The following is a 286,212-nucleotide window of genomic DNA, read 5'->3' as shown; positions in this document are numbered from 1 at the left end:
TAGCTGCTTTGCTACCATATTTATCATTTCTGTTATAAAACCTCCTCATAGTTATGATGTTATTCTAATTTGATCCATCATTTTAATTCCCTTCTAGAAAATAAAACATTTTCCTTTCCTTTTATTTTCAAATAGATAACCCGATATAGCTGCTTTGCTGCTATATTAGTTTTTTTCTGTTCTAAAACAACCTTATTGTTATGATGCAAAGAAAGTATCGACTGCATCATTTGAGTCACTTCTAGAAGATAAAACATGTTTTGCCTTTGTGACATCATAATGGGTATCCGCAGTGCTACAGTGGCAATAGAGGATTCCACGTATGGCAGGCGAGGTGTTGTGATAATATATGGATTGCTAATATATATGGAGTCTAAAAAGCGAATTTCGGCGTCAGCATGACCATGCGGTGTGGGCGAGCGGTGTGGGCGAGCGGTGTGGGCGAGCGGTGTGGGCGAGCGGTGTGGGCGAGCGGTGTGGGCGAGCGGTGTGGGCGAGCGGTGTGGGCGAGCGGTGTGGGCGAGCGGTGTGGGCGAGCGGTGTGGGCGAGCGGTGTGGGCGAGCGGTGTGGGCGAGCGGTGTGGGCGAGCGGTGTGGGCGAGCGGTGTGGGCGAGCGGTGTGGGCGAGCGGTGTGGGCGAGCGGTGTGGGCGAGCGGTGTGGGCGAGCGGTGTGGGCGAGTGGTTAGAGCGTTCGACTCTCTGCTTAGCCAGGTCGTGGGTTCGAATCCCGTCCGCGGGCGAGACACATCCTCATTGCCTCTCGCCACCCAGGAGTAAATGGGTAGCTGCCCTGATAGACGACTCCTGAGTGTCTAGCAGCTGCTCGGATGTTACTTCTCCCCAGGGAGAGATGACTGATACATCATGAAATAGAATTAAAGGCTGGGGGGTAATACTACCAAATTGGAGCTTATCCGAACTTCCTCAGGTTAGGATACCTACGTTATTCAAATGACAATTACTATTATTATGAATATTTTTGAGTATCGTTATTATCATTTCGTTAAATGGAATCACATAATTTGATAAGTTCTCTTCTGGTTCGATGGTTTGAAGCGACAATTTAATTCAATAATCGAGAACCGTGGATCCAGATGTCCTGAAGGCCCTAAGAAATGAATTTGATAACAGAATATTTGAAAAGATTATACTTCTATAGTCGTATCGTATTCGTTTTATTTAGTCGATAGATCAATAAAATTCTATTGAATTCATTTTAGGCATCGTATTTCAAGAGGTTTTAAATAAATTTCGAATTGATTTTATTCATCTCCGTATTTTTCTGAATCCCTCTTTTGCGGAAATTACTTATTTGGGGCCGGACGATTCTTGGTGCTCCGGGTCGCAGGATAAATAGTAGAGCGTTGCGGGCGCGTCTCGCAGCCACGGGTCGGAACCTTCGATGCATCGACATTTCGTACCACTGTCTGTTATGTAGGTTTCGTACGGCTCCAAGAATTCATTTTTGAATCCTCGACATCCTTAAAAATACATGATTGAAAAAATAGCATTCAGAATCATTTTCTTTCGTGATTTAATCAAATTATCAGCAGGGCTCAACAGGTTTCTACGCGTCGCATGTATTTACCAAGAACCTTAGTGTCTGATGTACTAATGTCTATTTCAACTTCACCCAGAATCTTAGTGTCTGATGGTTACACTAGGATCGTAGAGCGACGGAGATCACTGGTGGAGACAACCACTGCCAGTGCTGGGTGAAATTTCAATCTGCCTTGAGAGCATTCCTGAAAAAGGTCTTAGTAGGACCAGAAAGGACAGGCAGTCGACCTTAAACATCCGTTTTTAATCCATTTGAAACTGTATTGAAGGATATCCAAAAAGTCTTCACTGAAAGGGGTTAAATGAAGAGAAGTGACTCCATGATTTGAAAGTTTAACAATATGTTTCCATGCCTACGTATCAAACTTCAGTTGGTTGGCATGGAGAAGTTTCAAATGGATTAAAAAATGATGATTTAGGTCGACTGCCAGTCCTTTCTGGTCCTACTAAGACCTTTTTCAGGTATGTACTACCAAAAATGAGCGAGCTAGGCCACCCGGAATGCTCTCAAGTCAGGTTGAAATAGACATTAGGATCGTAGAGCGACGGAGAAGGGTGAAGGTATGTGAGGATCCACCAGATGTCACTAGTGTGCAGTTTGTCTGTATGTATATAGTAATTCTGTTCATGTTTTGTCAATCTTTATATTTCATATTTTGTATACAATAATCTTGCCTCCATGGTTGGAGTGAAATAAATATCTTATCTTATCTAGTAGGACATTCAATGCGAAAACAGTGGATTCCACTCGTAGTAAGTGTGGATCCACTTTCCACTCTTTTTCCACGTATTTTGCTTACCTAAAAGATCACAGCGCGCGAATGCCGGGAACGGGACTCCTGTCAGAGGTTTAAGCTCAAACCAGTAATCTTGCTGTATATCGCGGGTGCACGTGCACACTGAGCGGGCGCCATCTTTATCCGAGCATCTCTTCCACGAAGAACCGATGTCGTGTTTGGTTCCATCTTTTTCTTCACATTCTTGAATTTCAGAAAACGAAGATGACTAACAAAATTAGATAACCTCTACCAATGAATAAAAAGGATTCGAACCAACAAAGAATTTTTTTTGCTGAAGTAAAAACTGGGATTCGAACCCAGCGCAATATGGTTGTAACTTCCGTTCGAAGAAACGACTGTTCAAACCATTTACACAGAATCAGATGATAATGATTATGAATCCGACCGGAGCTCAGCTATTGTGGCTCGGTAAACACCTCAGCAGTGATTATATGTTAATTTATGTTAAAATATTCTAATTTATGTATGATTTGTTACCATCGGGACAATTGGAAGCGGTGTAACAAAACGGCTTAACTTCGTGTTGTACTATTTCGCATTCTTCGTAAAGAAATTCGATATTATCGAGGTCCATGTCGTATCCAGTCGGGCATCCACTAAAAATATAGACAACAAAAGATCAGCACCTTGATCTAACTGACGTCAACCAAAATTGGCAATAATTTGCTCTAATAAGCCTTTTTACAGTTTCCAGGCGCCATTTTTTTGGGTACCCGCCGAGTCCGCATTGTTGAATTTTTTGTCCCTATTTTTCTCGGGTTTAATTTTTTTATTTCGTTCATATCTCTGGATTTGATTAAGATAGAAACAAAGTAAAAATATCGATGAACTCGGCTGATAATAAACTTTTTTATGATATCACTCATTTATAAAGTTAATGCAACAATGTGCGCTGGTGAAGTTATAAACATTGATATCGTCTTCCCGATAATTCAACTTGAATTATTGCTCATCTCATTCAAAAGTTCGTAATTCTTACAAATATTAATCTACATTTTTGAAATTTTCAGGATCAATAGCCATCTATATGTGGTCTTATATACCTTTTACCGTTTTCAATTATCTTTATTAGTTTTTAAGTAATTGCGAGTCAAACTTCCAAAACAAGTTTTCTAGAGTATCATGTGTGCATATTTATATCAAGAAATTTGCCAATTTAACCGGTCCTACATTGTTAAAATCAAAATTTTCAGTAACTATGGAAACAAGGGCACCTAGTTATTTGAAAAAAATGGTAAATAGAGATATATTTCTAGTAACACAGGGACAGACTACGGGTTTGGAGGGTCGGTAGTCCGGACCCCTGCTCCTTCCCATTAAGATTACCATCTTTGTCAAGACAGTGATCGCATAAAACTTACAAATCTAACACTCATCCTCTTGCAAATTAAATTGTTTTGGATGTATTTGTTTCAACGCCGAGGGGCACCCTACTCACAGCCTTAAACCACGGAAAATGTCCTTATTTTTGGACCCCTCTCCCAATCATCTAAGATAGTCAAAAAAGTCGAAATAAGTCTTAGTGTCAGGCATTTAAGTTTCATTGATCTCCCGTCTATATTATATCGTTTCACAGTACATTGCATCAATGAAATATGGCCGTTGGCTGGTGATTCTGGAGCCAGTTGCTCAAAAGTTAACCATCAGAAATACCATGGTGTAATGGCGAGCACTCGGTCCTCGGTTAAATACCGGTACCCGATTTACATTTTTGAATTTTCAGCAGCAGCTCCACACAAATGGAGGCAGCCACGGCCGTGTCAAACTTGACGCTTGCAAACCGTTGGATCGGCTTTGCTTTTTTGAGAATGTTCGATGTTCGATCTTTATTACTGATCGTGACAAGAGCTGGAAGGTGTTTCAAATTGAATTTGAATATATTTGGCTTAGTCGATTGTGTTGGAAAGATTGGAACTTTGGAATATATTAGTAAGGAACATAACTTTCGTTTACTTTCTGTCAAAATTGATCTCGTGTGTTTGATAGTTGTTTTGAGATTTGGCACGAATTCCAAGTCAGTTTTGATCACACAAGGTCTGTATTAGCCCACTTCACGTGAGTAGCCATGCAAATTTGCGACGGCAATGCGACGCAGCATTGAGACTGTGGTCCTCATACATGTGCCACATAATGTCTGACTTTCACATTTGCAATCGTATACCCGTACGTGCAGTTTTGGAATCGAATGAAACACGTTGGACAAAATGATCTGTTGTGAACCTAGGTAGCTGGTTAAAGCAACACCTGGGTTATTTTGTTTATTTTGACAAATCCTAGAGAATATATATCTTTAATAACCATTTTTCAAAAACCTAGGTGCCCTTATTTCCATGGTTACTTAATAAATTGATTTTCAACAAAGTAGGGACCGGTGAAATTGTGAAATTTCCTGATATAAAGATGCACCCAGGGGACCCGGGAAAACGTGTTTTGGAAGTTTGACTCGCAATTACTTAAAAACTAATAAAGATAATTGAAAACGGTAAAAGGTATATAAGACCACATATAGATGGCTATTGGTCCTGAAAATTTCAAAAATGTAGATTAATATTTGTAAGAATTACGAACTTTTGAATGGGATGAGCAATAATTCAAGTTGAATTATCGGGAAGACGATATCAATGTTTATAACTTCACCAGCGCACATTGTTGCATTAACTTTATAAATGAGTGATATCATGAAAAAGTTTATTATCAGCCGAGTTCATCGATATTTTTACTTTGTTTTTATCTTAATCAAATCCAGAGATATGAACGAAATAAAAAAATTAAACCGGAGAAAAATAGGGACAAAAAATTCAACAATGCGGACCCGGCGGGTACCCAAAAAAATGGCGCCTGGAAACTGTAAAAAGGCTTATTTCGTTTCAACGCAAGCATTATTTCTGATAAAAAAAATCACAATTTGAGATTTCAACATTTGGGAAATAGGCTATGCCCTGTAAAACTATGATAATTGTGAGAAATTTGAGTGCGGTTTACTTTTGAAGAAAATCGATTTGTTCAGGGCCCAGTCTCACAAAAAGGTTTAACTCTTAAATCGATTTAATTTCTTCATTAATTCAGTTTATCTTAAATCGATTTAGGCCTTAATCCTTTTTGTGAAACTGGGCCCTGGGCTTTGCATAATAACCTAAATATCGGAAATCTTTGTGCACAACACCACCGAGGTTAGAATGTTCAACTAAGATAAATGGTAATATTTCCCTCATGTTTAGATGTTCCTTTCTATACTCGCTCTATTGTGTTTCTCGTAGAGAAATCTCACAGAAAATATACACAGATAACAACATCGGGGCGAATAATCTTCTAAGACTATATGAAAATTGTGAGAATTTAAAGAAAAAGTATTGGGTCTTAAACCTAAAATGAAAATAAAATAAAAGAATTGGCATGAATTGTGCTTCAAAGGTACGTGTTACGATGATCAATCATTTAAGGCCTTATCTTGGGATCATGAACCGTCTGCCAGTATGAAAAGGAATTTCGCAATAATTCTAACAATGCAAGCTGTTACTGTTTGATTTTCAAACTTGATCTTCACTTGTTGAGATTTGAAAACATTGATTTTTTTTTTTTAAATGAAACAATGGACGGGCAACACGTGGTCGTCGGTATCTGCTAGGGGACCTGTGTGCGAGGAGATGCACGCGTATAATGCGATTGAATGATCACTTTAAAAAGCAGAAATCAAGAAGAAAATGAAAACTAAGGCACCGCCTGGATTAGAACCGGTGATCTCGTGTTAACTGCTGTCTATTTCAACTCTGCTTGAGAGGACGTCGGGTGACCTAGAGCTCCGTCAGTTTTAGTAGTAGGCCTACATATACCCGATATAGGACGGGCAGTTGAGCTAAAACGACGATTTTAAATCCATTTGAACGATTACCAAAAATGACGTTTTTTCAGACAAAAGAGGAATCAATTTTCTTGGATAAATCAATGTTTCCAATTGAAGTTCTACTCAAATAATCGAAATCATAGTTCACATAGGTCTAGGAACATAGGAGGCATATTGAGTCTCTTCGCTCTATTCCAACCCATTAATTATTTAAAGGAGACATTTTGGCAATAGTTCATAACAGTGCAAATGTGGATTAAAAATCGATATCATCAGCTACCCATCTGTGTTGGGCCCAGTTTCACGAGAAAGTTTAAGCCTAAAACGGTTAAGTTTGAATTGCTGTCCTCATTGAAAACATGAAGTAACCAATGGCAATTATACCAATAATTTGAGTTTAAATCTTTTGTGAAACCGAGCCCTGGGCCCAGTTTCATGAAAAATTTTAACTCAAATTTTTGCTGTAATTGCCATTGGTTGCTTCATGTTTTCAATGAGGACAACAATTCAAATTCAACCGCCATAAGCTTGAACTTGTTCCTGAAACCGGGCCCTGGTCCTATTAAGACTCATATCAGGTATGAACAACTGACTGAACTTTAGGCCACCCGACGTCCTCGCAAGTCACACAACTAGATCTGCACTCCATTACTTATTTCAAAATCAAACCCCCAATTTCAGTTCCTGGCAGGTGTGGCTGTTGGGTTTGAATGGGACACAAAATAGGCAGGACATTTCAATCAAGAATCGGAAAAAAAGATTCTACCAAAAATAAATAGGCCTTGAACAATTTGACTAAAAAGATTTTCGCAAATTAAATTTTTCTGCTTAAAAACAAACTTACAGAATTATCTCACCATCAGGTGTCCCAGGTGTCCCTGGTGTTCCTGGTGTTCCCGGTGTTCCTGGTGTTCCCGGTGTTCGTCGCGTTCCTCGTGGTGCCGGCGTGTTATACCCCGAGCAAACCGAGGGGTAAGTCACCCCCAGTACAAACAGCGCGGCGATCGAAGCGGTCGAAATTACTGAAACAGACATCTTCTGGTTAAGTGAGTAACGCGCATAGTTTCCATGGTTCTTAAAGCCAAACCGATTAGATCATGGTGCCACATGGCCCGAACGCACATCGTTTCTTACAGCATTTCAGTTTTATCAGTCTATTATCATTTTCGTTCTGAAACTACCTTATCGTTGCATGACGCGAGAAAAAAAATCAAACTTAGTGAATGCATCATTAATTCTCGTCTAGGAAACAGAACAGATACAATAGAAATTTCCTAGTATGTGGCATGTACATGTTAACAAATAGGTTATCGGATATAGCTGCTTTGCTACCATATTTATCATTTCTGTTATAAAACCACCTCATAGTTATGATGTCATACTAATTTGATCCGTCATTTTAATTCCCTTCTAGAAAACAAAACATTTTCCATTCTGACATAATCATTTTTAAAATAGATAACCCGATATAGCTGCCTTGCGGCTATATTAGTTAGGCGCCCTCCCCCTACGAAAGAAAATGTTCGCAATTTTACCAATGAAAAAATTGTTCTTAAGAAAAACCGGTCGATCTATTTGCTACCCGGCAACCAAGACGTATGCGAGACTGTGTCTCATTGTAAATACTGACATGTCATTTTCATATTTCATATTCATTGTTTTGATGTTTTCCGATCAGAGTACCAAATATTGAAACCAAATAAGAACTGACCTCGCATCAAAACTGTGAGCTTCGCCGCTACTGAAGATTTACTGAAGATAGGTCCACTTGTAGTTTACATCGCACCCCCAAGCCCCTGGAGGGTCCAGGCTACGGGCCAGCTTCTAGAAAATAGAATGAACTTGGGCATCATAAGTTTTCTTTCCAGCACCTGCTAGTTCAATTCAAATCGATCACGTAATACATTTCAAAGACCGAGGACAATAACAGGACACAATATGAGCTGAGTTTGTCATAATGCGGTTCAATGGACACGATCGAAGCACCACTCGCTACATAATAATACCAACACTGACCCCGGTAGTATTTCAACTTCAGTATCAAATAAACTAAGCGTTTGAATTTCAAAATATTATTGAAACTCGGAACTTATAGCAGTAGATATTGTGATTCTTTGCAATAAATGATTTTAGATCGCTTACCAGTTCAAAAACTCAGAGCAACGCCCCAGTGCGAACCCGCTCGCGTCGACTTCTTGTTCAATATAGTACATTTGCGTTTATTATGGACTATGCTGTGCTGCCACCTTCCTTCAATTGATTTTAGTCTAGACTGGTTGACTGTCCCAGAGATCGGTAACCAGTCTGATTTTAGTTTACAGGAATCCCGCTTGTGGACCGTATGGTGCTGCCACCAAGTTTGGGAAATCACCTGCATTCGCAGTCAGGACATCCTCGCTTGCCAGGGGTCCGGTATCACTCCCGAACTCGCTTTCACCAGCCCCCTGGCCTCAGGTTGCATGATTTCATTACTGGCACTGTTGCGCATAATTTTTAGTAGTAACACCCCATCATCATCCGTCAAGGGATTCGAACCCACTACACGCTCAGGCTGTTCTCCGAATCCCTTGACGGGTGAAGATGTGAAATGGGGGTGTTACTAAAAACTATGCGCTACTACTAACGAAGACCTATGCACTTTGGGGTATTAGAACTATGCATGACTAAAAAGAAGTCCGACTCGAAATCATCACTTGGAGCGCTCTGTACCACCTCTGTCGGAAACGTAAATTGCCTGGTCCGTTTCCTCGGGTGCATACAGTTTTCGTTTTTAGCAGTGCTTCGTTTTAGTAACACTTGTTGTTTAACTAAACGAATGACAAATTTCAAAATCATATTTATTCCCATACAACAAATATACAAAATGCCAGGTTCGTGCTCGAGGAATTATAACGTAAGCTCCTCAAACACGGACTTTCAAAAACAACTAGTCCAACCACCATAGGCGTATAAACTATAAACGAGATTTTATACGCCCATGGTCCGACCATAGACTCTAAAACAGAAACGTTTATGGCCCACAACCATGGACTCTTAAACCGTGAGTCCATTGCTCCCCGCACTAAAACCAGAGATAAACCTGGCCAAATACTCTCGAAAGCGTAGGATTAAGTAATCAATAATTCTTACATCATTTTACTAATTTTCACATATATATCATATTATTAACTTTTAGCTTATTTTCTCAAATTTTGATAGTAATTTTATTTTTATTACTACGTATGAAATTGTACTAACCTCAAACAAAGTTACAAGTGTAAAGTATTTAGAAGTCTTTATCTACGATACATTTCCGCTACAGCTGATTCATACAATTTGCATCAATAGGAAAATAACAAAAATACACAAAGAATTATAAACTTTGATCCATTAAAAACCGAAAAATTGGACTAGTTGAAGATTATGAAGTTGACAATTCATGAGGTCAATATAACTGACACTATGTTATATTTCATGAAATATGAATCTATCATGTCAACTTTTCAAATGACATCGATTGAGGACATCTCATTTATCAAGAAAAAGCTCAACTTTATTCGATAGGACCTTAATAAATCAAATGTTTTATGAACAATTGACATGAAATGTCATCTCCACAGTTTATCTCCACAACAACAATTATACCTAAATGACAGGTATTCATGTACTGGAGGAAGTGCCTCGGTCATTTACGAAAACGTGACCTGTATTTCAAAAAAGTCTCCAACATAAAAACATTATAACCGGAGATAAAACCACAAATTCAATCTCAGTCATTTACAAAAACGTGACCTGTATTCCAAAAAAGTCTCCAACATAAAAACATTATAACCGGAGATAAAACCACAATCTCGAAAGCTTAAAATAAGTTTAATTAAACAGTTTATGATTTAATTTTCATTAACATTATTTTACAAGATAGCTAGTTTTGCCACCTTTGCCTTGTCTTTAAGAGGTTTCAAGACATTATCAAATTGGTTATTTTCTCAAATGTTACATTTAATGCAAAGTATTTTGGAGGTATTCTCTTCTATGCATTCAGCAAGAGTATATGAATCGAGTATATAAATATTGTTCAACTGCCAATTTGAATAGAGCTAGGGCAATTACTAATAACTAATTTCTTTGCTACAATTCAGTTAAGATTCATTAAGATTTGTTAAGATGAAGAGGGCATGTAGGTTATCACAATCACTCGTCCACCGTCCAACATAGATAATTAAAACTAGAGATGGAACATTCAGATTCACTCTGGAACTCTTAGTATCAACTAATCATTACTTTCACTAGGAAACTAGAATTTTGCCTACTTTGCCCTGACTTAAAAATGTCCAAGCACCTTGGCATTAAATACTAAGTATTCTGGTGTTTTTTTCTGGCAGCTTCGAAAACATCAAACATCAACATAATCAATAACATCAATAACTTAAGTTTATAGCTGTTTTACATTATTTCTAAAAAGTAAAATGTATGTACCAGATTTTAGATTGTAAGTCTACCCCAGTATAACAATCAACGGTCACAGCAGTGATTGAGCGCGGCTAGTTCATAGGACGGTTGATCATTCATCATAGTTATTCAAAGCATTCTATCATATCAGTTATTTTCTTTAAGTGTGTTCGATTTAGTTAAGGTTTATGGTTATTTGTTTTGTTCATTACAATAACCGAGTCCGATAGAATGCTTTGAGTAACAACAGAAAAGATCTCGGGTTTTCGCTATACTTAGGAAGGTTGTTCGATAAATGAATAACCTTGTTGATAAATATTTGAAAAAATGCCTTTTCATGTAAATAGAATATTAATTTGTTGTTTGTTTCTATTGTTGTTTATTATTTTTATCTATTTTTTAATATTATCTATTAATGTATGTACTTGTATTTTGTATAATTTACTACTTATCATTTATTGGTTTTTTTTATTTATTTTTCTATCAATTTATGTACTTGTAGTTTGTATTATGTATTATTCATACTCCTCTATTTACAACTGCAGGCATTTTTTCACTGTAAAGTTTCTGGGCCCATTTTAGAAAAGCGCTACCGATTCACTGCCACTCCTTAATAATCATTATACACCCAATTTGAAGCTAAGTGATTATTCACGAGAGCCATCTCGTGATATGGATTTACCCATTACAATAAAAGAAGTTCAAACAGCTATAAACAATGTTAAAACGTTCAAAATTATTCCTAGCTATAACTTTATGCTTTGTTATTCCTAGCTTTACCTCTCAAATGTAAATAATGGTCTCTTTTCAAATAAAGCTTTCGATTTCAAATTTGCAGCTATGATCATCAAACAGATTGATGGAGGCTCAGAGTCAAAACTTGATGTGAAAATCGACATATACGATTCAATTGTGAAATCAGTTACATGGGCCTTCGAAAATATATATCCATCAAATAAGTACATCTACAATTCAGCAAATACTTAATATTTGTACATCAACACTGGCCTAACGTTATGTTCTATGTTTCCTAACTACGTGATACCTACACGGACAAATGGCCATAAATGACTATGTTTAACTATGGTAAAGTTTAAAGATTAAACTCACAATATCATGTTGAAACTATATCTCAGTTTAGGAGTTAACTCAACAGACTTGCGAGCCCAAACAAGGCGCTCGACGCGACCATTTACCCCTAGTGACTAACCTAACTTGACTTCTCTATCAACCAAGATCGAATACCAATATCGTGAATTAATGGAACTTAGCTTTTATTAGACTCTCACATTGCATTAAACATGATAAAATAATTTCCTTTAAAACACTATATCAGACTGGTTTGAAAAAAAGTGATAAGTAAAAAAATCAATACTTTACGACAGAAATCCGCTATTGTCTTTGCCGCTCCTGGATCTCAGTGTCTATAAGATACACTATTGTCTTTGCTGCTTTTAAAGCAGTGCTTATCCTGAATCAGTGTTTATGAGATAATCCATTAGCTTTGTCGCTCGAATCAGTGTTTATAAGATTCACTATAGTCTCTGCTGCTCCTGATAAAATATTTTATAGAAATCAACCACCGTTTGTAGAAGAATCCATCGTTGAGTGATTAATCCGTCGATGGCTCCTCAACTTCTAATCTGGGCTTCTGCAGTTTTCATCAGCAAATGGGTCAATCAGTATTCATCTACTTGTAGATTTTCTGATGAGTAGTTGATCTCAAGCTGGGTTTTTTCTCATAGTTGATATTTAGCTGCAATAATTAAAAGAAGATATCCTGTAATGACAAAATATTTCAATAAGAATTAATCGTAATAATTTCATGTATATCAAGATACCTTTTATGATTGCTTGGTTCGTTATCGGTGTTGATCATTGGTGGGTTAATGAGTTTGATACAGTTGGCCTCATCTGTTCGCTGTTCAAGTTGGTCGATTTTTGACGAGTAGTTGATATCAAGCTGGGTTTTTTCGCATAGTTGAAATTTAGCTGCAATAATTAAAAGAAGATATCCTGTAATGACAAAATATTTCAATAAGAATTAATCGTAATAATTCCATGTATATCAAGTTACCTTTTATGATTGCTGGTTTCATCATCGGCAATTATCTTATTAGTTGATTGGTTAATGAGTTCGATCCTAGTTGGCTGTGCACTGTTCCAGTTGGTAGATTTTGGACGAGTAGCTGATCTCAAGCTGGGTTTCTTCTTATAGTTGAAATTTAGCTGCAATGAATAAAAGAAGATATCCTGTAATGACCAAATATTTCAATAAGAATTAATCGTAATAATTTCATGTATATCAAGATACCTTTTATGATTGCTTGGTTCGTTATCGGTGTTGATCATTGGTGGGTTAATGAGTTTGATTCTGTTGGCCTCATCTGTTCGCTGTTCAAGTTGGTCGATTTTTGACGAGTAGTTGATCTCAAGCTGGGTTTTTTCGCATAGTTGAAATTTAGCTGCAATAATTAAAAGAAGATATCCTGTAATGACAAAATATTTCAATAAGAATTAATCGTAATAATTCCATGTATATCAAGTTACCTTTTATGATTGCTGGTTTCATTATCGGCAATTATCTTATTAGTTGATTGGTTAATGAGTTCGATCCTAGTTGGCTGTGCACTGTTCCAGTTGGTAGATTTTGGACGAGTAGCTGATCTCAAGCTGGGTTTCTTCTTATAGTTGAAATTTAGCTGCAATGAATAAAAGAAGATATCCTGTAATGACCAAATATTTCAATAAGAATTAATCGTAATAATTTCATGTATATTAAGTTACCTTTTATGATTGCTTGGTTCGTTATCGGTGTGGATCATCTAAAGTTTGTGCGTTAATGAGTTCGATTCTGTTGACCCCATCGGTGCACTGTTCAAGTTGGTCGATTTTGAGCGAGTAGTTGTTCTCAAGCTGGGTTTTTTCTCATAGTTGAAATTTAGCTGCAATGATTACAAGAAGATATCCTGTAATGACAAAATATTTCAATAAGAATTAATTGTAATAATTCCATTGATATCAAGTTACCTTTTATGATGGCTGGTTTCATTATCGGCGATTATCTTATTAGTTGATTGGTTAATGAGTTCGGATTCTAGTTGCCTGTGTGCTGTTCAAGTTGGTCGATTTGGACGAGTAGTGGATCTCAAGCTTGGTTCTTCTTGATAGCTGAAATTTAGCTGCAATAAAAGATGTCCTGTAATGACAAAATATTTCATTTAGAATTTATCATAATAATTTCCATCAAATTATACTTACATTTCAAGATTGCTGGGTTCAGTATTGGTGACGAGTTGGTTTGATTCTTCTGCGGACAATCGGTAGATTTCGTTTGATTGATTTGAGTTGGTGTCCCTTACACACCACACCTGCCGGGAGCGAAACAGGCGGTTTTTTTTCATAATCGGAAATGGAAGTACAGATATAGTTGTGTGATCGGCAGTCGAGTTTACAGAATTTTCTTTCTTTAAATCCAAGCACATAATTGCGAAATTTGGTTCCAGTTCATTCAAACAATCTTCCAACCAGTCAGAAAGCGACTGATTGGGGTTAACTTTTTTTCTGCCTATTTTTATACATCGAGATTTTGGATATCTATCTTACAAGGTTGAAGATCATTTTGTACATTTTATGACTAGTCGATTAGTAGTTTAGCTAAAAAAAGAGCAGAATCTTGTGAGCAGAAAATCCTTTCGAATATCACTGATCATAATTAACGTGTCAATTCACATATAAGATCAATTAGATTATACAGTTTTCTTATCAACCCCTACGGTTAAGATTTGAGCACTTTTACCTTATATGAAGATGCTGAATTAATCTTCATCTTAGATACCTAATCACATAACCTAATCATAACCTAATTAATTTCCTAGCTATAATTGAAATTGTCTCTGACAATATTTTATACGGGGCTTGATATTTCTACACGACTAGAATTTCAGATCTGGTTTCGATTAATCACTATTTCATAATGCTAATTTTGCATTAGAGCTTTGATATCTAGTTTGACGAATCCAGAATTCCCCAAAACCTAACTGATTCAACAGATCCCACACACATGTGGCCCAGTTATGACACAGGTGACATTGCACGATACAGTCGTCTCATCGACTGCACTATTTTCTAATTTTCACTTATATTCCTTACATTTAGTTAATTTCAATTGATCTTCTAGATATCTAAGCGATCCGTTAATTAGTAATCATACTAGCTACATTTTAATTGTCAGTTGAACATGGAGCCTGAAAATCTACATGAGCAGAATTTCAGATGTCGTGAATTCATCATTATTTGAATTCATCAGAAATTAAGATAAAAGCAAATTTTTAGTGGTAAATTAGAAATTCCCTTAAAGCTGAATTGCTACATAATCTTCATTTCCCTTTTATAGTAGTACACTGTGTATATGGACCGAAAGACCTTGTAATGACCAGACCTCCCTGGTGCGGTGCAAGACATGATGCTAGAAAATAGTTTGAAGGAGAGGGGTTAGTAAAAGAGAGCTATTAGCAAGAGGAATAAGACCTAAGTTTAGGATATCCTGTCAGAATAAGGCTCTCAATCTGACATACACAGTGAAATTGAAATATTCTCCGTTCCAAATTCAGGAATGTTGGTACAGATTTGTTTTATCTCCCTTCGATCGGAAGTAAATCTGCGTGAAATGATTTTGGCAATATGTATCAAAACTAATACAGCTGTATGAAGACACAATAAGTTCACTTAAATACAGATAAATAAATGTGCTCAGATACACATGTATCAGCTACATTTTAAATGTCCATGGACCTTAATTTAAAAACAATATCACATAACATATTGAATTTACCTTATCGTAGATATCTTATAGTAATACATTAATGAGTTATTCACCTTTGATTCTAATTGTCAGTTAAAAAATATCTATTATGCATAACTTGACACACAGTATGGCTTTTAGATGAATCAGTTAGGTTTAGGTAAATTTTGGCAATATTAAAGAACATGACCAGTTGCCAAAAGCACGGCAGTTGGAGATGTCAATACTGATCAGTCGATGAGACTGATTCAGATGTGCTCATACATATATCAGCTATATTTAAATTTTCAGTTTTACGACATTTATATTATGGACCTGTACTACATACCGTATAAACAGTTTTTGATCTTGGAAATATTGAATTCATCTTAATTGTGGATCTAAGCCATTGGTTAATGAGAAATTTTTCCTAGCTATATATGATAATTGTCAGTAAAACAATAATCAGAGCGCAAAACAAGGCACAGAGTATGGCTATTCTAGATATGTCAAAGTGCTGAGACCTAATCACAGTTTCTAAAAGACCCGCAGTCTATAGTTTTTCCCCATATATATTACACCAGATCTCGATAAGAGCCCTAGACACTATTTTATACATCTTTCCGTGGAGAAATTCATTAATGCAATGGGTAAAGCAGCATATAATATATACTGTAAAGTGCCTGAATGTTTATATATGACATATGTATCAAAATATTGTTTGTGAAAAAAATCTATAAACTGATGATAAAATTTAGTTGATATATATCTTTACAAGTAAAGCCTAAAAGCCTAAACTGCCTAAAAGTAAAGCCTAAAATGAGGCCCTAAAATATCTACACCAGAAGAATTTCTCATCAAACATTATAAGATATTGAACGATTGCTTATACCTAAGCGATTGGTTAATTAGTAAATTGTCCTATCTATAGCTTGATTATCAGTTAAATAATAGTCATATATATGAGGCCTGAAATATCTACAGTACATTCGAAAAATTTCAAATGTCACATAAGATATTGAATTTACCTTATACATACTTTGAAAATCTTTTAATCAATAACTGACCAATTTACATTTTAATTATCAGACCAAAGAATATTTAAGAGACTTCACTCGATCATTTCGTCTAATATTGTAAATATTCAAGCAATCATTGCCTAGCTATATTTAAATCTACTACCGGCCACAGAGCTTCAATAAAGTAGTGCAGAGATTGCTGGCTCCTCAACTTCTCATTTGGGCTTCTGCAGTTTTCCACAACAAATGGGTCGATCAGTATTCATCTACTTGTGAGTGTCGTCTTCAGGCCAATTTTTCCGAGATGTAGTTTGGCTGAAACAAAGTGAAAAAAGCAAAACATTTCAGACAGATTTATCATAATTTATGTGTCATTTCAAATTACAAGCCACCCTGTTTTTCAATTCCAAGTATGCAAATTCTCATATATGAAAACATGCCATTACTTAGTGCTAAAAAGCAGGTTTTTACGTGTTTTTCAAGAATAAGTCCCCTACTATAACTCGATCACTATGAAATTTTTGTGGGCTCGAGAACTCATTAAGCCAAACCATGACACCAAAATCAACACTATTGGTTCAACAGCCAATGTTTACGCCTTGCTGACACACCGGTACTCTATTCATTTTCAATGAAAACTGCTTCTCCAGACCATTTGCATAGGCAAACATACAGTTCGCCAAAAATCAACTTACATTTCAAGTTTGCTCGGTTCAGTATCAGTTAAAATGTTCTAAGTTCGTATCAAATATCAAATTACCTTTTATGATGGCTGAGTTCATTATTGGAGGATCTCCTAAGTTGGTTGGTTGAGTTTCATCCAAATTGGCCCCTTCCGTGCACTGTTCTCTAATCGGCAGATCTTAGTTGATGAGCTCTCGTTCGACTTTTTTAGTTGGTGTCCCTTACAATCGTGACACACCTGCCAGGAGCGAAACAGGCGGGAATCGAAGTACAGATATAGTTGTGTGATCGTCGGTCGATTTTACATAATTTTTTTTCGATAATTTTACAATATTTGGTCTTTTTTTTTTCATGTAGTCCGAAAGTTTACAAGGTTGAAGATAATTTTGTCTAATTTTTTTTTGGAAATCGGAGTACAGATATAGTTGTGTGATCGTCGGTCGATTTTACATCATTTTTTTCGGAATCGAAGTACTTCTTTGTCTTCTTGGGTTTCGTCGAAGCTGAAATTGAGAAAAAGAAAAACATTTTGTAGTCACACATTTCTTCATTAATCCTAATGTACGTGGGTATCAACTTAACTTTCAAGATTGCCGAGTTCAGTATTTTTTTCGGCATCTTCTGTAGTCGCCTTCTAGCATCTTCTTCTTCAACTTCTTGGGAGTCCTGAAATGAAAAAAAGAGAAGAGCGATGAAAACCTGGTACGGAACAAAACTAATGTTCGAAAGCTTTTCAGCTCTCCGTCGCCGGTCACATGCCGAGAACACCAGACAATGAGCCAGCCAGGAATATACTGCCCTCTACACGCCCTCACACAGAACGCGAAAACCAGAATGACAACGCCTCACATTCCCCATCTAACTGCAGGATGTACTGGGCGACGTCAGTAACTGACACACCTGTAAAATTGCACGAAACACAAATAGCGCAGTACAACCAGCTTGACCGGGTTGAGATTCAGGATCTCAACTAGCACTCAAAAGCGTGACAAGAGACTTCATCCACTGACCGAGGTTGTCACAAGGACACAATGAAACTAGCACTCACAAGCCGACGAGAGACTTCATCCACTGACCGAGGTTATCACAAGGACACAATGAAAACTAGCAATCAAACTAGAAATCAAAGAGCGTGACAGTAGAATCATCCCTCAGCCGACTCAGAATACCAGAAACAAAGAGCGTGACAGTAGAATCATCCCTCATCCGGGTGGTCACAAGGACACAATGAATGCTAGTAGCGTGACAATCCAGTATAACCGCTCCATTTGTATCCCGCGCAATCCCACAGATATGCCCGTCATTGACGTCACCTAGCACACTCTGTTGATAGGTGGGGAGAGTAAGGCCTCGTCATCCTGGTTTTCGTGTTCCGTATGAGCGCGTGTAGAGGGCAGCCATTTCCTGACCGACTCTTTGTCTGACATCCTCGACACATGACCGGCGAAGGAGAGCCGACGCTTTCGGAGATTAGTTTTGTTCCAGCAAACGTTGAAAATCGACAGAGAAATCGGCCCTGAAAAATAAAACGCATTAATCCCTGAAAAATAGAACGGATTAATGAACACGGAACAGTACAGGACAGCACGGAGACGAACAGTAACACATAAAACATAAAGACGTCGTTCCTCAGGAAGCAGGAACAGGAGCAGGAGCGGGAGCGCAGCGAAGATCGCCAGGAGGAGAATCCACGGTAGCATGTTCACAGTGTGAGTAAGCTGCGGTGAATGGTCTATGCTTGTGTACACCGTGGTCAGCCGGTGACGTATTCAATGGCGCGTATGAATGATATCAACAACTCTGAAAAGCCGCAATTGTGTCGCTATTGTTGAATGGGTTTACATTATGAAAGGTTCCACCGCCGGGTTGAATACGCACCAGTAGCCAGCTGAACAATATAAGGCCTTTTTATGAACACTCGATTAGTATATTCGAGTATGCAAAACGTTTTTATGAGCATGGATTATGTCATAATCCGTCATTTTTATGAACATTGGTTATCATAATCGATTAGCATACTCAGCATACTCAGCATACTCGCTCGGCGAGCAAGTATGCCGATTATCTAATCCAACCGATATGGTGTTCTCGGTAGAAGTCGCTGCTGAGTAGGCCATAATTGAATAATTTCTACCTGGCGTTTTTATCAACCAACATACCCGGTTATGCTAATTGACACTAATCGGCTATATAATCTAAATAGCTAATCTATTTCGATTTTGCTGGTTCATAAAAAGGCCTATAATGGAGGCACTGAATAAGGCCATGAAATAAATTACTTGATTCCCAACAGCTACCTCCGAATTTATTAGCCGCCGCCTGTTTTTATCCTTCTAGAATATTCTAGAATAATTTATAAATTTATACCAACCGATAGATCGCTCTTTAGTTAAAGATTCACACCAACACAGGTCTTCATATCATAGAAACCGCGATATTTACAAATGAAATTAGTTTATTAGTCACGGACAGTTCATGCACGCCGAGATAACACCATGCACGAGGAAAGAGGTCTATTGAGTCATCGGGGAAAACCCACTAATACCATGTATTCATGATTAATCATCATTCATGCTGTTATCACAGAATCCCGTCGATAGACAGATTTTCATGAAAACTGCTTGATTCAATTGAGGGGAGACAGGCTTTTTTAATTACTTGTAGCACCGATCCTCTGAAATTCTGCCAAAAACTTCATGCTAATTACCACTCATAATTTGAAAAAAACCAAATTGTTTTCTTTAATTTTGATACTGAATTAAACGCCGTACATCGTCATGTACATTTAGGAAAGTCCATATTAGAATTTCGTTTCTTGTTCCAATTTACACTTATCCCATTTTTGATTTTGGTCTAAGAGTATGGCGGTATCAAATCATGCGTACAGGGTCAGTCTGTCCATGAGGATACTAGTTGTGATAAGTCAGAAAAGTTATGATTAGGCATTGATGCAATTCCACTAAGTGAAAAAGTGCCACCTGCCACTCTAAACTATCCACAATCTAAAACTAGAAGAACAACAATTCTTAAAGACTTCAATAATTTATTATTCTCATATATCATTTCAACTACAAGCACAAAAAATAGTAGCGACAGTTCATTCAATAAAATGAGGTTTCCGAGTTTCACAACCGATCCGAGAAGACCTGTCATTAAATCAGTCTTCAACTTCATCTAGACTGGTTACAGATTTGAAACCAATCTACGAAAAACAGAAAGCAAATTTACCCGTTGTTCAAACCAGTCAAAGTCGCTTCATTGGTTGTGGTTTTGAGTGGTTCTGATTTCGTTGACAAATAACACCGAGTAAATTGAATCGGAAATAAAAATTTTGGCTCGAACAACATAGTCAAGAGATGACTGATGACTTAAACTTAAGTCAATTGAATTGGAAATACAAATTGGGATTCAAAAATAGAGATGACTTCAGTAATCTACGACTTATCCAAATGACGACCTGCAATTAGTAAACATAAATAGAATTGGATAAACGAAAATAGACGGAATCGAGATTACTTCAGTACCGGTAATGTGAAGACTAATCCGTATTGCGGAATTCCCGATTTAATGAATGAATCAACTATTTCAAAAATTCACATCTCTCAAACCTAAACTGCTAAAACTGGGTCATTTAGGATTCGATTAGTAGTTTATTTAGTTTAGTTACCAGTAATCGTTGGCGGTGGCAACCTTTTATCGATCGGATGTGCTTTTCTGTGAAAATATCCAACCACCGACACAGGTTTACTGACTAAAGTTTACGCACCATCGACATTTTCATCGCTACACAACGTTGATATAAATATACCGTAAAATTACTAATAACATCATATTTTGTATTTAAGTCCCGACGATTTTTTTTCTTTCCAACTAACATTTTTTTCGTAACAACAAATTTTTTTCGAATATCGTTTCGTTCGTCTCTTTCAATCCGTTAAAAAATCTACGCACTCACGACAAAAAAAAAAACAAATCTCGCGCGGGTTAGGTTTGAATCATTATGTCCGGGTCGCATGAACGCACTTTCAGTCCCGACTGTCTGACGAAGATGTCGGAGAAGAGTTCCTCGTTCGGTAATTCCGGGTCGGTTTTCGCTTTCTTCACCGCTTCGTCGATCTCTTTGCGAACCGTCTGGTCGATTTTCTGTGGAGAGAGATGAGAACATTTCGATGAAACGATCGGTCAGCGAGTCCAAATGTGGTCTTAATTCTAAGAGTGGTTTAAAAGCATAAAGCACTAAGATGGTCTTAGACTGGTCTGAAGTTGTTAGATTGGCTATAAAACCAAAAGGGATCATTCATTAATTACGTACGTATAATATTTGAATTTTTCAACCCCCCTCCCCCTCTGTACGCAAAATCGGCCATTTTTTCGTGTACATTAAGCATTACAGTACGCAATTGCACCGACCCCTCCCCCATCCCCTAATACGTATGTAATAAATGAATGACCCCAACTGAGCTTAATAGACTGGTCTTAAGTTGTTAGATTGGTTATAGAACTAAGATGAGCTTAGACTGGTCTTAAGTTGTTAGGTTGGTTTTTAGAACCAAAATGAGCTTAGACTGGTCTTAAGTTGTTAGATTGGTTATAGAACCAAAATGAGGTCTTAAATTGGTCTGAAATCTAGGCCTCTGACTGTGCAACTGGCCCCTTTTTCTATAAATATCAGTTTTGGACAATAAAATCAAAACATTTGGAATCGACTTATTTCATCTTTTTGGCTTTCAAAAACTATTACGGAGCTCCACTGACCTTGAGTTCAGCCTCCTCCGCTAAGTTCTCGGAGATGATTTTCTGTCTGAATTGCGCGATCGGGTCTCGCGTCTGTCGAACTTCCTGGATTTCTTCACGAGTTCGATAACTAGAAACAAAACGAAAATTCATCAATTCACTTCTACAAACAAAATATAAATACGGTTAACTATTTCAAACAGGGTTCTTAGAGATTAGGAACTCCAAAATTCCTTGATATTTCCCTGACACTTGACAAAAATTGCCTGATTAAATTATAAGATATCCTCAGTGAGGGCTGTTTCTTATCAAGAGGTTCCTCGTGTCACTCGTCACCAGCAGGAACAACAAGATACCAAAAATTCAAATTCCCTGATTAAATTATAAGATGTCCTCAGTGAGGGCTGTTTCTTATCAAGAGGTTCCTTGTGTCATTTGTCACCAGCAAGAACAACAAGACACCAAAAATTCAAATTCCCTGATTAAATTATAAGATATCCTCAGTGAGGGCTGTTTCTTATCAAGAGGTTCCTTGTGTCACTCGTCACCAGCAAGAACAACAAGACACCAAAAATTCAAATTCACTGATTAAATTATAAGATATCCTCAGTGAGGGCTGTTTCTTATCAAGAGGTTCCTTGTGTCACTCGTCACCAGCAAGAACAACAAGACACCAAAAATCAAATCCCTGGATTTTCGAGTAAAAATTCCCTGATCTAAAATACTGTTTTAAGAAATTCTCTTAAAAAATGAAATCCCTCATTTCGCCATAGTTTTAATGGTTAATAACTGACCTAGTTCCCGGGTCACTAAGACTGTGTCCATGGTATCGATACGTCGATACTTCCAGTAGAATCGGACCTTTTCCCGATCGGCACCAGTCGGCGCAGTATTTCGTCGCCTCGCGAATCGTTAAAACGTCCATACCATCGGCCTGCAAAATCATACACAAAAATCTTTATAATAATACACTACAGCTATTCCCCATATGACATCGTTCAATGAATTGCCACGAGAGAATTGATCTAAGATCTAATTATTGGAAAATATAACTGCCTTCTTAAAAATCCCCCTATGACATCATCAAATTTACCCATGACATCGACATTATTGTTAGTAAAATCATTCCCAAAAAGCAGAGATGGCTGGCTGTATAACTCCACCTATGACATCATTAAATTTACGACGGCTCAGGAACCACCTGGAAAATATGTCTTCCTCCATAAATCCCCATATGACATCATCCATTTTGCTCTGGCTATATCAAAACCACTTGGAGAAGATATCTTCCTCCATAAATCCCCCTATGACATCATCAATTCCACTCTGGCCACATAACAACCACCTGGATAAGATGGCTACCTCTATAAATCCCCTATGACATCAATACTATCCATCGTAAAGTCATTCCCAGAACGCGGGACGTCTTTCCTTTATATCTATAATTCCCCCTATGACATCATCAATTCCACTCTGGCCATAGAAGAACCACCTTGATAGATGGTTGCCTCTATACTCCCCCTATGACATCAATACTATCCATCGTAAAGTCATTCCCATTCCCAGAACACAGGACGTCTTTCCTTTATATCTATAATTCCCCCTATGACATCATCAATTCCACACTGGCTATATAAAAATCACCTGAATGAGATGGCTGCCTCTATAATACTTCAATGACATCAATATCATCCATTATAGTCACAGGATGTCTTTCCTCTATAACTCTAATTCCCCCTATGACATCATCGAGCAGCACTTACCCAAACGCCGGGAATGTAGTCGCCGCGTGTATAGTAATCGGTGCAGGCAGACGCGCGGTCGACGCTCGTGCCCATCCCGAAGTGATTGTTCTCGCACACGAATATCACCGGTAAATCCCACAACTTGGCGATGTTGTACGCCTCGAATACCTGCCCCTGATTGGCGGCGCCATCGCCGTACGCGGCCACCGTCAGATTCTTGGTTTCGTTGTATTTCTGCGCGAACGCGATTCCGGCCCCGAGCGGCACCTGTCAAAAATAAACGATACGAGCAAAATTAGTTAAAACGAGAAAATAAATTTGCTACGCCGGGAGAAACTGAAAGAGTACCGGTAACTGTGATTTTGCAAAACACAAATATTCCAGGGTTCATACGGATGGAGACTATGAAGCCCCGGACCCAGTTCCACTGTTGTGAGTTGAAATTTAACTCTGGGTTAACTCATTGATAATGAACTTACGTGAACTCAGAGTTAACCCAAACTCACAACTGTGGAACTTACAAGATCCAATAATACAATGGTCAGATCTGATATAATGTAGGCCTATACAATAGGTTAAAAGCTTCAAAATGTACATTCATGATGCTATCCGAGGACTATGACCCTGATTCAAGGATTCTAGTGGACAAGGCCTTGAATGGACCCAGTCCCAAGCCCCGCCCCAATTAGGTACAGCCCTTAGGGCTTGGGGGTGTCCTGCTTGATTGTATATATTCAGTAATCGTGTGGGCCTATACTAATTATTATATCTATGTTATTATGTATTAAAAGTTTATATATTATGCGAGAAAATATATTCATTCATTAATAATAATAATAATAATAATAATAATAACAATATTAAGTTCTTGTTCCCATTCCATGACTGTCAAGAGCCGCCATGAACCCGAGAGAACCAATTTCTAGAAAGATTTTTTTTTTACCTGGGCTCCGACGATTCCGTTTCCTCCGTAGAAATTCGGCGCGTACATATGCATGGAGCCGCCCTTACCGTGAGCGCAGCCGGTCTTACGCCCGGTTAACTCGGCGAGCACGGCGTGAGGCGAAACGCCCATCATGTACGTCCAGCCGTGGGCGCGGTACGCGGTGATCACGGCGTCGTCCGATAGAAGAGACGCTTTCATTCCGACGCAACACGCCTCCTACAAAAAATACAAACACGCTATCATCGTTCATATCATCATCACTTTCATCTTCATCTTTCATCAGCGCTTTTGGATATTTTCAAATCTTTTTTTTAAATTCTTTGAAAGCGCTTGATTATATTCTAATAGTTATCTTCATCAGGAATGAAAGTTTGAAAAGTATGAAATAAACTAATGTAGTTTATTCAACGTTTCGACTGTATCCTAATAGTCATCTTTAGGAATACTGTATTCCTTGAGCTAGTGTAGTTTATTCAACGTTTCGACTATATCCTAATAGTCATCTTCAGGAATACTGTATTCCTTGAGCTAGTGTAGTTTATTCAACGTTTCGACTTTATCCTAATAGTCATCTTCAGGAATACTGTATTCCTTGAGCTAGTGTAGTTTATTCAACGTTTCGACTATATCCTAATAGTCATCTTCAGGAATACTGTATTCCTTGAACTAGTGTAGTTTATTCAACGTTTCGACTTTATCCTAATAATCATCTTCAGGAATACTGTATTCCTTGAGCTAGTGTAGTTTATTCAACGTTTTGACTATATCCTAATAGTCATCTTCAGGAATACTGTATTCCTTGAGCTAGTGTAGTTTATTCAACGTTTCGACTATATCCTAATAATCATCTTCAGGAATACTGTATTCCTTGGGCTAGTGTAGTTTATTCAACGTTTCGACTTTATCCTAATAGTCATCTTCAGAAATACTGTATTCCTTGAGCTAGTGTAGTTCATTCAACGTTTCGACTATATCCTAATAGTCATCTTCAGGAATACTGTATTCCTTGAGCTAGTGTAGTTTATTCAACGTTTCCACTTTATCCTAATAGTTATCTTCAGGAATACTGTATTCCTTGAGCTAGTGTAGTTCATTCAACGTTTCGACTTTATCCTAATAGTCATCTTCAGGAATACTGTATTCCTTGAGCTAGTGTAGTTTATTCAACGTTTCGACTTTATCCTAATAGTCATCTTCAGCAATGGAATAATCAGAATGGACCGGAGATGACTAATTATGACTACTACTATTAGGATATAGTCGAAACATGGAATAAACTAGTTCAAGAAATACAGTATTCCTTAGTCATGAGAAGACTATTAGTATATAGTCGAAACTTTGAATGAACTCAAAGGAAACATTCTAATTTGGACTTCATATTATATTTCCATAATCTTTGTGAGATTCTCAGTGGATTGTAATTACCTGTCCGGAATAAAGATGACAGAAACCGCGAACTTGTTTCTCTTTGTACAGATTACCGGCGGCAGTTTCCATACGTCGAATCGTCTGCATCTGTTCGTAGTAACGCAACGCATCGTCGCGGGTAACGGTCGTTTCCGTCGGCAACGCGTCGTCGATCTTGTGCAATTTGAACGGCTGCGAAACGAAATTAACAAAATTTATAAAAAGAATAGATAAAATAATTTATAAATCTAGAAGGAAGTGGAAATCTGGCCTTTACAATGAAATATTGACAATAAAGGTGAGAAAGACGATACAAGTTAGGGGGAGGGCAGAGGGGGAGGGCAGGAGGAGGGGATGGTTAATCATTTGATTGACAGGTGGTGGGGCAGGTGCAGAAGACAAGTAAAGCCGACCTACCTTTAATTCAAATGTAGCTTCTGTTGCGACATCGGAATAACATCTCGACAAAGCGGCGCAGTATCCCTTTTAAAATCAAAAACAGAAATTACAATTTGGGAATAGTTCGTTTCGACCGTTCAATTCAACATTGAACAAGCAAGAAATCGAAGAAAATGTTTTTCATGTTTTCAGTATTTTGAAATCTAATTCTCAAGTCATCGCTTTTTACCTGTGTTATTTTGATAGACCTCAAGCTGGTGCAGGCGCGTCGAAGCATTTTCACGTCGTCCCCGAACTGATATGACGAGCAGAAATTGTCGAAAAAGCTAGAAAGAATTTTTTGGGGGACGAATTTTTGCAGGACCCGTTTTGGTCAATGTCGACAACTTGAACCTTGGACACGGCCGAAAGATTGAGCGGGTTCGAATCCCGGATTTTGTCGAGGTCTGGATTGGCTGTTCCGCGCATGTAGTTAACACTACTTTGGATAGATGGCGCCCGGGTTACATTATCTGATGGCGCAGATTTAAAATTAATAGTATTAACAGAGCTAGGACGTCCTTATTACTAGTAGACGCAGAATGATTAATTTTTGGGTAAGCAGTATCTGGAAAGCACACCAAACGTAATTTAATTCTTAATGAAATATATTTTAATTTGTTTGAAGGGATAAATTTAATTTTTTTTAAATAAAATTATTTTTCTAAAAGCTACCCATACTTATTTTATATCAATGATTTGAATAATATGAGGATAACAACAAAATTTTGATTTTACTAATTATATTTTGATAATGATGTTAATATGGCTTCAGAAATGCAGTTAATTGTTGCCAGCGACAATCATCAGAACTCGCGTGTGCGTAGTTACGGCTGTCGGGGGGGGGGGGGGAGGGGTAAAAACCAATTAGACAGTTATTCTAATCGACGGAAATATTGAAATTTTGAGATGCTCCCTAACGACGCACGTTACTGGTGTATAAGGGGTCTACCGTCAACCGTCGTCCTGTACAGTCGTCACGTAACTGTTGTGTAGGGTGTCACATTGGCAATAGAAACAGAACACAAAGTAATGGCGGCAGAAAACTTGCGAAAAACCGTCTTCACGTTGTGGTTTCTGTCTTATGCTCAGAACCCCATCGCCGGAAAGACTGGTTTTATTTACCAACGAGCAAAGGTCGTCCGGACAAACCTAGTTGCTTACAAAAATGTCAGTAACGTCCAGTTAGAAGTTCAATGTCTGGGTTTGTGTTCGCAAGAAGGGGTCATCTGCGTCGGGATCAGTTTTCACGCTGGACGTTGTCAACTCTACGATCTATTGGTTAAAGCTACAGCGCCCTCTAGTGGCGAAGAGGTTTATATTAAAGATAGCCCAGGTAAGGCAATGTGATCTTTTAATCTAATTTAATCAATAGTTGGAATTATCATATGGACCACTATCTTTCTCTCTACGTTTGTGAATCTGCTGTCTGCATACTTAACAAACTCTCTAATCTCGGTACTTGATCATTACTATTCTTCTCTTTGTTTTTTCCGTCCGAAAAGATATTTTTACCTGAGACATTTTTAATTGAAAATGAACTACAAACACCAGACATTAGACATTTTATCAGCACACTTTCAAAAACTGATCATCCACACTTCACGTGTGTTCAGAACTTCAACTGAGACATTTTTAATTGAAAATGAACTACAAACACCAGACATTAGACATTTTATCAGCACACTTTCTAAAACTGATCGTCCACACTTCACATGTGTTCAGTGATTCACCTGAGACATTTTTAATTGAAAATGAACTACAAACACCAGACATTAGACATTTTATCAGCGCTCTTTCAAAAACTGATCGTCCACACTTCACATGTGTTCAGTGCTTCACCTGAGACATTTTTAATTGAAAATGAACTACAAACACCAGACATTAGACATTTTATCAGCGCTCTTTCAAAAACTGATCGTCCACACTTCACATGTGTTCAGTGCTTCACCTGAGACATTTCTAATTGAAAATGAACTACAAACATCAGATATTAGACATTTTATCAGCTCACTTTCAAAAACTGATCATCCACACTTCACATGTGTTCAGAATTCCAAATGAGACGTATAATTGGATAAACTACATGTACTAACACCAGACATTTTTCAGCGCACTTTCAGAAGTGAAATTGGCAGGAATTTAAAAACGCGCGTCCAAGTATAATCTAAGGCATTTCTAATTTGAAATGTATGAACATATCGATTAGAAAACAGGAGACTTTCAAAAACTGATCGTCCACACTTCACGTTACAATGCTGAATGCAGTGTAATGTTTAGTACTGAACCTTTTCACTAACGTTTATTTTCCCTCGACGCGGCGAAGATAATGAATTAATTATTTGTCATACAATTGACAATTCGCAGAAAAACCTATAGTTATTCCCGTTACTGGTAGCCACAAAGCTGCGTATCGTTCATTGTACAGACATCTACGCAGAAAACCCGTAAAAGCTGTTTCGCAGCCATATTCATTTATGTACTTATTTCTCGTTTCATATCCTTCTGCATAAGGACTCAGTACCCCTGATGAATTTCCAGTACGTCTCAGCGCCGGATGGTATAAAGTAGTGACCAACCCCAAGAAGGCTCAGCCAGCAGCGCGAGACCATTGCGCAGTGTTAGGAGGGAAGTTGGCTGAGCCGAGAAGTAAACAATCATTCGATTCCCTGCGAGGGTACATCGCAAAGTATCACCCATCAGGTTAAGTATTGATCGACGGTAAACAACGACGATGCGAGCGTGGGTTCTGTCTCGTAGATAAACAAAATTCACCTCAGCGCAATTGTCATACATTTGTCAACATTATAGGCGAATTTATCTTGTCAAATCAGATTTGATTTTCCTAATCATAATTTGCTAGTCACGTGTAATCTTATCAAATAAGATTTGCACAACGGGATGAATTTCACGCCTTGTTCCAAACGGCTGACAAGAAAATACTGTCTCGGTTATTGAAATATTATTTCCTATGAATGAGATACAGGTTTCTCTTTCAGTTTTGACATTTGTATCAGCTTTTCGAAAAAAATTTGTGAGTCCACCATCTTCAAATCGTATCAAATCACCTCCGGGGATGATTTGATGATTAGACAAATCGATTTGAATTTGATGCCGTGTTAGATTCAAAAATTAGACCAAATCTAATTTGATTATGACAAGATAAAAACGATTTTGCTTAAAATCAAATTCAATTTGACGTGATAAATTCGCCTTATCTGTTGAAAAACGCGTTTCCTCGGTTATGGAATTCAAATAACTTTGTAAGATTTTGGGTTCGTTGAACTATTGCTATACCATGGAAATCCGAACACTTTCTGTGCGACAATACCGCGAGGACTTCTGCTTGACTTTTTGACATTAATTTCAATAATTTCTTATCGAATTTCGGTCGTATATGCCGCTAAAATTCGACAAATAGAGTTATTTTTGCTAGGATGGCGTTCCATTAATATCGACAGCACACTGCATACTAAATGAATATTGCATTTATTTCATCAAAGTAGGCCTAAGCATAGTAAATTTGTCCATATTTTTCTCTGGACAGAAGTGGCCACTTGATTTGAACAATGAGCCTCGAGCGTGTTTCAATGGACGCCGCGGCGCGCGTTTCTATCATGGCAGTATAATTCATCGATAAAATATGGCAGATGATCGAAATGTGTATCATAACATATATCGCTAAATATTCCATATCAAGTCCATATTCAAATGCCTGTGATCTGGCGGCGAGATGGCTAGGTGTACAATTAAATTTTGTTTTCTCTTCAGATAACCCACTAATAGGCGGTTTCGACGATCGAACTAGGTCACCGCGGGGCCCGTGGATATGGCTGAGTGACTCGACACCGATAACCTACTTCAGGTGGCACGCAGGAGAACCTAGTTCATTGGACGAACGGTGTATGAATATTATGACAAAACCCGCTGGTTTTTTCATGAACGATGGGTCGTGTAGCGCACCCTTTGCTTTTATCTGTGAATTAGTGCGATGAACATTGACGGGTTTATAAATATTATAATACATATTGGAGCGTTTCAAAATACGTTGAAAATGCAATTCTATTTATTGCAACAATTATACGCAATATTGGCATTTTTGTGTTCAAGATTTTCAAGGTCTGTGTGTCTGTATGTTGTTTAGCTACTAGCTTCGTTAATAGTGGGTCGAACTTGATGGGTACAATGTTACGGGGTCTAGTTGTGTAGTGCAAAGAATGGGTCCAGTGCGCCACCTATCGGCGGAACTATGCGCTAAACCTTTTTTCAGTGACATGACCTCTGAGATGACCTTAAACGAGGTCGAAATTCAAAAAGTTGTCTCGAAAAAATCTAGCCATTGGCCTAGATACAACGTATACAAAATGCAATGGGAACAAAGACGTGGTAATTTCAGAGTTTTGAGTTTGAAGCCCGGAGCCGTTGTCGTCTTTTGCTTATGTTTATTTTCAAGGCAGCAAAACTTCAAACGTTGAATGTATACAATCAGTAATCATATTTTACCAATTATTATATCTATGTTATAATGTACATTTCAGAAAATATATCCATTCATTCAATTCTGGTCGACATTTTATTCATCTGGGCCCGGTTTCATAGACTGAGTATCAAAGTTATCCACTAGGGGTAAATCTTCAATCTGGGTGACAACTACCATAGTAACAATGAGAAACCATGGTTATAACTGACGAATTTCAAAATGTTCCCAGGGATTATTTTGCTTCCACATCTATGAAACCAGGCCCTGATCGACTTATCCTCAGTATCCTTAGTCATCTTCAGGAATTCCTTGAGTTAATGTAGTTTATTCAACGTTTCGACTTTATCCTAATAGTCATCTTCAGGAATATTGTATTCCTTGAGCTAGTGTAGTTTATTTGACATTTCGACTATATCCTAAGTATTCCTTTTCAGGAAATGACTGAAGATGACTATTATAGGATATAGTCGAAACAGAAGATGAATAAATTTATAGCTAAAAGGTAACTTTTCGGACTTGATCCTTCGTTATATCTACGAGCAATTATCTAAAGATAATTGCTGGTAGGTTATATCAATACGTGTGGGATTCTCGTCACAACAAGGAATACATAGTGTTTCATCAATTGGTTATTATTACATTGAAAATTAACCAATTTAAACTCGAACTCAGAACTGTGGAATCGGACCGGCCTCAGATATCCACCAGAGCGACATCTATCAAACAATGTGTTAACTACAAGCGTGGAGACCGGACCGCTACACAACGACAGCCCGCGGGAAATGATCCTGCACAGGGCGGCTCCGCAGATTCGGCACTGATCCAGGACGATCGTGGGTTCGAATCCAGCATTAAATTGAATGGAACAATTCCGCTCACACTTAACTCACTACCACTCAAGAAAACATCCTTCATTCAGTTCCTTTACCATTTCAAAACTACATTACCGCTACTGGGACACCAGAATGTTTTTTGGCTTCCTCATTCAGCTTAATACCGTTCAAATCCTGACACAACAAATTCGGAATTTTACAAATTCATTAAATATAAATTTATTATACAAATACATTACATACAATTCACCAGAACTGAATCTCAAAGATATTTCTATACAAAAAGCAAACGAATACTCATCATTTAAAATTAAGCATTGCCCGCGGTGGGGGTGGGGAGGATGTAGCATAATTGCCCGGATGGGGAGGGGGGATCCTTATTTTTACTCCTCCTAACACACTGAGATCTTAACGATTTATATTTAAATAAGAATTCAATTCGATCTCCACTAGACCGCTCCCCTGAACACGTTGAAAGCTTGATTGGGAGAAATCTGATTTATTCCAGACCCCCCACACGACCCCCACCAGATCGGTCATTAGTGGATACGAGGGAATTCATCGCCGAATCAAAGCGCCATCTACCGGCAGACGTTCGCGCGGTTATCACCGATTCGTACCGACGACGGTTAATTGTTGCCTTCCATATCGATGTCGATCGCCAGGCTAGCGTCCGACAGCGTACTGGTTTCGATCAGCGACGGCTCGGAGATCGTCGACGTCTCCGCCAGCGACGACGAGCTGAATTTCGTCGTTCCGGTCAAAATCGGTTCCTGCGTCATATCTAGAAGAAACGTTTCGAAAAAGAATAACGACTCAAACGGGGCTGAATTTCTGCGGCCGGTCGCTCAAACGTCGGTTAAAGATAACCGGTGGATGAAATACCATAGCAACAATGGACTTTCAATTGTCACCATGTCGACTATCCACTGGGTAGCTCAGACCAACTTTTGAGCAACTGCAGCCACAGACGTCTATTGCAGCTTGGCTTGAGGGGACGTCGAGTGACCTAGCTCAAGTCAGTATTAGGGATCATTCATTTATTACGTACGCATAAGATTTGAATTTTTCAACCCCCCCTCCCCCTCTGTACGCAAAATCGGCCATTTTTTCATATACATTAAGCATTACAGTACGCAATTGCACCGACCCCTCCCCCCTCCCCCCTCCCCTAATGCGTACGTAATAAATGAATGACCCCTTAGTAGAACATACCTGATATAATAGTACAATAACCACACTCAAACGTGGTGAACGGATAATAAGATAGAAACCCACTGTGTACAAATCGGTCTCTTAGAAATATGATGGAGGCCAGTTTTATAAAGCCTCCTATTAAGACCTATATCAGGTATATTAAAGGTAAACATCCACTACGTGTAAATTACAAGAATTATGAAATCGAGAATTTATCTTATCGAAAATTTTCACCCCTAGAGATCATCAGTCATCAGGAAGGTGACCACTTTTATCTCTAGGTTGAGATCGAAACGTCGTGTCATATTTTATGAATAAATAAATTCTCGATTTCAAAATTCTTATAATTTGTACGTAGTGGATTTCTATCTTTAATATACCTGATATAGGTTTTAATAGGAGGCTTTATAAAACTGGCCTCCATCATATTTCTAAGAGACCGATGATTTGAACATCCGGGGTTCGTACGTCACTTACCCTCGCACGGAGCCATTTCGCCCATCAATTGTTCGATCGAATTCGTCAACATCGTCGTCGAAAACGTGTCGTCCCTTCTCAAACCTAGGGCCTGAAATTACGAACGAAATTGCAAATTAATGAACGGTCTTAAATCTAAGCATCGGTTGTAGCAAGGCTTTAATCTGTCATCAGGAAGGTGGCCTCTTTTATTTGACATGCTTATTCCCTGATTATTCCGTGACAAGGTGTTTTCCTCACTTGATCCTTAAAGAAAGTTACTTTTAAAACTGAGCTGAAAAACTTTTCTCTTAACCCTTTCAGTGCGTCTACATCGCAGTGCGGTGTACGAATCAGTGGATGGATTTTGCTAGTACACAGCACAGCGGTGTATTGATGTAATTAGTAATTATCTCTCTTGAGAAATGGCAGCACCTGCCATAATGAAACATTAGTAACTAACGATACACTGCGCCGCGGTGTAGACGCACTATAGTGCTATTCCTGTTATTCAACACACTAGGGTGGAATTTTTCAAAATTTTCAAATTATCTCTAGCACTTTAGGGTATTAACTAGTCAGCACTGAAAGGGTTCAAGGTGAAAATTTCATATTTCAATGAAGCGTCTGCATCACTTTCATATCCAAAATACAGAAGACTCTTAAATCAGTACTGTTAATCTCGGTAAAGCGTTTATTTAAATCCAATATCTAATTCACAGCTGGGGAAGTGGGGTATTAATTAGTCAGCACTGAAAGGGTTAAGAAAGTAACTTTTAAAACTGAGCTGAAAAAATTTTCTCTTAATTAACTGTTTTTATAGCCTTGTTCATTTGTAAACCATGCTACACACGGAGCGCGGTATATAAGAAATTAACATAATTTATCATAATCATCAATCGTCCACCCTGATCGTTGAATCATTTTTCGAAAATCGAATATTTACCCGATGAAAATAGTCGACGGCTAAACTGCTCTCCCCGGTCAATGCGTACACGTAACCGATTGTCGAATACGTCGACGGATTCTGAGGACTCAATATCAGCGCTCGCCGGTGAAATTCTAACGATTCGTCGTATTTTCTGAAACGACAAACGCAGTTGAATAATCAATAGTTGAGTTTGAAAATCTATAGCAGACGCAGATTCAAGAAATTAGTTTTTGAAAAATTATTTGGAGTTTTTGATTTTATTAAATCGAAATTAGCAAAATAGCCAGAAAGAAATGGGTGAGCCGACGTTAATGATTTTGACAGTTGAGTTTAAAGTTCAAAGCTGCAGACATTAATGATTTTGACAGTTGAGTTTAAATTTAAAGTAGCAGATGTAAATGATTTTGACACAAATTCAAACCACTAGCAGACGTAAATCGTTTTGACAGTTTAGTTTAAAATTCAATCAGTGGCAGACGTTAATGATTTTGAAAGTCGAGTTTAAAATTCAAAGTGGCAGATGAAAATGATTTTGACAGTTGAGTTTAAAATTCAATCAATGGCAGACGTTAATGAATTTGACAGTTAAGTTTAAAATTCAAAGAAATTCAGACGGTGAACAGATGAGAGAACGAATTCTTACTTCAGTTTTCGACAGACGTGTCCGAGGTTGTTCAACAACGGTTCCCACGTCTCGGGAATCATCTCGCGACTGACGGCGCGGATCTTATCGAGGGCGTCTCGGAAAAACTTTTCCGCCGTTTCCCAACTAGACGAACGAAAACAAAAACCCTAAAACTATCCATCATTCTCGAAAATGGAGCTGAACCCGCTGATTTCCGCAGTACTTTCGAAAACTTCGGACTCAAACTTACTCTTGATTTTGAAACGCTATGACGCCCATTTCGTGAAGTACGAATGGATCTTCGGGAGCGATGCTCAAAGCCTGGCTGAAAAATCTCTCGGCAAGTTTTGGATTATTCGTCAGTCCGTATTCTAACCCGATGTATAACACCGGCAGGTGACATCTACAATAAACATTGAGAAATCAACATTCAAATCACATTATTTGAAAGAATTCAGTTCGTTTTACGACATTAAAATTTTAAGATATCCAGCCACAAGAGTTCTTAAAGGTTGAGGAATCCGAAATTCCCCGATATTTCTGCGACCCTTGGCCGAAAAATTCCTTGATTGAATTATAAGATATCCTCAGCGAGGGCTGTTTCTTATCAAGAGGTTCCTTGTGTCACTCGTCACAGCAAGTAAACAACAAGACACCAAAAATTCAAATTCCCTGATTAAATTATAAGATATCCTCAGTGAGGGCTGTTTCTTATCAAGAGGTTCCTTGTGTCACTCGTCACAGCAAGAACAACAAGACACCAAAAATTCTAATTCCCTGATTAAATTATAAGATATCCTCAGTGAGGACTGTTTCTTATCAAGAGGTTCCTTGTGCCACTCGTCACACCAAAATTCAAATCCCGAAAAGTTTCAGGACCCAGTTCCACAGTTGTGAGTTAGAGTTACCTCAGAGTTAAATCTTAACTCACAACTGTGGAACTGGACGCAGAATTCCCTGTTTTTCCCAACCGAGGAAATAAGCCTGGAATTCCCAGATATCCCTGATCTGTAAGAACCCAGCTGATGATTAATGATTTTCAGAACTGAACGATACTAGAATCGAAATACAGACCCTTTCATGAGTTGTGACGCGGTGAAGTAAGCAGCCATCGCCTGATCGTGTTCGTTCTCCGACGCAAATGAGTGACCAAACGCGAGCCACGCCGGGCTGAATACACGATCCAACGCTGTAGCCTTACTGAAAAATTATTATTATAATTATTTTTATTATTATTCATTTTTCTGATAGAATTACAACAATCTATAATAAAGCGATACATAAAATATAAGTCCCACGATCATGAAATCAATTTTGTTAATAACGGGTGAATATCATAATGTTTAAATCTATTAAGAATTCGAATTCGTCAAGGAATGCATCACGAAAATTCAGATTCTTAACCCGTTCAGTGTTGACTAATTAATACCCTATAGGCCCTAGTGCTGGAGATAATTTGAAAATTTTAAAAAATTCCACCCTAGTGTGTTGAATAACGGGAATACCACTATAGTGCGTCTTTACCGCGGCGCGGTGTATCGTTAGTTACTAGTATTTCACTATGTTGACAGGTGCTGCCATCTTTCAATAGAGATAAAAACTAATTACTAATTACACCAATACACCGCAGTGAGGTGTACTTGCAAAATCCATCACCCATTCATACACAGCGCTGCGGTGTAGATGCACTGAACGGGTTAATAGATTTACATTTTAAAAAATGTTCGGTTTTGTGATTGTGGGACATGACTTTCCATCATATATATCTATGCAGTTTGTAAAGAGCTTTCAGATTGTTTTCAGTGTAAAGTGCTTTTACAGGTCACGCAGCCAGCTTTCAGCATGCGAAAAATTATCAAGTTTACACTGAATTAAATCATCTTGTCACTGTTGTTGATGTACATATTTTGTTCTGATTCTTATGGAAAGAAATTATTTTTCTGTTCTATTTAGAATCACAAAAATACTTGATCAGTAAAATCTTATTAGCTTTTTTCCTAAAGGCGCCGTTTGTCGCGCAGTAAACGAAAAAATTTGCGGACGAGTCAAAAATACTCAGCAGAATTCCTACTTTACGCATGATCATTCGTTTATCGAAAGATAAATCATGACGTAATCCAAACTTCGATGAGAAGTAACTTATCAGACGGTCCAGCGACGCGGGAATTTCACAGACGAAAAACACAAATACAATTATAAGAACCAGTTTTAATATTTTGAGTTCGGTAGATTTTTCACCGGGCGCCGCCGCGTCCGCGTGAAATTGTTTCTTTCGATTTAGTTTTCGAAATATCATAATTACGAACAAAGTTAGATTTATCGCAATTAAAAAACCGAAAGGTACAAGAACAGTCATGAAAATGTAAGTATCAGTGATGTAGTTCTGTGCACGTTCAAATTTATAAACGAAAGGCGTTTGAATTGTTTTCGCTCCAAAAGCTCCCATTGTGAATAAACGTTCGAAACAGCGTCGCGTGGCCCTTCCGGGTAAACGTAGTGGAAAATAATACGGCCAGTAACAAACTGCGGAAGAAAATACGTTTAAAACCGACAGAAAAATTATTGGTTTTTTGTTCCAGAATCGTCTAAAATACAGCGGACTCGCGACTACCAGAAGTCTTTCAAAATTTATTGTGACTACTCCCCAATTTTTTGCCATTTGAAACGTATGAAACAGCGGTAGAACCCAAATTATAATTTCGTGTCCAAAAAACCAGTCGTCGTAACGGCCGAGAACATATTCACTCAGTATTGTATGGATAATGAATATTCGAAGTGGATAAAGTAGAAACACTGAAAATACGAACAGTAAATCAAACCAGGCGAGAATGATTATAGTTTGATAAATGTCGCGACCGATCTTTGTGAATACTAGAATAGAAACAGAGTTCAGAATCATTCCGCAAACTGAAGCCGGAAAATATCCGCACGCGTAAATACTATAGCTGAAAACGTGATCCCATCTTAAGGGTGGAGACCCGCAGGCTCTAAATGCAGTCGTAGAGATTGTGGTAGAGATAGTGGTAGAATTCATGTTGAAGTTCATAGACCTGTAATCAGTGACTGTGCAGTAACACAAACCTCTCTCTCTTCTCACTCTGTGTCTCGCCCTATCATCAAATCTACCCACAACGCGCGCTGCGAACTTGCAACTATTTTCATCGGATAGAAAATTCAGATTTCACACAAAGGTGAATGAATCTCTACATGTCGTATGAAGTGAAGTGAAGCGATCTCTACGACTGTCGCTATACCAGACACGTCCGGAACTAAGGAGACGACTTGCTACGAGTCAGCAAAGTCTCACAGAGTACATTGTATCATCGATCCAGAAATAAAGCAGCTTTTTAGAAAAGTCCATGATACACCAATTGGAAAAGAAGCAACGAAGTTCTTGGTTAACCTAGACTTAATGAACAAACCATAAAAACCAACGTATCCCTTTTAAATAAGTTATTTGACTAAAAGCTCTCAATTTACCAGTATCAACAGTTACAGCTATGAACAGTCACTAAAAGATTAGTCTCAACTCAACCCTTACAGCCTCCTTATAGGATCATTCCTTTTTAATGTTCGTAGTGGTTGTGGTAGCTTCTAGGAACTTAGATAACTTCAGAACCCGATTGAAACCTGGACCCAGTTCCACAGTTGTGAGTTAAGAGTTAATTCTGAGTCAAAATCAGTTCATTTTCAATGAGTTAAATCTTAACTCACAACTGTGGAACTGGGTCCTGATGACCACTGGCTTGAGAAATATATCAGTTTTTTTCTTCTGACTGGTTTATCAAAGATTCTGATTAATAAGAATACAGAAATGTTTGAACCTTACTATTGAAATGAAATCACCCTATGACATCATCAAACTAACAAGTGAATTTATCTATGTCGACCCTTCCAGAAACATGTCTGCCGCTATTAATCACCATTTGACATCATAGTATTGCGTAAAAATTCTCAAACACTCTTGCCTCCATCGTAAATCCCCCTATGACATCATAGTCATCAGATCGCCGTTTTATGATATTTTTGAATCATTTTTTGAAGGAACAAGTTGAAATTGTACCTGAAGTATCGACGAGCTGGTTCATTTTTACCGACCACTAAATAATAACAACCAACAGCGAACCAGGACACCTTCAAACAAAAAAGGAAAAAAAAACAACTTAAAATGAAATAATCAAATTTCATAATTTACTTCAAATTTGTCATTTTTCCAAAATTGAACGTTGGTGACGCTCGGCGGAACACTTACTGGTTTATTCGGGTACATGTCGACCAGTCTGTGAGCCAAGTGAAATAATTCTACAAATATAGAAAACACGAAAAGGAGCTGAAATAAAAATATCCTAAATCGGTTCCACAGTTCACTGGATATTCAATTTGACTCTAACGAGACTGAAAAAATACTGAGAAAGTTAATGAAATATAACTCAGACTCAACTACCGTGGAACTCTGGGTCTTCAAATTTAAGCATTTTAGGATTTCCGATGATTATTTGCGAACGCTACTCACTGATTGGTTTATTCAATTCGACCAATACGGCAATGTGTAACGGTAAACATTCGTTATTGAACGGAGATTCTTTAAGTACCCTGAAAAATATCAACGACGTGTCGGAACTGATTTCGATTCGATTTATTCGATGATTATCTAATATATATTCCATGGTTCCCACAGTTATATGAATTCAAAATTCCCAAGTTTTTCCCAAGTATTTCATGGGTGATTTTTCAATTTTCCCGAATGGCAATGAACAGACATTATCATGCTACAGCCAACATTTTAGCTGTGACTGGTTGATAAAGGTGATTTTCCAGGGAAATCGCTGAAGAAAGTTGCCCTTAATAAAGTTGCCCTTGGCAAATGCAATGTGTGAAATGTAATGAATTTCCCAAATATTTCCCTGTTTTGAGGAATATTTTTCAAATTCCCAAATATTTCCAAACCGCGAATTATTATTTCAAAATTCCCAAGTTTTTCCCAATTTCCCTGTTCTGTGGGAACCATGATATTCATAATTAGTTAATACATGACAATCACCAGGACCTCGCAAAATCACTGTATGATTGTCAAGCCGAGGTCCTGGAGCAGACGTTAGATCACGAATAGTATCCTTTCCAAAAATAATCATCAAAATTTATCAAATAAAAAAAAGTTATTAAACAAATTTAATTACAAAATAAATGCCAAAATTAATAATAATAATAATAATAATAATAATACTAATAATAATAAACATTTATAAGGCGCCTGTTTCTTAAAAGATAAGTTCACCGGCGCACTGCGATGGTTCATAATCACTAAGTATAGGCACGTTGAAAGAGTAGATGTTTAAGTGAACGTTTAAACTGGTTGACATCGTGAATATTACGCAGGTGGTTTATCAACGTTATTCCAAAGGGAAGCAGCGACTACAGTAAATGAACGTCCACTTAAAGTACTTAGGCTGGAGACAGTAAATTTTGAGATTCAAAATTCACAATTGCAATTGTTACTAGGTATCAACGTATATAAACGTTATTGTAAAGATTATTACGGCGTCCAAAAAAAACCCCCGACTTACGTGGAAGTAATTTTGAAACATTCTCGGAAATCACAGTTATAATAATGACGTTCGGCGAGGTTTATGATCACGTCGATATTCTCGCACAGATTACTCAACGACGTCGGCAACGCTAGATCTTTCGGTTTATCGTACTGAAAATAATTAGAAGAAACGCGTTAATCACCCTTAATTTCTGGCTTTGTTTTTAAATTACCTTAACTCGTATTATATTCACCCCTAGTTTGCTGTTTGCCGTCTTTGTTCTCCGGCTTAAATTAAATTACTTTAATCTTAATCCTATTGTCTGATTCTTGTATAATTATTCCGTTATTTCAGTCTGTTCTCAGGTACGCCTGATGATGGCTAATGGTATATAACCGAAACATTGCTCGAAATATATATATATATCTCCCACAATAAGTTCAGCCAAAACGAGAAACTTGAATAGAAGAGTTATATATATTTGCGCAACGTTTCGGCTAAAGACTATTAGCCATCATCAGGCGTACTCAAAGCCATCATCAGGCGTACTGGACAGTACGCCTGATGATGGCTAATAGTCTTTAGCCGAAACGTTGCGCAAATACATATAACTCTTCTATTCAAGTTTCTCGTTTTGGCTGAACTTATTGTGGGATTTCTCTTGTTATCTTCTTACACGGATATTGTGTATCTTCTCGTCTCATATATATATCTCCTTTTTTGGCTGAATTTATTGTGGGATTTCTCTCGTTATGCAAAAATTCGCTAAAGCGGCTAGCTTTTGGGAAGATTGGGTCAACACTGACGGACATGCATAACATAACGTAATGAAAATTTAGATGCATTCGGACCACTTTCCTTGTGGAAATTCCCCCGTTTTCAAAAAAATTCCGAAGGTCGACAGAAAAATATGTCCGCCATGGGCTAAAATAAAATATAAATAGTGAATTGTACAACTTTTTGGGACAGGACAAAATTCATCAGACGATTTGTTGGTCTGATTATCTGACGTGGTAGTGATTGCAGCTGCCTGTTACGAGTCTCTTAAAACTGATAATTTTCATTTGCTTACGAACCTTTTTCAGTTTATTCTCGTAGAGAAATCGAACCAACTCGATCTCGTTTAGGTCGCATTGTTTACTGAATGGTAACGATTCGAGAAGATCGCGTTCTGAAAAATTGTCAACGTACAATAATTAATAACATTAGCGGTTTCACTGATCACAATCTGGAGAATGAAACTTCAAGGTAGCTTGTGTATAGAGATTCTGCACTCAAAGTTATAGGGCATTTTCATGATAATTCCAATATTTTTTGAAATTTTTTAAGCAGACGACCATTTTTCACATCAATCTGAACCACACTTTTTTCATCAGTTTTCACACATTTTCATGATTTTTTCCTTTTGTTTTAAGCACACGTCAATTTTACGCTATTTTCGACAATTTTTATTTTTTCAGCTCGATCTAACACCTGGGCCCAGTTTCACAGAAAAAGATTCGACCCTTTAATCAATTCGATTTATTCAATAATTGAGTTAAATCTTAAAGCGCTCTGAGCAGCCTGGCTGGATTTAACGCTATATAAATCGCATTATTATCATTATAATTATCAAATCGATTTTATCCATCTTGTGAAATTGGGCCCTGTACAATAATTGATTCAAACACATCTACTCACCTTCCTGCGCGGAGAGCATGTGATTGTTGACCAGATAATCGAACGCCTCGTAACAATGAACGTCGAGTTGCAGCGCCTCGCGGAAACATTCAGCGGCTAAATTACGATTGTCCATTCCCGAATAAACGAGACCTCTTAACAAACAGATACAGGCGGAAATCTGAAATATCGACAAAAACCAGACAATTAAAAATAACCACCACCAGTTACTACTGCAGTGACTGAAACAGAGGGTTTGATTTTGAAATCGGAAATTTTAAGGACAGATAATAGCAGGGTCCCTACATTCCAGGAGAAAATTTCTAATTTCGAGGAAGCGTCTGCATCACTTTCATATCTCAATTACAGTAGACTCCTCCTCAATCAGTACTGTTTATCTCAATAAACTGATAATTCAGTGGTTTTGTAATCAGATCAGTCATTCCCATATAAGGAGAATATTTGGGGGAAATCTCAATTTTCGAGGAAGCGTCTGCATCACTTTTATATCTCAATTACAGTAGACTCCTCCTAAGTCGGTACTATTTATCTCTCGGTAAACCGATAATTTGGTGGCTCGGTGAGAAAATTTCATTACCTTAACTCAGTTTCTCATTTTGGTAATGACCTTATAGATCCTACTTCCAACTCTTGCGCCTAATTGGGTGAAAAATCGATTTACGCATCCTTTACCGGACAGCTACGGTACAAACATTTCTAGTTGCCTATATTTCTAAAAATCATGATCAAGCTAACCATAACAGACCAGGCAGTTATAATGAGCTGAATATAAATTTTATTGCAGTTTACAAAAATGACCTGGACCGATTTATAGGAGAAACAAGGTATCACTTCTTTTTAAGCCGTATAATCGTATAAGTACATAATAAGGAAACTGACCCCTTTGACTGGTATGCCAGCCTCTTCCTCTACGACCATACTTTTCTCATGTTTAGAAGCCGATGATGTTAATGATGTTGATGAGTTGTTGACCGGCGTTTTTTGACCGGTCGATTCGACCAGATCCAGTATATCCAACGCCTCCTGGTATTCTTTAGTTTCATACTGAAAATAGCACACATTAACTAATATTTAAGTAAAACCAATCTAGAATTTCCTCTATTCCTTAAATGTTCTCACAATCATCAAATATATATTTATTCATCAACCCTTTCAGTATGTGTACCTTGCAATGCGGTGTATAATCCACCCACCCTCATTGTGGCGACCACGCAGTGCGATGTGTCCATGTAGTGTTCTCGAGAGAATTTTTTAACTTATTTCTTTTCATTTATTCATCTTTCATACACATACCCTGCGGTGCATGCACCCTATATTGTGGCTGCCCCGCAGTGCTATGTGTCCAAATAGTGTTCTCAGGGAATTTTTAGATTTTTTTCTATTCATTTATTCATCTTTCAATACACATGTACCCTGCGGTGCATGCAACCTATATCGTGCCTGCCCCGCGGTGCGATGTGTCCATGTTATTGTTATTTAGTTAAAATCTAATCTCTACTGAAAGATGGCAGCACCATGGTGAAATATTAGTAACTAATGATACACCGCACCGTGATGTAGATGCAATAACACGTTATGCCTGTTATTCAACACTGGGGTGGAACCTTTTTTAATATAAAATTATCAGCATTTTCGGGGGATGAAAACTTTCGGCACTAAAATGATTTATGAACATTAAAAAAAACTTACATGACATTTGGCGGCTAAATATCTACAGGCCACGTGTGTCTGAAAATGAAAACAAGATTTAAATCATTCTGTATCTCAGTAAAACAGAGAATCCGGCGTGTGACTAATGACTTGAATCTCATTTAATGAAGAAATAGCTTTCTTTGAGTTTTAACTTATTTTTTAAACGTTTTTATAAATATAAATTATATCCTCATAGTCATCTTCATGAATACAAGTGTTATAACAAAAATAGGAAATTTCTTAGAGTTTCAACTTTTATTTTTTTCAACTTTTTTTTGGCCATATCCTCATAGTCATCTTGAGGAATACAAGTGTTATAACAAATACATACGTACATTGTAAGAATATATTTAAATCGGGTAAAAACTTGACTCAAAAGTTAAATATCTATCAACTAATTCTACTCAAATTACTGGGAAGTCAAGACTATGAAATTTAAGAGTTTATTCAAGTTTTTTTTACCTTGTGCAGTTTTTTTGAAGTGATTAAATTCGCTGCTCTGTGAAATTCGCCGGTCAGATACTGAGTCTGCGCGTACCAGTAAACATCTTGAGTTTCACCTAAAATCAATTTTTGAAACCATAAGAATATTGATCTAGTCAGGCAGAATAGAGGAGGGAGGGGGTGTAGGCCTACCTCACCAGCAGAAATAATATAGCTAATAGGCCTATTTTATCATTGATAGTTTTGAGAATTTGAGATATAATGACTTTCTTCTGGGGAACACATCTTTTCTGATTCCCTTCTAGCCCGGCCCCGCAGGTGCCCGACAAAACAGTTTTTGACCCAGTATCCTAGGTACTATACATAAAAAGACTTTTTGTTGGGCTGGATGTTTAGTTACTGATCCTATTTTAATTAATTAATAAAATATTATCCAAATGAATTGGGAATTTTTGCAGAATGTTTACCTTTTGACAGTGAAACTAATTTATCTGCCCAGAACAGAGCGCTGTTATACTGGTGCTGAAAATATAAATACAATACAGAATTCGACCAGACAAATGTCAATGAATAAATTGCTTTTTTGACTTGAATTTGTTCATCCTCGGGCACTTTGGACCGCTATAAATCACTTTAAATCGATTCAGACCACACAATAATTCACCTAAAATTCTCTATAATGACTGAAATATTTTACCTTGTCGATGTAACCCCGAACCATGTCGCGTAATCGCTGTAAATTCACCGCACTGGTCATTATACCGCTATCCAGTTCGATTTCGCCCGCCATATTGAATCTTATCGTTCCCAACCGTCACGTGGCGCCATCTAACGCCCAAATTTCTAAACCGGCAGCTGCTGCCATCCATGGTGTGATTGCGCAATGCCTTATTGGTTCTGTTTCACGCTAAGGATGCCTCCTTTAGATCAAACTTAAAAAAATTCCAAAGAAGAACAACTTTAGATTGCCTTGGAATAAAGTCGAAGTTCATAAAAATTTTAGTAGTGAAATGACCTCATCTTTAGAACTCTGCCTGTTTCTGACATTTTCCGTAAAATCTTTGTTTGTACTGTCCAATTTGTACGAACTAAATGCCTATCTTCAATGTTTTGTCCAGTCAATTTAATTATTGCATGTCTTAACCTATGTGTAAATGTTATACACGGCGCAATAAGTACAAGTTCAAGTTCAAGTTGTCCTAATAGCTGTCACGAGGAGAACTAACGGGATTCGAACCCTCGGTGTTGACTCACAGCCATCTTGTGACGGAACGTCGACTTTCACCATTTATTCTGGTAAACAAAGTCACAGCCTAGTGACTTAATATCTGTTTATTTCCACAGTTAATCAGTAACAGTTTATTTCCTCGAATAGATTTTCGGGACGAGATGACAATCTTAACGATCATATATTTTTGAACTGAAGCGAAAATCGGCACCGAATTCGGACCAACCCAAGAACTGTAAGTACATGAAAAATATTCCTTTTGTCTTCGTTGATGGAAAAACCAGCGTATTAATTGCTATGTCGTATGTGTGACGTATTCATGACAGGTTTTCTAGGTCAGTAGGTCCATCTTTCAAGAATAGGGGACTATAGCAATATATATGTAGTGATAGTAATCAATTAAGTAATTAGTAATTGATAATGATGATATAATGATAAGTAATGTATATAGTAATTAATGATGATTAGGGAACTAAACCTAACCCTAACCCTAATCCTAACCCTAATCCTAACCACTAGTCCCCTATTCTTGAATCTTACCGAGAATTATTCCCAAGTAGAGAATTGTTTAATCCTTTTTTAGTTAGTAGTATTTTACGGTTTCTCTAGTATGCCTACCAGGGCAGGCTAAAGGCCGGGCTAACTAGAGCCGTATTAGTAGCGGCTTAATAAATGTAAGTAAATAAGACATAACAGATTTTTAGACTGAGAAAGTCGTACATTCCCTGAGTCCTGGGACGGCACAGGGGCTCGTATCAGAGTTGTAGGTAATGTAAAAACGATAATCTGTTAATCCAATGTCTATACTATAGACATTGGATTAACAGATTATCGTTTTTACATTACCTACAACTCTGATACGAGCCCCTGTGGGACTGGGTGGCCCAGTTTTCACGAGAATTCATATTTTTGGCTTAATTGCTGTTGATTTCTTCACATTGCCAAAAGGAAAACAATTTCAAGGCCATGTCTATGTTTATACGGGAGTCTTACCCACTGAGCCATAGAGGACAATGGAAGGCTTTACGAAATCTAATTTATTCATGAACTGACCCTGCTTTCAAGCCTGTGCGTACTTAGATATAGTATTTAGACTCCCGGACTGTTTGAACAATTAAAACTTAGCTCTTGATTGACTGCAGTTATAGGTGTCCCTAATGGTTGAGTACCTAACCTAACCATAACAACTTATTCTTAACCCTTTCAGTGCTGACTAATTAATGCCCTATAGTGCTGGAGATAATTTGAAAATTTTTAAAAATTCCACCCTAGTATGTTGAATAACGGGAATACCTCTATAGTGCGTCTACACCGCGGTGCGGTGTATCGTTAGTTACTAGCATTTCACTATGTTTGACACGTGCTGCCATTTTTCAAGAGAGATTATTACTAATTACATCACTACACCCCAATGCGGTGTACTAGCAAAATCTATCGCTGATCTATTTAGACGCACTGAAAGGGTTAAATAACATTAGCGGAATTGTGAATTCGACTGCAGTTGGATTCTCTAACTACCCATAAAACTGGACCTTGCCCAGAGATAGCTCCCTTCTCAATGCCTTGAGCCTCGAACCCTCTACGCGTGGAGCTTGGGCTGGATACAAAACTTGTTCTAAACATCAAAAAATTATTCATTTGTTATTGATTTGAATAGCCGAAGTTGATTCCGATACACGCGTACAGATGGCGCTGCTGGTGAATATGTTGTCGTCGGGTATTGCTAAATGTCGGCACTGGCTGTTACTCGGACTGATCGTCGGCCAAATCCAAACGATGTTGGCTTTCGTAACGATCGTAAGTAACCGGGGGGAATTGTCGCAACATTTTAACGATTGTCTGGTTTAAATTTAACGATTAACGATTTTCGCTTTTTCATTTCGTTTTTTTAGCTGAATCAGAAAAATCGTACCGTCGATCAAATGTTCGACGCTCCGGCAGATTTCGGACCTTCGTTCGGCCGTAGAAACGCTTTCAGGGTAAATATACATGAATATAGTTCAAAAAGGTCATATTGGTCGCATCTACGGGATTCTTACGCATCACTGGCAATCAGGGAATTCTAGATTTATTTTTCCCTGCATTGGAAAAACAGGGAATTCCGAATCTTCTCTTTCAAATCAGGAAATAGTCAGGGGTTTGAGTTTCTGGTGTCTTGTTCTTTCTGGTGATGAGTGACGCAAGGAACCTCTTGATAAGAAACAGCCATCACTGAGGATATCTTATAATTTAATCAGGGAATTTGAGTTTTTGGTGTCTTGTTGTTCTTGCTGGTGACAAGTGCCACAATGAACCTCTTGATAAGAGACAGCCCTCACTGAGGATATCTTATAATCTAATCAGGGAATTTGAATTTTTGGTCTCTTGTTGTTCTTGCTGGTGACGAGTGACACAAGGAACCTCTTAATAAGAAACAGCCCTCACTGAGGATATCTTATAATCTAATCAGGGAATTTGAATTTTTGGTCTCTTGTTGTTCTTGCTGGTGACGAGTGAAACGAGGAACCTCTTGATAAGAAACAGTCCTCACTGAGGATATCTTATAATTTAATCAGGGAATTTGAATTTTTGGTGTCTTGTTGTTCTTGCTGGTGACGAGTGACACGAAGAACCTCTTGATAACAGACAGCCCTCATTAATTTATGGTCAGGGAAATGTTAGAAATATCAGGGAATATTGGTAAATTGCATGAATTTCAAACAGTGAAGCTACCAGAATTGTAAGATTATATTTCGTTTTCAGGGTTTGTTAGTCATAGCTGATCCGCTGAACGCGTGTACAATGATAGAACCACCACCCCCGCGCAATCTAACAGATTCTTACAAGTGGATAGCACTAGTCAGACGACACGACTGTAACTTCGATATAAAGGTACATAATTTAACGCTCAATAATGATACCTTGTTTCTCCTAATCGGCGAGTTCATTTCTCTGCCGCGTCTGTTATTGTTAGCTTGATCATGAGTAATATGTAGAGGGTAGATAGGCGTCCAAACAGGTCAATTTTTAAACTCAGCTGAAATGAGAAAAACCTAAAAGTGCTTTGATGGTTACCTCTACAAATCCAATGACATCATCAAGTATATCAATAGAAAGGCCTCCATAAATCCCCCTATGACATCATCAAACTGTCTACTAGTGATTTGATCTATAGACGCTTCTAGGAAAGATGCCTGCCTCCATAAATCCCCCTATGACATCATCAAACTGTCTGCTAGTGATTTGTTCTATAGACGCTTCTAGGAAAGATGCCTGCCTCCATAAATCCCCCTATGACATCATCAAACTGTCTGCTAGTGATTTGTTCTATAGACGCTTCTAGGAAAGATGCCTGCCTCCATAAATCCCCCTATGACATCATCAAACTGTCTACTAGTGATTTGTTCTATAGACGCTTCTAGAAAAGATGTCTGCCTCCATAAATCTCCCTTTGACATCATCAAACTGTCTACTAGTGATTTGTTCTATAGACGCTTCTAGAAAAGATGGCTGCGTCCATAAATCCCCCTATGACATCATCAAATTTAACAATCAACTGGTGTCTTTATCCATAGACCCCTCCAGAATAGTTTTGATTTAACATGTTGCACTTAAATCGGAAAATTGCCCACTGATCAGATCTATAGACCCTTCGAGAAAAGATGGCCGCCGTCATCAAATCCCCCAATGACATCATCAAATCGAGTTTACGGATGAAGTATGATATGGAAGTGAAAGCTATGAAAGGAATTGAACGTTTATGTGAATGATATTATTGCAGGTATTGAACGCGCAGAAAAGCGGATATCAAGCAGTTATTGTTTATAACACCGGCTCAAACGATATAAAAAACATGCACGGTAAGAATAACCTAGAAAACCTATCATCTCTATACCTCCTAACGGCCAATCCAAGGGTTAATTTTGAAGGTCTTCTGACACATTTAAGGACATGTTTCGATAATTGAAAAGTCATTCGGAGGCATGTGTCGCATTATAAGATTTGTAGATGGCTTAGACGCAATATTAAGAGCATTTTTAGGAAGAAAACTTGTCCCAGGGAAGTTTAAGATTCTCTATATATGATAAGGCAGTTAAAAGTTAAGAGACCAGTCAAAAATAGGTAATCGTCTAAACATGAAGCCCTCATGACCCCCTGGATCTAAATCCGCCTTCGCCGTATTTACTTAAACCAGGGTGAATTAACCCTTTCAGAGCTGACTAATTAATACCCTATAGTGCTGGAGATAATTTGAAAATTTTAGAAAATTCCACCTTAGTGTGTTGAATAACGGGCGTACCACTATAGCGCGTCTACACCACGATGCGGTGTATTGTTAGTTACTAATATTTCACTATGTTTGACAGGTGCTGCCATTTTTCGAGAGAGATAATTACTACTAATTACATCAATACACCGCAGTGCGGTGAACTAGCAAAATCTATCACTGATTTATGCACCGCACTGCGGTGTAGACGCACTGAAAGGGTTAAGCCGTATTTACTTAGACCTGTCGGGTGAATTAAGCTATGTTTTCAATATTTTTATCGTAGGTAATCTGGATGTTGATATTCCCTCATGTTTCATCGGTGAAGACGACGGTATGAGTTTAATGGATCAGTTCACTTACGAAAGCGGGTCAGTTTTAAGAAAATACTTCATCATTGATATTACGGGGGCGGGGGTGCAAGGGGCTGATGTAAACGCCGCCGCCGCAAAGTTAGAGGGCGTTTGGAATTTAAAAATCAACCCTTTCTCCTGATAGTAGGGGCGGGTGTCTCATCAAATCCTCTGCATAGGGGCCCGAATAGCCGAAAGTTAATTGATGCAACTAATCCCCTTTGAATTAATTCCGTGTTTGTTGTTTTTACAGTTATACGATAGTTATAGATGGCGAGATGCCTTTGAATCCGCAGTATTATTTATTACCGTTCGCGATCGTAGTCGGCGTCTGCTTCATATTAATGGTCATATTCATGGTAAGTGTGGATCATTCGACATTCTGTTCGTTTTTTGATTGATCAAAAACACTAGGCGGCAATCTGATGATGTCATAGGGGGATTTATGAAGGTAGCTTTTCTTTGATTTGGTAGATTTAATGATGTCATAGGGAGGATTTATGAAGGTAGCTTTTCTTTGATTTGGTAGATTTAATGATGTCATAGGGGGATTTATAGTAGATATCTTTTCTATTTAATTATGTCATAGGGGGATATATGGAAGCAATCATCTTTCCTAGAATTTGAGGTATAGGGGCATCTATGGGTGTATATATCTGTTCTATAATTTGGTGAATTTGATGACGTCATAGGGGGGTTTATGGAAGTAGACATCTTTTCTGGAAGGGGGGGGGTATAATATGGAATAAAGTGTAATCTGTGTCTGTTTGGTTGTTTTTATGGCAGCTCGTAAAATGGATTCGCGACATCAGAAAGAGGCGAAAATCACGTTTATCTGCGCAACATCTGAAGAAGATTCCGGTGAAGAAGTTCAAAAAGGGCGACGATTACGACGTCTGCGCGATCTGCCTCGACGACTACGAGGAGGGAGATAAAATGAGGATTTTACCCTGTTCACACGGTAAGTGCTGATAGACCCTCAAACACAGCTGATAGACCCTCATAGAGCTGATAGACCCTCATAGAGCTGATAGACCCTCGCATGGATGATAGACCCTCACTCACAGATGATAGACCCTCGCATGGCTTATAGACCCTCATAGAGCTGATAGACCCTCATAGAACTGTGGTTTACTGTTTTTGAATACTGTGAGAGAGTCCCTGTAGAAAGATTTTGTCGTTCCCTGACAGTCCAGCGTGGTCCCCTTGAAGAAAGTTTTCCCCTGACAATCCAGAGCTTGAAGATAGTTTTGCTGTAATGCCATGGAGAGTTTAAGAATATAGTTTCTTGTCTTTGAATACAAGTTTGCTATCCCCGAGTGTTTGATGTGCTGCCCCAAAAAGAAATTACTGATGTCTGATTTGTAATTGTGTTCCTCTTATTTTCAGCGTATCACGTAAAATGCGTCGATCCGTGGTTACTCAACAATAAACGGACGTGTCCGGTGTGTAAACGTAAGGTAATCCCCGGCGACGACCCGGAGGACACGGACTCCGACTCGGATGAAGACCACGAGCGTCGCGTATCGGAGGTGACGCCGTTACTATCGGCTCCGTCTGCTCGCGCCGGAAACACGTTCGAAAGTTCGGGTACGATTTTTTGATAATATTTTTGGTAGATTTTGATTGATTTTCAAATCAGGGTTTTGACAGATCAGGGAAAATCAGGCAATTAAGCGAATTTTTGTTCTGAAGCCAAACTAATAACTTAAGACCAGTCTAAGCTCATTTTAGTTCTATAGTCAATCTAACAACTTAAGACCAGTCTAAGATCATTTTGGTTCTATAACCAATCTAACAACTTAAGATCAGTCTAAACTCATTTTGGTTCTATAGCTAATCTAACAACTTAAGACCAGTCTAAGCTCATTTTAGTTCTATAAACAATCTTACAGCTTAAGACCAGTCTAAGCTAATTTTTTTTGAGCCTTGAGTTCTTGAGCCGATCTAACAACTTAAGACCAGTGTAAGTTGATTTTAGTTCTTAAGCCAATCCAAGATCAGTCTAAGGTCATTTTAAATCTTTAGCCAATCTAACAACTTCAGACCAGTTGAATCAAACAGTATCCGTCTATGTCTTATGTATTTGACTGTGTTAATTGATTGGATTCTTAGCAGATCAAGTCAGGGAAAACAAGGTGTATATCAGGGAATAGTCAAGTCAAATAAGAGTGGCCACCTAGTAAGAGTGGACCTTAAGCCACAAAAGTCTGCAATGAGAAATATAAATATTTTGCGTCGATATTTTCTAGGTTTACCGGCCGCGTTCAGAAATCAAGTTTTAACAATCAACGATGATTATTCCGACGACGACGACGACGAACGCCCGACCCTCGTTTCCATTTTATCAAAAACTCCCGCCGCTTGTTCGCAGGAGCCGCTTCGATTGAACGGGTTCGTCGACGGTCACAGCGAGGAGGAACCTCCGGCGCCCGTTCACGGACTTACGAATTCAGCAAACACGCCGGATCCGGATTTTAGCTCAAGCGGTGCCGTCGGAGGCGTCGAAGATGACAAAGAAAACTCGGCCAGTTCGTCGGGAAGTCGACAGTCGACGCCGTCTGCCAAACCGAAAAATAAAACGTCTGCTAAGAAGAAGAAGCAAAAGAGGTCGTCGACCTTGAACGCGGCAGACGGAACAAACAATGAACAGATGTCGCGCTCGTTGCCGATAGAAACGGAAGTATTGATTAAACGATCGGACGATCGCGCAGGCGGATGTAACAGTAACCACGACGATGACGCTGCGGACGTCGTTTAATTCCGCCGCGTGTTTATTGTCGTCGTAACCGTGGAGATCGTCGGCGATTACGCGCGCAGGGATATAACTACGTTTTAGAATTTGTGGTTCGTCGTTTTATGCTGAAATGCGAGGATTCTGAAAAAAGTGCGGAAATTTTGTTTTTGGTTCCATTTCAACACATCGCACCCCTCTTTATTTACCGTAAATATTGTGTTTTTCCTTTCTCTAAACCGAACCGACCCCGGGCTCTGTGCCCCGAATTGCCCGGGACTGTTAGGAGTAAAACGGTAAGAGTTAGAGATTATTGTTATGATTTTGTGTTTGCCGGGAATTATATACAGAACCTTGTTGCGATAACTTACAAATTCAATGCCAGAATTCACAATATTTCATTATTACGGTTAATTAATTATAATCAGTTATTTTCTCACGATTTTTACGTTGTAACCAACCACCACAAAAAAAAAACGTCATATTTTGTCCCACTTCCTACGCTAGCTAGTACTACGACTTTCTTCGCTACTTATACCCTTTCTGGGTTCGAAATACATTTTCTTCGGGAGAATCTGTTTTTCATTGGGAATGATAATAGAATACACATAAACTTTCCGATAGAAAATACTATGAGAAATCGAACCTTTTGCCTAGTCCTTCGTTCCATGAACTGTAGACATACATTCTTAGCGCTTTTAGGAATTGAAGAAGCAATATTATAATAATTGAATGGCTTTTTTTGGCTAATTTGGCATTTATCTATTTGAAATCGAGACCAAGTTCTCCGGTTGTGGGTTTCACAGTTTTATCATTGAATTTGTCTCCACAGTTGCATCGGAGCCCACAAGTTGAGAGGACCGGACCCTGTTCTGCAGTTGTTTGACTGGAGTTAAAATTAGTCCATTCCTGATGTTTGAATCCTTGGGGCCGGTTCCATAGTCGAGACTTTAGTCCAATCCAAAAATCATCTTAAATCTCGAGACTGGTTTTAAAGTTGTTTGACTTGCTATAGAACCATAACGAGCTTAAAGTTGTTAGATTGGCTATAGAACTAAGATGGTCTTAAGTTGTTGTTAGATTGGCTACAGAACTGAAATGAGCTCAGACCGGTCTTAAATTGTTAGATTGGTTATAGAACCAAAATGAGCTTAGACTGGTCTTAAGTTGTTAGATTGGCTACAGAACTGAAATGAGCTCAGACCGGTCTTAAGTTGTTAGATTGGTTATAGAACCAAAATGAGCTTAGACTGGTCTTAAGTTGTTAGATTGGCTATAGAACTAAAATGAGCTTAGACTGGTCTTAAGTTGTTAGATGAGTTATAGAACCAAACTGAGCTTAGACTGGTCTGAAGTTGGTTGATTGGTTGTAAATCTAAGATGGTCTTAAATTGATATCAAGTCTAAGCCATGACTATGGAACTAGAGTCAAATTTTAACCATAAAACTCTAGAACTAGGTCCTAAGTCTCTGAAGTTGCCATCATTAGCCGTATATATATATTTCATAATCGAAAAATTACTATTTTGGTTGCAAAAAAAACTCTTCATTGCCCATGTATGGAAATTAGCAATAATTTTATTCCTAAATCTAGATTTTCGGTAATAAATTCCACAGTTGCGCAAGGTCGGATTCAACTCCGGAATTAAAATTAGGCCATTTTCAAAATCGCTTAATTCCGCGAGTGACAATTTTGTCGACCCACCTCTGTGGAACCGGGTAAGGCTTCAGAATTTCGGGGGTCCAACTTTCCCTCGGAAATATCTTCAACAACTTAGTCCCAATTTCGGCGAGACAGTCGGTTTGAATTATTTTGTTTTAAAGTCGTTCTTACTTCTTTTTCGCGGTATGTTTACTCATTAATATCTTATTATTATTGTACGATATAATTATTCGTATATATATATTGAAATTTATATTCTTAATTCTTTAATAAAATAATATAATACGATATAAATATTTGTATATGATTGTTACACAAAATAAACTAACTGTATCTTGGTTTCAAATTCGTGTTTTTGACTAGAATGGTTTTTGGACTGTCAGATCAATATGCAGCCTGGACCCTGCACCCCTTCAGCCTGGACCCTGCACCCCCTCAGCCTGGACCCTGCACCCCTTCAGCCTGGACCCTGCACCCTTCAGCCTGGACCCTGCACCCCTTCAGCCTGGACCCTGCACCATCCTCAGCCTGGAGTCTGCACCCCTTCAGCCTGGAGCCTGCACCCTTCAGCCTGGACCCTGCCCCTCTTCAGCCTGGACCCTGCACCTTCCTCAGCCTGGAGCCTGCACCCTTCAGCCTGGACCCTGCCCCTCTTCAGCCTGGACCCTGCACCTTCCTCAGCCTGGAGCCTGCACCCCTTCAGCCTGGACCCTGCCCCTCTTCAGCCTGGACCCTGCACCTTCCTCAGCCTGGAGCCTGCACCCTTCAGCCTGGACCCTGCCCCTCTTCAGCCTGGACCCTGCACCTTCCTCAGCCTGGAGCCTGCACCCTTCAGCCTGGACCCTGCCCCTCTTCAGCCTGGACCCTGCACCTTCCTCAGCCTGCACCCCTTCAGCCTGGACCCTGCCCCTCTTCAGCCTGGACCCTGCACCTTCCTCAGCCTGCACCCCTTCAGCCTGGACCCTGCCCCTCTTCAGCCTGGACCCTGCACCCCTTCAGCCTGGACCCTGCACCCCTTCAGCTAGGAATATGTAACTCACACAGGAGACATCATTCTTCCATTTCACGTGTGTCCACACTTCACATGGGTTGGGAACTTCACCAGTGACAGAATATCTACAATATCAATTTTGTAGCATCAAATGAATACAGTCTTTTGACAGAATATCCACGATGATGACCTCGGTTCTGATAGTAAATCCAAGATCGGATTCGACGCGCCAAATATGATCTTTTGAAATGCATTTTTACGCAGAGTTGAAGGGTCATTTTTAAAGTGTAACTTTGACGGGTAAAAATTTGACGTATCATTTTGACAGTACATGTATATCTATGCTGTTTCAAGAGCTAGGACGAATCAATTGCCCAGAAGTGATCAGTGTCCTTAGCTTTTGATTATTTGATCAACACTAAGTATCAGAATTACGAATGTGACATTTTCAAAAACTTGTTCAAGTAAAAAAAATAACACTTTCTCGCGAAAAGTAGCTCTTAATAGACTAGCTACAAACCATGTGTAGGGTAGGCAACTTATAAAGAATGCCCCTCCTAATCGGGGAGGGTCAATATCAACCATAAAACCTTTCAGCCCGTACAAATTTTCAAACAATTCTATAAGATCATTTTATACAAATGTTTTATTTTCAACTATATACATAAATGCTTCGTTACAGCTAACTGATATTTTTTCTCAGCGCTTGATTTGAACGCTCTCGATTTATTTTTTATCCGGCGAACAGATTTGTTGCATGATCACCGAACCGAGATCCATTACTTGTAAATATTCGTCCGCTCCGTCCATCAGACGCTTGTCGACGACCTACAACGTAACAACCAACAAATAACTAACCTTGAAATAACCCTGAAACTAGTTAATACAACACTTCGAGAAAAGTTAAAATCGATTTTTTGTTTGATTGCTATTTTGGTTACTTAATGTTTTTCAATGAGGACAACACTTCAAACTTAACCATTTTAGGCTTAAACTTTTTTGCGTAACTGGGCCCTGAGTTAAAGCTGGGTTCAAACATTGAGTTATCTCTAGTCAAATGTTAATACCCTTAGGGATCATTCATTTATTACGTACACATAAAATTTCACTTTTTCAACCCCCCTCCCCCTCTGTATGCAAAATCGGCCATTTTTTCATATACATTAAGCATTACAGTGCGCAATTGCACTGACCCCTTCCCCCTCCCCTAATGGTAATAAATGAATGATCCCTTATTAATAGTTACCCCGATTTTTTCGCAGATCACTGATTTCTGATGGTCGTTGAGCTCGTTTTTAAAGACGATGACATCGTGAAGTTGATTAATCAACGTGTACGCCGAATGACCTTCCGCGATTAGATTCTACAACAAACGGGGAAATCATACACTGATTAATTCCATTCAACTCCCCGGACCCGGCCCTCGCATTTCTGGAAAATTCTGCCGATACAGGGACGGTGGCCATTTTGATTTTTTCATGCTTTTCCCCCTGACTATTCCCTGACATGCGCATTGTCTTCCCTAACTTGATCTGCTAAGAATCCAATTAATTAACACAAACAAATACTTAAAAAAATATAAACCGAATTTCTTTGATTTTATGCGCAATCTATCTAACCAAATTTCCCAGACTATTCCCTGACATGCGCATTGTCTTCCCTGACTTAATTTGCTAAGAATCCAATTAATTAACACAGTCAAATATGTAAAACATAGACAGATATCTATCTAACCAAATTTCCCTGACATACTCGTTGTTTTCCATGATTTGATCTGCTAAGAATCCAATCAATTAACACAGTCAAATACATAAAACATAGACAAAAACTGTTTGATTGATTTTACGCCTAGCAATTCTAACATATTTCTCTAGACTTTTCCCAGATTTTTAGCCTTATTCTACAAAATTTCCCGACTTTGTTTAAAGAAACGAAATTTCCCCGACTTTTCCCCCCAGATTTCCCGGTAATCGACGCCATTCTCGGCGCCGATTCATTTAGATACTCACTTTGACGCACGTTTCCAGTTTTTCGTAAGAGTTTGATTCGCAGGTCGTTACCAAATCGGACACTACTTCATCGGGTATTACCTATAGACGAGTACAACAAGCGCAAACTAATTAATTAATTAATTACGTCTACAGCAAGGAAAATAATAGCGAGTTCACTTTTTATCAACACAGTTGCAAATACAGTAGTCAGCAACCTGACTGTGGTTTAGTTTCACGATCGGATATTTTCACAAACCACATATATTGGTATAAGCCCATCCGATTATAAAAAGCTGACCACCAAGGATTAGGTAACTAACTACAAATACAGATGAAGTCCCGTAAGTTTATATGCTAGGTTACTTCTGTTTTCTGGTCATTCCACCTGATGTCAGTCAACAGCCGAAATGTTGTAGTTTCGTTTTAATAAATTATTTCATATAAAATTCGAATTGTGGGACCTATTCGATTATGTACAGTGTACACAAATAAGAGTGTTTCATTCGACTTCTACGGATGAAGTGCGGATGGTACAAAAATTCAGGAAGAATTTAGAAAGTTTCTCAGTTGATCATCACGACTTACTCCGGCAATTTCCGAGATATCGATCTCGTCGATTCCCGTTTCGCCTTTCAGTCGATGAGCGCTTTGTAACAACGTGATCGCTTTACGTAGATCACCTTCAGACACCTGCATCAACTTCTTTATAGCCTGCAAAATACAACGATGTCATAGGGGGAATTAACGGCGGTGGTAGCCATTTTACCAGCCAGGCCCAGTTCCACAGTTGTGAGTTAGGGATAACTTAGAGTTAAAATTAGTTCATTTTCGATGTTTTCACTCAGAGTCAAATCTTAACTCGGAACTGTGGAACTGGATCCAGAAGGGTTGGTAATTATCAATGAAAATGCAGGCAGTGATCGGTGATCTCTTCTGATAGTTTTTAGGCAATTAGATGGATGGCATCATAGGGGGTTTATAGAGCATCGATGATGTCATAGGGGGATGAATAAAATAAGCTCTCTTTATGCAATTGACCAATTAATCAAAAACACTGATGACATAAGGGGATTTGTGAAGGCAGACGCCCATCTTGGAAGGGCCTTTAGATCAATTTGATGATGTCATAGGGGGATTTACAGAGGCAGCCATCTATGCTAGTCGAGAGTTTAGATGAATTTGATGACATCATAGGGGGATTGATAAGAGGCGGCCATATGGCTATATTTACAGAGGCTATGCTAGTCGAGAGTGTAGATAAATTTGATGACATCATAGGGGGATCCATAGAGGCGGCCATATTTACCTGTTCGGTGTATTTAACTTCTTCTTTGCCGCCGACGTATTTCAGGCGATTCTCCAACACGACGCCATCTAGCGGTTTAAAACGGAACTTGGCGCACCGCGACGTGATCGGTTCGATTATACGTGACACATAGTTGCAGATCAGACAGAACCGAGTCGTACGCGTTTGTTTCTCCATAGTCCGTCGCAACGCCGCCTACAATTAGTGTTATCTATCGTTTATCGGATCCGCTTTCGAGACAGAGGGGTCAATGTGGGTTTAACCCTTGCAGTGCGGTGTATAAATCAGTGGATGGATTTTGCTAGTACACCGCACTGCGGTGTATTGATGTAATTAGTAATTATCTCTCTTGAAAAATGGCAGCACTTGTCAAACATAGTGTAATATGAGTAACATCGCACCGCGGTGTAGACGCACTACAGTGGTATGCCCGTTATTCAACACACTAGGGTGGAATTTTTAAAAATTTTCAAATTATCTCCAGCACTAAAGGCTATTAACTAGTCAGCACTGAAAGGGTTTATTTAACAATATTCAAACTCAAGCGATTTCACGATGATCTCTCTGATTCAAATTGAGTAAAAGGCAGCCTACCTGGGCAGCGTTAGTCATAGAATCCGCCTCGTCGAGAATTACGATTTTAAATGGCGGGCACGGTTTACCGCTGGAAATATAGAAATTTTGAAATCAATTTCAACAAGATGCAGCAATGCAATTTTGAAAACATTTTTCTTGTCATGATTTAGAATGAGAAAATGCAGAAATATCATGAACGAAATATTTTTACACGTCCCCCAAAAACAATGATGCGCCATCTGTTGGCAGATTAGTGAACTTACTCGGGTCGTTTTGAACTCGCCGCTCCCTCGGAGAAATTTTTAACTTTCTCGCGTACGACGTTGATTCCTCGTTCGTCCGACGCGTTTAATTCCAATATCCGACTTTTAAACATATCCGCACTGCCGTGAAAAAAAGAACACAAAATCATTTATCACAAAAATAACTGACAATCAGTAAAATTTGTTTAACCCTTTCAGTGCTGACTAATTAATACATGAAAGTGTTGGAGATAATTTGAAAATTTTTGAAAAATTCCACCTCAGTGTGTTGTATAAGAGGCATAATTGGGCTATACTTGGTCTACACCGAGGTGCGGTGTATTGTTATTTACTAATATGTCACTGTTCGACAGGTGTCGCCATCTTTCAATACACATAAAAACTTATTTCTAATAACATCACATATTACACCACGGTGCGATGTACTAGCAAAGGCCATCATCGATTTATACATCGCACTGCGGTGTAGACGCACTGAAAAGGTTAATTTCAGGGCGAATCAATGAGGAGTTCTTACCCGAATAATTCACGAGACGCTGCTAGAATCGTGGATGTTTTTCCCGTCCCCGGAGGCCCGTAGAACAACATGTTGGGCACCTACCAACGATAAGACGGAAAAGTTAAACCCGGGCTCGGCATGCAGGTCGGAATTTACTCATTTTGTTCACTTAGTCCTACTTACATCTGATCCTTGAAGGGTTTTCTTCAAGACAGCAACGACTTCATCTTGTTGAGCAACGTCGTCGATGGTTCGCGGTCGACTGAACAAAAAACAAATCATCATCAAGTGGGGCCTAATAAAATCAAGGGGTGAAAAGGGTGCGATATAAGCTAAACCACGGCACTACTAGTGGACCTAACTAAACTAAATCAGCATTTTTTTCGCCTACAGCACGGCCACGCCCACAGACCCTTACATTACTGCAGACCTTCTTTTTGTGGGGAGGGGGGTTCATTCGAAACCGACGGGCCTAGACATAGTATAGAGTTCAGAGCACGTAGTCGTAGACACTCGTTACTTTCAATTTTTAGGCCGACCTATGGCGTATTTCAAATTTCACTTACTATTTCTCGACCCACGGAACATGTTTCGGTTCAGTTTTAGATTTGTCTGTTTTCTCTTTAGGCGCAGACGGTCGTCCACCTTTAAAAAACGCGTCCATCATCGACTAAACTGCAAATAACTGAATTATTTTCAGCCCCAAAAAATGATTTCGGATTTCCCCGGTTCAATTCACTTCCGCATTAGTTAACGAATCGGCCGTCGCGGCAGCACCTGACGGTCATCGGTTTGTCGGTACCAATCACGGCAGAAAATCGTCACAGTTCAGTGAATTCTCACGTGCCTCACCTGAATATAAGCTCGTGACATATCAGTCCGGCAAATAAGTAATCAAGATCCATTTTCACAGTTGTGAGTTAGTTAACTCTCCAGTCACACAGTTTGTGCACGGCTAGAATTAACCCTGGTGGACTATCCCAGTTGTGAGTTAGTTAAATCCAAGATCCAGTTTTCCACAGAAGTAAAGAAAAGACAAATGATTTTCGATGTAATTGAGATAAATACCAGTTTTATTTTCAGACAGCACCAAAACGATACTCGGTATGCGGTTTAAAAACCAATATTTCATACAAGGAATGGATTATTTTGCTAAAGGTTTTTATTTGTTTCCTGTCGAGCTCCGGCACAGAATTATTCATCTGTAAACAACATCTTCACCAAATCATCGTTAGCGCACTGTGAATCACCTAACCGTTCAGCCTGCAGGAATAAACATCAGTTTGAATTTGAATCATTTCAGTTTTTTTACAAATACTTCAGTTTGGTTGATCTAGATCAACATTATTCAGGGTTCTTACAATATATCATGGAATGCGAAATTCCCTGATATTCATCTGACCCTTGACCAAAAATTCCCTGATTATATCATAAGATATCCTAAGTGAGGGCCGTTTCTTATCAAGAGGTTCCTCGTGCCACTCGTCACCAAAAATTCAAATTCCCTCATTAAATTATAAGATATCCTCAGTGAGGGCTGTTTCTTATCAAGAGGTTCCTCGTGCCACTCGTCACCAGCAAGAACAACAAGACACCAAAAATTCAAATTGCCTGATTAAATTATAAGATATCCTCAGTGAAGGCTGTTTCTTATCAAGAGGTTCCTCGTGCCACTCATCACCAGCAAGAACAACAAGACACCAAAAATTCAAATTGCCTGATTAAATTATAAGATATCCTCAGTGAGGACTGTTTCTTATCAAGAGGTTCCTCGTGCCACTCGTCACCAGCAAGAACAACAAGACACCAAAAATTCAAATTGCCTGATTAAATTATAAGATATCCTCAGTGAGGACTGTTTCTTATCAAGAGGTTCCTCGTGCCACTCGTCACCAGCAAGAACAACAAGACACCAAAAATTCAAATTGCCTGATTAAATTATAAGATATCCTCAGTGAGGACTGTTTCTTATCAAGAGGTTCCTCGTGCCACTCGTCACCAGCAAGAACAACAAGACACCAAAAATTCAAATTGCCTGATTAAATTATAAGATATCCTCAGTGAGGACTGTTTCTTATCAAGAGGTTCCTCGTGCCACTCGTCACCAGCAAGAACAACAAGACACCAAAAATTCAAATTGCCTGATTAAATTATAAGATATCCTCAGTGAGGACTGTTTCTTATCAAGAGGTTCCTCGTGTCGCTCCGGCTCCAGCCTCCGGAGGAACTATGTACTTACAGTGCCCCATTTCAGCAGAGTTGGAATTCCTTTTATCAACGTTTTCGGGTGCTTACGAAATTCATTTTGAGGATCTTTCCACCTGGAGAAAAAAAGTTAAAAACAAAAAATCACAACACAATCACAAACAAATTAATTAGGAGAAACAGGTATCATTTCCTAGCCTAAAATCAGATGGTTTATGCAACAGAGGCTCGAATTTGAAGTTTGAAGGTGAACTGTTGCTTAGATCATCCAATATCTAAGGTAGGCCTACTCAATAAAAAGAAAGTACCTTGGATATTGGACGATCTAAGCGATCTTCAGCCCCAAGCTTCAAATGCGAGCCCATGTGGTTTATGCGGCTGACTGGTTTATTGAAAGGGGGAGGGTTGTGGGGGTGCCGGTTGAGCTACAAGTGACTTACGTTGGGCGGTCGCCAACTATGCATTTAACAAACACAGAATCTTCGGGAAGATGAGCCAAATTTCGTTCAATCACAGGATCAGCTGCAAAATAAATAGATTAATTATAGGATTGACTTGGGAACTGAAAATATTAAACACTTTCAACAGAAACAGCATAAAATTAATGATTAGTCTAATTCAAAAATGCAGTTTGACGCTTTTGTGTTTGGCTCTGCATATTTTCAACCTGGGGAATAAAAATATATTACCGTACTTAAAAAATAAAAGATAAAAAATATAAATTTAGACGTAAAACCGTTGCCATTGTTAGGCCTAAGATTGTTCCGCCGGACCGGGGTCCTCTTCCGCGGCTTTTTTTGGGCCAATTTAATTTTTTTGGCTCTGTTGAAATTTACCTTTTACGCAATCGGGGCACCAGCTTTCACCAGACGCCGGATCAGCGGCACCTGTAAATAATACGAACAATAGCTTCTCCTTGTTGTCATCGACCGCTTTCATCAATTCGTCCAGGCTATTTACTCCTATTTGCTTGGCTTTAGACATTTTCGCAACGTCAGGTGCTAATGAAGAGTCAATAAATTCTAAATTTGAATTAATGTTGGTCGCTGAATGTGGGTTCGAATCCCATTCAATGCGATTTATTGTTTCTTTTCAAGCAACCTAAACTAATTTTTTTCTTGCATATAGATGCCTGAAAATTTAATTCATTGCTTCTTACGTAATTTACATGGTATCATTTCGAGGAGATGTGATCTTGATTTTTGGCCATCGTCAGTTCCTCACTCAAATCTACCGCACCAACACTAACAGCGTTGCAGCGATTTATTTTGTAAATTTATATATTTTCTAACTTGTAATAATGTTACGCTTTTCCGTGAAAATAAATTTAAAATGATATTACGATTCCTAGGTTATTTAAGACATCCTATTCTTTTCCTAGTAGAAATACGGCCATCTCTTCGCCGTAAATCTCAAGGTCGTTGATCATATCTTCGGAATAAAAAATCTAAACCGCTTCGCCTCAAAGTTGATTTTCTCGTCTATAGGGGCATAAAAACTCTAAAAGCTCAATTTTCGCAATCTTCGGGTCTTAACTCGCGATAAAATGGTGACTTTGTCTTTAAACAACTATTTAAAACAGGTAGAATATCGATTTTTCACTCCATCACTCGTACTAATTACCGAAATGGGTCGACTAAAACTGATTTCAATATTTTGCTTATTTAATCTTTTTAGCTTGAAGATAGTTTAGCTGAAAGAGACGGATTAGCTTTATCGGTAAATTGACGAAAATGGTTCCTGAATTGTCTTTAAAAATATCCAAAATTAACTTCAAAACTTTTTTATTCCTCGCTCACAGGAACTATTGTCGTTCAAAGATCCTCACATAGCCAACTATCGGCTGCATTTACCGAATCCCGAATCACAGGTCGAACAAAGATGTTTCGATCCTCTGTGGGAGGAGATCGTCGCTGCTCATTTACGGTAAATTCAGAAACTCCGCCGCGAATGTAATTTCTATCGACCAATCTCGAGTTGAAATTACCGTAATTTTTGGTTGTTTTGCTTTTTTTCAGATGTACCTGGGCCGTGAACGATCATGATTTCATCGAAGCCTACACCTGTCAAACAGTCCTCGTACAGTATCCTTTTATTTCTTTAACCTGAATCCCTAAATTAGACTTAAGGGTTTTACGTGTCCTAACCTTAGCTTCGACTTAACAAACCACGGGCTGGTTGCCAAGTCATGGCTTAGACTTAAGACCAGTCTAAGACCAACTTAGTTCTATAGACAATCTAACAACTTAAGACCAGTCTGAAGATTTAAGAGCACTTTTGGACTTAAGGCGCGACTGTGCAACTGGCCCATCCTTGTGCCACTCATGACTAAAAAGTCTAAAAGTGCTCTTAAATCTTAAGACTTAAGAAATCTTAATTTGTTGAATTAGAACTAAGTTCGTTTTAGACTGGTCTCAAATCTGAGCCATGACTCCAGTTACACAGTCGTGACTAAAGTCCAGGTCTATTTTTACATGTAGACTGGTCTTATTAGATTATTGGTTATAGAAACAAAATGAGGCTGGTCTCAACTTTTTACATCAGTTTATAGAACCAAAATGACTTAAGACTGGTCTTAAGTTGTTAGATTGGTTATAGAACCACAATGACTTAAGACTGGTCTTAAGTTGTTAGATTGGTTATAGAACCAAAATGACTTAAGACTGGTCTTAAGTTGTTAGATTGGTCATAGAACCAAAATGACTTAAGACTGGAATTAAGTTGTTAGATTGGCTTTAGAACTAGAATTAGCTTAGACTGGTCTTAGATCTAAGTGTAGACTGTGTAACTCACTGTAAAACTAGCTGCCTCTATGTTAATTTCGTTTAACGATGAACTATCACAGGGCGTACACTAAAGCGTTATCGAGTCAGAAAGATGAGAATTGGTCGTTACCGGTGATGTTCGTCGTGTGTCTGGATTTGAGACTGTTCGCCAACAGCGTAAGTTCCTCATCCTCCCTTGCCAGAGTTCAGCGATGCTTTGAGATAATGCTGCCGATGGTGGCTTAGTTTTTTCGGAAGTTTGATTTGACCCAGTTCAAATCAGTTCATTTTCCATGAACATTGCAAACCTGCTGTGTACATGTAGGCCTAATCAAATTTTGACCAAGTTATATTTCGTTGAAAAGATTAAACTCGTAAATCTATTCAATTTCTCCATCACTTCAATTCATCGTAAATCAATTCAATCAATTTTTTTCTGTGAAAACAGGCCGATATTCAATTGACTAAAAAAGGTCGTGGAAAGCCGGGCGAAACTTTAGAGAAAGCTGCCGACCTGATTATGGGCTGTTTCCGAATTTGTGCTAGTGACAAGTAAGAGTTTTATAAAGACAAAAATTCATCCAAAACTTCATAAAACCAATATTGGCACGATTTAATGATTTAGGTTGTTTTTTTTATTTCTCGTTAAAACGAGAGAAAAAAGAATTTTCTTGAAATATTTACAGTCGCGCTGCATCTGAAGATTCGAAGAAATGGGGAATGTTACATCTCGTCAATCAGCTATTCAAAATATATTTTAAGGTCGGTATGAAAATGGTGTTTCGCGCTCCGATCGAAGTCGACCCCTTCACGTTACGTGTCGTTAGAATTAGTTGTTAATTTCAGATCAATAAAATGCATTTGTGTAAACCGTTGATCCGGGCGGTCGACTCGCTGCCGATGAAAGATGAATTCTCTCTGTCTCAACTAATCACCTACAGGTACTGCATACACCGCGTGAACTGGGTTTAACTTGAGCCCGGGGGGTTTAAATCTTTCAGAGCTGAATGGTTAATAATATTGAAAATGCAGGAGATAATTTGAAAATAAAGAAATTCCACTGCAGTTTGTCTAGATAATACCGCTATCTACACTGTGGTGCGGTGTATTGTAAGTTACTAATATTTCACTATGTTTGACAGGTGTTGCTTTCTATCAATAGAAATGTTTAGAATAACCAATAACACCAATACACCGCATCGTGGTGTATTAGCAAAGTCCATCACCGATTAATACCCCGCCGTGCAGTGTAGATGCAGTGAAAGTGTTAAACTCTGGTTACAGTCAATTGAGTTGAACCTCCTGAGGGGTTGGGCGCACTGACATTACGCATCATTCGGGTTTTAAATATCTGAATAAATACATCTATTTTGATTTAAATTTCAGATATTATGTTGGAAGGAAGGCCATGTTTGATGGCGACTTTAAAACAGGTATTCAATAGTGAAAATAGGGAGAGGAGTTTTGGACCCCTGCCTTTTATTTTCATCAAGTTTCTCGCCGTAAGTTCCTTAATCCTAAATTCTGCTCATATCTTTCTCTAGCCGAGGATTGTTTGATGTTCGCGTTCGACCGGTGTCACAAATCCTCAAAAGTCAACAAACGCCTCATTCTGATTTATCTTCTGCCCGTGAAAATGTTGCTCGTAAGTAGCAGACGCTATAATTAACGTAACATGTGGATATGTAGATGATTCGACATGTGCATGTCACCCTTTAAACATGTACATGTTTCATGTTTACAGGGTCATATGCCGACACTAGAAATACTGAAAAAATACGATCTTACTCAATTTATAGACGTTTCAAAAGCCGTCAGGTAAATGTATTAAAACAAAGATTTTCAAATGAGATGATTTTAGGTTGTAATTTGACTTGAGACTGAGTTGGATGATGCAGTCCAGAAGTAATATTTAACTATATTTTTTCTAGTACTGGTAATTTGCTGCAATTAAACGACGCGTTGCAGAAACACGAAGTATTTTTCATCAAATCCGGAATTTATCTGATCCTGGAAAAACTGAAAATCATCACGTATCGAAATCTATTCAAAAAAGTGTAAGATCTTTTCCTAATGTTACAGCGAGAAAATATGTCCGACCTTTTTAAGATTTGGCTCCTGGAGTGTGGATTGTGGATTTTCAAAGTTGCTTTTCCAATTCACTCTTTTATATTCTTTCCTATTCTCTAAACGAAGGATACGTTTTGAGACTTAAATCCTGCGTTATCTGCAATCTTATTTTTAGGTACGCGATAATGGGAACCCATCAACTGCCCATCGACGCTTTCGTGGTCGCCTTGAAAATGATGAAGGTATGTCTCGCGATTTGAGGTACTTCGTACTAAAGCACGTAGAAAATTGAAAATTAGGAAAATAAAAAATTATTTTTGTTTTTTAAGGTTGAAGATATTGACAGTGATGAGGTCTGTTGCATTGTGGCTAATCTTATCTATGAAGTAAGTACTGAACTTATTAAAGTGGGTCAATTAAGATGGATCAGTTTTTCAGCAAAAATTCAAAAACTTTTTAATAAAATGTGAGGTCTTCGAAGAGAGACCAAGTCCCAGTTCCACAGTTGCGAGTTAAGATTTGACTCATTGAAAATGATCTGATTTTAACTCGGAGTTAACTCTTAACTCATAACTGTGGAACTGGATCCTGGTTTTACTTGAAATCCTTTGATCTCAAGTATCTGTGATGAGGCGATGGCTACCGAAACCGAAGAATATGATTTTGAAATTTGTTTTTTGTTTCAGGGTCGAATAAAAGGCTACATCAGTCATCAACATCAGAAACTTGTCGTCAGTAAACAAAATCCGTTTCCTCAACTATCAGCAGTTTAACGGCAGACGGATTGAAGTTGAAGGACTGTACGTATATGACACACGGGTTATTGGGGCCAACCTCAATAAACAGTTTACTCCGGAGAACTCTGGTTCGAGTTTGGGAGGAAATGTTGTTCGGAAAGTGCCGACATAGTTTGATGTACCGGATATTGAGCTGTTTGAAAACTTCTTCTTAGTTCAAATACCGTGAAGGTGGTTTTCTCGGAAAGTGTCGATCTGAATGATCATGAAGTGAACATTCTGTATTTATTGTAATTGTAATTTTTCTATGAATAAAGAATCGTCTACTATTTTGTACAGTATCTTGAGATTTGAGACTTTTTTGATGGAGACTATGGAACCCGAGCAGAGGCGGATGTAGGGGTCCAGGCCCAGCCTTCCTTCTTCATCAAGAAAGATAGTAAACCTACAAATTGACACTCATTTAATTGGAAATTGGGTCTTTCTTCAATTTCATGTAACTAGATGGGGGGGCAGAGCAAAAACAAGGGGAACAGCAGACAGATACAAGGGGAGCAGAGCAGACGGACACAAGGGGAGCAGAGCAAAAACAAGGGGTGCAGAACAGATGAATAAAAGGGGAGCAGAGCAGAAAAAGGGGGAATTTGAATAGCAGACGGATACAAGGGGAACAGAGCAGACGGATACAAGGGGCACAGACGGAATCCAAAAACAAACCAAGAACTGAATTATTTAGAAATCAACATTACTGGAATATATTATCATAATCAGTTTTAGCTCTCAGAATGTTTTTAACGACTCAAATAGTTTTTCACTTCGACAAATTCAGCGCGATGATAGCGGCACATTTACTTATTTACAAAAATAATCATTAACCCTTTCACATCTGATTGCTTACTTCACTTAATCGTCAGAAAGTGCGCGTAGAGGGGCTGGTTTTATAGACTGGGTAAAACCTATAAACTCCCGGGCCTTTTTCCGCAGCGAGTTAAGCCCATTTTGGTTTCTATTTTTCGAATCCAAAAACTTGAAACCAATCAGCTGCGTGTTGTCTGGTGGTTACAAACAAATGTGGAATTTTATCCAGGAACAAATTAATCCCACGCAACTGTGACCCTGGATCCAGAGACAGATTAATCCCCCACAACTGTTGGACTGGATACGGAGTCAAATTAATCCCCCACAACTGTAGAACTGGTTCCAGAGTCAAACCCATACAGTTGTGGAACTGGTTCAGGGGTCAAATTAAACCCACACAACTGTGGAACTGGATTAAGGGTCAACTGCCAGTACTGTAGAACTGGGAGTTGGGCTGGGATTTGATACCAAGTCTATAAAACAGTCCCAGGTTTATTTCGAAGCCAATTTTTCTTTGTACAAACATCACGTATCTTGTTGAAGCCACAAAGCGTCGTCATCGCGCAAACAATAGACGCAGAAAAATCAAAAAAAATTCGGCCGCAATTTGAGAAAATCGGAATGAATCGACTTACACGACACACACAGCGCCCCCTATAGCGAAGGGAAGACGACGACGAAGACTTGACTAGAATCACGCGAAACGATCACATTGTAAAATGGCGAGTATAATCGTATTCGATCGTCGGAATGACAGCTTGAACGAACTTCAAAAATATCATCAAATACCTGAAGCCACACGCGGTCAAGGAGAATGAACTATTGACAGGTCCAAAATTTCCTGATATTACCCTGACCCTTGAACAAAAATTACCTGATTAGATATCATAACAAGGTATCCTCAGTTGGGGCTGTTTCTTATCACAAGTATTCAAATTCCCCAACTTTCCACTGATTTTTAAGAAAACAGAATCTCCTGATAATATTAAAAAGATTAATTTAGGGGGCAATTGTCCAGGGGGCAATTGTCCAGGGGCAATTGTCCAGGGGCAATTGTCCTGATATTTCCCTGACCCTTGAGCAAATATTCTCCGATTAATTCATAAGATATCCTCAGTGTGGGCAGTTTTTCAAGACAGTCCTAGTCGCACTCATCATCAGCAAGAACCACTGGACGCCAAAAATTCAAACCCCCCAAGTTTTGTGGTTTTCAAGAAAAGAGTCGGATTTCCCAGGAAAAAAATTAATTTCGTTTAATCAAAGTATAAAGGATACATATGCACGCCTAGTTCACCGCCTCCGTCTGCTACTGTTTGTATGATTTTCTTCATTACGACTGCGTGCCTTTGAAAACAAAAGGAAAACATAAAAAATTCACAACTTTGGACAAATTCTTGAAAACTACAAATGAATTTCTAGGCGGTTGTATCACCGGCAAGGATGTACTGATGCCATCGGCGGCCCTGGCAGGTGAGGATGGTTTTCCATGGTGACTGTTTTTTTCGCGTGGTCCTGGCTGAAATCTTCGTACATCTGTTCGACGGTCAACGGCTGGCGATTCTGAAGTAGAAACAACAGTTATCTTAATTTTACTGCATCGTTGGATTTATGGGGAATGAGAAGATCTTCATTAGTAAATAATCATAATTTTACTGGATCATTGAATTCATTGGGAATGAGAAAGTTGGCATTAGTAACTAATTATAAATTTACTGAATTGTTGAACATATTGAGAATGAGAAGGTCAGAAATAAGTGACTAATCATAATTTCACTAAATCAATGAAGTCATGGGGAATGAGATCTTCATTAGTTACTGATTATAATTTTACTGAATCATTGAAGTTATTGAAAATAAGAAGATCTTCATTAGTAAATAATTATAATTTTACTGAATTGTTGAACTCATTGACAATGAGAAGGTTGGCATTAGTAACTTATTAAAATCTTATTGAATCATTGAGGTTATTGAGAATAAAAAGGTCATCATAAGTAACTAATCATAATTTTACTGAATCAATGAAGTCATGTAGAATGAGACCTTCATTAGTAAATAATCATAATTTTACTGAATCGTTGAAGTCATCGAGAATGAGAAGGTTGTCACAAGTAACTAATTATAATTTTACTGAATTGTCGAAATTTACAATGAGAAGGTAGTCATAAGTAACTAATAATAATTTTATTGAATCATTGAAGTCATCAGTAATGAATCGTTGATGCATCTTACCTCATCGTACCCGTACAGCCAGAGTCGAGGAGTCTGATAATATTTATCGTATGAAATATACAAATCGTACGTGCGTGTTTGTAATATTCCGCTGTCGTCTGCTCCTGCTGCGTCACCTGATTTCACTTCACTCTGAACAGACGCCGGGTCTAACAACGCCTAGAAATAGAGATCGATATATTCGGATTCAAATCCTGCTCACCAGGTCTAGCAACACCTACAACCATAAATTACAAGTATTTAAGCAATATTTGAGAGATTCAGGATCAAATCCTGTTTCTTACTCAGGTTCAAATCCTGCTTCATTCTCTGTCAGATCAGGTTCAAATCCTGTTTCATACTCAGGTTCAAATCCTGCTTCATTCTCTGTCAGATCAGGTTCAAATCCTGTTTCATACTCAGGTTCAAATCCTGCCTGAGGTCTTCATACTCTGCCAGATCAGGTTCAAATCCTGCCTGAAGCTTTCATACTCTGCCAGATCAGGTTCAGATTCTTGCCATTTTTTTCAGGTTAGTTTATGCCAAAGCCTTTTATTGCTATAGATCTGCTTCTTATCGATAGTCAATCAAAGCACTCTGGTCTTCCCCCCGGTTGGAATGATAGCACCACTATCAGCTCTTTACAAAATCACCGCAATAGACCTTTTTAAACCAAAGTCTAGTTTTTACATTCCACGGACCTGGTTGATCGTTAGACCAGTGCCTTTTCATTTGATATGAGTTCTTATTCAAAGTTCACTGGTAAAAGAACTCCGTGCACCTCGTATCCAGAGTTAACAGTGGATCCAGATCCAAAAACTGCTGTGTATCTCGCTACACCGACTGACCTCTACCCCTAAACCCTGATCGTAAGATACTCACATTATCTTCTGCCTCTAACAAACCGCTATCCGCGAATTCATCCATATCGCCGGCCTCTTCGTCATCATCGCCGTCGCTGTCATCGTCGTTTGCGTTCGCGTCGCCGGTAACCCGTCCGTCTGCTCCTGCGTCTGCTTGAGCCGTCGCCGCGGACGACGATAACGTCATCTCACCGACCTGATCGGCAATGGCTGTCAACGTGGAATCTATATCAATAACATGAAACAACATGGCTGCATTCGTTAATCACCTTATGACATCATCATTTACAAACGTAGGTAACTTAGGAACAGGGACAAAAAATTATCTATAGAGAACCTTCTAGAAAAATGGCGGACACCTTCAATCCCCCTTTGACATTATCAAATCCTCTAATTAACTGAATTATACACTATTTGAGGAAAGATGGCTGTCCACCATAAATCCCCCTATGACATCATCAAATTGCCATTCACAGAAAAGATGGCTGCCTGACAGTGGAAGAACTAACCGGCAAAGTGAAATACATGTATATAAATCCCCCTATGACATCATCGAATTGATTTAGGCCTATAGGGTCTTCCAGTGAATGATAGTTGCTGATAAATCCCCCTATGACATCATCAAATTGATTTAGGCCTATAGGGTCTTCCAGCAGTGAACGATGGTTGCTGATAAATCCCCCTATGACATCATCGAATTGATTTAGGCCTATAAGGTCTCCCAGTGAATGATAGTTGCTGATAAATCCCCCTATGACATCATCGGATTGATTTAGGTCTATAAGGTCTCCCAGTGAATGATAGTTGCTGATAAATCCCCCTATGACATCATCGTCGAACTGACAGCGGTAGGAGTAGTAGAACTAACCGGCGAAGTGATGAGTATCGACCCAGCCTCCCTCTCCATCATCTTCATCAATCACTTTCTCAAACTCTTCCTGATGACTGTCCACTTGTTTCACTCGTTTATAACATGGTACTGAAAAATTAACACCACTTACATATATTTTCTCACACAAGAATAGAGGCCCGTTTAATAGCTGAGCTAATATTTCTAATCCAAGGGTTAAAGATAACAGGGGCCAGTTCTTTAGTCATGGCTTAGCCTAGGACCAGTCTTAAACCATCAGGGGCCGGTTCCTCAGTTGAGATTTAAGTCCAAAAATGGTCTTAGATTTTAAGACTGGTCTTAAGTTGTTAGATTGCCTATAGAACCAAAATGAGCTTAGACTGGTCTTAAGTTGTTAGTTTGGTTATAGAACTAAAATGAGCTTAGACTGGTCTTAAGTTGTTAGATTGGTTATAGAACCAAAATGAGCTTAGACTGGTCTTAAGTTGTTAGATTGGTTATAGAACCAAAATGAGCTTAGATTGGTCTTAAGTTGTTAGATTGGTTGTAAATCTAAGATGGTCTTAAATTGGTCTCAAGTCTAAGCCATGACTATGGAACTGGGCCCACACTAATATGATCAGTGATCAGTGACGCTGAACTCACCGTTTCTCGTGATGAGGTATTGCTTCTCTTTAGGGAAATAACTTTTCACTTTGGATTCGTCGCCGGTCGCCCAGTGCCACGTCGGGCAGTGATGGGTCAGGTGATCACCGGCCGCTAAAAACTAAAACGCACCGACGAAAATTAAATCATTTCATAAAAACGGAGTTTTTGATAAAAATTAGTTTGAAACAAGAGCAACCATTAGTCATATAGCCGATGGCCTAGCAAATTGTTCATAGACCAAGATCTAGCAGAACAGTCAGGGATTAGTGACTAGCAGTAAATGGACCAGGGCCTAGCAGTGATAATGGACCAGGGACTAGCAGTGATAATGGACCAGGGACTAGAAGTGATAATGGACCAGGGTCTAGCAGTGATAATTGACCAGGGACTAGCAGTGATAACGGACCAGGGCCTAGCAGTGATAATGGACCAGGGCCTAGCAGTGATAATGGACCAGGGTCTAGCAGTGATAATGGACCAGGGTCTAGCAGTGATAATGGACCAGGGCCTAGCAAGTTGTACATAGACTAGGGCCTAGCAGTGGTCATAGGGCAGGGCTTACCAATAATGGCCAGAGACAAGGACCTGGCAGAGCATTAGAAACAAATCAGTAGTCATTTGCTAAGCCTAGTATAAATAGATGGGCTTCAGAAACCTACCTCTTCAGGGGTTATGACTCCAGTCTCCTTAAATTTCGATTCCTAAAAAAAATAGAATAAATTACTGATTGCGTAATAAAGAACATCAAAAACAAGACTGATCGCAGAACGCACAGTTTTAGTTTAGACGCGGCGAATTCCGATCAAATCGACAACTTAAGAATGGACAATATATCTTAATTGAATCGAGTTGGATTGAATTGATGAGGACTCTTTAAGGTCGAATAGTCGCTGAATTTACCTTTAAAACTGGTGTCAAATATTCGGCTACTCCTAACGCTTTCCCTTTCACCGTGTTTATCACGTTTTGCATCATTTTCAAGCCTGCAGAAGAAGAAATCACCCGGAAAATTGACCAGATTTTTCACTTCCTGGTTAGCTGCGGTTTCGTTACAGCCGCGCGCGAACAAATCAACGAAATTCTGGGTTTTTCCCGAGTGTTTTTACTTCCGCGTTCGTTAATTTCCTGAGTTTTTAGCAACTTTTCAACTCATTTCAGCTCTCCGTGATAATGTATGTGTGGTAAGGAGGTGTTTATCGTTATGTGCTGATTGCTTTTAGACCATTGCATGACACTAAAAGCCCAAAACAGGGTAAAAGTGCAGATCCGCACCTCTCCGTGTAAAAACGCAATGTACTAAATTGCTGAATTTTGAATCTGAAACAATGATATTTAATGTAACTGACCGTTTTTACACGGAGAGGTGCGGATCTGCACTTTTACCCAAAACAGTTATCAACTGATGGTGTGATGGGTCTACCCCTAATTTTAGCCTCTCCCCCTTAAGTAGCCATCTATCCTATTTATAGGCATGAATCTAAAGCTTCTTCACTTAACTCTAAGCCGGATCACTGTATCCTCTTACCAACAACGTCAGCCTCTAACCTGCTATAATCCGTCTCCAGTTTATCATTCAAATTCCAGATATTAGCAATCACTGTCGGTCTATTTGAATTCCAGGTTGTTCAGTTTGTAAATGGATTTGCCGTTCTACCACGGTGGCATCAGCCGCCTCGAAGCCGAAGAATTATTGCGTAACAACGGAAACGATGGTTCGTTCTTGGTGCGGGCGAGCGAGTCGATCAGCGGGGCTTACACGCTCTGTTTATTGTGAGTACCAGCAGGAGGCAGCGCCGTCACCATCTGCGGATTGAGAGTGGTTTGCAGAAACTTTCATTGCTGCCTGGCAGCTATATTTAATTTTTGTCATTTTTTTTCAGTCATCAAGGACGTATTCATCAGTACAGAATTTTACCAGATGAAGCTGGTTTTTTGTCAACACAGGTTAGAGACCCTGCCTTCTAGGACAGGATTCTAGGGACTGGTATTAACTTAAACTCGCGCTAGACCATCTGGCAGATTTATTGACCAATTTTTTAAATTCATTTTCAAATTCACAAAAATCAACTTTTTGACTCTCTGACATAAAAACTATCGCTAGTGGGTTATCAATTATTTTTTTCAGTATAAAAGCCCATATTCAAGTGTCTGTGGTTCTTACTAGAAAGATGTTCTTTGTAAAGTGGTTCTCTTACTCGTAAATGAACTAGGACATTTTACTAATAAGGAAAAGCAGTTCATTATGAGGATATATATCCATTTTAGACCGAAGAAGGGTGGTAGCAACGACCCTAAATATTTCTAACTTTTAAGATTCGTCCACACATTGTGGGATTCTTACTCATTATGAAGATAGTTTGTTATAGCGAGGTGTATTTTTGGGTTATTTTCAACATTATTATTCATCTATTCAGGCAGAAGCCGGCGTGGCTGAGAGGAAGTTCCCGGATCTGTGTTCACTAATAGCCGGTTATATTCGTCGTGGAGGTTGTAACGGACTGGTCACCGCTTTACGATTCCCGGTCGAACGAGCCATCGATGACAGCGACCAGGAATCAGGTACGTCGTAAATCCGAAAAGTCGCAATCGCAATTCATTAGAAAAATCTTTTTGAATTTAAAATTCAGAATTTTTTTCAAAACTGTAGAATTTGGTCCTGCGCAGGTCCTGTGCTGACCCTAAGTTGTTACTAAGATTTAAGACCAGTCTTAGAGAGTTTTGTTTTCTATTTTAGAAGATGAAGACGACTCAAATTCGAACTGTGATCTCGTCACTTGCGAACTGACCAATCGTTTCAGTCAACTAGATTTCTCTTGGTAGGTCGTAGAGAATTTCAGCGCTTAAAAGTTTCAAATTTCGAATTATAAACAGTTATGATTATCGTTGTTTTAGTATCGACGGTGATTTCATGAACGCGTTGCGTCAGTACACGGAGCGCGGCGGTTCGAGGGACGGTGATGATTCCAGCCAGACGGAAATACGCCGTCTGCTCGCGTACGCGGCGAGACCCGTTCACCGCAGTTTAACCGACTACATGAGTAAACTAGAACTGTGTTGTAATCTATTCTCGACCAATCAGAATTCACCGACTTCACCTTCTTCTCACGAGGTCAGTGCGATCATTAACATGTACATGTTATCCATCTATGAACATGTGCATGTCATCTGTCTGAAAATATGTGTATGTCATCTCCCCTGAAAATATGTGCTTATCATCTGTCCTTAAACATGTACATGTCATCTGTCTTTATAAACATGCTCATGTAATCAGTCTTTCTTTAAACATTTGCATGTTATGTTTATAATCATGTGCATGTCATCTATCTATAAATATGTAAATTACATGTCTGTTAACATTTACATGTTACATGTTTATAAACATGTGCATGTTGTGTGTATTTCTGTACATCTTTTCTCCATATAATGTACCTGTATAAGTTGTCTCTGTTTCTACATGTGCGTACATGTGTTCAATTTACATGAACATGTTGTATGTCTAAGTACATGGGTCGTAAACTTTCATGCTCATACGGACATTTGGACTCATCTATTTACATGTTTTTTTTTTTTGTAATATCAGAATGAAACTCAAATGGATGAAATGACGATCGAAGATTTATCCAAAAAATTCGAGGAAGTTCGGAAAAAAATTCAAACCGTCGAAAAATTGGTTCGTATTCAAAAAATACGTCTGCTTTAAAAGAAAAATAAGAAACTGAAATGATGATGATTAAAATAAATTAACCCTTTCAGTGTGTCTACACAGCAGTGCGGTGTATAAATCTGTGATGTAATTTTCTAGTACACTGCACCGTGGTGTATTCATCTTATTAGTATTGATGTTATTATCATCTCTATTGAAAGATGGCAGCACCTGTCGAACACAGTTAGATATGAGTAACTAATGATACACCGCACCGCAGTGCAGATGCACTGTAGCGGTGTGCCCGTTATTCAACACACTTAGGTCGGAATCTTCCATGAATTTTCACATCACCACCACTTGAAAATAGAATGACGGCTTAAAAACAATTTTTTTCATGTTTAAATTTTCAGGCAAATACCTGTATCTCGGATTTAGTCAACAAAGTGAGGCCTCAAAATGCGGGGGCATCATCGCCGACGACAATGAGGAGTCAATCGGCGGAGACTTCGTCGAGTATGAAAAACGTTCCGAGGAACCCGTCGATGAAACCACGTTCATCGATTCCGGAGAAATCGTTCAACGTACGTATAACACTAAAACAAGGACGACGTTTTTTACTTGGAATTTACAAATATGAATCAAATCACTAATATTCCAAGATACTGAGATGAACTCATGAAGGACCCGTCCAGAGCCTGAAGGCTGTAGCTCTGTACACAGAGTGGACTATGAGCCCAGGGGCCGGTTGCATAGTCATGGCTTAGACTTAAGACCAGTCTTAGACCAACTTAGTTCTATAGCCAATCTAACAACTTAAGACCAGTCTTAAGATTTAAGACCACTTTTGGACTTAAGTCACGACTGTGCAACTGGGCCCTGATGACTATGAAATGGATGATGAAAAACAGTATCATATGGCTTATCTATGGTAAGCTTTTTTCAAAACAATATACAACAATATAGCTATTATATAACATCAAGGTGAAGGTCATTGGATCGTTGATGCAGCAGAAGGCAATCACGTTGACGATTGATTTGCAAGGTGGGAAATTGTTCGCCGTCAAACCTCACACAGAATTGTTAGATTCTCGTAACACATTCCTACACGATAAAAGTAAGTCGCATATACACGGGATGGCCACCTCCGTGAAATCACCCTATGACATCATCAAATTAACATTAAGTAACAGTAATTAAGCTTTTGAGTTATTAATCTTCCAATTAATCACTGAACAATTGATCAGGTCACAGAAGAATTTATGGAGGCAGGCACCTTTTGTTGAGGGTCTATAGATCAAATAGGTAGTAGCTAATTTCATGGTGCTATAGGGGGATTTTTGGAGGCAGCCATCTTTTCTTGGAGGGTTTATGGAAATCTGATGATGTCATTGGGGGGTTTTATCGAGGCAGACAGACTTTTGTAGATCGTAAATCTTATGATGTCATTGGAGGATTTATGGAGGAAGCCATGTTTTTCTGTTTTCAGTTGAACAGCTCGTCAAACATATGGCGAACAATTGCAAGTTGGACATTTTCATCGAAGGTCAACAAAAGGAGACGTACGTTTTCGAAGACATTCGCCAGAGGGAGCTGTTCTGTCAACTCGCGCAGCAGATGAAAAACATGCACTCATCGTCGCCGACTGACATCGGCACGATATCACTATTCATCGGAACCTGGAATATGGGTGAGTGGTCAGAGTTCGGTGGTGATAAATAGCTAATTGTTCGGCGAAAATCTTTTGAGCAACTGCAGCCCGTGACCGTTTTTGTGAAATTTGAACGATGCCTATCATCGTTTCAGCTGATAGTCAACCGGAATGGAACCTGTCGACGTGGCTCAAATCTCAAGGAACCGGTAAAACGCGAGACCATTGCCTGCTGCAAATCTCGCACGACATTTACATCATCGGCACTCAGGTATACTCACGTGTCCTAAATCGACCCTTGTGAATTCATCTTATCGATTATCAATATTAAAAGAATTGAAATCTTGTTTTTGCGGTTTTCCAGGAGTCGGCGCTTACGGAAAAAGAATGGGCGTCGCGCTTAAAAAATTCACTCGAAGGCCTATTCCTCTCCGACTTTTATATCGTAAGTTTTCGTTAAGAAACTTTTTGTTGATAAGCTAAAAATCAGGGAAATTCGGTGAACTATGTTGAGACAGCTAGATCGCATGTAAAATCAATCAGTCTCCGTCTATTTTTTTACGTATTTGACTGTGTTAATTGATCGGATTCTTAGCAGATCGAGTCAGGGAAAACAACAAGCATGTCAGGGAATAGTCAGGGAAATTTGTTGAGATTGTTAGATCGCGTGTAAGATCAAACAGTTTCGGTCTATGTCTTATGTATTTGAATGTGTTAATTGATCGGATTCTTAACAGATCAATTCAGGGAAAACAACGTGCATGTCAGGGAATAGTCAGGGTAAAAGCAAGTCAGATAAAAGTGGTTCCATCCTGGTTTTTGATGAGCACTTGCCTCTTGCGGTTTATTTTTAGGTCGTTTCGCACGTATTGTGGGACATTCGACTCGTGATTCTCGCGCGACTCGAACACAAAAATAAAATCAGCCATATTGAAAGCGCATCGGTTAAAACGGGCATCGCTAACACCTTGGGTGAGTATTATACGAATTATTGAATTTTGCATGTTCAAATCGTTGAATTTGCATATTGAAATCTTCGAATTTGCATATCTTTGAATTTACATATTCAAATCGTTGAATTTGCATATTGAAATCTTCGAATTTGCATATCTTTGAATTTACATATTCAAATATTTGAATGTGCATATTCAAATCATTGAATTCGCATATTAAAATAAAGTTTTATATTGATATTATTATATTTATATGCATTTCCTGAATTTAGTGGAACTCAGCTTATTTCAGTGGCTTGCATGTATATCTAGACCCCAGGATTGGTACCTTTTGATTCTAAGAACAGAAGAGAGGTTTAGGAATTTGAAAGTTCTCTCTTTGTTTACGGTTGCAGGCAATAAAGGAGCTGTAGCGATTACTTTCTCATTCTGTGGAACTTCGTTTTGTTTCGTGAACTGCCACTTGACGTCGGGCGCAGAAAAGAATGCGAGGTATCAATTAAAAAAGCGTATAAATCTATGAGTCCCGTTTAAACATTGAAGATTCGGATCTTACTTGAACCTACGAAGTTTGATCAATGAATATTAACTCGTCGGTTGTTCGAAAGTTGGTTACAGTTGACTAAATTGACTAATTTAGTTTACAAATACCATGGTAATTTCAAATTTCACAATGGGATTTGTCCAACAGTTAACTTTTAACCAAATTTTGAGAAACTGCAGTCCCAGGGGCTGGTTTCATAGTCAAGACTTTATACCGAAAGCGGTCTTAAATCTTAAGACTGATCTTAAGTTGTTAGACTGGCTATAGAACTAAGTTGGTCTTAGAACAGTCTAAGTCTGAGCCCTAACTATGGAACTGAACCCTGGACTCATGTCTACTGGATGACTAGATTTTTATTATGTTAAGGTATTCAGTATAATCTTCGAATGAATCGATGAATCTGATATTATTCGCTTTTGCTGTTTATTTTCCAGGAGGATCCAGAATTTTAAGGATATTCTACGTTGTCTGTCACAGAAACTGAAGGTCCATAGCGGTCAATTCGACTTGACGAAGCAGTTCCATCACGTTTTCTGGTTCGGAGATCTCAACTATAGATTGGATGACGATCCACATGTAATAAATAATGAGGCATTGTTTCGCCTACATTTCTACTGGTCTTAGTTGTTAGATTGTTTACGGGACCAAAATTGGTTAAGACTTAGCCTTCACTGAAGGAAGTCATCAGACCAGTCTTGGGCCTTTTCGTTAACATTGAAGAAATTTCGATATTTTCTAAGTAAAAGGTGTCCAATTTTTGGACCGCCTCCCCATAGATTGGCCCCTCTAAATTAAAACCTGAATGAGCTTAGCCTGGTTTCTAAAAATGAGCTACTAGGCCTCGTTCCACAGTCGTATTTGCCGTGCTCCCCTGCGTAAACTATTTTGTATCCATATTTTTTTCCCGGGTTTTCAGGTAATTTTGAAAAAGATCGAGCACAAAGACTTCGAACCGTTGCTGGCGAAAGATCAACTGCTCAAAACGCAGCGGGAAAAGAAAGCGTTTTATCTATTCGGTAATTTATCGCCGGTCTTTTATTTTCGCCGATTTCGAGAATGTCTCCTCCCCAAAATAATACATCAGTTTTACGCAATTTCTTATTTATGTATTAATACATTTATATTAATTTTCACTGTGATCCAAGCATTTTCCTTCCTCAAATCGATATTTTATGTGATGATTCCTCTGGCTGAGTTTCATAGATTTTTGGGCAAAAGAATCCCTGGGAACATTTTGAATTAGTCAGTTATTACTACAGTAAACCTCACCTAACTCGGACAAACTGGGCCCGGCAAAATTTTACTGGGGCAAGCGAAAGTCTTGAGTTAAGGCTAAGAAAAATATGTCAGCCAGGTACAAAAATGATCTACATTTTGTCAGAGTTTCCGGTAGTTGAATGTCCGAGATGGCTGCGTTGGAGAAAGGCTAGGTTTACTGTGTTTTCAATGTTCGTTGTCACCTAGGTTGAGGATTTACCCCTAAGGGTTACTTTGATATCAAGTCTATGAAATCAGGCTCTCGTAAAAATTCCTCGCATGAAATTCTAACTGAAATCATATTCAAATATTTGAAAATACTGACAGCATGTTTTCGTATATTTATTGAATTTATTCCGTCTGCTGTCGTGGAATAAACACATTGTGCATGTATAGATGAAGAACACATTCTGTTTCCACCGACGTATCGTTTGGAAAAAGGCAACGGCACGAAATACGTCTGGCAAAAATTTAAGAAAACCGGTGTAAGTGAACCCTAAAATCTCTGTGCAAAATCTGAGTCTATTTATTAAAGAAAAATCAAAATGAATTGGATGATATACCTTTCTAAAAACATGGCTACCTTCAAGAACTTTTTTATATTATCCATGGACAGTTCAAGATGGCTGTTTCCATAAATCACTTTATGACATTAGATTATCTTATGATTCAATCTATACTCTCCTAGCAAACGTGGCTATTTCCATAAATCCTCCTATGACATCATGAACTTGCCTGATGGCAATAATGACCTCATAAACTTGCCTGATGGCATTATCTATAGAAAGTTAACTTGGAGAGAAGATGGCTGCCTCCATCAATCCACCTATAACACCATCAAATAACCAGTTCACTTGATTCATTGCTGCTAAATAGTTAATACGTTGATGGTGATGTCATAGGGGGAATCCATCATTATCTTGTTATTGTTTGTATATTTGAAGGTGCGTATCAATGTACCGTCGTGGTGCGATCGAGTTCTATGGAAGTCGTATCCGGATACGTACGTGGTGAACACGTCGTACGGCTGCTCCGATAAGATTCTATCCAGCGATCATAAACCGGTTTTCTCGAGTTTTAACGTCGCGATCGCCACGCAGTACGTCTCCTCCACGTCGCCGTCGGAGAAAGACGATTCAATGCGTCACGGTCTGAAAATTGTGTTCGGCGACATCGACGCAGAGGTTAGTGTTTCATATACATGTACACGCACTATAGTACATGTGCATGCTATATATGCTATAGTACACACATGTACATGTACTATAGTACATGTACATGCTATAGTACATACATGTACATGTACTATAATACATGTGGATGTTATGCACTACGTGTACTTGTACTCCAGTGCATGTGCATGTTATATATGCTATAGTACATACATGTACATGCGCTATAGTACATGGGCATGTTATATACATCCACTTGTGTTATAGTTCATGTACACGTATGTGCTATAGCATATATAACATGCATATGTACTTTAGTACATGTACATGTATATACTATACATACATGAACATGCACTATAGTACATGTGCATCTTGTGTAAACATGCTGTTTACTATAGTACATTCAATGATTAATTCATCTTGGGGAATATTGAGGATGGTATTCCTGAAGATGACTTTTACGATAAAGTCAAAACATCGAATAAACTGAATTAGCTGAAGGAAACATATTCTTAGTGCAGGATTGTATCTTTACAACACGGACTCAGAGCTCAGAGCGTTTCATCGATGTTCAAATCTTTTCTGTAATTCATTCGTTTTTGCAGATGATAACAACTTCTAAATCGACATTCCTGTTAGAATTCCATTCACTCTGTTTGGAAGGTATGTAATAGCAAACTAAAAATCAAATCGATTTGAGAGTTAACGCTTTCAGTGCTGACTCATTAATACCTGAAAGTGCTGGAGATATTTGAAATTGAAAAGAAAAAATTCCATCCCAGTGTGTGGAATAACAGGCATTGCACTACACCACGGTGCTGTGTAATATTTCACTATGTTTGACAGGTGCTACCATCTTTCAATAGAGATAGAAACTGATAACATCAGTACACCACGATGCAGTGTACTAGCAAAGTCCCTCACTGATTCATACACTGCACTGCGGTGTAGACGCACTGAATAGGTTAAACCTTTTTGTGAAACCCAGGCAATATTATTTCAAACATTTTTTTTCATGATTTCTCTATTTTTCCTCGTATGATTTCAGCGCCGGTTAAAAGTAAACCGAACATGACGTTCCTGCAGGCGCAGCAGAAGGAGACGAGCTGTCGTCCGAAATGGTCCGGTAATTTCCTGCCGCAACTCGAGCCGATCGTCGCCGACTGGTCGTATCTCGAGGATCAACATATTCTGATAATGGTGAAATCGGTCGAAGGGGACGAGTCGTACGGTTAGTTTTGTGGATTTCGGTTGCCTCCAGAACCCAGTCCATCCTTTAGGACCTAACGGATGTAGGCCCAGTTTCCTCCAGGACCCATTGGATTTAATGTCTATTTAATCTTCATGTCAGATGCCAAACCTCAGTCAGTTTTGGTTGTACGTACCTCAGGTCTTAACCAAACCAGCAAAAATGAGCTGCTGAACTAAAACATCGCCTTTTAAATCCATTGTATTGAAGAATTGCCCAAAAGGACTTCTTTTAATCAAATTGAATCAGAAAAAAGAGACTCAATTTATTGAAATAAATCAAGTTAAACAATCATGTTTCCATGACTGTAAAATTTGGTGTAAAGTTTCAGATCATACGGACGAATTTTATCGATCTTTGATGATCGTCTGCTATTTTCTGTAGGTGAATGCGTGTTGGCTTTGAAACCAGTGCTCAGTACATTTCCGCAGCCGTTTAAATATATATTGACTCATCAAGCCGTAGAATCGGGCGTTATACGAGGAAGTATCCATCTAACGGCTCCTATAGAGGGCGCTAGCAGCAAATTATTGACCAAACAACGCAGTCAACGCATTTATGGTACGTATTCATCCAGTTCCACACTTGGATTTAATTTGACTCTGAATCTAGATCCACAGTTGTGTGGGTTTAATTTGACTCTGGATCCAGCTCCACAGTTGTGTGGGTTTAATTTGACTCTGGATCCAGTTCGACAGTTGTGTGGGTTTAATTTGACTCTGGATCCAGTTTCACAGTTGTATGGGTTAAATGTTGCCCCTGGATCCAGTTCGACAGTTGTGTGGGTTTAATTTGACTCTGGATCCAGTTCCACAGTTGTGTGGGTTTAATTTGACTCTAAACCCAGTTCCACAGTTGTGTGGGTTAAATTTGACTCTGAACCCAGTTCCATAGTTATGTGGGTTAAATTTGACTCTGAACCCAGTTCCACAGTTGTGTGGTTTTAATTTGACTTAGGATCCAGTTCCCCAGAAAGAAATTAAGCCAACACAAACCCTTAAGAATATTTTTCGAAATTAGGCGTCAGGGATTCTAGGCGTTTTTAACAACAATTTCTTTACTTTTAGAATGCGTGAAAACCGATCACGACCAAAATCTGAATTCTGTCGAAAATTCACTGTATCAGAGCGTCGACAGCAACCGCAGGACGTCCGACAGTCGCCGTCATACAACAATGTTCACCGGCGGTAACCCGGCGGGCGGATCCGCGGGCGACAATTCAATTCCACCGCCGAACCGTCCTTGCCCGCAGTTACCGCGTAAAGCGCGTAATCCGACCCCGGACGGACTGACAGTGCCACCTATTCTTCCGAGACGGGTGACTCCGGCGCAGCGCAAGTCGGCGCTGCCAGATTTATCGACAGACGAAACGTAATACATGAGAAAAATTCAGAAACTAAAAAATTGCCGATTGTTCTAGACGCCTTGACGATCCGGGCCCAGTTTCAGTCGGAATTTTAATAACCAAACGATATGTTATTCTAGACAGTGCAACATAAGTTAAAGATACTGAAGACTCATCAAAGAACTAGACATAAAAGATACAGTAAACTCTGTGCTTGCACCCGATCGGTTTTTCTGGCGGGGCTGGCAATCGGAGCGATGATGGTTTATCGCGTGGATTAGAGTTGGAAGAACGAGGGGTTCCCTTCGATCCCTCATTGAAAAATTTTCCTATGCAATGCTCGCTTTGAGAAATGTCTAAAAATCGTTTCTATATTTGTGTTAAGTCCACCGTGATACGTTCTTCGAGCACAACACTGATTATGAAACATGCACATGTGAGATTCATGATTAAATTATTCATAAATATATATATATTTTGTATATCTATACCTGATACTTTCTGAAAGAGTATATAATATTGGTGCTAATATATTGATGATGATTATTCCAATATTTTATATGGAAATTTTATAGATTTATATATACTGCATATATTGACCCAAAACAGTTCGTTTTCGAGTTAACAATTAACAAATGCAATTTCGTAGACAGCTGACGAATGCTTGTCTCAAGAACACCAGAGTGAGAAATAGGCGTGATGGCTAGCGGTTTTTAGGGCCCATCTAAGTTAACCCAGTCCTGGAAAAATGTGCTGATAAAATGTTTAATGTCAGGTGTTTGTAGTTCATTTTCAAAAAGATTTACTCAGGTGAAGCACTGAACACATGTGAAGTGTGGATGATGAGTTTTTGAAAGTGTGCTGATAAAATGTCTAATGTCTGGTGTTTGTAGTTCATTTTCAAAAAGATTGTCTCAGGTGAAGCACTGAACACATGTGAAGTGTGGATGATCAGTTTTTGAAAGGATGCTGATAAAAAGTCTAATGTCAGGTGTTTGTAGTTCATTTTCAAAAATATTGTCCCGGTTGAAGTACTGAACACATGTAGAGTGTGGACAATAAGAAATTGGAAGAGTAGTGACAATGGCTTTAAAGGGATGACAGATACTCGCACATATTATTATTTATTCAATATTCAATACCAGAAGGGTGTAAAGTTTCAAGATATTTCCACTAAAGAAAACGGCATGAAATTTGTTATAGTTCAATAAAAAAAACATGTTTGTATAAATCAGATTTCTTCGAGTTGATTTCCTGATAATTAGCTAATGTAAATGAGGAACCAGTCCTCTTTATAGTGAGAGGACTAGGGGTTTCGATCGACCCCAAACCATGAAATGGTATCTGGTCAAACGTAAGTCAGGGCATTCAATCTAGGGATTCAAAAGACTAGCGGACATATTAGAGAGGGCATTCAATGGGTCAACACACTGACCAGGCAAATTTCCAAACGCGGTGAATCACTACTGTTCTGTGGTCTAGTGGTTATGGTGTGGTGCTGGTAGTCTACGGGCTGTTGGTTCGAGTCCTGGGCTAGGGTTAGATTGATGACTGACTTAGTGTTTGAGAGAAGTTTTGCCAGAGCTGGTGGCGGGTTAAAGATTTGAGTATGACTCGTCACAGTCGACTGCATCTGATTTGGTGTAAGAAGCTCCTCAATGTCCGCAGAAAGTACTTTTGAAGGTGCTTGTAACTCCTTTTATTTCATTCGATTCTAATTTCATTTTGAAGATAATGCAGACGCTTCCTCGATATTAGAAAAAATGTTCTCCAATTAAACTCCTTATTTCCAGAGGGACCCTGGCCGCAAATAGACCATGACGATCGAACTAAGACGCAAGTCGTTTCGTGGTTGTCTAATGCTTTATTGAATCCTCAAAGAATAATGACCACCGGTACACCCCAAAGTAGGTTAGTTTTTATCGTAAGAAGAAACGGATTAGGTCGTGGTTGTTGTTGGTCTTCTCTGTCTGGAGACGAACAAAGGCCGGGTCAGTTAGAATAGATATCAAGGGTATCGAAAAGTATCATTATGTTAGGTTGCTCCAGTGGGGTGTAGTCATTTTGGGCCACCTTGGAGCAGTGCCGCGTGAGAACTATGATCGCCTGCATTACCAGTACTTCCACCTCCTGAACTGTGAGTAGTCTCGCACTGTAGCTTGGATGTTGATGATTGTGGCAATTCTGTCTCCATCAGTGAGACTGAGTGCAGAAGATGTATAGTTCACTAATTGTATATTCCATATCAACTCTAGGTCTTGCTATATAATGGGAATCTGAGGAAATCTACCCCGCCTGTTTGATAGGAACAGTCTCCTTTTGGACAGCTGCCAGGATGAACGGACGACGGAGAGAATGGCACGTACCAGAACAACGTTAAGGTGGACCTAGTTAAATGTTTGTGTCTGTAAATTCAGCTACACCCTAATCGTTGGTAAGACCAGCGAAGACATATTTTTGGTCACGACCATCGTGAATGGGTCGTCAAAAGAGCAGATTTTATTTTCTTCAAAATGGCTCCCGCTTCAGTCATTTGTTATATCTCGTTTAAAGCTCGGCTTGCGAATTTGCAAAACTTCTGTATAAAAGAATCCCGAGAAACTGAGGAAATACTGATCATTGATCGTACGGCTTGAGAGTCATCGATTCGTGTTTCAATATGTTCATTTACGGCATGAGGAATAAAAAAACAATTCAAGATGGCCGCCAAGGAGATTTGAATTCGCCCCCACAGCGAACGAACTGACCGATGTTCGGTTGTTGATAACGGTAAGATGGTGGTGGTTTTCAGAGACCTAGCGCCTCAGAAAAGACTCGGATTGCAGTAAGACCAATTTTCGTCCAAGATGTCGTCTGGATAGCCCGAACTGAAACACTTTAGGAATCAAATCCATATTTCAACTATATATAAACATTTAGATGTTCAATTCGATTCTGTTTATTTCATTAATAAGATATGAATCCAAATGATAGAAAATTGCGAATTTTGATGAAACCATTTCCAAAGATGTTGAGAAAAAATTCTTAATCATATCCATTTTTTAAATTTCCTGAAACAAAAACAAAGCACATAATTCATTCAGTTTTGTTTTTCATGCGGTTGAAAATCGATCATTACTCATTGAAAAATTCTACTTCAATTTTTCGATATCAAAATGATTTTTGCAGCTCAACTAGCAGTTTGTTGAGGTCGGATTTGTTATCTTTAAACACGTGTTTCATACAGTTATGGCTAACAGAAATTAGCAAAATATCAAGGACTGCCAACCTTTTATCTTCCATACGGCCAGCCAAATCCAGCGCCCATAAGTCCCCAATTCACTCCACCATTAGCACTGTTACTCGCGCCATGTCTGCCACCTCCTGAGCTTTGGCCTCCAGCATAACCTCCTTGTTGTTGGGATTGTTGGACTCCACCCATGGCGTAGTTATTTTGGCTTCCACCTCCGACTGAGTGACCGTGAGATCCGTGAGATTGACCACCACCTCCGGCACCGTAAGCGTTGTTACCGGCATATGCGTTTTGATCGATGAAGCCTCCTACGGAGCTGATGGATCCTTGAGTTCCCCAACCGGTATCAGAAGTCTTGTGGTATCCTCCGCTCGACCCTTGACCTTCCATAGCGCCGAAACCTTGTTTATTGCTGTTACCGGCCATAGCACCTTGCGATTGGACTCCTCCGTAGTTACTCTGAGCACCAGTAGCACCGCCTTGATTGTAGGTGTTTTGAGCTTGATTTCCAATGCCGCCATATTGGCTTTGAGCGGCAGCGTCGCTGTAACCCGCTTCGCCACCTTTAGAGTAAGCACCTTGACTTCCTTGACCTCCGTAAGTACCTCCGTAGGCGCCACCACCTCTTCCAGGATTTCCGTAGTATCCAGCGTAAGTTGGATACGTATACCCGTAGTACGCTACAACAGAAATTTGAATAAAGAAAGTCAGAAAATTGACGCAGTAGATAGATACCCTACACTATTTGAACAAATGGTGGTTCCGTGTGGGGACTCACAGAAAAACCTTCATAGACGTTCTTTGGTTTATAGGAATTCTTTCTACACGTATTTGTTAGTGAATTGCAAAACATTTTTAGATGTTAAGCCTGAGATGTTAGGGTTCAGAAAAGGGAACCTACAATAGGTTAAGGATCTAGAATCACATGATATTAGACAGACCTAATCTACGTCTAGCAATACGTCCATACTGTGTTTGCGCTGCAGTCCCAAGTTAGATTGGTTACGGAACCTAAACTGTTCCCTTGAATTCATTGCCTCCTAAATGTAAAGGACTTCGTTCTCGATACAAGAATTTGAAAAAGCGTACGACTTACCCGAAACGCTACCAACAACACCTATCAGAAGAAGACTAAGACACTTCATCCTAAAATGTATGAAGATTGTAGTCAATGTATGGATGAATGAAACGAATTTGGAAAGCTCCTAAAGGATTCAAAGAAACTCATCCCCAATTATCTGGATGTAATAGCTTTTGGTGTTTTGACAATCGAGGTTGTGTTGAATGCGTTTGGAAACTCGTCATCAGTAGCTACAGTCAAACATCGCCTAACTCGGGTAGGGCAAATTCGAACAAAAACGAAATTATTTTCTAGCTTCCTTTCTTAATTTCCGAGCTTAACTAGGACTTTTTTTCCGAGGTAGACAATGTTTGCCCAGTAGCTAAATTGGATAGAAGGCGTGGTTCTGTTGCATTCACTCAGTGCTTTAAGTGACAAGCTGCTCGAAGTTGCTTACAGTGTGGAAGCAACTTTTCAAAAACCGAACGCTTGTCTTGATCTCTGATGTTGCAAACGGATGCACTCACCTTGATCAGCAAGACAACCACCAACAAGACTCTCGGAACTTTCTTAGATCGTACTGTTGTTTTGAATTTGAGCTGATTGGTGATGTGCGCTTGGCCTTTTTATACGTAACACAGCTCCAAATGGCGTCTAATTTATATCGTACCATGTGACCGTTTTCTGAAACAGCGCAGAACATAAACCGCAGGTGCCAACACCGAAATGCGATCGAAAATTACATTTTTGGAAATATTTTTGGATTTTTAAAGTCGTCAGAAACAAATGACGCCGAAAGGCAACTTGTTGCGACATATTTCTATATATCATCAACGACCACAATTCAATAGAACTAAACCGATTTGAATTATGTTTTGCACATTACGTATTGACAACCATTTCTCATTCCGGTTCCAATAAAATGACGATTATTGACTAATGATGAAGTCATTCTCGGGGAGAAAACGATTTAGTAGAATTACCCGACATAAATGATACTCCAGGAGGTTCACTTACATTGACTATAACCTCAATTTTTGTGTAGATCGTCGTTTGAACAAAGTCGTTAGCATAATGGTCCTCACAACTAGTACAGAAAGTACGCATAGAACCCACAGTGACTGCCTACAGTAAAACTTGGTTATGGTCATCAGGAAAATCACTGAATTCGTCGCTATTTTCAGGTCCCAACCCACGACGCCTTTCATGTTTTACTGCAGGTCTACAGAGAAGGTGTGCATAGATCATAGAGTCACGCTCTCAGAGGAGGTACACCTAGATCAAACAATGCCCTCTCCGGAGGCTCGACTATCCTACAGATACATCGCCACATCCGATTTAGGTTCTCAGTCATTGGCAACAGTAAAGTAAAATAACGAAATACATCGTGTTTGTTACGTTCAAGTTTATTCTACTCATTTTTGACCATAGTTAGAGAAAGCGCGCGATCGAACATTTTAATGAGAACAGAAACTTCCAAACTGCATTACACATCATGCAAACAGACCTGACGAAAGTCGTCCGTGTTGAGAGGAGTGAGAACATCTGTTAATTGACCCTGAAAGGAGACAGTCACACGGCACATCAGAATACGCAAATTACGAGGCGGTTGCCGGAAGAGGTCGAGAAATGGAAGTGACTTGATCGTATGAAATCAATGGCAAGTCAATCATGTTATAGGCATATAGTTAATGAGGTACCCATCTCCTTGGGAAAAGTAAAAAGACAGTTTGATTACGCAGACAGCCATTCTTCCGAGAAGGCGTTTCAAATTCCTTTCCTTTCTGTTTTTGTTTCCACATTTGAATATAAAAAAACTGACTGCTTTCGAAGAGTCCATAGATGCTAGACGATTGGATAATTTCGCAATAAGATAAGAAAAACTTGTATATTGTAGATAACGATAATGGATATTATGAGGATAAGGTTTTTGAGGTCTGTGTTGTTTTGATTTTTACTTACACGCTTGTTTACAACTTATTAACGGCCGTATATACCAGTGGCACCGTGGTTAGTACCACCAACAGAACCACTGCCACTACCTTGTCCGCCACCTCCAGAGCTATGACCTCCGGTATAACCTCCTTGGTTCTGAGTTTGTTGGGTTCCTCCCATGGCGTAGTTGTTTTGACTTCCGCCTCCGACTGAGTGACCGTGAGATCCGTGAGATTGGCTTCCGCCTCCGGCACCGTGAGCGTTATTAGCGGCATACGCGTTTTGGTCGACGAATCCTCCTTTGGTGGCGATGGATCCTTGGCTTCCCCAACCGGTATCAGTAGTCTTGTGGAACCCTCCGCTTGATCCTTGACCTGTCATCATGCCGTAGCCTTGTTTATTGCTGTTTCCAGCTTGGGCAGCGTGCGATTGGACTCCTCCAAAGTTAGTCTGGCCGCCAGTGGCACCACCTTGATTGAAAGTGTTTTGGGCTTGGTTTCCAACGCCGCCATATTGTGCTTGGGCAGCAGCGCCATTATAAGCTCCAGCATTAGCTTGGTTGAATCCACCCTGACTACCTTGACCCGCATAAGTTCCTCCTCCAGCACCGCCCTTTAGACCACCTCCTACACCTCCATATCCTCCAACACCTCCAACTCCTCCAGCACCTCCAACTCCATAACCTCCAACACCGGCTCCAGAGGCTCCGGTGGCTGCTCCAACACCTTGACCACCCATTCCGTATCCCATTCCACCTCCGACTCCATATCCTACTCCCATTCCACCTCCCATTCCGTATCCTCCTCCACCTCCATATCCTCCCATTCCACCTCCCATTCCGTATCCTCCTCCACCTCCAACTCCATATCCTCCCATTCCACCTCCTACTCCGTATCCTCCTCCACCTCCGACTCCATATCCTCCCATTCCACCTCCCATTCCGTATCCTCCTCCACCTCCAACTCCATATCCTCCCATTCCACCTCCTACTCCGTATCCTCCCATTCCACCTCCCATTCCCATTCCGCCATATCCACCTCCCATTCCGCCATAGCCTGTAGAAAAATAACGAAAATACATTTTAGCATTCACATTTTAAAAAGGATCAATGTCACGGATCGATGTAGCGTATCCATCATAGTTCATTGTAACATTAGTCTAAGAGTGACCAAGACTGATTATAGATTCAGTATGTACCGTAGTAAGCATTTATACCGACCACGAGGGCTGCGAGTAGCAAGGCCAACTTCATCTTGTGAAACTGAAACAAAATTGCACCTTTTTAAAGTACACATTCGTACTAAACATCAAGCAGACTTTGAAATGTTCGACTAGGAAAAGAATGAATAATCAAAATAAACTGGAATCAAATTAAGCCCAGAAAAACTATATAATTGGATCTAGAGTGAAATTACACCCATACAACTGTGGAACTGAGTCCAGAGGCAAACCAAATCTCCATAACTGTCGAATTGGATTTAGAGTGAAATTAAAACCCACACAACTGTGGAACTGGATCCCGAGTCAAATAAAACCCACACACTGGGTCCAGAACATCACCCCGCGATTTTGATTGCGTTTCCAAAAGGACCTCGACTTAATTACTTTTTTACCTTTAGAAAAGATTTTGCCAACTTACCTATGTTCAGTAAAGTGCGCGCTTCGTCACTATGAGATAAAATCAAGGTGTCGTATTTATACGATTTGCCGCCTATAAACATTGCCTTGATTCATGGTAGAAAGGTCTGTTACCGACAGCGCTAGACAATGGTCGTTAGGGCACGAATTTCTTTAATGGGCTCCGTTTGCGTAATAAATCCACAACATTCTTCCCCTTTCATTTCTCTGCAGACGCTTTAAAGGAGTAGTTCACTTTCGAATGAGTGCTTTACTTCGAAATATCTGTTTCTCAATGATAGCAACATTGTCATAGATTCGTAGAATATCACACTCACTCATTCACCAGATGAAGCTACTGTACTCTACCTAGCGAAAGCTTGTGCGTCAAATAAGATAGTTAACCTATAGAACAACTCGGATCGTGGTAACCATTTAGTTTAGTGAAAGACTTGATTGAAATCGCGCGACTCAGTGATGATTGTTTTACCGCACTCGTTTCGCTCGTTAAGCCGTTATACAGTATCCCACGCCTGCGTGAGTTTGAGGCTGGCTTCGGTCTATAGTCGTCTGAAACCTTCAACAGGTTTGGGAATTACAGACAGACAAGATGATTTGCTTGAATGGCGTGTTATAGTTTATTTCCAACATGGCACTCCAAGCGACGTATGCTCACGTCTAGCTAGGACATATTCTACCTCTTTTTTAAACATTTTTAGTACATTTTATCTACAAGACTAATTGATGAGTGCAACACTAACAAAAGTGTCGGCTGACGAGGCATGGCATGTTTTCAGTACCGCTGAAGTTTAAGCTCTGAGAAGCTCATTTCTGCTTTGTCTGGGTCGAAATGGATTGAATAAAACAGTTAATTACGCCCAATTTGGTTTAAATCGAAGGGTAGTCTTAAGTTGTTCGATTGGCTATAGAACTAATAATGTGAGTTTTAAGACTGGACTTAGGTTGTTAGATTGGCTATAAAACCAAATTGAGCACAACATGGTCTCAAGTTGTTATGGGCTATAGAACCATGAATTGTTTGGGCTATATTCTCAACTTGTTAGATTGGTAATAGAACCAATATGAGCTGCGAGACTGGTCTTAAGTTGTTAGATTGGTTATAGAACCAAAATGAGCTTAGACTGGTCTTAAGTTGTTAGATTGGTTATAGAACCAAAATGAGCCGAGACTGGTCTTAAGTTGCTAGATTGGTTATAGAACCAAAATGAGCTTAGACTGGTCTTAAGTTGTTAGATCGGTTATAGAACCAAAATGAGTTGAGACACGGTCTTAAGTTACGCTGCCTTTGCAAATGGCCCCGGCTTATTGATTGTCCTTCCTTTGAGGTCATCAAGTTGCTGTTCAATGTTTCGAGCTCCTGAATTGTACAACCAACGTCGTCGCCATGTTCCTCAAGCCGAATCACCACTTAATCAGAAAATCAAAACAACTGAACAAACTGAATATCATCGTCGTAGTTTTTTTTAATTCAAATTCTTGTTTTATTTATCTCATTCTGAGACGACCAAAGATAAAGAAAGAGAGTGCACAATTGAAAACGTTCGACGACTGAAACGTCCACACTGCATCACGCATCACGATAACGGAACTAAGGAGTAGTGTCCGTGCTGAGAAAGAAGTGAGAATCAAAAGTGTACTAACCCTGGAAAAGAGATTAACACAGGGCACATGAGAATAATCAAATATGAGGCTGCCCGAGTTATTTCGTTATATGCAATTACTGACAATTTAACGATGTCATAGGCATAGTTATGGTGGTAACAATATTTTTGGAGAAAGGCAAGAAGTTTGATAATGACGTAAATGGCAATTTTCTTATGGAAGGCTCTAGCATTTTCAAATTGGTTTTCTTTTTGTCTTGTTTCCACAAGTACTGGCCGTGATATGATACTTGGAAGGGATCAGTTCTTGATGCCTTGGGGCGATCAGAGTCAACCATCCTTTGTGGAAGAGTGCGTTAAAATCATTAGATGAATCAATCAGGGAGTTGGGAGTTTGGTAGAGGCTGCTGTTTCTTTTAAACGAAGGCAGTTAGCCATATCGTGATGTTATAGGCACTTTCATGAAAGTAGCCTTTAACGTATCTATAGAATCATTAGATAATTTAATGATGTCGATGTTAGATAAAAACAATTAGAATTTGGATGATGAAATTCTGAGGTTTTTGTGGTTTAGTTGTTTTTCGTACTTACACGTTTGTTTTATAACTTATTAACGGCCGTAACCGTAACCAGTGGCGCCAAAGTTATTAGCACCGAAAGAACCACCGCCGCTGCCTTGTGCACCAGTTCCTGCAGTTTGACCTCCGGTATAACCTCCTTGGTTTTGAGTTTGCGAGGTTCCTCCCATGGCGTAGTTGTTTTGGCTTCCGCCTCCGACTGCGTGACCGTGAGATCCGTGAGCTTGGCTTCCGCCTCCGGCACCGTGAGCATTATTAGCAGCATAAGCGGCTTGGTCGACGAAACCTCCTTTGGTGCCGATAGATCCTTGGCTTCCCCAACCGGTATCACTCTTTCTATGGAATCCTCCGCTTGATCCTTGACCTGTCATCATGCCGAAGCCTTGGCGATTTTTGTTACCGGCCATAGCTCCGTGCGATTGGACTCCTCCGAAGTTGCTTTGGCCGCTTTGAGCGCCGCCGTTGCTGAATCCACCCTGGCCTTGGCTTCCGACACCGCCATGTTGGGATTGGGCACCAGCACTGCCTTGAGCTCCACCTCCTGATTGGGTGAATCCACCCTGACTGCCTTGGCCTCCATAAGATCCTCCTCCAGCACCGCCAACCAGACCACCTCCCACACCTCCGTATCCTCCAGCACCTCCCATTCCTCCCACTCCATATCCTCCAGTACCAGCTCCAGCTGCTCCAGTTCCTGCTCCTACACCTCCCATGCCGTATCCACCACCCATACCTCCCATACCTCCTACACCTCCCATTCCGTATCCACCGCCCATTCCACCTCCCATTCCGTATCCACCGCCCATTCCACCTCCTATTCCGTATCCACCTCCCATTCCACCTCCCACTCCGTATCCGCCCATTCCACCTCCTACACCGTATCCGCCCATTCCACCTCCTACACCATATCCGCCCATTCCCCCTCCTACACCGTATCCGCCCATTCCACCTCCCATTCCGCCATATCCACCTCCCATTCCCCCTGCAAAAATAAGGATATTCAGTTATTGACAGTAAACATGACCAATGAACAATAGTCTTCACGGAGAGGTAAATGGGGCATTAGTCAATCTAGGATTCTTGTATTTTCACACTTTATTTCCAATGTTAGATACGATGAGTGTGTTGTACATGAGCTGTGTTAACCTTGCATCGATTCAGTTAATCTGAAGGACAGACAGCTACTTCAAATATTCATTCATAATTACTCCGCCCACTCAATATTCTCTAACTAGTCTCAACTTCCTACAATTACCGTTTTTATTTCTGCATTGACCGTATTCGATGCCGATATGCCCGATGAAGTTAATAATAGCTTTAAGCCCGAACGTTTGGATAAAAATCAAGTTAACCCTCAAAGTACTATTTGTCTACCTACGTTCAACCGTTAGATATGGAAACCGTCACGACAACATTAATCAAGTTGAGGAGATGACGAGGATTACCCTCCTCGTTAGTTTTGGTTGTTACTGAATGAACATTTTTTTCTTAAACGTCATTTACCATAGTATGATGCACTGATTCCGGCCACGAGGGCTGCGAGTAGCAAGGCCAACTTCATCTTGCGAAACTGAAACAAATCCAGCGCACAATAACAGTACATAAGAACCCATTTCTACCGGTGTCAGAGTTTGAGTCGTCAAATAGTTCGTTAAGGAATATAAATGAACCAAATTAAACCCACGCAACTGTGGATGAGGTTCCAGAGCCAAATTGAACCCATAACACTGTGGACGAATTGAACCCACATTACCGTGACGAAAACTTGGCTTATTTTCAAATTAAATCCACAACTATGGAACTGAGTCCAGCTTTTTATATCAAGAAGGTATCATCAGCCTAATGATGTCCTTGATAACCGACGGAAGAAGCGTTACAAACTTACCTATACGATCTGTAGTGTGCGCTTAGTCACTGTCTAATGAAACAAACACTGGGTATTTATACAATTTCGCATCAATAAACATCGTTGATTCATTGTGTGAAAGGGCTGTTACCGACAGCACTAGACAATGGTCGTTCGGACATGAATCTTTTTTATGTGCTCGACGATGACCTCAATATGTGGAATAAATCAAAGGGATTTTAGTTTTAGTTTTTCTCCATTCGGCTGGTGCGAGCGTGCAGCTTGTATTCCACTTAGTTCATTTCAATATCACATGTTGTAAGATGTAGGTTCTAACCGGGTAAGATTTACTACTGGCAATTATTATAGTGAAACGTGTTGTTGTTTCCGAGAAGTCGTTTACTAAAAGTGCGTGCTTACGTAACGTGGTGTAAGGATTAATGGCGTTCGGTAAACAGTATGTCGACCGAAGGGGACAGTTTAAGATCGGTGGTCAGTTGTAGATTAGGTCCTAGTTTTAGATCGGTGGTCAGTTGTAGATTAGGTCCTAGTTTTAGATCGGTGGTCAGTTGTAGATTAGGTCCTAGTTTTAGATACGGTCACTGTTCCAGTCTTCATGGTTCGTGGATATTGTAGGGGCGGATTTAGGGGGTGGTCTCAGGGGTTGGGTTCGGACCCCTGCTTTCCCATTGAGGTGGCACTTTTTCGTCCAGATGAAAATTGTTAAACCGCGTGAATTTGGCACTCATCCTCTTGGAAACTGCATCTTTTTAGGATGAATCTCTTCGGAAAAATTTTAAACCGAGGATGCAATCCCAATTGAGGCCATTAACGTGGCTACTCTTTTCGAGAAATGCCATTATTTCGTCTGGACCTCGGCCTTCCAATTATCCAAAGATGGCGATGATTTTCTGGTAGAAACAACCTATATGAGTCTGTTGTGTGAAATGTTTGTTCTAACCGTTCAATTTCATTGATTTTTTTGTTTCTGTAGTTTAAGCTTCTTCGGTGTTTGCCATGATATCTTGACAGTCAATAATGCGTTTGTATTCCATTTGCGATTCGAAATGTGTGAGGCGGAGACTTGTATACCTGGAATGCTGATAGTGTACCGTAAATTCTAAGGGGATGGCTCCGAATAACTAAGAATGGTGATAGAGTATCGACTGTTCGCGAGAGTGGCTCCAGACTATTAAGGATCCTGCACTCCACAGCATTTACAGCTCTAAGGGATTAACAGGTTCCTGGCCTGTCCAACCTGCGACCGCTTCGAGGGGGTTTCAGGATTGATATGGGCAGAGACGCTTTCGTCTTGAGATATCGTGACTGGCGGAATTTTCCATATTTTAAATGAAAGTATCAGTTTGGCCAAGAACATACGAGCCACATGAATACGAAGATATTTTGCGGTTCAACAATTTTATTTTTTTGATAGATAACAATTTTTGAAATCGTAATTGGCTGTTTCGTCTTTTCTTTGATAACGTTCACTCCTGAAATGGATCATAGCCTAGGTAATGTATAACCTACCGAGGGCGAGTGATTAAGAAATGCTCCCACTGGTATTGAGTTAGTTAGATAAACTGCTTGTTGATCGCTACTTACTAAAATCTGGCGCTTTTTATCCATAGTAACCAGGAGTGGCACCATAGTTAGTACCGTGATAGCTACCACCACCACTGCCTTGTGCACCGGTTCCTGCAGACTGACCTCCGGTATAACCTCCTTGGTTTTGAGTTTGCGAAGTGCCTCCCATGGCGTAGTTGTTTTGGCTTCCGCCTCCGACTGCGTGACCGCTAGATCCGTGAGATTGGCTTCCACCTCCAGCACCGTAAGCATTATTGCCGGCATAAGCGTTTTGGTCGACGTATCCTCCTTTGGTGGCGATGGATCCTTGGCTTCCCCAACCGGTGTCAGTAGTCTTGTGGTATCCTCCGCTCGATCCCTGACCGTGCATAGCGCCGTAGCCTTGTTTATTTCTGTTGCCAGCCATAGCACCGTGCGATTGAACTCCTCCGTAGTTACTCTGAGCACCAGTGGCACCACCTTGATTGTAGGTGTTTTGGTTCTGGTTTCCAATGCCGCCGTATTGGCTTTGAGCTTCCGCTCCCTGGTAGCCGCCACCTCCACTGTTCTGGTAGCCGCCCTGGGATCCTTGGCCTCCGTAGTTTCCGCCATAAGCACCACCACCGCGTCCTCCCGGATAGTAGTATCCACCATTTCCGTACCCAGGATATCCTGAAATAGGAACATTATGGTTCAGTCAATCAACAAAAGAAACAATGTTGTGCTCATATAAGACCGTTATCTCAAAAAGGTTTAGGAAATTGGTTGACGGAACAAATCATATGGTACTCAAATGTTTCTGGGTGGATCATCAGATTCTTCGAAAATTTCGTTTCCTCCAATTTCGGTGGCCCGGCTATCGATGGCCGATCTTGTGAAGTTGGAAACAAAATTAACAGTAAAAGACCCCTTTAGCAAGCCAGCGAATTCTCAGTTTTTATTTCTAAAATCGCCAATTGGGCTTAGTTGGAACTAATCGCCCTCTTTTTATTTCTGCCAATATTCCATCCCCCGGAAATAAGAAACAAGGCATATCTATTTGACACGATATAAGCAACCATCTTTTGATATCAATAGGATAATTTGCTCGTAGGGGCTTGCAACTAACCTCCGTATCCTGCTCCTCCATATCCTGCTCCTCCATATCCTGCTCCTCCGTATCCACCTCCTCCGTATCCGCCTCCTCCATATCCTGCACCTCCATATCCAGCTCCTGCTCCTCCATATCCGTACTGACTACCACCGTACGCACCGCCGTAACCAGGGCTGTAGCCTGAATACAAATAATGTTTAAAAAATTCTAACTGTGATATGAGCATGATTATTATTAAAGGATCTTCGTAAGGAAATATGAATTGATGTTGATGAAATGAGTATTTCAGTAAAGGGGATGAATGGTTTACCGTAGTATGAGGCGCTGGTGACGGACACCAGGCCTAAGACGAAGATCGCTAATTTCATTGCTGTAAAACAGAAAATAACGATTCGAGATCTGAGAATTTCACAAGAATAGGAAACTCCAGAATACAATGATAATATCGATAAAATTCGGCTAATTTCACCGGAAAAAAATTGTTCAACTCCGAATTATTGAATCTTTTAAATTTGAATTCGCTCCCGATAGATTACTTAGAATTTGCGAATTTTTTGCGAAGCCCAGGATCCAGTTCCACAGTTGTGAATTAATAACTCTGTCAGTGAGTCAAGTCAAAACTCACGACTGTGAAAGAACCGGCCTCCAGTTCCTCAGATCAGGGCTAAAGTTTAGTTGAATGTTAACTCTGACTCAAAACTCAACTCACAACTTTCGAACCCTGGATCCGGTTTGCATCCAATGCGGAATGGAGCCATCCAGCGTAGGCCTACATACGTATGTATCTGACTTGTGTCGCTCTATATATTGTGCTTACCTGAAAACACCTAACGCCGCTTTTTCGATACAGAATCCGTCTGCTCGTCGCGGGTTTATATACACAAGAGAGTCGATAACTGATTAATATTCGAGTCGTAACGATCGTCAACAAATGACACGATAAAAAATGGCCGTATATTGTTTTCGGTACATGTGACGCTTCTGTGTGGGCTAGTTCCAGTTCTGCAAATGACACGTGCAGTTTGCGTCGCCTAATTCATAACTGTTACCGGTGACTTTAGACACAGAAACTTTTTTTTCTGTTTTGTCTTGTTTGAAATTATCATTCAAGAAATTCAGAGCAGCCGGCGTTAAATCCTAAGACTGGTCGTTTTACCAGTCAGATTGGCTGATGCCCTGGGGCCAGTTGCACAGTCGTGACTTACGTCTAAAAGTGCGTCTTAAATCTTAAGACTGGTCTTAAAATCTTAAATCTTAAGACTTTTCAGTTTTTAAGATGAAAAGTTGTTCTTAGAATGGTCTTAAGTCTAAGCCATGACTATGCAACTGGCCCCTGGGGCCAGTTGCACAGTCGTGACTTAAAAGTCCAAAAGTGGTTTTAAATCTTAAGACTGGTCTTAAGTTGTAAGATTGGCTATAGAACTAAATTGTTCTTAGAACGGTCTTAAGTCTAAGCCATGACTATGCAACCGGCCTCATGGTCGTTAGTACTTCGGAACTGGGTCACGAAGAACCGTTCCATAGTTGAGTCGTTACTCCAAAAGTGGTCTTAAATCATTAGACTGGCTTCAGAACTTGGATGGTCTTAGAATTTAGTGTAACCGACACTAGGGCACGGTGTAATTTGAAGTCAAAAAGTGGTCTTCAAATCTTAAGACTCACCTATAGCTATTAGACTGGCACTGTAACAAATATGGTCTTAGACCTATGTTAAAACTAAACCATAATTGGAAAACTGGCCTAGCTTTATCTAGTAGTACATAATGCTTTTCTTTTCTCAATCATCTAGATTTTTACATCATTATCTATGACCTTAGTCCTGGTTGTCAGAACTGAGATCAGTTCTCGATTACGTAATAAAGACTTTGTGAATTCTTCTACTCTTCTATTAAATCTGGCAATTAATTCGGCCGAAGAAAAGATTAGAAAAAAACTGATGACACAAAATTCTAAATTACATTTCATGAACAGCATATTCTTAATCTAACAATATGTTGCGCGGGGACCAGGTGTGATTTATAACGCGCATTCCTACGCAGTGAACACCTGTAGCACACACAGCAGTATTTATATATAGGTTCAGCTTGAGACGCAATGTTATTTGGACGAAGCTTCATCGAAGGTGGCTTGTAGAATTATGACGGAGATCTCAATTCTGTAGGGTTTTGTGTCAGGCCTCAGGCGTTTTGACGAGAGCCATCGATAAAACACTATAATATCCGTGTTGTAACGATAATATGTAGAAACTCCCACAATAGTAACGAAAAAAATATCAAGTCCGAAAATGTTTCCTTTAACTAGTAGTTTATTCAACGTTTCGACTTTATTCTAGTATAGTCTCCGTGAACAGTATTCCTCAAGATGGCTATAAGAATATAGTCGAAACGTCGAATAAACACCACTAGCTTAAGGAAATGTTTTCAGCCTTTATTATCTTTTCGCGCAATTCTTTAATAGATTATTGTTTTCATGAGCTTGTTTAGTTGATTCCAAGTAAGTATTTGATTATAGCTGTTGAGCACGACCGAGTTCATACCCGGGTAGCAAGTTCCCATACCTGAGTATGTACCCGGTGTTTCACAAAATGGCAGCACATTGAACAGGAACGTAAGTTGTTATTGTAACGCTATGAACGTTTTGATCGTGAAAGAATATACAAGACAAAATCGAGAACAACGTCGGATGAGTTTAAGTCGTTTTATTTCATTCGAGAGTTGCTTGGTGCTATAAGGTGGAGATTTTCAGAAACGATTCGGAGATACTTTCAAATGATTTTCCGAATTCTATTACCCGTCGCCATCTTTTGTGATTTGTCGTACTCGGCTTGCAAGTATACTATCGTCGGTTTCCCCGGAAAATATATATAGACCAACGATTACTTGGGCGGATCCAGACAGGTGGAACTAATTAAAAGGGCACGTGTATTTTCTGACGGGGGCAAAGGCAAGGCATATTGAAGAGGATTCGCGAAAAATCATTTGGTCGTATCATCCAACCATTTAGCCCTTTTACGCCGGTGTTTGGTGTCCAAACCCATGAAATTCTTTGGAAAAATGGTTCATTTTCTGTGTATCAAATCGAGGGATTCTAGAACTGAATAATAATTTCCCGCTGCTTTAACCTCTTTAGTGCGGGCGTGAGAAATGTCATCTAAACAAAATATCGGGGAGCTCATTCTGAACTGTTGGCAGAATGTAACACACTTTATCGTATATATTTTGACAATTTTGGTCTACCCTTTTTGAATTGAGTCGTCATTTGAATCTTTGAGAATTATCTAGTGCCCTTCAAGAATTTTTTAAACTATCTATGAATCCACGATTCGCTATTATTAATAGTGTAATTGGCAGTGCTAAAACGATGCTCGGCTAGGATACTCGGTGTGATTTTAATAACGTCTCACCGTAGGTTTATCTTGACCGGCTGGCATCCATAACTTTAGTGAACGTAACTTAACTGTATTTTTCGGTCGAACGATGGCTCCTGAACATGGCATCAGGAGGCTTGCTGAAAGGATTTCCCCGATGAAAATAAGGCTTTCGTATTTTTAATGAATTGTCGGTTTGTGGTGCAGTACAGTAGAAAATTCACCGAAGAATCCACTATTGATAGCGCTATGCCGATCTTCCTTATGAGAAGCGGTCTTACAATTTTTGTATACGAGATGTGAATGATTTTAAATGTAGACATTCGATCGATTAACGCCATGAATTCCAGTAGCACGTACGCCATAACGACGGTCAAGGTCATTCGTAGAATTCGCCACTCCTTCGCGAACGATTCTTCCGCCGCGGCCGTGATGTATCGTCTGCGAATTTTCTCGACGACTACGACGCCGACTAGGATCGAATTGGTCACCAACAGGACAACCATCGGTACAAACATGGAAATCGAAAAGAAGAATACAACTTCCGACAGCCAAACGCGCCACTGGTATAGCTTACCCATGGATAACAATGGATACGTGATCCTAGACTTGTAGGTAGTTATGTACGGCCAATAAGAAGGGCATCCTAAAATCTTTATATGTATTTCCGGCAGGAGGTGAATAAAATGGCCGCCGATTGATACAGAAACGATGGCGCCTATTGCGCAATTTACTGTAATTCTCGTCCAAAAACGACGGTGTTTCAACGGAAAACCGACGACCACAAGACGTTCGACGCTCAACAAAACGAGAGACCAGCTTCGAGTCGTCGAACAGACGTAATACAAAGGCATACCGATCATTATGAAAACCTTCCCGAAATTCCAGTCGTCAACGCGATACAAAATGTCGCCTAAAACCGCAAATAAGTAACTCGTACGAAGCGGATATAGAATGAAAATGCCCCATAAATACATCATATCGTTAACGGCTAAAACTTTGATCAGATAGTAGGCCGAATTGTGTTTCATTCGACGAATAACGGCTATAGTTAAAACGTTTAAAACAATACCCACAATCGAACCCACTAGATAGACGCTCATATACAAATTCACCCCGATCATAAGGTCCTCTTTGATCGGTTTGCCCTTCTCTAGATCACACCTGCTGGTAGATGGCGTTGTCATCGTCGTTGTGTTCGATGACGTCTTCATGTCTTGATTTCTTGAAGAATATTAGAAGCGATGTTTCGATACGCCGCTCTTACAAGATCGATTCCGATATCAACAGGCAACTATCCGACGACACCCAGACTAGTTATACATAATAGTCAGTCATTTTCTATAATCAGCGAACTAAAGTTTCTTGAATCGATTTTCTGCTTTGTTCGGATGGTTATAATTTGGGAGAAAAGCTTCGTGATGATAATTTTGCTGAAATTACATAACGTTAGCGTACACTGATGTGATGAAAGTTTCGAGGCTGCGATAATCATCACCAAGACGACCATTTGTGAAACGCCCTGAGTCACAGAGAATCTCAATCTGATTTAACAATAAAGTTGAAATCCAGAAAGTTTCCTAATCGATCCTGCTACTGATTTAACCTGTAGTCCAACTGCTGACTAAACCTGCAGTCCAGCTGTTGAGTAAACTGCAGTTCGGTTACTAACTGAACTTCAGTCAACTCTCCTCTTGACACACTGATATGTGAGTGATGAAGTCCGAAAGGATTCGGGTCCAAGCGATACGATACTGTTATGTGCACCCCTATCCGCTTTGAAGGTAGTTATCTCTATTCGATCTCTATGAAAGCCCAACCCCTGAGTTGGTTGACTATGAAAGCCCGACCCATGAGTTGGTTGACTATGAAAGCCCGACCCCTGAATTCCCCCCCCCCCCCATTACGAAACAATGCTTACAGTATACTCCGAACGAAAAATTTATCAAATAAATATATAAACTTTATTCTACGAATTAGAATATATATCGTTTTTGAAATAATGTAACTTTTCGTTGGTAAATCTCGTTTTTTTTTCTCGTGAGCATTTGAAGCCTGTGTTTACGTCGTGTTTGTATCGTCTGTGTGCAATGTCAAGGTCGATGTTTCAATGCAGTATTAGAACCGGCTCCACGTGACACACGAAGCAATCTGAAATAAATTCAAATCAATTAAACGTTTGTTTCAGACTTCGATTCCATTTCACTGTAGACCTATTTCTCAATAGTTCCTATGCTCTTGAGTGTATTTGATTTGTGGAACATCTAGGGTGAAGATACAGCGTAACTGTATCCAGAGTCGATGTAAACATAAGTAAAAATCGATTCTAACTTGGCTCTGGTTATCGCACTGAAATTTCACGTAGAATTTACCTTTTTAACGACCAAAGCCGGCACCGATAGCTCCCCAATTAGTACCACCATTAGCACTGCTACTGCTGCCTTGTGCACCGGTTCCTGCAGTTTGACCTCCGGTATAACCTCCTTGGTTTTGAGTTTGTGAGGTTCCTCCCATGGCGTAGTTATTTTGAGTTCCACCTCCGACTGCGTGACCGTGAGATCCGTGAGATTGACCACCGCCTCCAGCACCGTAAGCGTTGTTGCCGGCATAAGCATTTTGGTCGACGTATCCTCCTTTGGTTCCGATGGATCCTTGACTTCCCCAACCGGTATCAGTAGTCTTGTGGTATCCTCCGCTTGATCCCTGACCATTCATAGCGCCGTAACCTTGTTTATTTTTGTTGCCAGCCATAGCACCGTGCGATTGAACTCCTCCGTAGTTAGTTTTGGCACCGGTTGCACCACCTTGATTGTAGGTGTTTTGGTTCTTGTTTCCAACGCCGCCATATTGGTTTTGTGCGGCAGCGCTATTTTGCGCTCCAGCTTGATTATTTTGGTAGACGCCACGAGTTCCTTGACCTCCGTAAGTGCCGCCATAAGCTCCACCACCAGGATAATACCCACCTCTTCCATAGCCTGAAAATGAGTAAATTTATATCTGAAACATTTGAATCGTCATCGCAGAATTCACCGAATCGACCTTAGGCCGTTGGTGAAAAAACTATTTACCTCCGTATCCACCTCCTCCGTATCCACCTCCTCCGTATCCACCTCCTCCGTATCCTCCTCCTCCGTATCCTCCTCCTCCGTATCCAGCTCCTGCTCCTCCGTATCCAGCTCCTGCTCCTCCATATCCGGCTCCTCCGTATCCTCCTCCTCCGTATCCACCTCCTCCATAACCGCCCATTCCGTAACCGGCTCCTCCGTACCCGGCGCCACTGTATCCACCAGTGCCTTGAATTAGAAGCAAAATATTTCGGGATTTAATTTGAAAAAAAATGGATGAGTATGATGGACGCGAGCGATTACTATTTACATCCCTTACAACAGCCTCCCTACCACCAACACTTCTCTTGCCATCCTTGCAATCTTGCAAAAATGTCCCCAGAAAAATGTTCCATAAGGTAGACAAAAGTGTCCCAGTATGTCATTACTAATTAATCCCCAACTCATCCATATTACCAAAACTATTGTCCCTTTTTGGTACATACCATAGCCGCCCATACCGCCCATACCACCATAGTAGCCGGCGCTAGCCGTCGATACCAAACTGATGACCAAGATTGCCAATTTCATCGTGATGTTGTCCAGTGCTGAACCTTGAAATAAAATTTACATTGATAATCGTCGTAATTCGATATACCGGCTATAGCTAATAGGTTCAACCATTCCATAGAATGATTGGCCTAATTTAATAATGGATAGAATGATCGAGGCGCAATTAAACATTAGATATTCGAGCAGTAACAACGCAATTCTTATTTCAAATGACTTTAACGCTTCGGTAAGATTTTGGTAAGCTACTAACGACGATCTTCTCATTACCAGTAACTTCAACGATTCCAGTGAAGTTACATGAAGTTAATAATGACTGTCGAATCCTGCTCAGTTTTACCAAAGGTTTCAGTAATGGTAACGATATTTCATTTCTCATTTTACTTTAAATGATTAAAACATTCGGACGTAAACGAAAGATCACTGTACAAAGAGTCACGAAAATCGGGACTCGAGATAATGTTACGAACCTTGCTTCGGATGCAGCGCTTTAGTGAACGGCAGAGGTAAAGCGAACGGTTATTATATAGACAATGAAAACGGTGAATCATAGGCAGTTTTGCGCGGCGGATACCACCGGCAGTGGATGTTCCTTTAAGCTGGGACAGCGTCGGTGACTTATCGCCCCGCTACGAAACAGCTTGTTTCATCGTCTTTGTTTGAATTGTCAGATATTGATGTCCAACGCGTCACTCGATTCGGATTTATCGCACCCACCTTTTAGTCATCCATACGGATCGCCCACGTGACCGCTGATTCAAAACCTAATCGATCCTGATTGGTTCATTTTTACCACAGTAGTACGCACACGCATACGGGTCACGTGTCTAGATAAACGAGCAATTGAGTAAACGGATATTTTTTTCTCAAAGAACGTTAAGATGCGTAGCTCGTGTTAGGAAGGATATTCGGCTCCGTGAATCCCCCGTATGACGTCATCGAATTTTCAAACGACTGATTATCGTAATTTATCGGCATATTTTGGAGAATATTCGTTTTCACGTTTTACAAAGCAGATAGATAGATAGTATGCCATGTATTGTTTCTGATTTGTGGGGTATTTGTAAACGGCATCACTACGTCTCCCAGTACAGTCATTTGGATTCATGTTATGAGCGGAAGCCAAAAATATCTCGGCGTGGATTAGGGGTTGGTTTCGAGGTCAGGACTCCTGCTTACTAAGGTTGCCTATTTTGTCAGCTAGTTAGGACCTGCAAATTTGACACTCATGATGACATCCTATCGTAGTTGTGTAATTCTTCAGAAACATTTCAATACCGAGGGTAACGCCCCGCTAGTTGCCCTTGACATGGCCGCTTTTCCGAGAAATGTGTTTCATTTCCTTCTGGATCCTGGTCTCTCGATTTTACTTGATCTGCCAAGGGCGGCGACCTTCTCCTCCCTCTCAACATGAAGCAATAAAGCAAGACAACAAAACAATAAAGACACATTTGGATAACATTAATTTCTATTTTTCTTTCTCGACAGTTTTATTTAGACTATGGATGACATGGATTCGGGATGTTCATTACCATCCTTTACTAGTAGTAACCTCCGTAATTACCTCGGCCATAATTTCCATAGTTGTTTCCGTAGTTATTACCATAAATGGGATAGTTGTTTCCATAGTTGTTTCCATAGTTGTTTCCATATCCGCCGTAGTTATTACCGTAGTTCCCTTGGTTTCCATAGTTTACCGGATACCGGTATCCCGTTGTGTAGCCGGGCGACGATCCAAAGTTGTTGTTGGTATGTCCGTTAGCAGCGTTGGTTTGCGTGCCGTAGTTGACGTTTTGTCCACCAGTGTAGCCGCCATTTTTCACAGTTTGCGTTACACCGCCTCCGGCGTAGTTATTCGTTGCCCCGACCCCGGAAGCCGAGCCAGCGGTCGATACGGTATTCGTTCCACCCCCAGCGCCGTGACCCGTTTTACCGGCGTACGCTTTCTGGACCGTGTAGCCCCCTTTGGTGAATATATCGCCCTGGCTGCCCCAGCCGGTATTCGCTGATTTAGCGTAGCCTCCACTCGATCCGGACGCGGTCAATGTTCCGTAACCGGTCTTCTGGCCGTTCCCTGCCCCCGAGGAATGCCCTTGGGTACCCCCGAATGTCGTCGACGCTCCGGTCGAACCGCCTTGGTTATAGCTCGTAGTTCCCTGATTGCCGATGGTGGCGGATTGTGCTTGGCTTCCGCCGGTAGATTCTCCAGCGGCGTTCCCGTTACTGTAGGACCCGCTAGTGGCTTGTTTCCCCAGCCCGCTGTTAGTGGAACCAGTGCCGTAGGAAGCGGTTGGCAAAGATGCTAGAGAAGAGAGAAAATTATAGAATATTGTATTTCTGAATATTTTGAATTTACCACCTAATGCTGATATCGGAGACGGAGTCAATTTGCAGAAATTATTCATTGTATTAATCAAATTTCATTATCGAGGTCCAATTTCACAAAAAAATTAAAATTTTGGTATAATTACTAAGTCTTTACTGCATATGTTTTCAAAAAAGGCAATCATTCAACCTCAACCGTTTTGAGCTCAAACTTTTGCATGAAAACGGAACTGTCGATCTTGCATTTAAACTAGAATTTGCGTTACTTTTTTCACTAGGATATCCAAACTTATGTTTAGTAGGTTAAATAGCAGGAGGCAATGAAAAAAAATAACGATATCTATGGATGAAGTTTGGTGAAATTTTTATTACAAAGCATGTATATAATGGCAAATTATGGAGTAGGGCTAGGAGGTAATGGACGATAAATAAAGTAATTAGAATGAAATTAGAGATTTTAAGATGTGGATGAAATTTCAAAGCAAGCATATTATAGAATGGAATACAATGGATTACTTTTCTATCAGGATGTTACCGAATAAGACGGTATAAACGGGAGAAAAGGGTAAAAATGAAATTGAAGAACGTGGATCTATTCTATAGGATAAGATACCTACCTACGTTGTAGTACGATGCATTGATAGGGCGATAGACGATGTTGCTGAATGTTATTATCAGAACCAGAATAATACACCTCATTTTCTGCTTCATGTTCAGCCTTAAAGGAAACAATCTTCGAAATCAGGATTCTAAGGCAGGTTTAGATACCACAACAATAGGGCGAGGCATGATTTTCTTTCTTGTAGATCTATTTCGAGTTTTAAGTTAAGATTTGAAACAAATTCTACAGATTTAAATCTAGGCAGGTTTCGACTGAACGTATTCCGTTTATGAACTATATCGATTCGTATTCTGGTAGAAACGAACGTCCAGCTTGGATTAGAATTCCGGAATTCGGAGAGGACAATCCCAACCTCCCTTAGTTACCTCTCAGAAAAATAAGTTCATAATCCACGAAAGGTAATATCACCAGGATAGTCCCGAATTTAGTTACGCGCAAAAAATTATTCCAGAAATTATTCCAGATCTTACCACAATAAAACAACAAGGAACAGTATTCTAGATGAGATTCTAGCTCCAGAAATTGACGTTTAATTGAAGAATAGGTTTTCAATGTCGACTTGTCAGAGCGCGATCACGAATTTGATTTAGTTACTATGATTTACCTTCACAATGTTGATAGAATTGCGATTTACTCGAAAATGCAAAGCGAACAATAACAACACATGTTACCATATGCCCTACGCACACCTTGTGGCAGCCACCATTCCCGCCCAGACAGACAGAACATCATTTAGAGTAAAAAAGAACGAGTTCTTCGTCATTATTTTAATTGGTCCTAGTTTGTTGTATAAGTTGTTTACACGGGTTGATTTGTAAGAATAGATATCGCCGACGTTAGTAGCAAGGCATCGATGATCCTGATGATCGAAACATTGGATTAAAGCATTAACTCAATGACACATTTTGGACTCTTTTTTATTTAGTATGGGATTCTATATCATTGTCTTAACAACAGAACACGTATTGTGTTTTCTTTTTAGTGATATCATCAAAATCGTAGCGAACCGTTTTTCTTCATCTATGTGTGCCAAATATGGTTCACACGACGAATAGGGCCATCTAAACACGTCTCCTTGATAACCGATGAAACACTTTGCCGTGTTTTGGCGATATAGAGAATCCCAAACTGATATAACGAAAGATGATGTCCAAAAAGTTTCAACTATATTCTAATAGTCATCTTCAGGAATACTGTATTCCTTGAGCTAGTGTAGTTTATTCAACGTTTCGACTATATCCTTACAGTCATTTTCAGGAATACTGGGTGAAACAAAATACGGGGTATAGAAGCCTCGATGTTGTATATATACCTCGTATTTTGTTTTACTCGGTATTCCTGAAGATGACTATTAGCATTAGGATTAGTCGTCACGTCGGATGAATAAATTTATAGCTGGATGAAAATATTTCCGACTTTCATTATATCAGTGTGGGATTCTCTAAATATATGTCTCCTCCTTGTATTTAACTGTTAAGTTTGGCAGAACCCCTTGCAACGTCACTGCATCCACTATGAAACATACACGAAAGCCAGAATAAAGCAACCGCTGAATTGGGCCAATCACGTACTACTTCAGAGTAAATAATCTGCTCAAAAATCATCGAACTTGAAGAAGTAAATGATGACACTGAGAATCCGTTTTTATGAATGTAATTCCCCAATTTTGGTGACGTCCTCCGCAATTCTATTGTCTTTTTGCGTTACTACTACCAGGCCCATCTTGTCGGGCGTCACGAACACACGTTTGACTCGGTGATGAATGTACCGGTTTTAACCGCGGTTCTGGATCGACAAACGTGGTCGTGCTAAACAACCATCCATCAACGTTAAGGAAACCTGCGCGTACGAAGCTCCTTCCCGAGCGCATTTCAGAAACGCCTTCGTAGAATTCCGTATATAGTCATGCAAAACCTATGACGACAAGAATCAAATATATGTATTTTCTTATGACGTAATCGGTAAAACTGTAGGTGGCTTTGATTTGATTCATTAAGGGAGTGGGGTATATAAAGAAGGCCCAAATCCGTTCAACGGTATTTAGGTGGCTCCAAATTTTTGTCGTACAAGAAAAAAGATTAGGAATTTTAATCTCGGAAAAATGAACAAAGTTGGAAAAATCTATTTTAAGATATTCATGTAGGCCCAATCTTAAGTTGATCGACACCAATGTTAGATATATCGGAATCAACGATGATTCTATTGACTTCATCATTTAAGTAATCATTTTGACCCTTTGACCGTCCAAGTATGGAGATTGCTAAAGATATATAAACTCCAAATTTATAGAAACCTCTTCAATTGTCTAACCTCCATGGATGATCTTTTTTAGGTCTAACTCAGCTTTTGCCTTCATGATAGCCGCATTCTTAACTGGAATAAGTAGAATAGGTTCACGTATTTTCAACTTTTCAACTTTGTTATGCGCGCGTTACCTTTTCAACTTTTCGGACGCATCGCAGATGACATTGCAAACGTGGGCACCAGGTGAAATCTATCATACCTTCAGAGACAAAAGAAGAGGTGACGAATTTTCTTTTGACTCATGTTCAATTGTTTCGCCTTAATCGAATGAGTCAGGCACAGGTGTGCACAGTGTCAGGTGGGTGAGATCACACTGGTATAAAAGAGGCTCATATTCTCTCGACTGGATACAACCATTTTCTGTCGCTGAATAAAGAGGTAAGAAGAATTGAATCCTAAGGATCGTTGGCTACTTGTCTTTGGACGTTTTCAGCCTTGTTAATGTGAACTTATACATTTGGAAATACTGGATAACCTGGTACCCAACTTCTTTGTATCAATTCGAATCTGATCCGTGGGTTAGTTTAGTCAAAAATTGTTTAAGGTTAACTGGTGACGAAATTCCGTAGTGATATTGCAATTTCAGTTGTCACTTTGGCATTTTAATACCAGTTAACTTCAACTGGCTTTAGTGCAACTGCAGACCCTTGTGGTCGAATTCAAGTTTTTGGGATCCAGTTATCAAAACATTGAGTTCCACGCACATCATCCTCTCCCGGCAGATTTGAACCTGTTGACATTGCTAAACGCGTGACGAAACCCTGTCACACTAGACCGAGTGCGCAGCGCTACGCTGAGTGTTTATCACGCAATCTGTCGGGATAGCTGGTGTTGCGATACCGCCAACGATTGAGGCTACTAACACTGCACTTTTTAGAACGGTTATAGTCTCAGATGGTTTAAAAGAAATTGTTTGATTTTAAACTATTGGGTTGAATTTACTTCCAGAGCTACAAAATGAAGATTGCTATTACTTTTATTGGGCTGTTTGCTGCTGTATATGCTGGTAAATATTGATGCACTCTCTCTCTCTCGCTCTGTCACATTTCTGTTCATTATTTCGCTATCTTCATTCTTAAATTCACTTTTAACTTATAGGAGGCTACATGCCCGTAGGCGGCGGAGGTTACGGAGGCGGTGGAGCCGGAGGTTACGGAGGCGGTGGAGCCGGAGGTTATGGAGGCGGTGGAGCCGGAGGTTACGGAGGCGGTGGAGCCGGAGGTTACGGAGGCGGTGGAGGCGGAGGTTACGGAGGCGGTGGAGCCGGAGGTTACGGAGGCGGTGGAGGCGGAGGTTACGGAGGCGGTGGAGCCGCAGGTTACGGAGGTGGTGGAGGCGGAGGTTACGGAGGCGGTGGAGGCGGAGGTTACGGAGGCGGTGGAGCCGGAGGATACGGAGGCGGCTACGGAATGGGACGTGGAGGTGGCTACGGAAGGGGAGGAGGTGGTGGCTACGGAGGAGGAAGAATAATGTACCAGCCACGTCCATATGGAAACGCTTACAACGCCTACGGAGGCAGCAACCGTGGAGCTCAGGCCTACGGTGCCTACGGTAACGGCTACAACCAAGGATATGGCAACCAAGGTCACGACCAAGGTTTCAAAAAGTACGGTAACCAAGGACATGGCGGATACAAGAATGCCGGAGGTTACGGCGCCAGCGGCAGCAATGGAGCTGTCAAAAGCTCCGGTGCACAGGGTTCCTTTGCCCAACGTGGAGGTTACAACAACCTCGACAAATACAATCAACGAGCCGGAAGTCTTAGAGCTGTCGATAAGGTCTGGGATGAACGCGCTGGCTTGAAATCTCGGAATGGCTATGGATCAGTTGCTGGACAAGGTTCCCAAAACTCCCACGCCGCCGGTGGCGCCCAATTCAAGAAAGGAGCATACGGTGCCGCCAGTGGTCACGGTGGATTCGCTAATGGCGGAGCTGCCGGATACAATAAAGGTTACGCCAATCAGGGTAATGCCAACGGTTACAACAAAGGTTACGGTGCTAAAGGCAACTACGCCAACAAAGCTTACGGCAACAACGCTAAAAATTACGGATACGCATAAACAGAAAGATGGCATTAAACAGAGGTACGCCCAAACATAGTTCATACAAATATCAATAGCAAAAGCGTTGCTTTTTAACTGAGTTGGAAGATTTGTACCAACGAAGGCATCGATCTTTTTCCGTCTATTTGAGTAGATAATTTTTCATATAAAGCATTTAAATGATGGCATAGGGGAATTCATGAAGGCAGCCATTTTTGTGGAAGGTTCTATAGGTCACCTTACGCATTTTGATGATGTCAAAAGTGTGTTCCCAAAGGCTGTTTAGAATTAAATCCCTAGGCTAATGGATGCAGCCATTTTTCTCAGAAAGAGTTTTTTAATTACAAAGATTCTTCGTTGTTTTTGTTGCAGATTTCAAGTGAGATGCCAAACAGATTTCAACCAGTTCTTCACGTCCAATTGGGATCCTCTTTACTTTGTGCTTCTATTTTGTGTTTGTATATTGTCGAAAAGATCTATATGACGAAAAACAATAAACGAATTATGAAGTTTTTTTTTAAATAGAATCAAACGTATCTTGCTTCAATGTTATTGGCTTTTTTTCACGAGGAGTAAAAAACGATACCTTGTTTTTCCCCATCGCTCGGGTCGCTTTCGTAAACTGCAATAAGATTAACTGTAATAACAGTAATCAATTCATTTCTGTAACTACCGGGTATGTTATGGTTAGCCTGATCGCGATTTAAAAAAGTTTTGTACAAGGCAGATAAAAAACCTTTGCCACCAATCTACATCAGAACGAAACGTTATGCAGTCGAACTAGGGCTTATGCCAAGAAGACGATATGAGCCGGTGATGGCCATACACGACACCTACATAGATACTGTTGTGACATAGGAATTCTAATCAATTTAACTACGTATCACTGTCTGCTATTACGCTATCTCCAGCTTGTGGGACAATTCCTGACGTCTAGTATTATGGAATAATTAAAAGCTTTCTAATAAAACCCGGAATTAGATAACGATAAATTTATAGAATAAATGCACGGTACAAACTGTACTCTGGGGGAAAAAACAGGGAGAGCAACATTGGTGGCAACATCGGCCGGAGCCAGAGCAGAGGCAGCGCAACACGCGGGGTAAGGGTAATAGGATATTGTCAGTTGCTAAAGTTCATGCAATAGAATCCTTGCATCATTTATCAACCTGAGTTGAGACGTTGGTTATTTTTGGTCTCTGGTTTCGACATCGCCGTGCAGGACAGGAGGGGAAGTGCATACATCCCGGACAAGAACAGCGGCGCTCTCAGACGGCGATTTCGGGCTTCCCCCTCCCGGGTTTCGACACACAGTGGTCTAGCTTATTGGGACGAGACGTCATGCTGTTGCATTCACTGCTATCAGTGCTGAGTGACACAATCAGATTTGTATCATGTTGGTTACTTTTTAGTGTGCAAACAATACAGCAAAGACCATGATTCCGTCGTGAGGTCAAATGGATAGTCAATAGGGTTAGTCGTGAGAAAAGCCACGCAGGTCCGAGTCCTGCTGGCTGGTTGCAGAGAGCGGGCAATACTTCAAAGGCCATTGCAAGGTTTAAACCATTAAGTGGTTTAATGAACAAACCGATAGGGCTTAACCGATAATGCAAGAAAAAACAAACAAAAAACTAACCAAAAAAAACTAGAATCGTGATGCACGTTCCTTGCGTAATGTGGTTGGATACGGTCGTGGTGTTAAAAAAAACATTGAACGCTACTGCAGAACCCTTAAGAGCGGAACAGTGTATCGACAAAGCCGCATTATCTTAGCCACAACCGCAATGAAAAATTATCGAGAATCTGACTACTTCATTCCGAGAATAAAGTACAAATCACCCGTGGCGATGAAAATAAGGTTCCTGAAGAACCTCTTCCAGGTCCTAGTTCTACTGTGATTGCAGAGGATTCATCCCCTGGCAGCCGAGGATCCGCCAGGTGCTCCAGTAGTATCAAACTATCCTTAAAATTCATTGCTGGAATAAAAAACGAAAAAACTAGCTTGAAAGTTTATTGACTCCTTGGAAAATCACACATATTTTACTACTTGATATTGTCGACAATAAACGATATAACCTAAATGATATAATTTTAAGGATTATCTAAGTTATTTTGGAATTGTATTCAATAGAATTGACCGGCAACCAGTCTAGCCACGGTATTGATGACGTATTGCACATCCTCTCCGAAAACTTGTTAAAATCTATCAAACAAGAAATAAGAGTTATGTAATATATCCGTTGAAAATACCCGCCAGAATATTATTTTGAAACACCAATTGATGACATAATACACAACGACTCACTCAGAAGTCCTTCAACGCATACTATCAATGTATATAAACATTATTGCAACGGTTTTTACGACGTCAAAAAGGAGGTCAGATTATACTTAAGCATGTTGATCGCTTAAGTGTCTACTGTTCCATCTGGTGGGAAAACCGTGCACCAAAACAACGAACGGCTTGTGAACCAACTCGAAGCAATGTAGTAACAGGTCTGCTCGTTTTCGATTTTGAAGGAGGGTGGGTGCATGTTTCGATCCTGATGGACTCATTTTACTGGTTATTGTAGAAACTGAACCGATGCTGGAACAGGCACGGTGTTGATCATGACGGAGAATACATATAGTTGTCCAAGGTGCAGAACTTTATCCCGCGATGTAAGGGACACAACTGAAAAGAATCACGTCGTTTTCCAGTCAATCAGTCCATTGACAAAACCTTCCTCCAATCCATGTTTTGTTTTAATGTTCAGGTAAAGAACTGACGGAAATAAAACTAGTGAAGGGTCCGGTTTCGTGACAAAGTTTTAGCTTAAGACGGTTAAGTTTGAATTGTTGTCCTCATTGAAAACATGAAGTAACCAATAGCAATTATACTCAAGTGGACACTGGGCGCAGGTCATACCTTATATATCATCTTGTCATCGTTAAACGGGGAAACTAACTTCAAAGTTTATTCACACTATAAAACAAACATATTTTTTATCTTAAAATAGGGATTGTCCATGTTATTTATTTGGCTGGTAAATTTCGTTTGATTTTTTGATTGAGTGTCCCTTACAGGCCTACCACACCTGCCGTGAGCGAAACAGGGGGTTTGATTTTGAAATCGGAAATCAAAGTAAAAATAAAGTCGTGTGATCGGAAACATATTGCCTAATACTATCGATATAGAATAATATGATGTAACATTTAGGATCGATGACGTCATTTTGAATTTGAATATAATTCTATTGACGATTGAATCGAATCGACCGGCGACTAGTTTAACCAGGCTAGCCCCAATATTGATGACGTAATGCACATCACTCAAAATTCATCAATGGAAATACATGTAAATTGCTTTAATAGAATATTGTAGTCATAAAACATATTTAATTACAAAATGCAAAATTGTCATTTTGAAACGCAAATATTGATGACGAAGTGCACATCGAATCACATAGTGCCACTTAGATAACGCATAATAGTTATAAATTTTTGCAACGATTTGTGCGGCGTCAAAACGTCAGTAAGGAACATTGGATACGCGTTAAGGTTCAGGGGCTAGTTGCACAGTCGTGACTTAAGTCCAAAAGTAGTCTTAAATCTTAAGACTGGTCTTAAGATGTTAGATTGGCTATAGAACTAAGTTGGTCTTAGACTGGTCTTAAGTCTAAGCCATGACTATGCAACCGGCCCCAGGATCCAAAGTTCCAGACGTGTCGTAAAAAAGTGTGCATAACTTGGGCTGAAATAATGGTTTCTCCAAATCGGCCGCGTCATTTTATAGATAGCAATAGATTATTCATTCGGTTCATTTCTAGTAGTATTTAGCATATAAGACATCAAACCACTGGCCAAGTAGCTTTGGTCTACTAGATAGGATGCTTGCTTCTTGTGTTCGAGACCCGGGTTCGATCACCGGTGAATGCAAGTAACTTCACTGTCGCAATCACCACCACCACCTCCGAGTCAAACACCTTTATCCACCTCTACTCGGTTAAGACCTATATCCACCGAGACTCAGGATTTCACTTGTGGCAAGCGATGATCTGCCAGGTGTCGCTAGTGTGCAAAATTGAAATGCTGGAAAATTTTCAAAATGTCAGTGTGATTGGATTGTATACAGATCAGTATCGTTGTTTAAAAGGCAGCATCAGGAGCATTTTCCATCTCGACTCTGATCTTAGATATTTGTCGTTTTAAATCTTTAACCTAAAAGATCGTACCTTAACATATTCAAAATGCACATACGTTTATCGTTTCCACGAAAATGAATTTCGAATTTTTTTTAAAAATAGATGACAGCTCGTACGGGCCCATGTGAGTCAGTTTTAAAAATATAACGTCTATATAGAATACTTAGTCCTTAAAAGTTAATGCATTATGTCGTTTTGGTAATCGATGTGACAAATTATTATTCGTCTAGCTATCGAACATTGTCAACAGTTGTGACGAAAGCTGTGACGTGGTCTAACGACAAAAAAAATCATATATTATCTTCAGTATATCAGGTTCTGCCGTTATTTCCATGTGCGGCCAAATGGGCAAAAGAAACGACGAAACATTTCTTAACGCTATTATTCTAAAATATATGAAAATAAAAATTGCTGTCGTTTTGGTGGGTACACCATTCATTGTCGTACCTGGTAATTGATTCAAATTGCATTCTACATTTTCTTAAAAGCATCATGGGGAATTCTATTCTTGTCGATCGGCAGCTTTCCTTCGAGCTGCTTCTTCCCCAGTCAGATCCTTCTCTCTCAATTCTCTAGGTTTTTTTTGCACCGACCTCTTTCTCATTTGCCTCGGGATGATCAAGTTAAAGGTGACTCTTGGCGTCAGAGTTTTTTTGGAAAATATAATTTTGTTATCATTTGTGAATTCTGTGTATAACTACTGGAAAAGTCCAAATGAAGATATCCAACCTCTGAAGGATACTAAATTATGTTTTTAATTGATTTTATCGTGACTCTCTTTCGCCAAGCGCATCTCGAAAGGTGCAAAAGGTTGACGCGCACCGTATGCCAAAAATGCTATCAATTTTACGAACTCAACAACGATTAAGCGGCAGTTTGTGATGTGCACTTTCAGCCAGGTGTTGTGTATACCAGTCGCATTGTATACACCTGTTACGACGTAAAAAGTGTAGATAAATTTGCCAGCAAATGAAAAGATGTCACCGAACGCATAGTGGCGAATATCAATCATAAGTAATTACAAAAATGTTGAAAAAGTTAAAAAAAAAAAAATAAAAAGTGTTAGAAAAGAGTATATAAAGACCAGTGGTTGAGACGATCAGTGCATTGTTTGTGTCACAGTTTAAAGGTATGTGACTACTGGAAGAAGGACTGCATCGAGATCCGACATTGTGGTTTAGTTTTCAGTGATGAGTTGTTGAATTTACGTACATCATCTCAGTTTCTCTATTTCAGGCATCCAATATGAAGTTTGCAGTGATCCTGTGTATCATTTCCACGGTGGCTGCTAGCTATTACGGTAAATATTATCCGTTTTCTCCCGTCGAATATCTTTAATGTAATTTTTTTCTACATTTCTAATATATTTCATTGAAGGCGGCGGAGTCGGAGGAGGCGGTGGCTACGGAGTCGGAGGAGGCGGTGGCTACGGAGTCGGAGGAGGCGGTGGCTACGGAGTCGGAGGAGGCGGTGGCTATGGAGTCGGAGGCGGCGGAGGTTACGGAGGTGGAGGAGGTGGTGGCTACGGAGGTGGAGGAGGCGGTGGTTTCGGAGTCGGAGGAGGCGGCGGCTACGGAGCTGGAGGAGGCGGCGGTTTCGGAGTCGGAGGAGGCGGTGGCTACGGAGCTGGAGGAGGCGGTGGTTTCGGAGCAGGAGGAGGCGGTGGCTACGGAGCTGGAGGAGGCGGCGGTTTCGGAGCCGGAGGAGGTGGTGGTTTCGGAGCCGGAGGAGGCGGCGGTGGTGGTTTCGGAGTCGGAGGAGGTGGTGGCTACAGAGGAGGTGCTCATGGAGCCGGCCACAACAACTTTGGAGTCCACAACCGCGGAGGTGGTGCTCATGGAGGTCATGCTGCCGGTTTCAACCGAGGATATGGCGCCACAGGTAATGCTGCTGGTCACAACCGATTCGGTAACCGCGGAAACGTTGGATTCAACCGCGCTGGAGGACATGGCGCTAAAGGAAGTCAAGGATTCGTCCGCGGACAAGGTGCCCAAGGATCTTTCGCTGCCAACCGAGCTCACAATAATCTCGACACATTCAACAACCAAGCCGGACATCTTAAGACCACTGATAAGGCCTGGAATAACAAAGCTGGCTTGAGTGCTCGTAAAGGTTACGGAGGTGCTGCCGCTCAAGGTTCCAACAGAGCCCACGCTGCCGGAGGCGCCCAATTCGCCAAAGGAGGTTACGGCGCTGCCAACGGTCATGCTGGATTCGCTAATGGCGGAGCTGCCGGTTACAAGAACGGTTTCGCTAAAGGCGGAGGTGCTAATGGTTTCAACAAAGGTTACGGAGCCAAAGGTGGATTCGCTAACAATGCCTATGGCAACAACGGTTATGCTGGCGGTTACTACTAAACTCATACTTGAAAAACTTCATCCCTTCGTTAGAAATAAAAGGTAAAATCTTAATGAAAGGTTATCTTCATCCAAATCTCACCCAATGTTGAATTGTTTTGAGTTTGTATCGGTCGGGTTGATGAAATGGATAATTTATGGTCCCCTGAGATATTTTGTTTTATTCTACTCGCTAGATCTCATCAGCTGTGAAGCTTCGACCCAATTGCTATGTACTTCTATTTTTGTAGGTTGTAGTTGAAAATGTGTGATATCGTGGTTTTGTTTTGGCGTGCACTGTTTCTGTTTGTTGCTGTAGTTACCATTGTTGCTGTTATTGGTATTGATTAAAAAATTGATTAATTTGATAATAAATTGAATTTTCTCTCTGGACGACTCGGTTGAATAAAACCCGCATAGCACTTATAAAACACTATACATTATCTTGTGTTTATTTTTTTCTCTCTATCTCCTCGCCTCTCAATTAGTGGAATATATGTCAAAGTCTATCATTCAACATAATTTTGTTTGGATTCGAATTCAATAGATTGGTTATAGGACTGAAGTCAGCTTTAGAAGCTAGTCCATGGCATGCAGTAGAGTTTATTTCACCCTTCATGAAGTATACTTATTTTTACAATTCTGAGTTGGCATTGAAGTGAAGAGTAGGTGGGCCGTGTGTTATCGGTTTTTGTATGGTTAAAGGAGCAGAACCTTGCCTTACTCGAGGTCTGAGTTATGGCTGGGTTACAATCTTACGATTGGTTATGCGCGCAGGACGAACTGATAATGGCGAAACCAAAAACAAGTTTGAATTGTAATGTCAAAACGCGGAACAGGACAAGGAGATCACTTGAATTGAATTGTTACCTCATAGAGTTTTCAGAATATAAAGCTGTTCTGCTTTTGGCGTGTTGTTGCCTGAAATAGGGTGGCTGTGTATCAAGAATCATGACTTCAAAATCAGCTTCATTTTGAAAAATCTTTTTCGGGCGGGCCCGCAGACCCACCCCCATATTGTCCTTGAATCGTGAATTCAAGCTCATTGGTTCTCCTCCAAGTTTACTCCTGGATCTGCCCCTGAAACCCTCTTGGTGAAATTCACCTCAGCCACTTAGCTTGCAAATTGCAAGGAAAGCACGTAAACCTCATACAATCATCGAGTTCTAATCTACTTTGCCTTGCATCCCGGGAACGAGCGTGCATCGTATGGTTCCTATTTGAAGGACCTCAATTCAGAAATTCAGAGTTGGCTAAATTAATCTATCTGGTTTCTATGGCCGGAGCAGTGATACCCGATGTGGTCGTGAAAGATGCGTGGTATAAAGACGACATCGGTTGCGTCCATGCGACGGGTCAAAATGTAACAAGTAGTGAACATCTTATTACTACCAATTTCAGTAATGAAAGTATCGATAACAATTATAGCTCTGACTTAAACGTTTGGAGACAACTCGCTCGTCATCGTCGGTGTGTACGATCGGGGTTGTCATTACGCGGAAACGTAGACTCGCGGAATTGTTTTCCAATAATACGGAATATCTAGAATTTCACTATAAATAGTAACCGGGTTTTCATGCGGGGATATAATGCAAGGTATAATGGTGGTATCTTTGTGTGTAATGAACCTACTACCGAACAACATCATTTGGGCGAGGTCTTGGGTCCAATCGACCACCAATCACAGTTAACCTTTCAAATAACGGATATGTTTTTTTTTCCAATGGAACTATGCTTCGAATTTTCACACTGACAAGTAGGGAAATACACGAGACGTTGCGGCGTTATTTACCTTGCTGCAAAGGTTCCCAAACAAAGGCTTAAACGATAGATTAATTTTTTTTCAAGATTCAGGTCTCGGGATTTGATTTGTAAGGTCATTCGTGTATGTAGGTCATTCGAGTATTCGAGTAAACCTACACGTTTGCTGCAAATGCCTTTGAATTCCAGTTTAGTCTTAAATCAGAATGTAGCGTTAAAATGTTGATAAAGTTGTCCGAATTTCTTCGCTTGTAATGTGGCCTCCAAGTTCTGACCGTTGAACTAGGTTAAAACGGATGGAGTCTAGTGGAGAACATGTTCCAAGTCTCGCAATAGATGTGCTCGAAATGAGGAACCTCGTGAAGAACATACAGAAGACTCCTCCAGGCCATGTTTTATCAACTCGTAGGTAACTCAGATGTTTGACGAAATACCTTAATGAAACAATTTGATATGAAATTACACAATTCACGTATCACTCTCAAGTGAGATTTTAGGTACGAATTGAGCGGAGTTTACTGTATATCGAAGTATTAAATCTTCTTGAAGGTTCTTGTTTAGCTGTTGCCTACCAGTCCCATTGTATACACCTGTTACGACGTAAAAGTGTGGATAAATTTTCCAGCAAATGAGAAGATGTCACCACACGCAAAGTAGCGATTATCAATCATAATTAATAGCTTTGCTGGAAAGAGTATAAAAAGACCTGTGGTTGAGCAGGTCAGTGCATTGTTTTGTGTCGCAGTTTAAAGGTATGTTCACCGGCACAACTGGAAAAAATACTGTATCGAGATTCGACATCGTGGTTGTGTATTTAGTGATTAGTTGTTGAATACACGTACATCATCTCAGTCTCTCTATTTCAGGCATCCAATATGAAGTTTGCAGTGATCCTGTGTATCATTTCCACGGTGGCCGCTAGCTATTACGGTAAATAGTATCCTTTCTTCATTTATTCCGACCTGAATGTGTCATTGCTTTCGAATTTTCTCCGGTCGAATATCTTAAAGATAATTTTCGTCTACATTTCCAATCTATCACATTGTAGGCGGCGGAGGCTACGGAGCTGGAGGAGGTTACGGCGCCGGAGGAGGCGGCGGCTACGGAGCCGGAGGAGGCGGCGGCTACGGAGTAGGAGTAGGTGGTGGCTACGGAGCCGGAGGAGGCGGTGGCTACGGAGTCGGAGGAGGTGGTGGCTACGGAGCCGGAGGAGGCGGTGGTTACGGAGTCGGAGGAGGTGGTGGCTACGGAGCTGGAGGCGGTGGTGGCTACGGAGGAGGTGGTGGCTACGGAGGCGGCTATGGTTATGCCCCGCGTGCATATGGAAGCGGTCACAACAACTTTGGAGTCAGCAACCGCGGAGGTGGTGCTCATGGAGGTCATGCTGCCGGTTTCAACCGAGGATATGGCGCCAGAGGTAATGCTGCTGGCTACAACCGATTCGGTAACCGCGGTTATGGTGGATTCAACCGAGCTGGAGGACATGGCGCTAAAGGTAGTCGAGGGTACGTCCGCGGACAAGCTGCCCAAGGATCTTTCGCCGCCAACCGAGGCTACAACGACCTCGACACATACAACCAAAGAGCCGGACATCTTAAGTCTGTCGATACGGCCTGGAATAACAGAGCTGGCTTGAGAGCTCGTCGTGGTTACGGAGGTGTTAAAGCTCAAGGTTCCAACAATGCCCACGCTGCCGGAGGCGCCCAATTCGCCAAAGGAGGTTACGGCGCTGCCAGTGGTCACGCTGGATTCGCTAATGGCGGAGCTGCCGGATACAAGAACGGATTCGCTAAAGGCGGAGGTGCTAGTGGTTTCAACAAAGGTTACGGAGCCCAAGGTGGATACGCCAACGATGCCTATGGCAACAGCGGTCATGCTGGCGGTTACTACTAAACTCATACTTGAAAAACTTCATTCCTTCGTTAGATATAAAAGGTAAAATCCGAATGAAACGTTTTTTTTAAGTCATCAAATTTCGCCACGTAAATAGCAAATACTGAAATATTTCAATTTCGAGTGGCCTTAGTCTTGATTGGGTAACTTGATAAAATTGGTTATGAATGGATAAAATGAATACGTGTTTCACATTAATCACTTATGCTCATAAGCAGAGGTGCAGCTTCAATTCAAATTTTTATGTTTTTCTATTTTTTAGGTTGTAGTTGAAAATGTGTGATTTTGTGGTTTTGTTTTGGCGTGTACTGTTTCTGTTTGTTGCTGTAGTTACCATTGTTGCTGTTGTTGGTATTGATTCAAAAATCAATTTGTTAATGAATTGAATTGAATTTTCTCTCTGGACGACTCGGTTGAATAAAATTCCGCATAGCACTTTTAAAACACCTTACATTATTTGACGTTTTTAAAAATCTTTTTGATCTGTATCTCCTCTCTCCTTCTTCGTGGAATACATGTCCTAATTATTCACTCGTGGCAATTTTATTTGCATTACAAGGTACTAGATTGGATATAAAACTAAGAAGAGCTTAGAATAGTCTAAAAATGTGCAACTGGTCTTGCACGTAGTAAAGTCTCTTTCGCCCTTCGTGATGTATGCTAGGTAATTCCGAGTTGGCATTGGAGTGAAGAGCGGTTGGTCAAGTGTAGTCAACTCAACACAATATGAACGATTGAAACTGGGATTCAGATTGGTTAGAGGAGCAGAACTTAACCTTCTTTAAGATCTTAGTTAAGGCTGGGTTTCAATCTTACGATTGGTTATACGTTTAGGACGCATTGATAATGGCATAACCAAAACCAAGTCGGAGCACACGAAACACATTCGACAGGAAATATCGTTTGCTTATTGCTACGTTATGACTAATTGCTGATGGCTGATGTTGTAATGCACCGTAAAGATGCAGTTCGAAGAGTTGCACCCTTATCCCCTGGCAGGGATTCTAACCGGATGGTATCGCCACCCTGCGACACTAGTGTAGACCAAGTGTGCAGCTAAATGCCCAGGTGTTTCCATTTATGGTTCTTCCGTAAAATTTGTCTCAGCGAACGGGCAATCTGGTGGTAAACCTGCACAGGTACCTGCGTTCTGTGTCTAGTGTGGCACGGTTTAATGCGTGGCTGAGTCTAGCAATGTCGCCAGGTTCGAATCTCCACCGAAGGGGAATAAAAAGTTGATCTGTTGAAATTTCAATCTTCATACATCATTATATTTAAGGTTTTTAATGTAACGACATTTTGAAAATGTGATAAGTGCTCCCAGTACAAAGTCCATGAACTATCAGAATGTCAGTCTATCGAATTCTAAAAGAGCTTCCAAAGTTTATCTTTTATTCCACGAGCACCGCAGATTCTAATCTTGCGCCAACTGAAAGAACTACAGGAGCTACTAGAGACATACTTGAATCAATGGTGATCAATCACACAATGCCATCAATACAACATTTTTGTTGGGTAATTCTGGATGTCAGGTTGGTGCCTCTGAAGTACTTTCATCGTGGGATCAGGTGTCACCATGTTGCTAGTCGATGAAGTCGGTTTACTCGGCAAAAGATTAATTGTGGCTCTAATGTTGACACCTAGATCTGGCCATCATACGGACTTATTTTCCTAATTCTTGCCGGTGTCGACATTGGTTCATTAGTTTACTGTAAATATATATAAATGTACATAGTTATCACTTAAACCGATCAGGGGTGGATTTTAGGAGGAACAACGTGGAACGTGCTCCCTCTTTTTGGAAAAAATTCTTGATTTAACATCATAGCGCATCATGTCTTTCTTTGTTCTCTTTTTGAAAAAGGCATTGTATATAGGATTCTAATTTTGGGTGCGAATTGAGTGGAGTCGACTGTACCTCGAATAATTCAATCTCCTTAAAAGTCCTTGTTTAGCTGTTGTCTATACCAGCCCCATTGTATACACCTGTTGCGACGTAAAAAGTGAAAATAAATTTTCCAGCAAATGAGAAAATGTCACCAAACGCAAGTTGCGAAAATAAATCATACGTAATAGCTGTGCTGGAGACAGTATATAAAGACCAGTGGTTGAGACGATCGGTGCATTGTTTGTGTCACAGTTTAAAGGTATGTGACTACTGGAAGAAGGACTGCATCGAGATCCGACATTGTGGTTTAGTTTTCAGTGTTGAGTTGTTGAATATACGTACATCGTCTCAGTCTCTCTATTTCAGGCATCCAATATGAAGTTTGCAGTGATCCTGTGTATCATTTCCACGGTGGCCGCTAGCTATTACGGTAAATAGTATTCTTTCTTCATTGATTCCGATCCGAATGTGTCGTTGATAATTTTCGTCTACGTTTCTAATACATTTCATTTTAGGCGGCGGAGGCTACGGAGCTGGTGGAGGTGGAGGCTACGGAGCCGGAGGGGGCGGCGGCTACGGAGCCGGCGGAGGCGGCGGCTACGGAGCCGGAGGAGGCGGCGGCTACGGAGTCGGAGGAGGTGGCGGCTACGGAGCCGGAGGCGGCGGCGGCTACGGAGCCGGAGGAGGCGGCGGCTACGGAGCCGGAGGAGGCGGCGGCTACGGAGCCGGAGGAGGCGGCGGCTACGGAGCCGGAGGAGGCGGCGGCTACGGAGTCGGAGGAGGCGGTGGCTACGGAGTCGGAGGAGGCGGTGGCTACGGAGGCGGAGTCGGCGGTGGCTACGGAGGTGGAGGAGGCGGTGGTTACGGAGGTGGAGGAGGAGGTGGTTTCGGAGCCGGAGGAGGTGGTGGCTACGGAGCTGGAGGAGGAGGTGGTTTCGGAGCTGGAGGAGGTGGTGGCTATGGAGCTGGAGGAGGTGGTGGCTACGGAGGAGGTGGTGGCTACGGAGGAGGTGCACATGGAGCCGGCTACAACAACTTTGGAGCCAACAGCCGCGGAGGTGGCGCTCACGGAGGTCATGCTGCCGGTTTCAACCGAGGATATGGCGCAAGAGGTAATGCTGCTGGCTACAACCGATTCGGTAACCGCGGAAACGCTGGATTTAACCAACGTGGAGGATACGGCGCTCAAGGAAGTCAAGGACACGTCCGCGGACAAGGTGCCCAAGGATCTTTCGCCGCCAACCAAGGCTACAACAACCTCGACAAATTCAACCAACAAGCCGGGCATCATAAGTCTGTCGATGCGGCCTGGAATAACCAATCTGGCGCTAGAGCTCGTCGTGGTTACGGAGGTGTTAGAGCTCAAGGTTCCAACAATGCCCACGCTGCTGGAGGCGCCCAATACGCCAGAGGAGCTCACGGCGCTGCCAGTGGTCACGCTGGATTCGCTAATGGCGGAGCTGCCGGATACAATAGGGGTTTCGCTAAAGGCGGAGGTGCTAATGGTTTCAACAAAGGTTACGGAGCCAGAGGTGGATACGCCAACGATGCCTATGGCAACAGCGGTCATGCTGGCGGTTACTACTAAACTCTTACTTGAAAGACTTTATTCCTTCGTTAGAAAAAAAGGTAAAATCTCAAAATCTCGCCACACAAATAGTAAATATTAACTTGTTTCGAGTGTTCTCAGTTTGTTTGCTCGATTTGAGAAAATTTTATCAAAAACTGATTAGAAACGTCGTTTTACATAACTCGATAGGATTCATCAGTAGCGCATCTCCAATTCAGTTTCTATTAATGTCTATTTTTGTAGGTTGCAGTTGAAAACTTATTGAATGTCGTGGTTATGTCTTAGCGTGCACTGTTTCTGTTTGTTGCTGTAGTTACCATTGTTGCCGTTGTTGCTAATAATTCAAAAATTGATTAATATATATTAATGGATTGAATTGAATTTTCTCTCTGGACGACTCGGTTGAATAAAATTCCGCATAGCACTTTTAAAACACTATTCATTATTTGGCGTTTCTTTTATCTCCATGGGCTCTCCCTCTCATCACCTTCTCTCGTTTAGTGGAATTCATACGAAAATTATTCATTCTCGGAAATTTTGATTCGATTTCGAGGCCATAAACATTGGTTATAGAACTAAAATGAGTTTATAGTCTACAATGTTCCACTGGACAATGTCATGCAGTGAAGTCTCTTTCGCCCTTCATGGGGTATATATACCTAGTAATACAATTCCATTGTTGGCATTGGAGTGAAGATCACTGGGTCAAGTTTAGTCAACTCAACGCAATATGAAAAATTCAAACTGGGTTTTAGTTTGGTTAAAGGAGAAGCCTTCATTGAGATCTGAGTTATTGATGGGTTTCAATCTTATGATCGGTGATACATGCAAGACGAACAGATTTTGTCATAATCTAAAACAAGTTTGAACTCATGAAACACATTCGAGTAGGAATACCATCAATTGCTCTTTTATGCTGGTAGCTTATAACTCATGGCCGTTGACTGATAACTGATGACTGACGTATCAATGCACCTTTTAATGATGTAGCTGTACGAGTTAAAATTTGTAAAAATTCTAATGTTCATACATCATTTATGCAAGGTTCTTAACAAATCGATCTTTGGTAAATGTGTTACGTGCTTTCAATGTTTTGCATTTCTCTGAGTCGCTGCAATGCACGGGTGTCAGTCTTATCACTAACTACAGGCTCCCAGAACATCGCTATCGAAATGAGCTCGCAAATTATCGCCATCCAAATGTCAATCGGTAACTACAAATAGTATACGAACTACTATATTTCTAATTTCACGACAGTCCATCCATCGATATCTAAAAGAGCTTCCAAAGTTTATCTCTAACTCCAAGGGCTCCGCCATTCCCAGTCTTGTGCCAACTGGAAGAACTACAGGAGCTACTGAAGACATACTTGAATCAACGACGATAGATCACACAACACCATCAATGCAACAACACTACGGTTGGGTAATTCTGGATATCAAGTTAGAGCCTCGGAAGCATTATCCGCCGCTTTCATCGTAGGATCAGGTGTCACCTTATTTCTAGTCGTTGTTAAAGTCGGTTTACTCGGTAACAGTTTTGATAGTGGCGCTAACGTTGACGCATAAATCTCGCCATCGTACGGAGAGATTTCTTAATTCTAGCCGTTGCCGAGAGTGGTTCATTATCACTAAATTATCACTTAAACCAAATAGTGAAATATGTGTTATATAAAGAAGGATAATCTGTTGCGCCCATGCGACGGAACAAACTGTAAACAAACCTGTACAAATTCGTGAACGGTTTATTCATTCCAGTGTCAGTAATGTTAGCATCTACAGAGGTTTGAGTTCTGACTGAAATGTTCAATCGCTTGGAGACAACTCGTTCTTCATCATCGGTAACAATGTACAATGGTGGTATTTACATGTTTACTGTACCTACTACGTGCACTAAGTCTCCAGAACAACGTTATAGGTCTTGGGTCGATCCGATCGTCCAACAATCGCAGTTAACCTTTCAAATAACGGATACGTTCTTCCAGTGGGTGAATACGCCTAGAATTCCAACATCTATGCACTGATGCGAGACGTTACGGCGTTATTTACCTTGCAAACTCTTAAACTGTGTCATCAAAATAGATAAATATATTTAGATTTCTTGATTTAAGATATAGGTAATTCGTGTATGTACACGTCTGCATGAATTTCAGTTCAGCCTGAAATCTGAATGTACCACCATAAAATTGGGACGGTTGTCCGAATTTCTTCATTTGTGTTCTCGATGATCTGAATGTTGAACTTGGTTAGGACGCGTGGAATATAGTGCTGGAGAACGTGTTCCGAACCTCGTGATAAATGTGTTCTAAAGGACTCATGGGTAACATACATTTCACAAAAACCTTTACCTGAGCGATCGGTCCATCGGGAAACCTTTCGGGGTGCTTTGAAGAAGCTTTAGGGGTTCCTCCCAGAGGCAAGCTGAAGAACATCCCTTAAGGTTCTTCTGAAGAACTATTTGTTCAAAGATGGCAGAAGAATTATCCACTTAACTCAGACTCAATCAACTCAAAGATAAGTTTTCTAACTCGGATGTTGTCACGCAGTATAATATATGATATACATTTAGAATCTTCATTGAACGTCCTTGTAACGAAGTACGAACATTATTCAATGATATATCGGTGGTACACACCAGATGGCACCACTTTATTCGGATTTTTGAAATACCCAGCTAGCCATTCATCAAAATAGGCTTAGATGTGTAGAGATCCCTCCAACATTTAATGTAATGTAAATAATGTATATGGATTGTTGATAAGGGGTCGTTCACTGAGTGTGTAGGCACGATAGAGGGAGGGGGTTCAGTGATAATGCGTATGGGGAGGGAGGGGATCTAAGCAGGCCCAGTATGTACGCACCATTTGATGCCTTTTTTTTATAATCAAATTCATCAAAATCAAACTGACATACGATACAAAAGAAAGATACCTGTCACGCGGGAATATCCCATTATGGACAGGTTGAACATATAATTACTACATAAATAAACATATGAACAGAGTGACACAAAACTAACGAATAAATAAAAAAAAACACAAAGAAATTGGGAAAATTAAAATGAGGACATGCTATCAGGGTAGTGGTAAACGGTCGCTAGTTTTGCAAATGAATTTGGATGAGAGAGTGGTGATCTTAGTATTAGTGTTTAAGTCAAGCAAGGCTGGGTCGCCAAAAAGAAGAAAATTACATTTTTCAGTTAGGTTTAGGGAATTGAGATAATGAGATTGCCTTTTCGTTACAGCATTGAATAACAAATTGTTTTACTTCGTGCTATAACTCAATAACACAAAGAAACAATTTAAACAAGTGATGTTGTTGTTCTAACGATCATCGTGATGGTCGCCGCATCAGCGGAATATTGGAGGTAAAATGACTTCTTGAAGTTGTTTAGAGGAGTCAATCCAAGTATCAAAGCATAAGATTTGCCACGATTGTGTGGGTTTCATCACGAAATCCTCGCTTGCCACAGTAGTGGTACCGGCACTAAATTCGGATCGGTCACTTTTTGTGATGGTTACGTAAACAGGCGATCAACAAGCTTTGATTCATATTCCCACCTGTTACCACCGTCTGTTCGTCGCTAAGGCGATTTATAAAGCCTGGCCAACACCGTCTGCAAACCATAAATCTAAATATACCATAAATAAACTTCGAATGTGCCTTTTCGAATTGCGACACAATGTACGCATGATTTTAATTGCTGTCGTCTGTCAACACCAGCTTGTAAAAACGATGGCCGAACGCGGCTATAAAATCGAACAGATTTAACCGGAGCTTCAGTTCAGGGCTTCATTTTTTCGCCTGTTCGAGTCTACAATTCAGGTAGGTTTTCACACGTTGATTGAATATCGAGCCGCCATTATTTGCTCTGTCGACAGAGATCGCCAGTGGTCAGTGGAACTAATGGCCAATCTGAGATCGCATCTGGTGGCCGAAGGAATAGCCACAAAGGTTCTTGTGTGACTCATATTCCGCCAAAGCTGTGGCAGGAGCCTTGAATTGGGGAAGACCGGAACGGTCGCCATGTAAAGGGATATAGAATTCCACACTAAGCATCGAGCTAGTGTAGTCTATTCAACGTTTCGACTATATACTAATAGTCATCTCCAGGAATACTGTATTCCTTGAGCTAGTGTAGTTTATTCAACGTTTCGAATATATCCTAATAGTCATCTTCAGGAATACTGTATTCCTTGACCTAGTGTAGTTCATTCAACGTTTCGACTTTATCCTAATGGTCATCTTTAGGAATACAATGCTAATACTCATGATCGTCATTTCCAGGTGATTATGATTATTTCGGAAGACGATATAGCCGGAGCGTTGAATCCAACTACCAGTTCAAACTCTATCTTTTATCGCATCATTAAAGTGTAGGATTATATATATTCGTCCCAATATGAATAAAGTGTTTCATCAATGGTGGTGTCCGTTACGCATTCACTCAACATTTGTGTCCCTTCTGGCATTTGACGGTTCCTGTGCAAGTATGTTTTGAGTAAAATTCTAAGGACGAATATAAATGAATTTTGAAATTACGATTTTCAGAGATTCTTCACAATGAAGTCTGCTGTTGTATTTCTATCGTTATTGATCGTCTCCGTCCATAGCAGCGGTAAGAGGTCAAACTCTTGAATACTGTTTGCATATTTCCTTTTTATGTTTCGAATTTATCTTTTAGGATATTTAACTCGTCTTCAATTCTTTATACACCTGCAGGTTATGGTGGATTAGGTGGATACGGCGGCGGAATAGGAGGAGGAATGGGAATGGGAGGTGGCTACGGAGGTGGTTATGGAGGTGGAATGGGAATGGGAATGGGAGGTGGCTACGGAGGAGGAATGGGAGGAGGCTACGGAGGAGGAATGGGAGGTGGCTACGGAGGAGGAATGGGAGGTGGCTACGGAGGAGGAATGGGAGGTGGCTACGGAGGTGGAATGGGAGGAGGCTACGGAGGTGGTCATGGAGGTGGAATGGGAATGGGAATAGGAGGTGGCTACGGAGGTGGAATGGGAGGAGGCTACGGAGGTGGTCATGGAGGTGGAATGGGAATGGGAATAGGAGGTGGCTACGGAGGAGGAATGGGAGGTGGCTACGGAGGTGGAATGGGAGGTGGAATGGGAGGAGGCTACGGAGGTGGTCATGGAGGTGGAATGGGAATGGGAATAGGAGGTGGCTACGGAGGTGGAATGGGAGGTGGCTACGGAGGAGGTATGGGAGGTGGTTACGGAGGAGGAATGGGAGGTGGCTACGGAGGTGGCATGGGAATGGGAGGTGGCTACGGAGGTGGCATGGGAATGGGAGGTGGTTACGGAGGAGGAATGGGAGGTGGCTACGGAGGTGGCATGGGAATGGGAGGTGGTTACGGAGGAGGAATGGGAATGGGAGGTGGCTACGGAGGTGGCTACATGGCCCGCCCACACGGAGGCGGTTTCAACAACTGGGGAGCCAACAACCACGGAGGTGGTGCCGTCGGTGGATTTGGAAACGGTTTTAACCAAGGTTACGGCAACCAAGGACACAATGCAGGTTACGGTGGATTCGGAAACCGCGCTGGTGGTGCTTTCAACCGCGGAGGAGCTTACGGAGCTGCCGGATCTCGCGGAGGTGTCGCCGGACACGGAGCCAAGGGTGGATTCGCCAATGGAGGTGGATTCAGCAACGTCCAAACCTTCAGCAATAACCGCGGTCATAACCGCGCTATCGACCAGGGCTGGGATAACAGAAACGCCCTCAGCGCCAAAGCCGGACACGGAGGCGCTCGCGGTTATGGCGCCCAACATGGACACGCTGCCGGAGGTGCCCAATATGGTCGTGGAGGTTTCGGCGGAGCTGCCGGTCACGGAGGATTCGCCAATGGCGCCGCTGGTGGCCATCGTAACGGATTTGCCAACGGTGGATTCGGCAATGGATTTAACAAAGGTTTCGGAGCTACCGGTGGTTACGGTAACAATGCCTTTGGTAATATGGGCGGTTACGGCGGTTGGTACTAAACTACCCAGGAACCTTTTGCTGCACAACTTGTAGATACGCAGGTAATTTCATTGACATTGATAGAGATGATTAATAGTGTTCCACAATTTGTGATACTGGTCAAACTCACAATCGTACAAGTCGCTAGATTACTAGAGTAGTCAAAATTTTTGAGTCTCAATTTGTATTTCCAAATCAATTTACTGAGTGTAGGTCTTCATATGAATAAGTCATGAATGTAATAATCGTCTCGACTAAATATGACGACTTTAGTGAGTTCGAACGTATTTCAAAATTTATAAATTTATATCCAAATAACCCTGTTTCTATGATTGGATGGTATGCGTACCGGTACTTAAGTAGATTAATCTCAAAACATTCACAGATTCATAGACTTTGTTGAAGCAAAGCCAACTCGCTAAGTCGAAGTAGTCGGGACAATCATTTTGTTGCTGCCTATAAATCCAAATATTACAATCTTAAATTGAATTTCAAGTACAAATTAGGACTAGAAATAAGGGGAAACTAATTCAGTAATTTCGCGACTTATCAACACTCTATCAACACAGAGTTTAACGTTTATTTCATCTTCTTTCATTTCAGTTGAAATCATTGAAAAGCGTCGGGTTTAGATGAACACGTGGTACCTCTCTTCAAAACATGCAAGCAGCTGAACCCAATTATTCAACCCAACATTTCCGTGTCACCCGTTACGCTAAATAAAGCCAAAATAACTCGAAAAACATCACATAACTCTTCATTTTCTCCTCTGGAATTTGATTCATCGGGGTTGACTCGGGATTGACGCGATCTGGTAAAATAAGATTTTCTGGCAGAAAATTCGCCGGAAAATTATAAATACGAATGGGAAATAAATTTTCCACGCGGATTCGCGGGGAAATCTGGAGGCTGGCAATAAATGAATGAAAAATATCCCAACACGCTGTCATGTGTAAGAAGTAAAATACTATCTAAAATCTCATGGGAAAAAGACGGCATTCTAACTGCTCGTGTACAAAACAAAACGGAGTCCGCATATAAAAACCGCGGCCTTTATTCGTGCATGCGGCGCCACCGCCAAACTGACCGACCGGAGCCGGAGATGTAGGCACAGGGAAGCGAGTAGAGACACGGGCAACCCGTCGGACTATCCTACCGCATTCCGAATCGCAATACGCGATATAGCGTTATCCATCGCGCCGAACGAATGGAGAGGTTTCAGACTTTTTCTGGCTGAAATTTCGGTGCGAAATAAAGCGAAAATGTACGGACAGTACTGGAAAAAATACAAAGAAGAGAAGGCGGCGAGCAGTCCGCGACGGTTCGCGGTGTTCAAGACCAAACAGGACGTCGACTCTCACGTCTACGATATACTGAGTCGAGTTAAAGATCAGAGAGAGGTAACGTCACTCACTCCTCGCGCTGGCTTAAAATACTTACATCATCATAGAATTTCACCAAGAATCTTAGTGTCTGATGTACCACAGTTGGTTACACTAGGATCGTAGAGCGACGGAGATCACTGGTGGAGACAACCGCTGCCAGTGCTGGGTGAACATAGAATGAATCATTGATTAATGTCTCATTCGTTGGTTAAGCGTGTTGAAGTGAAATTTGAAATTTAGATAATTGAATTAGAATAATTTGAATTCTCAGGCTGGTATGCCGCCTTTCTTTTAGTCTTGTTGAGCAATTTTTCTAAATATACTTTTACTTTCATTTATAAATTTCAAATAAATTAAGGCAAAATACAAAATCACTTCCGACCCTGGCTCGTGGGGGAGGGGGTATAGGGTTGGGGTGGTGCGTTGGGTGCGAAAGGCACCTCCCCACAAGATCCTGAGATCCACTAGTTATCAATGAAAATTTATTGGATAACTTTGTTATATGAAATATTCACTAACTTTGACTGACTGGACATGTCTCTAAAACGTTTCAAATTTCCTCTGTGGGAGGGCCCCTAAATCCCCCGCAGGGAAGTTCGCCGTCAAATAGTGAGTTCTGCTATATCTGAATTTGTACCCAGGCCTGTATTTCCTTGACCTTTCCAAATACCAAAGCTATTTAGGGATCAGGGGAGTGTTAGTCGGCACCGGACTGCGGTTTGCCTGCTAGTTTCATTAGTGTGGACCGAACATGTGGCTAAGTATAATTTCATTGTCTATTTTTAGCGTAATTCTAAAGGCTTCACGATCGGGAACCTTTACTTCAAAGTGGATGCGTTCGACCAGGCGGAAAAGTAAGTTAAAGAATTTTGACGGTCGAGAGTTTAGGCCCTTTGGTCTGATTGCGAGTGGCTAATTGCAATCGGGCAACTGCGACACCATTAAAGATAAAAGCGGGGTGGCCTAGGCCTAAAACCTGGAAATCAGGGAAAAGTCTGGAAATTTTCTTTTCTTAAAAATAATCAGGGAATAGTTGAGGAATTTTGTAAAACAGCTAAAAGTCAGAGAAATAGCGCGTAAAATCAAACAGTTTCGGTCTATGTCTTAGATAATTGATTGCGTTTATTCATTGGATTCTTAGCAGATCGAGTCAGGGAAAACAACGCGCATGTCAGGGAATAAACGAATAAAGTGGCCTGCCCCCTGTATTTGAATTACAGCATTCTTTTCTGTAGCGGGTGGCTCCAAGAATATCCAAATGTGCATGTCAGGGAATAGTCGGGGATAAATGGTCATGCTGTCAAACTTTTCAAATTCATTTCTGTTTTTTTCCCAGATATGTCTGCGCGTTTCTGAGTCAAAAGGAGAATTACGCGCCCGCGCATAAACTGCTCGGTAAGATCTACGAGGCGCAGCGCCACCTGGAGAAAGCGGTGACGTCGTTCAGGCGTTCGTTAGAATTGGACGCGTCGCAATCGGACGTTTTAATCAAAGGTACGAGAGAACGAATTCATTTCTGGGATAAAAAGATTTTATTGAAAATGGTCCCTGCGACATCTGGATTCCTTAACCCTTTCAGTGCGGACTAATTAATGCCCTATAGTGCTGGAGATAATTAGAAAATTTTGAAAAATTCCACCCTAGTGTGCTGAATAACAGGAATACCACTATAGTGCGTCAACACCGTGGTGCGGTGTATCCTTAGTTACTAGTATTTCACTATGTTTGACAGGTGCTGCCATCTTTCAATAGAGATAGAACTTAATTACACCAATACACCACAGTGCAGTGTACTAGCAAACTATCACTGATTTATACACCGCACTGCGGTGTAGACGCACTGAAAGGGTTATAAAACGAAAGTTTGAGTTTCATTTTACTTATCTCCATATTTATTTACAGTTTGTGAACTTTATTGTCAAATGGACATCGATCCTGGAATAGCTCAGGTACGATATTAAGGAACGCTAGTCAAATCCCCCTACGACGTCATCGGTTTGCTTGCTGGTGATTTGACCGACCGAATGGCTAACACCAGGGCTCGGTTTCACAGAGAAAGTTTAACTAAAATTTTTGGTGTAATCGCCATTGGTTACTTCATGTTTTCAACGAGGACAACAATTTAAACTTCACCGTTTTAGGGTTAAACTTTTTCGTGAAACTGGACCCTGTTGGTAATGATTTCATAGGTGGATTAATGATGGTCAGCCATCGATTCTTAATGCATCAAATTACTAGTAGAGAATTTGATGATGTCATAGGGGGATTTACGAACGCTGACATCTTTTCTGCAGGTCCATAGGTTGGTATGTCTTCGTTTCTAAGAATATTGTTCGTATTTTCAGTTTTGGGCGGAAGAACTGCAGAAAATTCACCCGTCCCATGAAGTAGGCGTCAGACTGAGGGTACGTCGAAAAAGTCGCCGATAATTTCTTCCGGATTTCAATCGAAACGACGAATTTTTTATCGAGAATTTTAATTTCGTTTTCTAGGAAAAAATCTACGAAAAAGGCGGCGAGCAGAACGACGATGAACTGTTGGAGTTGCTAAGCAACGTGTTGGTGAAAGACCCGCGCGACGTGAACATGCGCGTGAAACTGTTGAAATTGTTCATCCACTCGGAGCAGTACGCGAAGGCCTACGCGCATGCGTTAGATTGTGAGAAAACAGCCGCGTATCCCGACAGTTTACACTGGTATCAATCGCTCGTCGAAATATTCGAGGTAAGAATTTCTGACGGAGAACCGAAATATGGCCACGGTCTGGACTGAGAGTTCGACTTAGGGTAGCCAGGTCGTGGGTTCGAACCCTCACATTACCGTAGTGTCCCCGGGCGAGATATTAATCCTAATTGCCTCTCCACCCAGGGGCCGGTTCCATAGTCGTGACTTAGACTTAAGACTAGTCTAAGACTCTTTTAGTTCTATAGCTAATCTAACAGCTTAAGACCAGTCTTGAGATTTAAGACCACTTTTGGACTTAAGTCTCGACTATGGAACCGGCCCCAGGAGTAAATGGGTACCTGCCCTGATAGACACTTCTGAGCCCCTAGCAGCTGCTCGGATGTTACATCTCCCCAGGGAGAGATGACTGATAAATGGTTAGAGTTTATAGGCTAGGGGTAATGATACTGGAAAGTTAGATGCTCTGAACAGCTTTGCTGGATTTAGCGCTCTAAGACACATCATTATTATTATGCGAATTAGACAGCCCACTCCTCGGTGGGTTTGAGGAGTTTGATTGATTTAAGAAATTGTGAAAAAAATTATGTCTGCTTGAAAAAATGTGAATAGTAATGAGAAAATCTGAATAAATCTTTTAAGTAAAAAGTATAGTGTCCGCAAAAGTATTTCGATCCCCTATGAGAAGTAAATGAGATTATTCTTATCCGTCCAAATTGTGATCAGTAATTATCGGCTTTGTACCTGAAAATATGAGAAATATCGTGATTATTTCGAGAAAAATGTCGGTCGAAATATTTCGATCCCCTTTCAAAGCCAGGTACGGCGGAACTGAGAATTTACGCACACGCTGTATTGGAGTTGAATGATTTTAATCTATCTCCAGATCGCGATCGGTAACCACCCGCATTATTGCACCTCGACGTAAATACTTGATTTTACAGGTTTATAAAGATGAATCTGGTTTGACGATCGACACCGATTTCCATTTGAATTTCCTGCACGCGTTGAACTGTCAGCTGGCGTGTACGTTACAATCTAAAGGTCCGGCTGATTGTTCGGACGTCTTGTTCAAGTAAGTCGGTCTCTACTCTCCGTAAATCACCTTATGACATCATCATGTTGTCAATCGATTTCATCTATAAACCCTTCTACTAAAGATGTCTGCTTATAGAAATCCCCCTATGACATCATCAAATTATCCAGTGATTTCATCTATAGACACTTCTAGAAAAGACGTCTGCCTCCATAAATCCCACTATGACATCATCAAATTGTCCAGTGATTTCATCTATAGGCACTTCTAGAAAAGATGTCTGCCTCCATAAATCCCCCTATGACCACATCAAATTGTCCAGTGATTTCACCTACAGACACTTCTAGAAAAGACGTCTGCCTTCATAAATCCCCCTATGACATCATCAAACTGTCTACTAGTGATTTGTTCTATAGACACTTCTAGAAAAGACGTCTGCCTCCATAAATCCCCCTATGACATCATCAAATTGTCCAGTGATTTGATTATAAATCCCTCCACAAAAGATGTCTGCCTCCATAAGTATTCTTATGGCATCAGCGTCATCGGTTGTCTGACAATTTTCAATGGAAATTAACTTCGAAAAAAATCAAAAGATTAGCGTAGATGTCGACCGCCTCAAGAAAATAGATAATTGAGAGAATGTTGCGAACCCTGTTGAATGATAGATTCGTTGTTTGTTTTGTAGATTAGATCAGTATTTAATGAGCGTTGTCGAAGTGAAATCGGACAGCGCCGCGTGGCCTGTTTTACTGCAAGAGATGATCGCTCAGTATTTCTACCTAGCCGGCACGCTCTGCTTTCATAAAGCTCAGAAGGTTCGTTATCATTACAAGCTCGTCCGTCTCATTTTGGGTACATCACAGTTTATTAAAATCAGGACTTTTCTTGATTAAAAAAAATTATGGAATTCTCAGGGAATTTTTTAAAGAAAAAAAGCTTGGCGAGACCAGGGATATTGGTAGATCGTGCATATAATCAAACAGTTTCAGCCTTATGTCTTACGTGTATTTGGCTGTGTTAATTAATTGGATTCTTCGCAGATCAAGTCAGGGAATAGTCGGGGGGAAAGTCAAAAGTGTTTATGGTCATTTTAAATTCGAAATAAGATTGGCTAGTATTTGACAGTTAAACTCCTGGACCCAGTTCCACAGTTGTGAGTTAGAGTTAACTCTGAGTTAATATTAGTTCATTTTCAATGAGTTAACTCAGGGTCAAATCTTAACTCCGAACTGTGGAACTGGACCCTGGCAGACGGACACTATTCCAACTAAAGCTATTTCCAAATCTTTCCGAAAATCGCGTTCGTTTCGAATTCGTTGAAATTTGAATTTCAGCGACAGTTGAACTGGCAGACGGCTACGAGCCATGCGGCCGGCTGTTACCTGGTTAGTTACGGCATCGATCTGCCCGATATCGAGAGGGCGTGGTTCCAAACGACGCCCGAAGACTCCAAGACGATGTACATGCACTGGTACAAATCGGCGGCGTTGCGCTTGAATCAAGTCAGTAAGTTGGAAAATTAACGGGGAAAGTAAATTAGGAAACTGGATCTTTATCTGAAGCTGAAAATATGTTTAGATAAAAACCAAATTGAACGGGGATGTTTAATTCAGGTTCTAACCATTAAATACCTGAGTGATAAAATGGGGATTCTGAAACTGGAAGTAAATGTGTCACTTGTGTCTCGTGAAATTTACATCGGTATTTAGAAATTGTCTTTGATATAGAATGGGGATTTAGAAACTGTTTAGCGAAAATGGGGATCTAGAAACTAAAGCTTGCTGGAAGCGGGTATGTAAAGGCTATTGAATAGACAAGTAATATTGAAGATATTTCACACAAAATTGGCGATCTAGAAACTATAAAGCTTGCTGGGAGTGGGTATGTAAAAGCTATTGAATAGACGAGTAATAATGAAGCTGTTTGAAACAAAATTGGGGATCTTGAAACTCAGAAATGAAAAATTTATTTCAGGGCATTTACTACGACAACTGTGTCTAGGGGACAGCGAATCTTGGATGTCCAAAATCAAGGGCATATACTCCACAAAACAAGTGAGTACCGTTGATTTGATTTGATTTGAACTTAAGACGAAAGATATTTTCAAAAATCTATCGAAGAGTGGTGTTGATTTGGAAATTTAAGGAAAAGACATTTTCAAAAAATCAATTGGAAAAAATGGAAGAGTTTTTCTTGTTAGATAAGAGATGATATTATTGTTTGCAGGGTCGCAGTCGTTTGTACCAGTGTTTATTTCCGGCTCCGAACATGAAGAATTATTCGAATCGATCGTTTATTACGAGTTGTTCGCAGTTAACTGATTATAAACCACAATATCCTACATTAGAACAACTCACTAAATACGATAACAGTGAGTATTGGAACAGTGTGAGGGGGTAGTGAGTGGGTTCAGTGAGGGGTAGTGAATGAAATGAGTGATAACTCTCTGAATGGTGAGGGAGTAGTGAGTGGGTTCAGTAAGGGGTAGAGAGTGAAAAGAGTGATGATTCTCTGAATGGTGAGGGGTAGTGAGTGGGTTCAGTGAGGGTCAGTGAGTGGGGTGCACATCTGACTAGCATGACCACTATTTGAGAGTAGTTTTTACTTTGTAAAAGCTAAACTTTGCTTGAGTTGGGCTGGGTGTGAGAATATTGACAGTGCAAGGAACAGGGTTGGTGATGGTGAGGGGGTCTGCTTTGTGAGGGGGTTTTACGAGGGGTTAGTGGGGTTTTCTATTAAGTTGAAGAGGGTTACTGAAGTCTATTTATTGTTTCTGTTTTGTAATAGCCGCTCATCTGACGCGTAAAGACAGCTTACAACATTTAGTATGGATCGCATTACAGTATTACAATTCCAAAATGAACGTTCAACCCGACTGTAAGTATTATGATAACAGGAATTTTAAGTCAATGAAACTTTGGAAATATCTGAAAGAATCTTGTTCAAAGGATACTTAGAATATCTTGGTCTCTTCTGAATTTTCTGAATTAATAGCAAAATGAACTTAAGACATCTAGGTCTCTTGAATATTCTAAGGAAATGAAATTATCTGAACATTTGTCTTAGAAACTCGAGATATCTGGGTCCTCTTTGACTTTTCTAAGGAAAAGAAATCTAAAGTCTTTTGGGTATTTTCTGATTAAAATAAAGGGTTAGGATTAGGGTTATCAGACCGTAATTGAATGACAAATCATTTTTTTCCAATTTTTATTAAGGTTGTAATATTTGAATTTTCTCATTTCGTAGATGAATTCCAAATATTCACCGATATGCAACAATCATCATTCGCGTCTACTGACGACCTTGACTCGTGCGGAGCGCAGACGCTCAGCCGATCGGACACGGACGCGTTTTTACAAGCGGTCGTACGGTGCAGCGCGTTGAGAATCGCCGAGCGCGAACGCGTCGTTAAACCGAGTTCGGATAAACCGCGTCTGCTGCCGGTTCTACTCAGCGAACCCGTCTGCACCTCTCAGCAGACGGAATGGTGGAAAACGGTTTACAGATTCTATACTAATACTCAATTGTAAGTTTTTGTTCATTTAGAATTTTTATTAAGATACGATTCTTAGGTTAATCAGGGTTCTTACAGAAATCAGGGAATTCTGACATTTTTCCTGAAAATCAGGGAATTTGAATTTTAGGTGTTATTCTTGCTGGTGACGAGTAACACGAGGAACCTCTTAATAAGAAACAGCCCTCACTGAGGATATCTTATAATTTAATCAGGGAATTTGAATATTTGGTGTCTTGTTGTTCTTGCTGGTGACGAGTGACACGAGGAACCTCTTGATAAGAAACAGCCCTCACTGAGGATATCTTATAATTTAATCAGGGAATTTGAATTTTTGGTGTCTTGTTGTTCTTGCTGGTGACGAGTGACACAAGGAACCTCTTGATAAGAAACAGCCCTCACTGAGGATATCATATAATTTAATCAGGGAATTTGAATTTTTGGTGTCTTGTTGTTCTTGCTGGTGACGAGTGACACAATGAACCTCTTGATAAGAAACAGCCCTCACTGAGGATATCATATAATTTAATCAGGGAATTTGAATTTTTGGTGTCTTGTTGTTCTTGCTGGTGATGAGTGACACGAGGAACCTCTTGATAAGAAACAGTCCTCACTGAGGATATCTTATGATTTAATCAGGCAATTGTGGTAAAGCGTCGGGCAATTTTATAGTCTCAGATCAGACAAAAACCCTGTCACTCTGGACTTAATTCAAAAACGTCTTATAAGAAATCATTTTCTATCTATTTTTCAGTGATAACGTCGCGAAGATGAGGTTATTCATACAACACGGTTTAGAGGCTATTCGTATCCACGGCGACCTGCACGGAGTCGACGCTCCGTTGATCGTGCATTTAGCGCGCAATTTCCAGAATCGCGTAAGTTGAGATAAAATGACGCTAAAAACCGCTATCAAAACAGAGCTTTCATGCGCTTTTGAAAGTATTGCAAAGTTTTGGAAAGGAGTTTTTTGAAAAGCTATTGAAATTTGAAAAGAAATTTTTTGGGGGGGGGGGGGGAATATCTGGTCATTTATGTGGTCAGGGGTAATGGAAGTATCGGCAAATTTCTGTTTTCCTGACGTCATAAATGTTGGAATGTTGTTTCCAGGCTGAAAAGTTGATCGAGACGATGGATAGCAGTAACGCGGAATTACCGGAGACGGTGGCCACGTTGCAGACCGTAGCGAAACATTACTGGAAAAAAGCTCTTGAACAACTGACGAAAATACAAAAGTAAGTCTTTCGGCGTTCTTCGTGTGCTGGGATTTTAGAAAGGGCCGCGTTCGTTGTTGAGTGTATGAGATCGCGTTATCCTTTCTCTAGCTGGTCGCAGGGCGGCCACTAACCCGGTAATAAGGGGAAAATCAGGGAATTTTCTTCACTAGTCGAGGAATTTTGTTTTTAAAAATTGAAAATCAAGGAAATTGGTTGAGATATCTGGATCATGCATAGAATCAAACTATGTCTTACGTATTTGACTGTGTTAATTGATCGGATTCTTAGCTGATCAAGTCAGGGAAGACAATGCGCATGTCAGGGAATAGTCGGGGAAATATGGTTAGATAGATCGCGCGTGAAATCAATCAGTTTCCGTCTATGTCTTACATATTTGTATTAATTGATTCGATTCTTGGCAGATCAAGTCAGGGTGAACAACGTAATTGTCAGAGAATAAACAAATAAAAATGGCCTGCGCCCTGTATTCGAATTACAGCATTCGGAGCCATCTTTTCTGTAGCGGGTGGCTCCAAGAATATCGAAATTATGTCAGTACTGGTATTTCAGAGGTCGTCGGATTCATCACCCGAAAGAACGATGGTTCGTCACCGACGAACAGTTGACCGAACCGGAAGTCGAGTTGCACATCCAACATGGCCGACTGTTCCTCGCGATGGACGCGATGCACGCCGGCAAATTCGAACAGGCTATAAAAGCGTTCGCGGATATCGCCTTGCCCGAGGCTGCTTTTCACCAAGCTCAGGTACGAATTCTTATTTACAGGGTCCAGTACAACTCCTTGATACCTTAGAAAATCATTCTGAACAGAAAATGCTTTTAAACGTGCTTGAAACTCTTTTTATTTGGGCAAAATGTCAGAAATTCCTTTCAAACTCCTTCAATTATTGAATAGGTTTATATGACATGTCTAAGAGACTAGTGTTATAATAAGCAAACATTCGTTAATTAGTTGATTAGATAAACATTAGACTACGCCTAAATTGATAGCGGGACCAGGAATTTTTTTACCCAATTAGGCGGTTACTGAATTAGAAATTGAGTTTAGTCGTATAAAGGATACAAATTTTCTCACTAAAAAACCAATGAATTAATGGTTTACTGAGATAAACAGTACCGATTTAGGAGGAGTCTACTGTAATTGAGATATAAAAGTGATGCAGACGCTTCCTCGAAATTAGAAATTTTCTCCTTTAAAATTCCTTAAAAACTCCATTGGCCTTATATCTTGGAATGCTTGAATTGTGAGGAGGCTGTTTTATCTACGTGCTACGGAAGTTATTTACGCGTGTTTGTTATTTTCGTGTTTCAGCTGTACGAACGTCTCGCCGAAATAGAGTTGAATTCCGGCGCGCTGTCCGACAGTCGTAGACAAGTTTGTCTGGCGTTGTTGACGAAGGCGCGTGATTCGCTGTACCTGACCCTCGATAGAATCCGCTCACAGAAAAATCATGTAAGTCGATTATCGAAATCATTTTCTGAAAAAAATTTCGACGGACGGGACTTAAACTGCGGAAGACTAGTTCCACAGTAATGTGGGTTTAATTTGACTCCCAATCAAGACACTGAATTCTACAGTTACGAAAAACTTCTTTGATTTCCTTTGGAAATTTTCACTGGAAAATAATCCTAGTAGCTAGATTCTAAAGGTGCTCGAAACTCCTTTAATTCGAGCAAAAAGCCCGAAACTCCTTCGAAATTCCTTCAAGTTTGAGAAATAGGCAATGTGAAATGTTAAACAGTCGGACACGTTGGGACAACGGGAAAATGTCCGACCTAGCTCCTGTGGAGGCCGTCTTGAATTCTGATGAATTTTTGTCTTTGCAGGAGTACCACCAGATAATCGGACCGGCATTAGACAGCATCGATGCTAAAATAGTCGCTCTCGATCAAAACGAAGGTGATTGTTTAATTTTTAAGATGAAATAATGGCTGAATTTGAAACTTCAAATTTCATTGAAGATAACCGATTTGCTTGTTGCGATTGAAATTTTGAAAATAACGGTTTTTCAGATATCGACGACGATAGTTTTGTGAATTTGACGCTGCATCAGCCTTCATTATTGGTGAGTAGCGTGAAAATATTTTTTCGATAAAAAAATCTCGGAAACGTTTCGGGAAAAAAACTGACAATCCGTCGTCTACGTATTAGGGTTTACCGTCGACACCGGGGCGCGGATTAAAGAACGGTCACGTGATCGGCAGCAGTACGCCGTTCATGCCGAGAAACGGTCCGGAACGTGGAGACGGCAGACGGACGATGAATAGTATCCTCGAATCGAGCGCTCAGCTGCTGGTGGAAGGAACTCCGACGAGCGGCAGACGCAATGGAGCGATTGGAACTCCGACTAGCAGACGCAACGGAACGCTCGATAGTTCGGTGCTAGACGACAATCTACCTGCACCTAGCGTAAGTACTCGATGATGATGTCATAGGGGTTTACACGGGCGGCCATCTTAAGGGGAAGTCTTTGTGGAATGATGACTCGGCAATTTGATGATGTCATAGGTGGATTTACAGGGGCAGCCATCTTTAAGTGTTTGTAGATTGATGACGAGGTAATTTGATGATGTCATAGGGGGATTTACAGGGGCAGCCATCTTAAGGGGAAGTGTTAATGGATGACTAGGTAATTTGATGATGTCATAGGGGGATTTACAGGGCTAGCCATCTTTAAGTGTTTTTAGATTGATGACTAGGTAATTTGATGATGTCATAGGGGGATTTACGGAGGAAACCGACTTGCGGAGGGGACTTCAAATCATTAGTAAACTATTTGATGTAATCGTAGAGGGAATTATCTTTTCTAGTAATATCTGGGAAACTTGATGACATCATTGGGGGATTTTTTGATTGAAAATATTCTCTAGGATAATATACATAAGATGATAGCGTAAGGGATTAATGTAGCCACCATCTTTCGCTATTTAAAAAACTTCTGCCTAATTTGACGATGGGGTCAAATTTGTCATGGGGTAATAATGTAGGCAGCCATGTTTTTAGGAAGTCTGGATGTGGGTTTTACATGTTATATCGGCAAGAAATTTGATATTTGATAAAAAAGTCATATTGGGATTTATGCAAAGTGGGAGTAAGTATTTTTAAAGGGCTAGGTTTCAATTAAATGATATCATAGAGGATTTGTTCGAAGGGCTTAGGTCAATTTAATGTTGCAGGGGGATAATGTAGTAGTCATGCATAAATGTGTCAATTTGAGAATTTGTGTTTTATTGAAGTCGAAAATAATTTTTAAGACGAAAAAAAAAAAAATTTCCAAAAATCTTTTTTAACGTTCTATTACAGCATTCGTATCACGTTCAACCGAGTCCGCAACGTTTAGACGCTCAGTTGAACTTCCTGGCGCGTCGCCAAGACGTTCTCGACAAACGAGTCGAGGCGAGCGTCGTCGGCATGGACGACCTCGGTCGCAAGGTGACGTCGTGCGTCGCGTCGGTCGACGAATTGAAACGATCGCTCGGCGCCAATCAAACGACGCAGACGACTCAGATGGACCGCGTCGAGCGTCTGCTCGGCGACCTTACCGCGCAGTTCCACCATCTGAAAGGTCAGGTGGAGGTGATGAAAGGTCAAGTGGACGTAACGCACCAGTTGTTGACGTATTCACCGGCCGCGGCGCTATCGCATCCCGGGTACTACGCCGATTATTTCGCGCGCCAACAGGCGCCACACGCCGCCGCGCAAGCATTGATTCAATCGCCGTATCGGTATACGCCGTCGCCTCACCAGATGGCGCAGCAATACGGCGCGTTGCACCAAGCGGCAAACAGCATGAAATTAGAAGATTTGCAGCAGCAACAGCAGCGCCACTACGCCGCAGTGGGTGGCGTCGGTACTGAATCCGTCGGTGGCGTCGATGACTACGAAGACGCTGAGTTCGGCGATTTCGTCGATGATAACGATTTGGTGCAGGAATGGCCGTACGGGAACGTATCGGGACTCGAGGGTAAATCTACCGTGACGTACGCGCCACACGGCGCGCCGGTGCAACCCGCGCCGTCGCACCGCGCCATACCCGGTCCCGGGTTCTTTACGAATCCGAATCAGGCCGCGCAGCGTCAAGGATTATTCGGCGCGGCGCCGCCGGCTGGTGGATCATTAACGATGGGTACGTCTGCCGCTGCATCGTCTGCTCCAGCTACGTCTGCTCCTCCGCCAAACGCGACCGTCGTCAACAGCGACAGATTAACGTCTGCTAACTCCTCGCAGCAGCAGCAGCAGCAGATGGACAAAACCGCCGTCTCCAATCAGAATCTATCATCGTTCGTCGCGTCTAAGATGGGTACGCCGGTTTATGCCGCGCAACAACCGTCCGTCAACGTGCCGATTCAACAATCAACGAAAGTAAGTTCATCGGCGCCGAATGTTCAAACGCCGAAATTTGGCACCGCCTTCGGTGCAGGTGTTGCACCTGCGCCGTTTAGCTCTCCTGCTGCTGCGCCATCTGCGGGTACTAATTCGACTTCTGCGCCAGTTTTCGGTAACGTTGCTCCATCTTTCGGCACCAGCACGACCGCATCAGCAGCTGCATTCGGCTCCACTATTGCAGCGCCGACGTTCGGTACTAGTTCAGTAACCGCGCAATCATCATTTGCTGGATCGCCTGCCACGCCAGTGGTTTTCGGCAGCGCCAACACCACGGCGCAGACGACGACGCCGCAAACTTTATTCGGAGGTCAAAAATCGGCTAGTTCGACTTTGCAGGCGTTTGCTACGGCTGCGACCGCCGCCAAAACTGATCAGAATTCGACGCCATCGAGAGATGATACCAAACATACGATCGGTGGATTTTCGTTCTCCGGCGCGCCAGTCGTGAAAGCGGATACGCCGGCGGAACGTCCGAAAATAGAAGTTGTCAAAAAAGTTCCCGACTCGACGGAGAAAACTGCGAAACCGTTTTCCGGATTCAGTTTCGGTATGGGTAAGTCGAACGAAACAGCGCCCGTTTTCGGGAACGTGGCGTCGCCGCCCGGCGGTGGCGGTACCGCGTCACCGTGTAAACCATCGTTGCAGCACACTAAAGAATACATCGGATTCCAGGAGGTGAAGTCGGCCGCGTCGCCGGGTTTGAATAAAAGCGGGACGTCGGACTCCGGCGACCATCCCGACCAGTACGAGCCGAACGTCGACTTCAAGCCGGTGATACCGCTGCCCGACCTGGTCGCCGTGGAGACCGGCGAGGAGAACGAAACGAAGCTGTTCGGCGAACGCGCCAAACTGTTCCGCTACGACCCGGAGACGAAACAGTGGAAGGAGCGCGGCGTCGGCGAGTTGAAAATACTGCGCCACAACGACGACGACGCGTCGCGCCGATTGGTCATGCGGCGCGAGCAGGTGCTGAAAGTGTGCGCCAACCACGCCATCACCGCCGACATGAAACTGTTGCCGTTCGCCGCGAAGAAAACGTGTTTCTGTTGGATGGCGTCGGATTTCACCGACGAGGTCGCGCAGATGGAGAAATTCGCCGTGCGTTTCCAGAACGAGGATATTGCCGATCGGTTCAAGGTCGTTTTCGAAGAGGCGGTCGCCGCGAAGAAAACGGCCGCCGAAAAACCGTCGGCGCCACCACCGCCGCCGTCGTCTAAAGCGGTCCCTGCGCCGAGTGGAGGATCGTTGGCGGAACTGTTTAAAGCTCGTGAAGGTGAATGGGATTGCGACGGGTGCTACGTTCGAAATAAAGCAGACGTCAATAAATGCGTGGCTTGTTTATCGATGAAACCGGGTGCGGTGGAAGAGAAACCGAAATCGGCTCCGAGCGTAGGCGGTTTCGCGTTCGGTTCTGGTGGGTTTATATTCGACGGCGGCGCCGCTTCGACGCCATCTAGCGATACGGCGACGGAGACCGTGAAAAATCAATCCCCGGCCGGTTTTCAAATCGGCGGCGCCAATGTCTTCGCGTCCAGCAAAAGCAATCTGCCACCGGCGACTGGTTTTCAATTTGGCGGCGCCAAATCTGGCGATTCAGCTGCGAAGGATACTCCTAAAGGAAGCACCCTACCACCCGCGACTGGTTTTGCCTTCGGCGGCGCAGATAAAGAGAATGCTCTACCACCTGCCGCGAGCGGTGGGTTTAAATTCGTACCGATGGCCGATCCGGCTGTGAACGTTGGCGCGGCGCCAGTAGCCGTGCCACCCGATTCAACTACCGCCGATGCCGTAGATGGCGCCAGCGGCGCGAATTCCGGATCGATAGCCGATCGTTTCAAAGCGAAGCCCGGAGAATGGGATTGTGGCATGTGCTACGTGCGGAATAAACCGAACACGACTTCCTGCGTCGCTTGTACATCTGCGAAACCCGCAGGGGGCGCTGTCAGTTCAACTACGAAATCGGACGCAGGCGGTTCCGGATTTAAATTTGGCGCCGGCGCGGCTGCGTCTTCGTATAAATTCGGCGATAAAACGGTTTCGACGCCGGACTCGACCGCGACGGAGAAAAAGGGATTTTCGTTCGGCGCGAGTTCGCCGTTCGGTGTCGGAGCTGGAGGAGCGGCGTCTGGAGGATTTACGTTCGGCGACGCGGCGGCCACCAATAATTCATTCCAATTCTCGATGAGTAAAAAACAAGATGGCGTCAGCACGCCGGCGAAGACGACTAATCAACCACTCGATTTGACGTCGAAGTCGCCGTCTGCCGCTGGAGCAGACGGAGAATATTACGTGAACTCGGAAGCGGATGATTCGCACATCCACTTCGAACCGGTCGTGCGTCTCGAACGCGTCGAACAGACCTCCGGCGAGGAGAACGAAACGGTCGAGTTCATCGCGCGCGCCAAACTCTACCGATACGTGGCGCGCGAGTGGAAGGAACGCGGCGTCGGCGACGTGAAAATCCTGCGCCATCGCGACGCGCCGCATCGCGCCCGCGTACTCATGCGACGCGATCACATTTTCAAGGTTTGCCTGAATCATAATTTGGCGCGTGAAATGCAGCTGACACCGATGGGTACTCAGACGCCGTGTAGAGCGTGGGTATGGGGCGCCATCGATCACTCGGAGGATGGCTCCGGTCCCGCCGAACTGAAACCGGAGACGTTCTGCATTCGGTTCCGCACGGAGGAACTCGCCGACGAATTCAAAAAGACATTCGACGCGAATAAAGCGCCAAGCGAGGCGGTAGCGCCACCTGTTGTTGAAAAAGACTCAAACAAAGCAGATGGATTCGCGGTTAAATCTACGCCCGACGTTTCTAAAGCGCCATCTGGTGTTGCGAAAGACTCGAGCGGAGCAGACGGATTTTTGTTCAAATCGACGACAGACGTTTCGAAATCGCCGGTTCCGGCCGGATTTTCGTTTAAATCGCCGAGCAGCCAGCAGACGGCGGCACCGCAGACGCAGTCGCCGAAATTCTCGTTTGGCGGACGTTTCTCGAGTCCGACGTCGACGACCGACTCCACGCGACCTTCGGGTACGAGTCCGCTTTTACGCGATGCCAGTCGACCGGTTGCGAAGACAGGTAGGTTTACGAAGAGATTTTACAATAGGGCGGCGCCACTTGCCTGTAAATGTGGGGAAAGTTGGGGAAATTCTCTTTTCTTTGAAAAATCAGAGAATTTGTTGAGAAAGTTAGATTGCAGGGGAAATCAAGGGGGATCTGACGTTTTTTCTTGAAAATCAGGGCAGTCAGGGAAAATTTGTTGAGATTGCTAGATCACGTATAATTAAAGAGTTTCCGTCTTATGTTTTACGTGATAGACTGTGTTAATTGATTGGATTCTAAGCAGATCAAGTCAGGGAAAACAATATATATGTCAGGGAATAATCAGGGGAATGTGTTGAGGTTGTTACATTGTGCATAAAATCAGTTTCTATCTATATCTTAACTTTGTTAATTGATTGGATTCTTAGCAGGTCAAGTCAACTTACATGATAGGGGAATAGTCAGGGGGAAATGCAAGTCAAATAGAAATCAAAATGGCCACCCTGTTTCAAAGTATTATTCTTTGAATATTTGAACTGATGATTTAATGTTCTTGTTGTAAATGTTACGAATTGAAGCGCATTTGAAATGAAAATTGGTCCCATTTTTAGAATTTTGATACTCGGAAAGAAAAACTGATTTTTTTTTATCAGAATTTTATTCGTTGTTTTTCAGGGTCGGGTGAAGGCGACGAAGACGTCGTGTTCATCGGCGAAGTGAAGGCGTCTGCCGAACAGGTCGAACGCGCCCGAAAATTCCAACTCCCCGATAATTTCTACCTGTTCGAAACGAACGCGGTCACGTGCCCGGGGTGTGCCGGTTGCGACGATCGACTCGCTGACATCGCTCTCCGAGGTACGGAATTATTTCGATCGTCTCTCGGAGGCTTGATTCTGTTCCCTTGTTTTTCGCTTGGGTTTGAATTACGAAAATTGTTTCATATCCAATAAGAGCCCTGAGGCCTAGTTGCGCAGTTGTGACTTAACTGTCAAGTGATTTTGAATCTTAGGACTGGTCTCAAAATGTTAGATTGGTTATAGAACCAAAATGAGTTTAGACTGGTCTTAAGTTGTTAGATTGGTTATAGAACCAAAATGAGTTTAGACTGGTCTTAAGTTGTTAGATTGGTTATAGAACCAAAATGAGTTTAGACTGGTCTTAAGTTGTTAGATTGGTTATAGAACCAAAATGAGTTTAGACTGGTCTTAAGTTGTTAGATTGGTTATAGAACTAAAATGAGCTTAGACTGGTCTGAAGTTGTTAGATTGGTTATAGAACCAAAATGAGCTGAGACTGGTCTTAAGTTGTTAGATTGGTTATAGAACTAAAATGATCGTAAAATATCTTGAAATATTGGAAATTTGTTTAATATTGTGATAAGTGATAAAAATAATTTGCGGAAAGAAAAAAACTGAATGAAAGTTTGATAGGAATTTTCGTTGAATTTCCAGCTGACTCCTCTTCAAACTCAGACGCTCCGTCTGCTTCTACTGGCGTTCCCGCGACGACACAGTTAACTAAAAACAACCAAGTTCAAAAACCACCTGAGAAACCGAGCTCGGTGTTTGGAGGCGGTGCTGGATTTACGTTCGGTGGCGGCGCCGGGTTAACGTTCGGGGATATCGCTGCGTCTGCTGCTGCTGCTGCCGGATCCACGACGACGACGACAGCGCGAGAAACTAACAATAAAGACGAACCCTCAGAGAAACCGGGTCCGGTGTTCGGTGGCGGTTCTGGGTTTTCGTTCGCGGAAATCGCGTCGAAATCTCCTAATTCTGGTTTTGGATTCGGATCGTCTGCCGGTAAGTGTGAAAAAAATTCTCAAAATTGAGTTTCGTGGATCCAGTTCTACAGGAAGTTGACCTGGTGCAACAGTTTCCAGTTCCACAGTTTAGGTCGGATCCAATTCCACAGCTCTGTATCTAGTTCCACAGTTCTGCAGTTCCGCTCGCAGTTCCTCAGTTCTGCACCCAGTCCGCAGTTTAGGACCCAGTTTTACAGTTACTGGACTCAATTCCACAGTTACTGGACCCAGTTTCACAGTTCTGCGCCCAGTTTACAGTAACTGGACTCAGTTCCTCAGTTACTGGACCCAGCTTCACAGTTCTGCGCCCAGTTTACAGTAACTGGACTCAGTTTCTCAGTTACTGGACCCAGTTTCACAGTTCTGTGCCCAGTTTACAGTAACTGGACTCAATTCCACAGTTACTGAACCCAGTTTCACAGTTCTGCGCCCAGTTTACAGTAACTGGACTCAGTTCCTCAGTTACTGGACCCAGCTTCACAGTTCTTCGCCCAGTTTACAGTAACTGGACTCAGTTTCTCAGTTACTGGACCCAGTTTCACAGTTCTGCGCCCAGTTTACAGTAACTGGACTCAGTTCCTCAGTTACTGGACCCAGTTTCACAGTTCTGCGCCCAGTTTACAGTAACTGGACTCAGTTCCTCAGTTACTGGACCCAGTTTCACAGTTCTGCGCCCAGTTTCACAGTTCTGCGCCCAGTTTACAGTAACTTGACTCAGTTCCACAGTTACTGAACTCAGTTTCTTATTTCAAACTCGTATTCATAAATTTCAATCATTTATTCATTTATATGTTTAGGTAGTAAAGGTAGTTTCCAGTGGTCGGGCGCCGGCCAGACGTTATTCGGCGCTAGTAGTAACGCCGATTCGTCGAAAGGTGGCGCCGGTGGTGATAGCGCAGACGGAGATGAGATCGTACAATCAAACGACATTCATTTTGAACCGATAATTCCACTACCGGATCTAGTTGAAACCACTACCGGTAAATATTTCATCATTTCTTCTAGCGACACCTGGTGGATCCTCACTTGCCACTAGTAAAATCCTCTATTGCTGCATTAGTTTATGTCCTACTGCACACTAGTGACACTTGGTGGATCCTCACTTGCCACTAGTGGAATCCTCTATTGCCGCAGTAAATGATGTCCTACTGCACACTAGCGACACTTGGTGGATCCTCACTTGCCACAAGTAGAATCCTCTATTGTCTCAGTAGTTGATATCCTACTGCACACTAGCGACACCTGGTGGATCCTCACTTGCCACAAGTAGAATCCTCTATTGTCTCAGTAGTTGATATCCTACTGCACACTAGCGACACCTGGTGGATTCCCACTTGCCACAAGTGAAATCCCCTATTACCGCAGTAGTCAGTGTCCTACTGCACACTAGCGACACCTGGTGTTACAGTAGTTGAATTTGAATTAATTTCATTTTATTTTGTCCGTCTGCAGGAGAAGAAAACGAGGAATGTTTGTATAAACAGCGAGTTAAAATGTATCGTTATGACGCGGACAACAAACAATGGAAGGAGCGCGGCATCGGTGAAATGAAAGTATTAAAACACAACACTGAAGGTGAGGGCTTAGTTTTGACATTAGTGGAAAACCATGGGTAAAATCTTCAGGAATACTGAGTCTGAAAAATACTTCTCGTCTCGTTACCTGGGGTCAGTTGCTCGATAGTTGGTTAAAGATAACGGGCAGATAAATACCAATGCAACAATGAACTTTAAATTGTCACTATGTTTACAACTTTTAAGCAACTGCAGCCCGTGGTTAACACAGCCCTTCTACGCAACTTAACAAACGAACTAGGGGTGAATTATTGGCCGGTTTCATAGTCATGGCTGAAACTTAACACCAGTCTTAGACTATCTTAGTTCTATAGCCAATCTAACAGCTTAAGACCCGTCTTAAGATTTAAGACCACTTTTGAACTTAAGTCTCGACTATGGAACCAGCCCCTGGGCCCCGTTTCATAGACTGAGTATCAAAGTTATCCCTAGGTGTAAATCCTAAATCTCGGCGACAACCACCGTAGTAACGATGAGAAACCATGGTTATAACCGACAAATTTCGAAATATTCCCAGCGACTATTTTCCTTCCACATCTATGAAACCGAGCCCTGGTCGTGATTTATCTTATTTCTCTCATGTTGCGTCTGCTCGCAGAACGGTATCGTATGGTGATGCGTAGAGAACAGATATTCAAACTCTGCTGCAATCAGATGATCACTAAAGATTTGGCGTTGCAACCGATGCCGTCGTCGGAGTCGGCGTGGTGCTGGTACGCCATCGACTACTCGGACAACGACGACCGAACCTGTCAACAATTCGCGCTCCGATTCAAGGTACAAAAAAAAAGATCCTCCGAACCGCATGGTATCTCCCGTAAACTTGGGTGGCGCCACTGACCTGGGAATCTCAGGGAATCAGAAAAAAACGGTGAAATTCAGTGAATTTTGCAAACTTTACCTAAACCTTGCTCTGATTCAAGGTAAAAAAAACGGTGAAATTGATTGCTCTGATTCTAGGTAAAAGTAAGTTGACAAAAAAATTCCTCCAAAAACCAGGGTTTCTCCTGTAAAACAGGGTGGCGCCACTGACCTGGAAAACCTGGAAATCTCAAGGTATTGAAGAGGAAAAAAAACAGTGAAAATCAGTGGATTTTTCAATTTTACCAAAATTTGGAAAACTCTGGGAATGTATCTTTATCAATAAGTGATTCAATGAAAAATGAATTAATTGTAACATTTCGAACCTAGTAATTTCTCTGATTCACTCAAGGGGGGAATTGTGTGTAATCACATGGAAAAAATCAGGGAATTTGTAAATGGGCGGAAAGTGGCTGACATGTAAAAGTGCATGACGATTTTCAAGCTGTCTTTGGGGTATCAAAAAAATTTTTATTAAAATATTCTTTGCGCATTGCCTTGTAGAAAGTTGAACAAGCGAAAGAGTTTAAAGAGATCATTGATGAGTGCATCGAAAAATGTGCAGTCATTACTGATAATACATCAGGTATGTTATCATGGCTGCGTCCATAAATCCCACTATGACATCATCAAATTGATGCGGTAATGATACAGAAAGGGCTGTCTCCGTAAATTCTCATCAATTTGGTGTGATAATGATTCAGGGATGGCTGCTGCCTTCATAAATCCTCCTATGACATCATCAAATTGATGCGGTCATGATACAGAGAGAGGCTCCATAAGTCCCCCTATGACATCATCAAATTGATGCAGTCATGATACAGAGATAGCTTATATTCCGCCACAACTGAATCCTGATTCGATCTAGAATACCCCTCTAAAAGTATGTCTGCTTCTATAAATCCCCCTATGACATCAATTTGATAAAAAGGTGGCTGCATCAATTAAACGCCTATGACATCATCAAGTCGATAATCAGTGATGTCATAGGGGGATTTTCGCATCATTTCATAATCGTCTGAATTCCTGAAAATATTTATTTTTCGCATTCGTTGATTCGTGCAGCTTGTAAACTGACCATCGAGGATAAAGTGAATGAGAAAAAGGATGAGGATTATGGAGCTGGCGAAGAGGAGGAAGAAGGAGATGAAGAGGAAGAAGGAGGAGATGAAGATTATGACGAAGACGAAGATTACGAAGATGAAATGGAGATTTTATTCGAAAAGCGAGCGACGTTGTATTACAAGGAAGACTCGAAGTTCAAGGTAACGGAATTTTTTCAGCAGACGTCAACGAATAACTGAAAATAACGATTAATTATTGATAATCGATAATTCAAAATGAATAATTAGGGTGGGGGACGCTGACCTGGAAATCAGGGTCAAAGTCAAAGAATTTTCTTTTCTTTAAGAAAGTCAGGGAATTTCGTAAAAAAAAAAAAAAACTTAAAAATCAGGGAAATTTGTTGAGATGGCGCATAAAATCAAAGAGTTTCTGTTGTTAGCAGATCATGTCAGTTCAAATATCAGTGCAACCCTGGATGAATAATTAATAGATATTCTCTTCTATTTACAGGCGGTTGGGATGGGTAATTTGCATATTGTATCCGATGACGACGTGTTCGGTTATAGAATACAGATGTCGAACGACGAGGGATTGGTCATCTGTAATCATGTGATCACGATCGAAACCAACATGACTAGGTGAATAGATTATGAACCCGGAACCCTCTACAGCCCCTAAAACCTAAATACCTTTCGGCCCTGAACCCCTTCAGCCTTGAACCCTGAATCCCCTTCAGCATTCAGAACCCTCTTCAGGTGAAGTACTGAACACATGTGAAGTGTGGACTATCAGTTTTTGGAAATTATTCAGATAGAATGTCCAATGTCTGAGGTTTTTAGTTTTTTTTCAATTAGAAATGTCTCAGGTGAAGTTCTGAACACATGTGAAGTGTGGATGATCAGTTTTTGAAACTGTGCTGATAAAATGTCTGATTTCTGACAGAGATCTGAGGGTCCATCTGTCTGATAAATACTGAATGTCTGAACTGAAGGGGATCCAGATTGATACCTGCATTAAATCAAAGCTTTGAGCTTGTAACCAGGGCCCTGTTTCATAGACTGGTATTACCTTTTACCCCGGGGCTAACTCTAATCATTTTCAATTGAGTTTACCCCCCTTGTTGAAGGTAATATCTGTCTATAAAAGCTGTCCCAGTTTTGGAGCCGTAAATATTTTGTGAATGTTAATTCGTGTGTTTCGTTGCAGTAATGAAAAGAAATGTACGTGTGAGTGGTCGGCGATGGATTTCTCTCAAGACGAACCGGTCAGACGTGAATTCCGTATTAAATTCAGCTCGTTGAACGCGGTCAATGAATTCATGCAAATCTACACCGAGGTAAAACTGTGATTTTAAGCCACGATTAAAAGCGTCGAAAGATGAAAGCTGATCTTGTGTAGCGAGCAGGGAGGGTCCGGTTATACGGTTTAGACCTTAACCCTTTCAGTGCGTCTACATTGCAGTGCGGTGTATAAATCAGTGATGGATTTTGCTAGTACACCGCACTGCGGTGTATTGGTGTAATTAGTAATTATCTCTCTTGAAAAATGGCAGCACCTGTCAAACATAGTGAACTATTAGTAACTAACGATACACCGCGCCGCGGTGTAGACGCACTATAATGGTATTCTCGTTATTTAACACACTAGGGAGGAATCTTCCAAAATTTTTAGATTATCTCCAGCACAATAGAGGATTGATTAGTCAACACTGAAAGGGTTAAGTTAAGACCTTAAGTTGAATGGAGCGAGGCTGATCAGGAACAAGATAAGCTCATTTTGCTCCAGTTCCAGACTAAGATAAGACAAAGGGCCAGCTTTGGACTTAGTTCTTTAACCAATCTAACAACTGAGTCTTAAGATGTTATACCACCCGCTTTGGACTTAACTCCAAAAGTGGTATTAAATCTTAAGACGTGTCTTAAGTTGATAAATCGGTTATAGAGCTAAGATGGTGTAAGACTGGTCTTATGCATAAGCCTTGACTATGGAACCAGCCCCTGGTCTGTTCGGTCAAGGGCCAAGACTTGAGATAAGACCAAGGTCGGTGGGGCAGGGGCCCGAACGAGACCGGGATAAATTCATTTTGTTCCAATTCCACCGTTGAGACTAAGATAGGATAGGACTTATCGCAAATTTTGGTTCCACGATGGAGACTCAAGTTAGGACCAAACTAAGCTGATCGTTTGGTTGCTCTACAGATAAGCTCGGTCTTAACTCAGTCCGAGCCGATAAGAAACCGGGAATCTCGTTGAATAGAATCTCATTTGTGAAACTTGTCGATATTTGTTGCAGGGCAAAACGATGGCCGACGAATCGGGAATATCCGAGTTACACGTACCGAGCGCCGAGATCGACGTGCCGGAGGTGATCGGCATCGGCGACCTCGACGACGACGAGGCTCAAGCGCTAGCCGCTCAAGGTCGTCTAGGAGCCGCCGGTCAAGGTCGTCCAGGAGCCGGTAAGATTTGATTTTGTCGGTTTTTTTCGCGGGAGGTGAAATCGGGCCCTATCATGTACTCGCTATTTCGAAATCATTAACGAATTAATGTGGAGCTAGTTCGAAATTGAATTTGAAAAATAGATTTCTATCGAGTTAACCTTCTCGGTCTACACCTCAGTACGGTGTATTAATCAGTGCCGAAATTTGCTAGTACGCCGCACTGCAGTGTATTGATTTCATTAGTGATTAGCGTTCATCTCTAATGAAAGATGGCAGCACTTGCTAAACAGAAGAAACGTAGTAACCGACAATACACCGCACTGTGGTGTAGAGGCACTCCAGTGGTGCATTTCACTCTCTAGGGTGGTATTTTTGAAAACTTCCAAATTATCTCTTAGGGTATTATCTAGTTAGCGCGGAGAGGGTTTTAATGAAGAAATGCGGTGTTGATGCACTGCACTCTTATCGCCACCAGGTGGATCCCTTTTAGCTGCAGTAGCACTGCTGGGTGTGGACTTATCACAAAAATATATTTAAGATCAATTGTAATTTTCGAGGGCGTTTAATTTTTGCTCGATCGTTATTTTTCAGCGGCGCCCCCTTTATTTATTTCTTTGCTAAAAGTTTTCCTTTTCGTCGGGATATTGTTCACGTCTGCCGGGTCGGCGTCGAGCGCGGGAGCCGAATCCGCGTTTCATCTCGGCGGACACCTCGCTCGGGTCGTAGCGCTACCTGTGAACCGTATCAACGATACCGCCGTCGCGCTGGCGTCCGAGAACCGGGTCGTGGACGAGCAGACCAACACCGGCGCCATCTATAGACAACGACCGATATTGACGAACTTAACGAAACACGAATTAGAAATTGGTGAAAAAAATTTGGATACGGTTTCGAAAAAATCGGCGACGTCATTTGCGCAGTTGACCAGTCCAACACGGCCGGGCTGCGACATCTCCGGAGAGGCGGGCACCAGTCTAACATCGTGCGATTGTGTCCTGCGTCAACCGGAGAACGTTTGTTGCACGCTTTATTCGACACCTGCAGGTGGCGCTACCGTAGGATCGTTCGACGCCGCTGCTGCTGCTCATCAATTGTTGTCTTCTTCGTCCACAGGTGGCGCCACCGTTGTGCGATCGTGCGACCCGCGACTGACGGCTGCGCTGACCGACGCCTTACGCGAAGAAGGTACCGATCATTGTTCGTAACCATGGCAATATCACCGATTTATATAACAATGGTAGTGGAGCATGTACGTGTGGTGTGGAATTTCACGACAGAATTTTGTTTTTATTTTATTTTTTTGTCGAAACGTGGCATCATCTTACACTGTTATTGTCTGGACCCAGTTCCACAGTTACTGGATTCAGTTCCACAGTAACTGGAACCAGTTCCACAGTTTGGACCCCGATTCCACAGTCTGACAGTTCTGGATTCAGTTCCTCAAGTTCTGGACCCAGTTACACAGATTTGACTCCAGTTCCACAGTTCTAACTCCAGCTTCACAGTAACTGGTCTCAGTTCCACAGTTCCGGACCCAGTGTTCCGCAGTTTAGGATTCAGTCCGGTTCCACAGTTGACTCGACTGTGGAACTACGTCTGCTACTGTCGATGGTTTGAGTCGACTCCGGAGTCAAAATCAGTGCATTTTCAGTCATTTAACTTAATCCCAGTAGAGTTAATGTATGTATTGTTCATCTGATATATTTTTTTATTCCGTCAATCTGTTGTGGTTTTGTGTAGTATATCTGAAGATTGATTCCAACAGCCCGGGCTGTTCTCTCTCTTTCTCTTTCTCTCTCTACCCCTGACTGCGATCAAAACAAACTAATCAATTTTAATCTGCACATTCTAAGTTCACTAATTAGCCTATTCCTACATTCATTGATTTGGCATCATTTTGTTATCAAGAACTTGTAGTAATTTTTTCGGTGGTCAAATAGGAAATGCTTGCTTAGTTTGTATATAATGGTTTCAGGCTCAGTAAAAAGTCATAGATTATCTCTTATGTTAATCAGTAATTTGCATGTTTCTTTTTCTGAAAGATGTTTCCATCTATCATTTCAGGTCCTGGTTCACCGCACGGCCCATCCGCATATCAGTTCACTGGGGTAAGTGATTTGATATTTTCTACGACGTCATAAGGGGATTTATGTAGGCAGCCATCTTATCTAGAAGGGTCTATAGATCTAACCGATACTTGTACCAGGCAAATTGATGATGTCATAGGTAGATTACGGAGGCAGACATTTTGTTCTGGAAGGGTCAATTCACGAGGCAATATTATTCGATGATGTCCTAGGGGGATTTATGGAGGCAGACATCTTTTCTAAAGAAGTCTAGATCAAAATGCTAGCATGCAATTTGATGATGTCATAGGAGGATTTATGAAGGCGGCCATCTTTTCTAGAATAGTTTATAGATCACATCACTAGTAGGCAATTTGATGATGTCATCGGAGGATTTATGAAGGTGGCCATCTGTTTTCGAATTTCAAGTAATACAAAAAATTTGTACGGTATTTTTAGGAAGCACCGCGCTGAACAGATTAGCAGGAAACGCGAGAAAGACTGTGATTGGCTGACTGGTTTAGTTGATGACCGTGATTGGCTGCCAGTATGCAAGGATATATATAAACCCTAGATGAACGTAGCGAAACTTAACTGTTGAATTTTGGGACAATTTCTAACAGGCCTAAAATGGAATAACTTGAAACTTTCATCGGTGGCATATTAAAACTTATATCAGGAATCAGATTTTTTGTTCATTTTTGTTCAGGAAAAGTAACATAATTACAATAATAATAATAATAATAATAATAATAATAATAATAATGATTCATGTTTTATCAGGGATATATATTGTTGTACCGCAATTTTTTTTGTGGGTGCAGAAAAAATACTTCAAAATTTCCTTGTTGTGAATTGTGATTATGTCTAAGAAGGTCTCGCCCCACTTGATAACTGATTGAACATTTTCTTTCATATTTTTGGATTAAATGTTACTGAAAAATAATAATTGAACTAGTTTCAGAGAGGTTGTCGGCTCTGTAGTCGGATTTAGATTTTTCAACGCAGGTTTTTGAGATTTCGTTTGACGATAATTCGTCGTTGAAATATCTACCTAACCTTAACTCGCGAAAGATTCCCACCTTCTCATTTACGAAGGTCTCAAGAATGTGTAACAGACGCGAGCGATCACCTCGGATTAGCGTGTGACGCGCTGATGAAAGTTTCTAAATCCTTGTACTCCGACTGCCCCGGAAAATTTCTTGTGAAAATCTAACAGTCGCGCGAGAAATCTGAGGCGAGCATTCAACTGCGTGTATAAAATTGTACTTATTTCGTTAGTACATGGTTCCCACAGAACAGGGAAATTGGGAAAAACTTGGGAATTTTGAAATAATAATTCCCGGTTTGGAAATATTTGGGAATTTGAAAAATATTCCTCAAAACAGGGAAATATTTGGGAAATTCGTTACATTTCACGTATTGTATTTGCCGAGCAACTTTCTTCAGCGATTTCCCTCGAAAATCACCTTTATCAACCAATCACCGCTGAAATGTTGACTGTAGCATGATGATGTCTGTTCATTTTCATTTGGGAAAATTGAAAAATCACCCATGAAATACTTGAGAAAAACTTTTTTTTGAATTTTGAATTCATATAACTGTTGGAACCATGTTAGTATAATGTCGGGTTGAATCTATAATCATTTCGTTAGTTTTACTTCGAATAATTTAATCGGATTTCGGTTCTGAATCTTAACAAATTGAAAATTTTTGTAGGTCGCTCAAAAGTCGTGTCTTACAGGGTTCATAGCAGTCCTTGAAGGTCCTGAAAAGTTTTGAAATGGGAATGGCTCATCAATTCAAGGCCTTGAGTATCATGAAATGGGCTGTAAAATCCTTCGATCGTTGTCATAGTCCTTGAATGGCATCAGTCATTAGTTATCAACTGCAGATCCAAGTTCAGTTAAATCTCTTAAAATCTGCTGATCATAAGAGTGCCGGGAAAATGTTGATTTGGAAGTCCTGGAATCATAGTCAAAAAAGTACTTGAATGTCATTGAATGAGATTGGTCTTGGACACGATGAACCCTGGTCTTATTTCGTCATTCTACAAAAATTTGTACCGCAAAACGTGACGTGACGATCTTGAAATAACTCATTTTGTTATCATAAAACTATGTTGATTACCTTTTTGACCTTGACCTTGTTGGGCAGACGTAATACGTGTTTACTAAATGGGTGGAGATCACCGATCAATGACGTAATATTTCACTTACATTAGAGTAATAGGGTTTTTTGTACTTGCTTAAAACGATTATTAAATTATGCTCAATGAAATAATGATTGTAATAATCAATGTAATGTTTGTAAAAAAAGGAGAAAATGGCTTTTTTTTCATATTTCTGTGGAAATTTTGCTTCTCATCTCTGGAAATTGTTTCTGTCGAAGGAAAAGGGTTGCAATCCCCTGATTGTCAGCAACAATCCCTGAAAATGGTTTACTGTCCCCTGATTGTCAGAAAAAGACCCTGAAAATGGTTTACTGTTCCCTGATTGTCAGAAACGGACCCTGAAAATGGTTTACTGTCCCCTGATTGTCAGAAACAGACCCTGAAAATGGTTTACTATTTATCCCCTGATTGTCAGAAAAAGTCCCTGAAAATGGTTTACTGTCCCCTGATTGTCAGAAGCAGACCCTGAAAATGGTTTAATGTTCCCTGATTGTCAGAAGCAGTCCCTGAAAATAGTTTACTGTCCCCTGATTGTCAGAAACAGACCCTGAAAATGGTTTACTGTTCCCTGATTGTCAGAAACAGTCCCTGAAAATGGATTTCTGTCCCTGATGTAAGCGTATTGAAACTATAGCCGGTATTTGTTTTACAAAAACGAAATCGTCCTTTTTAAAGGAATGTCGATTGAGAATCAACGAAAAGTTGATGATATATGTATTTTATATGAAAAAGTATGTCGAACACTTGAACACTGGTTTATTTAAACTGATAAGAAACTCGTTGAAATGAAGGTAAGTATCCACGCTTATCTCGACGGGACTTACCTGTCATTGTAGTTGCCGAGCGACGACAATGTTTGGGTCGAACAACACGACAGACGTTAGTGAAAAAAAAAAACCATTTGAATCCAAACTCCGAGACTAAAGGGGAACTGCGGATATTTGTTTTCATCCGGAATTTTGATAATCAAAATGATGCCTGCAAGAATATTCTTGTGCTTTATTTTAGGTAAGTCACAATGCCTGGATCAATGTTTCAGACTGCCCGAGTTTTAAACCTCTCATACAGTGGAATCTCGTTATAACAAACTTAGAATTTCATCCCAAGAACAGATTTTCTGGTCTCCTGAAGTTTGTTGTAACGAGGTTCCGCTGTATATAGAACTATTAGTTATAACGGACGGATTTTCTGGTCTCCTGAAGTTCATTGTAACTAAGTTCCGCTGTATATAGAACTATCGGTTATAACGAACGGATTTTCTGGTCTCCTGAAGTTCATTGTAACTAAGTTCCGCTGTATATAGAACTATCGGTTATAACGAACAGATTTTCTGGTCTCCTGAAATTCGTTGTAACGAGGTTCCGCTGTATATAGAACTATCGGTTATAGCGAACAGATTTTCTGGTCTCCTGAAGTTCGTTGTAACGAGGTTCCGCTGTATATAGAACTATCGGTTATAACAAACAGAATTTCTGGTTCCCTTAAGCCATTAAGGATTGGATTTCATTCCCAGCATTGCCAAAGCGTAAATTACCAAGCAGTCAATAAGATATTCAAGCTGTCGTTCCTGAAACAAGGGAACCAATACATCATCTGGTAAACAGACTATGGTACCAGTTTAGCTATGATGCATGTTTAACGTCTGATGTCAATCACCAGCCTCTCACTCCCCCTGGTGATTGATATCAAATGTTGAAATGTTTATATAGATGTAAATGTATTGAATAATTGAAAATTAATTGAACTTGAGTCATGTTTTCTGAAACCTTAATTAAATTGCCTATCACGTTTTTTTTTCAGTATTGCTTTCGACAATATCATTTGTTGCAAGTGCAACTTCCATGACTACTGGGCCAATTGCACCTTCCAGCTCTAGTGGGCCAATTGCACCTTCCATCACTACTGGGCCAATTGCACCTTCCAGCACTAGTGGGCCAATTGCACCTTCCAGCACTAGTGGGCCAACTGCACCTTCCAGCACTAATGGGTCAATTGTGACTTCTAACCAAAGTGGGTCAATTGCACCTTCCAGCACTAGTGGGTCAACTGCACCTTCCAGCACTAGTGGGTCAATAGTCACATCTAGCTTAAGTGGGCAAATTGCAACTTCCAGCGCTAGTGGGCCAACTGCAACTTCCAGCACTAGTGGGCCAATTGTGACTTCTAACATTAGTGGGTCAATTGCACCTTCCAGCACTATTGCGCCAATTGCACCTTCCAGCACCAGTGGGCCAATTGCGACTTCTAACACTACTGGGCCAGTTGCACCTTCCAGCACTATTGCGCCAATTACGACTTCTAACACTACTGGGCCAGTTGCACCTGCCAGCACTATTGCGCCAATTCCGACTTCAAACACTACTGGGCCAATTGCACCTTCCAGCACTATTGCGCCAACTGCAACTTTGAACACTACTGTTGTTGCCCCAACAGCAACTTCAAACACGTCTGTATTTCCTGTCGCCAACACATCAGCAACATTGACCCCGGGATCTACAATAACGACTGATCCCTCACGTGATGGAGCTACTGCGGCCAACACCGGAGGTCTAGATACAGGTTCAACTATTGCGGTCGGTGTCTGCGTGCCGATTGCCGTATTGATAATAGCTGGCATAATCGCCTTCGTTATTTACAAGTAAGTTTGAAATCGAGCTCGGTGAGTTGAAGAGAGTTACGACATAATTCATAAATTCAAACTAGTGGTAGTGTGAATGCAGATTATATGACCAGTATTTAACTAGTGCTTTCTGGAACAGTAAGCAGGTGATCGATGATCTATCACCTCCCTGGGCATCCTCGCTTGCCAGGGGTCCGGTATCACTCCCGGACTCGCTTCCACCAGCCCCCTGGCCTCACGAAGCGTGATTTCATTACTGGCGCTGTTGCGCATGACGTCATATATCGATTTGCGAAATACTTCCTTGTTCGGTAAAACGTTCGCTGATTGGTCAATTTAACGGGAAAACCAACAGAAGTCTACTGACGGTTTGTTACAAGCGCTGTGATTGGTACGACCGGATTCTGGTCGGCTAGTAACGACTCCAACGACTCGTGAGGTCAAGGGGTTCGGGGAACAGCTTTAGCGTAGTGGGTTCGAATCCCTTGACGGGTGAAGATGCTCCCTGGGTAGTACCGGTAAACAATTCCTCGACCAGCCAGTACAACTAAATAGGCCTTCGTATTGGTCTGCTTGCATACTTTACTTAATTACATCTACGATGACCAGTTGAAACAATAAACTGAATTGAGCTACTAACTTAAATCCAATTCGAAGGAATATAATAGCCTGCTGATGACCTTTTTCATACAGCATCACATTCGAAAATGATCATAAATCTTTTTACAGAATTTTAGGGACCTGAGGTATAAAAGCCAGAATTTTAGGGTATTTCTCCCCTAGAAAAAAGAATTCCAGGGAATTTTAGGGGCTGTAGGAACCCTGAATCAATTCAAAGAGTTTTATGGGAAGCGAAAACGTTAATATCAACCCTCCTAACAGTTTCATATTCGGTTGATTTCATGAACTCAGACACGGCCAACTTGCATTTCTTACTCACTCTGACAACGCTAATGTATTCTCTAAACCCGAACTCGTAATTCGCTTAATTTGGATCAATTTTAGCCAGGGGCAGTTTGTCCAAGTTAGGCTTACTGAAGGGGCCTACATAAATCTCGCTGATTTTGCGACCTTCTTATCGTGTTAACATAGGGGAAGAAATGGCCTTTTTTGGCCCCTTCCTCTCCTGGGGCCAGTTGCACAGTCCAAAAGTGGTTTTAAATCTTAAGACTGGTCTTAAGTGGTTAGATTGGCTATAGAACTAAGTTGGTCTTAAACTGGTCTTGAACCATGACTATGCAACCGGCCCCTCAGCACGTATTGTAATGGATATCAATGATTGGGATGAACATTCTATGACATTTTTGTTTCATTTACTTTCGTTTCAGGAAAGCCCATTCAGCGACTGCAGCAGTCCAGCCTATTTAACAGCAAACAACATCACGGTATGGACCCTTTACAGGTAAGAGATGAAGGACCGTCCAATGATAAGGGGATACTCAATCTTGGTCCCTGTAGTTAGTTAAATCAACAGCAATTCAACAAACTTTGAAACCCATTTCTTTATTTTCAGGCGTACTGCTCGTAATAACAAACAATTCCAACTCGAGACCCAGTTCTACGGTTTTCTATTGTCTTTGAATTTAAATAACGGTTGTTGTTAAAATTGAATAATCCCTAAAATTCAGGCCTTTCCGAGATCTATGAATGCAGTTTCACAGCACCTGGTTAAGATTCTATAAGGGTAAAAAATTTATAATATATGAACTGATTTATCAGTAAGGAGTCAATCTTGAACAACTGTGTCACTGGATCCAGAACTGTGGAACTGGATTCAAAACTACAGAACTGGATCCTGAACGGTGGAACTGGGTTCAGAACTGTGTTTAGAACTACTGTGTAACTGGATCCAGAACTGTGGAACTGGGTCCAGAACTTTGGAACTGGATTCAAAACTACAGAACTGGATCCTGAACTGTGTTTAGAACTACTGTGTAACTGGATCCAGAACTGTGGAACTGGGTCCAGAACTGTGGAACTGGATTCAAAACTACAGAACTGGATCCTGAACTGTGTTTAGAACTACTGTGTAACTGGGTCCAGAACTGTGGAACTGGATTCAAAACTACAGAACTGGATCCTGAACGGTGGAACTGGGTTCAGAACTGTAGAACTGGATCCACGTCTAACTGTGGAACATGGTCCTTATATCCGCATTGTTGACGATGAGATAGTGAGTGGAAACTGAGCATCTGTCAGACAGCAGACGTCAGACAGCAGATGAACCAATTCCAATAAGATGACGTTTCCAAAGATGTGTTACTTCATACAATGAGATCCAGTCAACTAAAAAAATTCCATTCGAACAGCTAAAAATTTATTATTACTAATATATATATATATATTTTTATGTTACGTATATATAAATAAATTGTATTCAGATATATAGAATAGTTATAGAGTTGAGACTGATTAAGAGTCAGATTAAAATCACACTCAAGCACGGAACTTGCACACGACCTGCTGAACATAGGGCTTAAATTTAAACTTTAACCGAATGGCTGAGTTAATCGACAGATAGTTTAAGTAAACCCCAGTGGTCGGTTCCGAAGTCGGAACTTCCGAAATGGTCTAAAACCTTAACACTGGTCTTAAGTTGTTAGATTGGCTATAGAACCAAAATGAGCTTAGACTGGTCTTAAGTTGTTAAATCGGTTATAGAACCAAAATGAGCTTAGACTGATCTTAAGTTGATAGATTGGCTATAGACCTGAAATCGTCTTAGACTGGTCTTAAATTGTTAGATTGATTATAGAACCAAAATGAGCTTAGACTGGTCTCAAGTTGTTAGATTGGTTATAGACCTGAAATCGTCTTAGACTGGTCTTAGGTTTAAGCCGTGACCGTGGAACTGACCCCAGGAACCAGTCCTCCCAAATAGATGTATCTATAAGTTCATCCTAAGCACTTTCCTCGTTGAAATATTGAATGGAATGTGCTCACAATTTCACCAGTTTCTAAATAGAAATCTTTGGGAGAAAATTCCAAGGTCACTCGGCCGAAAAAGGCACCCCGTGGAGTCGCCACTGATTATTACTCCGAAGATGAGTCCGAAGAAACTGACGTCAACTGGACTCTTCGGACTCGTGATGAACCGGTTTATAGCTATTCTCAATCGGAATCCGAACACGCTGTTCCGTACACGCGCACTGTTCCCGGCCACTTTTAGTGTTATCCGTGCAATTACGACAGCACGTCGTCAGTTGACGATCTCGCCGACACGTGTCACATGACAAAACCAGCAGACGACAATGAGCAGACGTACACTGAACATACGTATCCCACGGCGACGAGCAATACTGACATTCTACAATGATGAAAATTTTAATTTTTCAAATATTTTTGGGTTCATTTTCTTAATTGCTTTAAATGCGACCGATAATAACGAAAAAAAAATAACTTGGACAATAATCAGGGCTAGTTTTGGGTTAAATTAGACCCCCAATACAGCTCCAGGTGATCTAGAGAGACTTATGTAGGCCCCGAAAATTTTTGGCTGCCCTTTAAATAAAAGGCTCGTAATATTGCAAAGGTTGAGTAATGTTGTCGAAAAACGGTAGGATTTTATCAAAAATCCTCAAAAAAAGGAAGCTTTTCCGGTCGAAAGACGCTACTACTGCTGGAGTGCTAATATTCTGATTGATTTGATGAGACTCGGATATTGTCCGGGAACCGTCCCCTGGGTAGGGGTTGATCGATAAACTACTTACTAGAAATAACGTCATCGTTTGATTGGATGCTGTTGCGGTCATCGAATACGAATAATTTACCACGGTATAGTCCGTTCGGAAACCGTTCTATATAACGATGAATTCCTCCTTTCAACTGATAGATATTTCTACAAATTCCCTACGAAATGAAATCAAGAATCCTCGTGTCACTTGTCACCAGCAAGAACAACAAGACACCAAAAACTCGAATTGCCTGATTAAATTATGAGATATCCTCAGTGAGGGCTGTTTCTTATCAAGAGGTTCCTTGTGTCACTCATCAACAACAAGACACCAAAAATTCAAAATCCCTGATTGAATTATAAATCCTCAATGAGGCCTGTCTGTTATCAAGAGGTTCCTTGTGTCACTCGTCACCAGCAAGAACAACAAGACATCAAAAATTCAAATTCCCTGACTTGATCCTGATAATCAAGAAAAGTTGGAACTCCCCGATTTCACTGATCCGTAAGGACCACGAACAATGAATTTACCTTTGATTTGAGGTAAGCGGAGCCTCGTTCACAACGTATCCCTCCGGTGCAATACATCAACACGTCTTTATTTTCGAACAAATCGATATTTTTATCCACGTATTCCGGCCAATAGCTGAACTTCCTGATATCGGGCGTCACGGCGCCTTCGAATTTACCCTGTCGCAAAAATTGAGAACACGAAAATCCAACGCTGTGGTTTTGATAATCTTCACACGAAACTGAGTGAAATTTAGTCAACTCGATTCGAGGGAGCTCTATAATTGTTTTCGTTTAGCCTAAAAAACTGATACCTTTCTTCTCCTAATGGAACAGAAATTTTGTAAACGGAATTGAAATTTGTTATCAGTTCATTTCTATAACTGCCGGGTCTGTTATTGTTGGCTTGATCATGATTTTAAAAGTCATGTACAGGGTAGATAGGCGGGTGGCCGGGTGAACTTTTAAACTCGCCAGAAATGAGAAACAAGGCATGAATTTTTTTCAACCTTAACTCACTCTTTCATTCTAGGGTCATTCATTTATTACGTACACATTAGGGGAAGGGGAGGGGTCAGTGCAATTGCGTACTGTAATGCTATTAATATATATGAAAAAATGGCCGATTTTGCGTACAGAGGGGGAGGGGGGGGGTTGAAAAATTCAAATTTTATGCGTACGTAATAAATGAATGATCCCCTATGAAAAACTATATTTGTCTTACTTGGTAAAAATTACTTTTGTTTAACTCAACTCAGTAAAAGGTTTTTGATTAACTTGGTGAAGAATCTGTTTAGAACTCAGTTTAAAATCTATTTTTGTTACATCGATAGCATGATAACTTGAACACATTTCGGCTGAAAACTTTTTTCGATTTGATAGAATTTTTACAAATTTTCAAATTCTTAGAAATACACGTACGATTTTGGTTTCGTAGAAATTTCGACAATCGATTAACACCGTGTCTCGTCGTTCGTCGTCCGATTGTTGTAAATGCGCTTCGACTTTTCGGTTGAATTCTTCCGGAGACAAATGATCGCCTGACGACGCAAAAATAAAACAAATTCTCAAAAACTCATATCTAAAAACAATCAAACCTACTTAACCCTATCAGTGCGTTTACACTCCAGTGCGGTGTATTGATGTAATTAGTTTTTATTTCTATTGAAATAAGGCAGCACTGCAATGCAGTGCGATGTATCGATGTAATTAGTTTTCGTTTCTATTGAAAGATAGCAGAATCTGTCGAGCATACAGAAATTTTAGTGACTGATGATACACCGCATTGAGGTGGAGTTTTTTCAAAAAGTGCAAATTATGATTAATTTAAACTTTCTAATTAAGATAATATCTCCAGCAATAAGATAACATCTCCAGCATAAGATAACATCTCGGGTACAAGTTAGTCGGCACTGAAAGGGTTTTAAGCCGGTTAAGCTGTTATGACATTGCGCGGAATATAATCGTTAAAATTACACCGACTTGATTCGGAGAATTGAATCTCCGTTGGTTCGATTCCCATCGGTACGATTTCTTTGTAAATGCCAATTTTGAGTCCGCATGAAAAATCCGCTGCCGAGCCCGGACTTTTCTGAAAAAAAAATATGTGTGATGTCACAGGGGGTCTATAAAGGTGGCCATCTTTTGTCTAAAAAGGTCTATGGTTCGAATTTTTCGAAGTGAAATCCCCTATCAACAAAGATATAAAAGGAGGCAGCCATCTTCACTGAAAGTATATCACCACATCTTTTTGATGATGTCATAGGAGGATTTTGCGGCAGCCATCTTTTTTTGGAAGGACTTTGCAGATTATCTAGAAGGGCTAGAAGATATTTAATGATGTCATAGGGGGATTTAGGGAGGTAGACATCTTTCCTCAATAACTAACTGATAATTATATTTCTTACCTTGAAATCTTCGCGCGTCATTTCAGAAAATAGTTTGTGTTTTAGCATCGCGTCGATGTACGTTTCCGTCGATGCGGTGCTGCCCCCTACAGTTCCGTTTATTCCTTCAATACCGATTCGAACCTGCAGAAAATACGCGAATCATGTTTTGCTGATAATTCTTTTTTAACGGTTACAATGTGTTTTAAGACGAACCTTTCCAGTGAGTTGAAGTCGTTCGCACAGTTGTGTTTGCCAGGACAGTAAACCATCCGGGTCCTCTATCCACCTGCAAATGTATTACATTGAATTTATTTGAAAAAAAAAACATGGGTTGAATGAACTTCGAATTTAAACCTTTGGGCTTCAATTTGAAGATTGGACTTAATTCAACACTTAGACTGTTCTTATCTAAGTGTCATCCACGGAATTGGACCAAAATAAGCTAAGCATGGTCTTATTCAAAGCCTCGACTGTAGAACTGGAGCAAAATGAGTTTAGACTGGCCTTACCGATATTTATAATATAACAATATTTGACCGGTGTCTGATGAAGAGGACTCGTCATCTACTGGGTCGGGTAACCACGGCAATTCGGAATTTTCTTCACGATTGTCGGAGACGATTTCTACCTTTTTCGGCCTCAAAACTCGCCATCTGAAACAGCCATTTACGAAATATGTCGATTTCAAAGCCATTCACTTCTGACTAATTCATAATATACCCTCGAGCGCTGGAGATGATTTGAAATCAAAAGAAAAATTCCAACACAGTGCAGTGTATGGATTGCATACCGCTGTAGTGCATCTACACCGCGGTGCGGTGTATCGTTATTTACTAATATTTCACAATGTTTGACAGATGCTGCTATCTTTCAATGGGATAACAACTAAACATCATAACACCGCAGTGCTGCGTACTAACAATGACAATCACCGATTTATACACCGCACCGTGAAGTAGAGACACTGAAAGGTTTAAGGGAAGCGTACCTAGCGTCCTCCGTGCCGTCAATCAGATATTTATCGGCCTCAAGTTTGATTTCGTGTTTGTGTTTTTCGGCGCAATGTTGATGGATCAGTTTCTGTTCGCGACATTCTCGATTGCAACAAATCCAAATTCGATCTTCCGCGCCAAGATGACCGCCATCGTTTTCCGGGCTAAGCCATTGTTGTCCGAGCTTCGAAGCGACGAATTTCGAAAATGCCTGAAATTTAGTTACCTCAAATTACAGATAGATTTAAATCATCAAAAAAGTATTTCTCGTCCTTTCATTAGACATTTTGTCCTCTCTCCACCATCTACGGCTAATGCCAGAAGACCAAGGACAAGGTCAGAGACCCCCTAGTTAGTCTGAATACCAGTCGTTGTTACGGTTCCCTACAACTTGTTTCAGGAACAACGGCTAGGTACTAGGAGTCTAGACTACCCCCTAGTCAGTAACCCTGTCTGATGTTTAGTTTCACGATCGGATATTTTCACACAAAGCCCATCCGATTCAAAGCTTCTTACCACCAACGATTAGGTAACTAACTGTTTAAAATAAAATGCTTTCAAATTTGATCACTCGAAGTTGCTGCAATATTTCGAGATAATTAATTGATCTTCTGCTGCAGTATAAGTAAGATATTCGGCCAGATATTCCTCCTCCTCTGCACTCACCAATTTCTGCGCGTATTTGTCGATTTGTTTGTCCATTATTGATTCCGAGATCGGTTGAAAAAATATATCTGCAAATTTCGTGTTTTCTTTTTGCATACGCTAAATTTACCGAGCAAAATGGTTGACTCCAAGATGTAATAATTCTCGACTGTACTCGATTGCCAAAGGATAATTTGGGCAGCTCCGGGCGGTAGCGCGCTCGATTGCCAGGGGAAACTGCTAGAGAGCAGCACTAGGCGGTGGGATTGCTCGATTACCAGTGGCAGCACCGGCTGGTATTAGCCTCGACTGCCTGAGTAGTAATTCAAGGGGCAGCACCAGGCGGTAAAAGCTCGATTGCCAGAGGCCGACCCGGTTTTATCCGGCATGTGTCCTTCAAATGATATATTTGAAATTCAAAGAATGTTATGATTCATTTTCTTCAGCTTTCGATTTTGATACTACTTTGAAATCAATTTTTCGTGGTATCAGTTTTGGGATATTTTTTCTTCCGACAAGTCTAAACAAAACCCAGCATTTTCATGTACATGTAAGCATCTTTGAATTCGATTGTAACCTATTCATTTCAAATCGCTGAAGTCATCTTCATTGTGTCCATTTGGGTCAGCGGAGGAATTGCTCGACTTTTCTTCACAATGGCTCGCGGTGCTCAATCGGACCCGTGCGCTTCGGTATTGAAATGAGGCCACACGACTGAGATTTAGCAAAGGTCGATACTAGGAAAGGTATTGAAGATTGACGCATGGACGCACCCCTCCATTCGACCTGCGACACTGCGGGCCTACGTGGAGTAATGACGACGAAACATATACACCACGAAACTACTAAAACCTCCGCAATAAAACATATTCGGTAAGTGCGTATTTTCAACATAACCGATATAGAAATCCGTTTCGCCAAATCTGTTCCGTAAGCCCTTTTCCATTTTGAATTGAGCGATGCCTTCAAGTTTTCGTCCATGTATACAGTGCTACGTCGCAGAGGCTGATCTAGCTAGGGGTAAATCTGAGGGTCTTCTCAGAATTCTAGGGCCATACCTAAAAGAAAAGGTCTCTGATAACACACCGAGTGCAGTGCGCGAGGCTAACACTCCTTCAGCGCGAGACCTTCCGGGGGTTCTGAGGCCTCCAGAAAATTTTGAGATTCGAGCACTGATTTGAAGCCATTTCCTGCATTTTGAGTCATGAAATTTTGCGAGCAAAACTTTTTGAGGGCACTTAAAATTTTGAGGGTCTTCCAGAAGAACTTTAATACCACCTAGATCCGCGCCTGCGTCGGGTAGTTTAAAGTTCGGAGAAAAAAAACGTTAAAATGTTTTTTAGAACGCAGTGATGGATATCTGTTCGAGTCGGAAAGTCTTCTTTGGTGTGGGCACATTTATGATCGTTAAGACGAACGGTAAGCAATTCTTTGCCATTTCATTTCAAGTTGGCCCAACATACTACATCGATGACTACAAAGGGCAACAAAAAGTGGACAAATGAATATTTAACGAATATTTAAGGAAGATTTCTAATAAAAGCTTAGTTACTTCAATACATGCTAGCTGAAAAAAAATTGAGATTCGAACCCCTGACCTCCATCATGTCAACCGTAACCCCTATCCGCTAGTCTAGGTGAGCTAGTGAGTTTATCTGGTCAGTGTGGTGACCGGTCACGTGTGGCGACTATTCACTCGCATGTCTGTAATTGACTCGATCGATTGCCAGAGGCGGATTCTAGAGGTCAGCACCGGGCGATAGTGTACTCGATTGCCAGGGGTTGACTTCGGAGATCCGCCTCGACAGCGAAATAACTTCCGATCGAAATCGGGCGCTCGTTAAAAAGTAAATATTGAAATTGACGCAGGAATCGAGCAAAGTCATGAATAACGAAAACTTTCTTAAAATCATATCAAAATGCGGTGAGATTCTGTTGGCCATCTCCGTCCCGACCAGACGATCCAGACAACCCGGAAACTCACAAATCACGTAAACACAAACAACAGCCGAAACCATCTTCAATATCGCCTTCTGTTCGTCTGCCATACCTCGAGCAGCGCCACCTACGAGCGATTTGCGCGTTTTTGTAGATCGCTTGTAAACGATGAACAAAAACGCGTTGACGACGAGCAAGGAAATTATGGGCAAGTCCGGCCATGTAGAGATATACGCTGAACTGATATTGCCATTTTATAGCCGGTAGGTTAGCGCACATTAGCAGCAACGCGTCGCCGGCTTCGCTCGAGGAATTTAACAACATTTTAGTCCCGAATCTATTGACGCTGTATTCACGCGGAAATGCCGTTAAAATGCATTAACGCTCGCTAAAATAAATTAACGTATTTTGTCAAAAATTGTTTATTTATATGTGCACGTTTCGTCTTTCAAGAAATCGTTTTGCGGGACTTTAATCGTGCGAGTTCAATCAGGAATAGCATTTTTTGTAGCTTTGTAGTTGAACTGAAACTGGATTCATAGATTGATTAAACTCATACAACTGAGGAACTTGATTCAAATTAAACCCACATAATTTGTGGTACAGATCCATAGACGAATTAAACCTACTTTAATGTGGAACTGGGTCCAGTGTCAAATTAAACTCACACAACTGTGAAACTGGGTCCAGTGTCAAATTAAACCCATAAAACTGTGGAACTTGATTAAAATCAAACCCACACAACTGTGGAACTGGTCCAGAGACGAATTAAACCTACTTAACTGTGGAATTGGGTCCAGTGTCAAATTAAACCCATACAACTGAGGAACTTGAGTCAAATTAAACCCACACGATTTGTGGAACAGATCCAGAAACAAATTAAACCCACTTAACCGTGGAACTGGGTCCAGAGTCAAATCAAACCCACATTGCTGATGAACTGGGTTCTGCACAAAACAGATTTGACAATAACCTGTCGCCATCACAAATTGATATGTTTAATCATCTACGTGTTTACAAATAACTATGTTCGTATTATTTCTGAGCAAATACGTAAAAACTGAACCATAACGCGGATAATTGAGGTCGATTATTTCGTCTCCTATTGACCTATAACTAATCAGTTACCATTCTACAAACAGCATTCAGTCGCAGGGGAACAGAACATTTATTTCTGACATATATTTCATCGATGGTTAGAAAATACTTCGTTTGACTGCGATATTTCTGCGTCAACAGAAAGATGGCCGGTTCCTCGAGTTACGCGATTTTTTGCTGCTGCGTTTTTCTCGTCGTTTCGTTCGGGAGCGGGTACTGTCGAGGTGAGTACGACGCAATCGTGGCTGCCGCCTCCTTAAAAAACCCATTATGACGTCATCAATACCGTTTAGCCCTCTAACCTGGACCAAATTCGGTTTTCGTAACTAGTCGACTAGAGATCGTAACTGACAACCGAATGCGCATAATTTCCGAACTATTTCGGGAATATAGTTCCGACTAACGGACATTTCGGTTTCACTAAGTTCGACTATAGTCGTCTAACCCAGATAACCGAAGTTGGCCTTAACTTCTGCCGAGGCGTACCTCTTTAAAAATCACCCGATGACATCATTTATGAAAGTAATTTGATGTCATAGGGTGAATTCACGAATATAAGGTAAAGATATGTTGAACGTATCGTCGTTATTTTGACCAACAAGTGCTAGGGACTTGAAGAACAAAAGCTAATAGGGGATTTATAAACTTCAAGGGTCTTTCATGTAGATTACTTAAGTATTGTATTTGACCATCAATAGATGGCGTAGTGACGTCGAAAAATCTCATGGCTATCAATTCGCTAGACAGTTTTGATATTGAGAATTTCATAGGCCTTGTTCTCTGGAATTGTTATTAAATGTTGGACATGTTAGTTATTATCGATACGTGTATCCTCTCTCTATTAGAAGGTGAAGGCCGACTGTTCAAAGCACCCGTCGTCGTTCGAGTTGATTGTCGAACTTACGCCAGTCAGCGACAAGGTCTGATAAAATGGACGCCGCCAGAAGAAGAGAATCCAGAAGGGTTGAAATACAAGGTCGAAGCAGCGACCGATTTCGCTCCGAACGTTTGGAAGGTTTTACCGACAGCCGAGAATCCTCGGTACACCGCCCGGACGAGTAACACCGAACGGCTGGTGCAGTTGTCTGCCTGGGCGAACTACACATTCAGAGTTACAGCCAGTGGCGAGCACGGGGTCAGCGCACCGGGGCTGTCTGGAGGTAGACGACAGCGGTGTCGCACTCTTCCCGGCGCACCCACCAAATACCCCGACGATATCAAAGTAGCGAATAAATTCCGCAACGAAATTCTCGTCACGTGGAAGGTAAGAACTTCTGTCAACACTTCAAAATCACGGGGATCAGTCACATGACTTCAGTCCACAGGTGGTCTTTAAGTTGTTAAATAGATGTAAGACTTTCACAGTGGTCCGAGTTCCGCAGTTGGTTCTGGATCCAGTCATGAAGTTGTTTATGGACCCAATTCACAGTTGTCTATGGATCCATTTCCACAGTTGTCTATGGACGGACCCAGTTCCACGATTGTTTATGTAGTCTGTTCCACTGTTGTATATGGACCCCAGTTATTGTCTGTCAAACTAGAATTCCATGTAGTTCATTACCAATCTTTTGACTCCAGGGCAAAATCCTAACTGGCAACTGGTGGAACCTGCTGTTTATAAATGAGTTTTTCAGAATTTGTCAATTCGCCAGACACGGTTTCTGAAAAACGGATTGTCTATTATTTTATCCAGCCGATGATACTCGCCGAGCAGAACGGACCATATTTTTCGTACGTCGTATCTTGGCAATGCACCGAAAGTCGATATTGTACGGACAGACGACACTCCGTGCAAGCCCGCCAGGGGGAGTCCCAGTTCTTAATTGATGGCATACCTGTCGATGCATTGGTGATAATCGAAGTGAAAGCGATCAATTCTCGGGGATCGAAAAGTCATACCATTTTGTATCGTCTGCCGCCGAATAACGGTCAGTATATTTTCAAATTTTGAAATTCTCGAAACTACGGTGACGCGAGCTCTTACCGTCGATCGAATCCGTCTTAGGTTCGAATCCCGCATATTTATTGAAAATTCTTAGAATTTTTCTCATTATCTTATAAATGTTTTTCTAAATATATCGACAGGAGTCTCTCATCGTCCGAATCCACCGTTAATTGTCAGCATCGATTGTAAAACGTACACCAGTCAACGACAAGCTTTGATCAGATGGTCGCAAGATGAGGACCCAACCGGGTTTGAGTACACCGTCGAAGGCGCGACGAAATTCGCGCCGAAGGATTGGAAGGTTTTACCGGCAGCCGACAATCCGCAGTACAGCGCCCCTACCGGCAGGAGTAACACGGAACGTCTTGTGCAGTTAACCCCCGGGGCGGTATACACGTTCAGGCTTATAGCTACCGATACCCAGAACGAAGCGCGCGGGTCCAGTTTCCCGGGATCGCCGAGTACGGTCAACTGTGCGACCTTACCCGATCGCCCGTATAAGAATCCGGCCGGTGTCGCAGTCCGAGCCGTGGCGCCTCAAATAATCGCAATCACTTGGACGGTAAGTTGTTCACTTTTATTCGATGTTGAAGTGAAACCGTTTTCCGCGCTAGATGTTTTTATATTTACCCCAAAACCGATTTGTTCATCGCATCCTCCCTCGACAGGGATTCGAACCTGATTACATCGACAGAACCTTGTCACACTATACCGAGGGCCAATTTGGTGGACTATAGTCCAACTAAGTGGAATCGAATGTCAGTTAGTCGGAACTATATTTCGGAAATTGTTCGGAAATAAGGCGCATGCGGTTATTAGTTCCGACCACTATAGTCGACTAGATACGAAAATCGAATAAGGCTGAGTGCGCAGATATATGCGCAGCATATATGTCAATATTGTTCATTCAGAACTGTTTTATTTAAGCTCGGATTTACCCATTTATAGTTCTACCATGCAATTTGCCAACTAAACTAGTTTTCCTCCCTGTATATTTTGTGTCAAGCCTATTTTCTATTCATTTATGCGTTGTATAAAACCCGTGTTTATTCTATTTTTCTTGCAGCCGTTGCCTCGCAGTGAAAGTCACGGACCGGGCTTCCATTACGAAATATTTTGGAAATGTTCCAACAATCCGAAATGCGAGCAGACGTACTCGAAGCGGATAAGCAGCAGTCACAGCGAAATGGCGGCCATCTACAACGTGCCATACCCGGCCACTTACACCGTGAAAGTGATAGCGGTTAACCACCTTGGTGAGAGTACAGCACCAGCGATACCGATCACTGCTGAGATATCCTAATTTAGATTCAACAACCAACCGCGATCCCACTTCCGTATCATCGACATTGCCTCTACGAAAGGACGGCCTTTTCCAATAACCCCTATGACGTCATCGAAATGCTTAGCGATTTCATTGAATAGAAAAGGACGGTTTCCATAAATTAATACATCATCGAATATGCCTAGTGATTTTATTCAAGAAAAGATATCAATAACCCCTATGACATCACCAAACAATTTTATTCAAGACAACCAAACATTTCAAATAGACCACCGGATATTGTATATCAGCCCAGTCTCGAGTGAGAGACTAATACTAATGTGAGCATGGTTTTTCGTGGACGTCATTATTGTATTTCATGGATGCGGCCATCTTTACTGGAATGATTTCGTGTAGTGTAGTGAAGTACTAATCAAACTATTATTCAGCAATAAATATCTAAAAAATTCCTGTCTTGCGTTTCTTGTAAATTCCGTCCATCTGAACTTGTCTGCGGCGCCTCAAACTTCTACTTCGCGCGAGTCTATGACATTTCGAAGTAGAGAAAATTCTGAAATGTTTTGAAGTGGAAAATTTAGGAAAATGTACGAAAGACCTCTGATGAAAGTGAGCCGACGATGTTTGTACTTACTACGAGAAATAGTCCTCCGATCATCAGCGCTTTGTCCTGAACTGAAGATTCAGATGGAACTGAAATTCATAACCGTGAATAATAAGATTTAAACCCACTATTATGCAACGCACCTGGCGATGAATTCCGAAGTGTTTCATAGGGAAAGCTGAGTAATCTCTGGCCAAGTGGACTAGTTCTATTGGTCTACTTGCTTCTTATGATCGTTTTGACCAGTACATCAACAGAACCAATCCACTTGCCCAGAGGTTGCACAGCTTGTCCTATATGCGCGACAAAACGCCGTGTATTAACATTTTTGTTCAATTCTCGATAAGATAATTCCGTTTTTGATCTTTTTAATCCGATTTAGCTATTTTACTATCATAATCATAGAATTTGTCTTACTGACAAGTGTCGTGATTATATCGTCATAGAACTTGTGGTAATATTTTGTGCGCGACATTCGAATAGCGTTTACAAAAAAAAAGATTCATCGCTTACAGTATAGTTCGAATATATCGTGATCGGTGTTGACTGTGTCGTCTGTTGGTTCCCAGCTCTTAACTATACTACCCTTCACCTTCCGACCGTCTGCGCCTAGAATCTGTATAATCAGCGGTAAAATCATAACGTCCACAATGGAATGAGGAGAAAAAGAAACGAAAAACTTGTTCGAATAGTTGAAGAAGAGATTCTTATCTCGACTTACGTCAAATTGTAAATCCATACAACATCGACTGGGCGAGCATGGACCCTTGATTGACCCCACGATTTCATCGAATGCATCGTTGATCACAATATCCGGCACGCAGCAATATAACCTTTAATACAGGTAATACAAATTAAGAAATTTAGAATTAGATCGACGAAACGGTCTGTGTTGAAAGATGATATGAAATCCCGCTCAATAATGAAAACAAATCCGAAACTTTTCCTTGCGAAATTTCGACCTAATCCTCATATTCCTGAAGATGACTAAGATTAGGATATAGTCGAAACGTTGAATAAACTACACTAGCTCAAGGAATACAGTATTCCTGAAGATGATTATTAGGATATAGTGGAAACGTTGAATGAACTACACTAGCTCAAGGAATACGGTATTCCTGAAGACGACTATTAGGATAAAGTCTAAACGTTGAATGAACTACACTAGTTAAAAGAATACAGTATTCCTGAAGATGACTATTAGGATATAGTCGAAACGTTAAATAAACTACACTAGCTCAAGGAATACTGTATTCCTGAAGATGACTATTAGGATATAGTCTAAACGTTGAATAAACTACACTAGCTCAAGGAATACAGTATTCCTGAAGATGACTATTAGGATATAGTCGAAACGTTGAATACACTACACTAGCTCAAGGAATACAGTATTCCTGAAGATGACTATTAGGATATAGTTGAAACGTTGAATAAACTACACTAGTTCAAGGAATACAATATTCCTCATTATGACTTTTAGGATAAAGTCGAGAAGGTTGAAATAAACTACACTAGCGGTGAAGGAAACATTTCGGACTTTTTTTTAAAATTTTTAGTGTCGGATTTCGTATTAAGATTCTCAGCATTTGAAATGAAATCAATAACGTTGTATATAATGATTAAAAGGAAATAATGTAAAGGAATATTCAGTTACCTCTGTGTAACAGTACCGAGCATAGCATGTTGTCCATCGCGCACATCAATTCTATGTTTACACCAAAAACACTCCAAACAACAACACCAGTCACACCTGCATAGAACAAAAATCTTAATCCTCCCAAAGACAAGATGGCTGCCTCTATTAAACGCCCCATGACTTCATTTATTGTACAATGGCAGTATTCCATCAATTGTCATTCATTCAAACTTGCCGGGATTTTAAGATGGATTAATATCAAAATCGTTCGAAGTTTTGGAAATTTATTTCAAACAGCTAATAGGTGGAAATAGGGGGAATAGAAGTATCTTAAAAACATTGACGTGCCTCCACCACTCCCCCCTTTCATCCCTACCTGCATCCGTGACGCTTAAGCTGCAGTGCCGGGACGCCATTTTGCCCGAGAAACATTAAATTCGATGATCTCGATGGTCCGCAACAAACTCGACAGCAACAGGTGGTAGCTGTAGTACATTAAATAGATTCCTTTTAGAAATTCATATAAATTCGATTGAAATGAATGGATGTGTTTTGTTGAGATTGACGTACTTTCAATGACGCTGAAAAGTTGTTCGCCATTTTTGTCTTGGACTGTGTAAGTGTTTCCCGAGCCAATACCACCTAAAATAGTAAACATACGATATCTATTGGTTTCGGCAAACAAGTGTTTGTAATGGAGTATAATCATTTGTCAAATGATAACTCCAAGCTGTAGTTATTGAATTGGAGAAAAACCACATATCATGAAAAAACCTTTGGATTAGTGACGTTTTGACTCAATTTTAAGCTCCATTCCCAAACATTTTAGGCTAGTGACGTTTAGACTCAATTCTATGAACCATTTTTGCAAAACAAAACGTTGTTCGGTAAACTGATAAATTTATGAATACTTTTGAGGGACGATTTGTTTGTATTCAGAAAAGTTTCTTAACCAAAGAAAGATACGATTTCTTATTTGTTTAAAATGGATCAATCATAATTGATTGATCCCGAAATTGCTTTTCCTGGCTAGAATATTTTTCCCGGACTTACTCCTGATGTCAAATTCGACATTTTGTTCAATTCTGATGTAGCTGACAGCGGCTAATTGAGTCAAATCGCCGACAATACCGCCCCCTAGCGGCCTCTCATCGCCGAGCGCCGACGATCCTTTCCGCGGTTGGTGAATCACTGTCCGATACATTTCATCTCCGAGATATCGCAAGATCTCCCAAAAAATAAAAATCCCTTCTAACTTTGTAAGAACTGGTTCCACGAGAAATATAAAACCTCTCAAAATCAACGACCAGTTCCACAGATATATGACTTTGATTTGAGTTCGAACTCAAAATAAGTTCATTTTGAACTCTTTGAAAAATCCGAATGTCGAAATCGCAGCCGACATGCGCGATCTCTGTTCCTGGTAGGCAAAGCAAAACACTAAACACTTTTCAACCACCCATAAATTTTAATAGATTATTTGAACGCGTTTGCTCGTTTCTGAAAATAACGGTTAATTCGTAATTTACCGGGACAAAGAAACTAATTTTCAACGGTAAATTCAATTTGAATTCTTCGCCGCTCGAAACCGGTTTCCCCAACTACTTACTCTCCGCAACCGCAACAACTCAACGCTCTACTCAAGGAAAAAATAGCCGACCATATAGTATATGAATAGTGTATTTCTCTCTAACTGGTCCTCGCTTGCCAGGGATAGATTGCCGCCCGTTGAAGCTCACGCCAATATAAACCCTGGCCGCATCCCTTTCATTTTGTCTATCATATCGCCCACTATTTCTTGGACAACCTCTCGCCACCAGATGGTGCAAAAGTACACTTGGTTATTCATATAATGGTGAAAATCAGTTCATTTTCAATGAAGTTTGAACTTGATTTTTAAGCTTCCAAATCCGAAGATTATCAAACGAGTCACCGGATAGATATAAGATTCACTTCCTCATTCAGTGTGTGGTATTGATTGCACTGAAAATTGATTTACTAATCGGACAAGTTGACTCGAGGAAAGCGCCATAACCCAGTAAACACTAGCGATCCTGGCGGATTATCGACGAATCCTCGCTTCCCTCAGTAACGTTACCGTTATCTCATTATTAGAATAACCCTCTAGGTTGAGAGTAGTCGATAGTAAAACGCGGAACTGGAATTGACGATAGACGTGTTCCACACCGCGGATGAAACGGCCGCATCGATTGATCGTTTTGATCACTTTGAAAATCTTCACTGACGAATCATAAACAGTTAACAACCCGATTATTGATTTATTCACAAGCAGTTTTATTGAATCTGATTATATATAAACACGAGAGATTTGAAGACTTGGTTACAAATTTTACAATTCCAGTCAGTAACCTGACTGACTGTGGTTCTGTTTCATAGTGGGATATTTCCCAAACTACCACAAGTATATCCCATTATGGAAACCAGTATCACAAAAGGTTAACAACAATATCCTCTGCAATCTCTGCTGCAACAATCAGCATCATACTCACACATAAAGTGTTTTCCCGTGCAACCTATATTTCCAAAATAGCATGAAATCGAAAAATGAATTTTGAAGTAAAACGCTTTTACCTAAATAGAAGAAATAATGGGATACCCGCACCGCTACTGTGGCAATCGAGGATGATACCGCATATTACGAATGAGGATCGACCAAGTGTCGCTAGTAGTTACTCGTAAAAGAAATCGAACGCGGAAGACCGATTAGGATTAGGATTAGGATTAGGATTAGGGTTTTATTTACACTCCACACACCATTTCTATGGAGGGAGACTTATCCAAAGTATACAGTATTTACAATTAACAGAAAATATAAACTTGGAGGGACATCTAAGCCTCGTTTGATGAATTTTGCAAAGTGGATTGTAGGTTTTATTTTAGAATAACAAGATTGCCAAAAGAGTTCAAATTCAAAATATTCGAATATTAAACTTATTACTAATCCTCGTCAAGTTCACTAACATACCTTTCTAATTTGATATCATTTTTGTATTGCCTACAATTAATGTATGTCGGATTAGCATCTATTTTGAATGTGTTGATCACGAAGAGTCTATATGTGTTATTCGCCTTGCCGATAAACTCTTACTAGCGACACTTGGCGGATCCTCGCCTGCCATACATGGAATCCTCATTGAAGAAATATTCGAACCCGCCCCGAATTTAGCACCGGAGATGATTCTGACGATCAAAATGAAAGAATCTATCATCTTCTGCATCGTCAGGTTCTGAACCCCCCCCCCCCCGTTCGAATTTCGACCATTCAGACCAAACAATTATAAACAACAGTTTAGGAAACACTTGTATCAATTAAATTGATTTTTGTCAGAATGTTAGTATGTGATTTTATGTTTGAACCCTCGATTCATCAAATTAATTCAACGTCTATAACAACTTCTCAACGTTTACTGATAATTGCATTATCAATTCATATTGTTCATGAAATCCTAAGAAATTGTGTATCATTTTCCCAGTCTTCGTTACTTACCTTCTGCAAATGATGCGGCATTGACCAAAATCACAACAACAGCACATACACGGGTCATTAAATAAGCAATCATTTTCACTGCCTAGAATTTCGATTCAATACATTAGCAATTGTGGCATCTTGGGAACTCCCAAATTCTGATTACTAAACAGTTTTCAACAGGCTCTCAGTGAATAAACCTATGTCAGATAATGTACCAGGTTTGAAATAATGCTGCTTCAGAAAAGAAATCTGAAGGAATGCATCGATAACGGGTTTTCTGCATTGCTCATTTGAATGCTGCTTATGAGCGTACGAGTTTCGTCATATTCATCTGATCAGTTCGTCGCTTAGACCATATCGTATAAAATCAAACGCCATCCAAAGCGACCAACTGAATTGAAAAATTTATGACAGACACTACTCACACTGGAATCTCACTAAATATGATGAAATGAATTACGTGAACAATCCAGTTTACCTTCATATTTTGTAAGATTGGAATATTCTGTCATCACTAAACTTACCTTAGTCGCTTCTTCTAATGTATTCAACTTTCCTAATGTAAATGCATCAGAAATGTATTGCGTGCAATATCTTATATAGGTTTCAAATACGAATTGAAATTAGACCAAAATTTACACAGCTTGATATCGATTGATCTGTGAACCTAATGTCGATGTTTTATTATGCAAAATTCAAACGCACCAGGCACTTCATCGAATTGATTAAAACTTACATCGAACGCATCATTCTGACTATAACACCTTTGTCTACTTGTCAATGGATAACAATTGTTAATATTTCTGGGATATTTTGCTCCTACTTTTCAGGGTACGGCCAGCGAAACTGTGCAGTCTAAATGAACCATTGTTTAATATCCATTTTATTGAAGGATTGCCAAAAAGCCTTCCTTGACTAATTTGAATCGGAGATGAAATTGATAAAATCGACCATTTTATGAACTAAATCGATTCAAACGATATATTTCATTCCTTGATTTCTATTCGAAAATCATCTTAAATCACCATCAATTTTTCCTACAACTTTGTTTACCGTCTAGGTGGGCTAATCACGTGTGTTCACGATTAGGAAGATCTTAGGAATCTTAATGAGGGTGCGATGGCTAAGCTACCGAATTACCGACGTATACGTGGTACATAACTGCATTATCAGGATTATGTGTTCTGAATTTAATAATATTCCGCTCTTTCTTATTCATATTTTGGTATAAATGTTTGAGTAATGTCATTGTGGATTTCACATTACATCCCTCATTACTTTATGTTTGGCGTCATATATGGATTCACCATTGAATATACACAAAAAAATAGAGGCGTCTAATGTGAAAACCAGCTGCTCTCATCAAATTCACGATGAGTGTTCAACAAACGAACATTTCAGTAACCGGAATCTAACGATGCAACAGTTTTGACTACAATTTCGTGTGCTTATTGAACAGTTTAATTGCTCAAATTCATGATGAATGTTCATCAATCGAAAATTTCAGTTACCGTCTAACATGTAACAGGTGACTAAATATTCTTCAGCTTAAATTAATTCGGAAAAACCGTCGTTGAATTCTGAATTCAAAATCATAATTGATCAAATTGATGCATAATTCTTGTATACCAACCGGTTATTGACAAAACAACATTTCCTATTGGTCAGTGATAGATCAAAGGCCACCGAAGGCGCCATGTTACACAGTTTCCTATTGATCAAAATAAATATCGTCCAGCGCCATCTGTCTCAAAATTGTAACACCGTCTCCTATTGGTTAAATCGATGCGATACGCCACATTGTTAAACCATTTGCTATTGGCTAGATCAAAGCGGTCGCTAACAGTTAACTCTTATAACACAAAGTCTGAATTGTGATTATCATTTTATTACATTTCAGGAAATATCAGTGTAATTCTAGAAGAATAATTAACAATAAGATAGAACAGTTTCCGTAATCATATTTCTATTAAACAGAATTTTAAAAGATTAAAGTCTCACAACGCAGAATTGGTACCAAACAAATGATGGTACAGTTCCATTCCAGTCAGCGCCTGGCCATCTAAAGATTAACCATAAAATGAAAAATATCTTTTTCAACCACCCATAGAATCTTAATAGAATCATTGAATGCTTTATTGCTCGTTTTTTTTAAATAACGGTTAATTCGTAATTTACTGGACAATAAAAACTAATTTTCAACGGTAAATTCAATTATTCGTATTTACATCGAAACATGATGAGCAGACGTAAAAAGGTTTTCTACAGCTAAGTTGGTTAAGTGGAGGACTGGGAACCAATAGGTCTTTAGTTCGAAACCGCCTCTGGCCTAGGGTGTCGAGACACATACAGATTTGAATAGCCGACTCCTTGGATCGGATCTTATGCGACCTGAGTTGAAATCTGAACGGGAATGATGATTTGTCGAATTTAGCGATTCTGATATATTTTAATCTAACTCGCGGTATTTGCTCGTAATGCACTGCTCGACTATTACGGAATGTTGCATTCATAATTCTACAGTACACGGTTGTGTTTACAAATCTTGACTGCGAGAAGGAATGTGATTCACGACCGATTTTTTCTTCCTTTCTTAATACAATTGTGCCTTTATTATAAGATAACAAATGCATTAAATGTAAATGGTTTGCTTAGATACATAAAGCACATTATTAACGATACCTTATGAACACAATCTTATTTAAGTCAGGAAAAATATAGTAATTTCATAAAAACTAGGAATACAAAATGGTGAAACCATTTCAATTTTTTTCACGACTGTTTTCCGCCGATGTTATCGTTTCCTCCGTCGAATCCTACAACTTCGTTGTGGAATCCTATACTTCTGCTTCTATCACGCTGGTGATCTGTCAAAATATAGTGAAATTTAAAAGTAACCGAAATAATGAATTTGAATATATTTGATAACTTACATGACAACGTTTTATTTTCCGTATTTGCTTCCACTACAGAACGTTTGATTAGATTCTTTCATTTCATTCTATTCTCCCGTTCTCCCTTTTTCTCCTAACGGAACCAAAACCTTGCACGTATTGTCACATTTATTAAATTCTCTAAATTCCGGAGCCATGCCCTCGTCCTCTCCTAACCTGACCGATTCAGTCCCCGCTACTTACTTTCTACTCCCTACTGCCCAAAACTAACCTAAGTCTTTACATTGTAGATATTTATACAATGAATAGCAAGGTTAAGAACTGATACTTTCCCCTTAAACACAGCGCTAGGTCGCAACCGTAATTTGCCAATTGAAGAAAGAATATGAGTTGCATGTACATCGAATGAAGTTGAAACAGGGGAAGATCATTGCTATCCTGGGACTAGACATCTATCTTTTGTCTAATGTCGATAAAATTTGTAGAATTTTACTAAGCAATAGTCGTGTCGTAACCAGTGTTTGCGGATTCATATCAGCCGCAATGAAACTTCGCAATTCCCAATTCAATTTTATCCAATTTGAATTAGTTTGTCACCGGTTTATTGTCACATGTTTGTTGTACTCGTAAATGTCAACGTGTCTTGCAAGCCGTCTCATAGGCTGGCTTGTTTATCGAGATGACACGTAATTAGAAATATGTATATATATATTTTGGATAATAGTAACTAGTCGCTCTGTTTACCCACAATCTCGTGAGTCACTTTTGTATGTATTATTTCTCAAGTCGTTACTCACCTGCGGCACCTGTGATCGCGCCGGCACCGATCACAATCACAATAATGGCACATACGCGAGTCATTACAAAAGCAAGCATTTTCATCAACTAGAATTTGAATTAGATATATTAGTAATTTGACATCATGGGAAATCCCAAATTCTGACTAGGCCTATTCAACAGTGTTTTCAATAACTCCACTTCAATCGACTGTGATTCCAAATATTCTCGACCGATTTATATGAAATCAGCTTTAATGTCACCAAGAAGACTTTCTGCTTTTAACAAGCCGATAACCATCACTTTACGACAATATTATCTCATAACGAAATCAGTAATGATTTACGGTAGATAGCTCAAAATAAGGTGTGCCGGTTCTATGGTGGACACACCAAAATGACTGTTAAAAAACGATGTTTTAGTTCAACTGCCAGTCCGTTCTGATCATATGAAGACATTCATCAGGCACGTAGCACACAATCTGAGCTAGGACACCCGATATCTTCTCAAGCGAAGTCGAAATAGACATTAGAAGAGTGACAATGTTGCCACTTTTCTCTAATCCATATCTCAAATCAAACGCCATCCAAAGGCTAGCTGAATTGAGTAGATTAGGACTTTTAACTATTGTTTTATACAAATCTGTAATCTCACTAAGTAAGATGAAATCAATAAGATAACATATTATAACGTCTATCTATGAGATGTTATACAATATATTCAATTTTCACCTAGTCCTGGCAGTGTGGTGTCTTCACAGTGATCTACGTTGCTCTACAATTCTAGTGTAACCCACCCACACAGACACTGTGGTACATCAGACACTAAGGTTCTTCTTAGGAAGAGAGTTCAAGTATCCGAATAGCCATTGAAGCGATAACATTAAAAACCTCATTTTCTAATGAGTAAATACAGTTTATTAGCACGATCATATCAATTCAATATGAGGAATATTATTCTATTCAATATGAGGAGATATGATCAATTCAATATGAGGAGAGGTGATATGATCCCGAAAACGTCCGTGTTAATAAACTGTATTTACTCATTAGACAATGAGGTTTTTAATGTTATCGCTTCTATGGCTATTCGGATACTAAAGTTCTTGTTGAAATTTAGTTGTATATCGTTTGATTATGAATGATTTGAATATCACTGGGCTTACCTTAGTCGCTTCATCCAACGTATTTAACTTTTGATCGGAATATATCTCGCCAGAAACAGTCGACGAATGACTAAAACATATTGCGTATGATATTCTACACGTTTCAAATACAAATTTAAATTACCACTAATTACACAGCTTAGTACTCAGTGTAAACTATATCGATATGTAATCGATTTTTTGGGATATTTACCTTAATCTTTTGAGCACATACCTCAAATTGATCTTTTAATACGACCAGTGAAACTGTGCGGTCTGAACAAACCGTCGTTCTTATTTATTTATATCCATTTTAAACTGTAATGAATGATTTCAACAGGATCCAGTTCCACAGTTGTGAGTTAGAGTTAAACTCTGAGTTAAAGTTAGTTCATTTTCGATGAGTTAACTCTGAGTGAAATCTTAACTCGGAACTGTGGATCTGGACCCTGGTGATTTAATGTTCTTCTGCTTCAATTTATCGAACGGTTTATTTCCCTAATGACGTGTCATTTATCGTGCGTTCCGGTAGTATTTAACTTGGTATAAATTTAATGTCTCGATTCTAACTGATCGAAATGTCTGTTTCAGCCGCATAGAATTCATAACCAAATTTCCTTTGATATAATTGAGGTGATGCAACATCTTAATCTCGAGTTCCTCGTTATAACGCTAATAACTGAGGCTAATGATTTATTTCCAATAAAATAATTCTGGTGTTAGAGGTTATTTACCGGTCAAAGGTGGGACCCAATTCTAAACTGAAAAAATAGTCACAAATACGAATAACCCTCAGTAACGTTTCCGGTATCTCATTATTAGAATAATCCTCTAGGTTGAGAGTAGTCGATTGTAAAACGCGGAACTGGAATTGACGATGGACGTGTTCCTCACCGCGGATGAGAAACGGCTGCATCGATCGATCGTTTTGATCACTTTGAAAATCTTCACCGACCAATCATAAACATTGAACAACCCGATTATTGAATATCTATTCACAAGCAGTTTTATTGAATCTAATCATAAAACGAGAGACTTGAAGACTGGGTTACAAATATATATTCAATTCCAGTCAGTAACCTGACTGTGGTTCTGTTTCATAATCGGATATTTCCCCAAACCACCATAAGTATATCCCATTATGGAAACCAGTATCATGAATGATCAGGAACAAGCTGCTTTGCATTTTCCACTGCAACATTCAGCATCAGTCCCACAGATAATTCCTTTGTGGGTGCAACCTATATTCCCAAAAATAATGAAATCGAAAATTGAATTTTGAAGTAAAACGCTTTTACCTAAATAGAAGAAATAATACCCTCGCGGCTACTGTGGCAATCGAGGATGATTCCGCATATAACAAATGAGGATCGACCAGGTGTCGCTAGTAGTTGCTCGTAAAAGAATTATTGTAAATACTGTTTTTCCTCCATATACCATGGGAATGGTTGGAGTGTAATAAATATTCGTATTCGTAAAAGGTATCGAACGCGGGAGACCGATCTTTTATCTTAGAGTTTTCAAAACCCATAAACTATCCACCTAGCGACACCTGGTGGATCGTCGCCTGCTATACGTGGAATCCTCGATTGCCATAGTAGCGCTGCGGCTTCAACATTGAAGAAATAATCGAACCCCGCCCCCGGATTTAGAACCGGAGATGATTCTGACGATGAAAATGAAAGAATCTATCATCTTCTGCATCGTCAGGTTCTGAACCCCCCTCCCTTCGAATTTCGACCATTCAGACAAACAATTATAAACAACAGTTTAGGAAACACTTGTATCAATTAAATTGATTTTTGTCAGAATGTTAGTATGTGATTTTATGTTTGAACCAGCGATTCATCAAATTAATTCATTCCATCGATAAACAACTTCTCAATGTTTACTGATAATTGCAACTTCAATTCATATTGTTCATGAAATCCTAAGAAATTGTGTATCATTTTCCCAGTCTTCGTTCCTTACCTTCTGCAAATGATGCGGCACTGACCAAAATCACAACAACAGCACATACACGGGTCATTAAATAAGCAATCATTTTCACCTCCTAGAATTTGGATTCAATATATTAGCAATTGTGGCATCTTGGGAACTCCCAAATTCTGATTACTAAACAGTTTTCAACAGGCTCTCAGTGAATAAACCTATGTCAGATAATGTACCAGGTTTGATAAAATACTGCTTCGTGTCAGAAAAGAAAAACTGATAATAGTGCAATGCAACGATAACGGGTTTTCTGCATTACTGGTTTCAAAGTCAAATTTATTTCATCAGTTCGAAACGGTGAATATAAATATAATGATCTATTCTATGAACTGTGTTTGTAAGATTTGATAAATTTATCCGTACATATTGTAGACACGTGACTCTCAGTAGCGGAGTGTACCTCTGACGCTGAATACGGGCCAGTCATATCGCTTGGGTTTGTCCAACCCGGAATCAACTTCTATAACGTTTTCCGTACGCGCTTGGCGTTATACATAATACAGATAATCATCAATATTTCATTTTTTTGGCCTTTAGTACACAAGAGTTTCAAATAAGGTGTTGAATTGACTAGAAGGGTAAAACTAGAATCTGTAATCACGCTGGAATCTCACTAAATATGATGAAATCAAGTGAGCGATCCATATCTTTTCAAGATTCGAATATTTTCGTCACCACTTGACTTACCTTAGTCGCTTCTCCTAATGTATTCACGTTTCGAAATGAATATGCATCAGAGAGGTCTCGCGTGAAATATTTTATAGGTTTCCAATACGAATTGAAATTAGGCCAACATTTGCACAGCTTAATATTGTCGGAAATTTATGTTTTACTTTGCAAATACGAAACGAACAGGGCACTTCATCGAATTGATTAAATCTTACATCGAACGCATTTTTCTGACTATTGTCCATTAATCATTTGTAAATTCATCAACCCTTTAACCAACCCGCATAATGAACCCTCCATCTCTGAAATTTCTTGAATTTCAGCATTGTTACCGCGCTTCTTGACACCCTGTTTTGTAATCGGGGACGCCGCAAGAACAATTACTTCATTTTGTAGGTATGGTGACAATGTTCATATTCAAGAAATTTCACAAAACGGAGATTTTCTCTTAAAATCAACTTGATTAAAGGAGACACTTAAGCAATCCTAAATCTTTGAACAGAACTGCAGAATAATATTGCAGTTTTTCTGCAATTTTGTGGTCGTGTAAAGACCTAAATGATGTATGTATCACAAAAAGTAAGCGAAATATCCCAGAAAAACAGGTCTCACCTCAAATAGAATTTCAATTTCAAAAGTCCATTCATTTTCAAAAGTCTAAGCCTGTACGGGCACTTCGTTCTAGTCAAGACAGAACCTGTCTTATTGTTCCTGTCTCAAATCGTTCTTTCAGTGACCGTGCCTTCAGCTACTGCGCTCCTCGTTTGTGGAATACTCATCCGTGAAAGTCCCTCGGTTGACTCTTTTAAAGCTTGCCTTAAAACATATCTTTTTAAAAAATCTTATCTTTCTTATCTATAATTGTACAATTGTTTTAAATATGCTGCATATGTTTTATAATGTAAAGCGCTTAGATTATGATTTTTAGTTAAGCGCCATATAAGAAAATAAATTATTATTATTATCATTATCATTATTATTATTATTATTATTATTATTATTATTATTATTATTATTATTATTATTATTATTATTATTATTATTATTATTATTATTATTATTATTATTATTATTATTATTATTATTATTATTATTATTATTATTATTATTATTATTATTATTATTATTATTATTATTATTATTATTATTATTATTATTATTATTATTATTATTATTATTATTATTATTATCATTATCATTATCATTATCATTATCATTATCATTATCATTATCATTATCATTATCATTATTATTATCGTCATCGTCATCGTCATCGTCATCGTCATCGTCATCGTCATCGTCATCGTCATCGTCATCGTCATCGTCATCGTCATCGTCATCGTCATCGTCATCGTCATCGTCATCGTCATCGTCATCGTCATCGTCATCGTCATCGTCATCGTCATCGTCATCGTCATCGTCATCGTCATCGTCATCGTCATCGTCATCGTCATCGTCATCGTCATCGTCATCGTCATCGTCATCGTTATCGTTATCGTTATCGTTATCGTTATCATTATCATTATTGTTATCATTATAATTAATTTTTGTTTGAAATCGATTTTTGGAGATATTTCCCTTCATTCTTGAACACATACCCCAATTAACAAGACCAGTGAAATAAGTCTGAATAAACCATCTTTCTTATATGCTTTTTACATCATATTGAAAAATTGCCAAAAAGTCTTCATTTAACTCATTTGAATAGGAAAGATATGATTGATAAAATCGACCATTCTATGAACTAAATCGATTTAAAACAATATATTTCCTTGCCTGCCATCTGAAAAATATTTTCAAATCATCTCGAATTACCACCATTTCCCCAGACGCATCTTCGCGATTAGGAAGATCTAAGGAATCTTAAGGTGGGCTAGTTCAATACAGCGATGGCTGAGCGACCAATGAAAATATATTCTTTAAATAACCGACGTATACGTGGTACATAACCGCATTATCAGGATTATTTGTTCTGAATTTGATAATTTTCCGCTATTTTAAATTCATTTTTTGGTATCACTATTTCAGTAATGTCATTGTGGATTTTACAATACAGCCCGTGTTACTTTACGTTTGGCTTCACGTGGACTCCTTTTACTATTGATTATATAGAAAAAATAGAGGCGTCCAATGTGAAAACCAGCTGCCGTTGTTGAACAGAAATTTCAGTAACCGGAATCTAACATGCAACAGGTGATAAAATTCTCGCCTGCTTTAATTTATTGAACGGTTTAATTGCTTAATGACGTGTCATATATCATGCGTGCAATGGGGGTATGAAACTAGGTGTACATTATGCGCCGCATATAATTCATAATAAAATTTCCTTCGACAGTTATTGGAGGTGATGCAACATCTTCGAGTTCCTCGTTGTACCGCTAATAAGGGAGGCCAATTGACATGGCCGTGGGAACAGGGGGCAGAGGCAGGGGGTAGATGACAAGAGCCCCAATATCTATATCTGGCCTACCAAAAGTAATTTGGGCAAATGGGTTTACAGTCAACTCCCGATATACCGCCCACATCGGTGCAGAATGATTTCGGCGGTATAGAGAGTATGGCGGTATATCGGAGGTGTTTTAATATGAATTTGTATAGAGATGAACATTGAGAAAACCTGGCGGTAGGCGGGGGTGGCGGTATATGGGGGGTGGCGGTATATGGGAGGGCGGAATATCGGGGGTGTTTTACTATGTATTTGTATAGAGATGTACATTGCGGTGACAAACATTTCCAATCTTTGAACACAAAGTTTGAATTGTGACGATTATTTTATTACATTTCAGGAAATATCGGTGCAATTCTAGATGAATAATTAACAATAAAATACAACATTTTCCGTAATCATTTCTATTAATCAGAATTCTAAAAGATTTAAGTTTCACTTCATTATTAATCGAAACTTTTTGAAGAATTTGTACTACTAAACAAACGGTGCAGTTCCATTCCAGCTGATATCAGCGCCTGGCCATCTAAAAATCAACCATAGAATGAAAAATTACCAAATGGGTTTTGTCGAAAACGTCCGGGCCCAGTTACACAATCGTGAGTTCAGATTTGACTCTGGGTTGAAAACATCGAAAATGAACTAATTTTAACTCAGAGTTAACTCTTATTCACAACTGTGGAACTAGTTCCTGCTTATTAATGAAAAAGTATAATTTCGATGTTTACTTGGTCATGATACAGAGCTCAAGTGTCGGTATTTTCCTGTCCTCACCGGCTGTTCTATGTACACGGACTCCCCCCACTCCTTTGCGGTGTCGTGTATCTGAAATTAAAAGTTGGTTCACTGTTTTTACACCTTAAACTCCTACCGCTCTAGTCCTCAGGGTCCGGTTTCACGAAACAGTTTAAGCCAAAAACGGTTAAGTTTAAATTGTTGTCCTCATTGGAAACATTGAGTAACCATTACACCAAAAATTTGAGTTTAATTTTTTTGTGAAACCGAGCCCCGGTCTTCCAACATCTTTTAGACGTCTTCGATCGATGTTTCGACTTTATCCCAATGGTCATCTTCAGAACACTACTAGGATACAGTTGAAAACTTAAGAAGAGACGTTTCGCACTCTTTTGTTGGATTCTGTGTAATTTTTACAACATGGAATTTAGAGTGTTCAATATTCCCAAAGATTATTATTAGAATATAGTCAAAACGTTGTCTAAACTAATCTCATTTCTGCTTCACCACTCAAAGCAGATCCTTAGTAATTCCCTGATTAAGACTTACCGACGGTAAGTTTACAAGCTTCGGTTTGTGAAGACATGGCTGTGTAGTAGTGTAAAGTGAACCTGTGTTCCACTCTCCAATTCCGCAACAGTTCGGGGTTACTGCTAAACAGTACTCCGTATTGTCCGTTTATATTCGTCAGCCATATCGGTAATTTAGGCGTCTTCAACATGCTCCCTACCTTCATATGAAATTTATAGATATGTTTTATCTTTAGCGAATTGAAACTCATTCCTTAAACCGACTTAATCATTTAAAGAAAAACTTGTTAACATTTTAATGTCACGATTTACTTAAGACTAAGATTAAGACTTATTTTCAAAATACAGTAAACTTCGGCCAATCTCGCAACACGGCCATTGGCGTCCCCAGGATATATTTTGGGGAGTTCGTTTTTAGGAATAGGTGAGTCTTCCCTCAGAAAACTTTTGAACATTTCGTGCAAGCAGGCCGTTCTGGTGCAATCTGAAGCCGTTTACTTCGCACGTATCGATTTTATTTTGCTAATTTAGCAAATGCAGACCATGTGCCGACGTTCGTCGACGTTTGAAAATTCAAAAAGGGGTTCATTCGAACTACCGAATCCCCCCCTAGGGACGCCCATTATGGCCACCTCGGAATCTCGGCCAAGAATCATCGTTTTACGAACAGGTATATTTTCTCATCGAACTGATTTTGTCTCAGTTTGTCTCGAGTTTAGGCGAGGTTTACTACATTTTGGACAGTTCATCTTTTCGACTTACGTCTGTTCTGAATTTTTCGGCTTCGAATTTATTAAAGTACAAATAACCGATATCGCTTCTATCGGTGACTCCTTTCATTGGCTTTTTCTGTGCAATAGAACAAGAAGCAATTTGTGTACAGTCGAGTTCTAGATTTGAAGACATGTGTAAGACCGTTTTGGTTCTGATAATCTACTTCTTAACATGACGTTCTTATGGATTAAGACGATGATTTCGACTTAGGCTTGTCGGTCCTTTTTTCTAATATCGAAAACGGGGTTATTCATTTGATTGGTTTGACTTAAAGACAAGTCTAAGACCAACTTAGTTGTATAGCCAATCTAACAACTTAAGACCAGTCTTAAGATTTAAGACCACTTTTGGACTTAAGGCACGACTGTGCAACTGGCCCAGGTCTTAAGTCTAGGCCATGACTATGCAACCGGCCCCTGGTCTGATATGTTTTGATTTGGTGTCCCTTACAAACTTATCACACCTGACAGCTATACATAGTTACACAGATATTCATATAGTTATGTGATCGGCGGTCGAAATTACATAATAACATAATTTGGTGCTTGAATCCAAGTACATAATTAAACCGTTCCGGTTCATTTAGATAATCTTCCAACCTGCCTGAACCGGCAAGCAACTGACCGAGTCCTTGTCATCTTAAGGATAAAACTATAACTCACCAGGACTTTCCCCTCCTCGTCGTAAACCAAGATGCCGTTATGAACGTACGGTACGGCTGAACCGGTTAACATCAGATTCAGCAGCGACTGATGACAATCTTCTGTTTCTGTTAATAAGGTCTTTTCTCTGTAGTGTTCACCCATATCCTGGTAAATTCTGCGAGTAGAAATAACGGTGACTGACTGACTGACTGACTGACTGTCTGTCTGGCTGGCTGGCTGGCTGACTGACTGACTGACTGACTGCTGACTGACTGACTGACTGCTGACTGACTGACTGACTGACTGACTGACTGACTGACTGACTGACTGACTGACTGACTGACTGACTGACTGACTGACTGACTGACTGACTGACTGACTGACTGACTGACTGACTGACTGACTGACTGACTGACTGACTGACTGCAACAGTTTTTGATTTGAAAAATATTTTTTTCACTTGACTTCAGATCAATAAAATGAATTTACCTTTGCGTCGTTCTCGATAAGACTAACGAATATAGAAACAGCAAAACTCCGGGTGAATTCGTTTCCTCAAACTGAAAACCAGAAGAAAACTTTATCGCAGAAGAAATAAACATTTCGGCGAGTTTATACTTTCGCGATATTCAGAGTCGAAAATATACAATCTTTGAATCAAAAAAGAAAAAGATTGGATTGAAAGTTTTAGACGAGAAAATTCAATCGTTCTAATTCACACGCGATCGAGTCTCAAGTTCAATTACGTATGAAATGTATTCTTTTAACAATTCTTTCGCTTCTTCCTCGTTGAGAAATTCGAATATTCGTATCTGAAATTTAAAAATGTGAGAAAATTTTGATTAATTTTCATAAAAGTATTCTTGTTTAGCGTTATCAAAAATGCCCCCCAAAAAGGCTAAAATCGGTATTTTGTTTTTTATATCTGCTGATCCGGCCGCCTATCTACCATGTACAAATATATAATATATCTATTTATCGATATGTGTACAAGATCTTTATAATGGTTTAATGAACACTCGCGCTACTTAATTGAAAGAACATCCCCGAGCCGAAAGGCTGGACCAATAAAAGGGGAATGCCCTAGAAATGAAAAAAATCAAAACAAAACAAAATCCACCACCGCCACCACCGCCACCACCACCACCAGAGTCAGGGTACATTATTTCTATTCGAATCAAGTTGATAAAAGACCCGACAGGTTTAGAAGTGAACTGATGACTAATTTTATTGCAGAAATGACCCAATAGGGAATGACAAGGTTATATTTTAGCCTAATCATTCATTGATTTCGAAACCATTCTAAATCTATTGCAATGTTGTTCGATGAATTCAATATCGACTCTCATTCGATCGATATCATTCTCATTCCAGGCACACGTACATATTCGGTGATACCGTCTTCTCTGTACGCCGGCTTCTCGTCCTTGGGGAACGATTCGTGCTCGTGAGGTAGGCACACCGTGCACCGCACACCGTCACTCACTTTCCACAGCATGCTCGCCATCGCGCACACCAGCGCCTCCTTACGGCTCGAATTCGTTAATTCCAACAGCCTTAAGATAAAACGTTTGATCGGTGTCAAAAAGCTGATTTATAAAATCTACATCCCACTGCCCCCAAATACGAAACTAGGTCAAATTATCGCAAAGCACGACGGGAGTATTTCTCGTCTGCCGCTCACGTGTTCGTGATTTGAATATCGACGGTTCGCTCTCGACCAATCAGCCGCGTTCTCGAAGATGACGTCGTCGGTTGCGGGAAGAGCAGGTGCTTGATGAGATACGTTTGAATAGCGGTTATGATTCCTCTTGTACCGTTCTGAAAGTTACGGACCGAGCATCAAATTTCGCATCTGATTATTCGAATTTTGTGAATGTTTTATCGATTTAAATGTATTTTAGAGATTGAATAGATCAGTTGATAGATTAATAGGATTAGAGATTAAATGAGATTGGGCTGAAAAACTGTCACTACTTGCTAGCTAGTGAAGTTACGACAGCTAGATGGTCACCACCACACCTAACCTCTGATAATCAAGATTACTATAGTGATTTGAATGTAGGTCTAGCACGCTGCGCCACCTTCGGTTATCTGAGTTAGTCGACTATAGTCGAACTAAACGAAACCGAATGTCCGTTAGTCGGAACTATATTCCGGAAAAAGTTCGAAAATCAAGCGCATTCGGTTATTAGTTCCGACCACTAGTCGACCAGATACGAAAACAGAATTTGGCCCTGACGGACCCGAGTTTGAATACTGGATCTAACGGTATGAGAGAGTTCAAATTAGCTATCAATTCATGGGCGTATCAGTAAATCGTTGTATTACTTCAACGCAGGTTATAATTCTTGGGCGACTATGTTATGAGACTTAGTTACCCGATGTGATATGAGCCCGTACGGGAATGGTGATTCCAGCTCTCTGAACTGGATGTTTGCTCGCCTCCATTCTCCGCTGATCGAATGTAAAGCCGACCCATTCACCAGATTACGCAACTCCTACAAAACATATTTCAGACTAAGTTAAGAAAATTATTTCGGGTTTCTAACCATCAGGGCTTATCAATTCCGGATTACAAACTCTCTACCGGTCGCTTTTATCAGGTTTACAGATTACAAACTCTCTACCGGCCGCTTCTATCAGGTTTACAGATTACAAACTCTCTACCGGCCGCTTCTATCAGGTTTACGGGCTACAAACTCTCTACCGGGGCCGCTTCTATCAGGTTTACAGATTACAAACTCTCTACCGGCCGCTTCTATCAGGTTTACAGATTACAAACTCTCTACCGGCCGCTTCTATCAGGTTTACAGATTACAAACTCTCTACCGGGGCCGCTTCTATCAGGTTTACAGATTACAAACTCTCTACCGGGGCCGCTTCTATCACGTTTACAGATTACAAACTCTCTACCGGCCGCTTCTATCAGGTTTACAGATTACAAACTCTCTACCGGCCGCTTCTATCAGGTTTACAGACTACAAACTCTCTACCGGCCGCTTCTATCGGGTTTACAGATTACAAACTCTCTACCGGCCGCTTCTATCGGGTTTACAGATTACAAACTCTCTACCGGCCGCTTCTATCTTGTTTACAAGTGCTATTCCGGAATAGGTAGAGCGTATTCTGGTCAAACGAAAGCGCCAGAAGAGAATTCAAATCGATAACTGCCTAAGATTTATAACCATGCCTTAACTCAGTAGTAAGTCAATATCGATTTTTAGTATCTGCTTAGAATCTAGCAATGCAAAGACTAAACTCGATTTGCTCCAGAAAAATTTAAATCAACAAGTGATTTTGGACACAGAACTGGACGTTGTGACGGCTCAAAGTTCAAGGTACTCACTATAGCCTGTTCGATTGTGATTTTCCTGCCGCCGACCACCTCCTTCATCGCAACCGCTTTCAATATTCTCTTCGTGCTCTGCTTGCCGATATAGTCTAAATACGAATATATTTTTCAATCTACCTGTTCATACCGAAGGGTGAAAAAAGGCTTAGAAATCTATCATTCGTTTGAAATTGGCTCAAATCGACTGATATTTAGAAAGACCATACTATAAAGTATACATTTTTAAGAAGCGCAATAAGGAAAAAATGTGTGGCTCTGGAAAAATCTCTACATGGAAAATCCGCTGATATATAAATGTTCTCAGACCAATGTAGTCCAGTTTGACCGTTATTTGTGGCATAGCATACTGAACGAAACATTTAACATTTAAAACAGACGTTGGTAGAGCTTTGGGCCAACTGGACAGATTTCAGATCCTTGGACTTAAACAGAAAGATAAAGAAAACGACATTGATATCTTTAAAAGAAAAATCCACTGGTACAACACTTAAATGAGGTGTTTGTTTTACCGAAATATGAAGGTCGAAATGGATCCATTTTCAAGCTGTAAAAAGTAGTACACTGAATTTATAACAATTCAACAACGAATGAAACGAAACGATAAATGTTTGAATACATTCCTTCGTTCCCTATATTTTTGTCGCATGAATTGATTTCAAGTTTCAAGTTGATATCAAGTGAAACGGGGCTCTGAAAGCCACACAAATTATTTTCACCGCAACTGTCTCCTTATGGGCTCTCTACCAGTCTGGACGGTGTCCACTAATGGGTAGGAGACCACTCTCCCAGTCTGGGCGGTGTCTCCTAATGGGCAGGAGACCACTCTACCAGTCTAGACAGTGTCTCCTAATGGGTAGGAGACCACTCTATCAGTCTGGACGGTGTCTCCTAATGGGTAGGAGACCACTCTCCCAGTCTGGACGGTTTCTCCTAATGGGTAGGAGACCACTCTCCCAGTCTGAACGGTGTCTCCTAATGGGTAGGAGACCACTCTATCAGTCTGGACGGTGTCTCCTAATGGGTAGGAGACCACTCTCCCAGTCTGGACGGTGTCTCCTAATGGGTAGGAAACCACTCTACCAGTCTGGACGGTGTCTCCTAATGGGTAGGAGACCACTCTATCAGTCTGGACGGTGTCTCCTAATGGGTAGGAGACCACTCTCCTAGTCTGGACGGTGTCTCCTAATGGGTAGGAGATCACTCCCCAGTCTGGACGGTGTCTCCTAATGGGTAGGAGATCACTCTCCCAGTCTGGACGGCGTCTCCTAATGGGTAGGAGACCACTCTCCCAGTCTGGACGGTGTCTCCTAATGGGTAGGAGACCACTCTACCAGTCTGGACGGTGTCTCCTAATGGGTAGGAGACAACTCTACCAGTCTGGACGGTGTCTCCTAATGGGTAGGAGACCACTCTCCCAGTCTGGACGGTGTCTCCTAAAGGGTAGGAGACCACTCTCCCAGTCTGGACGGTGTCTCCCAATGGGTAGGAGACCACTCTCCCAGTCTGGACGGTGTCTCCTAAAGGGTAGGAGACCACTCTCCCAGTCTGGACGGTGTCTCCCAATGGGTAGGAGACCACTCTACCAGTCTGGACGGTGTCTCCTAATGGGTAGGAGACCACTCTCCCAGTCTGGACGGTGTCTCCTAATGGGTAGGGGACCACTCTCCCAGTCTGGACGGTGTCTCCTAAAGGGTAGGAGACCACTCTCCCAGTCTGGACGGTGTCTCCTAATGGGTAGGAGACCACTCTCCCAGTCTGGATGGTGTCTCCTAATGGGTAGGAGACCACTCTACCAGTCTGGGCGGTGTCTCCTAATGGGTAGGAGACCACTTTCCCAGTCTGGACGGTGTCTCCTAATGGGTAGGAGACCACTCTACCAGTCTGGGCGGTGTCTCCTAATGGGTAGGAGACCACTTTCCCAGTCTGGACGGTGTCTCCTAATGGCTAGGACACCCGCACGCTCCCGGTCTGGACAGTGTGTCCTATATGGACAGGACCCCACTCTCCATTTTGGTAAATCCGTTACAACATATTCTTGGTCAACTTACTGGTTTTAGATTAACCCACGGTCTTTTCCAGAAAGTAGATATCCCGATAGTCTGCCCGACCGCCGCCGCTCTCTGAGGTATAAATACTATACTTTTTAATGTTCGCTTAATTCAGGTGCGCGCCGCGTTACTGTTCACTTAACGTTAGCCATTAATCGCTTCCGCTTCCGGCTATTTCCATTCAGAAAATCGGCGGTACACAGCACGCAAAAACTGTGCAGCGTCAAATAAAAACAAACATTCATCAAGTTAACAGTAACTCCATAAATCAGACGCTATTGCAGAGCGGTTGTGTACTCCTACTATTTACCGTTTCATAAATCACCCTATGACGTCATCTAATTTCTAACGCGACTGATTCAATCTTTAGATCCTTCCACTGTTAGATTCCCCCTATGACATCATCAACCAACTTACTATCTTGGCGACTCCATAAAGATGTCTTTAATCCTATTGCCTTATTGTGATCTTAGGATTTTCCGGAAAAGATGGCTGCCTCCATTAATCCTCCTTTGACGTCATCAAATTACCTTTTAACGATTTGACTTAACAGACCGAGACAAGAAGGCGAACAGTCGATAATCGTATGATGTCATAGCTGGAAAAGTCTGTAGATTACACTTGAAAGGAACTCAGTGACGTCATAGTGAGATTAAGGCGGCAGCCATATTCGCGACGAAATCACAAACACGCATCAACTCAAACACGTCTGCGACACTATTTCATTTCCGGTCTGGTATCGGTTCGGCATCACTATGGCGTCTCTTTCACTGAACGCAATTAACAATTAATTGACTCGCTGTAAAGTTGTCACTAGTCAGCGCGCTGCTGTGTGATGAATAGTTTGTGGAGGCTTATATTTCAATATAGTCACTGATAAATCCCACTCGTCATCAAAACTTTTGTAGCTTGCGGTGAACGGTGCCACTTTGTCCCGGAGAGATTTTTCCGCGTTTTGTTTTACGAGATCGCTTGTGTATTTGATTAAGTCGCGTAGCTTGTACGCGGCCGTGTTCGCAGCAGCTTGAAACCATCGCAACAGTGACGACTGATATATTCAGATTTTAGCCGATTCATTATCAACCATTAATGAAACACTGAGATGTTATAGAAAATCCCGCACCCCCAGTCTGGGACTGATTTAGTTTTACTGTTGGGATATGGTCGAAAAGTTTCTTACAAGCAGGGCCGTCGGGACAAAGCCGCCCCACTTTTTTTGCTTAACAAAATTTTTTCAAAAGCTCGCTGAACCGCGTAGCAGCTCGTCATTCTATGTACTAGGTGTTTGGCTCACGGCTTCTCATGCTTCTGTGAATGAGACCGTGAAATGCCCCCAAAACGCATCTCCGGCGATTGAATTTTCAAAATTTGTCTAGGGGAGGGCCCCCAGACCCCCTTCAGAAATAAGCCTCGCCACTGAAAAATTCCTTCCGACGGCTCTGACAAGCCATTACCCAAACGAAGCCTTCCAGACTCTTTTTCCTTCTGAATTTGAGATTTTCTGTATAAATCCACATAGTTCGCTTGTTCAGTATTTAATGTTTTCATTAGCCAATCTTAAGAGGTGAGAATATCGATGTTTTGAATATCACAATTTTCAAAACACGCACTTGAAGAAGAGCTCTTAGAATTTCTTAACGATTACGATTACGATCTTAGTTCACACTCCAACCATTTCCATGGTATATGGGGGAAAACTATTACACATGTATATACAAATATTTACAAAACAACACTGAGAAGTGATTAAAATTTAGAGAATGAAAACGTAACGAAATATATATACATCAACTATTTACAATACTATATATACTATTGGAGGGATCTATATACATCTAAGTCGGTCTTAATGAATTTAGCTAATTTGACCGTTGGGTTTTTCAGAATATCAAGGGTATTAAAGGTATTCAAATTCAAATAGTTAACGGCCATCTTTAAGACCGACCCCTATTGGGCTCAGCCTAAACTAAATCCTAAAACCGTCGTCTAGATTTCATTTGGTGGGTGGGTCGTCGTAAGATCAAAGGTAGTGTCGACTGTTGAACTGGACGCTGTTGTCACGTTCGATCCCCGTTGCACGAATAATTGTACTTTATATGAATCCCCTAGGACTGAACGTGAACTCACGTCGACTCATAAAACTCAGAGCCGCACACGCGACTGCAGCTAGCTGCGTGTATAGCCACAACCGGTCGTAAATTCTAGCAGATGATCAATTATTAATCGGCTTCGTTTACTGAACAACACAGTTTCGCTGAGAAACAGTTTCTAGTCGAAATCTGGGCAGCGAGTCGTGACTTAAATCCGAAAGTGGTCTTAAATTATCTAACTGACTTAAAGTTATAAGATTGGCAATAGAACTAATATGGTCTTACGATCGAAATCGGGCCCTACTGATTTCAAAGAAATAAGAGTTAATACGCATTCCTAAATGTTTTGATACTTTCTCAGTTTTTATCAAAGATAGTACACATTTTTGGTCCTTAAGTCCTGAAAATAATCTATTTTCAGCACAAATTCATACATATTCTAGATATTCATAAGCGACAAATTAATTATTTGAATAAGAATTGAGTATTATCTTCATTACCGGTAACAATGCGCGCTGTATAAAAGTTTAAACCTGCAGTTTCGTTGGGGAAACGACTTTTTGTTCTAAACTTTCTGCTTCGTGAAAATAAAAAACCCAGAATAAACTAAACTGCGTGGAATTTAATAGTTGAATACTTTATCAGTTGATGATGCCTACCTTTTCTGTGTGGCTTCAGCGATCGCGTTGGATCCTAATTAACAAAGAAAAATAATTAGTGTATGATTACCAGAAAACCAATGAAGCCCGTACTAGTTCTCTCTCCTGATTTGGTTGACTGTATTGTAATGGTACTGGTAATAGATATTTTGCAACAAAGAAGAATAATATTTGACTTCGAAATGAAACCATAAAACCATAAAAAATGTGATGAAATATTTAACTCGCGGTTGTTGAAGTTCAAATATTTCTTTTCTAAAAATTCCGTAAAAACCTATATCTAGCAAAACCTGGCTTAAGATCATCATTTGTCACTTTTTTAAGCTTTTCCTGAACCTAAACCTGTATTTGTTGAGGTTAATCCTAATTTGGACCCGGTTCCACAGCTCTGAGAAAAAAATCAGCTTAATTAAATCTGAGCCAAATCTGAACTCACAGCATCCCAGGTTAACTCATACTCACAACTGTGGAACTGGATCCTGAGTTCAGAGTTAACTCTAACTCAAAACTGTGGAACTGGATTCTGAGTTCACAGTTAACTCTAACTCACAACTGTGGAACTGGATCCTAAGCTCAGAGTTAACTCTAACTCACAACTGTGGAACTGGATCCTGAGCTATGAGTTAACTCTAACTCACAACTGTGAAACTGGCATACAGTTTGTATTTCTGAATCTAGGTGTCTAGAATCCGATTCTAAAACTGATAAATTGCGTAGAATGCCGTGGATATTTCAAGGCTTTCCTGAGTTCGATAAAGTTTAAACGAAATGAATAATTGAGTTGATTGCGCGGTTTGCGGTAGTTATTACCGCCCTTTGTTGTGGAATATAATTTATTCAACGAATCAAAAAACAGGATTTAAGCAAATCAATGCCTAAAATTACCGGTTTACTCAAATCGTTCTCTAAGGTCAATACATTTTCATTCTTAGTTGCCAACTTCCCCTGGGGGAGTAGAATCAAAATATTGCAAAATGTTTTCAAATGATAATTTTCGAAAAAATTATCCGATTTTCCATCCATTTTGAGGATTCGAACCCACATCCCCAAATTCCATTATTTAGTTATAGCCCGGTTCGCTTCTTCGTGATAAGGACCTTTATATCTGACGTTTGACGGTAGGTTATGATAGGTCTCTTCTGGGGAGTTCATTTCAACCAGAATAACCCAATTGTGAGATTTTATTGATAGTTTAGTAATTCATATGTTTTCGAGCTAGCCGAATTTACTTACCAGACCTGCATTCAAATACCCTTCAATATCTGTAGTTGATAGATAGGCGCACTCTGTCATCAGCGTTTCAGTGCAGCTTCAGTTTTACATGAACCAGACCGCAAATATAATTCTTTGTACGAGCAAAGAAAAGGGATAAACTTGAATCCACAGGTGACGACTAACAGTTTGACTATCGACAAGTCATTTCAATGAATTCAATAGTTTTGGTCCCCAGTTCCACGGAGTTCTGTTGATGCAGTTCCACCTGTTTAGGTCCCTTGATCCACACTTAAGGTCCACAGTTCAACAGTTCTGAGTTCAGTTCATCTCTGATTAGAAATATGTTCGATTTCCATTATTTTTCCCGACGTTTTGAAACTCAAATCTAACGCGGCCCCTTTCAACTGAGTCCTTTACCGATTCTAATCGACCCTGAACTCATCAATTCTTTATAAAAAAGAAAAAGAAACAGGTTCATAAAAATTTGATCTTTTCGCGTGTTTGAATCCAATTCACCAGTAAAACTCTACGAGCAATAACCCGGGGAGGGAATGAGGGGTTCGGGGGTGAGGAAGTGAGGGGTTCGCAGGGCGGGGAGCGTAATTTTTCAATATATAGAATGAATGATTTAACTGTTTTTGTTTGTGTTCTGTTTAGTGATACTTTGATATTCGTGTATTTTTTGTTAGCCGCAAAATTGTAAAAATCTTGAGCAGAAGTTAAGAAAAATGCTCGGGTTTATTCGTATCAGTATCATCATCCACTGAGTTGATATCATATCAACACAATGTTTTGTTCTGATACTTATGAAATTAAAGTGTTTTTTTCTCTGTTCTATTTAGAATCACACAAATAATATATCAGTAAAATGTGTTTAGCTTTTTTTCTAAAGGCGCCGTTTGTTGCGCAGTAAACGAAGAAATTTGCGGATGAGTCAAAAACACTGAGCAGAATTCCTACTTTACGCATGATCATCATTTCATCCCCAGTTAGACCGTTACGTAATCCAAACTCCTTTCTGAAGTAATGTAACGTACGGTCCAGTGATGCGGGAATTTCACAGATGAAAAATATAGCTACAATTATAAGAACCAGTTTTAATATTTTGAGTTCGGTAGATTTTTCACCGGGCGCCGCCGCGTCCGCGTGAAATTGTTTCTTTCGATTTAGTTTTCGAAATATCATAATTCCGAACAAAGTTAGATTTATCACAATCAGAAAAATAAAAGGTACAAGAACAGTCATGAAAATATAGGAATTATTAACGTAACGTGTTCCATGTGCATGAACAAAAGGTGTTCGAATTGTTTTCGCTCTAAAAGCTCCCAATGTAAATAAACGTTCGAAACAGAGTCGTGTGGCCCTTCCGGGTAAACGTAGTGGAAAATAATACGGCCAGAAACAAACTGCGGAAGAAATTGCGTTTAAAACCGACAGAAAAATGATTTGTTTTTTGTTCCAGAATCGTTTAAAATACAGCGGACTCGCGACAACCAGAAGTCTTTCAAAATTGATTATAACTACGGACCAATTTTTTGCCATTTGAAACGTATGAAACAGTGGTAGAACCCAAATTATAATTTCGTGTCCAAAAAACCAATCATCGTAACGGCCGAGAACATATATATGTTGAAAGTTGATTATGAATATTCGAAATGGATAAAGAAGAAACACTGAAAATACGAACAGTAAATCAAACCAGGCGAGAATGATTATAGTTAGATACGTGGAGCGACCGATCTTTCTGAATACTAGAATAGAAACAGAGTTTAGAATCATTCCTAAAACTGTAGCCGGAAAATATCCATACAAGTAAATACTATAACTGAAAACCTGATTCCATCTTAAGGGTGGATACCGGCTGACGTGGCAGGGATCAAGTGTAGTCGTAGAGATTGTGGTAGAATTCATGTCGGAGCTCATAACCTATAATCAGTAACACACACCTCTCTCTCTCTCTCTTTCTCTCTCGTCCTCACTTAACATCAAATCTACTCTCAATGCGAGCTGTGAACTATCAGTCACTAGTTCCTCGGATGAATCCACACTGTAAACTGGGTCAAGAGTCAAATTATACCCACACAACTGTGGAACTGCGTTCAAAGTCGAGTTAAACCCACACAACTGTTGAGCTGGAGCCAGGGTCAAATTAAACCCACACAACTGTGGAATTGGGTTCAGAGTCAAATTAAACCCACACAACTGTGCAACTGGGTTCAAAGTTGAGTTAAACTCGCACAACTGTGGAACTGGGTTCAGAGTCTAATTAAACCCACGTGGAACTGGGTTCAGAATCAAATTAAATCCACACAACTGTGGAACTGGGTTCAGAATCGAATTAAATCAACACAACTGTGGAACTGGGTCAAGAGTCAAATTAAACCCTCAAAACTGTGGAACTGGATTCACCGTCAAATTCAACCAACACAACTGTGGAACTGTTGGATTTTTATTGCAGAGGAAATGACCAAAAGAGAAAATATTCTAAAATATGAAATTATATAGATTTATTTATTCAAATTTTCTTTATTTTAAATGGCTAAATATTGCTGTCTATCGAACAGGAATGTCTGAACGTCTGTCCACCTTCTAGAATCCATAAATTACCAACTGAAAATTTAAAAAGAGGAATATTTTCAAAAATTCACATTCAACGGTTCGCCAATTCGGAGGCAATTCTCTTTGGAAGAATCTTACCCCATTTCGAGCCCAATAGTACCGGACATCCGGCGTGCAGAGTGCGCATGTCAGGTGACCCGTTTCTGTGGAGGTTGTACCAAAACGCGGCCGATCCTTTCGTTACCGGTATCGTGACGTTTATTTTAGGGAATACCGTCCTACCTCCAGCGCCTACATCGCTAAACTGAAATAACAAGTAACACGTCTATTTCAACCTGTTTGAAGGACGTCGGGCGCCAAAACTTATTCAGTTTCCAGACCTACATATTTGATATAGTTAAGAGAAGGGCAGCTGAACTAAAATTTGACAAGTATAACTTGTTGCTGATTCTATTTGAGTAAAATAATAAAGTGCTAGATTCGAGTAAAAAATCTATGTTTTATTCAAGCTGCTCATCCGTGGTTTGTCATTATAAAAACCTATATCAGGAATTTATCAGTTAAGACCAGGGACCAGTTTCACAAAAATGATTAAGGCCTAAATCGATTTCAGATAAACTGAATTAATGAAGAAATTAAATCGATTTAAGAGTGAAACCTTTTTGTGAAACTGGGCCCAGATTTATAAATTAGTGTTTTAGTCCAACTGTCCATCGACCTGTATCTGGTGTGTATTACCAAAACCGACTGAGTTTTAGCACCCAACGTCCGTTCAAACAAGTTGAAATAGACATTGGAAAATGTCTTTTAGTGAATAACATTTGTTTTCATTTTTTTTTTATAGAGAATTCATCGAGGAATAGGTTTTGACTTACGTAGAACATCCAGGTGGCTATGCGGTCACCCTGCGATCCGTAGAGCCGGTGAGCGTCGGCTGCGAACGCCCGTGAGGTGTCGTTCTGCGTTAGAAAAACAATTCAAAACGTAAAAAGTAGGTCATCGCTGACCTATATTTCAGATAGTAGTTTTCGAGATATTTTCGACGCCGCAAAAACCGTTACAATAATGTATCGATCGATACCTGGTATTCGTTATCTAAGGGATTATGTGCGATTCGTTGTGCACTACGTCATCAGTATTGGCGTTTCGAATGAACAATTACAATTGTGAATTTTTGTGTTTATTTTGCAATCGAATATATTTCATCTCTTATATCTGCCGCGTTGGTTAGACCGGGTTTTATCATCGATCATTTTTTTCGACGGGATGTGCGCTACGTCATCAATATAGCGAGCGGTAGACTGGTTGCCGGTAAATCCAATTCAATTACTTTATTATTGATCCTTGATATTATATAATTGATATTTTGTTTATCATTACGATATTAAGCAATCTTACGCGATATTTTTCAAGGCGAATTGAATTTCGAATTTTTTGAAAGTTAGTTTTCTTGCTAATAATCTTAACGAATCTCTCTTACGTAAGCGATTGATGAGTCGAAATGTGATTCGTAAAATCCGCCAGGCCCGTAGTTCCCTACCTGAAGACAAAATAAACAAACGTCAAGTGAATTCAGCTTTCGGTACCTAGCGAATATAGTAGTTTATTTAATCGGGTGAATGAGTGTAAGAAAATACGGAGTGTTTGAAAAAATTTATTGAGTCAAAATTTCAGAATTTCACGTAAAATAAATCTAGAAGTGATCTGTTTTTAAAAGATTTGACCTAGAAATTTCACAAGACCCTTATAGCGAACTAGTGACTTCCGGCATGCCTGGCCGCGAACTGGATACCTCCAGCATGCCAGGCTTGTACGCTAACCACCAGACCACTGATTCGTAGTTATTGGTTAAGCGAGTAAGTTTGTCTGGTCAGTGCAGTGGCTATTTATCCACGTGATGACCAGTCACGTGGTGAATCTATTCTCTACAATACCCGCTATCATCCCGTGATTCTAGACACCGGAATTCTGTCGAATCATTGAAATCATCGAGAATGATTAGGTCAAAGAAACTGGATCCAGTCAGAGGGGCTTACTTGTAAATCCTCGCTGTGACGGGTCCATTTCAGGGGGTTAACTTTCGTGCTTAAACCCGTCAGAAGTTGAACCCTTTTCATTAGTTTCTTAGTCAACGGACTTCGCAACGGCGACAACCAAGCACTGAGAATAAATAGTTAAAATATGAATCGGTAATTAGGTAATAATATGGTACGATAACCACACTCAAACGTGGTGAACAGATCATAAGATAAAAACCCACTATTTACAAATTAAAAGAAATCTAAAATCGAGAATTTATTGATTGAAACAATCTTAAATATAAGAACAAGACGTTTCGATCTCACACTAGAGATCATCGTCAGGTGGCGTCACCTGACGATTTTAGATTTTAGATTTCTTTTAATTTGTAAATAGTGGGTTTTTATCTTATCATAGGTAATAATATCTTTTCGATTCCGTTTTGCGAAAGGTTTGAATTATTTGAATTGAATTCATTGATAAAACAAGGAAATCCAAACTAAGCAACTACATATAACGATTGGATGTGAACCTTATAGAGGAACTGTCCCTGAGAAATATAAAATGTTTCATCCTTACTTTTGCGCTTGTCGACTGAAAGTAACGCTTCCTCCGAAAACTTCGGCTTGTTTCAACTGTCATAAAGATTACAGAGAATGGGAAAAAGATTTAATATTTGACCCGCTCGCTCAACGAGACGATCAGTTGTTAAAGATGACCCGCTTCCACAGTGTACCGATTAGAAATTTGACTCAAAAATTGAAACGCGAGTTGAAATTAGAGTTCAAAATTAACTCCTATGTCGCATGGGTTAGAATTTAAGCGAAGAGTTAACTCATCGAAAATGAAATTGCATTTCAAATCCAAGCTGAGCTATGGAAAAGTAGCCGGTTCCACAGTCGAGACTTAAGTTCATAAGTGGGATTAAGTCTGTAGATTGATCTTAAGTTGTTAGATTGGTTATAGAACTAAACTGAGTTTAGACTGATCTTAAGTTGTTAGATTGGTTATAGAACAAAGATGAGCTTAGACTAGTCTTAAGTTGTTAGATTGGCTATAGAACAACTGAGTTGGTCTTAGACTGGTCTTAAGTCTAAGTCATGACTATGGAATCGGCCCATGATTCTTTTTTGAAAATAGTCTTTATCAAAATACAAAGATCAGCGAGATGAGTAAATTGAGTAAAATGCGAGCGTGACCTACATGAGATCCGGTGATAGTTTTAATCCCGAGAATTTCTTTGTCGGAAATGATTTTGTGGTAGACTTTGATAACCGGATCCAGATTGGCGTACTCGACGAGTGCCCGGATGTACGGAATTGTCGTCTCTTCGTAACGGCAGGTCAAGGTCATCGACATCGCCGGATCCTTTGAACGAAATCGATACGGTATTCATAAAAGCGAAAACGTTTCAACTTAGAGTTAAAATGTTCGTGAAAAAGACGTTTAATTAATTTGCGGTTAAACATTGAGTCAAAAATATGTAATGAATTTGTAGTTGAATTTGAATTGGAATGACATTCCTAGTTGCATACACTAACTGAAATTGAAAGTAACCCACTGATTTTGAAACGAAAATTAACGAAATTTATGATAATTTCAGCCAAAGTTGAGTAAATGATAGTAAATATATTTTGAGCGACTAAAAACTATTGGCCATCATCAGGCGTTCTGAATACAGAAAAGATTTAAAAGAATCAAATAAAGGGTGTTTAAAAAGTTGAAAGGAGAAAACTTGAAAGTTAAAATTGTTGTGGAACTTTTTATATAAGTATCATCTTTTGCTGTAAATATTATCTTTTGCTGTAAAGGGGCTTTGAATGAATGAATGATAAGATGATAGCTTGACCAATGATTTAATTTGTCCTTCGACGTTAAATCCTGTTCGATTACCATCTTGATAATGAACTGCTGCTCCAAATCTTTCTCGCGAACACACTTACCAGATTACTGATGTAAGAGTGCTGATTGCAGAGGTTATCGTAAGTTTCGGCGATGTCTTTCATGTAGTGAGGATAAACAGGTCGTTCAAGCGAACACGAGCCCTTGTTGAACGCGCTCCTCAATTCGGCTTCGAATTCGTCCAGTCCGGTTTTGTTCGGGTCTTTCGATGGAAAGAATTAAAACGGCAAAACATTTAGGTTCTGAATTTGGTTAGTTAGAATCTTCTCCCTCGGGGTCCGATTTCTCGGAAAAAGTTATAACTCATATTTTTGGTTGAGTTGCTGCAATCTTCGTGTTTTCAATGCCCGCAGTGCTACTGTGGCAATCGAGGATTCCACGTATGGCAGGCGAGGATCCGCCAGGTGTGCTAGTAGTTAGCTGGTCGTATTGAATTCTACTTCGCTGGATTTAAAGTTATATGCGTTTAGAAAAAAAAAAACTTACAAATGATCCTTATATGTTCTACTATTTCCAATGCCCGATAGGGGTCGTTCCTCTGCGAAAACAAAATGGAGATATCACAGAAGCTGCAGTGGTTAACCGGGAAGTTACTTTAGTTCCTAACTTCAGTATTGATACGTTACATGAAGATGCACCTGTAGGGATCACTAGTAATACAAGCACATTTTAATACCTTATATAACAAGTTGGCGTAGTGCAACAGAGCATCTTCATAACCATCCGGATTCGTTCTGTCGACTACTTCCAACCACTTCTGACCCCACAATTCAGCCTGTTTGTGGATGAGATTCTGCTCGAAAATGAACTGACACACCAACCGTAAATCTTCCGCGTCCAGCGGCTTGACTACGACGCCATCTATTAGCCTACCGGCTATAAGATCGTCGATCGATAACTGGTAGACTTTGCGCATCTGGAATAGCGCGTTCGAGGCGCCCATCATGTCCATGTCGTCTAACCACGAACGACCTGAGATCATCGGAACGGCTTTATCAATAAATTCTATAACGACAACAACAGAGAGAAGTCAAGACTGAATCCCGATTGAAGCCATAGATCTTATACGAATGCGGAAATTCGATTACACTCTCAGCCATATTTTTGGAAATGGCTCTTAGAATTGAGTTAAAACGTTGAAACTATCTCTTAGTTTTATTTCTTACGGTGGGTTTATTAACTTTACCTAACTTCCATGGTATATGTGGAGGCAAAACATTTACCATAATAATTACAAAAAAACAGAAAATCTACCAGATGTGCAACTGGCGCCCCCAGGTGGCCGATTGATGAATCAATACCAGTCTTGCTAGCTCGCATACGTAGGTATCAGACTCGAATTTCCTCTTCCGTTTAAATTCCCTTCTTCCGGTTGAAGGATCTCAAGATCTCTTAAGATCAGGAATTAACACACGACATGTCGGCCCAATGGGCACGGTTCCACTAGTATCCGAACCACCACCTCTAGGTTATGAGGACAAGTTTCTATTTTTTACTCAAAGTTTTCAGGGCCCAGTTTCACGAAAAAGTTTTAGCCTAAAACGGTTAAGTTTGAATTGTTGTCCGCATTGAAAACATGAAGTAACCATTGGCAATTACACCAAAAATCTGAGTTTAACTTTTTTGTGAAACTGAGAGGCCAGATGCCATCTCCGACCTACCTCTCAGTTTATCCATCGTCTGTTGTCGGTTGTATTTCTGACCGTAGGCCGGCACCGCCTGCGTTCTCGTAGCCTCGCAATACCAGTGCGCACGCGGCTCGGTTGGTTCTCGCGCCAGTAGCTGCGACAGGCTCTGTAACTGGCTTTTCCACTCGATGGCCATCCGTCTGGTCTGGTGGAACAGATTGATGGCATTCTGATGTCGGCTGCCTCGTACTATCGCCTCAGAATTTTCTAATCGAGTTTTTTGTACAAAGCTGCAATTAAAAGCTGGTATCTATATTTATATGTGTGAATATTATGTTTTAAGTTTCAATTTCTTTGAAAAATGAAGATTACTATCATTATGAAAAACATTAATTATTTGTCTTATCAATGGACCAATCAGTGACCGCGGGCCGGTCAAGTGTTGACAGTTCTGATTGGCCAGTCAGCTGAGGTATGACCGCGCACATTAACCAATCAGAGATGGTTTCTAAAGAACGCATTCTTATGCAAGCGTTCCAAGCTCTGATTGGTCGATTGTCTAGTTTTAGCGACCAATCAAGTTTCCTTTTACATATCAATGAAAGTACTGATTGGTCAGCACAAAGGTATCAATTTGCATCTTTGTTTGGGTCTGTTTATCTTGCACTACGTGGTTAGCACGTTGGTTTCCCAAGACTATAAGCCTTTAACCTCACACAGGACCACAGCCTTAGAAGTGTTGCCCGAGCGAACCCGCTTCTCTTACCCAGCACTCAATCGATGCAAAATAAATCATTTCACGCTAGATGAAAATCAAAATTACTTTCTGAATGAGCTCAATTCGGGTTCCTTATCGACGGTGACCGGATCAACATCCAACCAGAGTTGATCGACTTCGTGTATCAACGAGCTTTCCTTGAACAGCGCCCTCTCTATGCAATTGACAGAAGCAAAACAACCGGTCGGTTTTTTCTGAGACGATACGTGCGCCACCGAGTAGGTCAACATCAAAAACAAAATGGACGACAGCATCATTGACTGTAAATAAATGAATGACATAGTGACTTGTTTGGAGGGGTGTGGGCCTACAGTTCACAGTTGTAGAACCAGTTGTGCTATTCAATCAGTTTTGCGGTTGTATATAGTCTATAGTTCCACACTTGTAGAGCCTATCAGTTCCACAGTTGTAGAACCACATTTCTGCAGTATATTCAGTTCCGCTGTGTGTGTAGCGCCTTAGAGTTCCACATTTATAGAGCCTAGTTCCACCGTATTGCAAGGCTAGTAAATTCTTATTCGAGTTATAATTTACTTGAAAAGGAATAACAAGGAATTTCGAAGATTTTAGAGGTGCAAATTGAAAACTAGGTAAGGAATATTTCGTTAAGAATCGAATCCCGACGCTCTCGAGGGTTCTCTTTGTTCTAAAATTGTTTTAAGGGGTCTTTCTAACGCTCGGATACACACAGTCTTGTGCCATATGCCCTTGCATATACGGTAGACACACTGCGACTGTTTTCAAAAACGTATTTTGAATATGTTAAAAGTATTTAACATATTTATATAGCGTCGCAATTGTAACAGCGTGTACTTAAGTAAGCTAGTAATCTGTAGTAATCTGTAGTCATATTGAAAAAAACATAAAATCGTATATTCTGTATTTCACTAATATAAAATGGTTGCATTGGAGACGAGGCATGAAGTCTGCCAACTTTAAAGTTGATTGATTGTGGTTTATGTTTTAGGTCTGATCTAAGTTATGACGCTGATCTTGGCTTCAACATCTCCTAGTTCTCAACAAATATTCAATAGTAGAATATTTTTCGTAAATTCGTGGTTGGTTTATAACCAATCTAATAACTTAAGGCCAGCCTAAGCTCATTTGGGTTCTATAGCCAATCTAACAACTTAAGACCAGTCTAAGCTCATTTTGGTTCTATAACCAATATTATAGCAACTTAACACCGGTCTAAGTTCATTTTCTAAGTTCTATAGCCAATCTTACAACTTAAAACCAGTCCTAGCTCATTTTGGGCCTTTCGTGTAATGCGAAACCAGACGTAATACATTGAAATATCCGGATAGATTTCGAATGTTGAAAAAACAGACTCTCAGAGTCTACCTTACAAGAAAAATCAGTCATTTTCAGTATCTACGCTGCAAGGTATGTTTGACCTTGGAGTTATCAGACTGATTACTCCAAGGGTTTGACCATTGCCAAACTCTGGGCTGCAGTAGTACCTGTGTTGCGATATCCGCGCACCAATCTGTTCCTTGTTCTCGTCTTCCTTAGTAGCAGACGGCTTGTGCTGCTATTCGGAATAACACCGACAGCGGTATGAGTTCTAATCCGGTCGCAATCTGCCGATATTTTACCCAAACCGTCATTATCGCGTATTTGAAATGTAAATGCAGTCATATGTAGTTCAGTTTTTTTAATGGTAGCCTACGAATTAACACCCGCTATGGATAACGATATCGCGTGGTTGTTTGGTTTTAGAAAATAATTCATTTTTTTCAAATTTGGAAATATATCAGAAGGCCTCAGGGGCGCATCTAGGAAAATTGGAAGGCTGGGCTTCAGAGGACCGTAGCTCAACTTTTTAAGGGGCGGCCTATAGGAATTATACGCTTTACCCGGGTCCCCTATTTTTCATCTTGATTACGTCATCATTGCGTGATCGCTCAGAAAATCGTTGTTAAGATATCTTTGAATTCCAGGCCCGTAGCGCAGTGGTTGATGTTGTACTGCACACTAGCGACACCTGGTGGATCCTCCCTTGCCACAAGTGGAATCTGCTATTGCTACAGTAATTAATGTTCGACACCTGGTGGATCGTCACTTACCAGAGCAGCATTCATAGTTAGAATAAGATAAACATATGAGGCTGTAGTCTGTACAAGTGTTCAATAATATCAGAGTCCTTCACACACGATTATGGATGAATCAAGAAAGTTAAAACAAAAACAACTATTGAGTAATTACTATTTATTTCTAACCTAATACAGTTCTTAGCGTTTGCTTAGACACGTTATATGCAGAAGTTTGTTATTTGTAAACGCCTTCCTTTAATTCTGGTTTAATACACTAAAGATTTATAGCAGGAAAGTCAGATTCACTGCGATTAACTGTTTTATAGGCTTACAGTAATCTGGCTAATTTTCAGGTGAGGCTAAAATTCTAAAAGATATTACGCGATTTAAGAACACTGTTATAATTCGGGATTCGAGCCCGAATAGATCGGCCGAAATGAACCTACTCGATCGGATTGAACGATGTCTTATCGTTGTTCTTATCGCCGTCACATGACCCGCACAAACCGTCGACCTTTCTCGCATACATGACGTCATCAACACTGACGAATGCGGTACCGTGCGATGCTTTATACATGATATTGATTTTGCAGGCCGGGTAGGAAATCCTGATGTATTTTACGGCACCGGTTGTATGCGGGTAAAATACGATTTCGCTGTTCAAATTTGTTTGTTCCTGCAATATTGTGTCTTGATACTGGAAGACAAAGTGAATGTTTTTCCTTTAAAACAGGTAGTTTAAACCCACACAACTGTGGAACTGTGGGTCCAGAGTTCTGTTAAACCCATACAACTGTGGAACTGGGTCCAGAGTTCTATTAAACCCATACAACTGTGGAACTGGGTCTAGAGTTCTATTAAACCCACATAACTGTGGAACTGGGTCCAGGGTTCTATTATACCCACACAACTGTGGAACTGGGTCCAGAGTCAAATCAAATCCACACAACTGTGGAACTGGATCCTGAGTCAAGTTAAACCCACTGTGGAACTGGATCCAAAGTCAAAATAAACCCACACAACCGTCCGACTGGGTTTTGGTGACGGGTGGACACACGTACCTTGATTGACAGGTCACGATTAACGACGATTTCCTGATTGTTCAAGGCGTTGAATTTGATGAAAACTTTAGTGACGAGTGGAAGTTTCCAACGCGGTAATTTATCACTCATAATATCAACCGAAAATCTACATTTATCCGGCACTTCGCTTGTAGTTTTAACCATCTCGTATTTGCCGACTCCGGTAACGCCAAAATAGCGTTTGTTGAAGCTTGCCACGTGCGGGTCGCCCCAAGTGGAACACGAGCAGTCTAGTGAATAAACAACAAAATGAATATGGCAGCAAAGCAGCAATATAGGGTTCTTCGACCTTGGAGCTTGAACATTCAAATAGCATTAAAAATATGGCAGCAAGACAACTTTATCTTTAGACGACTTTGGCTGAACTAGCTGATCGGAGAGCACTTAAGTATTTAAGTATCATCCAATATGGTAGCGAGGCAGCTAAATGAGTTTTTCTTTCAGCAGGAATTATAAATGAATGAATATTTGCTAGGCAGTGATATACCGGATTGGATTTATATTTTTATGAAACTATTCTGATAAATAACGAGAGAAATCCCACGATGAATTCAGTCAGAAAATGAAAAGTTCTGTGTTAAAATGATATATTTTTCGAGCACCGTTTCGGCTATTAACTATTAGTCATCATCGGTACGCCTGAGTGATGCCAAACAGGTTCGAGTCCCAAATGTTTGATTAAGATTTATTATTTAATTTCTTAAAATCTTTTTTGTTTTTTTTAATTCGAACTTACTGTAAATATCGAATTCCTCCCCTGCCAGAAATTCGGCGAATTTTCCACGTTCCAGTTTCTTCACGTTTCCTTCGCCGAGCTCGTCCTTAATGGAGTCCAACACGGACTCCTCGGCCTCGATTTGCAGCGCAGCCGAAGGCGCTTTGTTGAGCAACGGTTGTAGAAGATCTTAAGAACAGGTAGATAATCTCAAAGGATTAATTAACTGATTAAGGAAGATTATCTTTAGCATAGCGTTGGACTTATAAGAATATAATAGATAATCTCTAAGGATTAAAACATATTAACAACTTATAGTATAGTGCTAGACTTGATATAAGAAAATGTCAAGGGATTAAACAGATTAAGAAAGATTATCATGGCGTAGGATTCAGTTGCGTATTTTGACTCAAAACTTAAAGATGGTATATTTCAAAAACATATTTTTTCTTATCTAGAAATAAGAAATCGTGCCTCTTATATACTAATTTGATTTATCGATTGATTTTGATTTGGTTGAATTTTGTTCCCCTTACATAGCTTCCCTACCCAACGAAACGACAGGGGGTTTGATTTTGAAATCGAAAATTGGAGTACAGATATAGCGCTGGACGATGAGTCGAATTTACAGGATTTTCTTCTTATTCGAAACAGTTTCATGAATGGAAATTTCGGTTCCAGTTCGATTTCCCAAACAACCAATATCGAACCGATGAGTCAGTGTTGTTTGGATTAACAACTTACTTAGAAAATTCCGAACGCTCGCTGAAGCGCCGTTGTCCTGTCCGTTTTCAGCCGTCAGTTTCAGGGCACCTACTGCCTCAACGGTCCCGTCCTCCAGCTGTTTGATTGTCACGCTAAAATATCGCAGATAATAACCTGGGGCCGGTTGCATAGTCATGGCATAGACCAGTCTAAGACCAACTTAGTTCTATAGCCAATCTAACAACTTAAGACCGGTCTAAGCTCATTTTAGTTCTATAACCAATCTAACAACTTAAGACCAGGCCAAGCTCATTTTAGTTCTATAGCCAATCAAACAGCTTAAGACCAGTCTTAAGATTTAAGATTTAAGACCACTTTTGGACTTAAGTCACGACTGTGCAACCGGCCCCAGAAGTAAGATTATTGCGTGTCCTTCACAATCCGAATATTACAGAAACTCGTCGTAGGGAGTTACGGATGACGTGTGATGATCAGAAAGGATGGCCGGATATATCGACAATCAAAAGACAATTTTTGAATCAGTACCCTAGGATCCCGACATCGTATCGCCATTCGTCGAATGCCCGACGTATTCTTGAACATTTTTTTCAACACCCTCAACCCGCTAAGCGCCACGCAGGGCCTTATAAGCGAGTTTGATGTTTCTTTCTCCCAATGGGGGAGCGACCAGAGAAGAATCTTCGACCAGGAAACTCGCCACCAGGGTCTGAACCCATAAATTCATTTTTATGTCTGCATGGAAATAAATCGTTTCAAAATTTCAGCCGAGCTTAATTAAACATTGACGCCGAGCTTAACTGAACATTGACGCGGTCCGGTGTGGAATAGGTGTATTCATGGACTCGGTTTATACGAGCTCATGGTCTATTTATGGATGTACACAACTCTAGTTTATACGAGCCCATGGTCTATTTATGGTCGTATACAACTCTAGTTTATACGAGCCCATGGTCTATTCAGTGACTCGTATACAACTCAGTTCATACGAGTCCATGGTCCTATTTTACCTGTTTGAATTCGGGTCATATGGGAAGATGAACATTCCACTGACGGGTTCAGTTAGAACCACAAGAACCACCGATAACAGAACCAGTTTCATTCTGAAAAATAATCCATAAAGAAATTCGTGAAAAACTTGAGTACCTTCACAAACAAAATACTCAAATATGACGTGTAAATCTGTGAAAAAAAACTGTTTAATTATGATCACATTTTCTATGTTCGGTTTACTATGTTTACCTAGCGGATTGAGTCTACTAATCCGTTAATCCACAGCCTGTTAATCTGTATGATCTAGTCGATGGCGGTCGAAGTGACGGTTATAGATAACACGTGTCTGTTCAGGTTCGATGTTCTTGTTTATTTGCCGTTTCGTGCTCTGAAGTGTTAAAATAGTTATAAGATGACAGCTTTGATCGTTCGACAGCTGACGAACAGGTCAATAGTCCCAGGGTACTAGCCGGGGGGCCATTGACTGGTACTTCGTGAGATTTCTGGATGTCTCGGGCGTCTATTGTCGTTTTACTTTTTTTCTTCCATTTTGCTTTTTTCTTCCACAGCTGACGAACTGAGATTTCTGCAGAAACTCCGCTTCTTTTATTTCCCGCGTCTATTCTTGTGCTCACAGGGATCTTATACAAAAAAAATTCTTCATTTCCCCTTCATTTATCATCGGATATTCATGAAATTTTCAAATTTAGGAAAAACCTTTTTTTTTAAATCAAGCTTCTTGCCATCAGCGGGAGAGTTACAGCTAACGACGTTGGCACGATTCCAGTGTAATGTTGTGAGTTATGATTTGACTTACAGTTAACACATCGAAAATGAACTTATCCGTAATTTTAACTCAGAGTTAATTCAACTCACAACTGCGGAACTGAATCCAGTACCGCAGTTGTGAGTTAGATTCAAATCAGAGTTGAAATCAGTACATTATCAATGTTTTAACAAAATTTAATGGAACTGGATCCTTGTGAGATATTTTTTATCAGTGATCAACCGTTTGGGCCCTGACGCCGAAAATATAATGGTAACGTATATAACGTATTCGAATATGTACTTTTCGGCCCTAGCTCCTGAACTGTAACAGACAGAAGGGTGTGCTGTTTCTCGGAAAGACAACACTAGGTTCTGAAGACAATAGAAACAGATGCGACATATGTCTAAATTCAGTAATATGTTTAATAAAGTGTATAATAACCTGTATGTGGCCGTAACAGTACAGTTCGTTGAGGTTACAGCTTGTAACATGCGCATTCGCGAAAATAGATCTCAAAAATCGTTTTTATTAGAATATCTTTGGTTGGTATTCATAGTTAGCCCGTAAGGCAAGACCTCACCGCCACCGGACTGTCAATTAGAATACAACAAAGGGTTTTATGGTTAGCAAATGAGGCAAGTTGAATCTGAAGTACTGCAGGTGGCGAAATGTTAGAATTCAAACGATTCGTTCGTTCGAAAATGTATCATATTCAGTATTCTAAAGTATCGATTGATTTTCTAAAACCCTATTGTTATTCTCTTATTATTATTATTATGATCTGTCCTCCGCTCTTTCCACGCTTTTGCTTCCTATCGAATACTTTACCGTACATTACTGTTACACACAGTCGGTCATCAGTCATGATCAATTCATTTCTAGATTTAAAATTCTCCCTTACTGCAGACTAGTGACACCTGGCGGATCCTCATTGCCGCCGTATTGTTGATGTCCTACTACACACTAGCGACACCTGGCAATATCCTCACTTGCCAGAGCAGCATTTATGGTCAGAATCAGATATAGATATAAGACTGTCGTCTGTACCACATGTAAGAGCTGATATCGCAAGGCTTAAAACCAAGAAAGAAAGTAAACAAAAAAAAATCCAATAACTAGTATTTATTTCTAACCTACAGATATCGCTACGTTCACTGTCAAACTAAACATTTTGCAGTTTTATAATTGTTGAAAGCCTTCCTCGAATCCTGATTGCACTAAGATATTGTTTGTTCTACGGGTTACAGAAACGTCCAACACACATGATAAGCTAGGTAGGCTTTTTTTCTGTTTTGAACACTTATAATTCAGGATTCGAACCTAACTAGTGATCGAAAATATGAATCTACGCAATCGGATTGAACGATGTCTTATCGTTGTTCTTGTCGCCGTCACATGACCCGCATAAACCGTCGACGTTTCTCGCATACATGACGTCATCAACACTGACGAATGCTGCGCCGTGTGATTCTTTGTACAAGATATTGATTTTGCAGGCCGGGTAGGAAATCCTGATGTATTTTACGGCACCGGTTGTATGCGGGTAAAATACGATTTCGCTGTTCAAATTTGTTTGTTCCTGCAATATTGTATCGTCGTACTGAAAAAGAAAGAACGCAGAGTCAAATTAAACCCAGACACAATTGTGGAACTGGGTTCAGAGTTGTAATTAAACTCACTCAACTGGGTCCACAGTCAAATTAAACCAAGACAACTGTGGAACTGAGTTCAGAATCAAATTAAACCCACACCATTGTGCAACTGGGTTTTGGTGACGGGCGGACACGCGTACCTTGACTGATAGGTCACGTTTGACGACGATTTCCTGATTGTTCAAAGCGTTGAATTTGACGGTAACTTCAGTGACGAATGGAAGTTTCCAACGAGGTAATTTATCACTCATGATATCAACCGAAAATCTACATTTATCCGGCACTTCGTTAGTAGTTTTAACCATCTCGTATTTGCCGACTTGGTTGACGCTGAAATAGCGTTTGTCGAAAGTTTTTACGTGCGGGTCGCCGTAAGTTGAGCACGAGCATTCTAGTAAAAATAGAAAACAAAAGCAAATATGGCAGCAAGGCAGCTATATACGAATTTACTCCAAATGAGCAATTCGTAATTTTAAAAAGAATATCAAAATGGCAGCAAGAGAGCTTTGGATATATTAGGAAGTGCTGGAACAATCAGCCACAGAGTTTTATCGATTTTCGGCTGAACTAGCATTCTGAAAATATTTTAGGACCTTTCAATATAGCGGCAAGGCAGCTATATCAGTTTTTTACTGAATCATTATCTGGAGCAGGACAAATATGCTATAGACGTAAAACGATGTTCATGAAAATCATAGTTGCAAGGCCATTTGATCTAGTTGGCCTACATGATGGAGACAAATATTTGGAAAGATACGCGTCGCGGGTTCGAGTCCCCAATTTGTGATTATTCTTAATGAGAATTGATGTCAAGGGATTTTACTACCTCAACTTCGAACTTACTATAAATATCGAATTGTTCTCCTTCCAGGAAATTGGCGAATCTTCCACTTTCCAGTTTCTTCACTTTCTTTTCACCCAATCTTTCCTTGATTGTGTCCAGCATGTACTTTTCGACCTCGAGTTGTCGCGGAGCCGAAAATTTACCACCAGAGACCATCGGTTGCAGAAGAGCTAAAACACGGACAGATTATCTCAACGGATTTTTAAATGCAATAATCCCAACTATACGGAATTAAAACAGAATATTACGGATAGAAAATAAAGAAAAATTTTTGTTTTTAAATCACAGGGGCGGATTTAGACCGTGTCGACCGTGTCGCCCGACACGGTCGGAATTTTAAAGTGCCTTTTTATTTTTTCTCTGTATCAAAATTTGCCGTTGTAACCACCTGAGATACACAATAGATATTTTTCCTAAATATATAACCTAAGTTTCTTGACTAAATGCCTCTCAGAGATGCTCAGAAAGTTCTAAAATGATAGTAAAATTTCAAAAATTTTGCTGATATGCCTTTCCGCCCTAAATTAAGAATATATACCCTTTTTATTGGTCGTCATGGTCACAACATGCCCCTGGATCCGCCCCTGATTCAGAACCGCGAGACCGAGGACATTTCTCAATGTCGTTTGGATTCACTAACCTAGGAATTTTTTAATGTTTGATTTTGCGCCGTTGTCTTTGCCGTTTGTAGCCGATAGTTTCAGCGATTTTATCGTCAGTCGGGTCCCATCTTTCAGCTTATTGACCGTCTTCCTAAAATGTTGCAGCAGAAAATTAACGTAGAATTAACTATAGGTATATCGAAATGGGTAAACTGTGCCAGCGCGTCAGAGAGGGTGATCGCTAAAGGACGTGACTCGTAATGATGTTGGCTACCTCCAATGTTGAAACGTGTCAAAGGGCTCGAATATTACCGACAAGATCATATTAACCCCTTCATTTAATCATAATTGTGAACTGAAAGGAGTACCGGCCTACGCGAGCTATCCCGTCAGATGGCGCCACTTAAATACGTATCAGGCGAACCCGATCAAAATCATTGATAATATCAATTAGCTATGGTCTCAGTTATTGGTCTTACAATCTGAAAATCAGGCAAATCACCACAACAGATTTAGTTTTGCACAATTTGCATAGAACTTGAGAAATTACGGTTCGATCTTAATTGAGTTTGAGAAGAAATTCAGCGTTGGGTTTTAATGAGTCGATTTTATACATATTGTTACTGGCGGCGGCTTCGTTACCTCAGGTGACATAAGGCGTAGTGCTCGCTGTTTCATAGACTGCTTTAGAGTGTGTCAATATATCCCGTCGTCAGGTTAAATGAACATTCCAATAGGGTTATATATAGTCTTGGGAAACCAACATCCAAACGACATAAAGCTTAGCAAACGAACTGGATCGCGATAGATATATCGATGCCCGAGTCTATACTTTACCTGTTGAAATCTGTGAACGGGTTATGGTTGAAGAGGGCTCCACGGATGGGTTCAGTAAGTATCAGCATTAGAGCTACCGATAACAGATAAAGTTTCATTCTAAAAAATAAGAATACGCGAAGATTGAAGTATGTATGTATGTATGTATGTATGTATGTATGTATGTATGTATGTACACCACGAAGACCACTAGAATCAGATGATATTGACGTTTAGACTCAATTCTATGAGCCATTTTCAAAACTAAGAGAGTAGTGACGTTTAGACTCAATTCTATGAGCCATTTTCAAAACTAAGAGAGTAGTGACGTTTAGACTCAATTCTATGAGACATTTTCAAAAACTAAGAGAGTATTGACGTTTAGACTCAATTCTATGAGACATTTTCAAAAACTAAGAGAGTATTGACGTTTAGATTCAATTCTATGAGCCATTTTAAAAAACTAAGAGAGTATTGACGTTTAGACTCAATTCAATGAGCCATTTTCAAAACTCAAAACTAAGAGATAAGTGACGTTTAGACTCAATTCTATGAGTCATTTCCAAAACTAAGTAAACATTCATTTAAGATCCGGGTTCGTATTCAGAAATCAGCCCTGAATTTCAAAATATAAATCTCTTGTAGTCTACTAACCTTGCTGATTGAGTCTTGAACCTTCTAATCGTTTAATCCGCTTCCTGTTAACCCGTCAAATCATTGTGGATAGCTCGCAGTAACGACTATATATACTGAATGACCGTCTGTTCAGTCTCTTCAGGTCAGATGTTGTTTAAATACTGTTTACGCGACGGTTCCCGTTCTGAAGTATCTTCAACATATACCACGAGTCTTCAAATGTTTACGAGTATCTTCAAATGTTTATAAGTGGACAGCTTTCGGTGGTCAACAGCTGACCACTGCTGATGACCACCGGTCAATAGTTCCAGGGTGCTACTCTGGGGCATTGATTTCTTTAAATTAAATGCAGTCAACCCAGATATACCGCCCTCCCATATACCAACACCCCCTCCTACCGCCAGGTTTTCTCAATGCACATATCTATACAAATACATAGTAAAACACCCCAGATATACCGCCATACTCTCTATACTACCAAAATCATTCTGCACCAATGTGGGCGGTATATCGGGGGTTGACTGTACTCGGCGTGATATTCTTCCCAAGAGCTAGGATCAAATAATTGACTCAACTCTCCTGAGAGGAGTACCTTTTGAATTTCCGGAAAGTATAGATCTATATTATCTAAGGTTTAGAGGCGGCTATATCGGATTAACATCTATAACAAATGTTTTATTCTCTTGAACTGACTTTAATGATGCATACAAGGTAGTTTTAGAACAGAAAAAAACTGACATAGCTGCAAGGCAGCTATATCGGGTTATCTATTTGAAAATGAATGTCAGAATGTCAGAATGGAAAATGCTTTGTTTTCTAGAAGGGAATTAAAACGACGGTTCAAATTAGTATGACATCATAACTATGAGGTAGTTTTATAACAGAAATGATAAATATGGTAGCGAGGCAGCTATATCCGATAACCTATTTGAAAGCATGTACGCGGCAGATACTAAATTTCTACTGTATATAGATTTTCTAGATGAGAATTAATGAGGTAATCGATTAGTTTGATTTTTTTTCTCGCGTCACGACAACAAGGTGGTTTCCAAACGAAAATGATGATAGATTAAACTGAAATCTTAATATGAAAGAAACGATGTGGGCTCGGGCCATGTGGCACCATAATCTAATCGGTTTGGCTATAAGAGCCATGGAAACAAGGTGTGTTACTCATTACTTCACCAGAAGATGTCTGTTTCAGTAATTTCGACCGCTTCGATCGTCGCGCTGTTTGTACTGGGGGTGACAAACCCCTCAGTCTGCTCGGAGCATTGTCCGCCGGGAGAGGAACACTCAAAGAAAGCGCCGCCTGGCGATGAGATAATTCAGTAAGTTTGTTTTGTAGATAATTCGTAAAATTCGTTTCATTAATGGTTCAAATTGTTCGATAATAGGCCTATACATGTGTAGAATTTTTTTCAGACTCTTGATTGAAAATGGGATTGATTTGATTTTTTTAATTCCTTAGATGATTGATTGGGTGTCCCAAACAAACCCACCCATTGCGAATAAAACAGGGTTTAAAATCAGAAATCAAATTACATAGTCGAATGAGCGGTCAGATTTTCAGAAGTAGATATATGAAAAATATCCGGTACCAGTTTATTCAAAAGTCGCCCATCCAGTTTGATCAGCAAGCGACTGATAATGGTTCCAGCTTGTTGGTTGCCTAGTAATCATTCCTATATCAGAATTTTGAGAGTTTAGGATCATTGTCTATGTTTATATTTCGTATAGCTTATTAAATTTGTCAGTAATATACATCAATCAGAATATGTTTAGCATAACCCAATATGAATATTACGGTTTAGAATTCTGCGCGTGCTATAGGCGCTAATCGACGGTCGTTGGTAACACCATCTGTCCAACGGTTGATCACAACCGGCGCCGTGGCTTAGCGGTTAAAGCGCCTGTCTAGTAAACAGGAGATCCCCGGTTCAAATCCGGGCGGTGCCTAGCCTGTATTTTTTCTCGCTAGTTTTTTTTTTCTATCATGTTTTTGGCATTCAATTTATATCCGCATGTATTTCCTAACACACATGTTAAGCCCTTTGCAGATTTCGCATTCCACTTTGACCACATGTTGCCCGATCCATTGTTTCACTCAAAAATCAATGTTTTCAAATCTTAACAGCTGAATAGAGATTTAAAAATCAAATAGTAACAGCTTGCATTGTTAGAATTATTCCTTCTAAACTGACAAGCACTTCATAATCCAAGACAAAGCTCATCGATCATGAAGACTTAAAGAATCACTTTTTTGAACATTTTTCCTTTGATGAACACAATTCTAAGGCAAATTTCCTCAATTTTAATCATTGATCATTGATTCATTTTTCTTGTTTTTAATTCAGTTTCAGTTCAGTTAAAATTCTCATAGTTTTTTTCTAAATATTATTCCCCCAATGGCGTAATCTGTGTATATTGTGGATTGTTTTTAATCAGAAATAGAGCTCACGTAGAAATGAAATCATTGGTTATTATACAGCTGTAACGTTATTGAGGTTCATTAAATGAAGGTGCTCATTTTTTTCTTATATTTTTGTTCAGCGAAGAAAAACCGTCCAGTGGAGGATGCCCGACTGGATATGCCGCGGAACGCCAGGTCCTCGAATCCTACGCGGAATGCGATATAGAAAAGCACCAAGTTCACCAGAGCTGTTACACCGCTATCAATTGCCCCAAAGGTAACAAATCGTACATAAATTAGAATATTTTAACATTAATTAACATAAATTACGGTTACGGCAACGTCGCTTCTGAACTGTTTTAGCCGAGCTCCGGTCGGAATTAAATCATTATCATCTTTTATCGATTCTGTGAAAATTGTGTGAACAGTCGTTTCTTCTAACGGAAGTTAACGCGACGACGCGCTGGGTTCGAATCCCAGCGTTTACCGTAAAAAGTACCCGGTTCGAATCATTCGATATATTCTTATTGGAATTTGTTCTTTTTTTGTTATTCATTGATAGGCGTCATCTCATTTTCTAAATTTCTTTTGTTGTCTGAATTTCAAGAATGTAAAGAAAAAGATGGAACCGAACACGACATTGGCAGCTCGTGGCAGAGAATCTCGGATAAAGATGGCGCCTTGTCTAAGTGCACGTGTACCCGCGATAAACAGCAAGATTACTGGTTTCCGATTTTCCGTCTGAAAGGGGTAGAGTTTTCCGCATTCGCGCGATGTAAACTTGTAGGTAGGCAAAAATGCTCGGAAAAAGCGGAAAGTCCTCTACTTTCGCATTTCTTAACTTGCCATTGCACACTAGTGACACCTAGTGGATACTCACTTGCCACACGAGGAATCCTGTATTATTGTCACAGTAGTGGGGTAAAAAGAGTTTCTACAATTAATTACAAAAACCTATAATCATTAAGACCTTTTCTCTGCTATCAGGTATTTCTTAAGTTGGATCGATGCCCAATGTACACTAGCGACACCTGGTGTATCCTCACCTGCCACAAGTGGAATCCTCTATTGCCACAGACGATTATGGAGTCCTGTTGCTAATTTTATGATGAACAAATTGATCGTGATCGAATTTTTTAATGGATTTTCCTGAATGTCTTTTTAAGGATGTCGAGGATTCAAAAATGAATTCTTGGAGCCGTACGAAACCTACACAACAGACCACGGTATGAAATGTCGGTGCATCGAAGGTTCTGATCCGTGGCTGGCAGACGCGCCCGAAACGCTGTTCTATTTATCCTGCGACCCGGAGCACCAAGAATCACCCAACCCCAAATAAGCTATTGCCGCAAAAAAGGATATAGAAAAAAATATAGAATCAATTCGAAATTCGTTAGAAGCTAACAAAATATCCTTTGTCAAGTATTTGAGTTTTCATTAGATTTATTTCTTTAAAGTCTTCAGGACACTTGGATCCAGTTCCACAGTTATCGAATAAGAAGTTGTTTCTAGGCTTAAACAATCAAACCAGAACCAGAACTAGAATTATGTAATTCGATTTAACAAAAAAGACCTACTGCATCGATTTCTGATTTCAAAATCAAATCCTATGTTTCTTTCACGACATCTGTGTATGATTTGTTAGGGCACAAAAAAGCATTGAATTATTTCATATCAAATCAGGGAGTTGGGAGTTAAACCTTTTTGTGAAACAGGGCCCAGGACGGTGGGAGTGTCACCTCGCTGATCAAATCAATCAAACGAATAATTCTTATTTTTCAAAATAAAAAAAATAAAAACATTGAAAATGAACCAATTTCAACTCACCGAATAAAACCGAACTAATGCTGTGGAAACGGGTCGTTTAAATGCTCGAATTTAAAAAAAATCCGAGAAATCTGAATAAAAAACCTATCAAAAAATTATGCTCGAAAACAAATCGTTTTTTAATTGATATGATATGAAACACGTGGCGCCATGCACGATCGAGACACGACGCGGTATTGTCTTCCAGAGTTCTGCTTCATTTAATATTACGATAAAAATATTGATCCAATTAAGAAACCGTAATTAATTTACTGCTAAAAATGATTGATCGTCGTTAATTTCGTTTCTGTTTTACGATGCTGTTGTTGTTGTTGTGCGGTACGGCGTGTACGACCTTCAACACCACGCGTTCGGCGGCCATTTTGTTTCGGCAATTCCCGATCTAATCAATCACAAGAGTCGAGATATTTTGACGGCGACGATATGGACTGCTCGTTTTTAAACTGATTATTCGCGCAATCTTCTCGGGAGATAATTTGATATGTTAAATGTGTACGCAGCCCGGGGGAAACAGCGTCGCCGACGTTTCGTGCTCGCAATTAGCGCGTTTTATAAATCGACGGCAGACGATTTGACGTGAACTCAGAATCAACTCGTTCGGATGTTTTAGTGCCATAATTCAGTCGGTTTCAGCACAAATCGAAATTTATCTCTTCGTCAAGAGAGCTTATATCTATCTATTTCAACTTGTTTGCAAATGACGTCATACGCCGATACTCAGTCAGTTCTGATACCAGATATAGGCATTAAAATGAGCAGCACAGATCGGGGCGGCTGAACTCCAAAATCGGTTTTTAATCTGTTTTAAACAGTATCGACGAATCGACAAAATGTTTTATTTTTACGAAGTTCGGATCGGTGAAAAGATCATTTTCTTAAAAACATATAGATTATCCAATGTTTATTTCAACTTGTTCGAAAGGACTTCAGTCAGGCTTAGCTAGGTAGTACAATGCTTGATATAGGTCCAACGCTGAACTAAAACATTCTGTATTGACAATTTATCAGAAAAGTCTTCGTTAAGTTGGAATCAGTAAAAGAAACTGCATTTTTCCATTTCCGTTGGCCTTCTTTGATGGCAAGTAATGATAATATGATAAATCAAGGAATATGTTTCCTTGTCTTAGCTCAGCCTTAATTCCATAATATCTTCGTTCAGCTATTATATCTTAATATAATATCTTAGTTCAGTTATTATTAGTATTCGATTTGTAATTTTCAGTCGGAATGGGAGGTGGACAGACGTCCAGATATTCATATTCGACCAAGGCCCAGTTTCACGAAAAGGTTTAAGCCTAAAACGGTTAAGTTTGAATTGTTGTCCTCATTGAAAACATGAAGTAACCAATAGCAATTACACCAAAAATTTGAGTTAACTTTTTTGTGAAACTGGGCCCAATGAAAATATTTATCCGTTAATTGATCTAAAATAACGAAAATTTGAACATAAGTCTATAATGTTCATGTTTTTTCTGAACGCATCGCACATTTTATAAATAAATCAAAACTTTGCGTTTCCACGGTTGCGTGAATCACAATTTGACCTGTATCCAGTTCCACAGTTGTTGGGGTTAAATTTGACTCTGGGCCCAGTTACGTTAAATACACCTGATTTGTAAAATCTTATTTCTTGATCGATGATACAATATGTTCTCAATGAGACTGTAAAGTGACTTGTAGTAAGTTTAATCTCCTCAGAGTTCTAAAAGTGTCTGGTATCGTGACAGTCGTAGAGTTCACTTGACTTTATATATGACATAAAGAGATTCATCTTTGTAAAATCTGAATTTTCCAGCACAGTGCATATGTATATCGTAATTTAAATCCTATGGAAGTAGAGAGAGAGAGGTGTCTTTGATAACAGGGTAAGTGAGAGATAGCTGTGTGTTACTATGTGCAGAGTCGCAGATTACAGGTTACGAGCTTCAACATGAATTCTACCACTATCTCAACGACTAAATTTGATCCCTGCCACGTCAGCCGGTATCCACCCGTTAGATGGGATCACGTTTTCAGTTACAGTATTTACGTGTACGGATATTTTCCGGCTACAGTTTTCGGAATGTTTCTGAATTCATTTTCTATTCTAGTATTCAGAAAGATCGGTCGCGACACTTATCAAACTATAACCATTCTTGCCTGGTTTGATTTACTGTTCGTATTTTCAGTGTTTCTTCTTTATCCACTTCGGATACTAATTATCAAATATCAACAGAATCTAAAAGTTCTCGGGCGTTACGATGATTGGCTTTTTGGACACGAAATTATAATCTGGGTTCGACCACTGTTTCACACGTTTCAAATGGCAAAAAATTGGTCCGTAGTTATAATCAGTTTTGAAAGACTTCTGGTTGTCGCGAGTCCGCTGTATTTCAGACGATTCTGGAACAGAAAACAAATCATTTTTCTATCGGTTTTAAACGCATTTTCTTCCGTAGTTAGTTTCTGGCCGTATTATTTTCCACAATATTTACCCGGAAGACCCACACGACCTTGTTTTATTTATTTACATACAATGGGAGTTTTTGGTGCGAAAAGAATTCGAACACCATTCTTTTATTCATCCTCGCGTGCAGGGAGAGACGTTTCTAATTCCTATATTTTCATGACTGTTCTTGCACCAGTAATTCTTCTAATTGTGATAAATCTAACTTTGTTCGGAATTATGATATTTAGAAAACTAAATCGAAAGAAACAATTTCACGCGGACGCAGCGGCGCCCGGTGAAAAATCTACCGAACTCAAAATGTTAAAAGTGGTTCTTATAATTGTAGCTATATTTTTTATCTGTGAAATTCCCGCATCGCTGGACCGACTGCTAGTTAACCTCAAAAAGGGGTTTGGATTACGTCACGGTCTAACTGTCGTTGAACAAATGATCATGCGTAAAGTAGGAATTCTGCTCAGTGTTTTTGATTCATCCGTAAATTTCTTCGTTTACTGCGCAACAAACGGCTCCTTTAGAAAAAAAGCTAAACACATTTTACTGATAGATTATTTGTGTGATTCTAAATAGAACAGAAAAACAATTTCTTTCCTTTCTTAAGTAACAGAACAAAACATTAGATAGTAATTAATCAGTTATGATCAGTTGATGCCCATCCTGTACAGAATAGATAGGAATGAAACCGAGCATTTTCTTATCATCCTATACTAAACACCATCTATAAGTATCTTATATCATACAAGTAATAGAACCAAAGTGAGCTTAAACTGGTCTTAAAATGATACGATTGGTTATAGAACTTTATGGTCTTTGACTAGTTTTTAGGTTTTAGATTAACCATAGAACCGTGCCTTTAGACTGGTCGTAAGATATTAGATTGGTTCTAAAACTAAAAATGGTATTAGAGTGATTTTAAGTCTAAGCAGTGACCCCTGACCCGTCGTCACATTAATGAAGTATTTACTTATCAAACGGACACAACAATTTATTTCGTTTTCCTATTTTCGGTTGTGTGTAGCGACACTCACTGATTGGACGGTAATAACCCGCGTTATTGTGTACATAATAACATTTAGGTTTTATCACCTGGACTGTTCATTGTGATAAATAGCCCGCAGACGACGGCCGTGTTGTCTTAGCTGATTACTATTTACCGATTTAAAACGTTGTTTGCCTTCCTCACTCGGCGAAGGATCGAAACTCGTTACGATTTCCGCTTCCTTGACGATGAACAATGAGTAGGATTTCTACTCTCTCGACTTGCCCGTGCGCGATGTCTTAGAAGCCTGAATACAATTTCACGATGTTGTAATTGCATCAGAAAATCGTAGTCATCATCAGGACCCAGTTCCACAGTTAGTGGACCCAGTTCCACAGTTAGTGGACCCAGTTCCACAGTTAGTGGACCCAGTTCCACAGTTAGTGGACCCAGTTCCACAGGTTTTTGAACCAGTTCCACTATTATTGGGGCCAGTTCCACAGTTATTGGACTCAGTTCCACAGTTATTTGACCCAGTTCACCAGTTACTGGATCCGTTCCACAGTTATGAGTTATGTCTTGGAAAATAAACTAATTTCAACTCGGAGTTACCGCAATACTTATTTTGCCACTTTTTTGGTGTAGAATATATTTCGAAAAAAGTTTTGGATGATTATGAGATTCGTTTGAGAACCTGGTTGGGTAAAGTAGTCCCGGGATACGCACCATTCGCGGCCCCAATATTGAAAACGATCCGAAAATGTAAATATTTCGCATTCTACTGATGTTGTCTTGGATTTATCATCATCAGATCATAATCGCTACGAACTGTTAGCTTTAATTCAATATTGTTTGACGGTTTAATGCTACATCGTGAAATTGATTTGCCCAGAAATTCTCTTTGAAATGTTCTGCATTCTACCACAGTGAAACTGCTCTCAACTTGAATCAGTTTGGACGAGTGATAAGTCATTTAGTTGATAGTCTATTGGAAATGGTTTGACTTATTTTTGATTTCAGTGATAAAGGTTTAATTGAATCTATTGAAAACTGTTCTCAGACTTTTTCTTGTGATGATATCATTTATTGGGGACTGGTAGAATATCTGATATATCCACTTCATTTGAATACTTCAAATAAGTATATTCGTTAAGGTTTTGAAGTTGTTTGGTATCATCATAGAACCAAACGCTTATAGTTCTGTGGTATTACCTAGCTAGTGCGGTGCCGGTGTCCATTGAACCGCATTATGACAAACTCAGTTCATATTGTGTCCTGTTATTGTCCTCGGTCTTTGAAATCATGTAATACGTGTTCGATTTGAATTGAAGAAGTTTTGAGGATTAATTCTTAACATACGTTGAATTCACTATAATACTTGCATATATGTCCAATCCTTACGTGCGGTTAGGTGAGTTGTTGTGTAAATCATTAAGCTATAAGGGACATCTTTACTTGAATATTGATTCATCAGTCAGAATTGAAACTTGTAGAATATGAAATTGTTTTCTTTTTTCAGATCAGCCATTCCTCATTGAGGACCTGGTTGCTGCCAATACCGCAAAGCTGACTAAACCAATGCTGTGGACTCCAGACCTAAGATGTGCTCCACATAGAAATGAATTGGTGGTGAGTAGATTTATAGGTTTTTAATACTGGAATGAGGGATTACAATGTACATGTATCGAGTCGAATTAAAAATCATAACGATGATCATTACGTTTTTTTCAGAGAAGCTCTACTTCCTCACGACCCGATTGCTGTCAATGCGTGCTGGACTTGACTAACAATTACACAGTGGACTTCAGGCCTTCCTCGCTTACTCGGGACCTGATTGCTGCCAATACCTGCTGCGGACTAAATCAACGAATACATAAGTGGACTTAAGACTTTCCTCGCTTACTCGGGACCTGATTGCTGTCTGCGTGCTGGACTCAACCAACCTGGACCAACAGAGCTCAGTGTTGTAGCCTAGCTACTTGGATGTTATATCTTCTATAAGGAAGAAACAGATAACTGATCGAAATAATCCATGAATTGGTGAGTAGAATTTCTAACAGTTTTTCGGATAGGAAACTTAGGTTAGGTCGGGTTTAAGCCTATCTATCAAACAGATTGGCCCTCGTTACAGCAATTTCAGATATATTAGACTCCTAACATTCCTCTTAACTCAAATAATCAATTTCTGACCAGTGTTAAATGTTTGAGTTGTTAGAAAGACCTTATTGATATGATATTCTATTTTTTGGAATGGTTCTAAATGTGTATTTAAGTTAGAAATGATAATTCCACTTACCCGGTAAAACAGCTTTGAGTTAAGAGGAGTCCTATGTAAAACAATTTATCCGATAAAGCAAACTTTTGATTTATTCCATAAAACTGGACAATGAAATTACTTGTAAAATGGACTTGTAACCGGTCCAATCGTCAAAGACATTTATATAGCACCTGAGAGTAGTCGAGCTATAGGCTTGGGAAGCTGGTCGTGCATTATGAAACATAAATCGCAATTCTATTCTAAATCATTGATTCAAATTAGTTTTGATCGTCTGCTTGCCTGGAATTATAAATGTCATTGATTCAAATTAGTTTTGATCGTCTGCTTGCCTGGAATTATAAATGTAATCTCTTATCGGTCAAGGACAATTAACCGGGTTATAACTGGTAGATCTGTAATGGTCCCGTGAGGTTCGGGTTTTACTATTTCACGGAATGGCTTCTTATTGTAATGCTGTTATAAATGTGTAAGTTTCCGGGTCCGGAGATTGCGGTTACTACGAAGGGTTGTTCTGAAAAACGCAACAGATTTCGCCTTCGCTAATTTACACTTGTCTCGTAAAGTTTTCTCAGGAGACTCAGGAGGTTATCTCGGTGGGCACAGGACGGCGCTCCGGCCCACCGGCGAATTCATGACATGAATAGACTTTTTTACTGATCTGGTTTTTGCAATTTCCGACCAACAGATGATCCCCTCGTTTACCAGACTGATCACTACACACTCAACCTCGCTTAAGTCATTATCAGTGAAGTCATCAATCACACTACATCTGTATTTATATTTACAATTCACTTTCCATACTATATATGTAGCGTCATTTCGGTATAAAAGTCACCATCTTAACGATTCCTTCAACTAAAGAAGACTTCAGCGATGTTGACGGTACTTTTCTCAGTGAGCCGAATGAATGAACACATAGCTATTTTGTGATGGCCCTTTCTGGTCTCCAGCAACGAGTCGGCTTCTGCAATAGAGCTAGGGAGAGCATTCTCAGAAAAAATGATGGCAGATTTTGAATAAAATTGCCGTGGAAGACCATTATGAAAACCACTTGGCTTGGTCCAAAGTTGTTACAGCCTGTGAGCGCTGTGACTGCACCCTCACTTATTGATGTTAACTCGGCATTCTTTATTTCATTGTTATCTTTAAGTGAAAAATAAATTATTATGTTATTTTGTTGTGTTTTAAGTTTGTTATTTTGGTTGAATCTGCGACAAGTGTAAATTACGATTCTCTTATTGTTCTTGCGCAGTCACATGTATAAAACCAGTACAATACATTGGAATGAAGCTGAAATTGACCTGATGCAATTGATACAAAGTTTTTTCGAGTTGTTCCTTGAGTGAACACGAAATAGTCGGAGTCTCCCTCCACCGGTGCGAACACGTCTCCCTCCATCGCCTTCCACTATCTAGGCCGTTTCGTGATGCAGTTCCACATATTTGGGGACGGCGTTCTGCTTAGGGTTAGGTTTAGAGATTATGACACTGTTAAGACGAATTTGAATTAGAAATACATGTTGAAAAGGTATCACTGACGTGTCTAAAGCCTAACAACCACAACCGCCTTTTCATAAATATGCCCTGCATATTTTTAAAATGTTGATGCTATTTGTTTTGTAGGGTGTCGTAGTATAAGTGAATAACGCTGTGAGGAGGTTGAATACCTGAAGATATGCGAGGTGTAAATACTGAAATTCATTGCGTGTGTGTTCAATGAAAATAAAGTGTTTGAAATAAAGAATTCGATTTCTGCAATTTAGGTCGGGTTTAAGAACTCTTCATAGAAATACCGAAATAATGGGTTTCGTCAACAAACCAAACACTCGAAGTTCAAGAGAATTCGAAATGGTTATTGATAAATGCATTATTTCGAAAGTGTCTTTCTTGGATTTGACTATTTCAAATCGCTAAACACTTCACTTACCTAGAGGAACGCGACATTGTCAAATGTATCGTTATCGGAACCTTGAACCAGCAGCGGAGAGAAGTCCTTATACAGCACCAGCATATGAGCAAAGCGTCGTTACAGCATCCAAACTCTACTGGGTGGTTCTTAGAAAACGCAACAGATGTAATTTTTCGGATATATTTATAACCAAAGATAATAAACTGATTATAAAACGTCTTATTCAACTAAGCCAGGTATTCACTCAAAGATCAGCTTCACTATTTCAATGTATTGTATTTGGTTTATTGGTTTTATACGTGTGACTGAGCAAGAATTATTAAAATAAAGGAGACTCGTAATTTACACTTGTTGCAGATTTTAATAAAATGACAAATTTGAAACCTTGATTCCTACATGACTTTTATTCAAAATTGTACGAAGTTTATTCTGGGACAAAATCATTTCTGATGAGGCTCTGCTTGCTAAAGTTGATGACATCTCCATTCATCAGCCAGATATCAGTTAAAGGCACATTATTTCAACTTTTGAATCAATCTTTACAGTAATTCAGTTAATAGGGAAATTAGTGGCACGAGCTTGAGGATTTGTGAGCGAAGTTGACGTCTGGCAGGACGCAAAGCGCAATAACCATCACAGTGAAAGTCAGTTTCTAACCTCCATCAGTCTGTGGGCCGGAGCGCCGTCCTGTGCCCACCGAGATAACCTCCTGAGTCTCCTGAGAAAACTCTACGACAAGTGTAAATTAGCGAAGGCGACATCTGTTGCGTTTATTAGAACCACAATCTCCGGAACCGGTGACTTGCACATTTATAACATTATTACAATAAGAAGCCATTCCGTGAAACAGTCAAACCCACACTTCATTCAAATATATATATATATATATATATATATATATATATATATATATATATATATATATATATATATATATATATATATATATATATATATATATATATATATATATATATATATATATATATATATATATATATATATATATATATATCATATATTGGCAACGTTTCACAAACCTTTACTCGACTCCTCGGTGCCCGTTATAGTCTAGCCCACCTTCCTATGCTGCCGAATTGCCCGTATCAACTCTGGACCAGGTCAAATGTGTTTAGAATTTGTTTTATATTTTGCACTTAAAGCCAATTATAAAAGTTTGAACGGACACTTCAGTGTCAGTTAATCCCTGCAAAAGTTTTGTGTTATTGAGTGTCAGGTGACAAAGCCACGATTTTAGTTATTTCTCAATAATTTTCATATTTGTCTCGCGTCTAAATACAGAATCTAGAATGGTTTTAGTGTCAGGCGATTAAAGCGGGTTACAACATATACGATGTGGATTGTATGACCCAATATGCAATGAAGCAAATGTTTTCGATTGTTTATATCAGATAAATCGTTAGATTACTCGTTACTCGAATCTCTTCAAGTCGAATAAGCATTGAAACTCCGAAAACAAATATTGGAATACTTACATTCGATGCTGGCAATCAGATTTCCGTTGTTTAATTGGAATTCAAACACAAATCACTGAGATCACAATCGATTCGAGTTAAGATTGAGTCTACTGTATTTCAGTTTGCTATAACGAGGGTCCGTCATCTGTTTGACTAAGCTTAAACCTAACCTAACCTTAATTTCCTAAACAATTCAAAATTTCTACTCTGTCGTTGGGTTCGAATCCTGAAACAAAGGGTTCATCGCGTTGATACGGTTGCACAGTTGCGAGTTAAAGCTAAATCCGAGATAAATACAAATCAAACAAATTAATTGAGCATAAGTGGATTTTACCGGATTTGCCAGACGCAATAGAAAAGAAATTCTGCAGTTTGCTGATGTAATTAAGCCACTTTTCGTCAACCAAATGTATCTCGACAAAATACAGCATCAGATGACGTATGAAATCAGTTGCATGAATCAAATTTGAAATCGATGGTTACATGTACATGTACATGTAACATGGTTACACGTAGTTACATGTTAGAATGTTTTCCTATCACAATCGGGCGGACCGGATGGCTTAGTCGGTCGGCGACTAGCGTGTCACCGCTGTGGCCCGGGTTCGAGTCTCGGAGGAGGCGGGTCAGGATGTGGCAAATGATCTCCGGTAAGCGGGCGAGTCGAGAGTACTGTCCTCCCTGGAATGAGGTTGCTAATGCGTGAGTCCTACAGAATAACTGGTGTGGGGTAAATTATGTTTAATTCAGTCGTTTCTGGCTGAATTATTTATTTATCCCACAATACCGGTCCAGGTTGCGGAGTAATTCCCCCAGGGACCTTCGACTTTTTTACGATATTAGTTTGTTATTTTAAGTTTAGTGGTGAGGGTTCGGAAAATCTTTTTATATTTATTCAATTCCTCGAACTGAAGAAATCCAAGCGACTATTCGGTGCAAGCAGCGCGCGCGGTGATCAATCACAGTTCTTTCTCAACTGATGATAAAACTTTGATAATTTTTTAACTTCACCAGATTTCAGTTAAAGAAGATGTGTACGCGGCGATGTCTGGTGAACTTGTGTATAAATTCGGATTGAAAACGACTCTATCCAATAGAGAATCACTCACTGGAGACCTGTCATACGCTCTACTACACAATAGTGCCGCGTCACTGCACAAACCCTTAAGCAAACTTCGATATCCTAAAGCAAAACTCGAAAATAGTAAAATTGAGCCGGTATTATAGTTCAAAACCAGACGTAAATAGAAGGGAAATTTACACTAAAGTTTGTTGGATAGTTTAGATAAAATTTCAGCTTACAATTTTAGGCTAAAATCGTAGCATTCGATATTTCTATCTTAAACAATATGTGCCTCTATGAATAGTCGAATTAAACTCGATGACCTGTAGGCCCCATTGAAAATGTTTGGCACGAATTGAATAGTTCTTTCGGATTAGCGTCACGGACTCGGGTCTGTCACAGGAATGCGCGATCGAGCTTTCTGATTGATCCATTCCGGTCGCATCGATGATGCACCGTCGTTGATTGGTCGACGTAGGTATTAGAAGCGCGGCTCGAGCCTCCCGACGCCAGTCCGAGAACAGATGTCCAGTGATGAAGGTCGCTCTGCAACAAGGCGTGAAGAACGTGTGGCTTCAAGCAAACAACCTACTAATAGGCGGCTGATGATGTTAGGAGAGACTGGAACGTGAAGGAATTTGTGACGCCTAGCGATTGAGAACGCAAGATGAGACTGGCGGCTGTTGATGCTGATGATTGCGGAGGAGATCCCGATACTGCTGCTGCTGCTGCTGTTGATGTCGGATTTCAACTACAAACAGATGACGGCTAATTTGCTGATGAAGACGTGTTGCTGTTGTCGCTGATTTCCGATGTTCAATTTCACACACATTTATACATTATGAATATTGTGTCTTTTTAGGGTTAAACCGAAACCAGTTCGCTACTACTGACAACTACATGTACACAACTCGTTTGTCGCAACGTCCTGGACTAGTCTACTGCTGCTGCTGCATTGGGAACCGCATCAACCCACATTTTGCTGTTTCGGTATCTTTACATTAAGATAAGGTAATTATATTAAACTACACCCATCCGTACATTTTGCATATTCAATCTTCTTCATTAGCTTGACGATTATCCGACTTGTTTTTCAGCCGGCAATATTTGAGTTACATCAACATCTTCAAACCTCGAGACGCAGACTCTACTCCGACTACAGTACCATCTTCAAACCTCGAGACGCAGACTCTACTCCGACTACAGTACCATCTTCAAACCTCGAGACGCAGACTCTACTCCGACTACAGAACCATCTTCAAACCTCGAGACGCAGACTCTACTCAGACTACAGCACCATCTTCAAACCTCGAGACGCAGACTCTACTCCGACTACAGAACCATCTTCAAACCTCGAGACGCAGACTCTACTCCGACTACAGAACCATCTTCAAACCTCGAGACGCAGACTCTACTCCGACTACAGCACCATCTCCAAACCTCGAGACGCAGACTCTACTCCGACTACAGTACCATCTTCAAACCTCGAGACGCAGACTCTACTCCGACTACAGAACCATCTTCAAACCTCGAGACGCAGACTCTACTCCGACTACAGCACCATCTTCAAACCTCGAGACGCAGACTCTACTCATTATTTCGTTTTGCCGCATGTAAAGTAACGTAAATAAATAAACGTCCATATATAAAATGCTCTCTTTAATAAAATCTCTTCGTCTCGGGCACTTTACCCCGGAAAGGACTCTTCCCTCTCAAAACTTCCACTTGCCCCGGAAAGGACTCTTCCGCTCACGTTCAAGGACAAAGTCAAAAAGGAAAGGACAAACGCAAAGTACAAATCAAAGGATTTATTCCAAATTCAAAGTAGGAATTTGTTACAGCTTGTTTGCAAAAGTAAAATTCAACATTTTATTGAAACCAACAAAATCAAAATTCAACATTTTATTTATTCAACAACCAATTCAACATTTTATTTAATCAACAACCAATAAAATATAATTATGGGATTTGAACCACCAACCACTGGTCTAGCAGTCCAGCACCCTACCCACTACGCTATAGGGACGTACTGACAGCCTGCAGGGGAACTCATATTTATCCATTGCTTAAGCAAATTTTATCAAAAAAATAATGCCATCTACCGGGCGAGACAGGAACTACATAGTTCCTATCACAACCCGGTAGATGGTGGAGAATGAGACCAGAGTAAGGAGAGAGAGAGATGAGAATGAGAGAGTGAGATGAAGATGAGACTATGAGAGAGTGAGATGAGGATGAGACTATGAGAATGAGAATGAGAGATGAGAATGAGACAAAGAGATGAGAATGAGAGAGTGCGATGAGGATGAGACTATGAGAATGAGAATGAGAGATGAGAATGAGAGAGTGAGAGATGAGAGATGATAGAAAGAGACAGAGAGGGGATTGTATATCACCTGAACTTCTATGTTCCTCGTTGTTTTCTATCCGGCAGATTGTAGATGCCGTCAGTAGTTTACAGTTTTACAGTTTTTAGTTCAAACAGATATCTATCCCATCAGCAGCAAAGTCATCACATAGTTAGTCCTCGTGGACATAAAGTTCACTATAACTGAAGTCAAGTTCTCCCAATATTTGTTCGTTTGTTTGTTTATCCTCCTGGTGAGGTCTAACGCTGCCAACACATATTTATCCAGTTCATCTGATGTAGTCCTGATCATCAAACACAAACGTCAATAATTCCATCCTAATGATGAGAACAATTCTAAAAGATATAAACGAAACTTAATAGATTTGAGGCGACCAATCAGTTATACACATTGTAAGAGTTAAGTAAAGTTACTGGTGTATCAGAGAAATGGCAATACAAGGTAAAATGAAATTCAGTATAGACATGTATTCTTGGGTGCTGATCACAAATCTGAACGAATTTTTCGGATTTGAGGCCCAGAAAATGAGAAATACGAATTATTGGGGGACCCCCTAAATTTTCAAAAGGCCTTGGACCCCAGAGTTTTCGAGATATTCAAAATCTGATTGCAGATTTGGAATCAGCACCCCTGAGAATATAAAGGACTAAAATTTCAAGCAAATCGAAGAGATTCGGTTTTTTGGCCAAAAATGGCAAAAATCTAAGGTGTTTGTCCAGGAGTTTTTTTTCGGCGAAAAATTTTTTTTCTCTGATTCCTTCTAAAATTGGTAGGAATATGTATTCTGAGGTGTAGATTCCGGATCCGCAATCAGATTTTGAATCGGAATTCATCTTCATGGGCAAATTAGGGTTTTAATGTCCAAAATATGCACCCCAAAAATGGGGTACAGAGTCAAAATTTTTTTTTGGCCCAATTTTAATGAAACTTAGTGCAGACATGTTTTTTGGGGTGCTGATTACAAATATGGGGTTAGATTTTGGATCCGAGGCAACTAAAATGAGATATTCAGGATTTCGTGTTTTGACCCCCTTAATTTCATCACAAATTTTGATGAAATTTGCCTGGGAAATTGCCTGCTCTTACTAAAACCCTGTATTATAATTCCTGCAACACAATTACAGGCTGCTTCAAATAACCACATTGACAATTCTTATGAAATGCAGTAAACAGTGTTTACAGATAAATTGCTTTCTCATAATTGTTTTGGAAACTTATAAGAAATTCTACTCACACACTCACTAGCCCTTGTCTAGCAGTAATGGTAGTCCACCGAGTTCCACAAATCCACATACAGAGTTCCACACCTCCTGAAGTCCACCACTGCCTGTTTTTTATGAGTATCAATCCACTTTAGTCCGGTTAGTTGACTAAATAGTCCAGTTAGTTCACTAATAGTCCGGTAAGTTCACGTATAGTCCAGTTAGTTCACTAATAGTCCGGTTAGTTGACTAGTGGTCCGGTTAGTTGACTAGTAGTCCGGTTAGTTGACTAATAGTCTGGTAAGTTCACTAGTAGTCCGGAAGAAGTTGACTGAAGAAGTAAAACGGTGATGAATTTCAGTTGAAGTCCACCACGTCCAGTATTTGTGATGAAGTTTACACCACAGCCCGGAAAACCTGAAATATAAAATTGAAATCACATTAACAGGAAGACTGACTGAGAGGTTAGGGGAGGATGGGGTGATGAGGTTGTGGGAGGATGGGGTGAGAGGTTGAGGGAGGATGAAGTGAGAGGTTGGGGTGAGGTTGAGGCAGGATGAGGTGAGAGGTTGAGGGAGGATGGGTGATGAGGTTGAGGCAGGATGGGTGAAAAGGGAAGCAAAACAGTACAATTACTCTGACTAAGTAAAGGCTGAGGCAAAAGTTTTCAGCAGTTTTCAGTACGGCACTGGATTAACAGATTCTCGTTTTACACAAGAGCCCAGCCTGTGGCAGTGGGAGAAAGCTGGTGTAACTAACTGGTCGAGTCAGCTGGCCTTAACCTGCTGAACAAGATGTGGTGCCGGAGGAAGTTGAAGGTGAAACTATCGCCTGCACCATGTGCAATGCAAGCGGCTAGGGTAGTGCGGCCCGTGTAGGCTAGAAAGTGGTTTTTGGCACCGAGTGAGGTCCCTGTTAGTCTAGTACCTAGCCGTCGTTCCCTAAACAACCCGGAACTCGTAGTAACAACGACTGACTGATTCAGACTAAATTTGAGTAGGTCCCGGCCTCACTAGTCACCGACTGTCGAAGTGTCTGCGAAGTCACTGGGTCTGGAGTGAGTGAGGTCCCTCTAAAGTGTGTGTACCTGAGGACATGAAAATGAAACATCATGAATGAATTCTTATCTTTTTTACCAATATCAAAATTCGTACATTTAGAATCATCGCGGCTTTAAAGTCTTTATCAATTGAAGGAATAGTTCACTGTAAATAAAGAATTAGCGATTGAATTGAGCCCGCTCCACAGTAAAATAGCGCGATCAATTCAATCTCGACCGTCTAGTGCTGCCGCTATATATAACGATAGCGTGGAAAATGTGAACTAACATAATACTCGTTTGCCAGAGTCTTCGAACGGCAGGAGTGGACGAACTAATTACCGATTTGCGGGCCGGATTCCGAGGAAAATTCTCAAACTCTGAAAACTGCTCTGAAACGTTCGAACCAAACAATTTTTCTATAAAAGAATGAGCTTTAAAAGAGTTAATTTGAATCAGGGTATTTATAGTATGGTCTGGGAGAGAGCGATAGGTGTTTGTATGTTCCCTGTTTATTTGCGCGCAAATAGACTTTATCATAGAAAAAATATGGACATTTTGTCAATTCTGATGATAAATTATCATTAAAAAATGAAAATGAATAATTTATTCAGTATACAAATACTATATTAATTGATAAGTAAGTGAATTTTAGCTAAAAAGAATTAAATATGTTACCTAAAAAATAAGGAAATATCATACAAAATTCAGAAAGTATTCATAGTATCATATTTAATCAGAATTAGACGACACACTGGTCCGTATTGTACGTAATAAGGACATTTAAATTCCGGCGGTAAATATGCGCTATTTTAGTTCGCAGAAATTCCGCTATCGTTATTCATAGGGGCAGCACTGTACGGTAAATATTTAACTCAGCCTCGCGATCTTACTGTGGCATGCGAGCAATACAGATATTTTTCTTAGCCGAATTTCGTTGATTATCTAATACGATTCCATTGTACATGAATAATTCTACTATCGTTTAAGGTTTTTCGAAGGGGATCGTCTTTTTAAAACGAATTTTAAACCATTTTTGATAGAACTCTTTTGTCTGCGGAATGTATTAGCATCCGGTAAAGCGGTAGGCTCACATGCCAAAGGAAGAACTTCAAGCAAATTAAATTTTATTCTCTAAAATAGTGCATTCAACTACCACTAACACTGTAACCAGAAATAATGCTCGGAAACTATTAAAGAATAATGCTTAAGAGTAAATTTGAAGTCAAGTTCTCCCAATATTTGTTCGTTTGTTTGTTTATCCCCCCGGTGAGTTCTAACACTGCCCACACATATTTATCCAGTTCATCTGATCCTGATCATCAAACTCAAAAAGTCAATAATTCCATCCTAATGATGACAAACATCCTAAAAGATATAAAAGAAACTTAATAGATTTGATGCCACCAATCAGTTATACACAGTTAGAGTTAAGTCTAGTTACCGGTGTATCAGAGAAATGGCAATCTAAGGTAGGCTACTCCCAAAATGAGTGTCAGGGGTCAAATATTTTTTGTCTCCGATTTTGATGAAATTCCGTTCAGACATGTATTAAGGGGTGCTGATCGCAAATCTGAACGAATTTTCCGGATCCGAGGCAAAATATGCACCCCAAAAATGGGGTACAAAGTCAAAATTTTTTTTTGGCCCAATTCTAATGAAACTTAGTGCAGACATGTTTTTTGGGGTGCTGATTACAAATATGAGGTTAGATTTTGGATCCGAGGCAACTAAAATGAGATATTCAGGATTTCGTGTATTGACCCCCTTAATTTCGTCAAAAAATTTTGATGAAATTTGCCTGGGAAATTCGGTCCAAAAAAGAATTTTATTCAATGATGTCAAATATTCAATTAATTTTTAAGGTAGAAATTGATGCTCTTACTAAAACCCTGAATTATAATTCCTGCAACACAATTACAGGCTGCTTCAAATAACCACATTGACAATTCTTATGAAATGCAGTAAACAGTGTTTACAGATAAACTGCTTTCTCATAATTGTTTTGGAAACTTATAAAAAATTCTACTCACACACTCACTAGCCCTTGTCTAGCAGTAATGGTAGTCCACCGAGTTCCACAAATCCACATACAGAGTTCCACACCTCCTGGAGTCCACCACAGCCTGTTTTTTATGAGTATCAATCCGCTTTAGTCCGGTTAGTTGATTAAATAGTCCAGTTAGTTCACAAATAGTCCGGTAAGTTCACGTATAGTCCAGTTAGTTGACTAATAGTCCGGTTAGTTGACTAGTAGTCCAGTTAGTTGACTAGTAGTCCGGAAAAAGTTGACTGAAGAAGTAAAACTGTGATAAATTTCAGTTGAAGTCCACCACGTCCAGTATTCGTGATGAAGTTTACACACGACAGCCCGACAGAGGAAAACCTGAAATATAAAATTGAAATCACATTAACAGGAAGACTGACTGAGAGGTTGGGGGAGGATGGGGTGATGAGGTTTGGAGAGGAGGGGGTGATGAGGTTGGGGACGGGGTGAGAGGTTGGGGAGGAGGGGATGATGAGGTTGAGGACAATGGGGTGATGAGGTTGGGGAGGAGGGGGTGATGAGGTTGGGGACAATGGGGTGAGAGGTTGGGGGAGGTTGAGGTCAGAGGTTGGGGTGAGGTTGAGGGAGGATGGGATGAGAGGTTGCGGGAGGATGGGGTGAGAGGTTGAGGGAGGATGGGGTGAGAGGTTGAGGGAGGATGGGGTGAGAGGTTGAGGGAGGATGATGTGAGAGGTTGGGGAGGATGGGATGAGAGGTTGAGGGAGGATTGGGTGAGAGGTTGAGGGAGGATGATGTGAGAGGTTGGGGGAGGATGGGATGAGAGGTTGGGGTGAGGTTGAGGGAGGATGGGATGAGAGGTTGAGGGAGGATGATGTGAGAGGTTGGGGGAGGTTGGGGTGAGGTTGAGGGAGGATGGGGTGATGAGGTTGGGGGAGGATGGGGTGATGAGGTTGTGAGAGGTTGAGGTGAGGTTGAGGGAGGATGGGATGAGAGGTTGGGGGAGGATTGGGTGATGAGGTTGAGGGAGGATGGGTGAAAAGGGAAGCAAAACAGTACAATTACTCTGACAAAGTAAAGGCTTAAGCAAAAGTTTTCAGCAGTTTTCAGCACGACACTGGATTAACAGATTCTCGTTTTACACAAGAGCCCAGCCTGTGGCAGTGGGAGAAAGCTGGTGTAACTAACTGGTCGAGTCAGCTGGTCTCAACCTGCTGAACAAGATGTGGTGCCGGAGGAAGTTGAAGGTGAAACTATCGCCTGCACCATGTGCAATGCAAGCGGCTAGGGTAGTGCGGCCCGTGTAGGCTAGAAAGTGGTTTTTGACACCGAGTGAGGTCCCTGTTAGTCTAGTACCTAGCTGTCGTTCCCTAAACAACCCGGAACCCGTAGTAACAACGACTGACTGATTCAGACTAAATTTGAGTAGGTCCCGGCCTCACTAGTCACTGGACTGTCGAAGTGTCTGCGAAGTCACTGGGTCTGGAGTGAGTGAGGTCCCCCTAAAGTGTGTGTACCTGAGGACATGAAAATAAAATATCATGAATGAATTCTTATCTTTTTTACCAATATCAAAATTCGTACATTTAGAATCATCGCGGCTTTAAAGTCTTTATCAATTGAAGGAATAGTTCACTGTAAATAAAGAATTAGCGATTGAATTGAGCACGCTCCACAGTAAAATAGCGCGATCAATTCAATCTCGACCGTCTAGTGCTGCCGCTATGTATAACGATAGCGTGGAAAATGTGAACTAACATAATACTCGCTTGCCAGAGTCTTCGAACGGCAGGAGTGGACGAACTAATTACCGATTTGCGGGCCGGATTCCGAGGAAAATTCTCAAACTCTGAAAACTGCTCTGAAACGTTCGAACCAAACAATTTTTCTATAAAAGAATGAGCCTTAAAGGAGTTAATTTGAATCGGGATATTTCTAGTATGGTCTGGGAGAGAGCGATAGGTGTTTGTATGTTCCCTGTTTATTTGCGCGCAAATAGACTTTATCGAAGAAAAAATATGGACATTTTGTCAATTCTGATGATAAATTATCATTAAAAAATGAAAATGAATAATTTATTCAGTATACAAATACTATATTAATTGATAAGTAAGTGAATTTTAGCTAAAAAGAATTAAATATGTTACCTAAAAAATAAGGAAATATCATACAAAATTCAGAACGTATTCATAGTATCATATTTAATCAGAATTAGACGACACACTAGTCCGTATTGTACGTAATAAGGACATTTAAATTCCGGCGGTAAATATGCGCTATTTTAGTTCGCAGAAATTCCGCTATCGTTATTCATAGGGGCAGCACTGTACGGTAAATATTTAACTCAGCCTCGCGATCTTACTGTGGCATGCGAGCAATACAGATATTTTTCTTAGCCGAATTTCGTTGATTATCTAATACGATTCCATTGTATATGAATAATTCTACTATCGTTTAAGGTTTTTCGAAGGGGATCGTCTTTTTAAAACGAATTTTAAACCATTTTTGATAGAACTCTTTTGTCTGCGGAATGTATTAGCATCCGGTAAAGCGGTAGGCTCACATGCCAAAGGAAGAACTTCAAGCAAATTAAATTTTATTCTCTAAAATAGTGCATTCAACTACCACTAACACTGTAACCAGAAATAATGCTCGGAAACTATTAAAGAATAATGCTTAAGAGTAAATTTGAAGTCAAGTTCTCCCAATATTTGTTCGTTTGTTTGTTTATCCTCCCGGTGAGGTCTAACACTGCCCACACATATTTACCCAGTTCATCTGATCCTGATCATCAAACTCAAAATAATTCCATCCTAATGATGACAAACATCCTAAAAGATATAAAAGAAACTTAATAGATTTGATGCCACCAATCAGTTATACACAGTTAGAGTTAAGTCTAGTTACCGGTGTATCAGAGAAATGGCAATCTAAGGTAGGCTACTCCCAAAATGAGTGTCAGGGGTCAAATATTTTTTGTCTCCGATTTTGATGAAATTCCGTTCAGACATGTATTAAGGGGTGCTGATCGCAAATCTGAACGAATTTTCCGGATCCGAGGCCCAGAAAATGAGAAATTCGAATTTTTGGGGGGACCCCTTAATTTTCAAAAGGCCTTGGACCCCAGAGTTTTTGAGATATTCAAAATCTGATTACAGATTTGGAATCAGCACCCCTGAGATTATAAAGGACTAAAATTTCAAGCAAATCGAAGAGATTCGGTTTTTTGGCCAAAAATGGCAAAAATCTAAGGTGTAAGTCCAGGAGTTTTTTTTCGGCGAAAAATTTTTTTTCTCTGATTCCTTCTAAAATTGGTAGGAATATGTATTCTGAGGTGTAGATTCCGGATCCGCAATCAGATTTTGAATCGGAATTCATCTTCATGGGAAAATAAGGGTTTTAATGCCCAAAATATGCACCCCAAAAATGGGGTACAAAGTCAAAATTTTTTTTTTGCCCAATTTTAATGAAACTTAGTGCAGACATGTTTTTTTGGGGTGCTGATTACGAATATGGGGTTAGATTTAGGATCCGAGGCAACTAAAATGAGATATTCAGGATTTCGTGTTTTGACCCCCTTAATTTCGTCACAAATTTTGATGAAATTTGCCTGGGAAATTCGGCCCAAAATCGAATTTTATTCAATGATGTCAAATATTCAATTAATTTTTAAGGTAGAAATTGATGCTCTTACTAAAACCCTGTATTATAATTCCTGCAACACAATTACAGGCTGCTTCAAATAACCCCATTGACAATTCTTATGAAATGCAGTAAACAGTGTTTACAGATAAACTGCTTTCTCATAATTGTTTGGGAAACTTTTAAGAAATTCTACTCACACTCACCAGCCCTTGTCTAGCAGTAATGGTAGTCCACCGAGTCCCACAAATCCACAGAGTTCCACACCTCCTGAAGTCCACCACTGACTGTTTTTTATGAGTATCAATCTAAATGGTCCTAAATGGACTAAATGGTCCGGTTAGTTCACATATAGTCTGGTTAGTTCACTAGTAGTCCGGAAGAAGTAAAACTGTGATAAATTTCAGTTGAAGTCCACCACATCCAGTATTCATGATGAAGTTTACACACGACAGCCCGACAGGAAAACCTGAAATACTAAAATTGAAATCACATTAACAGGGAGACTGACTGAGAGTAGTTGGGGGAGGATGGGGTGAGAGGTTGAGGGAGGATGGGGTGAGAGGTTGGGGACAATGGGATGATGAGGTTGGGTGAGGTTGAGGGAGGATGGGGTGAGAGGTTGAGGGAGGATGGGTGAAAAGGGGAGCAAAACAGTACAATTACTCTGACATAGTAGCCTAAAGGCTTCAGCAAAGGTTTTCAGCAGTTTTCAGTCCCCTGGTCACACTGGTTTAACAGATTCTCGTTTTTCACAAGAGCCCAGCCTGTGGCAGGGAGAAAGCCATTGTAACTAACTGGTCGAGTCAGGGCCTGACTAGTGTGTCGTGACGTGTTTGCGGTGGAGTGAGGTCTCCCTGTGCGTCCCCGGGGCCCTGAGGACATAAAATATGATGAATTCTTATCATTTTACCCAATTCAAAAGTCGTACATTTAAAATCATCGTGGCTTTAAAGTCTTTATCAATTGAGGGAATAGTTCACTGTAAATAAAGAATTAGCGATTGAATTGAGCCCGCTCCACAGTAAAAATAGTGCGATCTAATCTTGACCATCTAGTGCTGCCCCTATGTATAACGATAGCGTGGAAAACGTGAACTAACATAATACTCGCTTGCCAGAGTCTTCGAACGGCCGTAGTGGACGAACTAATTACCGATTTGCGGGCCGGATTCCGAGGAAATTTCTCAAACTCTGAAAACTGCTCTGAAACGTCTGGCCAAACAATTTTTCTATGAAAGAATAAGCCTTGAAAGAGTACTTTTGAATCGGGGTATTTCTAGTATGGTCTGGGAGAGAGCGACAGGTGTTTGTATGTTCCCTGATTATTTCTGCGCAATTAGAATATATCGAAGAAAAAATATGGACATTTTGTCAATTTTATCATTCAAAAATGTAAACGAATAAGTTATTCTGTATATAAATACTACATTAATTGATAGGTAAGTGAATTTTAGCTAAAAGAATTAAATATGTTACCTATAAAATTAGGAAATATCATACAAAATTCAGAACGTTTTCATAGTATCATATTCAATCAGAATTAGGCGCCACACTGGTCCGTATTGTACGTAATAAGGAAATTTAAATTCCGGCGGTAAATATGCGCTACTATTTTAGTTCACAGAAATTCCGCTACCGTAATTCATAGGGGCAGCACTGTACGGTAGATATCTAACTCGGCCTCGCTATCTTACTGTGGAATGCGAGTAATAAAGATATTTTTCTTAGCCGAATTTCGTTGATTATCTAATACGATTCCATTGTATATGAATAATTCTACTGTCGTTTAAGGTTTTTTGAAGGGGATCATCTTTTTAAAACGAATTTCAAACCATTTTTGATAGAACTCTTTTGTCAGCGGAATGTATTAGCATCCGGTAAAGCGATAGGCTCACATGCCAAAGGAAGAATTCTGAGCAAATTAAATTTTATTCTCTAAAATAGTGCATTCAACTACCACTAACACTGTAACCAGAAAAAATGCTCTGAAACTATTAAAGGAACAACTTTCTATGAAAGAATTAGGCTTAAGAGTAAATTTGAATCGGGGATATTCCTAGTTTCGTCCGGGAGAGAACGACAGGTTCTAGATGCCACACAGTTTTTTTTCAGTTGCCCTGTTTTTAGTTCAAAAGCAAATCGGTAGTGTCACATATTTAGTCCTCGTAAAGTTCACTATAACTGACGTCAAGTTCTCCCAATATTTGTTCGATTGTTTGTTTATCCTCTCGGTGAGTTCTAACGCTTGCCAACATCCAGTTCGATGTAGTCCTGATCAACAAACAAAAATGTCAATATATAGTTCCTAATGATGACAAACATCCTAAAAACAGACATGACAGTCATTTTGGCCAAATTTTCATCTTCAGGAAATATGTGGTAATGTATTCTGATGGTGAAGAGTAAGAAGTGAATGGTGATTGTGACCAATTCTTGCTAAACTTGCGAAAACATTCCAAATTTAGACACATTACTTAGAGCTTCAAATTTCCACTCAGCAAAATTGATCCAAGATGGTTTAGATATCGTCATACATGTATAGATCCCTCCAGTAGTGTATAGTAAAGTATCTGTATATTTTGTCAATAACTTTCATGTCACCAATGTTTTCAAAATGTTTTTATTTCTATCTCGATTAACAAAATTATTTTTCCCCATTTACCATGTAAATGGTAGGCGAGTAATGGAATTATCTTGGCGATCTGGTTTTAACTACTCTTCTGTTCAAAATGGTTTTAGCATTATATTTTTTTTCACTTTAAACATTTCAACCAGTTCACCATAGATCAACAAGGGAGAGGAAATTCAGAATAAGCTCTATAGAGAAGGGAGGTGCTTGGGGTCTATATCCCGAAGTGCTGGAGTTACATCTTCTTTCTTCACTTTTCCAAGATAAAACCAATGAATAAAAAGAAATTCATGGGGTTGGATCATTCATAGCTATTGGATTTTATCCTCTTTCATTCATTTTTCACCTTCTGCTGTTCACAAATAAAATCCCGTTTTGAGAACAAAAATCCAAATGAACAAACAACAAATATCAAACAATCATAAAAGGTCATGTTTTTCCAAATGAATTTAAACATATAAATACATCTCTATCTACATTTTTAGAACACACGTGTTTATATGTAATCGTGTTCAAAATTATATACACTCTAACTCTTCAATGAAAATGAAAACATACAAAGTTTACATGACTTAATTAGACTTTGCCTGTTTAACATATTATAAAAATGAGATCATATGAAATCGCGAGTAGCTATTTATTATCACTGCTAGTTTCTATTTAATAGATTGAATACATAACCCGAGTAACCATCATCAGTATCAGTGCAAATCACAAAATACTGATAAAATCTTCCAACAAAATCACCCTCACGATTTTTATAAGTTTTATCTTTGTAACGTAGACAAACCTGGACTGTGAAGAACTGGAATGTTTCAGAAATCATCAAATTTTTCCCTTTACGGTTTTAATATAACTGTATTCATTATACAACAGTTTATCAAGATCTTTCTGTACCACAAGAAAAATCACACAAAATTCATCGTATATTTCCACATCAAATACTTCTATTTTATCGCTTGAACAACCTGAGTTATTATATATCAGCACATTATATATATATATATATATATATATATATATATATATATATATATATATATATATATATATATATATATATATATATATATATATATATATATATATATATATATATATATATATATATATATATATATATATATATATATATGAAAATATCTAGTGGCACGGAATGCAATTCACAAAATAGTAACATTTTTCAACAAAATCACCTCACTGTTCTATATCTTATTCTTGTAACCTAAACCATATTCCTATGCGGACTTTCGTAACCTGACCTCGAAACCTTAACTGAGGAAAATTCTTATAACAAGAAAAACGGGAATGTTTCATAATCACAAAAATCATCATAGTACTTCCGCATTTAAATCTATTTATGCCACACCACTGGAAAAACAGGAATATTTCAAAATCATCAGATTTCTTCCTTCATGGTTTAACACTGTTTAACACAGTATCTAAATCTATTTGTTTCACAAAAAAGTTTCCTATATTTTCACGCACAACAGTTTATCAAAATCTGTATCAAAATTTCTTTCAATGATTATTCCATTTCTTCATTTTACAGTTTTAATCGTATATCGCTGTGTTTATCAGAATTTTTGTCAACTCTTTTCTTACAGCTACAAAACATTTTTCGACCAACACAAACTTCACACAAGTAATTCATAATCTCCTTTTCAATGAAATATCTATACCATAGATTTCTATAGTCTATTCAAAATTTCTATTACTCTATCTAGGTTTCTTCATTTTTCAGCAGTTTTTCACCGATCGACTCAAGAATTAAAGTCAATCAACTTCGATCAAACATTAAAGATTATTTGATAGATATTCAACCACACTAAAACAACATGAAACGCTTTAAATCAATCTCTTGAATAGAATCGTATTCATAATTCGACAATTCAGTTTTTTTTTTCAGTTATTCACTTATCAATCAATACTTAACTTTTCTATGTCCAGTCCATCATAATAAATATTCTAACTTCTAAAATTTACTGATTTACAATTCAATTATTCACCAAATATCCTAACAATCTCTGAACTCAAATTATTGACAGATCAACAGTTCAGTAATTCATCTACGTTTGTCTAAATCCTATTTCAGTGACTTATCAAATATCACATATAAACCTGCACTAGATTATTCTAAACTTGACTCAACTGTTAACTACCCGGTATTCGATTTATGTTTGTATTATTCAAATCTGTTAACTCAACTGCTTCTTCACAATATTCTTTTCTAATTGTCTAAGATATTTATGCCTTATTTTCTGAGAAATTTTTTTTTCTTTTCTCACAATAATATATCTTTTCCTTTCTTACAATAATATATCTTTTCCTTTCTTACAATAATATATCTTTTCTTTTCTTACAATAATATATCTTTTCTTTTCTTACAATTTATTTTTTCTTTTCGTACAATAATAATATATTTTTTCTTTTCTTACAATAATATATCTTTTCGATAATTCAAGCTTTAATGTTATCTTTTAGGTTTCTCAAAATATGTTTTATGTTTAACATATCTCTCTTTATGTTTCCTACAATTTATTTTCTAATCATCTAAAATATCAATCCAAGTTTTTTTTTTTTCGAATACAAATATTTTTCAACCACTAAAATCCTGTAGTCGTCGTTGCTGAAGTTGTCGTCATCGTCGATGAAGCGTTTACGAATTTTGAAACGAGTCTAATTACGCGAAGTAACCAAACGTAGTAACGAACGAACGAGGCGATTCAGCTCCTTTAACTCCTTCCACTACCCGATTGCACAACGTACACTTTCAACCAAATTTTTCTTTCTGGAAAATATCTCGAGATCGCAAGCGAGAAGGAACGCTAGCGAGTAATTTGTGCACTGGAACGTTTGTGATTCGAGCTGTTTCGTTATTACTCGCGATCGTGACGTATTGGACTATATACGACAGCCCTATGACAGATAGCGGGTTACTGGATCCATGACAGATAGCGGGTTACTGGATCCACGACAGATAGCGGGTTACTGGATCCACCACAGATAGCGGGTTACTGGATCTACGACAGATAGCGGGTTACTTGATCCTTGGTGTCTCAACTCAGTTCGTCTCGTTTCTTTGTTACTGATGAACATGACGTATTGTATCATATAAGCCTTTTCGCTGTGGGTATCATTCAACTTTCATACTCGATATCGCATTGTATGAGACGGTCCCGTAAGACTGGATAGCATAGCAGGTGACTCTCACGCATTTATATCAGATAGTCTCTTGACTGATAACAGCAAACCTGATGTTTCGATAGATCGAATTGTTTCTATGTTACTTTACATCGCAACATTGATGTTTTGTAATCACATTTGTTTGGTACATTTTTTTCTGAATGCGATTTTTCACACTGTTCGGCACATCCTGCTTTACAGTTCATATCATAAAAGCAGCAAATTGTAGAAACTGAAAAACAACAAAATAATCAAAATATAAATATAGATTTCAATCCGATCAAAATATTACAAAGCAACAAAGTAATTCGAATACAAGGAATTATGAGAAAGTAATATTTACCTGATTTGCTTGAGTTGTTTGTCCAGTTGACCGTAGATTTGAATTGACCATTGAGCAAGTTGACAGTTACTAATATATGCGCAGTGTCGACTTTGCGCTTCGACTGTCCCATATCATAACAGCAGCAAATTGTAGAAACTGAAAAACAACAAAATAATCAAAATATAAATATAGATTTCAATCCGATCAAAATATTACAAAGCTACAAAGTCATTCGAATACAAGGAATTATGAGAAAGAAATATTTACCTGATTTGCTTGAGTTGTTTGTCCAGTTGATGGAACTGATAGCGATACCGTCCACGAGACGCAACTGATAGCGATACCGTCCACGAGACGCAACTGATAGCGATACCGTCCACGAGACGCAACTGATAGCGATACCGTCCACGAGATGCAACTGATAGCGATACTGTCCACGAGACGCAACTGATAGCGATACCGTCCACGAGATGCAACTGATAGCAATATAGTGGATTTTGATTGATCAGATTTGTTCACACTGTACGACGTTGTTTTTGCGAAGCAGTGTTTTCCGGTTCATAGTAACAACAGCAAATTGGAGAAACTGAAATGATAAAACAAAATATAAATACAGATTTCAAACACATCAAAATATTACACAAAACTACAAATTTTAAAGTGAGAAGTGATGAGAAAGATAATTACCTGATTTGCTTGAGTTGTTTGCCCAGTTGACCGTTGAATGTTGGTGGAGTAATAAGACTGAATGACTCCAAGATAGAGTTGACATTAGATCTGACCATTGAGTCGACATTTAGCTGAGAGTAGCGTTGGCCGCAGTTTGAGTTGACAGTACTGAGTTGATCGCAGGGTTAGATGACCACCGCACGTTGACGGTAAATGATAGCAGTGCCAGTCGATCACGTGGTGAGTTGACAGTAGATTCAGTTGACCACTGCGCGTTGACAGTAAATGATAGCAGAGCGAATCAATCGATAGCACGGAGTTGATCACTGACATTAGATCTTACCGGTAAGTTGACAACTGAACGTGTGGTCATAGAGTGGATGTTGTATCAGGAGTTAACGGAGCCAATTAGTTGTTACTATGGTTACTGTTGTTGTCCATCATTGCCATTCCCGTTGTTGTCGTCATCGTGGTTGTTGATTTACAATATATATTTTTTTCTTACAATATATTTTTTTTTCTTACATGATTTTTTTTCTTACATTACACAAACGTTTTTTTCCCTTGTTCGAACCCGAGTCGACTGAAATGTCGAACAATAAATAATCGTATAACATCGAGATTTTTCATAATTTATTTTGATGAAGTCACATGAGACTTGAAATAATGTTTACAGGTTCGGTCCCTGAAGATACACATTATTTCTACTAAACTGAAAAGTGTTAAAGATTTTATCATTTCTAAACACTTCGGGTTCTTTTGAACCGAGCATCAAATGCAAAACATGGAAACTAAAACATACATGATTCCATGAATAAGAAACTCCTTTTAGGATTTTACTTTGATGACAATAAATTTCACAAAAACTTCCCAACAAATTTTCCAAAGTTGAGAAGTTCGATATCAGGTTCAGTTTATGAAGTTATGAATAAGACATAACTTCATAACTGTTGTAGTTTTCGCTGAAAATGAAAGTATTTGATACCAAAAATAGCAGATTTTGATATCACACAAAACTTGGTAATTTTATAGTGACAGGTTCGGTCCCTGTAAGCAGAGAAATGTTAGAGATTTCTCCTTAAAAATTTTTTACTTGTTCAAAACCAGCATCGAATACAAAACATGGAAACTAAAAAGAAATTCCAACAGGAAAATCCTTTCAGTTTCAATAATTCGATGACGATATCTGTAAGAAAAACGAATGCCAAATTTCAGAAGTTCAATATCAGGTCCAGATCATGAAAATCTGTGAATAAGACTTAACTGATACTGTAGTCGTTTTTTTGCTAAAAATGAAAGTAATTTGACGTCAAAAAATGGCAATTTAATCAAAAATGATGACGAAATTATCCAGATTTAGAGAGCATTTTGACTGTTGCTCAACGTTGTTTAAAGTTCACCATCTGGCTCATTGGTAAGAGTAAACCAGATATAATAATCTGTGCAGTTTCAGGTTCGATTCCTGATGACAATTTCTGAAATTCGAAAAATTTCACAAAGTGTTTCCAACGTAGACACGAGATTTTATTCGCGTGTTTCACTTGAGCTTTTCATTTCAATAAAAATAGGATTCTATTCAGGTAAAATTCCCGAATAATGAATGCCTCAAAATAATTTGGTCGTTTTTCAAAAGGCAATTCATTGGAAATCATAGAAGTTTCCTTTGTTAAGTTCAGCTTCGTGAGTTCGAAGACTCAAATAATCAAATCTTTCAACTAGAATTAGTAATTAGTACATTGCTAACGCATGATTTAACTTTTTGTGTTAAATCTGAACTCAGAACCCTATAGAACTGCGTCCTGCCGTTTAGTAATACATCATTATCATCCAGAATGATTTATCCATTTACAGGTTCAAATCCTGTTGGCAAGAAAATTGAATTAGGCAAATAACTGAGATTCCATATTTAAATTCTGAAGGAAATGATAGTTTCACGGATCATGGATCAATTTGGTCTCGATTTCAAAGATTTGATAGACAATTTTGATATTTCAATATGGAACATTTGATCTCAATTTCATAGGATTGAGACGCACATTTGATCATTTTGGTCTCAATTTCACAGATTTGATATCCAAAATTCTTTGAGTATCAATTTCTCTTGAGTATCGACTTTGCGCTTCGACTGTCCCATATCATAACAGCAGCAAATTGTAGAAACTGAAAAACAACAAAATAATCGAAACATAAATATAGATTTCAATCCCATCAAAATGTAACAAATCTATAAAGTAATTCGAATACAAGGAATTATGAGAAAGAAATATTTACCTGATTTGCTTGAGTTGTTTGTCCAGTTGATGGAACTGATAGCGATACTGTCCACGAGACGCAACTGATAGCGATACCGTCCACGAGACGCAACTGATAGCGATACCGTCCACGAGACGCAACTGATAGCGATACCGTCCACGAGACGCAACTGATAGCGATACCGTCCACGAGACGCAACTGATAGCGATACCGTCCACGAGACGCAACTGATAGCGATACCGTCCACGAGACGCAACTGATAGCGATACCGTCCACGAGACGCAACTGATAGCGATACCGTCCACGAGACGCAACTGATAGCGATACCGTCCACGAGACGCAACTGATAGCGATACCGTCCACGAGACGCAACTGATAGCGATACCGTCCACGAGAAGCAACTGATAGCGATACTGTCCACGAGATGCAACTGATAGCGATACTGTCCAAGAGATGCAACTGATAGCAATATAGTGGATTTTGATTGATCAGATTTGTTCACACTGTACGACGTTGTTTTTGCGAAGCAGTGTTTTCCGGTTCATAGTAACAACAGCAAATTGGAGAAACTGAAATGATAAAACAAAATATAAATACAGATTTAAAACACATCAAAATATTACACAAAACTACAAATTTTAAAGTGAGAAGTGATGAGAAAGATAATTACCTGATTTGCTTGAGTTGTTTGCCCAGTTGACCGTTGAATGTTGGTGGAGTAATAAGACTGAATGACTCCAAGATAGAGTTGACATTAGATCTGACCATTGAGTCGACATTTAGCTGAGAGTAGCGTTGACCGCAGTTTGAGTTGACAGTACTGAGTTGATCGCAGGGTTAGATGACCACCGCGCGTTGACGGTAAATGATAGCAGTGCCAGTCAATCGCGTGGTGAGTTGACAGTAGATTCAGTTGACCACCGCGCGTTGACGGTAAATGATAGCAGAGCCAGTTTATTACGCGGTGAGTTGACATTAGGTTCAGTTGACCACCGCGCGTTGACGGTAAATGATAGCAGTGCCAGTTTATCACGCGGTGAGTTGACATTAGGTTCAGTTGACCACCGCGCGTTGACGGTAAATGATAGCAGTGCCAGTTTATCACGCGGTGAGTGGACATTAGGTTCGGTTGACCACCGCGCGTTGACGGTAAATGATAACAGTGCCAGTTTATCACGCGGTGAGTTGACATTAGGTTCGGTTGACCACCGTGCGTTGACGGTAAATGATAGCAGTGCCAGTTTATCACGCGGTGAGTTGACATTAGGTTCAGTTGACCACCGCGCGTTGACGGTAAATGATAGCAGTGCCAGTCGATCGCTACTTTAATCAAAACGTAAACGTAAACGATCATAAGCGGAATATCGCGATGGCGATGAAGCATTTACGAATTTTAAAACGAGTCTAATTACGCGAAGTAACCAAACGTAGTAACGAACGAACGAACGAACGAGGCGATTCAGCTCCTTTAACTCCTTCCACTACCCGATTACACAACGTACACTTTCAACCAAATTTTTCTTTCTGGAAAATATCTCGAGATCGCAAGCGAGAAGGAACGCTAGCGAGTTATTTGTGCACTGGAACGTTTGTGATTCGACCTGTTTCGTTATTACTCGCGATCGTGACGTATTGGACTATATACGACAGCCCTATGACAGATAGCGGGTTACTGGATCTACGACAGATAGCGGGTTACTGAATCCACGACAGATAGCGGGTTACTGGATCCACGACAGATAGCGGGTTACTTGATCCTTGGTGTCTCAACTCAGTTCGTCTCGTTTCTTTGTTACTGATGAACATGACGTATTGTATCATATAAGCCTTTTCGCTGTGGGTATCATTCAACTTTCATACTCGATATCGCATTGTATGAGACGGTCCCGTAAGACTGGATAGCATAGCAGGTGACTCTCACGCATTTATATCAGATAGTCTCTTGACTGATAACAGCAAACCTGATGTTTCGATAGATTGAATTGTTTCTGTGTTACTTTACATCGCAACATTGATGTTTTGTAATCACATTGGTTTGGTACATTTTTTTCTGAATGCGATTTTTCACACTGTTCGGCACATCCTGCTTTACAGTTCATATCATAACAGCAGCAAATTGTAGAAACTGAAAAACAACAAAATAATCAAAATATAAATTTCAATCCGATCAAAATATTACAAAGCTACAAAGTAATTCGAATACAAGGAATTATGAGAAAGAAATATTTACCTGATTTGCTTGAGTTGTTTGTCCAGTTGATGGAACTGATAGCGATACCGTCCACGAGACGCAACTGATAGCGATACCGTCCACGAGACGCAACTGATAGCGATACCGTCCACGAGACGCAACTGATAGCGATACCGTCCACGAGACGCAACTGATAGCGATACCGTCCACGAGACGCAACTGATAGCGATACCGTCCACGAGACGCAACTGATAGCGATACCGTCCACGAGACGCAACTGATAGCGATACCGTCCACGAGACGCAACTGATAGCGATACCGTCCACGAGACGCAACTGATAGCGATACCGTCCACGAGACGCAACTGATAGCGATACCGTCCACGAGACGCAACTGATAGCGATACCGTCCACGAGACGCAACTGATAGCGATACCGTCCACGAGATGCAACTGATAGCGATACTGTCCACGAGATGCAACTGATAGCGATACTGTCCACGAGATGCAACTGATAGCGATACCGTCCACGAGACGCAACTGATAGCGATACCGTCCACGAGATGCAACTGATAGCGATACTTTCCACGAGATGCAACTGATAGCAATATAGTGGATTTTGATTGATCAGATTTGTTCACACTGTACGACGTTGTTTTTGCGAAGCAGTGTTTTCCGGTTCATAGTAACAACAGCAAATTGGAGAAACTGAAATAAAACAAAATATAAATACAGATTTCAAACACATCAAAATATTACACAAAACTACAAATTTTAAAGTGAGAAATGATGAGAAAGATAATTACCTGATTTGCTTGAGTTGTTTGCCCAGTTGACCGTTGAATGTTGGTGGAGTAATAAGACTGAATGACTCCAAGATAGAATTGACATTAGATCTGACCATTGAGTCGACATTTAGCCGAGAGTAGCGTTGACCGCAGTTTGAGTTGACAGTACTGAGTTGATCGCAGGGTTAGATGACCACCGCACGTTGACGGTAAATGATAGCAGAGCCAGTTTATCACGCGGTGAGTTGCCATTAGGTTCAGTTGACCACCGCGCGTTGACGGTAAATGATAGCAGAGCCAGTTTATCATGCGGTGAGTTGCCATTAGGTTCAGTTGACCACCGCGTGTTGACGGTAAATGATAGCAGTGCCAGTCGATCGCTACTTTAATCAAAACGTAAACGATCATAAGCGGAATATCGCGATGGTGATGAAGCGTTTACGAATTTTAAAACGAGTCTAATTACGCGAAGTAACCAAACGTAGTAACGAACGAACGAACGAGGTGATTCAGCTCCTTTAACTCCTTCCACTACCCGATTACACAACGTACACTTTCAACCAAATTTTTCTTTCTGGAAAATATCTCGAGATCGCAAGCGAGAAGGAACGCTAGCGAGTTATTTGTGCACTGGAACGTTTGTGATTCGACCCGTTTCGTTATTACTCGCGATCGTGACGTATTGGACTATATACGACAGCCCTATGACAGATAGCGGGTTACTGGATCTACGACAGATAGCGGGTTACTGAATCCACGACAGATAGCGGGTTACTGGATCCATGACAGATAGCGGGTTACTGGATCTATGACAGATAGCGGGTTACTGGATCCACGACAGATAGCGGGTTACTTGATCCTTGGTGTCTCAACTCAGTTCGTCTCGTTTCTTTGTTACTGATGAACATGACGTATTGTATCATATAAGCCTTTTCGCTGTGGGTATCATTCAACTTTCATACTCGATATCGCATTGTATGAGACGGTCCCGTAAGACTGGATAGCATAGCAGGTGACTCTCACGCATTTATATCAGATAGTCTCTTGACTGATAACAGCAAACCTGATGTTTCGATAGATCGAATTGTTTCCATGTTACTTTACATCGCAAGATTGATGTTTTGTAATCACATTGGTTTGGTACATTTTTTTCTGAATGCGATTTTTCACACTGTTCGGCACATCCTGCTTTACAGTTCATATAACAGCAGCAAATTGTAGAAACTGAAAAACAACAAAATAATCAAAATATAAATATAGATTTCAATCCGATCAAAATATTACAAAGCTACAAAGTAATTCGAATACAAGGAATTATGAGAAAGAAATATTTACCTGATTTGCTTGAGTTGTTTGTCCAGTAGATGGAACTGATAGCGATACTGTCCACGAGACGCAACTGATAGCGATACCGTCCACGAGACGCAACTGATAGCGATACCGTCCACGAGACGCAACTGATAGCGATACCGTCCACGAGACGCAACTGATAGCGATACCGTCCACGAGAAGCAACTGATAGCGATACCGTCCACGAGACGCAACTGATAGCGATACCGTCCACGAGATGCAACTGATAGCGATACCGTCCACGAGAAGCAACTGATAGCGATACTGTCCACGAGAAGCAACTGATAGCGATACTGTCCACGAGACGCAACTGATAGCGATACTGTCCACGAGATGCAACTGATAGCAATATAGTGGATTTTGATTGATCAGATTTGTTCACACTGTACGACGTTGTTTTTGCGAAGCAGTGTTTTCCGGTTCATAGTAACAACAGCAAATTGGAGAAACTGAAATAAAACAAAATATAAATACAGATTTCAAACACATCAAAATATTACACAAAACTACAAATTTTAAAGTGAGAAGTGATGAGAAAGATAATTACCTGATTTGCTTGAGTTGTTTGCCCAGTTGACCGTTGAATGTTGGTGGAGTAATAAGACTGAATGACTCCAAGATAGAGTTGACATTAGATCTGACCATTGAGTCGACATTTAGCCGAGAGTAGCGTTGACCGCAGTTTGAGTTGACAGTACTGAGTTGATCGCAGGGTTAGATGACCACCGCGCATTGACAGTAAATGATAGCAGTGCCAGTCGATCGCGTGGTGAGTTGACAGTAGATTCAGTTGACCACTGCGCGTTGACGGTAAATGATAGCAGTGCCAGTTTATCACGCGGTGAGTTGACATTAGGTTCAGTTGACCACCGCGCGTTGACGGTAAATGATAGCGGTGCCAGTCGATCGCTACTTTAATCAAAACGTAAACGTTAACGATCATAAGCGGAATATCGCGATGGTAGCGGATCCGGGTTCGACGACGACGACGAATCGAGACAAGTAAAAGGATGGTCCGGGTAAAGCCTTTTACGAAATATAATCGAACAAAAACCATTTATGATTACAATAAAGCTCCACTGCGGCATAAAAATCCCTCAACTAACCCGTGGTATATCCCTGAACCAAATAAACAAGAATCCTATATCGGGCGGGTAAAATGTGATAATATGAGAGGAACAAGTTTATCGCGATATCAATATTAAAAAGTTAACAGGGTAAAACATTTCTTCACAGGAATGTTTTCATGTACAGTAAAAATACCAAGGTTACGCCCTCAGTTACAACTGATCTAAACATTAAGTCAGTTTGTATTATTGAATCTATTTACATAAGATGGCAGTTATACTGCGTAATGAAATCTGGTTTCAGTAAAAAACGGCGAAGGTATCTTCAGAAGGGAAAAAAATCTCAATGAAATCTGGTTTCAGTAAAAACTATAGATCGAAGGGAAAAAAATCTCAATGAAATCTGGTTTCAGTAAAAACTGCAAACCTTCAGCAATCTATTTCATCGCAAAATATCAGAGTACAGCAAAACTCTGTATTCAACATTAGATCAGATTTTAAGACTTTTTACATAAGATGGCAGTTAAACTGCTAATGAAATATGGTTTCAGGAAAACCATAAACCTTTAGCAATCTATTTCATTGTGAAATAGATGAAAATATATATAGTTGACCTCATCATCACATTGTTATAACGGGTGGGTGGGGCCCCCCAAAACATTTTGAAGTCCAAGGGCCCCCAACTAGATCTAATTGCCAAGCCACATAAAGATCAGTAATAATATATATAAAGACCATCAACGGTCCACAGTTAAAGTGTCGCAACACTGCAACACATATTCGGATGATGATAATTATCATCATTATCCCGAGGCTCACGCCAATTTATCGAGTTCAAAAAAGTGACTTGGCAATGTTCCGCAGCGGAGAAAAAATCGATAAAAAACATCCCGGGACCCACCAAAAAAATAAAAGGGTACTTACTGGCAAAAGCAGACGCATACAGTCGACAGAGGCTCAGATCACAGCGCCGCAGCATAAACCGTGGAACAGCGCAGAAGCAGTGAAGCACGGACAGAGGAGAGCATGGAAGAGGCGAAGGTATCTTCAGATAGATCGAAGGCAAAAAAAGGGTAACCAGCAGCAAAACACACGTAGTCAACTAATTTGACCTACGAAATAACGAATGAGTAGTCGTATACTTGAACTAACGAATGAGTAGTCGTATACTTGAACTAACGAATGAGTAGTCGTATACTTGAACTAACGAATGAGTAGTCGTATACCTGAACTAACAAATGAGTAGTCATATACTTGAACTAACGAATGAGTAGTCATATACTTGAACTAACGAATGAGTAGTCGTATACTTGAACTAACGAATGAGTAGTCATATACTAGAACTAACGAATGAGTAGTCATATACTTGAACTAACGAATGAGTAGTCGTATACTTGAACTAACGAATGAGTAGTCGTATACTTGAACTAACGAATGAGTAGTCGTATACTTGAACTAACGAATGAGTAGTCGTATACTTGAACTAACGAATGAGTAGTCGTATACTTGAACTAACGAATGAGTAGTCGTATACTTGAACTAACGAATGAGTAGTCGTATACTTGAACTAACGAATGAGTAGTCGTATACTTGAACTAACGAATGAGTAGTCGTATACTTGAATTAACGAATGAGTAGTCATACTCTTTGAACTAACGAACACACTTAGTTTTACATCCAAGATAAAAGCTTGGTTTAGTTGTAGTGAGTATGTTGTAAACATACTTACATCAAAAATATTGAAAATATTCCTGGATAAGATGCAGAAAGCGAGTGCAACTTCATACATAGAGAAAGGCTAATGCCTGAACTTTTAACATGAATAACTGCATCGTACTGTAAACTCATTAACAATTACTACCAATTAATGAAACGAATATCTCGGCATTTTTATATATAGGGGATTATAGTTTATCTTACCCCAAAGTGAAGAAATGATTCTTGTGGAGCTTATCTTACTCCAAAGAGAAGATCCATGTATTACTAAATAAATATAAATAGGGGTCATATTCATCTTACCTCAAAGTAAAAGATTCTTACAGGAGCAGCTTGTCTTGTATTTCTTATGTTATATTTATCTTACCCGTAGGAAAAATGAGATTCTAACAGGGGTGGCTTATCTTACCACATAGTGAAATGATTCTGACAGGGGTAGCTCATCTTACCCCAAAGTGAAGATTCATGTATTACTAAATAAATAGGGGTTATATTCATCTTACCCCAAAGTAAAAATTTCTCACAGGGGTAGTTTATCTTACCCCAAAGTAAAAGATTCTGACAGGGGTAGTTTATCTTACCCCAAAGAGAAGATCATGTATTGCTAAATAAATAGGGGTTATATTCATCTTACCCCAAAGGTAAAAGATTCTTACAGGGATAGCTTATCTTACTCCAAAGTAAAAGATTCTTACAGGGGTAGCTTATCTTACTCCAAAGAGAAAAAAGATTCTAACAGGGGTAGTTTATCTTACTCCAAAGTAAAAGATTCTTACACGGGTAGCTTATCTTACTCCAAAGTAAAAGATTCTGACAGGGGTAGTTTATCTTACCCCAAAGAGAAGATCATGTATTGCTAAATAAATAGGGGTTATATTCATCTTACCCCAAAGGTAAAAGATTCTTACAGGGATAGCTTATCTTACTCCAAAGTAAAAGATTCTTACAGGGATAGCTTATCTTACCCCAAAGGTAAAAGATTCTTACAGGGGTAGCTTATCTTACTCCAAAGTAAAAGATTCTTACAGGGATAGCTTATCTTACCCCAAAGGTAAAAGATTCTTACAGGGATAGCTTATCTTACTCCAAAGTAAAAGATTCTTACAGGGATAGCTTATCTTACCCCAAAGGTAAAAGATTCTTACAGGGATAGCTTACTTACCCCAAAGGTAAAAGATTCTTACAGGGGTAGCTTATCTTACTCCAAAGTAAAAGATTCTTACAGGGGTAGCTTATCTTACTCCAAAGTAAAAGATTCTTACAGGGATAGCTTATCTTACCCCAAAGGTAAAAGATTCTTACAGGGGCAGCTTATCTTACTCCAAAGAGAAAAGAGATTCTTACAGGGGTAGTTTATCTTACCCCATAGTAAAATGATTCTTACAGGGATAGCTTATCTTACTCCAAAGTAAAAGATTCTTACAGGGGTAGTTTATCTTACCCCATAGTAAAATGATTCTCACAGGGATAGCTTATCTTACCCCAAAGTAAACAGATTCTTACAGGGGTAGTTTATCTTACCCCATAGTAAAATGATTCTTACAAGGATAGCTTATCTTACTCCAAAGGTTAAAGATTCTTACAGGGGCAGTTTATCTTACCCCATAGTAAAATGATTCTTACAGGGGTAGCTTATCTTACCCCAAAGAGAAAAGAGATTCTTACAGGGGTAGTTTATCTTACTCCAAAGGTTAAAGATTCTTACAGGGGTAGTTTATCTTACCCCATAGTAAAATGATTCTTACAGGGATAGCTTATCTTACTCCAAAGTAAAAGATTCTTACAGGGGTAGCTTATCTTACCCCATAGTAAAATGATTCTCACAGGGATAGCTTATCTTACCCCAAAGTAAACAGATTCTTACAGGGGTAGTTTATCTTACCCCATAGTAAAATGATTCTTACAAGGATAGCTTATCTTACTCCAAAGGTTAAAGATTCTTACAGGGGTAGCTTATCTTACCCCAAAGAGAAAAGAGATTCTTACAGGGGTAGTTTATCTTACTCCAAAGGTAAATGATTCTTACAGGGGTAGTTTATCTTACCCCATAGTAAAATGATTCTTACAGGGATAGCTTATCTTACCCCAAAGAGAAAAGAGATTCTTACAGGGGTAGTTTATCTTACTCCAAAGGTAAAAGCGATTCTTACACGGGTAGTTTATCTTACCCCAAAGTAAACAGATTCTTACAGGGGCAGTTTATCTTACCCCAAAGAGAAGATTCATGTATTACTAAATAAATAGGGGTTATATTTATCTTACCCCAAAGTAAACAGATTCTTACAGGGGTAGCTTATCTTACCCCGAAAAGAAGATCGGGGTTTGAACTCACAGACTGAGCTCAAACTAGTAAGCCTTACCTCTCCTCAAGGATAGCTATACATAACATACACCAAGCTTATCTTACCCCAAGTGAAACATTTTTACAGGGGTTGTAGCCTGTCTTACCTCAAAGTGAAGAAAAGATTCTGACAAGTTTTTCTTTTATTAATAATGTTATATTTATCTTACCCGTAGGAGAAATGAGATTCTAGGAGTAGTTTACCCCAAAGTGATATGATTCTTACAGGGGTAGCTCATCTTACCCCAAAGTGAAGAAAAGATACAGGAACAGTTTGTCTTGTATTTTTACGATGGATATTTTTCTAAGAAATGTTGCTGCTTATGAGAGAAATGAGATTCTAACAGGGGTAGTTTATCTTACCCCACAGGGCAAAGAGATTCTAACAGGAGCAGTTTATCTTGCCCCAAAATGAAAACATTTTTCCAGGGGTAGCTTATCTTACCCCAAAGAGAAGAGATTCTTACAGGAGCAGTTTGTTTTCCCCCAAAATAAACAGATTCTTACAGGAATAGTTTATCTTACCCCAAAGAGAAGATTCACTGAATAAACAGGGTAGTTTATCTTACCCCAAAGAGAAGATTCACTGAATAAACAGGGGTTGTAGCTTATCTTACCCCAAAGATACTCACAGGGGAAGTATGTCTTACCCCAGAGAGGATTGTTTGGGGTTTGAACTCATCTAGTTAGCCATACCTCTCCTCAAGGGTACTTAACATACATCAAGCTTATCTTACCCCAAGTGAAACATTTTTACAGGGGTTAAATTTATCTTACCTCAACAGAAAAATTTCTTGCAGGGGTAGTTTATCTTACCCCAAAGTAAGAATAGACTCTTACATGAACATTTTATCTTTCCCCAAAAAGAAAAGATTCATGTATTACTAAACAGGGTTTGTAGCGTTTATCTTACCCCAAAAGAGAAGGGATTCTTACTCTTACAGGAGCAGTATATAGATCTTTTACCCAAAAAGATTCTTGTATTACTAAAATAAACATGGGTAGTTTATCTTACCCCAAAGAGAAAGGAGATTCTAACAGGGGTATTCCGTCGTACCCCAAAGAGATTCTAACAGGTGGTCACCCTAATAATAAAAAGATTCTAACAGGGGTAGTTTATCTTACCCCAAAGAGAAGAGATTCTAACAGGGGTAGCTTATCTTACCCCAAAGTGGAAATATTTTTACAGGTGCAGTTTATATAGGTCAAAAGTGAAAAGCTTATATTAGCACAAAGTACAGATTCATGTATCGCTAAACAGGGGTTGATAGCTTAAATCTTACCCCAAAGTGATTCCAACAGGTGCAGTTTATCTTACTTCAAAAAGAAGATTCTTGTATTACTAAACTGGGGCGGTATTCAACTTATCCCAAAGTGAAAAAAGATTTGTATGATAATAACCGATGGATCATTAACCGGGTATTGATACAAAAATAAGTGTTAGATACGCACATTCTCAAATTATAGACACCACACAAAAACCATAAGATTCTACCGCATTTGAATCGAACTATAACGTTGTCCGCCCTTCACGGAGGAAATAGTAAACGGCGCAGAATTCATACAGAAAACAATAGTTTCAACGACAGTCTTAATAACGACACAGCTAAATTCAGGGAAGTAAAACCCATTTGGAAATACGGTTATGAACGTCCATTTCAATCGTAATCTAATTTTGCTAGATTTTAATCTAAGTTTGCTCCGAATTGGTAATGAACGTCTCCATTTCAATTCTAATGAAATAAATCATTTTGCAAAATTATCGAAGTCTAATTATACTTTTTCTTCCTACGTTATATAATGGCTGCCTCCTCTTTACGCTTTGTTTTAACTAATTATCGCGCTCGCAACTTCTGCACGTTGAATGACAGAAGAAACTAAGCTATTTGTAACACAGCCGAGACGACTCAATGGTCACCGGGAAGAGCCCAGATACATTTCTCTATTCCCTAATAAAAATTTGGGTGCGGGTAACAAAGTTATAATAGGAAAAGGCCGGCAGACTTAAAATTGGCCGACCTGAAGGAAAGAATTCTCAATGTCACCAATTGATGCAGATCTCTAGATAAACGAATGCAGACCCCGTTCCAGCTGCTGCCTTCCCAGTTAGGCGCCCTAGGCAGCGGACCCTCCGGCAGCCGCACCCTGCTGCGCAGAGGTGGTCCCGTCGCGTGGACGGGCGGCTGTGGGAGGGGGAGTTACGGGAGGTAAGCATCATCTCATCGAAAAGAGCCCGCGTTGGTGCCGTGAAAGTAAGTTTGATTTGCGTCAAATCATTTTAAGTTCGATAATCTGGGCAGGGTTTTATAGACCACATCATTTTCTCCTAGGGGTAAATCCTCAACCTTGGCCCGATTTCATAGACCGGGTTTCAATGTTGCCCCTAGCGGTAAATCCTCAACATAGGTGACAACCACCATTGTAACAATGATAAACTATGGTAAAAACTGACAAATTTTTAAATGTTTCCAGTTGTCCGAGCGTTCAAACCACTTTTCAAGTGATTTTCGCGTCTCTGCACCCACAGTTCATGGTTATTCATGAAGACTTGACCATTATTTCCTGTTTTAAGTCATGTAGATTATTATCATTGTGGTTCACCAATGATTATGAGGATATTTTATTGTTTTCAAAATTTGCATCGGAAAAAGAATTATCCCTGAATCTCTGGTCCTACCGAGCTATTCACATATAAGAATCCCTGAACCTTTCCGGTCCTACCGAGCTATTCACATATAGAATCCCTGAATCTCTCCGGTCCTACCGAGCTATTCACATATAGAATCCCTGAATCTTTCCGGTCCTACCGAGCTATTCACATATAGAATCCCTGAACCGAGCTATTCACATATAGAATCCCTGAACCTTTCTGGTCCTACCGAGGTATTCACATATAGAATCCCTGAACCTTTCCGGTCCTACCGAGCTATTCACATGTAGAATCCCTGAACCTTTCCGGTCCTACCGAGCTATTCACATGTAGAATCCCTGAACCTTTCCGGTCCTACCAAGTTATTCTGATACCGAATTCTCCAAACAGTAAGAAATCATTTAATGTTTCGATGATTTAATCAATGTTGATCGTTTTGTTTTTTCCAGAGAGACGAGATACCGCAACTGCGCCGCTCCCCGCGGCTACAATGCCGTCGAGTAAGTTTGAATTATTTACTGAGTTAGTGGTATTCCAGATCTGATAACGACTTTGAGAGTAGTGCCTCCATTTTTAAGAGCTTTGAAATATCAAAATACTTTCAAGATCACAATGATTTCTAGTTGTGGTTATTTTTCGATCTCTTTCATCTGAACCTTGGCAGTGGGAGGGGGAGTTGTAAAACTATCTCGCTCTATCCGTTATCAATTACACTTTCCTGTTCGACCGATAATCAGAAGATTATGTATCAAAAGAAATCCTAAATTATCTCAAATACTGACAAAACTTGAGAGTGAGAAGCAAAAAACATTTTCATGCTGGTATCACGGTTCCCTCAGTTATATGAATTCAGAATTCCCAAGTATTTCATGGGTGATTTTTCAATTTTCCCAAATGGCAATGAACACATATCGTCATGCAACAGTCAACATTTTAGCGGTGACTGGTTGATAAAGGTGATTTTCAAGGGAAACTGCTGAAGAAAGTCGCCCTTGGCAAATACAACATGTGAAATATAATGAATTTCCCAAGTATTTTCCTGATATAAGGAAAATTTTTTTCAAATTCCCAAATATTTCCAAACCGGGAATTATTATTACAAAATTCCCAAGTTTTTCCCAATTTCCCTGTTCTGTGGGAACCATACGGTATAATCCGCACATCGTAAACGGATGCATAGCAAAAATCGAAAAAAATAATTTGGTGTCTATAATTTGAGAATGTACCTTTATAAGAATAACTAAGTATACATGTGACTAAATATACACATGCCTAGACATACACATGCCTAGACATACACATACCTAGACATACACATGCCTAGACATACACATGCCTAGACATACACATACCTAGACATACACATACCTAGACATACACATACCTAGACATACACATGCCTAGACATACACATGCCTAGACATACACATGCCTAGACATACACATACCTAGACATACACATGACTAGATACACACATGACTAGACATACACATGACTAGGTATACACCTGACTAAGTATTCAGGTGACTAGTCAGAGACTGCATTCGTGTTTTAATAGTTGTTATCATTGTTTCCAGAGGGTTGGAGAAACCTCTGGGGAGTTACTGGACATATCCCGTGAATCGTAGCGGTCTAACCAGGAAGGTGACCATATCCAGACCAACCAGAATACCCGCTTTTGAAAACCCTCTTACATCTTCCCATATTGCTGGCTGAATGCGTGCTCGCGGCGCGTGTTGGGCGTAAATACTTGATATCTGCACCGGCAACGTGGACCTGAGTAAAAGCTCAGCAACAATTTAGAGGGGAGTGGGTAGACCAGGGAGGGAATAGGGCAGGACTATGGGAGAATTTGGGAGGGGAGCAGAAATGGGAGTAAGAGGGAGATAGAAAAGAGGTAAGGAGGAGGGCAGAGTATAAAGAGAAGAGGATATGAGGGAGGGAGGGAGGGAGGGAGGGATGCAGGGAGGGAGGGATGCAGGGAGGGAGGGATGCAGGGAGGGAGGACAAGAGGAAGTGAAAGAGGAGGGCAGAGCATAGAGAGAAGACATTAGGGCAGGGTAGGGAAGAGGATGTGAAGAGGAAAGGGAGAGAGGGAGGATCAGGTATGGGAGAGGATGAGAGGAAGAGGGTTAGGGTAAGGAGAGGATGGTAAAGGAGAGAGGCAAGAAACGTGGAAGGGAGGAGGAAAAGAAGAGAGAGGAGGAGCAGGGTAGAGGGTAGAGGAAAGAGGGAGCCAAAACTAGGGATGCAATATCCAGTTATACTAAGTGAAAATACCAAGAATCTACGTGCCAAGATAAATGGGGAGGGCCTACAAAAAAAAGTCTAAGAAAAAAAAACCTAAGAAAACGAAATACCTAAAAAAGTGTTTGGAAAAAAATCAGGAATTTCTGAAAATATTGTGACAAATTTTGAATATTTTTGCTATATGATTTTTAAGAATGGTCTAAAGAGCAACGAACCCAGTTTCACGGAGTATAATTTGACAATGATTGGTTCTAACTCAATCCTAAACTGAATATCTTCGTGAAACTGGGCCCACATAGGAATACCAACCACCCCCACAACCCGAACCCATCCTCAACCATGTCCCTACACCCCATCCCAGGGTTTAATGGGTTCAGACGACACGCGTGAAGAACTAACAATCATTCTCGCAAAAACAGAACCAACATTCACTGTATACAACATTCACACGCACACACATACTAAGAGAAGCTTCGTAATTGAAACGTTGAAATTAATTTCGAATATTTCATTCAATTAATGGATTCACAAAAAAGTATCAACTCCTTAAACGAGTTTCCAAACGTTTTTGTTTAACTTTGCCTAGGATCGAAACATCACGAATTGTTATGAAATCCGAACTCCAAATCTATTTCAAATTTTCAATTACGTTCTTCTGAGAAAAAACAAAAGAAGACCAATCTTAATAATGATTATTTCAAAAATTTTCTAAAATATCAAAACATTCTCAGTAGTTCCCGACGCAGAAAAAATTTTGCCTAGAATTTTGCCTAAGTTAAACCTAATTTAACCTAATATATTTTGTCTGGGATCGATTTTTTCGGATATTTCCTTGAATCATTTGAACACTTGCCTCAACTTGGGCTTAAACGACAAGTGAAACTGTGTACTCTGAATAAAACATTGTTTCTTATAATCCATTTTACACTGTATGGAAGAATTGTCAACAAGTCTAATAGGGAGAACAATAGACTCAATTTTTTTAAATAAATCAAAAATAAATTAAGTTCAGAAATTAGCCTACACCTTTCACGCCTAAATACTGAAATATTTTCCAAATGATCAAAATTATAATTTGTCGGCTTGAAAAAATTGGAAACACATTGTTAGAAATGAAAAAAATGGAGTCTCTTGTCTCTTATTCAACTAGAGTAGATTCTTTTTCTATCTTTCAATACAGCATAAAATGGATATAAAAGCTAGTTCATTTAGACTGCACCGTTTCACTATCATATCAAGACCAAACTCGAGGCAAAAAAATCTACCACAGACAGAAAAATATAAGACTTATGTTAGATAAGAAAAAAAAAGAAAAAAAACCGAACTCCTTAAAATTGTAATAATAAAGCCTAAACTATCACTAAACCTAAACTATAAAAAAAAAGGTAGGAAGAGGGGGGCCAAGATCTCGGGCCTCCTACTGCAGCCTCGGGAGGTCTTATGCCTCGTGCTACAGCCTCGGGAGATTTTATACCTCCTATTCCGTCACTTCCGACGGAAATACGCCATTGCCAGCTATGGAAGAATGGGATGTATGTTTCGTACGAGTTTATCTCCGGAAGGCCCGGATCTGCGGCCATCAACCCAGCACCGTACGATTCATATCGAGATATGACTAGTAACTCCGAGAGGTAGCCCAACCATAGAAACAATGATAGCAACTAGTAAAACAGAATACAGAGTCTGACTAGTCACAAGAATACCTAGCCACGTATATACCTAGTCATGTGCACACCCAGCCATGTGTACATCCAGCCATGTGCACACCTAGTCATATGTACACCTAGTCATGTGCACACCCAGCCATGTGTACATCCAGCCATGCGCACACCCAGCCATGTGTACAACTGGTCATATGCATACTTAGTACCTGAATACATATGTACCAAGCACCTAACAGCACCTGCACCTAAAAGGATCTGCACCTGTACCTGAGAGCATCTGCACCTGTACCTAAAAGGATCTGCACCTGTACCTAAAAGGATCTGCACCTGTACCTAATAGTATCTGCACTTGGAAAATTGACTGCAATTTTCGCAAAGAGTAATTTTTACTCAAATTGCTGAAAATTAGAAAATATCGACGAGGCGAACACGTCGAAAAAACGTTTGACACGCAAAATATTGTTTTAGAAAAAATCGGTTTAAGAAAATGCCGAGATATCGATCGACGGTTTTTCGAATAATCTGAACTCAATTGAGCTGATTATCAATTTATCGACTGATCGACTTTCAACTGACTACTACGACCGAGTCACTGACTTATAAAGACTTACTGACTACTACTGAACATGACTACTGTGATTGAGTGACTGCTACAGAGTCACCAATACTATTACTATTAATGACAAAATGACTACTACGAGTCACTGACTACAACTTAGTGACTACTATTAACCAAAAAATGACTACTACAACTGACTTATAAAGACTTACTGACTACTACTGATCATGACTGCTGTGATTGAGTGACTGCTACAGAGTCACCAATACTATTACTATTAATGACAAAATGACTACTACGAGTCACTGACTACAACTTAGTGACTACTACTAACCAAAAAATGACTACTACAACTGACTTATAAAGACTTACTGACTACTACTGATCATGACTACTGTGATTGAGTGACTGCTACAGAGTCACCAATACTATTACTATTAATGACAAAATGACTACTACGAGTCACTGACTACAACTTAGTGACTACTACTAACCAAAAAATGACTACTACAACTGACTTATAAAGACTTACTGACTACTACTGATCATGACTACTGTGATTGAGTGACTGCTACAGAGTCACCAATACTATTACTATTAATGACAAAATGACTACTACGAGTCACTGACTACAACTTAGTGACTACTATTAACCAAAAAATGACTACTACAACTGACTTATAAAGACTTACTGACTACTACTGATCATGACTGCTGTGATTGAGTGACTGCTACAGAGTCACCAATACTATTACTATTAATGACAAAATGACTACTACGAGTCACTGACTACAACTTAGTGACTACTATTAACCAAAAAATGACTACTACAACTGACTTATAAAGACTTACTGACTACTACTGATCATGACTGCTGTGATTGAGTGACTGCTACAGAGTCACCAATACTATTACTATTAATGACAAAATGACTACTACAAGTCACTGACTACAACTTAGTGACTACTACTAACCAAAAAATGACTAGTATGACTGCGTAACTTGACTGAAGGACTACACTACTACTGCTGATTAACTGACTACCATGACCGATGAAAAAAACTGTTTCGTTGAACTGCTGATTACCCGGATACAGGAAGCAGTTGAATCGTAAATGACCCAGTGAAGCAGTGAACAAACAAGCCTACCTCGTTACTGGATCATTTACGATTCATCTACTCCCTGTACCCACGCCTAAACAAGACCGATTTTAAATCATGTAAAAGAGCCTTTGATCTACACGAAGATAGAAGCTCCTCCCACGGTCCCACGGAACCGCGAGCCACCACCCGCACTTCGGCGCGGCATCGGTCGCTGGACAGAACTCTGTCCAGCGCCGAAACCGGGGCAGCGGCCAACGGCTCCACGGGGGCAGGAGGAACCCCTCTTACCTCCTCAACCTCCACGACCATCTCCTCTTCTACCGGTTCCGGCTCCGGCTCCGGCTCCGGGACCGGTTCAAACACCGGTTCCAGTTCCGGCTCCGGCTCCGGCACCGGCACCGCCTCCACCACCTCCGGAACTACCACGACGCCGATCTCCTCCCCTCCGCCACCGCGTCGCTCCCCCTCGGGAGGCGCCACACCACCGCGACGAACCGCCGGACGGCGTCGTCTTCGATGCCGAGCGGTGCGCGTGCCCGTCTGCAAAAAAAGAAAACATTCATTTACTAAATGATCGGTTGAAAAGTGATTTTTTACAGAAAATTTTCGGATCAGTAACCGAGCTGAAATAATGGAACAATTGATTACATATAAACAAAGAGATAAATCGTCGCGATCTGGGAAACAATATTCTAAAGGGTTAGAAAATAAAGCAAAAAAAAAAAATGACGATGGCTCGCTGAAAATGAAAGTATTATTAAAGAAAAGATATTATAAGTGATTCATAAAAACTGTTCGTGTGAGAGAAATTGACATTCGAAATCAAAACCGAGAGAAATATAAAAAAAAACAGTTAATGTTGAGATGATGCTTACCTCCCGTAACTCCCCCTCCCACAGCCGCCCGTCCACGCGACGGGACCACCTCTGTGCAAAAGGGTGCGGCTGCCGGAGGGTCCGCTGCCCAGGGCGCCTATCCGGGGAGGCAGCAGCTGGAACGGGGTCTGCCAGCTGGTCATCCAAGACAGGACCAAGGTTCAAGTGAAAGAGGTCTATGGCCTCTTTCACGTCCTCCGGACCATCCTCCACCGTCTCAATTAATATTGGTTCCACTGTAAAATATAAAATAGAAAGAAATACATTAACCATCAGGAGAAACAATTAATATATCAAGGGCGGATCCAGTCCCCCGCCTTTAATATCTTCAGGTGCCCTCAAGATATTTTAGGAATTTCTTTTTCCATTTTATAAAGAAAGATAAAGTATTCTCTCATGATGGCTATCGAATAGCCTCGTGCAACAAAATTTCAAAATTTTCTTGGGAGAAACACTTAAGACCCCTTTCATCCCTTCACGAGTGCTCATGTGCCCTTCAGTAAACCTTCCAAAAATCCTGGCTCAGCCCTTGTAGATTTACAGTGAACCCAGTGTAGCTAGTAATCTCATTAATACAAAATGGCTGACTTTCCACTTGAAGTGTGATTGGTTGCCAATAATTTGTGACATCATCATGCAGCAGAATGTGGGATGCGGAAAGAATACAATATCAGTCTCGATGAGTGACATTGATGGGCTGGTTGAGAGTTTAGGGTCGTCGGGACAGGGTTACTACAGTACAGCATAGAAGTAACTAAACATCGTATCATTGCATTGTTCAGTCACATGAACAAATAAATAGGTGTCATACCATCAGCGAACCATCACTTAACCATCAGGTGAACCCCTGCCATAACCGCAAACCATGATTCATGATGATTTGAAAATAATTCTAAATGGTAGGCATGGAAACTTGTTAAAATTGATCTAGTTCATAAAATGCAGTCAATTTTCTCCGATTCAAATCAGTTCAAGAAGACTTTTTTGGCAATGCTTCAATTAACAGCGTAAAATGGATGCAAAAACGATGGTTTATTCAGACCGCGCGGTTTCACTGGTCGTATTTAAACCAAATTTGATGCGGTATGTGTTTAAAACAATGAGCGACATATGGTATATGGAGTATATTACTTCATGCCTTGCCAAACACTAATTACTTACTCACCAAATCACTCAATTAACCTGTTATATATATATATATATATATATATATATATATATATATATATATATATATATATATATATATATCCGTATATATATATCCGTTTTCAGTCAATATCTCACACCTGACGATGATCTCTAGGGTGAGATCGAAACGTCGTGTTCTTATGTTTTAGATTGTTTCCATAAATAAATTCTCGATTTTAGAATTCTTTTAATTTGTAAATAAAGTTGGTTTTTATCTTATTAACCCTTTCAGTGCTGACTGATCAATACCCTATAGTGCTGGAGATAATTTGAAAATTTTGAAAAATTCCACCCAAGTGTGTTGAATAACGGGAATAGCACTACAGTGCGTCTACACCACGGCGCGGTGTATCGTTAGTTACTGATATTTCACGATGTGTCTGAAAATGGTTGACGCCACACGAAAATAAATAGGCTTTTGTTATACAGAATTCTGTTGTAAACAGAAAGGGAACAATGATCTCGTTTTTCGATTTCAATTATTTCTAGGATGTACCGTCAATAATACCCGGGGCTTGATGAGGCAGTGGCTGCGTTACTGTGGCAAGCGAGGATCAGCTAGTGGTTACTCCTCAATTACCGTGCTTCAATTTCGTCGACACTTCCCGATTGAACTGTAGCCGACTCATCGCTTTATCAATACGCGAAAGTTCACGATTGGTAGAACACTATATCCGTGTTGACGCGATGAGGAGAGAATCTCACAATGATAATAAAAAGTCCGAAAATGAAACTTCGATATAGTCGAAACGTTGAAATAAACTACTATCTCGAAGTTTAATTTTTGGACTTTTTATTATCATTGTGGGATTCTCTCCTCAACGCGAAAGTTGCTCGAACAAAAATTCGTTTGATTATATTTGAATTTTCTAAGCGAAAATCGAGTTCGAAAATAAACTAATTTCATCGCGTATCAACGAGTGTATTTTTGCGCCATCTGTACGCAGCCAGTACCTTATTCAATGTACGTTGAGGATACTTAACACGAGCGGGGGGGGGGATGAAAAATGATGTGATCAGTGGAAAGAGAGAGGAGAGAGGTATAAATGCAAAAAGTTGTACTTACATCGCGTCAAAAAATTAAGTAGATACCGCGGATCCGCGGCGATATTCCGCCTTATCTCTTCGATGACTGTAAAATAAATAAATGAGAAAAATTATTAGTATTTCATTAAATCATGGACGATCAATAGGAGTTTTACAACGTGGACAATACAGTCAAAGTCCGTTATACTGCCGCCATACTCCATCAGGAGTGACATGATTTTGGGCATTTTAACGTGCTGGATCCATTTCCACAAATGAGTTAACTCTGATCTCAGAATCTAGTTCTACATTTGCGAGAGTTAATTCTGAACTCAGGATCCAGTTCCACAGATGAGTTAGATTTAACTCTGAACACAGAATCCAGTGCTACAGTTACGAGTTAAAGTTAACTCTGAACTCAGGATCCAGTTCTACAGTTACGAGTTAAAGTTAACTCTGAACTCGGGATCCAGGACCCAGTTCCACAGTTGTGAGTTACAGTTAACTAAATTAATCATCAGTTATCAACAGTAAGGCGCTCAGTAACATCTTTCATATTTCTGTTCAAATCAGAGACAAATTCAGTATTTCTTGTCATAAAATAGTAACAAATACCGAAAATCAGTAACAGTTTGGGCAGCTCTGCTAAAAATGTCTGGCTACAAACGGACATATCTAAATAGGATCATGAATATGTGTAGACTTACCATTTTCCGTCGCATCGACGGGGGCGGCGGGGGCGGCAGCTGCATTTTCTGCCTATAATATAATAACAATCATGATGTTAAGGTTTAAGAAAACAACAACAAAAATTTGTCAAAATTTATGCAGTTTTTACTAGCGTTTCGATAACACGAATCGTAATTAGAGAGATAATGGGGCCAATTCCCTATATGAAATCAAAAGCTGAAATAGAGCCTGCAAACAAGAGCATTTCAAGAGCTCAACTAATGCAGCGCAAAGTTTCCAAACAAACCAAGAAATCACAATTTCAAAGTTTTTCTTGATTTCTCTTTATAGTACATTCGCCGTTTATGTATAGCAGTTCCGGTTCATTGGATAATCCTTTCATCATCGCTTTCATGAAATTTGAACAGTAGGGAACTGGCACGCCAGCTATCCCTTCAGATGGCACCGCTTAGGTATGTGAGACAATCTAATGGGACAGAAAGTGAATTTCAGAGACGTCGTCTGCGCGACAAGAAGTCGTCAAATTAGAGCATCGATATTTTTTCGCGCATCTCTTATTGTATTAATAGTGAGCACTGGATCATATCATTACGGTTAAAAATACCTGACAATTTGATATCTCTAATTTGAGTAGTTTTCACCTGAATATATGACAGCGCAAGGGCTCTAATATCAAAAATGGTAGTTGAATAAGAAATAACCACAACTAGAAATCATTGTGATCTTGAAAGTATTTTGATATTTCAAAGCTCTTAAAATGGAGGCACTACTCTCAAAGTCGTTATCAGGTCTGGAATACCAATAACTCAGTAAACAATTCAAACTTACTCTACGGCGTCGGAGCCGCGGGGAGCGGCGTAGTTGCGGTATCTCGTCTCTCTGGAAAAAACAAAACGATCAACATTGATTAAATCATCGAAACATCAAATGATTTCTTACTGTTTGGAGAGTTCGGTATCAGAATTAGCTCGGTAGGACCAGAGAGATTCAGGGATTCTATATGTGAATAGCTCGGTAGGACCTGCGAGGTTCAGGGATTTTACATGTGAATAGCTCGGTAGGACCAGCGAGGTTCAGGGATTCTATATGTGAATAGCTCGGTAGGACCAGAGATTCAGGGATTCTATATGCGAATAGCTCGGTAGGACCAGAGAGATTCAGGGATTCTATATGTGAATAGTTCGGTAGGACCAGAGATTCAGGGATTCTATATGCGAATAGCTCGGTAGGACCAGAGAGATTCAGGGATTCTATATGTGAATAGTTCGGTAGGACCAGAGAGATTCAGGGATTCTGTATGTCTTCCTGTTCATTGACGTGTCAGTAATGATCAACACATTCAGTGTATTTGATGCATTATAATTATTTTCACTTATAGTTCAAACTTACATCAGCTTGCGGCGGCGGCGGCGGCGTCGCAGGTGTTTCAGTCTAAAAAGTAAAAAAACGATATTTCCATTGGTTATAAAAACATGAAAATGATTCATTTCAACTTAATATAATAAAACTTGGTTCCACAGTTCAGGACCCAGTCCCACAGTTACAGAACCTGGCTCCGCAGTTCTGGACCCAGTCCCACAGTTACAGAACCTGGCTCCGCAGTTCTGGACCCAGTTCCACAGTTTGAAGTTATGATCTAGTAAAGAGTTACCGATGCTGGATCCTAGTTTTCCAGCCAATGATATTCAGTTAGTTCCGTGCGATGGTCATCAAGCCGATTGTCATAAATTTCTAGATCTCTCCCTGTCCCGCCGCCCCAGAATTAGGTATTTTTACTTTTTTTTTGGTTTCGATTTTTTGGTGCCACGAGATCCAAAGCAGAAGAATTCTACACTATTTTAATTCTTTTTCCGATGCAGATTTTGAAAACAATAAAATATCACCATAATCATTAGTGAACCACAATGATAATAATCTACAGGACTTAAAACAGGAAATAATGGTCAAGTCTTCATGAATAACCATGAACTGTGGGTGCAGAGACGCGAAAATCACTTGAAAAGTGGTTCGAAATGGAAACATTTAAAAATTTGTCAGTTATTACCATAGTTTATCATTGTTACAATGGTGGTTGTCACCTATGTTGAGGATTTACCGCTAGGGGCAACATTGAAACCCGGTCTATGAAATCGGGCCACGGTTGAGGATTTACCCCTAGGAGAAAATGATGTGGTCTATAAAACCCTGCCCAGATTATCAATAAACTTATTTGAAATTAGCTTCACTTAAAATGATTTGACTCAAATCAAACTTACTTTGATTGGTCTGACGCGTGCCCGTTTAGGGCTAACGGGGTCCTATAAAATAAAAACAAGTTGAAATCAACATCCAGAATTTTCAAACATATTTCTGAAGGAAATCTCAATTTCAGATTATCTTAATAATCTTTGGTGAGCCACGAAAATGATAATCTACACAACTAAAAAATGGAAATGAATAACCATGAACTGCAGGTGCAGAAACGACAACACCACTTGCAAAAAGGGCTTCAACAAACTCTCCACAATCACAAGAGGCACGTACTACCATCGCGAAAATCTTGTGCCTTTTTTTCCATGCCCAAAATAGATGTTCAAGCCACTTGGAAAGTGGTTTTTTTTCGCATCGACAAACTCTCGTCGCAATCACAAATCATAGTTGTCGTAAGCTTAAACTTTCACAAGATCCCGTCGGCAGACGGACAGACGGAGAGACAGGCGGACAGACGGAGAGACAGGCGGACAGACGGAGAGACAGGCGGACAGACGGAGAGACAGGCGGACAGACGGAGAGACAGGCGGACAGACGAACGGACTGTAAAATGATTTGATGAAATTCAAACTCACCGATGCCGGTACCTCGAGCTTCCTCTTCTATAAAATAAAAAATCAACTTTAGTTTAACAACGTCAACAAAAATTCAGACATATTTCATCTGCAGTCGTTTGTGTTCAACTGTAAATTCAATAGAAATGTTCACAATATTTACCGGCACATTCACGCACGTGTGGAATTCATTTCTCTACATAAAAAGAAAAACAAGAGCTCAATTTAGCATTTATGAAAATCAGAATAAATTATCTCAAATCTCGCATTTTTTTAATAGCTTGGTTGACAGGGTAGACTATTGAAATATCATTTCGGAAAATTTTAAAAAAAAAGAACTCGCTCAGCGCGATAAACACAGTTTTTGAAGGAAGAGGGAACGATCGATAGGGCAATATACATATGTCCAAAACAATGATCCTTGGAAAGTTCGAATTCTGCACACAAATGTGATCAAAAAAAGAATAAACGCGCAGTTTTCAATTTTTTCATCATTCAAGCCGGGATTCTCATTCGGCGAAGGTGAAAAACTTTTTTGCTCGTTTTCCACTGAATTTGTTCCACGGATGGGAGTAAAAAAAAATTCTACTTTTGTTTGACTTTTCTTCAAATTTCGGGAGGCGGTTCCCGTAAACCAAGCTATTTAAGAAAAAGCCTCATCTGGTGAACCATCAAAAATAGTTATTATTACGTTATAGGTTGTTACTAATGATCGGATTTATGAGAACCACAACGGTATAGTGTACATTATGGAATAAAGTTCAAGTTTTTGTCAGTAGATGGCAGGCAGGTGGTATTTATAAAGTGACTGGGTGTCAACATGTGTAACTGAAATCGTCTATTGTAAACTTACGTCAATTTGCACAATACGCACGATTTCCGATTCCTAGAAATGTAAAGAAAAAAAATTTTGAAATCAAGTTTTGAATAACTATACCACGGATCAAAGATTCCATGATCTAAATTCTTAGTTGACCCTCGATTTAGAGGCTATTTTGAGGATAATTGAACCGATGGATGCTGCGTGACATGATTTCAATATTCTACTAACTCGGTCTGAAGAATATTCACATCGATACAAAACTGTGACCGAGCCGCAACTTTTAAACATTCTTAGTTTCACTTAAAAACATTGCTTCACGCTATTATCAATACCAATTTTACGAATAATATGAACTCGGTAAGATGAATATTCGCATCGATACAAACTGTGACCGAGTGCGACTACTTTCAAACACTCTTTAGATATAACTGGCTTCAGCTGTGATTAATTTAGGACCGAAGATACTACTCTATATAGCTTAATCAGTAGCGGATCCAAACTAGATTCCATTGTATTCCGGAATATAGTCAGAATA

The 286,212-nt window shown here is 40.0% G+C and overlaps 21 protein-coding genes and 1 non-coding gene across 31 annotated transcripts; 10 read left to right on the top strand and 12 right to left on the bottom strand.

Annotated features, from left to right (window-relative positions):
- Positions 1–1,165: 1,165 nt before the first annotated feature.
- Positions 1,166–18,485, bottom strand: LOC141910641 (uncharacterized). 3 transcript variants are annotated; one of them, XM_074801341.1, is made up of 15 exons: positions 17,193–18,485; positions 16,596–16,747; positions 13,892–14,001; positions 13,661–13,812; positions 13,418–13,575; positions 13,181–13,332; positions 12,945–13,095; positions 12,708–12,859; positions 12,472–12,622; positions 8,345–12,386; positions 7,914–8,026; positions 7,047–7,224; positions 2,839–2,957; positions 2,362–2,541; positions 1,166–1,482 (listed from the first exon to the last, which is right to left on the bottom strand). In XM_074801341.1, the coding sequence occupies exons 11-15, from the start codon at positions 7,918–7,920 to the stop codon at positions 1,310–1,312; spliced, it is 657 nt and encodes a 218-aa protein (XP_074657442.1). In that variant the 5' UTR covers positions 7,921–8,026; positions 8,345–12,386; positions 12,472–12,622; positions 12,708–12,859; positions 12,945–13,095; positions 13,181–13,332; positions 13,418–13,575; positions 13,661–13,812; positions 13,892–14,001; positions 16,596–16,747; positions 17,193–18,485; the 3' UTR covers positions 1,166–1,309. The 3 variants fall into 3 exon arrangements, with proteins under 3 accessions (XP_074657442.1, XP_074657444.1, XP_074657441.1); XM_074801343.1 differs by lacking the exon at positions 13,892–14,001 and having other exon boundaries at positions 13,661–13,801; XM_074801340.1 differs by lacking the exons at positions 16,596–16,747; positions 17,193–18,485 and having other exon boundaries at positions 13,892–16,552.
- Positions 18,486–20,139: 1,654 nt separating this feature from the next.
- On the bottom strand, positions 20,140–26,742 carry LOC141911087 (putative pyruvate dehydrogenase E1 component subunit alpha, mitochondrial). The gene is made up of 8 exons (XM_074802048.1): positions 26,577–26,742; positions 26,366–26,431; positions 25,967–26,140; positions 24,539–24,757; positions 23,614–23,862; positions 22,645–22,784; positions 21,872–21,980; positions 20,140–21,259 (listed from the first exon to the last, which is right to left on the bottom strand). The coding sequence occupies exons 1-8, from the start codon at positions 26,622–26,624 to the stop codon at positions 21,101–21,103; spliced, it is 1,164 nt and encodes a 387-aa protein (XP_074658149.1). The 5' UTR covers positions 26,625–26,742; the 3' UTR covers positions 20,140–21,100.
- A 5,211-nt stretch (positions 26,743–31,953) lies between these two features.
- On the bottom strand, positions 31,954–45,548 carry LOC141911426 (cell division cycle protein 16 homolog). Its single transcript, XM_074802446.1, has 18 exons — positions 45,268–45,548; positions 44,950–45,184; positions 44,720–44,774; positions 44,271–44,368; positions 43,806–43,844; positions 42,996–43,160; positions 42,117–42,276; positions 41,513–41,607; positions 40,473–40,606; positions 39,422–39,501; positions 39,161–39,210; positions 38,972–39,042; positions 35,983–36,108; positions 35,159–35,311; positions 34,927–35,052; positions 34,299–34,434; positions 33,374–33,464; positions 31,954–32,483 (listed from the first exon to the last, which is right to left on the bottom strand). Exons 2-18 carry the CDS (start codon positions 45,040–45,042, stop codon positions 32,329–32,331), a joined length of 1,827 nt encoding a protein of 608 aa, XP_074658547.1. The 5' UTR covers positions 45,043–45,184; positions 45,268–45,548; the 3' UTR covers positions 31,954–32,328.
- On the top strand, positions 45,533–54,788 carry LOC141911427 (E3 ubiquitin-protein ligase RNF13-like). Of its 2 annotated transcripts, none has more exons than XM_074802447.1 (10): positions 45,533–45,715; positions 47,138–47,277; positions 47,373–47,459; positions 48,223–48,351; positions 49,241–49,319; positions 50,013–50,097; positions 50,333–50,438; positions 50,866–51,040; positions 51,469–51,669; positions 52,332–54,788. In XM_074802447.1, the coding sequence occupies exons 2-10, from the start codon at positions 47,167–47,169 to the stop codon at positions 52,838–52,840; spliced, it is 1,482 nt and encodes a 493-aa protein (XP_074658548.1). In that variant the 5' UTR covers positions 45,533–45,715; positions 47,138–47,166; the 3' UTR covers positions 52,841–54,788. The 2 variants fall into 2 exon arrangements, with proteins under 2 accessions (XP_074658548.1, XP_074658549.1); XM_074802448.1 differs by lacking the exon at positions 45,533–45,715 and adding an exon at positions 46,081–46,154.
- A 1,338-nt stretch (positions 54,789–56,126) lies between these two features.
- Positions 56,127–60,836, bottom strand: LOC141911429 (replication factor C subunit 4-like). Its single transcript, XM_074802449.1, has 10 exons — positions 60,669–60,836; positions 60,286–60,364; positions 60,121–60,200; positions 59,604–59,723; positions 59,359–59,428; positions 58,765–58,959; positions 58,044–58,169; positions 57,477–57,557; positions 56,714–56,830; positions 56,127–56,295 (listed from the first exon to the last, which is right to left on the bottom strand). Exons 1-10 carry the CDS (start codon positions 60,767–60,769, stop codon positions 56,194–56,196), a joined length of 1,071 nt encoding a protein of 356 aa, XP_074658550.1. The 5' UTR covers positions 60,770–60,836; the 3' UTR covers positions 56,127–56,193.
- Positions 60,837–61,145: 309 nt separating this feature from the next.
- On the bottom strand, positions 61,146–63,344 carry LOC141911051 (thioredoxin domain-containing protein 17-like). Its single transcript, XM_074802012.1, has 4 exons — positions 63,144–63,344; positions 62,748–62,829; positions 62,342–62,423; positions 61,146–61,365 (listed from the first exon to the last, which is right to left on the bottom strand). Exons 1-4 carry the CDS (start codon positions 63,289–63,291, stop codon positions 61,297–61,299), a joined length of 381 nt encoding a protein of 126 aa, XP_074658113.1. The 5' UTR covers positions 63,292–63,344; the 3' UTR covers positions 61,146–61,296.
- Positions 63,345–63,690: 346 nt separating this feature from the next.
- On the top strand, positions 63,691–68,211 carry LOC141910767 (PCI domain-containing protein 2-like). The gene is made up of 15 exons (XM_074801556.1): positions 63,691–63,889; positions 63,985–64,026; positions 64,109–64,233; positions 64,326–64,391; positions 65,153–65,249; positions 65,521–65,624; positions 65,759–65,834; positions 65,919–66,013; positions 66,459–66,505; positions 66,617–66,717; positions 66,817–66,890; positions 67,004–67,129; positions 67,318–67,384; positions 67,472–67,528; positions 67,829–68,211. Exons 1-15 carry the CDS (start codon positions 63,854–63,856, stop codon positions 67,913–67,915), a joined length of 1,200 nt encoding a protein of 399 aa, XP_074657657.1. The 5' UTR covers positions 63,691–63,853; the 3' UTR covers positions 67,916–68,211.
- A 430-nt stretch (positions 68,212–68,641) lies between these two features.
- LOC141910795 (ubiquitin-like-conjugating enzyme ATG3) lies at positions 68,642–74,359 on the bottom strand. The gene is made up of 9 exons (XM_074801606.1): positions 74,207–74,359; positions 73,966–74,007; positions 73,304–73,424; positions 72,677–72,787; positions 71,828–72,033; positions 70,967–71,125; positions 70,170–70,297; positions 70,013–70,081; positions 68,642–69,526 (listed from the first exon to the last, which is right to left on the bottom strand). The coding sequence occupies exons 1-9, from the start codon at positions 74,279–74,281 to the stop codon at positions 69,445–69,447; spliced, it is 993 nt and encodes a 330-aa protein (XP_074657707.1). The 5' UTR covers positions 74,282–74,359; the 3' UTR covers positions 68,642–69,444.
- A 56-nt stretch (positions 74,360–74,415) lies between these two features.
- On the top strand, positions 74,416–86,305 carry LOC141911111 (phosphatidylinositol 3,4,5-trisphosphate 5-phosphatase 2-like). 3 transcript variants are annotated; one of them, XM_074802072.1, is made up of 22 exons: positions 74,416–74,478; positions 74,927–75,076; positions 75,187–75,250; positions 75,721–75,865; positions 76,041–76,122; positions 76,199–76,415; positions 76,887–76,976; positions 77,363–77,533; positions 77,934–78,066; positions 78,439–78,639; positions 78,756–78,871; positions 78,965–79,045; positions 79,455–79,572; positions 79,949–80,045; positions 80,532–80,673; positions 81,014–81,113; positions 81,751–81,839; positions 82,299–82,538; positions 83,135–83,192; positions 83,578–83,760; positions 84,163–84,339; positions 84,846–86,305. In XM_074802072.1, exons 2-22 carry the CDS (start codon positions 74,943–74,945, stop codon positions 85,151–85,153), a joined length of 2,946 nt encoding a protein of 981 aa, XP_074658173.1. In that variant the 5' UTR covers positions 74,416–74,478; positions 74,927–74,942; the 3' UTR covers positions 85,154–86,305. The 3 variants fall into 3 exon arrangements, with proteins under 3 accessions (XP_074658173.1, XP_074658174.1, XP_074658172.1); XM_074802073.1 differs by having other exon boundaries at positions 74,418–74,487; positions 76,044–76,122; XM_074802071.1 differs by having other exon boundaries at positions 74,418–74,487.
- A 15,962-nt stretch (positions 86,306–102,267) lies between these two features.
- LOC141911198 (uncharacterized) lies at positions 102,268–120,487 on the top strand. Its single transcript, XM_074802178.1, has 4 exons — positions 102,268–102,279; positions 112,853–112,910; positions 113,003–113,281; positions 119,526–120,487. Exons 2-4 carry the CDS (start codon positions 112,862–112,864, stop codon positions 120,485–120,487), a joined length of 1,290 nt encoding a protein of 429 aa, XP_074658279.1. The 5' UTR covers positions 102,268–102,279; positions 112,853–112,861.
- Positions 120,488–123,097: 2,610 nt separating this feature from the next.
- Positions 123,098–124,120, top strand: LOC141911195 (uncharacterized). Its single transcript, XM_074802175.1, has 2 exons — positions 123,098–123,157; positions 123,276–124,120. Exons 1-2 carry the CDS (start codon positions 123,103–123,105, stop codon positions 124,118–124,120), a joined length of 900 nt encoding a protein of 299 aa, XP_074658276.1. The 5' UTR covers positions 123,098–123,102.
- Positions 124,121–131,595: 7,475 nt separating this feature from the next.
- Positions 131,596–133,429, top strand: LOC141911194 (uncharacterized; the record flags this gene model as incomplete). The annotated part of the gene is made up of 3 exons (XM_074802174.1): positions 131,596–131,605; positions 132,129–132,195; positions 132,300–133,429. Coding segments are annotated over exons 2-3 (1,185 nt in total), but the record flags the coding sequence as incomplete, so codon positions are not given.
- A 1,327-nt stretch (positions 133,430–134,756) lies between these two features.
- Positions 134,757–162,980, top strand: LOC141911192 (E3 SUMO-protein ligase RanBP2-like). The gene is made up of 34 exons (XM_074802172.1): positions 134,757–134,953; positions 135,725–135,792; positions 136,275–136,432; positions 136,841–136,887; positions 137,284–137,343; positions 137,431–137,661; positions 138,564–138,694; positions 139,344–139,473; positions 139,993–140,164; positions 140,633–140,712; positions 140,885–141,029; positions 141,446–141,535; positions 141,905–142,184; positions 142,927–143,050; positions 143,283–143,407; positions 143,960–144,155; positions 144,723–144,863; positions 145,238–145,310; positions 145,424–145,476; positions 145,563–145,820; positions 146,715–150,882; positions 151,522–151,701; positions 152,298–152,648; positions 153,448–153,630; positions 154,103–154,225; positions 154,823–155,001; positions 155,590–155,671; positions 156,151–156,350; positions 156,661–156,788; positions 157,357–157,486; positions 158,443–158,608; positions 159,704–159,775; positions 160,655–160,698; positions 161,116–162,980. The coding sequence occupies exons 1-34, from the start codon at positions 134,816–134,818 to the stop codon at positions 161,128–161,130; spliced, it is 8,721 nt and encodes a 2,906-aa protein (XP_074658273.1). The 5' UTR covers positions 134,757–134,815; the 3' UTR covers positions 161,131–162,980.
- Positions 162,981–163,665: 685 nt separating this feature from the next.
- LOC141910788 (uncharacterized) lies at positions 163,666–167,844 on the top strand. The gene is made up of 4 exons (XM_074801590.1): positions 163,666–163,837; positions 164,630–165,467; positions 166,778–166,851; positions 166,963–167,844. Exons 1-3 carry the CDS (start codon positions 163,801–163,803, stop codon positions 166,815–166,817), a joined length of 915 nt encoding a protein of 304 aa, XP_074657691.1. The 5' UTR covers positions 163,666–163,800; the 3' UTR covers positions 166,818–166,851; positions 166,963–167,844.
- Positions 167,809–173,303, bottom strand: LOC141910787 (thiosulfate sulfurtransferase/rhodanese-like domain-containing protein 2). Of its 4 annotated transcripts, none has more exons than XM_074801586.1 (10): positions 173,180–173,303; positions 172,510–172,724; positions 172,031–172,174; positions 171,735–171,807; positions 171,540–171,662; positions 171,109–171,223; positions 170,554–170,672; positions 169,654–169,812; positions 169,160–169,298; positions 167,809–168,756 (listed from the first exon to the last, which is right to left on the bottom strand). In XM_074801586.1, exons 1-10 carry the CDS (start codon positions 173,273–173,275, stop codon positions 168,515–168,517), a joined length of 1,425 nt encoding a protein of 474 aa, XP_074657687.1. In that variant the 5' UTR covers positions 173,276–173,303; the 3' UTR covers positions 167,809–168,514. The 4 variants fall into 4 exon arrangements, with proteins under 4 accessions (XP_074657687.1, XP_074657688.1, XP_074657689.1 ...); XM_074801587.1 differs by having other exon boundaries at positions 171,115–171,223; XM_074801588.1 differs by lacking the exon at positions 172,031–172,174.
- A 506-nt stretch (positions 173,304–173,809) lies between these two features.
- On the top strand, positions 173,810–179,874 carry LOC141911018 (contactin-5-like). Of its 2 annotated transcripts, XM_074801962.1 has the most exons (6): positions 173,810–174,031; positions 174,502–174,577; positions 177,040–177,458; positions 177,888–178,122; positions 178,280–178,701; positions 179,206–179,874. In XM_074801962.1, the coding sequence occupies exons 2-6, from the start codon at positions 174,511–174,513 to the stop codon at positions 179,440–179,442; spliced, it is 1,380 nt and encodes a 459-aa protein (XP_074658063.1). In that variant the 5' UTR covers positions 173,810–174,031; positions 174,502–174,510; the 3' UTR covers positions 179,443–179,874. The 2 variants fall into 2 exon arrangements, with proteins under 2 accessions (XP_074658063.1, XP_074658062.1); XM_074801961.1 differs by lacking the exons at positions 173,810–174,031; positions 174,502–174,577 and adding an exon at positions 176,242–176,418.
- Positions 179,875–179,876: 2 nt separating this feature from the next.
- LOC141911191 (phospholipid scramblase 2-like) lies at positions 179,877–182,865 on the bottom strand. Its single transcript, XM_074802171.1, has 6 exons — positions 182,715–182,865; positions 182,232–182,303; positions 182,038–182,146; positions 180,539–180,858; positions 180,056–180,114; positions 179,877–179,974 (listed from the first exon to the last, which is right to left on the bottom strand). Exons 1-6 carry the CDS (start codon positions 182,863–182,865, stop codon positions 179,948–179,950), a joined length of 738 nt encoding a protein of 245 aa, XP_074658272.1. The 3' UTR covers positions 179,877–179,947.
- Positions 182,866–195,474: 12,609 nt separating this feature from the next.
- On the bottom strand, positions 195,475–201,218 carry LOC141911190 (inactive ubiquitin carboxyl-terminal hydrolase MINDY-4B-like). Its single transcript, XM_074802170.1, has 11 exons — positions 201,106–201,218; positions 200,138–200,257; positions 199,441–199,577; positions 199,141–199,312; positions 198,503–198,568; positions 198,246–198,316; positions 197,775–197,931; positions 197,101–197,187; positions 196,358–196,538; positions 195,802–195,898; positions 195,475–195,599 (listed from the first exon to the last, which is right to left on the bottom strand). Exons 1-11 carry the CDS (start codon positions 201,151–201,153, stop codon positions 195,551–195,553), a joined length of 1,185 nt encoding a protein of 394 aa, XP_074658271.1. The 5' UTR covers positions 201,154–201,218; the 3' UTR covers positions 195,475–195,550.
- An 8,419-nt stretch (positions 201,219–209,637) lies between these two features.
- LOC141911016 (prolyl 4-hydroxylase subunit alpha-1-like) lies at positions 209,638–217,569 on the bottom strand. Its single transcript, XM_074801960.1, has 13 exons — positions 217,473–217,569; positions 216,055–216,269; positions 215,265–215,521; positions 214,280–214,608; positions 214,090–214,141; positions 213,645–213,805; positions 212,905–213,069; positions 212,281–212,336; positions 211,719–211,842; positions 211,163–211,222; positions 210,558–210,641; positions 209,821–209,986; positions 209,638–209,733 (listed from the first exon to the last, which is right to left on the bottom strand). Exons 2-13 carry the CDS (start codon positions 216,264–216,266, stop codon positions 209,663–209,665), a joined length of 1,737 nt encoding a protein of 578 aa, XP_074658061.1. The 5' UTR covers positions 216,267–216,269; positions 217,473–217,569; the 3' UTR covers positions 209,638–209,662.
- Positions 217,570–218,232: 663 nt separating this feature from the next.
- LOC141911255 (uncharacterized) lies at positions 218,233–221,944 on the bottom strand. The gene is made up of 6 exons (XM_074802243.1): positions 221,808–221,944; positions 221,576–221,668; positions 220,587–220,699; positions 219,864–220,031; positions 219,107–219,357; positions 218,233–218,742 (listed from the first exon to the last, which is right to left on the bottom strand). Exons 2-6 carry the CDS (start codon positions 221,665–221,667, stop codon positions 218,488–218,490), a joined length of 879 nt encoding a protein of 292 aa, XP_074658344.1. The 5' UTR covers position 221,668; positions 221,808–221,944; the 3' UTR covers positions 218,233–218,487.
- A 1,689-nt stretch (positions 221,945–223,633) lies between these two features.
- LOC141911189 (uncharacterized) lies at positions 223,634–226,936 on the bottom strand. The gene is made up of 6 exons (XM_074802169.1): positions 226,896–226,936; positions 226,263–226,361; positions 225,464–225,576; positions 224,823–224,993; positions 224,120–224,370; positions 223,634–223,927 (listed from the first exon to the last, which is right to left on the bottom strand). Exons 2-6 carry the CDS (start codon positions 226,358–226,360, stop codon positions 223,673–223,675), a joined length of 888 nt encoding a protein of 295 aa, XP_074658270.1. The 5' UTR covers position 226,361; positions 226,896–226,936; the 3' UTR covers positions 223,634–223,672.
- Positions 226,937–228,763: 1,827 nt separating this feature from the next.
- On the top strand, positions 228,764–228,836 carry Trnat-agu (transfer RNA threonine (anticodon AGU)). Its single transcript has one exon. It is a non-coding gene; the product is annotated as a tRNA-Thr (tRNA).
- The last annotated feature ends 57,376 nt before the right edge of the window (positions 228,837–286,212 follow it).

Source organism: Tubulanus polymorphus, chromosome 9 (assembly GCF_964204645.1).
Source record: "Tubulanus polymorphus chromosome 9, tnTubPoly1.2, whole genome shotgun sequence".
Lineage (NCBI taxonomy): Eukaryota > Metazoa > Nemertea > Palaeonemertea > Tubulaniformes > Tubulanidae > Tubulanus > Tubulanus polymorphus.
The sequence above is the reverse complement of the archived record's forward strand: the minus strand, read 5'-3'. Positions and strand labels throughout refer to the sequence as shown.

What these genes read in the sequence shown, in the direction of transcription:
- LOC141911198 (XM_074802178.1), top strand. Translation starts at nt 112,862, where the DNA reads ATGAAGATTGCTATTACTTTTATTGGGCTGTTTGCTGCTGTATATGCT. An exon ending in GTTTGCTGCTGTATATGCTG is followed by an intron (nt 112,911 to 113,002) that starts GTAAATATTGAT and finishes TTTAACTTATAG; the next exon opens with GAGGCTACATGCCCGTAGGC. An exon ending in AGGCGGAGGTTACGGAGGCG is followed by an intron (nt 113,282 to 119,525) that starts GTGGAGCCGGAG and finishes GAGTCGGAGGAG; the next exon opens with GCGGTGGCTACGGAGTCGGA.
- LOC141911016 (XM_074801960.1), bottom strand. Translation starts at nt 216,266, where the DNA reads ATGATGCTGTCGTCCATTTTGTTTTTGATGTTGACCTACTCGGTGGCG. An exon ending in ACTCTTACATCAGTAATCTG is followed by an intron (nt 213,070 to 213,644) that starts GTAAGTGTGTTC and finishes TTTCGTTCAAAG; the next exon opens with GATCCGGCGATGTCGATGAC. An exon ending in TCGACTCATCAATCGCTTAC is followed by an intron (nt 210,642 to 211,162) that starts GTAAGAGAGATT and finishes TTTCTAACGCAG; the next exon opens with AACGACACCTCACGGGCGTT.
- LOC141911189 (XM_074802169.1), bottom strand. Translation starts at nt 226,360, where the DNA reads ATGAAACTTTATCTGTTATCGGTAGCTCTAATGCTGATACTTACTGAA. An exon ending in AAACATTAAAAAATTCCTAG is followed by an intron (nt 224,994 to 225,463) that starts GTTAGTGAATCC and finishes TCCGTGTTTTAG; the next exon opens with CTCTTCTGCAACCGATGGTC. An exon ending in AACGTGACCTATCAGTCAAG is followed by an intron (nt 223,928 to 224,119) that starts GTACGCGTGTCC and finishes TTTCTTTTTCAG; the next exon opens with TACGACGATACAATATTGCA.
- LOC141910788 (XM_074801590.1), top strand. Translation starts at nt 163,801, where the DNA reads ATGATGCCTGCAAGAATATTCTTGTGCTTTATTTTAG. An exon ending in ATTCTTGTGCTTTATTTTAG is followed by an intron (nt 163,838 to 164,629) that starts GTAAGTCACAAT and finishes TTTTTTTTTCAG; the next exon opens with TATTGCTTTCGACAATATCA. An exon ending in ATCGCCTTCGTTATTTACAA is followed by an intron (nt 165,468 to 166,777) that starts GTAAGTTTGAAA and finishes CTTTCGTTTCAG; the next exon opens with GAAAGCCCATTCAGCGACTG.
- LOC141911255 (XM_074802243.1), bottom strand. Translation starts at nt 221,667, where the DNA reads ATGAAACTGGTTCTGTTATCGGTGGTTCTTGTGGTTCTAACTGAACCC. An exon ending in GGAGGAATTCGATATTTACA is followed by an intron (nt 219,358 to 219,863) that starts GTAAGTTCGAAT and finishes TTTATTCACTAG; the next exon opens with ACTGCTCGTGTTCCACTTGG. An exon ending in ATCGTGACCTGTCAATCAAG is followed by an intron (nt 218,743 to 219,106) that starts GTACGTGTGTCC and finishes TTTGTCTTCCAG; the next exon opens with TATCAAGACACAATATTGCA.
- LOC141911426 (XM_074802446.1), bottom strand. Translation starts at nt 45,042, where the DNA reads ATGGCGGGCGAAATCGAACTGGATAGCGGTATAATGACCAGTGCGGTG. An exon ending in ATTAGTTTCACTGTCAAAAG is followed by an intron (nt 44,369 to 44,719) that starts GTAAACATTCTG and finishes AATTGATTTTAG; the next exon opens with GTGAAACTCAAGATGTTTAC. An exon ending in CTTCAAAAAAACTGCACAAG is followed by an intron (nt 43,845 to 44,270) that starts GTAAAAAAAACT and finishes TTTCATTTTCAG; the next exon opens with ACACACGTGGCCTGTAGATA.
- LOC141911190 (XM_074802170.1), bottom strand. Translation starts at nt 201,153, where the DNA reads ATGAAGGAGGTGGTCGGCGGCAGGAAAATCACAATCGAACAGGCTATA. An exon ending in GATATTCAAATCACGAACAC is followed by an intron (nt 199,313 to 199,440) that starts GTGAGCGGCAGA and finishes TTTTATCTTAAG; the next exon opens with GCTGTTGGAATTAACGAATT. An exon ending in GAGCTCTGTATCATGACCAA is followed by an intron (nt 195,600 to 195,801) that starts GTAAACATCGAA and finishes GTTGATTTTTAG; the next exon opens with ATGGCCAGGCGCTGATATCA.
- LOC141911429 (XM_074802449.1), bottom strand. Translation starts at nt 60,769, where the DNA reads ATGATGGACGCGTTTTTTAAAGGTGGACGACCGTCTGCGCCTAAAGAG. An exon ending in CTATGACTAACGCTGCCCAG is followed by an intron (nt 58,960 to 59,358) that starts GTAGGCTGCCTT and finishes CACTAATTGTAG; the next exon opens with GCGGCGTTGCGACGGACTAT. An exon ending in AAGTTAAATACACCGAACAG is followed by an intron (nt 58,170 to 58,764) that starts GTAAATATGGCC and finishes TGTATTTTGCAG; the next exon opens with GCTATAAAGAAGTTGATGCA.
- LOC141911018 (XM_074801961.1), top strand. Translation starts at nt 176,340, where the DNA reads ATGGCCGGTTCCTCGAGTTACGCGATTTTTTGCTGCTGCGTTTTTCTC. An exon ending in AAATTCTCGTCACGTGGAAG is followed by an intron (nt 177,459 to 177,887) that starts GTAAGAACTTCT and finishes TATTTTATCCAG; the next exon opens with CCGATGATACTCGCCGAGCA. An exon ending in TCGTCTGCCGCCGAATAACG is followed by an intron (nt 178,123 to 178,279) that starts GTCAGTATATTT and finishes ATATATCGACAG; the next exon opens with GAGTCTCTCATCGTCCGAAT.
- LOC141910641 (XM_074801341.1), bottom strand. An exon ending in CCTGATGGTGAGATAATTCT is followed by an intron (nt 2,958 to 7,046) that starts GTAAGTTTGTTT and finishes CTATATTTTTAG; the next exon opens with TGGATGCCCGACTGGATACG. An exon ending in CGCTTCCAATTGTCCCGATG is followed by an intron (nt 2,542 to 2,838) that starts GTAACAAATCAT and finishes CTGAAATTCAAG; the next exon opens with AATGTGAAGAAAAAGATGGA.
- LOC141911111 (XM_074802072.1), top strand. Translation starts at nt 74,943, where the DNA reads ATGGATTTGCCGTTCTACCACGGTGGCATCAGCCGCCTCGAAGCCGAA. An exon ending in CACATTCCTACACGATAAAA is followed by an intron (nt 78,067 to 78,438) that starts GTAAGTCGCATA and finishes TTCTGTTTTCAG; the next exon opens with TTGAACAGCTCGTCAAACAT. An exon ending in CGAAGGGGACGAGTCGTACG is followed by an intron (nt 83,761 to 84,162) that starts GTTAGTTTTGTG and finishes TATTTTCTGTAG; the next exon opens with GTGAATGCGTGTTGGCTTTG.
- LOC141911191 (XM_074802171.1), bottom strand. Translation starts at nt 182,865, where the DNA reads ATGTATCGGACAGTGATTCACCAACCGCGGAAAGGATCGTCGGCGCTC. An exon ending in TGTCGAATTTGACATCAGGA is followed by an intron (nt 182,304 to 182,714) that starts GTAAGTCCGGGA and finishes TTACTATTTTAG; the next exon opens with GTGGTATTGGCTCGGGAAAC. An exon ending in ACTTTTCAGCGTCATTGAAA is followed by an intron (nt 182,147 to 182,231) that starts GTACGTCAATCT and finishes AATGTACTACAG; the next exon opens with CTACCACCTGTTGCTGTCGA.
- LOC141910795 (XM_074801606.1), bottom strand. Translation starts at nt 74,281, where the DNA reads ATGATGCAAAACGTGATAAACACGGTGAAAGGGAAAGCGTTAGGAGTA. An exon ending in ATACCTCATCACGAGAAACG is followed by an intron (nt 72,788 to 73,303) that starts GTGAGTTCAGCG and finishes TTAATTTTTCAG; the next exon opens with TACCATGTTATAAACGAGTG. An exon ending in CGATACTCATCACTTCGCCG is followed by an intron (nt 72,034 to 72,676) that starts GTTAGTTCTACT and finishes TTATTGATATAG; the next exon opens with ATTCCACGTTGACAGCCATT.
- LOC141911195 (XM_074802175.1), top strand. Translation starts at nt 123,103, where the DNA reads ATGAAGTTTGCAGTGATCCTGTGTATCATTTCCACGGTGGCCGCTAGC. An exon ending in GGTGGCCGCTAGCTATTACG is followed by an intron (nt 123,158 to 123,275) that starts GTAAATAGTATC and finishes ATCACATTGTAG; the next exon opens with GCGGCGGAGGCTACGGAGCT.
- LOC141911087 (XM_074802048.1), bottom strand. Translation starts at nt 26,624, where the DNA reads ATGCTTCGACGCGCCTGCACCAGCTTGAGGTCTATCAAAATAACACAG. An exon ending in CTTAGTGACCCGGGAACTAG is followed by an intron (nt 21,981 to 22,644) that starts GTCAGTTATTAA and finishes TTTTGTTTCTAG; the next exon opens with TTATCGAACTCGTGAAGAAA. An exon ending in CGGAGGAGGCTGAACTCAAG is followed by an intron (nt 21,260 to 21,871) that starts GTCAGTGGAGCT and finishes CTCTCTCCACAG; the next exon opens with AAAATCGACCAGACGGTTCG.
- LOC141910767 (XM_074801556.1), top strand. Translation starts at nt 63,854, where the DNA reads ATGGTGACTTTGTCTTTAAACAACTATTTAAAACAG. An exon ending in CGAAATCTATTCAAAAAAGT is followed by an intron (nt 67,130 to 67,317) that starts GTAAGATCTTTT and finishes TCTTATTTTTAG; the next exon opens with GTACGCGATAATGGGAACCC. An exon ending in TGGCTAATCTTATCTATGAA is followed by an intron (nt 67,529 to 67,828) that starts GTAAGTACTGAA and finishes TTTTTGTTTCAG; the next exon opens with GGTCGAATAAAAGGCTACAT.
- LOC141911051 (XM_074802012.1), bottom strand. Translation starts at nt 63,291, where the DNA reads ATGTCTAAAGCCAAGCAAATAGGAGTAAATAGCCTGGACGAATTGATG. An exon ending in GTGCCCCGATTGCGTAAAAG is followed by an intron (nt 62,830 to 63,143) that starts GTAAATTTCAAC and finishes TTTATTTTGCAG; the next exon opens with CTGATCCTGTGATTGAACGA. An exon ending in CTCTGCTGAAATGGGGCACT is followed by an intron (nt 61,366 to 62,341) that starts GTAAGTACATAG and finishes TTATTCCTGCAG; the next exon opens with GCTGAACGGTTAGGTGATTC.
- LOC141910787 (XM_074801586.1), bottom strand. Translation starts at nt 173,275, where the DNA reads ATGCAAAAAGAAAACACGAAATTTGCAGATATATTTTTTCAACCGATC. An exon ending in GACTTCAACTCACTGGAAAG is followed by an intron (nt 171,663 to 171,734) that starts GTTCGTCTTAAA and finishes TATTTTCTGCAG; the next exon opens with GTTCGAATCGGTATTGAAGG. An exon ending in ATTTCTACGAAACCAAAATC is followed by an intron (nt 169,813 to 170,553) that starts GTACGTGTATTT and finishes TTTTTGCGACAG; the next exon opens with GGTAAATTCGAAGGCGCCGT.
- LOC141911427 (XM_074802447.1), top strand. Translation starts at nt 47,167, where the DNA reads ATGGCGCTGCTGGTGAATATGTTGTCGTCGGGTATTGCTAAATGTCGG. An exon ending in TGTTGGCTTTCGTAACGATC is followed by an intron (nt 47,278 to 47,372) that starts GTAAGTAACCGG and finishes TCGTTTTTTTAG; the next exon opens with CTGAATCAGAAAAATCGTAC. An exon ending in GATTTTACCCTGTTCACACG is followed by an intron (nt 51,041 to 51,468) that starts GTAAGTGCTGAT and finishes TCTTATTTTCAG; the next exon opens with CGTATCACGTAAAATGCGTC.
- LOC141911192 (XM_074802172.1), top strand. Translation starts at nt 134,816, where the DNA reads ATGTACGGACAGTACTGGAAAAAATACAAAGAAGAGAAGGCGGCGAGC. An exon ending in GCATATACTCCACAAAACAA is followed by an intron (nt 140,713 to 140,884) that starts GTGAGTACCGTT and finishes TATTGTTTGCAG; the next exon opens with GGTCGCAGTCGTTTGTACCA. An exon ending in AATGAACGTTCAACCCGACT is followed by an intron (nt 141,536 to 141,904) that starts GTAAGTATTATG and finishes CTCATTTCGTAG; the next exon opens with ATGAATTCCAAATATTCACC.